At 45.7% G+C, this 251,912-nt stretch overlaps 5 protein-coding genes, 1 long non-coding RNA gene and 1 pseudogene across 73 annotated transcripts in view; 2 read left to right on the top strand and 5 right to left on the bottom strand.

Moving 5' to 3' along the window:
* Inppl1 (inositol polyphosphate phosphatase-like 1) overlaps window positions 1-4,406 on the top strand; it is a 14,926-nt gene extending 10,520 nt beyond the window's left edge. For 9 of the 20 annotated variants that reach the window (XM_087587213.1, XM_087587211.1, XM_087587220.1 and 6 more), the window contains 8 exon segments: window positions 1-53; window positions 447-534; window positions 627-782; window positions 1,029-1,107; window positions 1,183-1,323; window positions 2,390-3,056; window positions 3,306-3,439; window positions 3,549-4,406. The exon segment at window positions 1-53 is cut by the window's left edge and continues 36 nt beyond it. In XM_087587213.1, coding sequence (XP_087443339.1) covers window positions 1-53; window positions 447-534; window positions 627-782; window positions 1,029-1,107; window positions 1,183-1,323; window positions 2,390-3,056; window positions 3,306-3,439; window positions 3,549-3,639 — 1,409 coding nt within the window. In that variant the 3' untranslated portion in view covers window positions 3,640-4,406. 20 annotated transcript variants of the gene reach the window in all.
* Phox2a (paired-like homeobox 2a) lies at window positions 4,331-8,696 on the bottom strand. The gene is made up of 3 exons (NM_053869.2): window positions 8,284-8,696; window positions 6,039-6,226; window positions 4,331-5,337 (listed from the first exon to the last, which is right to left on the bottom strand). Exons 1-3 carry the CDS (start codon window positions 8,498-8,500, stop codon window positions 4,897-4,899), a joined length of 846 nt encoding a protein of 281 aa, NP_446321.2. The 5' UTR covers window positions 8,501-8,696; the 3' UTR covers window positions 4,331-4,896.
* A 9,618-nt stretch (window positions 8,697-18,314) lies between these two features.
* Window positions 18,315-25,298, bottom strand: LOC102547177 (uncharacterized). The gene is made up of 2 exons (XR_015652313.1): window positions 25,206-25,298; window positions 18,315-18,690 (listed from the first exon to the last, which is right to left on the bottom strand). It is a non-coding gene; the product is annotated as an uncharacterized LOC102547177 (long non-coding RNA).
* Window positions 25,299-35,905: 10,607 nt separating this feature from the next.
* On the bottom strand, window positions 35,906-158,490 carry Clpb (ClpB family mitochondrial disaggregase). Of its 7 annotated transcripts, XM_087587223.1 has the most exons (17): window positions 158,037-158,490; window positions 154,982-155,033; window positions 135,415-135,501; window positions 116,617-116,720; window positions 111,653-111,742; window positions 100,915-101,043; window positions 72,022-72,119; window positions 59,942-60,056; window positions 50,947-51,024; window positions 49,804-49,859; window positions 45,099-45,143; window positions 44,630-44,791; window positions 38,107-38,263; window positions 37,478-37,551; window positions 37,217-37,336; window positions 36,930-37,034; window positions 35,906-36,219 (listed from the first exon to the last, which is right to left on the bottom strand). In XM_087587223.1, the coding sequence occupies exons 1-17, from the start codon at window positions 158,437-158,439 to the stop codon at window positions 35,971-35,973; spliced, it is 2,124 nt and encodes a 707-aa protein (XP_087443349.1). In that variant the 5' UTR covers window positions 158,440-158,490; the 3' UTR covers window positions 35,906-35,970.
* A 12,426-nt stretch (window positions 158,491-170,916) lies between these two features.
* Ldha-ps3 (lactate dehydrogenase A, pseudogene 3) lies at window positions 170,917-171,956 on the bottom strand (annotated as a pseudogene).
* Window positions 171,957-202,326: 30,370 nt separating this feature from the next.
* LOC120099897 (uncharacterized) lies at window positions 202,327-250,925 on the bottom strand. 8 transcript variants are annotated; one of them, XR_015652301.1, is made up of 5 exons: window positions 241,532-241,677; window positions 240,654-240,755; window positions 233,455-233,623; window positions 203,478-203,621; window positions 202,327-202,769 (listed from the first exon to the last, which is right to left on the bottom strand). XR_015652301.1 is itself a non-coding variant. In XM_087607454.1 (4 exons), exon 4 carries the CDS (start codon window positions 207,412-207,414, stop codon window positions 207,109-207,111), a length of 306 nt encoding a protein of 101 aa, XP_087463580.1. In that variant the 5' UTR covers window positions 207,415-209,638; window positions 240,654-240,755; window positions 241,532-241,626; window positions 250,791-250,925; the 3' UTR covers window positions 205,803-207,108. The 8 variants fall into 8 exon arrangements, 3 of the variants coding, with proteins under 3 accessions (XP_087463580.1, XP_087463577.1, XP_087463584.1); XM_087607454.1 differs by lacking the exons at window positions 202,327-202,769; window positions 203,478-203,621; window positions 233,455-233,623 and adding exons at window positions 205,803-209,638; window positions 250,791-250,925 and having other exon boundaries at window positions 241,532-241,626; XM_087607451.1 differs by lacking the exons at window positions 202,327-202,769; window positions 203,478-203,621; window positions 233,455-233,623 and adding exons at window positions 205,803-209,638; window positions 212,778-212,961 and having other exon boundaries at window positions 241,532-241,681.
* Art2b (ADP-ribosyltransferase 2b) lies at window positions 214,566-238,464 on the top strand. 36 transcript variants are annotated; one of them, XM_087657107.1, is made up of 6 exons: window positions 214,566-214,767; window positions 228,499-228,577; window positions 230,360-230,606; window positions 235,024-235,094; window positions 235,574-236,267; window positions 238,052-238,464. In XM_087657107.1, exons 4-6 carry the CDS (start codon window positions 235,044-235,046, stop codon window positions 238,132-238,134), a joined length of 828 nt encoding a protein of 275 aa, XP_087513233.1. In that variant the 5' UTR covers window positions 214,566-214,767; window positions 228,499-228,577; window positions 230,360-230,606; window positions 235,024-235,043; the 3' UTR covers window positions 238,135-238,464.
* Window positions 250,926-251,912: the final 987 nt, after the last annotated feature.

Genomic DNA, 251,912 nt, shown 5'->3' with positions numbered 1-251,912 from the left:
GTGACAACATCAATTTCCTCAAGGTGCAGTGGTCCTCGCGCCAGCTGCCCACGGTGAGGCTAGAGCCTGGGCCCACACTGTAGATGAAGGCATTACAAAGAATAAGAGACAGCACACCCAGGGGCTCCTTGGGAGGACGGGAGGCTGGAGGGGATGCCTGTGTTTGCTTCTGCACACAAGGATAGAGAAAATTGTATCTTTGGGAGCTGTGGAGCCAAGTTTTAGTTTGTTTATTCATTTGTTTAATAAATGCTTTCAGAGCCTTTGGTAAATGTCTAGTATTGCCCACTGAGGGCACAGGAAATTAATCGTAGCGATGTTAAATGCTTTGAAAGGCCATGCAGAGCTGTGTTAGGGCAAGGAGTGAGTGGGGCCGGGACTGCCATGGGAAGGGCAAGATGGGACATCTAGGGAATTGTTCCTCACCGGGCCTCTCTGTTCCTCAGCTCAAGCCAATTCTGGCTGACATTGAGTACCTGCAGGATCAGCATCTCCTGCTCACAGTCAAGTCCATGGATGGCTACGAATCATATGGTGAGGGACAGGAAGTGCCCGGGGGAACGAGAAACCAGGTAGCTCCCCAGAAAGGTCTGACAGTTTGCTGGTCTGTTGCATCTACTCCTTAGGGGAGTGTGTGGTTGCACTCAAATCCATGATTGGCAGCACGGCCCAGCAGTTCCTGACCTTCTTGTCCCACCGTGGAGAGGAGACAGGCAACATTCGTGGCTCCATGAAGGTGCGGGTGCCCACAGAACGCCTGGGCACCCGTGAGCGGCTCTATGGTAGGGGTTTCATTGGGCATCGTGTGGGTGGGGTGTGTGATGTGGTGGTGTGGGGCAGGTATAGGAGGAGCAGACCCAGGGTGGCCGTGTGTTGGACTCCTGTGGTACTGGAAAGTTCTGCAACCTTGACTGAGTGGGTGTCACCTGAGGGGTAGCTAGGAAGGGACTAGGTATTCCCAGTACCCATTAAGATTGCCAGGCTTCACAACCCCAAGTCCTCTGTTTCCATTCTCTCTGTTTCCCCAGAATGGATTAGCATTGATAAGGATGACACAGGAGCCAAAAGCAAGGCTCCTTCAGTGTTGCGGGGCAGCCAGGAGCACAGGTGAGCTAGGCTTATGTTCTCACAGAAGGGGACATTTGGGAGCCCCTGATTTGCCTCACATCGTCTTTCTTGCAGATCTGGGAGCCGCAAGCCAACTTCCACAGAGGCCTCCTGTCCACTGTCCAAGTTGTTTGAAGAGCCTGAAAAGCCACCACCGACTGGCAGGCCCCCAGCCCCACCACGGGCAGTTCCTAGGGAGGAGTCCTTGAACCCCAGGTAAAAGTAGAGACCTGCTATCCCCTGGGTTTCCATTACTATGCCTCCCTGTCAGGGCCGAGTGCTCTGACTTCTGAGTCAAAGGGAACCCAATTAGTCTTTTCTCTCAACTCTGCCTTTTAAAAAAAATGGATGTGGATAGGGCTAGGGCAAGGTGCCAAGGCCTGTAAATCCCAGAGATGGGGCAGGAGGAGTAGATGCTCAGAGTCACTTAGCTACAACCAAAACAACAAACAAAAAACACAAACAAAAATGGACAGAGCTTGAGGTTATTTGAAGGTGTCCCTGGCTCACCCTGGGATTTCTCAGGGTCCCTCTTAGGAGCCTGTACCTAACAAAAGGCCCTGGCGGAAACGGATTCGTGGCCCAAAATTTGAGAGCTGCTTCTTGCTAGATTCTCCTTTTTCTTTCCAAGACAGCGTTTGTCTGTAATAGCCCCGGATGTCCTGGACCTGTGCTGTAGGCTCTTCTTTGTAGATGTCCACAATTATGCATTGTATACATAGGAATTTTCAAAAGTTCCAAGAGTGTGGGCAAGAGAGAAATTTAAAAGTTTGTTTCTTATGTTTCCCAAATGTAACGGGCCAGGAAACTTTCTCCCATAAAGCAGTGTCCTGGGCCTGAGTATCCTGACGAACACCACTTTCCCAACACTAAGACTAAGGCAAGACTCAGGCAAGAGGAATGAGAGTTTGAGGTTAGTCTGAGCTAAATGGGGAGGGCCTGTCTAACGGGAGCCTGAGTACAGCTCTGCTGAGGACTCTCCCCTGGAGGCTTTTCTCATCTCTAGTCACACTTCTCAGGCTGCTGTCACCGCTTTGCTTCACCGGTTTGAGGTCAGGTTTCCGTTATGAAATCATTAAAGAGCAGAGAATGTGTGCAAGTGGGAACAGGAGGTAGGGTTTGACCTTCAACACTTCCTCCCCTCAAGGGCTTGGAGACAGCAAAGTCATGTGCAAGTCTAGGACCAGGGCAGGACCCTTGTCTCTTCTCCCCCAGCTCCCTCCCCTGCACCCACTGCCTTTCCCTTGGATCCTTTACCTTGGTTTCCCTGCTCCCCAACCAGGTTGAAGTCAGAGGGGACACCTGAACAGGAAGGAGTAGCAGCCCCTCCACCCAAGAACAGCTTCAATAACCCTGCCTACTACGTCCTTGAAGGGGTCCCACATCAGCTGCTGCCCCTGGAGCCAACCTCATTTGCCAGGGCCCCTATCCCACCTACCACCAAGAACAAAGTGGCCATCACAGTGCCTGCTCCTCAGCTTGGGCGCCACCGGACCCCTCGTGTGGGGGAGGGAAGCTCGTCGGATGAGGACTCTGGGGGCACACTGCCTCCTCCAGACTTCCCACCTCCACCACTGCCAGACTCAGCCATCTTCCTGCCCCCTAACCTGGATCCTTTATCAATGCCAGTGGTCAGGGGCCGAAGTGTGGGTGAGGCCCGTGGCCCACCACCTCCCAAGGCCCATCCAAGACCACCACTACCGCCGGGCACCTCACCTGCCAGTACTTTTTTGGAAGAGGTTGCAAGTGCGGATGACCGGTCTTGCTCAGTACTGCAGATGGCCAAGACACTCAGTGAGGTAGATTATTCTCCTGGGCCTGGATGCTCAGCACTCCTCCCCAACCCCTTGGAATTGCAGCTTCCCCGAGGGCCCTCGGACTACGGACGACCCCTCAGCTTCCCTCCACCCCGCATCCGGGAGAGCATCCAAGAAGACTTGGCAGAGGAGGTGTGTTAGACCAGAGCTAGCTGGCTATGTGTACCTGATGTGTGTTTCTTCATTCTTCCACTCAGAACTCACTGGTGTCTACAGCCCCCTTTGCTTGTAGCGGGACAATGGGCCTTTTGGGGACACATGAGTCAGCTCCATTCCTTTCTCATTTCCCTCAGAGCATGGGTAGAATGTGGCTGTTTGCATGTGTTTTTGTGAAGAGCCATCCTTTTTAGTTTTCCCCCCTAACATGCCCTATTCCCTTAGGCTCCGTGCCCGCAGGGCGGGCGGGCCAGCGGGCTGGGAGAGGCGGGCATGGGTGCCTGGCTGCGGGCCATCGGCTTGGAGCGCTATGAGGAGGGCCTGGTGCACAATGGCTGGGACGACCTGGAGTTTCTCAGGTGGGGGCGGGGCTGGAGGTGGGGAGGGCGGGGTTTCTGGCCTCAAGGGTGGGGTTTCGGGCCCTGTAGGACCTCCTAGCCCATCTCCCAGCCTCTCTTATTCCTGCAGTGACATCACTGAGGAAGACCTCGAGGAAGCTGGGGTGCAGGATCCTGCTCACAAGCGCCTTCTTCTGGACACGCTGCAGCTCAGCAAGTGATAGCAGAGATGCCGCCGAGCTGCCAAAGCAGAGCTGGAAGGGCACATGAAACCAGGGGTGAAAGTTTTGAGGGGTGTGGCAGTGCATCTCTGTCTATTTATTGGGGACCAGAGTTCCCTACTGCCCAATTGTTTGGGGCGTTCTAGTTAGAACATCGTGCTCCCCACCTAGCTTTTAGGCCCAGGGTCAGGGGTTTAGTAGCCTGTGGTAATTGTGAAGCACGGTGGTTACTCCAGTGCAGACACCTCCCTGCCTCGGTTGTGCGTGGGGTATGGTTGGGCACATCTGGGTCCTCACTTCCACTGATGTTTCCACCTCCCTCCCTCGGGCCTGAACTCCAGGGGAAGAGTTCCTCGTAGCTCCTACTCTGGGAACGTCCGTCCGTCCGTCCGGAAATGAAGGAAGAGCCCAGGACCGGGCTGGATTTATTTAAGTTTTTCTGTGTGGGTTTTGGGAAGGGAGGGCACGTTAATTTTATTGGGGTGGGGCAGGACCTCGGCCTTAAAATGCCAGTTTGCCTAGTTCTGGCTGTTCCTCTGGTTCGAAGAAGCGCTCTTGCCCAGGGAATGCGTGGCAGCCGGCGGATGGGGGGGGGGGGGGGGGCAGCCTCGGGTTGCCCCGGCACCAGAAGACAGTGCTTTTGCAGTTTATCCCATCTTGGGCACTCAGAAAGGTTGCCGGCTTGATGTCTTCAATAAATTAAGTTTTATTTGGATTGAGCAAAATCACCTTAATAAATTACACGTTTTTCAAAGAAAAAAAATAAAGGAAAAGGAAACCACTTTGTTCCGTTCCCCGACAGCTCTTCCCCTCTAGTGTCTAATCTCTGCGACATACTGGCTAGGGAAGGGAGGTGACTCGTTAGGGTGGGATTAGCGGTGGGACTCTTCAGGTTGCTTGATTTCAAGGAGTGAGTGGCCCAGCTAGCTGAAAAGTCGTAGGAGCTCGGCTTCTTAGAGCCTCTATGACTGGGCTCTGAGTTAGGGACAGGTGCAATTTGATCCCTGCTCCTAAGGAAGCCTAGCAAGAAAGGGCTTCCGGCTGCCCTGGAGGGGGGTCCTGGTGATTAGTACTCCAGACGAGAGTGGCCCTGGCTTGTTTTACAACGAAGGGGGACCTGGTCTAGGGATCAGACACTGGGTAGTGGGGGCGACGGGGAGCTTCCAGGCAGGCTGCCGGGATAGGGAGGGATAATGTCAGGTCCAGTAGGGTGGGGGTGTCTCTCGGGGCAGGCTGGTTGCCTACAGACGCCCGCGGCTAGAAGAGGTTTGTCTTCAGGGCGGGACCGGGCTTCCGGTGAAAGGAGGACAGAACTCCAGAGAAGGGACCTGGTCCGGGTTCCGCCGGCTGCCAGGCCTTAAGCAGCTCTGCTGCGCCCGCGCCGGGCCCGCCACCCCCACCGCCCGCCACCCCTGCCCACAACGCGCCTTTGAGTGGCTGGGGCCCGGGCCCGGAGCCCAGCGCGGCGGGCAGAGGGCTGGGGCTCAGGCGCGGGCTGGCCAGGCTGGGTGCGGGCGGCGGCGGCGGCAGCGACGCGGTGCTGTCGGGCGTGGGGCTGCACGTGGACTCCTTGGAGTCGTCGTCCTCGGACGAGCAACGCGCCTCGCCCTTTTTGGCGCCCGTCGCTCCCGCCGCGCCTTTGGCGCTGGCCGCGCGCTCCTGTTTGCGGAACTTAGCCCGGCGGTTCTGGAACCAGACCTGTGGGCACAGGGACCAGTTAGCCCAGAGGACGGTCGCACGGGACACTTAAGCTCCAGGCCGTTGGGACCGGTCTCGGATTATTACTAGTCAGAGATCTACAGACTTCCACCCTCCACCTTTCCACTCGGCGCCACGTCCATTCTTCCCATCTTTTGTGACCCATCCAACAGGCCCTTGGTTTTGTCCTTAGGATCTGCTCACCCGTAGATCCCGTGGCTTCCCTGCGTTTTGGTCTCTTGAAGGGGGTCACTAATCCGTCTTATCACCCTAGCCCTATTTAGGAAGCTGGGGGCATTCCACCTGGGGCATCCTAGGACCTGGGTCGGGTGCTAGGGGGATCCTGTCAAAACGGGACAGTCGGATTTGTATACCCAGGTCTCTCTCGTCGGACCTGCAGCCGCCCCAAACTTAAACTTTCCTGACTCTGACTCAGGTGCATCCTCTGGAAGTCCTGATTGGCCTGGTCAACCTTGCTTCCTACCTTCATAACCTACCTTCATAAACCTCCGACTTACGAGGGGAAATGTAAGAACTCTGAGTCGGAGGTAAATTGAAGTTACCCTGCTCGGGTCTTCTGAGAACCCAGGTCCCAGCCCCGCTGCCTCCCCTGGCTGCTTTGCCACACCCGAACTGTCTTGGCTTGCAGGCTCCAGCACCCTCCTCTAGCAAGTGCGTGCACAGCACGTGTATCCACGCACCTGCACGCGAGCCTCAGTGAGGTCGATCTTGAGCGCCAGTTCCTCGCGAGTGTAAATGTCCGGGTAGTGGGTCTCGGCGAAGACGCGCTCCAACTCCTTGAGCTGAGCACTCGTGAACGTGGTGCGGATGCGCCGCTGCTTGCGCTTCTCATGCAGGCCGGACGGCTCCGGGAAGAACTTGTAGGGAACTGCGGGAGCGTGCGGGAGGGCAGGGGTAATGAAAGTGGTGGGCGTGAGAGCTGATCTCAGTCCTTACACCCTGTGTCCCGCCCTAGAGAAAATCGCATATAGCCCCTCCCTCCCCTCGATTTGGTCCTCAATAGCTTCCTGTCAAGTGTTCCTAAGCCTGAATCATCAAGGGGCTTAAGAGTTTCCAGAAACAAATCAGAAGCTCCAATTAAGGGTTCGTCCATATTTTCCCCACCTTCTTTGAACCCCTACCACTCCATTGGCCTCTCCAGGCTTCCTACCCTCACGGTGGTCTGAAAAGGCACCCTTCCTGGGGAACTCTAGGTCCTGTTCTCTGATCACAGGAGCAGGGTATGTCTGCCAGATCTCATCAGCATCAGTCTCCCACTAACCAGTCTCGGGCCTTGGCTCTGCCATTGCGATTCTCCAGGCAGGTCTACTTTAGACTCTGTGTACTGATGGCGTTCCCTTTCTCCTCACCCCATCTCCTCAGCCCACCTCTCTCTTTCCCAAGCTTTATTTCCTCAGTCCTGCCTCTCCACCCTGGTAGTATTCTTCTCCAGGTATTTCTGCTTCCCTTCCTCCACCTGAATTGATTCTCTCTTCAACTTTCCCTTTCTGGATCCACCGTTCTTTGTGCCCATGTAAGACCCCTCTTATTCCTTCTTACTCAAGTTTTTCTCTTTTCTTTGTCCTCTTTCTCCCACTCAGTCACCTCTGTGTCCCATCTCCCCTAAGTCCTATCCCAGCCCTTCCCTCACCATCTTCCTACACCCCATGCGGACAGCATCTCCGAATCCCTGTATCTAAGTCTGGCTTAAATCTCCATGTTTTTTCTTGGAGTCCCCCAGTCACCGTCTTTGTCCCATCTTCCCAAATTCTTCCTTGCAGCACTCCATCTTTATTTCCCTTCCAATTATTTGCTTTCAAGCTCTTTTGGTGTCCGTCTTCCGCAATTAGTGTTCCCACCGTCTGGTTCTTATCTCTGCCTTCCAACACTGTATACCCATTTCTCTCAGGGTCTCCATTTGTGCTCCCATCTCTCCATACCTTATCCCACCCACAGTCTCACAGACCCTTTTCTCAAGAGTCTATCTCCCTAATTTCCTCTTCCCATTATTGAACCGCCATCCTAGCCTGGTCCAGCACCACCAGTCTTCCCAACCCCTAAGGCCTCATCTTAATGGTTCTTATTTCCCTAAATTAAGGTATTTATCTCTCCAACAAACCCCAGTCCTCCTTTCAGGTTCCCGGGCTCCAGTGAGCTTTTGGGGGGAGGGCAAGAACTAAGAAAGGAGGAAGCCGGGTGGGGCATGCTGGGACAGTAACAGAAGGCATAGGGATGCCTTAAAGGCTAGGTGATGTTGAAGGTTTGGACCGGGACTTGCTTGGGTCAAATGAAGAGAGAGGATCTGCTCCTGGGTTTTGCAGGGCTGTAATCTGGGATGGAGGGAATGTGGAAATAAAAGTGGCCCAAATGATACAGGCTCCTTTTCTGTGGCTATGGGAACCGTTTTTGGTGGTGCAGTAAGGTTTGGGCCCAGGCAGAACAGGTCTAAGACAGGGTAAGGTGAGGCCAGAAAGATGATATTAAGGATCTAGAAAGGATCTAGGCAGCTCAGTGGCAGCAGGGATCTTTATTGAGGGTGGCATCATCCAGGACACAGGTGGTAAGAATGAGAGTTGACTGGACTGTGCCGGAAGCCCATTCCGAGGATTCTGGGGATGAGAGGTTTGGTGGCCACCTTTGTACGTGGGGAGGAGAAGGCCTAGTGAGAGGCCCAGGACTGGACCTGTTTCTTTGATACGAAAGGCGCAGGATAGGGGTTTGGCATTGAGAAAGGAACTGGAGGAACAAGAGGGTGCGGCTCATCCCTGCCAAGAAGAAAGTCCTATTACGGGGGGGGGGGGGGTGTCTCAAAGTACATTGGATGGGTCTAGTCAGATGCATGGGTAGGGGTGGCTTGTGGGTTCAGTCACAATCACTTGCAGAGTAGGAAAGGAACTTGGGGTTCCGTGGGGTTTGAAGGTAGGGTTGGGACGGGACTGCGCTCACCTGCCGAGTAGGGTGCGGGTTGGTGGTCGCGTAGGGCGCCAAGCGCACAGTTGGAGGAGCCGAGCGCGGGGCACGGTGGCCCCGCGGCGGGAAAGGCAGGCCGCAGGGGACTGTATTGGAAGCCTCCAGGCTGGCTGCAGGCGCCGAAGTCACCGTAGGCGGACGCCTCCATGGCCGCCACGCACGAATCGTACGAATTGAGGTAGGAGTAGTCCATCGGCCCGAGGGGGCGGGGGCGGGGGCCGGGCCGGGCCGGGTCTGATCCGGGTCAGGGTCCGGGTCGGGGTCCCGGGCTGGGTGGAGTTCGGGACGGAGATTCGAGCTCCAGGCGCAGAAGACCTGAGACCCACTCTGAGTGCCCGAGAGTCCGCCCGCCCCGTCGCGGCCCGCACTCTGCCCCGGTGCAACGCAAGTGCAGTACCGCCAGCCCGCGCGCCTTTTAACGCGCAGGACCCCGCGGAGGGGGCGAGGCGGGGCGAGCTCCGCGGGGCGGGGCCTGAGCGGCCCAGACCCCGCCCCTGGCCACCCCGGCCCCCAACCCCAAAGGGCCTCCCTCTTAGGGCTCCCGAGGTGCAGGCGGGGCATCTTGGGACCCCATCCCGAGAGTCCCTTATCCTGTCCCAATCCGGCCTAGACCTTCGATCCCTACACAACAGGCCCAGCAGGAGGGTCCCGACCTCGTTCTTGGGCCTCCCACCTGCGGCCCCGTGGAAGCTAGGGAGGCAGGCCCCGCGGTGCTGGTGTGAAGAAGTTAATTCAATTTTCCCAGATAACCGAATTATTCCGATCTGGCCCTTCAGCCCCGCCCCCCAGCTAGGTCCTATCCCTGCGAGGACAGCTGAGGCTGCCCTGGAGTGAGGGGGATGGAGACAAGGATGAGAAAGAGACAGGAGACTGGGACAGGGACAGGGAGGGGAAGTGGGCATGGAGAGACTAGAGAAAAGGGGACAGACTTCAAGATAGAAGTCAGGGAAGAGGGATATACAAACGAAGACAAGCGTGAAGCCCATAGAAGAGAAAGGCAGGGGTGGAGATGGAGACTAGCAGAGAGAAGAGGGCAGCAGGATGGAGAAAGAAAGGCATGAAGACAGAGGGACACGGATGAACATGGACGTGGACTGCAACCAGGACTGTGATGGAGCTGCGGAGAAGGCTGAAACAAAACAGAGACAATCATAGTGAGGCCACACACAGGATGGTCTTAGGGTAACAAGGCCAGAAACAGACCAGCGGAACAGAGGCTGATGAGTGGAGAGAAAGGACCTCCTGAGAGCTGGGATTTGTAACCAGAACGCAGAAGGCAGCCAAGACACGTTGTGGTGGAGAGGCTGTTGGGTGTGTGTGTGTAAGAGGGGGCTTGGGGCATAAGAGGAGGAGTCTGCAGGGTAGAAGTCTCGCCCTGAGAAGTCTCTTGTCTTGAGGGCCACAGGAGCCTGCACCTGCTGGGTCCAGGCCACTCCCTCCCTTCCTTGTTTCTCAGCTCTGTTGTCCTCCCCAATAGCTTGTGACCTCTGGACCCCTGTGCGTGTGTGTCCCCATCTGTGCGTGTGTCTGTGTCCGTGTCCGAGTCCGTGTCCGTGTGTGTGTGTGTGTGTGTGTGTGCATTTGTATCTGTGTTGAATGCTAAGCCTTAGGAATATGGTAAGGACCCCCTTTCTCTCCTTCAGAGTCTCTCTTCTTCCCTTTTGAGCCTCTTTCTTCTGGAAAGCCAGGTTATTGACTGTCCATGGTTCCCACCAGCTCTCCAGGCTGTGGGGTGAATGGGACACATTTAGCATCTTTACCTGGAGGAGGAGTACAAACCCCCATCTACCTCTTTAATTCTCCTGAAGAATGAATTGAGACTCTTCTCCCTAGTCCTCAGCCCCAAGTCCCCAGGTTTCTACACTAAGTCCTGCTGTTGGGATGTCTGAGACCCAAGAAGGAGCCAGAAGAGGGCCATATCCTTGTCACCAAACAAAATCCTCTGAGATTAAGAGAAACAGTCCTGGAGTTCCTCTTCCCTCATGTCTGCCAGCACAGTGGAGACCACAACCCTCAGGCCACCCTTTCCAGGCTAATCACTCTTTGCTTGACACGTGCCTCGGTTTCTGTAAGTATTCTATATCAGGAGTATTGAAGGTGTGTGTGTGTGTGTGTGTGTGTGTGTGTACGCGTTTTCAAGCCATTTGCCCTTGGTTTGTTGTGTTAAGATATGCATAAACACAAATCTTACCACCATAACTGTTTTAATTGTATGGTTCAGTGTTGCTAGTTCATTCGTCGTGTTGGACAACACAGCATTACTGTCTTATTTATTTCTGTAATTCTCCATCCTGTATAATCCAAACTCCACATATGAGGCAATAAGTCTCTAACCGTCTCCCCCACCTTCTGCCGGCCACCCTTCTGATATTTATCTGTCTGTCTGTCTATCTATGCAATTTTTTTGACACCAGGGTCAATGTATCCCAGGTGGCCCTGACCTCCCTGTGTAGCTAAGAATGACCTTGAGTGCCTGATTCTCCTGACCCTTGCTCTGTACCAGGTGCACACACCCACACTCAGTTCTATGAGAGGTTCTGGGGGGGCTAATCCAGAGTTTTATGTGTGCTAGGCTAGCACTTTGCCCCTGAGCTAAGCGCCCACTGTCTCTGTAATTTTGAATACTCTAAATATTGTATCAAATGGAACCATACGTTATTTACCTGATTGTGACTGGCTTATTTCACTGAGCATAATGTTCTCAAGGTTGCCTATGTGTGGCGTATGTCAGAATTTGTTTCCTTTAAGGCTGACTGGTATTCTTTTTTTTTTTTTTCCTGGAGCTGGGGACCGAACCCAGGGCATTGTGGTTGCTAGGCAAGCGCTCTACCACTGAGCTAAATCCCCAACCCCCTGACTGGTATTCTATTGTATGTAACGTCCTCTTTTTTCATTTATCCATTCGTGGATGCATAGATTCATGTTTTAGATGCTGTGAATGTGGACACACAGATGTGTGCTTTTATGTGTAATCGCATCTGTGCCTGGTGCGCAGGACAGAAGGAGGACAGAAGATGACATTAGATTTGCTGGAGTGGGCTGTGAACTACCATGTGGGTGCTAGGAGCAGAGCTCGGGTTCTTTGTAAGAACAACATGTTCTCTTAACCAACAAGCCTTCTCTCCAGATCACATTTTTTCCCCATTTAAATCAGAGTCTCACTGTGTTGTGCTGGCTGGCCTTGAACTCAGGCTCCCTGCCTCTGCTTCCCAAGTGCTAGGATTAGAGGCTCTGCTATCATCTATCTATCTATCTATCTATCTATCTATCTATCTATCTATCTATCTATCATCTATCTATCTATCATCTATCATCTATCTATCTATGTATCATCTATCTATCTATCTGTCATCTATCTATCATCTATCTATCTATCTATCTATCTATCTATCTATCAATCATCTATCTATCATCTATATCTATCTATCTATCTATCATCTATCTATCTATCATCTATCTATCTATCTATATCTATCTATCATCTATCTATCTATCATCTATCTATCTATCTGTCATCTATCTATTATCTATCTATCTATCTACTTAAAATATGTATTACTTTATGTGTCTGTATGTGTGTGTCTGTGTGAGTTTATGCACATTACATACATGTCTGTGTGGGAAGGTGCATATATGAGTACAGGTGTCTGTGGAGTCCAGAAGGGGGCACTGGATCCTTCTGTGATGGAGTTTCATGCTATGAACTGCCAGATTATCTGTGCTGGGAACAGGTTCTCTACAAGAGTAATCTGCACTCTTTTTTTTTTTTTCTTTTTTTCGGAGCTGGGACCGAACCCAGGGCCTTGCGCTTGCTAGGCAAGCGCTCTACCACTGAGCTAAATCCCCAACCCCAATCTGCACTCTTTAGCACCAGTACTCTCTCTTATCCCTGTTTTTGTGTCTCTCAAATGAGAATACAGACTTGCCTGAAATTCACAGCAATCCCCCTGCCTCAGCCTATGTGCTGGGATTACAGTTGTGAACCACCATGCCCAGCTGTTTTGTGGTGTATACCCAAGGTAGAATTACACTTGGCATTTTCACATGGCAATTTCACAGGGTTTTTACTTAAAATTTTTTCTTTTTTCTTTTTTTCTTTTTGGTTCTTTTCTTTTTTTTTTTGGAGCTGGGGACTGAACCCAGGGCCTTGCGCTTCCTAGGCAAGCGCTCTACCACTGAGCTAAATCCCCAACCCCAATTTTTTCTTTTTTTTTAAAATTATTTATCTTATTATGTATATGAGTACACTGTAGCTGTCTTCAGACACACCAGAAGGGGACATCAGATCCCATTACAGATGGTTGTGAGCCACCATGTGGTTGCTGGGAATTGAACTCAGGGCCTCTGGAAGAGCAGTCAGTGCTCTTTAACTGCTAAGCCATCTCTCCAGCCCTCTTTTCTTTTTTCTGAGACAAGTTTTCTCTGTGTATCCCTGGCTGTCCTAGAACTTTCCCTGCAGACCAGGCTGGCCTCGAAGACACAGACATCTGCCTGCCTCTGCTTCTGAGTGCTGGGATTAAAGGTGTTGTGTTGCTTGGCCTGGCTTTACTTAATTTTTTATAGGTTTATTTATTTATTTTTTTATGGCTATGAGTATTTTTCCTGGATGTTTGTGCAACAGGTAGATGGTTGATGCCCTTGGATACCAGAAGAGGGCATCAGATCCCCTAGAACTAGAGTTAACTACCATGTGGGAATGAGAACCAAACTGGATTCCTTGTAAGAGCGATAAGAGCTCATAACCACTGAGCCTCTCTGCGGCTCCTGCAGTGTTACCACTTTTTTTTTTTTAAGATTTATTTTTTTATTATATTATATATAAGTACACTGTAGCTGTCTTCCGACACACCAGAAGAGGGCATCAGATCTCATTACAGATGGTTGTGAGCCACCATGTGGTTGCTGGGATTTGAACTCAGGACCTCTGGAAGAGCAGTCAGTGCTCTTAACCGCTGAGCCATCTCTCCAGCCCGTGTTACCACTTTTTAAGAATTGCTGTGCCATTTACACCTGTACTGGCTGGTTTTGTGTATCAACATGACACAAGAGTTATCACAGAGAAAGGAGCCTCAGTTGAGGAAATGCCTCTATGAGACCCAGCTGTAAGTCATTTTTTCAACTACTGATCAAGAGGGAAGGGCCCCTTGTGGGTGGTACCATTCCTGGGCTGGTGGTCTTGGGTTCTATAAGAAAGCAAGCTGAGGGGCTGGGGATTTAGCTCAGTGGTAGAGCGCTTGCCTAGGAAGCGCAAGGCCCTGGGTTCGGTCCCCAGCTCCGAAAAAAAAGAACCAAAAAAAAAAAAAAAAAAAAAGAAAGCAAGCTGAACAAGCCAGGGGAAGCAAGCCAGTAAGTAACATCCCTCCACGGCCTCCACATCAGCTCCTGCTTCCTGACCTGCTTGAGTTCCAGTCCTGACTTCCTTTGGTGATGAACAGCAATGTGGAAGTGTGAGCTGAATAAACCCTTTCCTCCCCACCTGCTTCTCGGTCATGATGTCTGTGCAGGAATAGAAACCCTGACTGAGACAACATCCAAACCATCAGTTCCTGAGGGCTCCAGTTTTTCCCCATCCTCACAAACACTTGTTTTCTATATTTCTCCTTACTTTTTAGATTGTAACGATTGAGACCTGATGGTTTAACTGCTTGACAAGTTTTCCTCTGATGGGTGTTGTGCAGTCTCACTTGGACACATATTTGTATCTGAGGGGCCAAGGAGTTACAATGTGACAGAATCAGTACTCTCTTAGGTCCTTCTATGGCTTTCCATGATCAAACTCAAGTCCTCACTCTGACCCCCAGAGGTCCCCCCCCCCGGGTGCCAGTGGTTCAGCATATCCCCTTTTATCTTGCTTTTCTTTTCTTTCTTTCTTTTTTAAAGATTATATTCATGTAAGTACACTGCAGCTATCTTCAGACACACCAGAAGAGGGCATCAGATCCCATTACAGATGGTTGTGAGCCACCATGTGGTTGCTGGGATTTGAACTCAGGATCTTTCGAAGAGCAGTCAGTGCTCTTAACTGCTGAGCCATCTCTCCAGCCCCTTGCTTTTCTTCATAGCTTCATACGCACACGAACCTTTTTGTTCAGAGATGTTCTTCCTGAATGAAAAGGCTTCCTTCTTTTATGTCCTTTCTGTAGGCTGCCACCAGAACGTGTGGCTCAGATTAAAGCTGGGTCTTCCCACCTCAAACAGTTGAAGAAAAATCCCTCAAGGTGTATCCAGCTGCTTGAGTTTTGGTCAATTCCTGATGTAGTCAAGTTGACAACCAATAATTGCCATCACAAATAGTGTTTGATGTGTAAACATTAATTAAATTAGCTTCTAGCACAACATTATCAGGGTCCTGAAGAATTACCCGGTGTGACCCCTGCAGGTGAAGAGACTAAGCTTAGGGGAGAAGTCTGTGGGAGGAATTCAAAAGAAGATAATGGGACTGTGGCAGGGTGGGAGGATCCAGAGAGAACAGGATGTTGAGAGGAGCCTTGCAGAGTGCACACTGTGAACTCCACCATGTACTCTCCTCTACACTAATATATCCACTGATGCTAGCCAGCAGGAGAGTCAGGAGAAAAACTCCTGGGGAGGCCTCTACCCAGCATGGGGGGATTCCCAGGAGGTACTGTCTTGGTCACCCCATTGTTTGTTTGTTTGTTTGTTTATGCAGGGTTATTTTTGTACAGCCTTGGCTGTCCTGGAACTAGCTCTGTAGTACAGGCTGGTCTCAAACTCACAGAGATCCACTTGCTTCTGCCTCCTGAGTGCTGGGATTAAAGGCATGTGCCACCACAGCCTGGCCAGCTGCCCCATTTTCAGAGAGGAGACTGATCTTCACTCTCAATCCTCTCAGGCAAGATCTCCTGGGCTGAGTATCACCTCCACAGGGATCCTTCCTGCTACTGCAATGCATCTTCTCTATTTTGAGGCAATGATCTCAGTATCTTCAGTATCCAAGTGTAATTAGAAGCTCAGTGGAGTCAGGTATCTCTGTCTAGTCTATGCCATACCACCATGAACATGCCTGATCTCAGAGGCTAAGCATGCTCAGGCCTAGTTAGAATTTGGATGGGCAACATCCCAGTTGTGGCTTGAATGAGAATACACCCTCCCCACCCTCCCAAACAAGGTCATAGATCCAAATACTTGGTTACCAGGGAGTGTTACTATTTGAAAGGACTAGGAGGTGTGGCCTTGTTGGAGGAAGTGTGTCACTGGGGGTGGGTTTTGAGGTTTCAAACGTTCATTCCAAGCCCAGAGTCCCTCTCTTCCTGCTGCTTGAAGGACTCTCAGATACGTCTCCAGCAACGTGTCTGCTTGGGTGTCACCACCATCTTCAGCATGATAATAATGGATTAAACCTCTTAAACTGTAAGCCAGCCCCAGTTACATTGTTTCTTTTGTAAGAGTTGCTGTGGTCATGGTGTCTCTTCACAGCAATAGAACACTAAGACACCAGTCTAGACTATGACATAAGCTCTAGAGATTTTTAGAAAGGGGTTGTAGAAAAAAAAACCCACAAAGGTTTTTATTCTGTTGTGTTCCTCCTCCTCTTCCTCCTTCTGTCTCATCGTGTAGCCCTGGCTGTCCTGGAACTTGCTCTGTAGACCAGGCTAGCCTCAAACTCACAGAGATCCTCCTGTTTCTGCCTCCAAGTGCCAGGATTTAAGGTGTGAACTACCACAAAGACTTTTTTCTTTTTCTTTATTGTTGTCTGTGACCAGAAAGACACTTAAGGGCAAAAGAATTTAATTCATGAATTCAGAAATTTCAGCCCAGAGACCTTGACCGCAGTGAGTCTGGGCTCGTGTTGAGGCAGAACATCAAGGCAGTAGTGAGTGTGTAGAAGAGACAGCTGTTTACCTTATGATCTTTCTCCTTAGCGTATCCTACAGAAGTATAAGTAGATGGATAAGCTGTGGATGTGAGTCTTTTTTTTTTTTTTTTTTTTTCCGGAGCTGGGGACCGAACCCAGGGCCTTGTGGTTGCTAGGCAAGCGCTCTACCACTGAGCTAAATCCCCAACCCTGACAGCTGTTTACCTTAAGGTAGGCCATAAACAGTGAAGACAGGACTGGGGACCTGTGAAGCCTTCAAAGTCATGCCCCAGTGATCCCCTCCCTCTGACCAGACGCACCTCCTCAGGTTTCCAGGATCCGCCAGCACACCACAGATTGATGAACTTCCCTGGGCTGTAGTTTGAAGAAAGAGACCTATCTAAGGGCTTCCACAGCGGACAACTAGAAAGCAGCCATCCCAGCACAACTCTTCCTCTTGGAAATTAGGAACAGTCCCCTCTCCCCACATGGTTATCCATTATATAATTATATAATTCTGTCCTCAGAATTGGTCCAAGTGTGGGTCTTGGCAAAGGTAGATCAAGAAAGTTCTCTCTTACCATTTATTGTTATATGAATTTAAAAAATAAAATATTATTTATTTATTTTGAGATGGGTTCTCATTATATAGCTCTGGAATCCTCGGAGTTCATATATAGTTCAGCCTGACCTCAAACAAAGATCAACTGCCTCTGCCTCCTGACTACTGGGATTAAAGGTGTATGAATGACACTACGCTCAGCCACATACATTTGTGTGTATCTGTGGGTATATGTGTGTGTGTGTGTGTGTGTGTGTACATGCATGTATATATGTACACGTGTGTGGTATGTGTACATGTATATATGTGTATACTTGTGTGTATGTGTATGTACGTGTGTATGTACATGTGTGTATGTGTAGTTCAGAAGATATTCTTCTATAATTCAAGTCCTGTGGATCAAATTCAGTCATCAGGCCTGGTGGCTGCAAGCACCCTTACTCACTAAAGCAGGCTCACTGGCCCTTCCTCAGACATTTTTACTCTTCCAATTAGTTGTCTAGCCATTTATTGGCTTTTATTACCTTACACATTCTTATCTATGCTTAATCTAGTTCAAGTTGGATTTCTGTCACTTCCAAACCAACAAATTCAAATAAAGAGTTGCTGTGTCGTACAGGGAAGCAAATGGCAGAACCTGAAACATGGAACTGACTCCGTTGATGTTGTGGATGGGATGCAGTGAGGTCCCTCCATCAGAGCTAGGAAATGAGCCATCCCTGTCAGGAGACAAAGCAGCAGCTAGGACAGTACTGCAGGCTGTCATTTGGGCAACTTCAAGGATTAAAGTGGAAAATGGCAAAATATTTGAGTGCACTTTGTGGAAACCTAAGAAGAGTCCTTGAAGAGAAGGAGAAGCAAACTGGCACTGTGAGGTTGAAGGAAGCAGAAGGTTCATGTGCTGTGGTGGTCTGGATAAGATTGGGCCCCATAGGCTCATATATTTGAATGTTTAGTCACCAGGGAGTGGAACTGTTTGAAAGGATTAGAAGGATTAGGAGGTGTGGCTTGTTGGAGGAAGCATGTCACTGGGGTGGGCTTTGGGGTTTTAGATGCTCATGCCAGGTCCAGAGTCTGTTCTTCTGCCTACAGACCAGGATGGAGACCTCTCAGCTACTTCCCCAGCACCATGTCTCTCTTCATGCTGCCATGCTCCCTGCTGTGATGGTAATAGACCAACCTCTGAACTGTGAGCCAGACCCAGTTACATGCCTTTTATAAGAGTTGCCATGGCCACGATGTGTCTTCACGGCAATAGAACATTGACTACAACATGGGCTTAAGGCCATCTTGGGGTGTGTAACAAGACACAGTGGGGAGGGGAAAAAGAAGGGGGAGGGCCAGGGAAAACAACAGGACCATGTGTGGTTTTGGTAAGGAACTCTCTCCTGGGCTGAAATCTGAGGTTGCTTCAGGAGAATGATCCAGAGTCACACGAGTCACAGAGTCACATGTTTTATAGATTAGCTAGACTCAAATCCCTTGCCCCATGCTAGAGTGAAGCGTGGGTTAGGAACTGAAGACAGCCTGGCAGGTGAAATGGAGATGTCCGAGACAATCTGGAGGAATGAGGGAAGATGACCTCTCAGCACCTGAGAGCTTTGGCCCAATGGAATGGAAGAGTTGACATTTATTATTCCTCTTTTAAAAAAGAAAGACTTCTTTAATATGTGTGTGCATTTGCCTGCGTTTCTGTGCACCACGTGTATGCAGGAACCAAAAGAGGCCAGAAGAGGGCATTTGTCCCCTGGCCCAGTAGCAATAGTCAGTTGTGGGCTGCCATGCTGGTGCTGTGAACCAAACCCTGATCCTCCGCACGTGCTCTTAGCCACTGAGCCACCCTTCCAGCCCCAACAGTTACTCTTTGCTGGCATTTGAGGCCACTTCTAAGTTAGGGAACATTCTTGTCTCAGGAACCAGGAACTTGCTTTCTGGACTTGCCTCAGAAGTGGAGCTGATGGTTGATCTTGTATTAGCCATCCATGCACCGAGTAAGCTAAGGAACCTGTGGATGACAAAGTCAGAACATTGCAGGCATGATAGCACACACTTTTTCAAAGATTTATTTTATTATTTTATGTGTAAGTATGTGGACCATCTGTGTGTTTGGTACCCAAGGAGGTCAGCAGAGGGCATTGGATCCTCTGGAACTGGAGTTATGGATGGTTGTGAGTTGCCATGTGGCTTCTGGGAATTGAACCCAGGTCCTTTAACGAGTGCTCTTTAACACTTAGCCCCTCTCCAGCCTGTGACACACGCTCTTAACTCTAGCAGCAGTGGGCAGATCTCTTTGAGTTCAAGGCCAGTCAGGTCTACATAGCAAATTCAGGCCAGGCAGGGCTATATAGTGATTTCCTCGAACAAGCGGAGTGAGACCGAGTCTGTGGATGTAGGCACAGTAACTGGAGAGCGAGACTCCATGTGTCCGTTCTAGCAATAATTGCAGGCAGCAGACACTCTGTCAACTCCCTGCTCCTTGATTTTTTTAACCTTTTTTATATTTGAATTGATTCAGTAAAACTATCGTGGCTTCATCCTCCCAAGGCTCAGGGACTGTCTGGGGTGCAAAGGAAGCAGGACTGTAAGATTGGGGTGGACTAGAACAAAGCTTGTCTTCCGGCACCACAGGGCGGGGACACTCATGAACTCACAGTGGCCATGGTTGCCTGAACTAGACCTGAACAAGATCAAGCCAGTAAATGTGGTAGCATGAAATGAGATGGGATGTCTAAGTCCCCATCCCTAACTGAGGAGCACTCGATGGCTTCCGAGGGAGGGTATGGCTGCTGAGAGACCAGTCACACTCAAATGGATGACCCTACATGTGGACAGCACACCCTGGAGTCCGTGGACTATTAACTAAAAGGGAAAAAGAGGAGATAAAATGGGAGGGTGGGTCTGGAAGGAACTAAGGGCGAATATGATCAAGACACACTGCATAAAATTCCCAAAGAATTATTAAAAATATTTTATTTCAAAAAAGACTGCAGCTTGATACAGTTAGTCTGTCAAATCATTGACTCACTCCATCCAATTGGCAAACTTCATCAAACACACCAAATTCCAGCATCATAGTATCTTCCCCTCCCCTCCCTAATGCTCCGTTACCCTCCCTCTCTCCATCTCTAACCCTCCCCCCTCTCTCCCTAATCTTCCCTCCCTCTCTCCCTTCCTAACCCTCCTTCCCTCCCTAACCCTCCCTCTCTCTCCCTAACCCTCCTTCTCTCTCTCCCTAATTCTCCCTCCCTTCCTCTCTCCTTCCCTCCCTTTTCCCTCCCTCCCTCCTTCTCTCCCTCCTTCCTTCCTCCATAACCCTCCCTCCTTCTCTCCCTCCTTCCTTCCCTCCCTAACCCTTCCTCCCTTTCTATCATTCTTTCTTCTCTCTGGGCTGACATACACAGAGGTGAGCTTTAGAAATCTCCTAGGTCCTTTTCATTCCAATCAAATTGACAAGCAAGATTAACCATTACAATATCTCATTGTGATTTGCTGTTGATGACTAAGACAGGTTCTCAAGTATTCCAGGCTGGCCTTGAACTCACTGTGTAGTCAAGGACACTGCTAAAGAAATCTTTTTTTATAAGAGACTTATTTGTTTATGTATTTTATGCATATGGGTATTTGTCTGCATGTAGACACACCAGAAGAGGGCACTGGGTCTCATGAGACTACAGTTACAGACAATGATGAGTGCTGGGGATTGAACTCAGGACCCCTGGAAGAGCAGCCAGTGCTCTTAACTGCTGAGCCTTCCTCTCTCCAGTTTTCAGCTTCTGATCCATCTGCTTCCGCCTTCCGAATGCTGGACTTACAGGCATGGAACACTATGTCTGTCTTCTCGCTGTGGTTTCAAATTGCAGTTCCCTTAGGCTAAACCTTAAGCACATTTCCTGCGTTTATTGCCATTTATCTTCTTCGGATAAAGTGTATTCAGACCCTTTGTTCGTTTTAAAAGTCAGGTTGTGCTTTTATTGTTGAGTCATAATTTCTTTCAGTAAATATGCTGTTTTAGATATTTCTTTCAATGGCTGATTATCACTTTTGTTTTTGTTTTTGTTTTTGTTTTTGTTTTTGAGACAGGGTCTCACTATATAGCTCTGGCTGTCCTGGAATTCACTAGGTAGACCAGGCTGGCCTCGAACTCACAAAGATCCTTCTGCCCCTGCTATTTGAATGCTGGAATTAGAGATAGGGTATTTTTATTTACATTTCAAATGTCATTTCCTTTCCTGGTTTCCTGTCCATCAGCCCCCTAACCCCTCCCCTCCCATTCTATGAGTGTTTTCCACCCCATCCACCCCCCATTACCATTTCCCCCTAACAATCCCCTACACTGGGGGTCCAACCTTGGCAGAACCACTGGTGTCCCAACAAGGCCATCCTCTGCTATCTATGCAGCTGGGGCCATGGGTCAGTCCATGTACAGTCTTTGGGTAATGGCTTAGTCCCTGGAAGCTCTGATTGGTTGGCATTGTTGTTCATATGGGGTCTCAAACCTCTTCAAGCTCTTTCAGTTCTTTCTCTGATTCCTTCAACGGGAGTCCCGTTCTCAGTTCAGTGGTTTGCTGCTAGCATTTGCCTCTGTATTTGACATGTTCTGGCTGTGTCTCTCAGGAGAGCTATATCCGGTTCCTGTCAGCCTGCACTTCTTAGCTTCATCCATCTTATCTAATTTTGGTGGTTGTACATATATGGGCCACATGTGGGGCAGGCTCTGAATGGCTGTTCCTTCAGTCTCTGCTCTAAACTTTGCCTCCCTATTTCCTCCTATAGATATTTTTGTTCCCCTTTTAAAGAAGAAGTGAAGCATTTGCATTTTGGTCATCCTTCTTGAGTTTCATGTGTTCTGTGCATCCAGGGTAATTCGAGCATTTGGGCTAATATCCACTTATCAATGAATACATACCATGTGTGTTTTTCTGTGATTGGGTTACCTCACTCAGGATGATATTTTCCAGTTCCATCCATTTATCTATGAATTTGATGAAGACATTGTTTTTGATAGCTGAGTAATATTCCATTGTATAGATGTACCACATTTTCTGTATCCATTCCTCTGTTGAAGGGCATCTGGGTTCTTTCCAGCTTCTGGCTATTATAAATAAGGCTGCTATGAACATAGTGGAGCACATGTCTTTGTTATACAGGCTCACTTTCTTCATAAGGCTATCTTTTATTTAATATTTTGAGATATGGTCTTATGCTGCCTAGATAAGGCAGGCACTCTGCCAACTGAACTATACTCCTACTGTCTTGGAGAGAATTCTTTACAAATGAGTATGTGTATTTGTATGTGTATGTATAGATTTATGACATGTGTGTTCAGGTATTTAAAGAGTCCAGAAGAGGGCGTCAGATCCCCTGGAACTGGTGTTTACAGGTGTTTATGAGCCACCTGATGTTGCTAGGAACTGAACTGAAGAGCAGCCACCACTTTATTTATTTTTTATTTTTTAAAGATTTATTTACTTTAAATGAGTACAGTGTCGCTGTCTTCAGACACAACCAAAGAGGGCATCAGATCCCATTACAGATGGTTGTGAGCCACCATGTGGTTGCTGGGAATTGAACTCAGGACCTCTGGAAGAGCAGTCAGTGCTCTTAACCACTGAGCCATCCCTCCAGCGGGCCCCACCCCCTCATTTTTTTTCTCTTTTTTTCGGAGCTGAGGACCTAACCCAGGGCCTTGCGTTTGCTAGGCAAGCACTCTACCACTGAGCTAAATCCCCAACCCCTCTTTTAGTTTTTTTTTTAAGATTTATTTATTTTGTGTATATGAGTACATTGTCACTGTCTTCAGACACACCAGAAGAGGGCATCAGATCCCATTGCAGATGGTTGTGAGCCACGATGTGGTTGCTGGGATTTGAACTCAGGACCTCTGGAAGAGCAGCCAGTGCTCTTAACCCCTGAACCATCTCTCTAGTCCCCCCCCCCCCACTCTTAATTGGTGACTATTCTCTGTGGCCCAAATTTTTAAATTTTGATGAAGTCTGATTTCTTTCCGTAAAAAAAAAAAGTGTGTGTGTGTGTGTGTGTGTGTGTGTGTGTGTGTGTGTTTATATTTTCTTGTATCACAGGCTGTTTGCCCTCACTGTGTTGAAGAGTATCAGTTCTCAAACTGTGGGTCAAGACTTTGGGGAGTCCTTTGTGGTGGTCGAATAATCCTTTCACAGGGCTGACAAATCAGATATTCTGCATGTCAGACATTTACTAACAGCAGCAAAATTATAGTTATGAAGTAGTAACAAAATAAGTTTGTGGTTGGGATCACCACAACATAAGGGACTGTATTAAAGGGTTGCAGTGTTAGGAAGGTTGAGAACCACTGTTTAGAGGATGACCTTGAACTTCTGATCCTCTTCCCTCCACCTCAGTGCTGTGATTACAGGAAAGCACCCCTGTGCCTATTTATATCAAACCCAGGCTTTGTGCAAAATCACTCTACCAACGAGCTACACCACATATCCTTGATATCTCCTCTTCCTCCTCTCCCTCCTCCTCCTTCTTTTTTAAAGATTAATTTATTTTATGTATATGAATACACTCTAGTGTCTTCAGACACACCAGAAGGGGGCATCAGATCCCATTACAGATGGTTGTGAGCCACCATGTGGTTGCTGGGAATTGAACTCAGGACCTCTGGGAGAGCAGTCAGTGCTCTTAACCACTGAGCCATCTCTCCAGCCCCTCCATTCTCCCCCTTCCCCTCCTCTTCCTCCTCTTCCTTCTCCTCTTCCTCCTCCTTTCATTTTAGTCCAAAGCTTGAGACAATTTTATTAGCATTTAAAAGATAAACCCCAGGGTAGGCAAAGTGTAAATCTTAGCGGCTGCCTGTAGGAGGAGAATGGGGAAGAGAAGACATAAACGCTACAGCAACAGAGTCAAGCTGGCATGGAGTCAGCCACAGGTGACTAGGCAGCCTGTGGGAGGGAGGGGGACTTTAGGAAAGGAGCAAGGTGGTCCAAAGTTCCAGAAACACATGCTTAAGTTCTGGTCATGATCAGAGAGAGAAAGAGGGAGACAGAAGAGTAGGAGAAGACTCAGCAGAATTTGTGTGGCTGGTGGGAGAACCTGCCTCCATGCTTTTGATATTCATATCTAAGACATCGCTGGCCTAGTCTAAGGTCATGAAAACTACATCTTTCAACAATTATGGTTCACATACATATACATACAAACACAAACACTTGCCGTTTAGGCCGCTCTAAAATGTATTCCACTGGCCATTGGTGGTGGCACAAACCTTTAATCCTAGCACCTGGTCAGCAGAGGAGGCAGTGCTCTCTGAGTTGAAAGGCCAGGCCCCTGGCCCCTGGTTTCTATTGCTGTAAAGAGACCCCATGGCCACGCTAACTCTTACAATGGAAAACATTTAATTGCAACTGGCTTACAGCTTGAGAGGTTTAGTCCATCACAGCCATGGAGGGGAAGCTTGGCAGTGTCCAGGCACTCATGGCGATGGAGAGGTAGTTGAGAGTGCTACATCTGGATGATCAGGCAGCAGGAAGAGACTAAAACACTAGGTCTGGCTTAAGCATTTGAGACCTCAAAGCCCAGCCCCTCCATGACACACTTCCTTCTACAAGGCCACACCCCCTAAAAGTCACTCCCCATGGGGCTGTTTTTGTTCAAAGCACCACCATTACTTAAAATTATTTCCTGCATTCACCGTGTGGCAGGACAATATTTCTATCTAGGTCCAGAAGTTCCTACATCCGTTAGCTACTGCTTCTCATTCTTCCCATTTGCTGGCACCTGGCAACCACTAACCCACCCTCTGTGTCTCTTCTGGGTGTTTTATACAAATGGAATCATGGAATATGTCCTCTTCTGTGTCTGCTTTCTTTCACCCAGCAGGAGTTGTAGCATGTGTCCACTATGTGTGCATAGTGCTCATGGCACAGATATGCTACACTCTGTACTCAGTTAATAAGCTTGTGGACTGTTTCTAAGACCTGATGTTCTAAGTCACGTAGAAGTTTTCGTTTGAATGCCTGCACTCTCTTACATCTCCACCAGTAATAATTAGGATTTCAATGTCTAGATTATTTTTTTTTAGTATAGAATAGAGTTTATCAGGGCATGGGGGTTTGAAAGGGTAGAGACAGAGAAAGGCAGAGAGATAGAGAGAGAGAGGAGGAGTAGAGGCCCACCATGAGCATGTGGACGGGGATGGGCGAGATGGAGAGAGAGGATTAGGAGCAAGAGGATAGAGCCCAAGGTTTAGATTCTTTTCAATGGTTATTCTTTATGGTTTACTTTAAATATTAGAGTTTTCTTAATGAGTGTGAATAGGATTATATTCGTTACATCATTTGCATTTTGGTTTTGATTTTGCATTTGATTTACATTTCTCTCAGGCATCGTGATGTTGTAGTATATTTTTGTAGGTGGTGGTTGTCCTTGCATGTCTTTCTGTACCTTTGTGTATATAGCTTTGTATTTGAGTGTGTGTCTTAGTTACTTTTCTATTGCTGTGAAGAGATACCATGACGTAGACACTGGGGGCTTACTTACAGTTCCAGAGGGTGAATCCATGACCATCATGGTGGAACTGTGGCAGCAGGACAGTATGGCACGGGAACAGTAGCTGTGAGTTTATGTCCTGTTCTTCAGGTTGGAGGGAGAAGGAGGGAAGGAGGGGAGGAGGGAGGGAGGGAGGGAGGGAGGGAAGAAGAAGAAGAAGAAGAAGAAGAAGAAGAAGAAGAAGAAGAAGAAGAAGAAGAAGAAGAGAGAGAGAGAGAGAGAGAGAGAGAGAGAGAGAGAGAGAGCATGTTAGGAAAATGGACTGTCATGAGCTTTTGATACCTCAGCGGACACACCTTCTTTAACAAGGCTACACCTTCTAATCCTTCCCAAACAATTCCACCAACTGGGGACCAAACATCTGAGCCCATGAGAGGCAAAGACACTAGTGTGTATGTAGGTGCTTATGAAGGCCTGAAGGTGATGTCGGTTGTATTTCTTAATTGCTGCACTCTGCCTCATTTTTGAGACAGGGTTTCATACTACAACCTGTACTAGCCTGGTTGGCCAACAAGTCCTGGAAAAATACTAATATTCTTTCTTTGTTGTTGTTGGTTTTGTTTTTGTTTTTCTGAGACAGGGTTTCTCTGTGTAATCCTGGCTATTCTGAAACTCAATCTGTAGACCAGGCTGCCCTCAAACTCAGAAAAACAGAGATCTGTCTGCCTCTGCGTCCTGAACGTGGGCTAAAGGCATGTGCCAACCCCACCCAGCTACATCTTCAATCTTACACTTAGGCCTTTCATCTGTGTTGTGTTAATTTTTGTGTATGTTGTAAGAAACAGATCAAGTTTATTTCTTTGCACATGGATATCCAGTTGTTCCAATATTATTTTTATCCTTTTGAATTGTAATTCCTAAGTTTTGATTTAACATGGGACACCGTTTGTGGGCAGCAGATGCCGTAACAGTAATTATGTCTAGATATGGGTATGGCCCTTTGCTGACTAGCAGAGTGGGAAAACTAGGAAACATAGTGAAGACTGGATTTGGATATAGCGTTTATTGTTGCTATGGTTACTGTAATGGAGGAGAAGAGCCAATAGAATCGATATATAATTATAAAGGGGGCTTATTAGATTGACTTACACAATCAGAGACTGGGTAGTCCCACAACAGCCATCTGCAAGCCAGAGATCTAGGAAAACCAGTAGCTGCGTGGCTGAGGAATTTGGAAGCCTCAGAGCAAAAAGGACCAATGAAGAAGCCCAGTCAGAGGCTGGAGGCCTAGAAACACCATGTGAGCTGGAGTCTGCTGTCTGAGGACAATGGCAGGGGCAGAGAACATGCAGTCTGAAGAAGCATTGGATCTGCTCTGGCAGGCAACTGACTAATTGATTAATTGATGGTTGGTTTATTGGTGCTAGGGATTCAGGATACTGACATCTCATACACTCTAAGCCAGTGCACTAACATTAACTATGTCTCCAGCCCTTAAAATGGCCATCTTCTCTTTTTCCCTCCTTCCTTCTTTAAAAATCTTTTATTTTGAATTGCTGGATTCCTGAAGTTGGAATTATAGACAAGTGATTGTGAAATATCCAACCTGGGCGTTGGGGAACTAAACTTGGATCTCCAGACTCTTTAATTCTTTATAAATATATTATATATTGATACATTTATGTGTGTGTGCATGCAGGTATGTGTTTGTATCCCATTTGTGCCTGGTGCCCGTGAAGACCAGAAGAGGGAGTCAGATCCCCTAGAACAGGTTGACAGACAGCTGTAAGCTGCCACATAGGCGCTGGAAACTGAACCTTGGTCCTCTGGTAGAGCCGGAGGTGCTCCTAACTACTGAGCCACCTCTCCAGACTCCATATTTTTTCTTCAAACTTTTTTTTTAACATCAAGAGAAAACATTACATTTCGTCAGTTCTTTTTCTATTGGAAGTAAGAGGTTCATGTGGATTTGTCCCCTCTACCCTGTCAGTGTGGTGTAGTGCACTGACAGATTTTTCTCCTGTGAGTTACTCTTGCACTCCAGGGAGAAATCCTGCTTATGACATCATGTGATCCTTCTAATGTGCTACTGAATTTGATTTGCTAGTCTTTTGTTGAGTATTTCAGGCATCAGAGTTCATAGGAGATGTTGACCTTCCTGCCTCAGCCTCTTGGCTACTGGGATTACAGGCATGTGTTACCTTGAACTCCTGTGCACATTTGCGTGTGCGTTTGTGTGTGTGTATGTGTGTGCATGTGTGTATGAGTGTGTTGGAGGTCAAATCCAAGGCTTTATTCATGCTAGGCAGGCACTTTACTTCTGAGTTACCCTCCTACCCTGATATTTATATTTTGTTCACAGTTTTAAACTATCCATTTGGGGGGGTGGTGGTTCTATGAGAACCTTAAAGTCAGCTATTAAGATTTTTACTAACTAGGCATGGTGGTGCATGCTTAAAATCCCAAAATTAGGACTGAAGAGATGGTTCAGGGATTAAATGTTTACTGTCCTTGCAGAAGACCCAGGTTCAAGTTCCACCACCCACAAGGCAGTACACAATCTTCTGCAACCTTAATTCCAGTGGACCTGATACTTTATTCTGCTTCTGTGAGCACAAGGCTTGCATGTGGAGCACATACATACATGCAGGCAAAACACTCATACATATAATAAAAAAATTAAAAGGACCCCAGCATAGGGAAAGTTGAGCTAGAAGCAGTACTATTTCAAGTTTGAGGACACCCTGGGCTATGAAATAAGTTCACAAGGCTAATCAGGGCTACTTCTCAAAATCAAAACCAAAACCAAAAGGACTTGGACTTGGTACTATACATTTCAGAGACAGCTTCTGTTGTCTTTTTTCCTTCCTTCAAATAGGACAAAATCTCCCCCTGCTTTGCCTTTTTTTAAAAATTAAAACGGGACAATTTAATCTAATAAATGTGGGAGCTCAGAAGTCAGATTTTCTCCTCTCCAAGGTTTGCAAATTTTAACTGCTGCAGGCTACCTCCGTGACAAGAATCAGCCTGATTTTTATCTCCATCTAAAAAATATTTTTGGGTGACAGGATCTGCCCCCGAAGCCCAGGGTAGCCCAGAACTTGTTCATCCTGGAGCTGACAACAGCCCAGGGACCCACACATGCCAAGCAGTCGCACCACCAGCTGAGCTACACGCCCAGCTGTTTTCACCGCATCTTGTGCAGCTTCTTGACCTCTTGTGAAGTTTCATGACTTTATATTGAATGGGTAGCACACTAACATGGTTCAAAACGTGTCCCTCAGATGCCTAGCTGCCTCCCCCTTTTGCCGAGGTCTGTGAATGCCTGAGTAATACACCCACCTGTCCAGTGCAACTGAGAACATTTCCTGTTCTCATCACTTGTAACTGATTGTGGTGGTCAGGATGACATGTCCCCTATGTTCTAGATAATCTGAATACTTGGTGTGGCCTTGCTGGAGGAAATGCATCACTGGGGACATAGTCTGAGGTTTAAAAGCCTCTCATCATCCCAAGTTCATCCTCTGCTTCCTGCTTATGGTTGAAGATGTGACCCCTCACCTCCAGTGGGTCCCAACGCCTGCCTCCTTTCACCATTCCTGGCAGTGATGGTGATGGACTCAGGTAGTGGGTTGGCCTAATGCTACTTGTATTCTAATGCTAATACTGGATCCCAAGGCTGGCTGCCCAGAGAGAGTCCTCATATAAGACACTAAGTGATCCTGCCCCCAAGTTATTTCTGATTGGTAAATAAAGATGCCAACAGCCAATAGCTGGGAAGAAGAGACGTAGTGGGGTTTAGGTTTCATCAGCTTGGGGTTGGAGAACCACCACAAGGGGGGAGAAGAAGAGTGAGGGGGAGGAAGGAGAAGTTGCCATGGATTAGGAGTCAAGAGAACATGGCCTTGAGGGTTGGTCAATTGGAGTTAAGAGCAGCTCAGATGAAACATAGTAATAACTCGGAGTTATCAATAAGAAAGTAGATTCTCACAGTATAGAGAGCAGTGTCTGTGCAGCTGCCCTGCTTGAGGTATTTTATCTCAGCAACAAAAAAGTAACCAATACAATGTACAATAAAGAGGTTTTTTGGTATATTAAGCTTTTATTTAGTCACTCACCAAGTATCTTTAATGCTAATAAGTTCTGGGTTTTCTAAATACACAATTGTGTATCAGAACAAGATCATTTACTTTCCAAAATTTGTCCCCATTTGGTATTCTCCCCTAGCTTCAGTCTTGAGAGAGAGCATTTATAAGTTAAACACTTAGTAGTATTTTAGTGATCTATCATATACAAATATTTTTTCTTGAACTCATCAAACATGGATACATATTTTATCTTTCACTTAAAAACTTTAAGTTATTGTAAACTTAAAAGAAAAGTTGCAAAAATAATATAATCTCTGTACACTTTCCTGCAGATTTCCCAACAGTAACTGCAGCTTCTCCTCTTCAGTGTACACGGTAAACTAAGATCCCAAGTTGTCTTTATATTTTCTAAAAATGGGGGCATTCTCTTCAATAGTAATTGTAAAGGTGGATCAGCTAGTCTCCTTCCAGAGGATTAGCTAGCGTTTGCTGAGTTGATGGTATTGCTGACGCTGGTCGCAGCTATGAGATCAGTGTCTACAGTTCAACTTACTTAGTGGAACTTGTACCTATAGTCAGAGGTGACGCAGATGATTTCTTGGATCAGACTTATCAAGTCTGAGTGTAATTTATTTATTCATTCCATAGGGTCTCATGTAGATCAAGTTGACCTCACAGTCACTATTCAGGGATGGTCCTCCAGCCTCCACCTTCCAAGTGTTGGGATTACAAGAATGAGCTACTATGGACCCCACCACCACCTTTTCAAAAGACAAAGACTCATATAGTTCAGGCTGGCCTTGAACTTATAACTGAGGATGACTGAACTCTTGATCCTCCTACAGGTATCTCCAAGTGCTATTTTTATAGGAACGTATCACTAAAACAGATTTTTTTTTAGATTGTTCTAAAGCATTTAGAATTCATCCTTTAATATTGGGGGGGGCAGTGATGGCTACATGTATCTACACATATCATACAAAACACACACACACACACACACACAGGTGTATTCTAGTTTGCTCTATATCATTGTAGTTACTTTTCTGTGTTAGGATAAAACACTAAACAAAAGCAGCTTGGGTGAGTAGAGTTCATGGCTCTTTGCATACAGATGTCCACTGAGGGAAGCCATCAGGAACTGATGAAGACGTGATGAAGACATGTGATGTGTCATTCTTCGCTAATGACACGCATGTATTGGTCTGCCTTACATTGCGTAGTTGAGCTCCATTTGTTGGGACTCCATAGAGAAAAAATGCACCAAAAAACTTCTGGTGGTGTGTCAGTTTCTTGCTGCTTCCACGGAGTCTGGCTGATTGGCAGTGAAGTCAGCTGAGAAGGATGCGCATGTTGAGGCCAGACCCGTGGAGGACATGTGATGTTTGAAGGAAGCATACAAAGGACTCAACAGTGACGGAGGCTGAGCTTGGCTTGCTTACAAAGCTAAACACTTCTTAGTCTCTTGCATCTCCACAGACCTTCACTTTGCTGAGAGAAGCACAGCCAAGACCTTCTGGTGTCCCTCCTGCTGACGTGTGCTGAGGCTGAGGCCTGGCTGTCTCTGCTAGGTACTGCTACCACTGCTGATTCATGGTTGCTATCCCGACACTTCAGAACTGGACTGCTGGTGTATCTGATCTGTGAAGTGTTTGCGAGCGCATCGAGCTGCCACTGCTGACCTGTGAACTGACTGCTGATTTCCTGACAATGCAGATGAGAGCTGCTCCAAAGAACCTTTTCTAAACAGGTCCACTTCCCCCAGAATCCTTTCTTTCCACTACTTCTGCTGGGTGGTGGGCTACAAGGGAGGTGAAAGCGTTTAAAAACCATCAGTAAAAGTAGGATTTGAAAAAAAATTAAAAGTTACACTGGGCAGTTAAAAATGCCTACATTTTTGCCCACCAGCCAACCAAATGGAGGCTGTTCCTTAATTGAGACTGTTTTCCCAGGTGACGTGCCACGCTGAAACTAACTGAAATATATATATTTCAATTCTAAAGTTTAACTATGGGGGTGGGGAGACGGCTTAATTGGTAAAGGGCCTGCTACATGAGTACCTACATGAAAAGCTCAGTGTGTGCTTGCTTGTAACCCCAGCACCAGCAAGGGAGTTGCTAGCTCAGCCTCCAACCCAGTGCAATCCTGTCTCACACACTATGAGCCAACTGATGGCTTAGCAGGTAAAGGTGCCCTGGCTCCAAGACCTCCACATGCATGCATGGCACACACGCCCTCCCCATCTCCACACACAAACTACGTAAAGATGTGATAATACTAATAAAGTATGATGCACTAACAGAATACCCAAGGTGAATGGCTACCCAGAACACACCTGAGGCTGACCCCTGACCTTTGCGCACACTCTCCCCACAACATGAGCACACACATGAGTTTAGCTAAAATGCTTTTTTTCGGGGTGGTGGGGGGCAGAGGCAGGTGGACCTATGTGGATTTAAGGCCAGCCTGTTCTACACAAAAGATCCTATCTCAAAAAATAAAAATACTCAAAAAGTCCACAGCCACCAAAAACCAAACCAGTTTTTGTTATTTTTTGGGGGTGGTGGTGATGTTTAACCTCACACCAGGTTAAACAATTGCTCTGTGGTTAACTTACACCCTCTACTACAACACAATCAAACTACATCTTCAGTGTTTTCTAGAAAACCATCATTTGCCATTTTCCTATTTGTTGCTGTGAAATTCCTCTCAGAACTATCTGTAACTTCCTACTCCTTATCCTGTATTTTCATTTTTGGCCTTTTCTTGACTCCCTTTTCCCTTGGCAGCTTCAGCAAACTTTACTGCTTTAACTTAACACTTTTAGCTGATCCATAGAGAGCGGCCTGCTTCAGCCTCCACAAAGCTGGGATTCTAAGAGTGGGTCACCACTTCTAATTTTTTATTTTTTATTTTTTTTAATTAATTTTTTTTTTTTTTGGTTTTTTTCGGAGCTGGGGACCGAACCCAGGGCCTTGCGCTTCCTAGGCAAGCGCTCTACCACTGAGCTAAATCCCCAACCCCCTAATTTTTTAAAAAATCTTTTTTCTCCTAAAGCTCAGCTTTTATTGTATATTTTTTGTTCATTTCTTGAGATTTTTCTTAAGATAATCTTGAGGTTTAGGAGCATCATTAACATTTTTTATTTACTGTGTTTGTGTTTGATCTTCCTACAGCTATCTGTATATCAGGTGTACCACGAATGCAGGAGCCCAGAGGCCAGGAGGCACTGGATCCCCTGGAACTGTTGTTACAGAGGGCTGTGAGCTGCCCCGTGGGTGCTGGGAACCGGCTCTAGATCCTCTCTAAGAGCAGTCAGCACTCTACACTACCAAACCATCAATTCAGCCCCTAAGGCAGTGTTTTTCCTTCTCACTGACTAACTCTGAATCTGAAATAATCACCACATACCTTAAACTCCTCCTGCCAGAGGCCCCGATCCTGACTTACAGGGATTATAGGTTTGTGCACATCCTGCTCAGCCATTTCTCTTTTGCACCATAGCCAGGTATGACAGGGCCCTACATAGGTAGTCTGCTGTCACCTTGCTCTGCTTGTGCAGTTCTCAACCTCCTGGCTACACGTCCTAACAAGTCTAAGTATACAGAGCAAATAAACAAGTCTGTCCTGCCCTAGGGCGTCCCCGTCTAAATATTCTGGAGCATCTGTTACATGCTGGACTACGGCAGGCTCTGTGAATATTAAGCCAGACGGTAAGCATGTCCTCCTGGAGCTTGTGTTCTAGTGACAAAGACCGATACCAGAACAAGTGATGCAAGCAGGAAGGGACTCAGGCACTGGACAAGTCAAGCACAACCAATGGGGTCTGGCCTCTTAAAGGGAGTGACAACCCAAGTTCTTCAGAGCCCAAGGATCTATTCTGTCTCCCATCCTACAATCGGGAAGGTTTTTCAGTCATAAAATGGTCTAGTTTTGAGTTAGATGCCAGCTGTCCCTGGCCACAGCTGAGGATCCAATAGGAATGAGGTCTAGGGGATGGGCACTGACTGACTTAAGAGTCTCTAGCACAGTGCTTTGCAACCTTCCTAACACTGCGACCCTTTTATACAGTGCTGACCCCAACACAAAATTACTTTTTTGCTACTTCATAACAGTAATTTTGCTATTGCTGTGAATCAATGTAAATCTCTGTGCTTTCTGATGGTCCTAGATGAGCCCTGTGAAAGAGTTGTTTGACCCCTAAAGGAGTTGTTACCCATAGGCTGAGAACCACTGCTCTATGACAAACACAGGAAAAGAAAAACAAACAGGTGAGGAAGAAGCAGAAAAGGATAGTGAGGTTTTAAGAAGGCCACAACATGTACTGGAGATGACCCAGTGGTTAAGAGCACTTACTGCTCTCAGTGGACCCAGGTTCTAATCCGACACCTACATGGCGGCACAATATTGTCTGTAACTCTAGTTCTAGGGTATCCAGCGCCCTCTTCTGGCCTCCAGAGGCACTGCACACATATGGTGCACAGACATGCACTCATGCACATAATTCTTTAAAGCATCAAGAACCCACTGGTTCATATGATAAAAGAAAACAGGAATGCCGTGGAGAAATGGGAGCTGTGGTTTGGAGGCTGTGAGTGGGCCCAGAACAGTCTGTGGGGCCAGAACGTGAAGGTGCACGCAACGTCAAGGCTGAAGGAGCTCGCCTCAGTCATGTGGGGCTCACTGAGCAACACGCTTCCTACTGCACTACAACCAACAGAATAAATGAGCATACACTATTGAACAAGGGAATGAGGTAAAAGCTTTGGAACAGAATACCAATTATTAAATACAGATGAATGAGAAACAATAAAATCTTCATAAGTAACAGCAAATTCAACAGTAAAATGTCTTAGCTAAGATGGACACTAAGAAAAATTCTAAGCACGTGATATTTAAACAGCTTTAAGTATCTTCCCAGAACATTATCATTACGTTTAAACATGTATTATTACTCATGTGTATGTGTCTGTGTATGGATGGGGGCGGGTGCTCATGCCACCACAGTGTGGCCAGAGGACCATTTTTTTTTTTTTTTTTTGAGGTTGGTTCTCTCCTTCCATTTTTGTATGAGTTCAGGGAATTGAACTCATCAGATTGAGCACCAAGTGCCATAACCCGCTTGGCCATGTTAAGGGATTAGGGTCTCACTATGCAGCCCTGGTTGGCCTGCAGCTCACTGTAGACCAGGTTAGTCGTGAATTTATACAGATATACCTGCCTGACCCTTGGAGACAGTGTTTTACTATGTAGCCTAGGTTGGTCTGGAACTCAGTATGCAGCAAAAGGTAGCCTCAAACTTGTGACAGTTCTATCTCAACCTCCCAATTGTTGGGAGTCCAGGTATAAGCCAGTAGTCTGGCTTGCTTTCAGTTCCAGGGGAAAATTATATTTATTTATACACTTATTTATTTTTGTGGCACTGGGAATCAACCCAGGCCCTCATGCACGCTAGCCAAGGTCTAATACTACAGTATTAGTGTTACAGTAGAGAACCTTTTTACAGACAGCTCGAGCTTCTGGGTCATAGCTAACAGTGCCAGGCGCTGCGAAGGAGGTGGCAGGGCACTGACTTCTGTGGATATCTTGTCAAAAACACAGGCCCCCAGTCTTATCAGTGAAAGCATCAGTTAGATTGCAACTGAAGGATATTCTACAAAAGAACTGGCTTGGACTCTTCAATACGTCACGTCACAGAAGAACAAGGAGGACACACACATGGCCTTGGGCAGACAGAGGGTTCTATGCTGTGCTACATGAGAGGTTGAGTTAAAGCTCTAAGAGTTTTACTTTTTTCCCCATTATTTTCTGTAAGCCTAAACAATTTCAAAGTAAAAAGTAAAGAGAGAATACAATTATTGAAGTAGTGAGCAGCAGGTTGCCTCTGAAGGGCAAGGTGGTGTCACCCAGAGCTATGACCATCTTGTGACCACCACATTCTATGACTCATGCTACCGCCTTCATCTCTAACATCTCGACAGGCTAGCTAACACGCAGGAGGGTTCTACTCAATCCTGTAGTGGCAACTGTTGGTGGCCTCTACAGATGATGCAGAGTGACTTCCCAGGCCTTGCTGTGTCCTGCCCAGCTGGGCTAGAACACATTGTCCTGTTGTTCTCCATGGGTGTACCATGCCACTGAGTCACCTCACTGGCTCACCTGGCTGGGACAGCAGTTAAGAGACAGGGCTGAGGCAGATCCAGGTCCACCTGCATGGAGCCTGACCCCAGCCTTGCTCCCGTGTCTCTTCCCATTATCTGTATTGCCTGTCTGCTGAATGAGCCCCATCTCAGCTGCGTCTGCTCACCCGGGACCATGGCCCCACCCCAGAGGACGGCAGGAAGAGGAACCAGTCAGATCTATGGGTGCCATTAGGCTTGACTCTGACAGTTGCAGGGCATGGGAAAGAGGTCGCTGGAGATTAACTGCAGAGCCACCTGTGCTTGGGGCTCTGCCTTCCCCCATGCCCATGGGGCCATCCTGGGGGTGAGCTGCATCAGCACAAGTAGAGGTGGCACCACTGCTCTGAGTGAGCACAAGGAATAAAGTCCACACTGAAGTGCAGACCAGGCTTCCTGTTCTTTGCCTTGGAGATCATAACAGACTATGAACCTCACGACCAAGGAAGGCAGGAGAGGGTGCTAGGCATGAGGGCCAGGTGGATTGGTTGCCATGCCACAGCAAGGGGCCTTTATTAGATGTTCAGGGCACAGACAGGCAGGTGGATGCTAGATGGTGTAGCACACCTTCTCGGGGTGGAGTGGTGCCTGGATGTCCAGTTTGTGGGTCTTGCTGTCCTTATCAATGATCTCCAGTCGCAGTGTAGGCGGACGCTTTTCAGCCTGGGGCGAGGGCAGCTCAGGGCTCTTGAGGAGCTGCTTGTCTGAGTCCTCCACAGTGATACGCAGGGTGCAGCCCCCTGGTAGCAGGTCCTGCTCATAGGCTGCCGCCAGCTGGTTTACCACACGGCGCTCTACCTGCAGTGGTGGAAGATGATGTGGCCATTACTGCCTTGGCCTGCACCTGCCCGGTGGCTTGAGCCAGGAGCTGGCCCCTGTCATGTGTTTGGGCAAGTCAGAACCTTGACGCCTCAGTCCTTACTTGCAAATTGGGCTTAATGGCAACAAGCTCACAGGTTACTGCTAAAGGCTTCATAATGGTAGTTTCTGAGGCTCTCAGCCTAGGTTCTTGTAATGAGGGTTCACACATACAATCGCTTACAGATCATTTTTTAAACTTTCTTTATTCACTTTACATCCTGACCACTCTTGCCCTCCTCTCCTCCAAGTCCCTTACAGTTCCCTCCCCCATTCCCCATAGGTTTTTTTTTTTTTTTTTTTTTTTAATGTACATTGGTATTTTAACTGTATGTATCTCTGTGAGGGTGTCAGATCACCAGGAGTTACAGACAGTTGTGAGTTGCCATGTGGGTGCTGGGAATCCAACCTGGGTTCTCTGGAAGAGCAGCCAGTGTTCTTAAGCACTAAGCCATCTCTCCAAAGCCCTGTCCCCACCACTTAGATTTAATTGATCATCTTTTTTTTTTAGTTCTGAAAGGACTTCTGTTGGTATGGATTAATTCTAGCAGCTAAACTACAGGGAGACTGGCTGAGCCTGAAAGTTAGGTCTATGGGCACAGGGAGGAAGGTATACAGGTTCCATGTTTGTCTCAGGTTTCTGTGCTCACCTCATGCTTAATGGAGCGGGCACCATAGTGGACGTTGTAGCCATCAACCAACACGTCTGCCACCTCGCGGTCCCACAGTAGTGTGATGTTGTGTCTCTGCTTGGCCTGAAGTGGGTCAGAGAGAGGACTGTCTACGTGTGGCCCAGTACCTTCCAGCTCTAGGCACACTGGTCCAAGGGGGCCTTGAGAGACTGTGCCCCCTGGACCACTGTCCTTATTGTCACCTTGGGGTCATTCTTTGAGTTCCAGGTATCTTATCCCCACCCATGGGCAGTCACGTCTCTTACTCTCTTGGCCCAGAAGTTCAGTTCCTTGTTGACCAGCTGGATGAGCTCCGAGTGGCAGAAAGGGAGGAAGTAGACAATCTCATTGATCCTTCCCAGAAACTCGTCTCTCCGGAAGTGAGCCTGCAGAGCCAGGATAAGGGGGAGGTATCAGTGATGGTGGGCAGGAAAGTTTCTGGGCCAATGGTGAAGACAGGGACTTCCGTATTTCAAGTGTGGTTCCTGGTTCTCAAACCCCCACAGGAGGTCAAAAGAAAAACTCACTTTCAGGATGGGTCGGATCACATTCTCTTTGAAGTTCTTTGAGATGGTGATCTTGTCACTAATCTGGACATCCCCTGGAAAGACAGACCATACAGTACTTACCCACCACCCTCAGGGAACGCTGGGCTGTGTTGGCTCTGTGGAAGAGTCATGGGCTTCTGTAGAGTACATGCAGCCACAGTCTAAGGTCCCTGGGCTAAATTTGGATTGACCTCCTCAATAACTAGGCACTTCTGAGGCCCTTTGGCTCATAGATACTTCAAGCCACAAACTTCGGAGGGAGTTGTTTGAGAGAATATTAAGGATGAAGGCCCGAGCGCTGACTTAGCAAAGAGGCTCCGGGGCTCATCTTGAGGAGAAAGGCAGATGCAGTCTCTCTCTGCTGTCATCTCTGAGAACCTCATGTGAGGCCTTGCCCACTTCCATAATTTCTGACCTGGTATCTCCCCAGAGTCTGAAGCCCTCCTGTAAACCAGCAGACCTGGGCTTTACAGAGGGAGGGGCCCACTCTCTTGTCCTTGTTACTCTCTGGTATAATGCCTGCTTTCTGCTCTAAGGATCTCAACGACATTTCTGCCTCTAGGTATGTCAGATGACCTCCCTGAAACAGCCCAGGCCAAACATCATACCAAGGTTTTCAGCTATTCGATTTCGGCTCATCTCCAAAGCTTCCTGTCTCAGTTGCAATGCATGCTGGGCGATCTCATCACTGGCTACATTGGAAGTCATGATGAAGATGGCATCCTTGCAGTCAATGGTCTTCCCCTTGCCATCTGTCAGGCGGCCCTGGTAAGGATGAGGGAGGGAGGGAATGTTTAGGAAGTTGGTACCCCATCAGACGGCTGCTCTGCTCTCTGGCATGGGACTCACATCCTAAGAACAACAGCTTCACTGACAGACTCCTCCATGTGATGTGGACCTGCTTTTGGAACCTCAGGACACCTAGCATGCCAGGGGCTTCCAGGCCAGTCTGATTTCCCACCAACACACTTCCTTTAGAGGCCTACTCTGCGCTGGGACTCCTGGAGCCTTTTCATGATCCTGGCTCTAGAGAGTCAGTGAAACCATAAAACCATGACGATGATAAGGGAGGCCTGGGCTACTATAGGCATGCAGGGGAGGATGCCTTAGAGAGTGATTAAGAGGACCAGAAGTTGTCACTGGTGTTTATGAAACCATCTGGGCAAATGGTCAGATAGCTGTTATTCCTGTGGCCTAGGATATCTTATAAAGTCGGACAGCAGCACTCACTTCTACATCTTGTTTTTTTTTTTAAAAAGACAAGGTTTCATTATGTAGCTGGGACTATAGAGACCAGGCTGGCCACAAACTCACAAAGATCAACTTGCTTCTGCCTCTCAAGTGTTGGGATTCAAGGCTTATACCACTATGCACAGATATTTTTCTTTTCTTGATATATATATAGTATTTTTTATATATATATATAGTATTTTATATATATATATATATATATATATATATATATATATATAGTATTATAGGTGTAGGCTGTAAGCCACATGACATGGCTGCCAGGCTTGAACTGTAAGAAGCACTTTTAACCACTGAGCCATTGTCTTTCTAGCTTGCTTGTTTATCTACCCACCCACCCACCCACCCACCCACCCACCCACCTACCTACCCACCTAACTTACCTACCTACCCACCTAACTTACCTACCTACCCACCTAACTTACCTACCTACCCACCTAACTTACCTACCCACCTAACTTACCTACCTACCCACCTAACTTACCTACCTACCCACCTACCTTACCTACCTACCCACCTAACTTACCTACCTACCCACCTACCTTACCTACCTACCCACCTAACTTACCTACCTACCCACCTAACTTACCTACCTACCCACCTAACTTACCTACCTACCCACCTAACTTACCTACCTACCCACCTAACTTACCTACCCACCTAACTTACCTACCTACCCACCTAACTTACCTACCTACCCACCTACCTTACCTACCTACCCACCTAACTTACCTACCTACCCACCTACCTTACCTACCTACCCACCTAACTTACCTACCTACCCACCTAACTTACCTACCTACCCACCTAACTTACCTACCTACCCACCTATTTATTTCTGAGACAGGGTCTCATGTAGGCCAGCCTAGCTTCATACTTATTATGTAGCTCTTGAACTCTAGATCCTCCTGCCTCTGCTTCCTTAGTGCTGGGATTATAGGTGTGTGCCACTATGCCCAGCCTAGCTATCTTTGGAGACATTCTTCATCCTGGCAAAGAGGGATGGATGGCAAGGTTCCTTCTTTAAACACTTTAGGATGTTTTCTTGGAATATTGAGTGCTTTCCAGAGGTGACACTGAGGAAGCATCCTTCCTGCAGACAAAATAGGAAAAGGAATGGCAGAAACAGAAGAGTACGTATAGTGTTCTTAAAGTAAGGGAGCCAAGGGAGTCCAGCCCCAGGCATAGAGCAAGCCTCAAGGTCATGTGTGCACCAACAATGGACAGTGTGACAGTGGTGAACAGGGTCTCATTGAGAGGAACCAATGGGTTGGCAGGTGCACATGGCATGGCGCATTCTGTCACCACAGTGCTTCCTCCATCCGTCTCCAAAATGGAACCCTGGGTATAGGCCAGGCTGCTCAGTGTCTGGGGCCAGTGGCTGGCCTAGGTGTCCAGCACTCACTTGCTGACTGCTTGAATCTTTGCAACCACAGAGAACTCAAGCTCAGAGACTGGCTGCATGTTTATAGTCTCGTAGCTAGAATACAGGACAACAGAGACAACCTGATCCCAGAGCTACGCCTTGCCCTCTGCACCAGGCTAGAGAGCATCCCAAGGGTACCTCACTGTACCCGGCTTTTCTTCTAGGCCAAATTTAATTTATACTCTTTATCCTTTCCTCCTTAGACAGGAGTGATGGAGAGGGAGAGAATCCCTGCCTGGGGTTGTCTGAGGAAAGTCAGAGCTAGAAAACATGGCCCTGGGGACAGATCACTGAATCATGGTGGCTTCTACCCCAGTTTAAACCTGTCACCATGTTTATGCCAGATGATATTGGCTCAGTCAGGGTTAGTCTGTGCCTCAAAAGTCCATGTGCTGACAAGAACCCGAGGTTGAGCATTGCTACTAGGCTTCTTTTGCCTGGCTCTTGGCCTATGCGAAAGCATTAGTTCTAAGGCAGCATGGCACTCCATATTTTGGAGTTGGTCACCATGCTGTCCCTGGTTTGGGGTGGGAAAAGGGAGGAAGGCTCAGCTCTTGAGCTGTTACTCCCCCAGCTCTTTGCTTTGCTAACTGGCTCTAACACAACCAAATCAGTGGGGGGACAGCTTGAACTTGGAGTCAAGTCTGGGTGCTCCTGTGACATGACCCAAGCACGTGCATATGGCACTGTGTGTTCCACACTGGCCCCCTGAGCGAATCCCTGAGGATTGGGTTCATGCACTGCTGCCCTGGTCATAGCAATTTCAGTGGGAGACACCAAAGCTCTGTTCCTAACTGGGCCTTAGGACAGTTCAATGTGGGCTAGAGGAGCAGGTGTAGTACATACACAACTGATCCCAACAGGGACTCTCAACATCCACATCTCAGTTTTCTTGACAATTAAGATGTATCACAAAGACAGAACTGTCCTTGTTAGTTATACTGGCTGGGGTACAAATCTCAGCCTAGGCTTATGAGCTACCCATCAGCCCTGCCAGTACTTAGGGTTAGAATCCTTATGAGTTTTTGAAGGGTAGTGCCCGAGGGTCCAGGTTTTTCTTGGGACTTTACATTGGGCTATAGGCTCTTTCCTGGAGATGACCCAGTGTTCATGGTACTTTGGTGACACCTAGAGAGTTCTTGATTTTCTCCATGCAGGATTGGGAGGTCAGGCCTGGCAGGGTCCAGGGACTTCTGTCACCCCAAACTCTGGATTGCGTGCCTTTATAACTGCTGCATTTGCTACTTTCTTTCCTCAGAGGCCCTGTCCACTCAGCTCATCAGTGACACACAGGCTGTGCCCCCTTCTGCCTCAGGAATGATCACATGCGCTACACTGTAGAGCCCATTGCTATGGTAACTCCTCCTTGAACCTCTCTGGTCCATGCTGAATCTGCAGGCTAATGCATGTGGACTTTTGGCCACACTATTCCTAAATATGCCTAAACTGGAGCCTCTCTGAGTGGGTCCACAGACACTACATTCTCAGCAATGCCCAGGGTCACTTTCCTCCCCATCTGCATCTGCTGCTTGGCCTGCAGATTTCCTTGCTTCAGTCCATGGCTCAGCCACTTCATTACTCAGGCTGGACACTGCTTATGGTGGCAATACCTTTCCTCCTCAAAAACAATGTCTAGGGCTCATGAAATTTGCTTTGGACCAGCCTGCTGCAGCTACAGTTGGATTCTTCAGTTGACTCCTCATTGGATCTCCTGTTAGGCCCCTCCTTTGCACACCTGCCTTCAGGGTCTTTGTAAAGTGAAAATCTGACCTTGTTGCTTAAAGGTCTTTCAAATATTCCTTACTATAAGATAAATCTCTATTCTTTGCCTGTTTTAAATATTATTTGGGGTGTGTGTGTTGCACCAAGGATTGAACCTAGGACTGTAACATGATCTGGGCCCTCTGCCTGGCTGTCTCATTGGCCATCTCATCTGTACTGCTCTGCTCCTACTTTCTGAATGAGAGCCCTGGTAAAGGGCTGTAGACCCTGGAGCCTTGGTGTGTCAGTGTTCTTCCAGCCCTCTGCGTCTGCCTCGTAAGCACATGGTGGTGCATACCTTTAAACTTGGCACTCTGGAGACAGAAGCAGGTGGGTCTGTGATTTTGAGGCTAGCCTGGTCTACATAGAGTTCCAGTTCAGTCATGCCTGTGTTCTGAGCTTCCCACTCTGGGCCTCTTGGTGAGATTCAGGGGCTCACCACACCCACCCCTACCTACTGAGCTACCTAGGAAGCAGGTAGAATGAGAGGGATGAGAACTGCAGATTTGCACTTTGTGTGCTACCACGCACCGTTCTAAGAAACCCATATGAATCAATTCATCCCATCCTCAGAGTAACACTGAGTTAAAGGTGATTAAACTGGAGGCCATTCCAAAGCTTACAGGGGTTACACAGAAAAGCTGTCTCAAAAATCAAAACAAGCAAGCAAGCAAGCAGGTAAAATAAGAATTTGCAGTTGAGTCAGCCAAGCATTTTCCAACTTGGGGAATGGCTGGAGTGCACCAGTCCAAGAGCCCATCCTCAACAAGACCTATGCTTAAATCACACTGAGTAAACTCAGACTGCGGCTTTGGTCATGGGATCAAGAGCTTCACAAACTAGCAGACTGGGCTGTGCGCTGCAGGGAGGAATTAGCATCAGCTTCCTAAAGGTCTTCAGTGGAACTGTGTGACAGGACAGGGGATACTGGCTTTAATGTGAGGCCATTAGTGTGCTCCAGTGGATAGTGTCAGCGGCTGCCTTACTTCTCCTGGGGCTGAGGAGGTCACCATAGGAATCTGCAGAAAGGCCAGAGGCCAGACAGGCTCACCTCTCTAGACCAGCTTTCCCTTGAGTGCTTCCTTGCAGACTGGCCTCTTCTGGCTCTAGATGCCCCCAAAGCTTTGGAATGGCCTCCAGTTTAATCACCTTTAACTCAGTGTTACTCTGAGGATGGGATGAATTGATTCATATGGGTTTCTTAGAACGGTGCGTGGTAGCACACAAAGTGCAAATCTGCAGTTCTCATCCCTCTCCTTTCTACCTGCTTCCTAGGTAGCTCAGTAGGTAGGGGTGGGTGTGGTGAGCCCCTGAATCTCACCAAGAGGCCCAGAGTGGGAAGCTCAGAACACAGGCATGACTGAATGTGGGCAGCTCTGGAGGACAGGCCTTTTCTTCTGCAAGCCAGCGAGCTGGGAAGATGGCAACACACCTGGAGAAAAGGCAAAAAACCCTGGGCCTGCTAGGAAGGCTTGTAGCTAGTGGACGTTTAGATCCTGCAACTTGGTGCCTACATTTTTACTTGCTCTGGGAGAGCCTCTCCCTGTGCCTCATTTGACATGGGAAGCAAAACAAATCTTCACTTTCCCAAAAGTGGAGGAGACAAAGACAAAAGTGGGCCAAATCCTACCTGGCACATGGTGCTAGCTAGCACAGCTCTTAGAGAAGAGGTCCTCATCTCCACTCAGCCCCTGGTCCTCACATTCTGGAAGGGCAGAACAGGTAGAGGCTATTCTCTGCTTGAGGCTAAGGACCATTCAGGTTCAAGGAGACAAGGTGTAGAGGAGAGCTGGCTCTGGGACCACGTGTCTCCACACTCTAATCCTGTGTTTTACATGAAGTTCTGCAGCTGTGTGGTTACCGTTTATACCTTGGAACTTGGTCTTTTCCTTTGTAAAAAAATGAGCTGACTTCTTCTTGACTATTACAGTGACCAGCAATGATGTCTGCTCAATCTTTTATATTTTGATTTTATGGGCATTGGTATTTAGCCTGCATGTATGTCAGATCTTGGAGTTACAGACAGCTGCAAGCTGCCATGTGGGTGCTGGAATTGAACCTGGGTACTCTGGAAGAGCAGCCAGTGCCCATAACTGCTGAGCCATCTCTCCTAGCCCCTTCTGTTAAAATCTTTCCTACAGGTAGATATCAAATGGACAGAGAAAAATAACTTCTTCTTTATAGCCTGCCTTGACCAGTGGGGGGGATTGTCCAACTTGTCAAGAGATGGGCACTCTGAGCCCCGGTAATACCATTTCATCAGTAATGATGTGGCTTGCATTTAAAATGAGTTAGTGCAGGCCGGGAGAGGCTTGCAGTTGAGAGCACTGCTGCTTGTCCAGAGGACCTAGGTTTGATTCTAGCACCCACATGGTAGTTACCATCTATAACTCCAGCCCTGGGGATCTGATGGCCTCTTCTGGTCTCTTTGGGTACCACACACATGTCACACAGACACATATGCAGGCAAACACCATATAATAAAATGATATGTCCTTGTTTGTCACTGGAGACCTTTGATGTCTAGAGATGGGCTTGCTAAAATCAAAAAAGCCAATTAGGAGCAGGGGTAGAACTAAATTCTTGTATCCCTCACCCCTCACCCTGGTGCATCTCTACAAGGCAGCATGGGAGGCCACGAAGTCTAGCTGCTTCCTTTCAAGTGCCTCCCCTGTGTCCCAGCTTGCTCTTACCTCATCAAACAGCTGCAGCATGATGGTGAGCACATCTGGATGGGCCTTGTCCACCTCGTCAAAGAGAACTACTGCATTTGGGCACTGTTTCAGTTTCTTGGTCAGTTGGCCACCTTCTTCATGGCCGATGTAGCCTGGCGGAGAACCGATAAACTTGGCTACCTGGCAGAAGGCAATAACATGTTAGGAATGTCTTTCCTTTTTGTGTTTTTAGCTTACAATATGGACCAGTGTGAGAAGATGGCTGCATACAGTTAGTCTCATCAAGGATAGTCAGGAATCCTGCCATGATGGGAGAGCAGAACACATCATTGTTACCCTATTGTATGCCCCTTTCTGCCCCCAGGAAAAATCCCAGGGCTGCTGAAGAATTATTGGAAGCCAAAGGCTCAAGTGACAAGTCATACAAAACACTAAGCAGTGATGATTTCAGGCCTTCTGAAACACACTTCCCCGAGGACTGTCTCACCTCATGTCGCTCCTGGAACTCAGACATGTCGAGCCGGATGAAGCCCTGAATGAAAATAAGGTTTGTCAGTGTGAGATAGGAGGCAAGGCGAGGGCTCAGGCCAGACCCCTTGAATACTAGGATATTCAGATGTACCATATTCTTAAATTCTACATTTTCCCTAGTCTTTGCCTTCTTCTCTCACCTACTTCCCCACAGGATACTTTTATTTCCTATCTTAATAAGGTCAAATCGTACCTCTGCCCTTATAAATCAATTCAGGATGTCCCTTCCCCCAGGCAGCTTCAGGTCTCATTACCACAATACCTATAGTTTCTACCCCACCCCCATTCCCAGAGTATGTTCCATGTGTGCCCAGCACTGAAGCCAGGTGGCAGCCTGGTAGTCTGAGTGGAGCAGGCAGGCATGGCCAAGGTCAGCACCACCAGCAGAGATGGTGAGGACATGAAGGGTGGTCTCCACAGTGCTCCTCAACTTTGCAAGACTCTGGCAGGCATATGTCCCCTGGTGTGCAGGACTCTGTCCTCTTGTTCTCTCTTTATAGCTCACAGCTATTATTTTACATTTTTTTCCCGGATATTTTGCATTTTTTTAAAAAAAAGGCATCTATGATAAGCCTGTATGTTCTTTTCTGTACCACGGTCATGCAGATGATTTCCCAGAAAGCCCCTTAGGGAGAAGGCCACAGTTAGTGCCTGAGAAAGAGAAACCAGAGTGTGTTATTTAACACAGGCAGAGAGCCCTTTCCTTGTCAGGGGTACCAAAAGTGGTGAGGGCGACACAGCACCAGGAAACTCAGAAAAAGGCATCCACAGCTCAATTCTAGCCAGGCCACACTTCAGGCAGCCACTCAATGAAGGAGATTGTGTTGTCTGCCCTGTCACTGCACACAGGTACAGGCTGGAGGGATGAGCTTAGGCCAGGAGCAGGGGACTGGACCCAGTTCTTCCACTGACTGTAGCTTTAGCCCTCAAGCCAGTATCTTCCTGGCTCTTGGCTGAAGAAAGACCTAAGCCAACAGGCAGGAAAGATGTTAGAAGGGCCATTATTAAGGCTATATGGTGGGCAAGGGGTCTCTCAGTTAGTGGGAATAAGCGGCACTTCCAAGAGAGTCAGCAGCTCATTCAGATAAGTTTCTGGAAAGGAACAGGACAACTGTGGGAAATCTCAGAGTGCTGACCACAGGTAGCAAAAATCTACAAGAGTCGGGGTTGGGGATTTAGCTCAGTGGTAGAGTGCTTGCCTAGGAAGCGCAAGGCCCTGGGTTCGGTCCCCAGCTCCGGGAAAAAAAGAACAAAAAAAAAAAAAAAATCTACAAGAGTCACAGACACATGTTGACATTTCTGTGCTTACTATATGCCTAGCAATGTTCTGATGAAGCTATTAAATGGCTTAGAGTGCGTACACACCTGTGGCAAGCAGGAGATGAAGAAACAAGCCCAGACTAGATTATCTTGTTCACGGCTTTGCTGTTAAGTTTTTGGTCATGACAAGTACTGCCTTTCATTTCCCCTGTTAATAGCTGGGTTCTCAGTAGTCTTTTTTTTTTTTTTTTTTTTTTTGGTTCTTTTTTTCGGAGCTGGGGACCGAACCCAGGGCCTTGCACTTCCTAGGCAAGTGCTCTACCACTGAGCTAAATCCCCAACACCCTCAGTAGTCTTTATCTGAAAGGTTCAGCGGTTTGTGCTCAGAAGGGACTGTCACAGGACCCAGAGGGTTTAGAGTGGTGCTTTCTTTTTTTTTTTTTTTTTTGGGGTTCTTTTTTTCGGAGCTGGGGACCGAACCCAGGGCCTTGCGCTTCCTAGGTAAGCGCTCTACCACTGAGCTAAATCCCCAGCCCCAGAGTGGTGCTTTCTTATGACAAGTGACCTCACCCCAGTTTTCTAGAGTCTATTCTAGAGTCTTGCCAAGTGGCTTGGACAAGTTTTTGGGCCTCATATCCTTGGTTGGACTCTTTTTGGTTTCATGTGACTTTAATTGGTTACATACAAAGTGAGAAAACAGAAACTATGGTTACATCCAACATGTCCTGAGTGTGCATTATGGGTAATATGTAATCCTAGGAGTAATGGAGTTTACCATTTTTATCCCACAGTTTTAGTAATCCAATGGGAGAGCAGATTACAGAACCTACTACTTAGGAAATGGATGAAAACAGAATCCCGGTCAATTCCACACAGGAGGAGACTCAAATAATTGCTCTAAATCTGTCACCACAGTGCCACTTTATAAAGCTTGAAAGTCTTTTGGGCTCCAGTCCCTGGCCCTATGATGATATCATAGAACAAAAGGTTCTTTCTCAGAGATTACTAAGTCTGATGAGAGTTAGCAAGGCTGTCCAATTGGGGGAAATAGTACAGAAGCTGAGGCAAGAAAAACCAGTAAGTTCATAAATGGACTGGTAAGAAACCGTGCAGCTATCAATAACGCCTTGTGAGGCGGTAAGCATTAGTGTTTGTTCACAACCAGTGAAGCAAGGGTCAGAGAGGCAGACCAGAACCGGCCCAACTCCCAGGCCAGTGCTCAGTTCATCTCATGAGCCCCTTGGGAGGCACAGGAAGAAAACTCCCACTTGTGATGAGCCTATGTGACCCTGGACTCACACCTAACACTGTCTGTACTTTACCAACTGTCCTGGAGGTGTCAGGAACACTGCTTCTCAGCTTACAGTCCAAGGCTCCCTTGGACTTTGATGGTGTGCTTCAAACATGAGTGTTCCTGACTAGGCAACGTCCACGTAAACATGCTCTGTAATGGCTGGCACAGGGGTTGTACTGATAAGTGGTTTTACAGATCACACGGGATTCAGTATGTGCTCTTTTGGGGCCAATTATGCATCTCATCCTCCTCTGTGAGAGACACACCAACATGTTTCTATCTCACGCCTAAAGCAGCTGAGAATAATAATACTGAAAGACTGGGCTCACGATTCCTCCTAACAAATGACAGTGGGCAAGCCTCCTGCTACTCTAGGGCTTCAACTCTCCTCAACTAGAAAGCAGATGAAGTTAGTTAGCATTGTTCCTTATAGGATCAAGGAAGAGCGTACAGCAGGTGGGCACTGCTAGGGCAGGCTAAGGAGAGGTGGTGTCTTTAACAGTGTGTTGGAGCCTGAGTAAGCTAATGCTCACTACAACCTCAGGAGAGGTACTGGAGAGCTTCCCTGAGGCTAGAAAGCTGGGTTTTGTGGGGAAGGACCTACTTAGGAGAAAACAGAACTAGAACTCGAGTCAAGGGTCCACAGTTCTTGAGCTTGGTGCCCCATAGTGCATTGCCTAATAGCAGATGCAGGAAGGAGAGGGTGCTACTTGCTTTGTGGGGGAGGTGTGTACTGATCGAAGACTCCATTCCACCCTTGAGAAATCCTGTGGTGGTGGGGGTTTCTGTCCCCATTTAGATGCACCAACTAAAAGGTACCCGCATCAACAGTCTTTCTACAGCAGCGAGTCAGCAGATACTCTCCTCCCACATCCACTGTGTATAAAGACATATTAAGACAGCATGGATAAGGAGATTATAATTTGTAATTAAATATTAACCTTTCTGACAGTATTAAAATTAAACCACTTGGAATTCTTCATCCCTAATCAGGTGGTTCCTGCCCGTAACTGCATCTTTCCTAATAGTCTTGCTAGTTTATGGCCCTTTCCAGAGTGCTAATTGTTTCAATCGCTGCCAACCTGATGAATTGTCTAAAGCCGCTGTTTCGGTTGGAGCACATTAGCATGCCACACACTTCTTGCCTGCTTGCCTGCCTGTCTAGTGGGTCTGCAGTGGTCTGGTAGAGGTTGAGAATAGCTGCTGGCAGAGACAGGTAAGTTTGAGAGTTTTCTGCCAGTTGCTCCATAGAAAGGGCTCAGCAACCTGGGCTACTTCGTTTCTATGGATCAAGGATCCTCAGGCAAGTGGCAAGAACACAGGCAGGCTACAAGGGGACAGTAGTTCAGGACTCTGCTCCTGGGCTATTTAGCTGGCAGGGCTTAAGCAGCTCTTCTTTGCCTCTAGGGAAGGGAGGAGGTGGCCATGAAATCAGGCAAGCACACTGGAGTCTTAGGCAACCTCCAGGGGCAAATGAGGGGGGGTGGGGCTTAGCCTTAATGATGGTGAGGTATTTAGCTTTAACTGAGTATTTTGTAGTGTCACCAAGGACTGCTTTCTTAAAAGCATCTCTTGTTCACCCAAAGTCTTTAGAGCCAGGTGTGGATAAACGTAGCTGGGGAGACTCCAAGGCTCCGGGTTAGCAGCAGAGTGGAATCCTAGTTGAGGGCACGTGCCTGATGGAGAAGCAGCAGACACCATGCCGTTCCTACTTGTTTCTCCAGTAGTCCCTGGTTCCCTGTAGCATAGCCCTACTAGCCTGGGAAACATGGCCAGCCTGAGCTCCTGCACAGAGCCCTCAGTAAGCACTGCATTAGCTGTGAGTTCTTCCAGCAGGGACAGGCTGCTCAGCAATGTGCGGATGAACCTCACCCAGTTCTCCCAAGAGCCCTGGCTCAGGCAGGCCAAAGATGGTCCTTGCTATCTCAGAGCTGAAGAAACTGAGGCATAGAAAAGTTAATTCTTAGAGCAATCTGGCTAGATCAGAGGCCTGCTTCTGGGGCCAGGCCCAGCTTTTTGATTGGCTGCTGCTTAGATTTCAGGACAACAAGTACAAATGACAAGGTTTTCCTGGCTTATAGACTAGACCTTGGTCCCAATTCCTTACCTTTTTGGCATCTTTGTGCATATACTTGGCTGTCTGCTTGGCCAGCTCAGTTTTCCCTAGGAATAAGGGAGACGAGTGTGGGTCAGAACCAGATGACAAACTTTGGAGTCAAAGTACACTAGGGACAGCTATGGTGGTACCCATCTTTGATCCCAGCAACTGGGAGGCAGAGGCAGGAAGGTTTATATAATTCTAGGACAGCCAGGGCTATGTAAAGAGACCTTGTCTCAAAAAAAATTAAGGTACTAGGAATGCATGGACACTGATGAATACTCCTTTTATGGATAGGAAGCTGAGGCCAGAAACTCTCCCAAGGTGAAGCTGAGACAACAGAGTGCACTCCCAGTTTTCTTGTGATGGAGCCAAGGACTTCTCTCTGCAGCAGTGCTATAGGAGCGGAGGCAGGCAATAGGCCTTGTAATCCAATGCACCCTCTGAAGTGTAACACAAGCTTCATCTCTTCTAGGTGAGCCCCGACTTCTGGCCTCACACCCTGCATCCCTCTTAAACACTCATAGCCCTGGAACCTCAGGCCAAGAAAAGGCTAGACACTTTCCACTGGCTCGACAGATCTTGTGACAAAGAGGACAACCCCAAAGTGGTAGCTTGTTGGAAGGGCAATCTGGAATGATGGTAAAGCCACTATGTGGTACACAGAGCTTCATGGGCAGGCCCATGAAGGTGCTGGGAGGTAAAGAGGTAATGGCTATACCAAGAGATCCGGATCAAGACCATGGAAGAGGGTGGTAGGGGCAGAGGAAGGCAGAGGACCCCTCAGATGATACAGCCCGTCCCCCGCCCCTGCATATTAGTTCTGCTGTGCCGTGCGCACAGGAGCTTTCCTGAGCTTCCCAAAGGTAGGCTGCCCTGAGAACAACTGGTGTGCCCGGCAGTGAAGGCGGTTCGTTTGTCCCCAGAGGTGAGCCTATGGGATGCACAGGGCTAATAGGCCCCACGGTATGGTACCATGATAGGTGAAGGAATAGTAGTTCCAGCTCTTGATAACATGGGAAAAGGTTAAGAAGCCCAGGTCTTCTTTCTTGGTGACTCTGTGATCTAGGGCAGCTGTTTCTGGAGCTGTCAGGATCAGGCCAAATGCTTCTCTAGTTCTGCTTCCCCAGTGGCTGATCTGCCCATGATTACCTATTCCAGATGATCCCAAGAAGAGGAAGACTAGAGGGTGCTCCTCATCATACCAGCCATTCTCCTTCCTCCGGATCGCTACAGCCAAACACACAACATGGGATGGGGAGGGAGACAGATAAATCAATGACACAAAAGGCAGGATAATTATCACTAAGTATACAATATGTTTTACTGCTCTGCGCCCACTCAAAGTCCTCACTACCATTAGTGCTGCCTAATCTGATTAGCTGGCAAGGCCCCCAGAGACACCTAATCAGGTTAGCATGGATTTGGAAAGCTGCCCAGAGCAGATTTCGGATAAAGTTTTCCAGGATGAGCACTCAGTGTTGCCAGGGAAACCAAAAGGCGGGTGGATGGTGAATGGAGGTGAGGGGGGTGGGGGACTAGTGAAGGAGAATCTGAGAGGATCGTTCGCTCTCACTGGTCACCCCCTACTCACCTGGGAACCTGGTAAAGAATGACACTGTGATACCCAGGAAGGTACAAGACTTGGGCTCTTTCCCATTTGGGGAAACCAAGGTCTGTTCTGAAGTGTGGTTTAAGAAGTAGAACAGAGCCAAAAGCATTTACTGGAAGCCAACCAAGGACAATGTACAGCCTGAGGTCTATCTCCGATATGGCTTCTGGAGGGCTGGGGGTGAGGAGAGGGACAGACAGATCTGTACTAGGTTTCTTGAGGCTCTTTAAGAGGAAGTAAGTGGTCAAGGGCTATGCATGAAGGTGAGGAAACCCAGTCTCAGCTACAGAGTGGAATGAGGCAGAACCATAAGAAGTATCACATTTGGACACCCTGGACACTAGGTATAACTGGAAATCACCGACAATGTATTTAAGACCCACAGAAACACTGAAAGGGAAGGGTTTGTAACTCCATTATCTGAGGCAGCAAACAGGCACAGATAGAGATGTGTTAGGTCATATAGTTGGTAGATGGTATGTGAGAGTTGCTTCTTTCCCAAATGTGCCTTTAGAAAAACAAAACAAGCAAACAATCCCCCCTAAATGAACCAACCAACCAACCACCCACCCACCCTCCCCACCAGGCCCCAATACAGTTGCTTTAAGAAGCGAGTGCCAATTTGGGTGGCACTAATGGAAACACAGTGGAGAGGAGCAGGAAGAGGACAGAGCACTGTGCAGTGTCAGGGTCTGTCTGCAGATGGAACAGTGTGTCTGGTCTGGTCCCCAGAGTGTCACAGGACAATACGAAAAGGATATATGTCAGAGGACAAGGCCTGGAAACTTACTTAATGGAGGAGTCAACAGTCTTAGGGACTGCCTGCCAATCTGGAGGAGTCAAGCTCCCAAATGTTATGTAGCTGGGCTTCAAAGCAGCCACAGGACTGATGACAGATCACAGCACTGACAGAATCTGGAGAGGTGGCAGGCCCAAAGTGCTGGGGAGAAGAACTAATGTAAGGGATAGGTAAGAGCAGACTGAGTCTGGGCTGCCCCATGCCTGCCTTCTTCCTCGCCTTTTAGAAACAGATGGAAACAGTGCAAGCTCAGGAACAGACTAGGCCCCCTGTGCTGCCAGGAGTTGCTCCCTGAGAAGAGCTTGGGGAAATGGCCTGATTTCCCTCCTGGGCTGAAATCTGGCTCTTCTCTAACTAACTCACTGGGGTTCTCTGAAAGGGCTGGTTAGCAGGGATGCTTAGAGACTGCATGGGCCTGAACATAGGGATAAAGGAGGAAAGTCAAGTCTGTTTGACAACAGAAACAAGGAGTTAGGGGTAAGAGTATTTGGGCACAGGTTGAGGTAGTAAATTGGCAGAAGTTAAGCCACTTAGTAGTGGCTATGGGTAAAAAGTGTGTACGTGTACGGGCAGGGCTGACAGAGGGTCAGCTGAGAAGAGCCAAATTCTTCCAAAAGCTGGCAGAGATGAAAATCTGTTGAGGACAGAGGAAGCCTGAAGCAGGCTTAGGTTTTGTCTATCTGGGAAGGCAGAAGGACTTCACCCCAGCATCACTCAGACAGGTGGAATGGCCCCTCAGGCAGGGCATCATGTTTGTGAGGTTCTACTCTTGGCTGTTCTTTTGGGGTAGTGTCCTAGCCCATTGAGAGCTGCACATAGCTGGGCTGTGCAGCACAAAAAAACACCATGGAGAATGTGGAATTGAATTACGCCTGGGGCCATCTTTCCCCTTCCTTTCTAATAATGCACCTGGGAAAGAGCTCTTTATAATGCCAGGCAGACTCCACTGCACAGCTGTCCCTGGTCAATTCTGCCAGACCCAGGGCAGGAGTCTGGGGTGGGCCTGCTCTGGGGTCCCTGTGAAACAGGAGAAATGCCAACCATTAAACAATTATAACTCTGGATATTTCTAATAATATCTGAAGAGAAAAACGGCCAAGCAGATGGAGTCCGACAGAATGAAAAATGAAGGCAGCTAGGAGAAACTGGGGAAGGCAACCCCCAGGGTGTGTGTGGCTGGTCATGGCTGAGGACTGAGGCTGGGGAGCCTGGAGAGTCCTGTCCGTCCAGGGTAAAGGTTAGGCCAGATGGAGACTGGAGGGGCCCACACGAATGTGGCCATAAGTGCCGACGCTCTTACCCTGCGCCTCAGCAATGTGCAGCTTATTTTACTAGCACTTTATAAAGAATCTCTATCAGTGTGGTTATATGAGGCAATGGGCAGGGAACTTGATTCCTGTTTTATAGATGAGAGTATATCCGTAGACATTAGGAAACCTGCTCAGGTCCACGGGAACACAGTCGGAAGAGCAGGGCTTTAACCCCACTGTGGCTGACCCCTGCCTACACTGTCAGGAGCATAGCAAGGAAGGGCAGCTCTAGAAGCCCTAATCCTGTCTTCACTACTGCTCTTGGTGCTCCTCAGTGTCAGGGGCCTTCCACAAATGCAGCTCAGCACCTCGCCCCCACAGACCCCAGCTCTGCAGGTCCCAAGCAGGCTCTTCTGCTCCCACACGCTACTTGAGCACACATCCCACTTGTGCTGCCCTCACCAGACGCTCTCTTGGCCATGTCTGTTACTTCGAGACCACTGGAAAAAAGAGCTCTGTAGCAAGTCTTCATGATCAATTAATTCCATCATAGTGCCTCTAGCCTATCAGTTCTCTTGTTATGTATTCATTTATAGAGCAGTGTGGTGGAGTTGATGCGTTAAGAGGAGCTTGCGTGGAATCTTGTCTTCCGCCACTTCCTCACTGGCTAATAAAATATTTACTCCTTTTTAGTCATGGCAGCAATGATGGCAGTCACTGTCCGTCCGAATTTTACATTTTAAAAATTTATTTATTTACTTTTTTTTTTTCCAAGACAGGGTTTCTTGGGAAGCCCAGGCTGGTAGAACTCAGAAATTCACTTGCCTCTATCACCTGAGTGCTAGATTTAAAGGTGTGAGCCACCACTACCTGGTTCAATGTCACCTTTTCAAACATCTCCTTCAACAATGTAATAATGCCAAGTGGTATATAATGTCTCTGTTTCATATAGGAGAAAACTAGGAACCAGACATGGGGAATCAATATAAGGGGTTTCCTCTACCTGTGCCCTTTTATGGGCAAGGCCAGCAGGTTCTGGGCACTCTAATTCCTTATGGATCTCTGAGACTAGCCTCTCACTGGCTTAATGTTTGTTGACTAAATTAACTCTTGGTATGCCTGGGACTGCAAAAATGCAGGCTGATTTTTATCCCCTTTTACAGAGGACAGTGTGTCTGGAAGAGACTCAGTGCTGCAGGTCATTTCTGCCACCCTGGGGGAAAGGCTACTGTTCTCTTCTGAGCCCACTAGGGAGCCTTACGCATCCTTTCTGCAAGCAAGCTCTTGGCATGGACTTGGCATGCGCCTCTGAGGTAAGACCGAGGGCTGTAGCTGGGATGGATGTGCTAAGAGAATATGGCAGTACCTGGATACCTGAGGCACAAGGGATATAACAGGGCATTCTGGGAAGGCTCTGGTATGTGAAAAAGTAAAGAGGGAAAAGGACTGCCTACTCTCAACCCAGAGCTTTGCTTCTCCCCAACTGAAGCTCAGGGGCAGCCTGGGCTCACACTTATTGATAAGTTCCTTTATTTTTAAATTTATTTTTATTTATGTGTGTATGCCATGAATGCAGGTAGCTGGCGGACAGAAGAGGGTGTCAGACTCTTGAAGCTGGAGTTATAGGCATTGTGAGCCACCCAATGTGGGTACTGAGACCTGAACTCAGGTCCTCTGGAAGAGTAGTCAGGGCTCTTAACTGCTGAGTCATCTGTCCATCCCCCTTCTAGGTAGGTTCTAATGGTCTCATGTGAGGATTTTCAAAGTAACCTAGTAATCTGGACACACAAGTATTCAATGCTGTGGCATTCCAGGGGAACCTGCCATTTGGAGCAATGCTAAAGGTTGAGTGTCACCCTTGTGTCAACTAGCAGTATCAAAAAGGTTCTTGTAGCCAGGCTGTGGTGGCCAACACCTTTAATCCCAGCACTCTGGAGGCAGAGGCAGGTGGCTCTCTGTGAAATCGAGGCCAGCCTGGTCTACAGAGGGAGTGCTAGGACAGCCAGGGCTACACAGGGAGAGGGAGAGGGAGAGGGAGAGGGAGAGGGAGAGGGAGAGGGAGAGGGAGAGGGAGAGGGAGAGGGAGGAGAGGGAGAGGAAGAAAGGGAGAGGGAGAGGAGAAAAAAGGGCTCTGTCTTCATTTACCTCTGTACAGCTTTGTTCAACCTTTGTATAGCTGTGGCCCAACCCTAGGAAACAGTTTACACAAGGTAGGGTCCTGATCTCTGAGAGAAAACCACAGAAACACAGTAGATATCAAACCACTAATGTAATGATAGGAGTTCACATTCTTGAGAATGGCCCTGAGAACTGGAAGACATTTTGGGAAGGGCAGGCCCTACTGCAGAAGTGCAGTGGAAGCTATGAATTGTGTGAGGCAGTGCAGGGGATTCAGAGAATCTGCTGGAACCTGGGGGAATGTCTGTGAGGCCCATGTCCTTACACAAACAGTTCTGAAGCTGCCAGGTATGTGCAGGCGGACCTACTGCCCACCCAGAATATCAAAGGTGAAGGAATATGCTGCAATTAATGACCTCACTAGATTTCCCTTTCCAGTATGCTGTGAGCTACCATAGGCCACAGTACCTAAGTGAATTAATTTTATAAGCTGCTTCAATGGGGATAACACAAACATATCTGGCCTCTCACAAGGAAGCTCAAGTCCATTGCTCCTGAATTGGGTTAGGCAGTGTGTAGGGCTGGGTTGGAGCCTCGTTACAGGAAGGCCTAAAGAACTATAGGCTGATAGGGCAGCAGTGGCAGAGTCAGGTGGGAAGGCAAAGGCAGGCTGTGGTGGTTGGTGTGAGTGCAGCAAGCGGGGGAAGTGAGGGAGGTTGGCAGCCAGTGGCAGTAGGTCCTTTACACCATGTTAGGACAAGGGAATGATTTAGATTTGTGTGGTTTTTTTTTTTAAAGATTTATTTATGTGCATTGGTGTTTTGACTCTGTGTGTCAGATCCTCTCAAACTGGAGTTAGACAGTTGTGAGCTGCCAAGTGGGTGCCAGGAATTGAATTGGGGTCCTTTGGAAGAGCAGCCAGTGCTCTTAACCACTGAACCATCTTTCCAGCCCTAAATTTGTGTTTTGTAAAGATCACTCTGGCCTAGCAGGGACACTAAGGGAAGGAAAAGAGGCCAATAGTGGTCAGATCAGAGAATTAGGATGTGATGGTTGGTACTGTCAGCTTGACAGGGTCTAGACTCACCTAGGTGACAAGACTCTGGCCATGCCTGTGTGAGGGATCATCTAGACTAGGTTAACAGTAGTGGGAAGACCCACCTCATCTGTGAATGGCACCATTTCATGGGCAAGCATCTCAAACTCAATAAAAGGAGGACGTGAGCTAACACCAGCATTAACTACTCTCTGTTGCCAACTGCATGAAGGTCCTGTCACCAGGACCCTCTGCAACTACGGACTGTATTCTTCAGCTATGAGCCCAAATAAAACCTTTCTTCTTTGCCTTTGCCTCTTGTACGATATTTTATTGCAGCAATAAGGTAACTAAATAAAGTACAGGAAAAGGAAGAGAGGTCTGGTTTGAGAACCGTAGAAGAGAATGACAGAACTTGATACTTGAACTGTACCGGGTGAAAAGGAAGGATGGTGGTGCCAAGAAAAAGTGTATGTTTCTATCTAGGAGTCCAGTGATTGGAGGCCTAGTTCTGAACATGCTAACCTGACAGCCTTTCTGAGGTGAGTGGGACTTGTGCTTAGCTCCCAGCAAGTCTGATAGCTAAGACTGACATCTTCCATCACTTGACCCAGACCGGCTCAGGGTTCTGGAAGGAGAGACTCACTTTCCATACCCTTGTGATAGTAGGCTGGCCTGGTGTGTCATGTGATGACCCTAACGGACAAGAGCGGCCATGGGGTCTGGTTTGCGGGCTGGTACTTGAGCTCCTCCATTTGTAAGGCAGTAACTGTGCGCCATCCTTGCTAGAGGCCCCGCAGCTGGGGATCACACTGATAAATTCACTGTATTACTTTGCACAAATCAATATCCCAGCACTTACCAGGGGTTGATGTGACCGAAATTGGTTTCAGCCAATTCGTGAGGGTAATAAATGGCCATTTATCAAATCAATTCATTCTGTAGCACTTCTCTGGCTGCCCATCCTCATGGTACCCATGGGGTGCCAGGCTCTGTCCCCCTCTACGTAGTCCCTAGCACACATTCAACATTAGTTTAGAGAACCCACCGAAGCCTGACATAGCCTCTAGATATGCCCACCCTTCTATGCCTGCTGGGGTTCTAGGGTGCCGAGGCTCTGGGCATTGCTTGCTTACCACAAGTTCAGACCCAGAAAGTGCCTCGTGCTGTGACTAGGCCACTAGGCTGCTTATTCCTTCTTTTGCGGATCCAGAAGCTTTTGGGGCTGGTCATAGAGGAATGAACTCAGTGCAGGGCATTCTCAGTGTGATCCTAGCTGCAGGGCTCATCAGCAAGGCAGAGACACAATAAACAAAAGTAAAAAAAGGCACAGCCCTGGACAACCAGGACCCCAAAGGATCATCAGAGCCTTGGCAGGGCCAATCTATACAATGGGGCAAGGAGTGGGACTTTCTGATAGCCAGTTTACCACTGACTTAATGGGGAGTTCAGAAGACAGAAGAGGGGCTTTGAGAGACGGTAGTTCCCAGGATGCATATTCTAACAGTTCTTGGAGGCAGAGAGCAGATCACCCAGTCTGAGCCAATTGCAATGGGATGACAGTAAGACAGGCATCAGAGGCCAGCTCAGTGCTGGGGAAGAGGCAAGTTGGGACTGGAGGCCCAGTTACAGGTGAAAGAAATGGAATACAGGGCCCAACCCAAGACAACATTTTGAGGATAGGACTAGGTTGTGTGGCACAGACAGGAAAACATGGGCTTCTGAGTCATGGGGTATTGATGTTGGCACCTCGATATAGAGGCAAGGGAAGTAATATCAAAGAAGCTGGAGTGCACAGAGGAAAATGTGAAACACTATTTCTGAGAAGCTTTTTGGCTCCTGGGCTTGGGAGGCTGCTGAGGAGTGGAGGCCAGAGATTAGGAGAACGCCTATTGGAAACGGGTTTGTAAGACACTCAGTTGTTGTGAGGTTAGCTGTAGTCCAAGTCCAAGTGGATGTGAGACTCCAAGTAGAGTGTTCTGTTAGGCCTTCGGCTGTGATTCCCATCTCCTAGGTAGCAGCTGGAGACAGAACTAGAACGGAGCATCCAGGTGCAGACTGGGCCCAAGTGGTGGCTCTTCCCAGCATCTGCGTGACTCCGACTTACAGATGGGATGGCAGCTTTGGTCCCTAGGTTCCATTTGTGTGCTGAAAGTCAGGCCCCTGATGAGGGTCTCATGAGCTCTCATGCTACATGAGGATGGTAGAGAAAGATTGGGCTCACCATGTCTTGGGGTAACTGCCATTATTTTCTAGTTACTCCCTAATGTTTCCCTAGAATGCTAGAATGTGCCAAAGAGGGCAGATGTCTAGATTCCAGCCTGATGAGGTTCCTTCTTAGTACGCAGAGCCTGGTGAGTCCTGAGCAGATACTGAGGTGCGTGTAACGGGATGAGATACTTAGAGAGTAAAGGGCGGCCAGTCAGGAGGACTGGCAAAGACAATGTAAATAGAGGGTTAGACTCTAGCTGAGCAGCAGGTGGCCTGACGGGAGCCTGTTAAAAACATGAAAAATGGGGGCTGGGGATTTAGCTCAGTGGTAGAGCGCTTACCTACGAAGCGCAAGGCCCTGGGTTCGGTCCCCAGCTCCGAAAAAAAGAATCAAAAAAAAAAAAAAAACAAAAAAAAAAAAACAAACAAACAAAAAACCATGAAAAATGGGTTCTGACTCTACAGGTGTAAACTGAGGTCTAAAGCTATGACCCTTGCCCAGAAAACATCCTTGGAGAAACACATGTCCCAAGGGAGACCCCTTAGTCTGGACAGGAAACTGCTTCCCTGCCTCACCTGCCTTAACTCCCCCTGAAACAGGTCTGAGTTGTAGAACAAGGTGAGGCCCCTGCCTTCAGTGGCATATGCTATGCACATCTGTTGAAAGAGAGCTGTGCTTGGCAGGGGCTTCAGGATGGCAGTAAGCCCTATACCAGTGGGAAGACAGCGTTTCTTGGGATGTTTTCTGTAAGATCCAGTCATACAGCTACTGGCAAACCATTCTCAGTTTGGGACTGAGTCCTGGGCTAGCTGGCATAGAGAAACTGAAGTTTTGTTCTAGCTCAGCTCCCATCCCTCTCTGAGTCTCAGGTGTCCCACCTTAAACTGGGAGATGAGGCTAGGGGAACAGATGACGAATAGGGGTGTTTGATGGTGACCAGCTCACAGCACTGCTCTAAGGACTAAAAGACCTAAAACATGCAAGAGCTTAAGACTGTAGGCAGAGTACTCCTAGGTAGTACTCAGCAAACAGTAACTCTGAATATAGACTGCATATCTTTGGCTTTGGGGCAGCAAATTGTGCACCTCTCCCACCTACTGGCACTGAGGACAGGACTCACCAGCACCAACGGTAGCAATGGCACTCTCCTGGCCAATGATGTGCTCCTTCAGTCGCTGCTCCAGTGGGAAGCGGCGCCGTTCTTCTGCCTCACGCTTCCTCTGCTTCTCCATGTACTAAGGGAAAAAGAGCAAAGGTTCAGGGAGGCGGGAACCTGCAGATATTGGTGCTCCAAGGGTCCTGCTCTGCCTTATAACCACCGGAGATACTTTAGGTCACTCCAGCCTGCTGTTCAGGAGGCAGAGCCTCATCACAGACAGTTCTTGGGCAGAAACGACTTTCCTCATGGCTTGAGAGCATGAAGTGCTTACTGTACCTTTCACTAACACTACTCCTGGAAAAGTTTGCTACACTCTTTTTTTTTTTTTTTTTTTTTTAAAGTGCAGACTCCAGAGTGCTTCCTATAGGCAAGCTCTAGCTGTCTCTGGCATGGACTCTGGCCCAGCAGCAGCATGTGGTCTATGTCACTGTTTACAGACACAAGAAGGAGAGAACTGCTAGACAGGATGGTGTCGACACACAGACGGGAAGATACACAAATATGGGCTGCTTGGGTGTGGCTTTCCAGGGTATAGGAAGGAGATGGTAAGAAAGTAGAGGACTGGTGACCAGGGAGTTGGGGCTGCAGGAACTTGGTGAGGACACATTCACTGAAGCAAACCAGACAGATCCTAACTGAGAAGCAAATGCCAGGTCTTCAGGTGCCTTTTCTCCCCAGGTCACAGTACCATGGGCATCTTTCTTGGAAGAGAGCTGCCAAGGTAAGGCCCTGTCACAAAAGTTGTGTTTGCAAATTGTTCTTGTGGGTAGAGTGGAAGAAAAATACCTGCTGCTTGGGTAGTGTTTTCCTGTTATAGTAGTGACCTTGACAGAAGTTAAAAAAAATAAATAGCAAACAATCCAATTTTGGCTGTTGCTATCAGTCTGTAACTGAAAGCTCCCATCAGTCCTCGGTTTCATATGGAGCAATAATTCGGCGCTGATCCCAGTGGAGTGACGCTTGCCGGCTGGAATCCAGAGTGTCACTGTGCAACTCCCTCAGGCGCCACATACATCACCTGGCTCTGCCAACTCCAGCCATATATCTGCCTCTTCCTCCTCCCTGTCCACAGCCATTCAGCACTCAGGCCCACTGGGCTGGAAGGTGCTGATGACAAGTGTCTCCCTCTCTCTCTCTCTCTCTCTCTCTCTCTCTCTCTCTCTCTCTCTCTCTCTCACACACACACACACACACACACACACACAGTTACTCTCATACACACTCGCAGGGATGGTGCCAACTTGTTGGACAGACCCTGAAGGAAATGGATTGGCTGGGCGCATTTACACACCGCTGTGTGCCAGGCACTGTACTCAGCGCTTCGTTCAGTGTCTCAATTTTCAGAGTCACCTCCAGTCTGAAGTTGGGCTCTTCTGGCTCAGGGTAAACCAATTATATGGCAGAAGAACAAGCTTTTCTATAGACAGATATGAACTCCAATGACCTCATCCATTTAAGAGCTAGAGACTAGGGTAGTCAGAACCTCTCAGGATCTCAGTTTCCTCACCTCATCACGGAGCTGGTGCTTGCACCCACACTTTAGGATGCTTGAGGAGGAAATGAGAGAAGCATGTGGCAGAGCCTGGCATGAAGTAAATGTGGGTTGGTAGTAAGTGGTAGTCAGGTGACTCAGATGTCTTCCAAGCACCTACCCGCTGAGCACATTTTCTCTCTTCCTTTCCTTTCCTCCCACAAGTGGCAACTGAGCCTAGGGTCCTTGCTCACACTGGGCAAGCACTTTACTCTGAGCTGTATGTCAGCCCTTGGGTAAATGCTACTTCCCACCAGGTGCTGGGTCTCTGTGAGCTCAAGGCTAGCCTGGTGCTCAGAGTCCCAAGACAGTCAGGGCTACATAGAAAAACCCTGTATCAAAACAAACAAACCAACCAACAAACACAACAACTACTTCCCTTTACTCCATTTAGTATCCAATCAGCTAATCTGTTTTTTTTGGGAGGGTGGGGGGTGGAGCAGAGTAAAGTACAGGACTCCTTTTATTTAATTTGATCAGAGGCAGAGATCCATAGACTAAAAGAAGAGGTGCTCTAGCTTTAGTGCCAGAGAGATCCAGGAACCAAGTCCACTCGATGCCCACTGCCTTGGAAACACCTCTTAAGGTGCCCTCTCTTGGTACCTCAGTGTGCGGGTGCTGTCTCCACAGGCCCATTTTCTGGAGACACCCTGACTACTTGAGGCAGCCCTCTTTGGCCATCAGTTTTCCTTACATGACATGGAATTCTGTCTGCATTATTTCCATCTATGGGGGCCTCACAGCACATACCTTTCCTCTTGTGTCAGGCAAAGCCTGAGGAGATTGTATTCTGCTATTTGAACTGAGGTATGACCATCATGGTTCCCTGAGTACTCTCTAGAAAACATTTCTTCCTAGAACTCTCCTTTGGAGTCAAGATCTTATGTTGCTTTAGAAGTCCCATTAATTTCTTGGACAAAGGGCAAGAGTTCTAATTACTATGAAGCACTGGGGGAGAGTCTGAATGAACTGGGTGGATTTTGGGAGCTTCCTAGATGGTGTTGGGAAAAGGGTCCATTAGAACTAATCTCTTGCTTGTGTTGCACATCTGAGAACCTGTTTTCAACTCCCACAGCCTAGAGTTAGGGTAGAGCACAGACTCCTGAAAGTTGTTCTTTGACTTCCACACACATGTGCGTCACGAAGTACATGAATATGTATTTCTAAACATATGTATCATACACACAACTAAAAGATGTATTATACTGGATATTAAATGAGGCTATGTGTAGTGCTATCTGTTGTTTTGCCAAGGTGTAAAAGAAATCATCTTTTAGTTTGTATTGTTTTACACTACTAGGGATTGAACACTGGGTCTTGTCAATACTAGGCATGACCCTCTTTTTAAGGGCAACTGTCCTCAGCCCAGCATTGTAGAAAGTTAGTCAGTAGGAAAAAAACCAAACCAAACCAAACCAAACCAAACTGGAGAAGGAAAACACTTGCTTTGTATTTGTTCAGCCTGGGGGAGAGGAGGAGCTCAGCATGGCTGCTGCGCTTGGCTCTTGGAAGGCACGTGGGGAAAGGCTACAGAACTGAGTTCAAGGCTCTGCTTTAGTGGGGTTCCACTTATCTCGAAGACATGGCAGGTAACAGACGCAAGGGGGTGGACTGAGAGGTCCTGTGAAGGGGCTGCCAGGAGAGCAGGTGTGGGGAGTGACCATCTTAATAAAAGCCTGGAACAATTAACTTCAGATGCTCTCACCTGGAGCTGGCAGCAGCCTGCCCCCATGCTGTATCTTGGCTGGCTGATCGCAGCTCCTGGTTTCCATCAGTCTTGATTTAATATGGCACTCCTGGCTCTGAGTGCATTTACAGGAAAGGGCTGGGAGGCCTAGCTAAGCCTGCCTCACTCAGAGATGAGTGGCAGGGCTGAGTGGTGCAACAAGGGAGGGCTTTGGGTAGAAGTGTATGATAAGCATCTTGATTACTGAGCATGACTTAGGTGACAGGTTTGACAATGAAGCTGGTAAGGAGAGGGCCGCTGTGGTGGTAGGTGGCCAGAATAAGTCCCTGAGCAAAAGTGGGGTTGTGAGGTGTAGAGGAACAAGCCAAATTTGCAAACCCTCTTGGAGATGTGAGGCCATCAGAGATACTGGCTACTCTGTGCCCTTGGGTGTTCCTCATACTTCTGACTCCTAAGTCAGTCTGAACTTAACTCCTGGTCAGGACATTTGACTGCCTGAAATGTGGGGACAGGAAGAACAATGTAGGAAGAACAACACAGGGGACTAGCAGGCACAGAGACTAGGGTAGGAGAGATGACAACACAGCAATCCAGGGTATCCAACACAAAGAAACTGCCTTGTTGAGGCACCCCAGCCCCACATATACAGATGTGCAGCTTGGTCTTCATGCAGGTCCCCCAACAACTGGAACGGGGGTTTACCCCAACTCTGTTGTCTGCCTATGGAGCCTGCTCCCCTAACTGGGCTGTCTTGTCTGGCCTCAGTAGGAGAGGATGTGCCTAGTCCTGCAGTGACTTTGAGGTGCCAGAGAGGACTGGTTCCCAAGAAGGGGCTTCCCCATTCTCAGAGGTGAAGGGGAGGGGCCACATGAGGGGGAGACTGGGAGGAGATGTGGGGGTTGCGATCTGGATGTAAAGTGAATAAATAAATTAATGGAAATAAAAAAGAGCTATGGATGCCAATCAAATGGAACAGGTGAGAGGGGTAGGAAGGGACTTGAAAGCTTCTTGTACTAGCCCATAAAATACACTCTAAGTGAAGAGGGCTGGCCACAGGGCACCTTCCACAGTCCACTCTCTACCTTTCCAGTCCCCTCCCCTATTTGTGCTAGAGATTCACACACCTTTAATTCCAGCACTCAGGAGGCAGAGGCAGAGGCAGAGAGGCAGAGAGGCAGAAAGGCAGAGAGGCAGAGAGGCAGAGGCAGGCAGATCTTTGTGAATTTGAGGTTAGCCTGGTCTACACAGAGTTCTAGGACAGCCAGGGCTGTTACACAGAGAAACCCTGTCTTAAAAGACAAAGCATAACATCTCATCTCCCAATGTCATCCCAGAGGTTCCCAACTTCTTTTGCAGGCTCCAGAGCCATCCTGCCAGGGGTGATTTCAACCACTGCCAAGAGACCTGGCTTACATTTCCTTCTGTGATCTGACCTGCATGTGTCTGTAAATGGCTGGTTGGTTCAGGAGACCAGAGAGAAAGTGAGAAGGGGAAGCAGGAGCCAGGAGAGAGATGGTCTCAGACTCTGGGCATGTGATGCTGACAATCCCGTGATTCCTGATCGTCCATCCCTTGCATAAAGTAACTGCCAGGTCCTCCCACCGCCACTCTCCCTTTTGTAATCAGTATTTTTTGGGGAGAGACTTTGACATAAAGTGAAGTAAATATCCTGTCACTCTGCAAACTTTAGTCTCTAGTTTTGGCCCTCACTGGCAGGTCTTGTCTGATGTGGGGCCAGTGATTTGATCCTCATAGTTCTATGAAGTTGACCGTGTCTTAGGGAGATTAGTGAATCCAAGCCAGCTCTGCTGGTGGCAGGAGACACAGATCATTAACCCAGGAAGGCTGCCTCTAAGTCTGTTACTTTCTACCTGGTGACGAGGGAAGGCACCCATCTTCACTGAGTTTAAGGTCTAATTATGGAGATGAGATTAAAAACACAAATTTGCTCTATTTGTTTCTACTTCTGGGATACACAGTAAAATAAATACCAGAGGGTGTTCTAGCCAGAAATATCTAATGAGTTGAATCAGAAGTAAACAGTAGGACATTCTACAAAATTACCAGCCTGTATCAGCCTATATCTGTGACAATGGCAAGATCATGAAAAACAAGGGGAGGCTGGGAAACAAGTTCTTTTCAGAGGAACATGATGACTAAATCCAACATAGACCCAGACTTTCTTCCTTTGTAAAGAGAATACTGGGGAGCTGGGGAATCTGAATACCACTGGAGGGTGACTTAGTATCAGTGATTTGATATTTTGATTTTGGTGACTGCTCACAGTATATAAACATGTGGGCTGAGTATGTTGCTCAGTGATACTGCACGTGCTCAGTGCTCCTGAGGTTCTGAGTTCAATCCCTAACCACAGGGAAAAAAAAAAGCAAACTCCAAAAGTAAAAACAAAACTGGGTGGTGATGGTGCATACATTTAGTCCCAGCACTCTGGAAGCAGAGGCAGGTGGACCTCTGAATTCTGAGTTCAAGGCCAGTCTGGTCTACAAAGTAAATTCCAGGACAGATAAGGCTACACAGAGAAACCCTGCTGGAAACTCCCCCAACCCCCAAATCTTGCTTTAAAACAAATAAACAAAAGCAACAAAATCCACATACACAGGAGAGTAAAGAATCAGCATGAGTATAACCTTAAAATATTTACTTTATGTAATATATAATTACATTAATTCTGTCTGTCCATCCATTCATACACACATACAACCACTGTGTTAAAATATTAACAGTTGGGCATCTAACTGAAAAGTTGATTGAAACTTGTTACATGATTTCTGAAATTGGAACAAAATAAAGGGGAAAAGGCTAGGAATGGGCAGGCAATGAGATGATTTCTTTATCAGGAGTGTTTGTTTGTGAAAGCACACAAACTGTGTCTCTGATATGCATTCCTGTCTTATAGGAATATATTTTAGCAATACGTTCTTGAAGGGGTGGAGGAGAGAACTCATAGTCAGCACCTAGCACCTATGTGGCCCACAGTAGGCTACGGAGGCAGCAAGCAGGTAGTTGTGCTGAGATGTGCAGCAGAGAACATGGCACACTGAGCAGGCTGCTGGGAGGAAGATGTACCCGCCCTACCCTCCTGGGTGCTCCCCCCAGCACTCCTGCATAGTTACACTCAGGTCTGGTGGGAGCACCCAGGTTCTCTGCCTGGGATGTGGGCCCAGGGGAGCACCACATCTCCAGCTACCCTGCAGCAAATGAAAAAACACAGAGCCAGAGATTATGCTTGTGATGCTGCCACTGGGATATGCAAATAAAATATATAGGACGGGCCTATCTGCCTAATATTCCTGCCAATTCATTCTCTGGGTGTGATTAAAATGAGCAATAAATTCCTCGTGAGTCTCAGTGGAGTGAGGATCTGGAGAGGAGCTGCGGCTGGCATGCGCGCATCCCCCTCAGCTGAATATTCATCATGGGATAGCTCCCCATATTTTTGTTTTATCTGCCGTCATGTGCAGAGATGTATTTCTACCTCACTCTCATCCCTTAGTCAGGACATGAAGATGGTCTAGGCGTTAAGTATTAAACTCTCCATGTACTGAAATCATTCAAAGTGAGATCTAGGCTAACCCCTCTCTAAGCCTGCCTTGCTCACTCTGCCAAAAGAAGTGCAAGCTTTCCGGGGTGCCCCAGCCCTTTGCATCCCTCCTGAGGCAGGGTTGGTTTTTGTTTTTTGTTTTTGAGTTAAGAATGCCTGCCTCTCCCACAGTAGGACAGCAAGCTAGGGACAGTGGCTGGGCCTCTCCCACTTTGGATCTTCCCAGGAGGTAAAAGAAACTTAGACCTGGAGAACACTGAGACCTAGAGAACCTAAGAAGTCATTTTGAGAAAATCATTTCGTCCGATTAACGGTGACAGATCCTAAGAGTCAGTGATATATTTTAAGAGGAGGAATAAAGTAAAAAAAAAAATCAGGCTTATGGATAATTTTAAATATGTGGAAATCATTAATAGTAAGGGGAGAGGGGAGCTTTCAGAATCACCTTCTGGGCCAGGCAGGTAACACAAATGAGGTCATAATTCAGAAGGGACACGACAGCAGAGTCTATCCCTCAGTCTGGCACAATCCCATTTGGCATCTGACAATAGATGGAGAAAATTCAATGCCACAAGTCCTGTGTCACAGTTTTGGAAGTCTGGTTGGCATATAAGACATGGTTGCCAGTAGGTTTAGGCAGAAAGGGCACCTATGTAAAGAGACGTAGATAAAGTCTGGAAAGAGTTAATACACAGAAGCACATTAAGACCCTCACAGACAACCTGGTTTCTGTGTGTCATGTCTTTCTTTCTTCCCATCTGTGGGACGGGTATTAAGAGTGGCTGCACGAGTTTGTTACGGGAATACAGAAAGGGTATGTCAGGAGCACAGCAGTACCTGATCAGTACGGCTAGGAATGGCATGTGAAAAGCACTTATACGCAGGCAGCAGGTTAGGATACTTTTATGTGCAACTGGGCTGGGAGTTGACCTCTCTTCCAGGAAGCCTTTCTTGACTAGTAATACCACTGACTCATCTGCCTTCTGTCCAGCTGTCAGGCAACAAGCTCCAGGAGTGACTTACTCATCTGTTTTTGGCTATCTAGCCCACAGTCCAGCACAGAGCTGTCATTCAGAAACAGGTGAAATAATATTAAATTCTCCCCATCTTACTAAATTCCAAATCTTCCGTAACCAGACATATAATGCTGATACTCACAAATTTTCTACAATGAGCATAATTTAACTAGAGAATATAGGTCAAGGTGGAAGAGGTCTGGGTAGTGGTGGAGTGCAATGCAGGAGGAACAGAAGGAGCAGAGCAGAGCAGAGCAGAGCAGTAACACTGTGCTGGCTGGCTTTGTGTTAACTGGGCGGGTCAATGAGAGGAAGGGATCTCAATTAAGAAACTGCCTCCATAAGAGTGAGCTGTAGGCAAGCCTGAAAGGCATGTTCATAATTAATGATTGATGAGGGAGGCCCAGCTCACTGTGGGGAGTGCCATACTTGGGCTAGTGGTCCTGAGTCTTTAAGAAAGCAGGCTGACGGGGTTGGGGATTTAGCTCAGTGGTAGAGCGCTTGCCTAGGAAGCGCAAGGCCCTGGGTTCGGTCCCCAGCTCCGGGGGAAAAAAAAAAAAAAAAAAAAAAAGAAAGCAGGCTGAGTCAGTCAATAAGCATGGCTCCTGCCTCAGGGGTTCTTGTCCTGTGTAAGTTCCTCCTCTCATTGCTTTTGATGGAAGTGTGAATAGAAACCCTTTCCTTCCGGTGTTGGTTTTGGTCACCACAGTGGTTTTCATTACCGCCACAGAAACCTTCAGACACTCACAAAAGACACACCCCGAAGCCAGGGCCTCAGTGCCCTCCAAGTCTGAGTCACTGCAATTGACAGTAGAACTCTTAGGGGCAGCTCTGCTTACTGACAGCTGAAGATGGAGCTCTGCTCTAAAGCAGTGCTTTCCCCACAAAAATCTGCTGTAAAGAGCTAGATTTTGCAGTTTGGTGAAAACTAGCAGAAGAGAAAGGAGAGACAGAACAACCTACCCACAGATGATGTAGACAGCAGATCAATGAGGTGGAGATGTGGAGAGCCTTGGCCTTCAGGACGGAGGGGTCTCAACTGGCTGATGTCTGCACAGAGCTGATACTAGAGAACAGACTTCTGGCTGTGAAGCTATGGAAACTGGCGGCCTCTAAGTGGTGTTTTGCCTCCCCACAGAAGCAAGCCCTTCTGCTGTGGAAGAGCTCTGACACTGAATGTCTCACTCCTCCCATTGAGAGCACTCCTGCACTTTGGAGTGAGCAGCTTCTCCTTGCTAGCCAGATACTCCCGTTGTCTTCTGCTTTTATAAGGCAAAGCATTCTGGCCACCATACTGCTGTCCTCGACAGATGGAGTCTCAGGGCTCAACATTTGCTGACATGTGCAGCTGCCCTTGGAGCTCTAACAGGGTCTGCCTGCACAGAAGAATCCAGCCATCAGGTTGTTCACTCTGGTACTAGCTGTGGTACTAGGCTAATACTATGGCCCACCTCCCTGAGGTAACACACTTGGTTAAGTGGCCTTCAGTGGCCCTAACCACCTGTGCTGACACTAAGATGCTTGTCCATTCTGAAAGAAATCTTTGCACAACCAGTGCCTGTCCTATGTCAGGCCACATGACACACCACAGGTGTTCTGGCAAGTGCAGTACTGTCTTTCCTTCGATGAGGGGATACAGTACCAAGGCTATCTGGAACCAACAGAAATCTCATCAGAGCATGTGGGGAAGCTGACCTGAGTGGCAGTGCAGCTGCTCTAGGGCATGCAATCTGAACACATGCAATCTGGAGGGAAACAACAGCCCCTTGAATGTAGTAGCTCATTTTGGTCCAATCTGGATGGGCTATGAAAAGCTAGCTACCATTTCTTTTTTTTTTTTTTTTTTTTGGTTCTTTTTTTCGGAGCTGGGGACCGAACCCAGGGCCTTGCGCTTCCTAGGTAAGCGCTCTACCACTGAGCTAAATCCCCAGCCCCTAGCTATCATTTCTTAGCCCATCCCTTCCCTTGAGGAAACTATCCTAAGACAAGGAGTAAGTGAGGTTGACCACCAAGGGGTTCCAGCTCTCCTCGTCTTCAAGAATGGTGGGATTACTTCTTTTGCCCCTTTGATTTGATAGGCTCTTATGGTTAGTTCTGGCCCATGAGTTGTGGGAAGTAAAGGGTCTGACTTCCACGCTGAAGAGTCAGCTGTGGCGTGTTGCTATGGTTGTAGAGGTCAGAGGGCAATTTTGTGGAGCTGATTCTCTCCTTCTGCATTTTTAGAGATCCAACTCAGGCTGCCAGGCTTGTGAGGTAAGTGCTACTTGTCAGCTCTGAACTGAAACCTTAAAGACACTCCAGAGTATACTTTCCCTCTGGTAAGCAACAGCAAATGAGGCTGGGGTAGGGTAGAGGGAGAGTATGCTCTAAGGGTGGGTGGGGTCTGAGTGCCCTCGTTGAGCAGAGCCTACCTTCATCCCCCAGCAACAGTGAACATCAGCAAAAGGCAAAGCAAGCCTTTGTTGTTCAAACCACTGAAATTTTGGATGACCGCCAGCAGCACAGTTCCACTCATCCTGATGAATATGCACACGGATAGCCAGCTGAATCTTAGGGACTCTTGTTTAGTGTTTTTTCTTTTCTGGAGTGTCACTGGGGTTTTGGTGAGGAAAGCACTTGTCCCAAGGCCGTGTAGGCATTTCAGAGCTTGGCTAAGAACCCAAGCCTTTGGTATCTCAGGCTGGCAGAGTATCTGCCAGTAGGTTGGACCTGTCATACTGAATTACCTCTTTGGACAATAACTCAGTGTCAGAAAGAGCAAAGACCAGGACTCAGAAGCCCGGGATTCCAGGCCAGGCCCCGCCTTGTAGTCAAGTGCACTAGTTTCAGTTTTGATGCAAACTCAATATGGAACCTACAGCACGTCACATCATAACCCTGGCTCCAGTATCTACAGGAGTAAAACAAGCCAGCAGGTTCACACTTCAGAAATTTATATTAATGCTACAGCTGCGTCCTCTTGCAGCTGCCAAGAGGAAAGAGTGTGTGTGATGCATGGGCGACACTCAGGGCCATCTTCCCTTCAACCAGAAGAGGGCCATTTCCCTCTGACTCATTTGTTTTGCTTTCCTAAGATTTCCCATCACAGATCTGATGTCTAGGTTCCTGCCAGATCTGAGATTTGTGACTTGGTTCTTGGATTCTACCCAAATGTACCCAAATGGTAAGTTCTGTTACTGCAGAAGATAGAAGTCTTAGTCTTATTGTTTAGGCGTTCGAAAGTCTGGTTGAGGAAATAGCATTAGGATCTCTTGCTTAGGCTCTGGCACGTGTGTGGAGGGTAATGGTTAAGGAGCTATGGTGAGAAAGGATGTTGTCAGAAGCTGTTGGGCATGTGAGGCCTAAGGAACTCATGTTTTATTCAATACTTCATTTGGTTGGTACCTTCTGCTGAAAAGAAGCTAAGAGGCCATCACCTGAAAAATGAACATGACAGCCAGGTAGTGGTGGCACATATCTTTAACCCTGGCGCTTGGGAGGCAGAGGCAGGTGGATCTCTGAATTTGAGGCCAGCCTGGTCTAGAAGGTGAGTTCCAGGATAGCCAGGGCTACACACAGAAACCCTTTCAAGAAACCAGGAAAAAAAGAGTTAATTCTCAGAAGCTGCAAATGGCTTGGGCCTCCCCCTCTACATGGTAATGACCAGAAACCTTGTTCTTGGTAAGGCCAGGGCTAAGTGTGAATTTAAACAGACAATAATCAAGGGTTGGCTTGGTGATGCATGCCTGCAATCCCAGCAATTGGGATTGTCTTAAAACATTTCAGCTGATCTGCAGGCTAAAAAAAAACCCACAAAGGATCAAGAACAACATGCAGTCTGGGGTCATTTCTGCACAGAACATACTATATATCCTGTGGTTAACTGCATTTGTTTTAGTCTTGATAACTTACTCTGAGAGTGTAGCCATGGCTGTGTAGTAAGACCAGTTATCAGAAAACAAAAGATCACCTAAGAAGGTGTGGAACCTGAAGTAATTTAAAAAGTGGAAGGTCATGGGGCTGGAGAGATCACTCAACAGTTAAGAGCATTGACTGTTTTTGCAGAGGACCTGGTTTCTATTCCCAGCACCCATATAACTGCTAACAATTGTCTGAACTCTGGTTCCAGGGATCTAATGCCCTTTTGCAGTCTCTTTGGGGCACTGCATGCACATAGTACATAGCACAGACACAGGCAAAACACCCATAGAGAAGGATAGGAGGTTAAATGATGCATGGAGTCGCCATAGCCTCCTCTCTATTCACCTTGGTTTCAGAAGTTTTCAGAAGCTTCATAACCTCCCCTTCCCGGGCATAATCCAGGGGTGTGTGTCCCATCTCATTCCTCTGAAGGGGGTTGGCTCCTGGCAGAAAAAGAAGGATAAATGGTCAGAGGCTATATGAATGATTAGAGAGTCCCCAGTATTTACGTACAGGTGACTTGAGCACCTCAATTTCAGTATGAATCTCCATGGAAATTTATGAGATTGCAGAAGGAATGCAGGAAAAACATATCAAGTTACTCTGGAAGGAGAGAGGTCAGGATAGTAGGGCCTTCTTCTACAACTATTACTACAACAACACCCACACACACCTGCACCCACACCCACAGAGCTAAACATGCTAACAGGATCCGACAACTAAATAAATTCATATACCCAACACAATGCCAACACGAATTCATACATAAATATTTACATACATTCACTAAAATGTTCACATTTTCCAATGTAACTGCACACAAAGGAACCCTGATTCACAGTCATATAGAAGGTTCCTTCTAATACAGAACAGCCTGAGTAGGAACTTCAAGGTCTTATCCTGGTTCTTTCCTATCTTTTATTTTTCTCTTTTGAGACAGAATCTCCTTATGCAGCCCTGGCACTTGTTATATAGAGTAAGCCTGCCTCAAACTCAAAGCAAGCCTTCTCTCTCAACCTCCTTAATGAGTGAGTGAGTGCGTGCGCACATGTGTGTGTGCGTTATAGGTGTGACGCATCACACCCAGCTCTTCTCTCTTTCCTGCCAGCCTGAGTCAGCCAAGTGCTCTGGGAGTTGTGGGCATCTCAAGACCTTGGCTCTGGCCTGCTTGGGTTTCTAAATGCTGGCACAGATCAGCCAGTGTATGGCGTGTATTTGGCAAGGCTTGGAATGACAAGGAAAGACTCTTCTCACTCCCTGTACTGCCAGACTCTCCTTCCTACTGTCCATCTCTGGGCAATTCTCTTCCCAACCCTTACTGTAACAAATGCCAGCTATCTTGTGAACCCTGAGCAATGGAGCCTGAGGACAGCGCTGGCCTTGCCTCACAGGCACACCTTCCAATGTTAACTGCAGCTGTGGTACTCCATTTCCTGTACATTTCCTTTTTTACTAGAGAAATGTACTTAAGTTAAGGGGAGTTATACTAATCACGGCCAAAGGAGCATAATGGAGACCCACTCAGCGTGGGTACCGACCACTGTGGACAGGAACAAAAGCAGTTTTTCCAAACCAGCCTCTGGGAACATTTATCTCCCCCCTCAAGTTCTGCTTCTTTAGATTCCATAATTTAGCAATAACTGTAAACATTTAATAAGTGCTTGCATGTTTAGGGGAAGGAGGTGGGGCATAGGAAACTTTTAAATAAGAAAAAACTAAGTCAGGTATGGTAGCATATACCCTAATGCTGCCAGCACTTGGGTGGCTGACACAGAAGATCCAGGGCAGCCAAGGCTACATATTGAGATATTGTCTCAACAAAATAAACGACAATTACAACAACAACTTCTCCCCCCCAAGATTATATATGATCTTTGTTTTTTATTAGGAAAAATATTAATATATATTTTATTAATATAGAATTCATATCCCATAAACCAGTGCTGGGAGTGGGGCCTCACACACTTTAGGCAAGTGCTCTACTACTGAACCACATTCCCAGAACTAGAACCCTGGTGCCTGGTGCATGAAGAGGCTAGGAGAGGGTGTCACTGCAGTTGTGATGAGTCACAACATGGATGCTAGGAATCAGACCCAGGTACTCTGGAAGAGCAGCCAGTGTTCTTAACTGGTGAGCCATCTCCCAGCCCTAAATCCACTCTTTTACAGCATACCATTTGGTGTTTAATCTCAGGTTGTATAAATATTACTAATATCTAATTTACTCCCTTCCCACGAAGAAACCCCATACCAACTATCAACTCCCGCCAAAACAAAACAAAAAGCCTAACCAACCACCCGCCTCCCTCCAACGCTTGACTTTCTCTCTTTGTGGGTATTTCATATAACTGGAATCGTGTGATGTGTGACCACTGTGTGTGGCTTCTTTCATGGCACAATATTTCCAAGGTTCCTTCATGTGGTAGCATGACTGGATAATATTCTGTTCTGTGATGATACCATCCTTTCTTATCTATTTCATAAACAGCACATACATGTCTCTGTTGTATTTGTGTTTGCCTTTTGTTTTCCTGAGATACTGTCTTGCTACATAGCTCAGACTGATTTTGAACTCGAGATCTTCCTCATATAGTTCTCCGGGTGCTTAATGGGTATGGGCTATTAAGTAGCCACACCCACCGCTCTCTCTGAAGTGGTCTTGGATGCCTAGGCTCAACTATTCCTGCTTCAGACTACTGGGACTAGCTGTGTACCCCACCATGACCAACTCTGGTCTGCATGCTTCATGTCTTTTTAGTAGATGCCCTGGAGTGACGGTAACAAGAGTCTACAGATCACTATATTTGTTCTTGGCATTTTTTTTTCTTTTTTCTTTTTTTTTCAGAGCTGGGGACTGAACCCAGGGCCTTGTGCTTGCTGGGCAAGCGCTCTACCACTGAGCTAAATCCCCAACCCCCCTTGGCATGTTTTTGTTTTTTCATCTAACATTTCAACCGTGGGGAATCAAAATCTCCAACATACAGACATGGAAACTGGACTCAAGTGCAATCATTAGCAGCGGGCCTATTGTTTTGAGCCAGAAGTCGACCCTGGTCTGGGTTTTACTAATTTCAATTCTCCACACCCTCAATGATGCACCACTGCTGAAATCCCACCAAATGAGGGGAGTGTCTCAGCAAGGTGCAAGGAGGGATCTTCCTACCTCAGCATTGGTGTCTACTGACCACCAACCAGTAAGGTAGCCCTCTCCTGCACAGCCCAATGGAATGAGTGTGTGAGTGCTTACCATCATTACTGTTTCTAGTCTTTTAAGAACTTAAGATGCTCAAATAGAGCCTCATTCTTTCTTTTAGATCAGTTGACACTCACTGGACACTGCAGCAGCAGCAGCACTAAGTGCAGAATGGGGACTGTCAAGGCCAATGGGCAGTTTCTTCCTTATATACAACCCCCCCCCCAATATTTACTTTAATTGTGTGTGTGTGTGTGTGTGTGTGCGTGCGTGTGCGCGCTCGCGCATGTGCCTGAGCAGGGAGGGACAGAGGGAGGCAGCTGCCTAGAGGTGAGAGGCAGAGGAGCTGGTCTTGAGTGGTTGTGAGCTGCCTGGCACGTCTGTTCTCTCTAGCCCCCTCTCCAATGCTCATCTTGTTTTTGGCTTTAGAGACAGCTAACCTTAAACTCATTACATAGCCCACCCCACCCTTGAACTTGATTGAGTCCTGTTATTCTGAGTGCTGGAAATCTGTTTTGTTGTTGTTTTAATACCTCCTTACTGTTCTGTGGTAACTGGGAACTTGGCCATTGATTCCTTTGAGTTTTTTAAGACCTCTTCTCAAATTCTCACCTCAGTCCTGTGACCAGTCTTTGCAGACATTTTTTCCTGTTTTTTAGAAGCAGGTCTTTTTTGAGTTTGGGTCTAGTATAAATTCAGTTCTCCAAGAGCTATGGGGGCATGACAGCACAGGCAGAGGCTGACTCCTGTGCTGAAGGATGGGCAGATAGACAAGAACCACAGAGCTCAAGAAGGACCAGAGCGTGTGGGGTTTATTTTCTTGGCATGGCCCTGCTTTCTGGGTGCTGGGTACTGAATGGGATTGGCAAGGTCTGGGGAGCCAGTGCCAGACAGCATTCCTCTCTTCCCTATAGCACAACTTTGGCAGGAGCTTCAAGGGAGTGATGGAGAAGCCTCTCCTTTCTCAATGCCAGGAGGGGAGTATGTGCTCTGTGCAATGGGGATTAGGAGATCTCCAGGAAGAAGAACTAGAGAAAGGTGAAGAGGAATGGGTATAGGGGGTGGGAGGTGAGAAAAAGGCAGTGAAAGAAAGAAGAGAGGGTGAGATTAGCTGCTCCAAACAAGTGCTGTCAGTGATCTATATTTGCTTACAGAATGAAAAATGTGTGCCATAAACATTGGCCACTGAGTAATTTCTAGCAGGAGTCATGTCACTTCTCATAAAGCATGGGGTAGGGACAGGTAGGACATCTCTGCACCTGGGTCAGCCAGCACAGGGACTCCCTTTACAGTGCTGGGCCTTGGCTCCAGTCCAGAAGACTCTTGGGTCAGGCTACTTACCGGGAGAAACCAGTCAGGTTCTCCAAGGTTCTCGAGCCCCAGGGCAGCACATGTGCCCCCACTTTAGGAAGGCTTAGGCCGGGGCACCTGGATAATGTCCATCCAATATTACTCCCCCAGCCTCATACCCTCCCTCTGACTTGACTAATTGCTCTAATAATTGATAGAACCTGACTTCTACCACTGATCGATTTCACCTTCACGACCAACGGCCACAAACCATTACACTCCAATAAATAACCATGCTGGGCCTCACCCGGCTGCCCTCTCCGGGAGCATCAGGATGGCCCGTGCCCTGGCCTGACCTCCCCTTGCCTCCCACCCAGGGCCCCTCCAGGCCAAGCAGCTGGTCTAGAGGGTCAGGCCTCTGGGAGCAAGTGAGAGGGCTGGGAGGAGGTGGGAGCGCTAATCGCAAGCCATCCGTCACCTCCCACTGGCTGTCTGGGGCTGGGGCAAACACCTGGAGCACCCTAGGCAGTGTGGTGCAGGACCCCTCCTTTCTCTCCTGCTCCAGATTAGTTGTCCCAGCTTATAATATTTGATAAATAGCAGCCCAGCTTCCTGGCAGCGCGGCTGTGCCTGCCCGCTACAGCTGTGGAAGGTCACTCATTGGGGAAATATGTTTCTGTCAGTGGTATTGAAAAAAGTTTAGTGGAGTGACAGGCCTCAATTTTTCAAATTTTATTAACTCCATCCTCTTAACCATTTGTCTTGAATTCCTTCAGATTCTGGGGGATCTGTCAATAGGGATCGGGCCCAGAAAGTAGGGTAGGGGCGGTTGGTTGTGCATGGTGCTGGTTGCTGGCTGACATCTCTTTACCCAGGTAAAGATGGTGAGAGAGGCCTGGCTCACTGGTGCCTAGGGAGCAGCTCTTCTCTGCTCTAGCATCTGCCTTTGATTTGACATAATCACACACACTCCGAACGGGAAAGACCCTCATATGAGCTCTTCTAATTCCCAAGTATTTCCTTCAACTGCATCTGGAATAGAGCATCCCCTGGCTCCACTGACTCCATTTTTTAAGACTGAATCTGTCTTCTCCAGAAAGGCTTCCCGACAGCCCTCCCACAGGCTGTTTTAGGATGGGGTAGTACTCAGCAAAAGGTGGGTACCATCATCTATGCGCCCATAGCCTTCTGCCTGTCTTCCTGCAAGGATTCCTTCCATTAAAGGCTGTCACTATTTCCCACTTTGCTATACACCAGCAGAGGGCCCAGTACCGACACTTATTTGCCAGGAAAAACCGTCTATTCAGGAGCTTTATCTTGAGATTGACTGAACACAGCTATTTGGTTTGTTGGAAGAGCCTTTCTGAGGGCAAGTGTGTGATCTACCCCTTGTTCCTGTGAGCAAGAGCCCTTAGACTCTTGACTGGTCTGGACGCATCTTCATAGATGTTACTGTCCTGTGGGTGGGAAGAGAAGCACTTCCCACGAGAGCTGGAGCAGCTGGGTGAGGAGTACCTCCTGCTGGTGGCTGCCACTTCTGCCGGTAGCTGCCACTTCTGCCGGTGGCTGCTGTGCTTACTACTTTACTGCCTACCTCTCTGGACTTTATGAGGACTGAGTAAGACAGAAAGTTGAATATGGTTGAACAAAAGATGACTGTGATCTCTATAAAGACTTTCTCATCTACTCGTCCTTTTCACATTTACCTCTGCTCCCCACTCCCTTTGTCCTGACTTTTAAAATGTCTTTTACTATCTCCAGTGAGCAGTGTATTAGAGATGTCCTTCATGACTAGAGGTGCCTATGTAGACTATAATTTCTGGTAGTGAACTCCCTATCAAGGAAGCTTTCAGAAAGATGCCACTCTCTGATATGGAATCTGCATAGTTCCTTCAGTCCAGAGCCTTACTCTTTGTCTTCCTGATTACCTACATTCTTCTAGGCCAGTCAGTGGCCAGGAATCTCCACTCTGGGTTCTTGTTCTCCTCAATCCCTTTTCTGGTTGTGGCCTGCTACATATCAGTTGTCACCGCCAGTCTATTTATCTCCTGAGGCCAGACAGAGGCAGGAGTCTGAGACTTGAGAGTGACAAAGGAGAAAAAGTAAGGGGGACACTCCTGAGGCCTTAGCTGGAGTGTCCTTTATTCACCACATGATGACCACTGCAACACACACACAGTGCAAACTCTTACAGGCATGTGTGTATCTATATCTATATCTATATATCCCTTAGCCAAGAGTAGTTATAACACATGTGTTCCATGTTGCATTTTCTACTGGCTACACCCATGGGTTTAATCTTTAGCAATTCAGTGAAGAAAGCAGGAGAGTATTGTTTTCCCACTTTACAGACAGTCTTGGTCGGCTGGAAGAGTAAGAACAGGGGCTAACATTTGCTGGGTACACAGTCTCATATTGTGCCTGAATAATTCATGACCCGAAGAGAAAACAGGCTCAGAGTTGAAATAATTTGCCTGTGGTCATATAGCAGGCAAACAGGGAAGCTAAGATTTAAAACAGGGATTCAAATCTCTTTCATAAATGTTTGAAATTTTTAAAAGAAACTAGCTCTGCTCCTCTATCCCACCTCAAAGTGTCACCAAAGAAAGGTCTGATGACTTAGACAGAAGAACATCTTTTTTCCCTTCCCTTCCAATGTGCTTAGATGCTTCAGGCCCCAGGAAGACAGCTGAGTTTCTCAATGTGAGTTGGGGACAGACATTTCTGTAGAAAGGGTACCTAGCAAGTCCTTTCTACCCATTCAGGGTTCCTTTCTGGGCTAGGGAAATGGTGAGCTACAGTAATTCAACTTCCTGGACATCACCCAGAAACCTCTCCTTAATGCCCCCTACCATGGCCAGCCAGAGTGGCTCCACTGTCTTCTGGAGTTTTGGGGGACAGAAAGCTACGTTCCTCATGGCCTCACCCAGAAACTCCATTAGTCCCAGTTAACAAACAGGCCAAAGACTGGCACACAGTGGAAGCAGCAGGGGAGACAGACTAGAGAGAAACCGATAATGTTGGACAGAGGGAGGAGGAGACGGACTGGCCCCTTTCCCTTATGCAGGAGGAGAAGAAGAGAAACCACAGCCCCAGCTGAAAGGAGCAGAAGACAAACTTAGTCCTTGGGCTTAGCAGGTAAAGGAACCTGCCACCAAGCCAGGTTACTAGTATTTGAGCCCAGGAACTCATATGATGAAGGAGAGAACCAATTCCCATAAGTTGTCCTCTGTCCTCCACAAGTATGCTGTGGCATGTGCATACATGCACACTGCAAATAAATAAATGTAGTAAAATAAGTAGTCTTTGAGTCCTTTCCTTTTTTGAGTGATAAAAGCCATCATCGATCATAAACTTTCCACAGGCTGCCACATTACCAGAAGCAAACATATCAGTAGAGGGCTTTGTGAACCTCTAGAAAGAGGTGGTGACAGCTGGGCATCTGATGGGTCCCATCTGTATCAGGATTACCTGTGAGCTCAGTCAGGTAGTTAGGGCAAAGCGTGACTTCATCATTTGATGGGATGTCTCTGGAAAAGCTTGTGGTCACAATGGAGTGTGGGCTGGATGCCAGTAACATATGGAATGTCAGTCAGTGACTAATAGGCACCCAGACCCCCAGGGGAAGGTGGGGGTGGGATAAAAGACAGACCAGAAAAGTCTCCAGTGACAGTAAGCAGGTTTAGTCGTGTTCAGCATGTTTATTTCTGATATGGACATCATGGGGCTGGGCCACTCACTAAATCTGCAGATGTAATTAGGGTGGGAAGGGTACCAAATATGCCGACAGAAGACTGACACTAAAGAGGTAAAGTATAGACAAGGAGTCATGGATTTTGGAAGAGAGACAAAGTCGAAAGACTGTTCTGGGAAACACAACTGGTGTGGAGAAGGGTTTAGAAGTCATGGGAGGGGGTTGGGGATTTAGCTCAGTGGTAGAGCGCTTGCCCAGCAAGCGCAAGGCCCTGGGTTCGGTCCCCAGCTCGGGGGGGGGAGGGAGGGAGGAGAAGTCATGGGAGAAAAATGGCTCAAGGAATTGGTTGGTGGTTTGATCTTGAGGAAAAAAAAAGTTCTGAGACCATGCCTGCTACAGTGCAGAAACGGGAGGTTAATAATAAGACCCTTGATGCCTTCCATGGTTGACCTGCTAAGCATCAGAAAGTAAGAAGAAAGAATATGGCCTACCAAATTCCACAGCACTGGAAGTGCTCATGCACTGAATTAACAGTTACTTGTGTAAGTGGACGCTGATATGTCACAGTTTACTATTTGGTTTAGATTTTTATTTTATGTAAATGGGTATTTTGTTTGCATGTATGTCTCTGCACCACATGTTTTTCTGGTGCCTATGAAGGCCAGAAGAGGCTGTCAGATCCCTTGGAAATGGAGTTAAGTTACAGATGGCTGTGAGCCGCCATGTGGGTGCTGCATGAGCAGCAAGTGATCTTAACTCCTGATCCACATCTCCAGCCAGGCCCTATTTTTCAATATTAACTAAGACTAATAATTCACTTATTCTCTCTACGGCACTTTCTGAGAGGCCCTTTTTATGTCTGCCACAGTGCTAGGCAGGTATGAAGGATACAAAAGTGAGTAAGATGATGTCTTTGCTCCTAGGGAGCTCCTGATCCTGAAGGTGGAGAGTGGGCACATCTATCTCCAACAGTAGCCTGTGCCTTGACTGCAGGACTCAGGAAGTCTAACTTCAGTTTAGAGTTCTGGTGGAGACGCACACACACCCGGCTGCCAAATTCCCCAAGTAGCTTAATCAGGACCAAATCACTCACTGAAGCTAACCACACTGTCTGTGGGAATAGGAGCAAACAGCGAGACCGGATTTGTGAATTTTGTACTTGATGTTTTACTCTTAGAGCTTGAGTTGTGGTCTTTGGCTGGGACTTGTTTATGTACCTGCAGCTTGTCTTACAAGTTGCCGTAGTGTCGGGGTGAAGTGATTTAGCCAGCAGGGCTCCCCACCTCTCCATTTCTTACCCACCCTATGGGGACTGCTTCAGCACAGACATAAACATGCTCCTGCCGTTACCTTATTGCACTCGTCACATGGGGAGGCTAGAAGGCTTGATTCAGGGATATGATTGGATTTTAAATCCCAGTCTCACAGGATTTTAATTACTGGTCTGGGGCAGCAGGGATAGGCGCAGGCTGCCTTTGGATGGAGGAGGTCGATACACCAGTCCACAACATATTGAGCCACAATGCCTGCAGACTCTATTGCTCTATTTAATCATCTTTTGCAAAATTTACAGTGGAACAGGAGGGATCAATACAGAATTTATCACATTCTCTTGTAAATATGAGCCAGGAAAGAGTTCCAGGCAGTTTGTTACTGAGTGGGAGGGAACATGTCTGTGTACAGCTGTGCATTAGGAGATGAGACAAAATCCATACCTCTTGGCATAAGCTACAGACACTCGGCCAAGTTCAATGGGACGAACACTGATCCATTCAACCAATCCATCAGCCAACCAACATTCTGGTACCCACTTTACCCTGTAGAAACTCTGGGGCTGTTGACTGTGGAATTTGGCTCATGAGAACTTAATCAAAATATACTGCAAGGATCCTGCACTTATGAGGGTGACCCTTGTGCAAGCCCCTAAGCTCTGGTTCCCTTCTTCACACATGGGCCTGCAGATGATAAGTCTCATCCTTTCAGAGTTAGTAGGTATTAGAAGAGGGAAAGCCTTGGCATGTGCTCAGATTTCAATGACTGGCAGTACTGTTACGTTCCTTCTAATCACTATTACTGAGACGTCCTTCTTCCACCATGTGCCGCCTGTGACTATGTGTGGATTCGTGGGTGAGTAGGAGCTAGCTACCTTACTTTCACAGCAAAGAGAGGGGGACAGGGTGGTCTTCCTTCACTAGTAATCTGGCCAGGGCTATGGGAGGCAGCAGAATCTGAGGAGCAAAGAGAAGGGGTGTAAGGAGGAGGTGTATAGGAATTTGATTTTCAAAGCTTTAATTGTAATCTTTAAAACCAGTTTTTGTTTATTTTTGAGACAGGATTTCTCTGGGTAGTCCTGGCTGTCCTTGAATTTACTCTGAAGACCAGATTCAAGGTCTGGTGTCACATAACATCGAGGCCTCAAACTCAGAGATCTTCCTGCCTCTGCTTCTGCCTCTGCCTCCAGAGTGCTAGGACTGAAATATATGCCGCCATCGTGCCACTAAAAGCTAGTTTTTGTACATTTTAAGCTTGTAGAGGTTAAGAAGTGAGTTTCTTCATGTAAACACACCAGGGAAATCCTGAGAGACAACATAAGGAGCTGCCTTTTGAAGGATAAGCAGATCTGGATAGCAGGAGAACTAGGGAAAAGTGAACGAGGTGGCATGGAGAAGAAAGACTGCTAGGACACAAGTGCTTGTGAAGGCCCTGCAGATGGCTCCTGGTTCCCAGGCAGTCTCCTAGGGCCCAACAGGTACTGGCTCCAGTCTCAAAGCAAACCACCACCCCTGTATCTTCTCTTAAGAGACAGGGAGGCAGAAGACTCATGGTGAACTGCAAAGTACAAGAAGGCCGGGTGAGGCATTTGAGTTGCCCTGAAGGTTTTAGAGCATGGCAGCAAACAGCTTTGTAGGGCACTGACTAGGTTGAAAGAGATCCTAGAAGGGAGGCCAACAATATGGCTGCTTTATATAGTGCTCTTGTTATAAAGTCTAAACTAGGGTAAGGGGGTGATGGTGGCGAGATGGCCTTGAAAGGAAATCCTCAGACAGACAGGGTTTGTCAAACACTGAAGCAGAAGGCATTAGATGTACTTATAGTGCCTTCCTGTTGAAGCTGGTAGATGGTGACAATGCCATTCAAGCATGGGGTGTGAAGAACAATAGGAGGAAGGCAGGTTTGGACACACCACATAGGAGTTGTTTACAGAGCTACTGGCAACATGAGAATGCCTGGTTCGTTCTGAGTGATATACACAGGCCAGTGTGGTCAGTAAAGGAGGTGCGTAACCACAGAAATGAGCACCCAAACACTTGGCACATATGGAGCCAGGTTGCCTCGGACTCCAGCTCACTGAACGCTGTGAGGCTCTGCATAGACAGATCACACTTTGTCTGGCATGTAATGGCACCAGGGGTCAGAAGCCCAGCTCACTCTTTTATTTTGGGCAAGTTTTCTGAAGTTGTGGGTTTCAGATTAGTCCTATTCCTCCTTCTTCCCATAATTCAGGTTACTCCCCTAAGGTGTCAGTATGTTCTGCATACAGCAGAGCTCAGAGCAGACTACAAGAGCCTTGAATCTCCTCCCCTCCTGCCCTCTCTTGCTCAGGACAGCTGAGACTGAGGAAGCCAAGCTCAGGTCTAGGCTAAATTCAGCAGCAGTAATTATACTGCTGACGTCTGGGGCAGAGCCACAGGCTGCAGGAGGCAGCAGCTTTTGCTCATGAACTAAAACCACAGCATCTTCAAACATGCTAATCACATGTCGGCTTCCATCTAACAACATTGGAGGGGGCTGAGGAAAGGGCACACAATGCTCACACATCTGGCTAACTCAGTTAGAAGGCCAATCAATCTTGATGGGCTGTCTATAAAACAGTACTCCACCCCAAAGGGCAGAGTGACCAGATGTTTACGCGTCTGTTGACCAATCCTGGTTGAATGTCCATAGCAGCAAAGAGGAGTTATCAAGACAAGGCTTCCATTCATAAGTCTGTCCCCGAAGTTCACTCTAGACTTCTGCTTGTATTAGCAGTTAGGGCAATGGCTGAAGCTGATTGTGGGGCTCACAGCCGTTATCTTAGCACTGTGAGACTGAGGCAGGACTGAACCCACCTGTGTTTGACAACAATACATTGTCTCAAACAAACAAACAAACACCCCCCCCCCAAAAAAAACCTCAAGAACAAAAAAACAAAAGCCAAAACCAAAACCAAAAAGCAGTGAGTGAGTTTCTAGATTAAGGCACATCCACAGATTTCTATTCTGCACTTTAGAAAGACAGGAGCCCTTATTCATAGTTGACTTTGCAAACAACTGCAGGAACATCTGCATGATTTTCCTAACTACTCACCAGTATAAAGAGTCACAAATGTGTCTAATACAGTATCAAATGTTCTAAGCCTCCCATCAAGACTGAAGGAATTACTCATCATCCTCATAAAGCTGCTGCACTTTCCCAACACAGAGGTTGCTGCCAACAACTCTTCAGTTTGTGCTCCTTCCTTTACCTCCAGCAGTTGTCAGCTGACTATTTTACAAATAAATACAGGAGCACAGAGGGAGAGGAGGAGACAGGGCAGACACCAGCAAGACCACTGTGAAGGAGCTCCTTGCCTGGGCTAGATTATTTTTCTCAAAAGTGCTTTTCTCTCATGAGTTCTGAGGACTTTACCAAGTCCTGGGGGGCATCTCCAGGACGAGACAGAGACCTAGGATAAGGGAAGCACCAAGGATCTATGGGGGTGACCTTAGCTATGATTCACTGCATTGTAGATATGGAACCTGAAGAGGCCACCTCCAGTAGCCAGGCAGGGATCCCAGTGGAGCAGTAGAGACATCAACCCACCCACAAAATTTTCAACTCAAAATTTATCCTGTCTACAAGAAATGCAGGTATGGGGGATAGAGCAGAGTTGAGGGAGTTGGCCAACCAATAACCAGCCCAACTTGAGACCCATCCCAAGGGCAAGCACCAATCCCTACACTATTAATGATACCCTGCTGTGATTGCTATGCTATGTTATGCTATGCTATGTCAACTAGTCTGGGCCCTTGGGACTCTCAGAGACTGACCCACCAACCAAAGAGCAAACATGGGCTGGACCTAGGCCTTCCTGCTCATATATAGTAGATGTGCAGCTTGGTATTCATGTGGGTCCTGAACAAGTGGATCAGGGGCTGTCCCTAAAGCTATTTAAAGATGTACGTGGGATATGTTCTCCTAGCTCAGCTGCCTTGTCTGGTCTCAGTGGGAGAGGAAGCGCCTAGCCTCCCACAGACTTGAAGTGCCAGGGTTGGGGGTGGGGGAATACTTAGAGGGGTCCCCGCCACAGCTCAGAGGATTAGATGGAGGAGGATAGAAGGGGAGGGAGGATGGAGAAGGATTGTGAGAGTGGGTTAACTGGGAAGGGGGCAGCAAGTAGGATGCAAAGTGAACAAGTTAAAAATTAATTAATTAAAAAATCTAAAAGACAGTAGGGTATTTTGGTGTCTATCTATGATCCCAGCACTCAGAAGGCTGAGGCAGGTGAATTACTGAGTTTGAAGCTAATCTGAGCTACACATCGAGTACCAGGCCAACTGGTACAGCATGGCAAGAAATGGCCAAGCTATGAACAGATAATTCCCAAAAGAAGATCAAAATCATTCTTAAATATATGAAATGATGTTCAAATCCATTTGTCTTTTAAAAAGAAGATTTATTTATTATGTATAGAGTTTTGCCTACTTGCGGAAGAGGGCATCGGATCTCATTACAGATGGTTGTGAGCCACCATCTGGGTGCTGGGAATTGAACTCAGGACCTTTGGGAGAGCAGCCAGTGCTCTTAACCGCTGAGTCATCTCTCCAGCCCCCTCAAATCCATTTGTAAAATAAGAGAACCAAACTAAAACTCTAAGTAACATAGATACTATTTCCCTTCTGTGACTGACAAAATTCCCAGAGTTTTCCAGGGGCTAGAAGCACACTCTCATCTAGGATAATGGGGGTGTGAGGCAGCATAAGTTCTTTGGAGGAAAAATATCCAGTACATAACCAAAGGACCCATGTATCTGTCCTCCTCCACAGGCCTGCTATTTACAGGACATTACAACAGAAACCAAGGCCGTAATAACAAAATGTAAACAGGTCGTATACAGTTACATTGTTTATGATTACAAAATATTCAAAAACTTTCATGTTTATGTGTAGGCCAGGAATAGAATACTGTGCAGCTATAAAAAGAGGGAAGGTAAATCTATATGAAATGTTTCCTGGGATCATACAGTATCAGTTCTTACATAGGAAGTGAGGCAAAATAAGAAAACATGAGCTGGGGAAAGGGCATTATTGGTGAGGCAGCTGCCTTGCAAGCATGGGAACCTGAGTTTGATCCCTGGGACCCTTGTGAAAATGCCCAGTGTGGGAGCATGTGCTGGTGGTCTTAGTGATGGGGTGCAGGTTGGGATAGAGGAGGCTTGTTGATCAGTCAGTCTAGCCTAATTGCTGGGCTTCAGGTCATTGAGAAATCCTCTTTCAAGGGAGGTGGATGGCTTTTGATGAACGAACACCCAAAGTGATCCTCCGATTCCATGTGTAAGAATACAGGAAAAACCCCACATATGCACCTGCACACACACCACATATGCACATGTGAGTACACACATACACAAACCAACCAACCAGACAGACAACCCCCCCCACCCCCTCTATTTCCTAAGTACTGGAATCACAACTTTTACTATCATGCCTGGGTTGCTGTGGTGCTGAGGATTGAATCCAAGATCTTATGAATGCTGGGTGAGCACTCTATCAATTAAACTACGTCCCCAGCCTCCCTTTCACAGTTTTGAATTTTAGATGCAAGCTAATGCTCTACATATTTAAATTGCAAACTTGTGCCAATAGGTTAGGTAGGGAGGAAAAACCCTACAATGGAAACCAAACTGAACTGTCAACCTACTGCATTTCAAGTGAGTAACAAATACGCCAAAGGGGAGAACATGAACTTACACGGTTTATGAGCTCAGTACATGCAAAGACAACATGTGTGGATCACACATCTCTGAAGGAGTCAACTGAAACACGACTCACTGATGTTCTTAGGATTTCCATACTATGCATGTGTACAAGCAAACACTCAATTCTGGTAGACATGTATGCTCTTAAGCTAAGGTGTAGCTAACTGGGCCGAGGAGATGCTGTCTGTAAAAAATTGCCCAGGTAAGCAAGAGGACTTCAGTTTAGATTCCCAGACCCCATGTAAAAGTGGAGCACAGGGGCACATTTGGAACCCCAGTGCTGGGGGACAGAGATGAGGAGATTCCTTTAGCTTGGTGGCCTGTCAGTCTAGGCAATCAGTGAGTTCCCAGTTCAACAAGAGGTCCTGTTTCAAAGCAGTCAGGTAGCCAATGATTGTGGAGAACAAACACTGATGTCTACCTCTGGCCTAAACACACACACACACACACACACACACACACACACACACACACACACACACACACACACACAAACAGAGAGAGAGAGAAAGAGAGAGAGAGACAGAGAGACAGACAGACACACACACACAGACACAACACCCTTCTCAACACCCCAACAGAAACATGAAAATGTTGGCTGACAACAGAAAGTACAGAAAGTGTATCCAGCCCTTCTTCCTCCTTGCTGCCTGTAAGGTAGCTGCCATTTCCTCTGTGGAGTCATGGCTATCCTCTAACCTCTGGTACAGAACAAGATCATTAAAAAAAAAACCAAAAAACAAAAAACAAAACCCAAAAAACAAACAAACAAAAACCCCAAAACAAACAAACAACAAATTAAAAAAACAGAAACAGAAAAACAAAAACCCAACCCACAAAACTTTATGTGGCACTAGCTTGGATGTGTCACTGGGGATGTACTCTGAGTTTCAGCGAGCCCAAGCTGTTCCCAGTGAGGCGACTGTCTTGTGCTTACAGATGGAGATGTGAGCTCTCAGCCACTGCTCCGGAGCACCACACCTGCATTTCTGCTCCCATGCTCCCTACCATGGTGGCCATGGATTCTAACCTGCAACCACGAGCTCCAAATCCAACATCTTGTCTTATAAATGCCCTGGTCACACACAGTCCTTGACTGCAGCACTGGACAGGTAACTAAGGCACTGGCCGTGATGTCAGAGCTGACTGGGCTGCTGCAGAGCAGCAGATCCTCCTGGCCCATCCCCTGCTTCTTCCTAGAACTGCACTGCCCTAGGAGAAAGAGCAGTGCAGCTGGCCATTAATGCCACTGACCCCAACACCAGGCTGCGCCACAGTGAAAGGGAGAGACGGGGCAGGCATGTTTTATTCTTTTTAGTAAAACCACAAAAACTGCAAAAGGAAAAGGAGTACTAAATTTCAGTCTCCAAGACAAGTGTTCACTAGAAAGTCCTAGCACTTCAAGAATGCCAAGGCAGAAACGAGGTGGGCACAAGATAAGTCTCAACTATTCCAGAAATGAGAAAATGCTAGGAGAATAAAAGGAAACATGGTGGGGCTTCTAATGCCAGCACTCAGGGGGCACAAGCAGGTGGATCTCTGAGTTGAAGGGCAGCCTGGTCTACAGATGGAGTTCCAGAATAACCAGGGCTACATAGAGAAACCCTGTCATGAAAAACGAAACCAAGGGGCTGGAGAGATGGCTCAGAGGTTAAGAGCACTGACTGCTCTTCCAAAGGTTCTGAGTTCAATTCCCAACAATCACATGGTGGCTCACAACCATCTGTAATGGGATCTGATGCCCTATTCTGGTGTGTGTCTGAAGTTAGCTACACTGTACTCATAACATAAAAAGAGTAAGTAATAAAAAACCAAAAACTCCCAAACCCCCCAAAACTTCCTCTGAACTCCGCCCCTTGGGGGAGGTTAAAAAAGTAAGCAAGAAAGAGATATAAGAACCAAAGACAATTGTAGCACTAATATAATTGAGGATGGAAATGAATTGCAAGCCAACAGTATGCATCATAGATAGATATATGCATGCTACAGAACACCACATGCCAACTGGTCACGGTGGGATAAGTGTTAGGGCTAGAAAACCTGGAAAACATTCACCTTTGCAAATGTTTCATTAAGACTGGTTTTGGCAAGGGGGCATCGGATTCAAGGAGAAAGTCTGATAAACCAGGTGTTTACTTGGGATCGTCTCCGATGATTACTTGGAAGGAGGTTTAAAAAAAAAAATCAGAGAACGGACAAAAATTGTGGTTAAAGTTGGGGTGGGAGTAAGACTTTTTTACTGAAAACTTTTTAAGTTATGCTATGTGTCAATATTAACTGTTCAAAAAACAAGAATACAAAGGCATGCATCAAATATTTCTGAGTGTGTTCTAGGCAGAGCATGCCCACAAAGATGTTCACAAATCTCGGGAGCCTGTGAGTATGTCCTGGAGACAACGACACACAATCAAGGCTACTTATCAGCGGACTCTGAGATTCCTCGGGTTATTCAGGTTGGCCCAACATAACCACAGGGTCTTTATAAAGGGAGAAGGAAGGGAGAAGAACATCAGGAAATGAAACAGGAAAGAGACTTGACTGCTCACTGCTTGCTGTGAAGATGGGTGCTGCTGCAAGGCATGGAATGAAGACCTCTAGAAACTGGACAAGGTGAAAGAAGAGATGCTTTACCGTCGTCTCCAAAGTGAAACATTCTCTGAAAACACCATGGTTTTACCCTAGTGAGACACATTTCGGACTTGTCCCCTAAGCTGCATGGTGACACATTCTTGTGGGGTCTGTCTCACTGTACTAACTGCTAACAGAAGCCATAAGGAGGATCATAAGAAAAGTCATGGGGTCTACCTCTGAGGAGGACCAGAAGTGTGGGCAGGGACCTCTCTTTGCCATGTATCCCCCATTGATACCCTCCTCTCCTAAAGCACTGCATGAAACTTTATATTGTATCTTTTAAAAATAATTATTTACACATACACACACACATACGCGAATACATGCACACATACATGCAGCCCCTCCCCCAATAACTTAAAAGTTATTCTGACTACAAAATTATCCTGTTTGTTTCATCCCAAAGGCCTTCCTAACTCGTCTCCTTAACAGTCCCGTGGGTGGTCGTTCCTATATCTCTGCATAGCACGCAGGTTCAGGGATCAATTTGTTTCCACCTCACAGAGTAGCTTTGTTCTTTCCCTTCGCCTGCTGGAATTCTGTGGGGCCTGGGCCTGCAGTTCCACCTAATCCTCATCGCCTGCTATAAGGCTAGTGTGGGTCTTCTACCTGTGACCAATTACCAGGAAGGAAGACAAGAGAGGAGCCTACACCTCATCTTTTATTCTCTATATTGCCTGTGCCCACTGAGAAATTTAGTTGACAAACCCTTATTGTCATATGCTAAGAGCAGTGTGAGATGCCCAGTACCTTACTCTGCCTTCTGAGAATGTGTTTCAGTGGGAATATTGAGTTCTGAATAAGGGCAGTAAGAAAATTAGACAGGATGTTTTAGAAGCACACAGAGAAGCCTAGAGAGGAGATGGTAGTGATCAGTTGCAGAAGAAGTTAGTAGTTGCTAAATACATCTGAAAATTTAGATTTGCTCTTGAGTAAATCACAAGGCAACTGTTCATTCAATGTCACAAAACATCATAATGGAAGGTTTGGGTATCACAGGCTAACTTATTATAGGATGGGTAAACTGACAGGGAAGGACTCAGGTCAGATAGGGTCAGTGTCAGAATGATGCAAGTGTCAGACCCCAATGCCCAGTCAGCACTTCCTACCACTCAGGAATCCATTAGTTCAAATGGGGGGGGGGTGTCTCTGAAGGGTTTCTTAACAGCAAGCTCTCTTCTGTTATAATAAAAAGAATTTATTTCAACATGCAATCCAAAAAGGAGTGTATGGTTCAAACCCACAGAGAGAACATCCTTGTTGAGTCCTTCCCAAGACAGCTAGGCTTCTCTTTAGAGAGAAGGGCACAGGAAGGCTAGAATCAAACTCCTTTCGTGGGGAAGGACTATTGGTTCTGGCTCATCTCCAGTCTGACCTTTTGCTGTATTATACTGTAGGCCCTGACCTTCAGTTTGATACCCTCCCTTCCTAAAGCAGAGTCCCTTTCCGGTCTAAGATACGTGTCTGGTGGAGGGGTCTGAATAAGTTGGCAAAGGACAGCTGGCCTTGGAGTTGAGCCCTATCCAGGTACAGTGCAGGTGGAATACAGAATGACCTGCCTAGCCAATGCTGACCTCTCCTTCACCCAAGGGAGCCTGGGTTTCCAGGCTGCTACTGTTGGCGGTGATGAGCTCATGCCGGATGCCAGCCAGGCTCATCTGAGGACTGCTTGGAGCCCATTAAAGTCTTGATGAAATGCATGTGCCTGGATGGCAGGTGTTCTGGAGAGCATAGTGACCGTCTCTGGTCTCTCTTCAGCCACTCACAGATTACACAGGCATAGGGGTACAGAAGTACCTCATCCTGGGGATGAGCAAGGGAAGCGTCATTCTGAGCTGGTTGAGTGCTGAGCATAGATCTCCGCATCATGGCGGGCCTATATCACACCTGATCCAAGGTATGGATTGTAATGACAATACCACATAACTGGTTCTCAACCCATGGGTCTCAACCCCCCTGAGAATCCCATACCAGATATCCTGCAATCAGGTATTTACATTATGATTCATAACAGCAGCAAAATTAAACTTAGAAAGTAGCAACAAAATAATTTTATGGTGTATGTGTGGGGTCACCACAGTATGAGGAATTGTATTAAAGGGTTGCAAGCATTAGGAAGGTTGAGAACATTCCTACTTCCCAGCATCTCTGGATCCAAGGTACCTATGGGAGATGGGTGGCCATCTCCCTCCACAGGCTGTTTTAAGCTACATGATGGGTTAGTATCTACATTTTAGATGCTGGCAAAAATGGATTTGCTCAGAAGACTTCCTCAGCTCCCCTGGACTAGATTAGGTTTCCATTAGCCTCTCATAGTACCTTCTTCTCTTCTGTAATTGTACTTACATTATTAGCCAATAACTTAGTAATTATTTGTCTGATGTTTCTACTCTGAGATACTTGAAGCTTTGCAAGGGATGGGGTATGCAATAAATATTTGTTAAGATAATAAGACGAGGGGCTAGAGAGATGGCTCACTGGCTGCTCTTCCAGGACCTGGGTTCTGTTCCCAGCACCCTATGACAGCTCTCAACCATCTGTAACTTCAGTTCCAGAGGATCTGATAATCTCATACCAATGTACATAAAATTAAATATTAAAAAAGATAATAAGACTAAATGAATCAAAATATCATTAAGAATTAAGAGAATGTTTACAGGTAAATTTTTACTACCATTCTTTAAAAAATAACTATTTATATGTATGTGTCACACATATACAGTGACTGCAGAGGTCAGAAGAGGATGCTGGGTACCCTGGCGCTAGAGTCATAGGTAGTTGTAGGCAGCCCAGACTGGGTGTGGAAGAGCTCAGCTCTCCAAGAGCAGCAGGTGCTCATAGGCCATCTCTCCAGGCTCTCAACAGCACTCTTTCCCTGATGGCCCATCTCATCTGATTCCAGTTCTCTTGGCTTTCTGACTTGCATCCAAGCAACCAGCCACCCATTCAAGGTAGTATTTTTCAGTCTGAAATGGCATAGAATATTCTTTTCTTTTTCAACAGCTTTACTCAAATATAATTTATATGCCATGAAGTTTACCATTTCATGTATACAATCTCATGCTCTTTAGCATACAGATAGTACTGTACAGCCATCATCACAATCTACTTCAGAACATTTCCACGCAAACCTTGTGCCCGTTGGCAATCTCCTCTCAGTACTTCCCTTAGATATCTGCTTGCATTAAGCAAAAAAGAAACTTTCTTGTCATCGACGTGGTCTCTTCATTGTTAGAGGAAGAAGTGATGCCAGAGAGGCGCTGTGATTACAAAGAGGAAAGCGGCAGGGCGGGGCAGGGCACAGTTCCCGATGCCTGCAGCCTCTGGCCACCCAGCCATGCATTACGACTGTATGTGTCCTCAACTGTATACTGAGGGCAGATGCTGTCTTATCTTCTGTTCATCTGTCGTCTCTGTCTGCCCAAAGGACCAGTACAGCAGTGATGCGTACTGTGGAGCTTGTGAACCAGTGCCAGTTAGTGAGTCTCACTATCTGTCCTCTATGAGACATTTTCGTAGTGACTTGCAGGTCATTTTATGTTTATGGAAACTAGTACAAATTTGGGCATGTAAATGGCATTTCCTTTGAAAATATCTCCTTTTCTAGTATTTCATTCTGACTGCACTTAAGAAAGAATTATTATTTCTCAGGCAAATTTTGGCTAAAATCTAGTATAGAAGATATTGGTCTGTGGTAAATTGACGACTCAAACAGATAGTGAGAGATGCACTGCCTTACTGCAAGAGCCTCCTCCTCCTCCTTCCTGCTTCCCGAGTCTCTCACACAGCTCCTTTTCCTGGGTTTACATCAGTGGGGTCCCTGGGGCTTTTCAGCTGTACTACCTTCCACCGACAATGTGCAGCCTTAGCCAACCCCAAGAGACTGACCACCTCCAATCTTCCTGTTGCAACCTAGCCATGCTGACAGGCCGTGAGGCTCCCATGTCGGTCAGTACTTTATGAGTCACCTTCCACATCCTCACTATGGACTGTCCTTCTAGGAGCAGTAACACAGTGGTACTGGAACAACATGTACTAGGGTGGCTTGGGATGGTCCCTGAGAAGGGACATTTAAGTTAACACCTAAATGATGGGGTGGCCATCTTTGGAGAGAGGGGCAGAGTTGCCGTTTTTTTCTGAGAGACAACCAGGGCCAGTGTTTGTGAAGAGGGCGAAAAGGGGGAGCTGCTCTGCAGGGGTGTGATGCTGCAGAAGTCTAGGTGATAAGGCTCTGATAAGAAGTCTGGCCTGTGCTGTTGCTTCAATACTGAGGTGAAAGGCTTTAAGTAGGAAACTTTTTTGTTTGTTTGTTTGTTTTTGTTATTTGAGACATGGTTTCTCTGTGTAATACCCCTGGCTGTCCCAGAATTTGCTCTGTAATCAGGTTGGCCTCAAACTCAAATCCTCCTGCCTGTCTCCTGAGTGCGCCACTGCCACCACCGTCAGCTGGGACATTCCCTTTGACTGTTATTGGTGAAAGGCTTGAGAAGACCAGGCGTGAGTGAGAGAGCATTCTTCTGAGGGCAGTCCAGAAGAGGTATGTCCATGAAGTAAAAGAGAATAATTGAAGGATGATTTAGGTTTTAGGATCTGACAATTGGGGAGACGCTGGTGCCACTGAGGGTAACAGTTGAGGTTCGGCAAACAAGGGAAGCTGAGGAAGCAGAGTGAGGGGTGTGATCCTTTCCTTGGGATCTTAGTCATTAAGACCATGCAGGAAATGGGGTGAGCTACTATGGGGCTGTTGGTTGCTGTTGTTTCTGAATGCATGAGGTGAAGGTACATTTTCAAACTTATAAGAATGAGCATCTATGGCAGGAGAAAGTAATGCAGGAGAGAAAAGCTGCAGTGGGGGAGGGGAAGCAGAGTCCTTGAGAAAGTGGGAGGAAAGAGGAACCAGAGCCCCTATGGCTGGTCTAAGGAACAGCTTTCATTGTTGGAGACAGGAAGGGGTCATTCTGGGAAGAGCACAGTGAGGGCAGACAGGTAGAGAGACACAGCAGCAATGAGGAAGTTACCTTCCAACTACAGAGCATCTTCTTGGTGAAATGTGAGAACAGCTTGGGAGTAGGCAAAGGAAGGGCTTAGAGATCTGAGGGGTGGAAAAAGTCTGAGAAGCTGTCTTGGTCTAGAATAAGAAAATGATCTTATTCATGAAGTTCAGTGCCTGTGGCTTGGCACCATGGTGTGAGATTTATGGTCATGCACATGGAGCGAGGTCAGGTACCATACACGGGACTCACAGAGAAAAATGCAGAAGTGCAGGAGAACGCAGTTCAGTCCAGTTCAAGGTAAGGACCCTGCACAACTACACAGTAGAACACCATGGAAGTCCTGTGTCCTCTTCCAGTCACTCCTAGTGTCCTAGAGCTTAGCCACTACTCTGACTTCTTATGCCACTGACTAGTTTTGCCTCTCTGAACTCTAAGCAGTGGCACACTGCTAAGGCATATGACTCAAGCATGTTGACAGAGCATAAGTTCATTCACTCCCACTGTTAAAAAAATCCCACAATTTATTCACTTATTGCAGAAGCAGATCAACATTTTATCAGTGTAAATATCTCCTGCACCAAGTTTTCCTTACCTTATCATTAGAGACTCAAAAAAGTTCTGTTTTGTGACAGGTTCTCTTTTGGTTCTCTTCCCCCCCCCCCCGGAGCTGGGGACCGAACCCAGGGTCTTGCGCTTCCTAGGCAAGCGCTCTACTACTGAGCTAAATCCCCAACCCCTTGTGACAGGTTCTCATCTCAGACTGGCTTTGAACTCATGCTGGCCTCAAACTTAGTATTTTATTGCCTCGGGCTGTGATTACTGGTGTGTCTCACTAGACTTTTATTCTTTTTTTTGAGGCAGGGTCTCATATAGCTCAGGCTAGCCTCAAACTCTGGATCCTCCTGCCTCTGCCTCCTAAATGCTGGGATGACAGGTGTTTTACAACATGTAGCTTAAGATATTTTCTGTGATCCCAATATCACATCAGAGTTATTATTAAATGTCTCAGTTTCTTGTAAAATATGAGTCCCTGGGCCTAGGCTGGCGGCTGTGACAGGAGAGGTGCTCAGCAGTGTGATGGCTAATCTTCACTGTCTCCTTGATTAGGCTAAAAAGCCCCAGAAAAGGGCTAAAGCATCCAGAGATGTGCTACTGACTGTAAGTTTCCAAAGAGGATTTAGCTAAGTAGGGGAGTGGGCAGGGATGGATGGACAGATGGACAACACAACACCCATTCTGAATGTGGGTAATACCATCATATATGCTGGGGACCTGGAAGGAATAAAAGAGGGTGGGGGAGAGAATGCCAGCTCTCTCGTCTCCTGTCTCCTCTCCTTCCTCATGTTGCTCTCTACACCTTCCCCACCATAATGATCTAACACCTCTGAAACTGTGAGCAAAACGACTCCCCTCTCTCTATTTATACTGGGTACTGTCACAGCAATAAAAAGTTTGACTACTACAGCAAATGTCTGATAAATGACAGAAGGGACTTGCTCAGAGGCTATACAGGACACCAGGGCTGGATGAGGTTCTTGACTTCACTTCAGTAGCTGCTCTATTTTGTAAGAATGAGAAAGGGTTTGTACAAAGGAGAATTTGTGGCCAGAGCCAGAACTCCTGGTCCTTCTTTGTGCTGCTGGGTGTGAAGTTTCATCAGAGAGCAGACAGCCCCAGGCAAAGAAAGCTGACGGCACAACATCTGCCAGTATAGACAGATGGACAGACAGTGAAGTGGAACAAGAAACGGAACACTAAGTTTTGGTCCTAATGATGGGCAATAACAGGCTGCTGCAGGGAGGATGGTAGCACTGGGCAGGCTCTTTGCCTCAGGCGGACAGCAGGAATTCAGGAGCTCAATGGATGTTAACTCAGGTTAACACTGATAATCAGCCAGACACTCAGAGAAGGGGTCAAAGAGGAACCTTGAAAGTAGGAAGGAAAGGCTGAGGAGGGGGATTGGATTTCAAAAGGGCCAAGTGTTACTGAGGTAAGGAGCACCGGTGATGAAACAGGAAGCAGCAGCGGGAAGGAGAGATACAGAAGTGCTCAGGTGGGAGGCAGCAGGATGCTCAGAGTGGGCAGGTCAGGAAGATCCGTTAATACTTACAAACACGCACTCAGCAGGGTGCCATCGTGAAGCTAAGGAGGGGGATGAAAGGAGGGGTGTGCCATCCACCTTAGTGGATGTGATGTCACACTCGGGCCAGGAAAGATGCACAGCAGGAAGGTGGCCCAGGAACTGGGGGTTGGCTGGTAGAAGGAGGCCTGCCAGCCTGAGAAGGCCTCAGTGGGGCACAAATGGCAGAAAGAATTGCAGGAACAGAGGGGCAGCACTGGAAACACTGGGTGGGTGCTAGAGGCTGGCAGGAAGCGAGTGTCAGGCTGATAAAAAAATGATTTTATCACCTCTCCCTAGAGTGGCATTTACCTTGTACTATTTTAGATGCCTCAGAGAAAAGTGAGTTCCTTATATACAATGGATGCCTTGGGGCTTTAGAGTTTATTTCTCCGAAGGAACTGAGTCAAAAACCCCACTATGATTAGAGGCATGTTTTAGGCAGACAGAGATGTTCATGGGAGCACATTCCTGAGAGGAGACAGAGTTAGTGCAGCTTAACAGCCCTGGGTTACTCTCATAAGGCAGCTGCAGCCACCCCGCCCTCACCCCTGCCCTGTTCTTTCTAGTCACTGTGTCCACCTGTCCTCCGTGTTTTCATGTACTTGCAAAGTCAAGTATGAAAGTAGAGGCTTCCTGCTCTAAGCCAACAGCAGAGGCGGCAGCGGCAGCAGCAGCGGCGGCGGCAGCAAGGATGAGCATACATGGTCAGTATACTGCCTATACTACAGGACTGACACCAGTTAATTCAAACTTCTACAAGAGAATGAAAGTCTTCCTATTAGTTTTCCTGGAAAAGGGGGATTATCCATTCACCCAGCAGTCTTTCTGTAATTTATTCCACCTCCTTGCCCACCAGTGACAAGAGAGCACTTCCTCCTTCATGTCCAGAGAGCCCCTTCTTCATCCTCCTGTGGGAACGCCCGCCCCATTGCCATGGCCTGTTTGCATATCTGTCAGCATAATAGTCTCAGGGTCAGAGACAGTGTGCCTGGTCCTTAAGATGTCTTGAGGCTTATGATCTCAGAGATATGAAATAGTTTAACATAAGGATATAAGAGAGACATGTTTTAAAGTCTGTCTCCAAAGCTTGTACCTTTTCAGTTATGGTCAGTGGTATGCTCTGGGCCAACAATGTACACATTTATAGGAGGAAGAACCCGAATGGGGGACAAGCAGGAAACACTTCCCATGGGAGGGAGGTCTCTGAGTGTATGTGGGTGACAAGTAAGCAAATTATACCAACCCTCTAGGCAGCATGGGGATGTTGAAGGCAGAGACAGAGTTTAAGAGAAATGGAGTTAAAGCTGCCAGCATTAGAGTGTGATTTCTGTATGTAAGTCATAATGATAACTGCTAATGAGGAAAGCATGTTTGTCCTTCAGTTTGAATCTGAGACCGCACCTAGGCACATAAATCATTTACATATATACATGTGGTGAAAGGAGAAGTGAGACTGAGGGTGTGACTCAACTAGAGGACAGCAGGAGAGGGAAGGTGGGGCACTGGGGACTATGATCAAAGCACAGAAAACTACAATTAAATGCAATTAACACGCCCCAATAAAGAAAAACAGAAAAGGAACTACTTGTCACAGAGCATTTAATATGTGTCTGCCAGGCAGTTTTACATCTATTATTAATCTCCACTTACTCCTGTGAAGGAATCATGTGACAAATAAACAATGAAGACAGAGTTAGGATCATCTGTCCAAGGCAACCTGGTTAGCTAATGGGAGACTGGGATTCCAACCCTGGTTAGCTGATTCTGAAGCCTGGCCTGCACTCTTTTCTATTACTCCATGCTGCCTCCTAAAGGCTGAAGGGTGTCCACATCTTCAGCTTGATGCTATTGCCTGAGCCTCTTTACGACTCAAATAGAGATCATCAAGGCTGTTCCCTCTATCCCTCACCATAAACCCAGGAATCTAAACCTCTGTGGACTTTGTGAGCAGACAGTTTTTGTGCCTAGGCCTGCCTTGGGTGTTGCTACGGCAAAGCTGGTGGCCAGAACACTCTGATAAAGCTGATGGGCAAAAAGACAGACCCTTTGGAAAAGGTCAGCAGAGGTCAAAGACTTTGGAAATGTTACTGACAACAGCCCCTAGGACAAGAGAGCGGGATCCTGCCTCTCGGTTGGCTGGTCACATACACTAGTAGACTAAGGGAGGTCAAGAAGGGGAGAGGGGTCAGAAGTTGGCAGGCCTGCAGGCCCTGAGTGACAGCAACTTGTTCAGGTCTAGAAGGGAGAAATAAGTGGGCTGATGGTTTTGGCCCTCGAGGCTGGGAAACTAGGGTAGTGGTATAAATGGATGACTATTAAAAAGGCAGGTGGGAGAAACGCAAAGGTGGGGGCTTAGGGCATCCGTTCCAGTCACCGGACAGGAAAGCAAGTCCCTGGAACAGCTCAAAGGGCTAACCTTGGCCTGGGGGCCTGGGGGTGGAGGGAATCTCATAAAAGACCCTCACTTCTTCATTTTAAAGGTGTTCGATCTGGAAGAGGAGTGTGGAGGGCTTCTTGTAGAGTGAACTCTGGTAGCTAGGGGAAGAAGGGATATGAGCCAGGAGAAAGTGACTAGGCATACTGATTTTAAGGCACGGCAGAGAGAAACCCCACATACACGCTCTGATGCTCCAAATGTCTTGCCAGAGAGCTTTCCAAAGGTCGGAGTTGGAAGCAGTCTGCTTGGGGGTGGTGCTGAAGTCTCTGCTTCTGGGGGCACTGAGTCCTTGTTCTAAAAGTTCCAGTCACCCCAGGTGTAGTCGCCTCGCCACAGGGCACTTGAGAGCACAGACAAGGTCCAGTTAGAAACCAGTATGCCTATGGCTGACAGGAGGTAACAAGACTGGGTTCCTGGAAGTGTCCCCAGCCCAAGGACATCACATATGCTGGAAAGTAACTGGGATGGCTGGCCTGGAAGGCAAAGGCTGCAGGACAGAACAAATTTCACAGGCTGATGTTGGGAAAGTCAGCTGGTAGAAGTTACACACTGATCACAGCTTCTTAAAAAGGCGTTCCCATCGGTCATTGTGAAGCAAAGTGGGACACCCAAGCAAAGACTGGGACGCCTCAGTTTTTGACAGAACCCAAGGGAATGGCCACCAATCTTGGAGAGATAAGACAATCATTTGGGTGATGCAGAGGGCCTGAAAAGAACCATCTAGTCCTTTCAGACCCCATGGAGAATGAGCCGTACCCAGAGGAACCTAGGCTCCAGCCCCAAGAATGGGTCCCCAGCCTTGTAGAAGCAGTGGCCAATGAATAAAGAGATGGTCTTCCACTATCATCTCAGGGTCTGGGTCTCCCACATGCTGGCTTTTAGAAGTTGATAGGGATAAGGAGAACTAAGAAGGAAAAGGCTGCCTGAAGGTGTCTGGCAGTGAACTGAGCGCCAGACTTAGATAGGACCAGTCTGTAATGACGCTGACACTCCTGAAGGGAGGACATTCATCAGTCAGCAAGGGTTTATAGAATATTTACTATGTGCCAAGAACCATGCGGGTATGGGGGATACGAAGTTCGTCAGTGTGGTTTGCAGTCTCAGAGGCCGGTCAGATGAGAAGCCTCCTACTTTGTTACTGTTGATTTTGGTTTCTTTTGTTTTGTTGGAGACAGGGTCTGAGTTATAAAGCTCAGGTTGGCCTGGAATTCACTCTGAAGTTCAGGCTGTCCTCAAACTTAACTTCCTCATGTCCCAGCCACCTGAGTACAAGTACAGATGTGAGTGAACAGGACACCATGGCTCAGAATAGTGGCGAGGCGTAAATGACATTGCAGCAGGGCCGAGACCCAGGAGAACAAATCTGTAGCAGGGGTCAGCAGGCTTGACAGGACTTCCCTTGCTCCCCCGATCCTATTCTGGAGGTCACAGGAGGAAAAGAACACTCTTGGGAAGGGCCACCAATCAAGAAAACTCACACTGGGGCTGAAGAAATGGCTAAGCAATTTAGGGAACTTCCTGTTCCTCCAGAGGACTCAAGTTCAGTTCCTGACAACTGTGATGCTTCTATAACTAGAGCTCTAGAAAGACTCGATGCCTCTCACCTCCAAGGACACCTGCACTCACTCAGCTGGACATATCTACTTCACCGAATAATTTTTAAAAATGTTGAAAACAAACCTTCACAGTTTACTGCAGAGTAAATTTACACCCCCCCCCCCCCCACCGGGTCAAGAACATACACCAACCACCAGAGGACAAATCACACATTGACACATTGGGAAACAGATCACTCTTTTAGCTCAAGGAAAGTAATGGTGCTACAAGTGTGGCTGGAGCACTCTCCTGCCAGTCTCCCCCTCTCCCCCCACAGTTCTCACCTCCACCCAGTAGTTCCTTGACGATGCTGTAGTCGTCGGCCAGGACAGCATAGTGCAGGGCTGTGCAGCCTTTGAAACTTGCACGGTGGTTTAGTCGGTTGTTGAAGTCATCCTCTCGAGTGACTAGGACTGAGGAACAAAAAAACCCAACCCTCCATTAGTAACACATCAGTCTGTGCATGCTCAGGGTTCCCCCTCTACTTCCCTTACCCACCTCCTTTTAGTGTGTGTGTGTGTGTGTGTGTGTGTGTGTATTGACAGGGCCTCACTATGAAGATCAGGCTGGCTCAGAACTAGCAGAGATAAGCCTGACTCTACCTCTCAGTGCTGGGATTAAAGTGTGTTCCACCACATTTAGTTCTTTTTGCTCCAACCCCCCCCCCCCCCCCACTTTCCTCTGAGACAGAGTCTCACCATGTAGGCCAGACTAGCCTTGAACTCACAGATCCAACCACTCTGTCTCTAACCTAGTATTGGCATTAAAGGCCATTGCCACTGTGCCACTGTACTGGTCTTCTTTGATCTTTTAGGACAAAAGACCAGCTATGGCTGGACTTTAACTGGCAGTAATCCTCCTGCCTCTACCTCCCATGTGCAGGGATTCCAGGTGTGAGCCACTATGTCCAGTCTCACTTACTTTCTTTTGATTTTTTTAAAATGTTTTTGAGATCAGGTTTTTTTTCTATATACTTCAGGCTGGTTAAACTTACAGTAGCCTGTTTGCTTCAACTGCCTGGCTCTTCACCATTTTAATTTATGTATGTAATTCTAAACATTAAGTAGCACCTACACCATGTGTCTGGCCATCTAGGCTGGGCAAGAGGAGGTAAAACAGTGTGGTTTGCTTCATGAGCACTGGCCAACATGTAGGAGCCATTCTGGGGACTTGAACTGAATCGGTGTGGTGTCTGACCTAATCTGACAAAAGAGCAGATAATGCGCAGATGTTCAGTGTGTGCAGATAAAGTCTGTGTTGGGGTGTGTTAGGATGACACAGAGCCGGGGGCAGGTGAGCTGAGCTCAAAAGGAAAAGGTTCACAGAACACTGGGTAACTCAAAGAATGAGGAGTCTAGTGAGGAGGTGGAGGTGGGAAGTAGACTAGAGCAGTGGGGTTGGGGCCAGAGGCTTATCTGTGCAAAAGCCACATACCTCTGCTGTTGACAATTTGGCATGTGACTTAAGGCTTAAGATCTGATTTATAAAACTACAGAAGAGTACGAAGAAGAAAAAGGAGCCAATGAATACCTCAGCAACCTAAGAACACATTTAACATTTCAGTCTAGCTCTTCAGAGATTGCATTGGGCCTGTGTGTGCATTCCCTACAAAGTTGGAATTTATTGTATCTGTAATTTGCTTTTTGGTGGCCCCGAGGATTGTACCTGTTGTTGAACACATCTTTGTGCATGAGAGACAGAATTCTACCACTGAGCTCCCTCCCAGTTCCTGCAATCTGAATTTTGTTCCCCCCCAAGACATGGTTTTTTTGTGTAGCTCTGGCTGTCCTGGAACTTGCCTTGCCCACCTCTCTCCCTGAGTGCTGGACTAACAGCGTGCACCACCACTGCCCAGTGTCATTAATTTTTTTCACTCTTAAAAACATTTTCAGAAGGTAAGGATAGACAAACCCTGTAAATCCTCAGGCTTGCTTCAGTCCTCCTACTCATGTTCCTCTCTTTCCTCTCTTCTAGTTCATTATAAAACAAGCAAACAAGCAGGCAGAAAACAAACCTGAGGTTGTTAGCACTGTTCAAACCTTCTAGGTTGGTGGACAGATGCACATCTGCTTACCAGACAGGTCCTGGATTATGCTGTTGCCAGACACTTTTAGACTGGCTAATAAACTAGAAGGTTCTACACCTCTGAGGCATGCCCTGAGAGGAAAGGCCCCACAGAGTAAACAGATCCTAGTCTGCTTTTGTGATGAGGTTTCAATTTTTTCTAATGTTCACTCTTGAACTCAATTTGTTGGGGGCAGAATCTAGGACCTAAGTCCTACCTCCCTATGTCTTGTCTCTCCTGTCCTGGTACTAACCCTGTAAAGGGAAGCTCTTTCAGCCTCTTGAGGTACAAAAGAATGTGGGCAAAGCAAGGTGTGACCTTGCCTAGACAGAAGCATAAGGCAGGTAATTCCTAAGTGTTTTCTGAGTGTCTTCCTGAGTGTTTTCTGAATGAGCTGATAGCATTCCCTCTCCTATAGACACTATATAAATAAAGTTCTAAAAGCCAGAAGGCTGTTCAGTAGTCATAATCCAGTCCTACTTTTTAAGAAGAGAATAATATGAAAGCTCAGCTCACTTGGCTAGTTAAGTGGTTGTGTAAGAAGCGTGGGAGGCTGAGGTGGAAGGACTGCTAGAGCCTAGTCAGACTCACCTCAGCACCAGGGTGAATTCTTGCTCTTTGTGCCAATAAAAGAACAAAGCACAGAGAAAGCAGAGTGGGGATGTTGTGGTGCCAGCCCTAGCTTTTTGTATTCTCTTCTTTTCTTTCTCAGACAATGCTGTAGGACATTCAGTGGAACCTAGCTATACCATATGACAGCCTGAGGTCACAGCCAGCATCCTAACAAGCTTGCCTGCGTGGAAGCATTTCAAACCTCTGGCCAAAATGAAGATGGCAGAGCTCAGAGCTGGAGACCAGACCACAATGCTTGCCCTTGAGTGTAATGTGACCTCCTCTTGGGTATCCAGAACAGTAAGAAAATTTCTGAGTAGCAAAAATTAGATGGACCTCTAGGCACATCTGAGGGGGCAGTATTTAGAATAGCCTAGCCTCTGGGCACACCAAGCTAATTATGTATATTAGCCTGGGCACATTTGAGGGGTACCGGGATTAGCCTGGCCTCTGGGCACATATGAGGGGGCTTATCTAGACTAGCATAGCCTATGGGTGCATGTGATGGTATCTGTATTTTCCCTTTACAAGCCCTTTAAGAACTCAGTGACCAACCTTTAGTCACAGTCATGATAGTCACTCACTTGGTTATACCCCACACTGGGAACTGTATCTTTAGTCCACTGCAAATTAGGAGAAGGAAATAAGGCTGGGAAAGACAATTCAGAGTCAAGCAGATTGATCACAATCAAACGCTAGCCAGGCAGGGAGGGAAAGGAACAGGACAATGAAAAGCTGAAAAGGATTCTAAGCACAGCACCTCAAAAGGCCCTAAGGGCATCTCTGAACTGCCACACAGGACATTAACTGCTGGATGTAATGATAAACTGGAAGAAAAGTGATAGTTGGCTCAAGAAAGCAAGAAGGGTGTAATCCATTTTACAGAGGAAGACTATCATTCATTCAACAAACAAGTGTAATGAGCACCAGCCCACATGGTAGATGTAATAATGAATGAATAGGGCCATTTCCAACTTTAAGAATTAACTGTCTGATCCAAGAATCAAACCAATACTGTGTTTTCACAAGTGTGCTGGCAAGGCTACGCATACAAGGTGCTTACCACAAAAAGCAAGTGATTTCAAGGAACACAGAGGGGGCTATGTGAGGAAAATGTCAGCTCATACCATAGTGAGGACCAGTACCATAGCCCAGTGACAAGCACTGTTCATGAAGCATCCTGCTCACTGAGGTCTCACCTCTTTTTCTGAAAATACAGTTGTACCAGCCAGAATGCCGCCCTCATCCTTTACTGGTCACTTGGCTGGCTAGTTCTTTTTTGGCCTTGAACAAAGAGTCACTTTGTCCAGTGATCCTTCCTGCACCTGAGGTAGGTATTTGCTCCAGAGGGCTCCTCTAGCATCTCCTCCCTCTCAAAGACATTCCACCGCAGTCATGTGCGCCTGTGCCTGGGCTTTCCTACCAGGCAGAGTCACTGTTTTCTTCATAGGTAGCGAGTGAGTCCAGAGCTCAGCACAGCCCGGTCCCAAGCTGACAAATTAGCAAGTAGACATAAACTGAGTGCCTCTTTTATGAATAGCAAGAATCTAAAATACTAAAAAAATTAAAACTTTTTTTCCCCAAAATCTTTTCCAATGCCGACACCTTTCTGATTTTGGTTGGGACTGGTGACAGGAGCAGAGGCAGGAGGATTACAAGTATGAAGCTATCCTGAGTTATACAGAAGACTTTGTCTCAAAAAAAAGTTCCTGATTTTGGGGCATTTAGAGTTCATATTTTTGGATTAAAGATGCTCAACCAATAACACCTATATACAAACATTCCAAATTCCACACAAACTCCTAAATCTGAGATCCTTTTGGTGTCAAGCATTCTGGATAGGTATGTTCAACATCTCACCCAGATAAAGTCCAGATATTGGTTTGTGGAAACCAATAATAACATCTACAAACAAATATTTAGTGAAGGCAGCAGAGAGTGGCTAGCAATTGAGCAAGCTCTGGAGCCAGACCACTTATGTTTGAACCCTAAATTTACCACTAAGGTTCACACCATCTGCTTGACCTCTCTGTGCCGACGAATGTGTAATGGAAAGAACAGGAACATCTTGGTGAGCGGGTTTGGTAACACATCTTATACGCACCTTGTCTTGGTGTCAGCCATTATCTTTTTTACCTAGTCTCTCACAAAGGCCCTGCCTCACAAAGGCACAGGCAGGTATGAGGTAACAACCACCTGTTCCATGTACACGGAACCAGCAGGGTCTGGTTAGAGCCCCGCAATGATGGTGCTCTCCAGAGTCCATAAGGACTTTCATTTCAGAACTTCTCTGGGGGCTATAAGTTTAAGTTCCCATTTCATAGGGGACTCTGTTCAGAAGGGTGACATTTGGTGTCTATTCCATGCTTGGCGTGAAGCTTTCTCTACAGTGCCCACTGTTAGCAACCTGTGGTCACCACAGGTTCATATTTGAAAGCGAGGTCCCAAGCATCTAACAAGCTAGCCTGGGTGGAAGCACTTCACACCTTTAGTCAAAACGAAGACGGAAGAACAACTTTGGGAAGGATTAGGAGGTGAGGCCTTTTTGGAGAAGATGTGACACTGAGTACGGGCTTTGAGGTTTTAAAAGCCCATACCTGGCTCAATCTCTTTATCTCTACCTCCAACTTAGGGTAAAATGTGAGCTCTCAGCTACTTCTCCAGTGCCAAGCCTGCCTGTCTGCTCTCATCATGCTTCTTGCCATGGGCTTAACCCCTGGAACTGTAACCAAGTTCCAATGGAAAAAAATGTTTTTGCCTTTGTTATGGTGTTTCTTCATAATAGCAGAGGAGTAACTAAGTCACAGCCTCACTGCTAAGTGCTAAAAAGATCCGCTCCTGAGACCCATACTCTTCTCAAGCCATAAAAGATGGACGGAGGTGGAACGGGGGAGAAGAAAAGGGACTACATGGCCCCAGTCCTCTGCCCAGGAGTAAGTAAGTTCATCAAGGGAGATGTCCAAGCCTGTCTCACTAGCGGGCCACCAAAGTGGTCTTCTGAGGCAGGCTGGCCTTTATCCAGTGAACTATCTCCTTCTCAACAAACGTATCTTCCCACTTGTGCACAGGAGTGGCAGGCTTTTCTTCCAGAGAAGCTTTTCCTGTCTCTGCAGAAGGAAGTCCCATACCCGTCTGCCTACAGTGGGAGTGACAGCCACTACTCTGCTCACTTCGGCCCCACCTCACCTGTGAAAGTTAGTACATTTATGCCTAAGTGGTCCACAGTCAGGCCAGGGCCACAGCAGCAGAATCTCCATGGCCTTCATGAAGCTCTGACCACGTACTTGCCCCACACAAACAAACAGCCCTGCTTCCCATGTTGAGAAATATTTGAGGTGAAGATGTCACAAAGTCTGCCTGCCACCTTAGCTCTGTCACGTACTAATTTCTATGTAAAATGGGTATGATGGTTATTAATATGAGGAATGCAGAACAGTTAATGTTATGGTACTGAAGTACCAATACTTACAATTAATTTTAAGCATAAAATCTTACTATAATACAAAATAATTAAATATGGCAGAGATTGAGGGTGTCACTATGCACCCCAAGTAGTACATAGCACTCAGGAGAAGAGGCAGGTCTATATATGAGTTCAAGGCCAGCCAGGCCTACAACATGAGACCCTAGCTCCAATAAATAAATAAATCATCTAAAAAGTAACACGAATACTTACAGCAATGAATTCATAAAGGCCAAAGGTAGAAACGGCACAGCATCCATAAACTGATGGATAAGCATGTTACAACAGAGCACTGTTCAGCCACAAAGAGGAATGAAGTAATGACATTTGCCACTATGAGCATGAAACACAATGCTAAGTAAAAGTTGGTCACAGATGAGCATGTAGCATCAGGTTTAGTGGCACATGCCAATAATCTCAGCACTTTGAAGAAACAAGAGTCTTGGGAAGGCCAAGGCCAGTCTGAGTTCCTACCTCAAAAGCAAAGCAAAATGTCCCTAAGAAGAAGTGCATATTATCTGACATTATCTGAGTTCTTCTGATGTTATCCTGCTTGGTTGGAACCATCCCTAACACTAATACTGGCAGAAGAACACTAAAAATGGCAGAAGCTCATTTCATATTCAGCGGAGGGTAAGTACTACGGTAAGAAAAATAATGGTTTGTATTTACTGAATTTTCTCCCCAAGACAGACTTTCTCCATGTAGCCCTGGCTGTTCTCCAACTAACAGACACCAACCTGCCTCTGCTTCCCAGAGTGCTGGGATTAAAGGTGTATGCCACCATACCCAGCATACTGACCTCTTACTGGTGTAGGATCAGGCCAGGCACTTGATCAACTATCTTCCTCACAAGAGTATACTAGGCTGCCATTTAATAGGTGAAGAAACAGAGTCTCAGCTCAGGTAGATGGTTTAAAGTGGAGCCATCAGTCAATGGCTGTCTGTTCAGCTCAGACACTTGCCTCCTTTTCTGTGTGATTATGACTTCCTTTTGGTCTCTTATTTACTTACAGTGAACTCAAGCAACCTGAGGTCATGATCTCCCTTCCTCTATGTATTCTAGTCATGTCTAGCTCACACTACATTAGTTGACATTTTCTCCTGCATGAACTTAGACTGTTTTATGCATACATTCTTGAATGTGGCAAGTGCTCAATAAATATTTCTTTAGTGAAATTTTAAGTCTGTCTTCCCAAGAAGAAACTAGGTTCTTGAAGTATGGATATTGTTATCAGTTTTATCCTTTGCAGAATGTATGAGCCATGGCTGAGGCTGGCTTCAGGTCCAACCTTCACTTAAAAATGGTGTCACAGGTACCATGCTCTCAGTTAATGGACTCTAAACTTTCTCCTTAACAACAGGGCCCTTCTTGCCCCCACTCCCACCCCAAGTATAACAAAAAGGCTGGCACATACAGGCTCAGCAAAGGTGTGACAGATGAAGAGTGGGCCAACAATCTTCTGATGGGCTGGCTGGCAAGGAACTTGAAGGTTGCTTGTTGATTCTGGGTGGCGTCCTCTTGGGCCCAGGGTTCCCTTAGTAGAGAACCAGGTGAGGCACTTCAGACCCAAGTCACACCCTCCCATTATCAAATGCAAAAAGGGGGCAAACTCCTAAGAGTCTATTACGGTCTGTATCAAACCTAAGCATTGCTTCAGTTTCTTTTATTTCGTGCCTTTCCTGATTCTTACAGTAATATGGTGCTCAGTGGTCTCTGGACCCCTTTGCTTTGCTCTATGATTACCTACTGCTCACCCTCTCCCATCATAACCAAAGTGTACCCCTGCAGCTCCAGCGTTCCTCAGGGACAAGCCGGCAGAAGAGCAAGAAGCCTACTTCTCAGTAGCTACACAACCTGGCTGGTCCAATTCGGTCCCTCAGTGATCCCTGTCTCTGCACCTGCTTGCCTCTCTTCTGCCTTTTCTTCAAGATGTTAAAAACTCGCAATAAAAAACAAATACAAAACGCTGTAATTAATAGCCAATTCTAAGCCAACCAAGTATCTCTACTAATAAACCTCAACACTTGCAAAAAGAACAATAAATTCTGCCCCTCTCTGGTTCTGAGGTGGTCTCTTTTATATACTCTGTGTTGTGTGTATGCATGTGGGTAAGCGTGTCTACATATATATTTATTTTCCTTTATTTCCCATCCAGGGAGGGGCAGAATAATGAACTGCGTGCGTCAGGGAAGATGAATCTGGGATACTAGGGAGCAGTGCAGTAAAAAGATTAAAGTGTTATTATTGTTGGTTTTTTTCCCCCATGGTCCATTGTGACAGCTCGACCGTCATCTGTAAAAAATGTCTCAGCGAGAGATAATCATCGGAAACTCAATAAAGCGTCAGGGGGAGCCTCAGCCCCCATCAATCACTGGGTGCCTGGAAAATTTCAACCCTCTGTCTCCCTTCCTGCTATCCATATAAATGTCTCTAATATATTTTGTGTTGTGTGTGGGACCCAACCCTGATTTGGAACTTTTGATGAAAAAATATTTATACACAAAATATGTAAATCAGTTAAAAATCACAAGACTAGCTCTTTGCCACCCCATCATACTTTTCTCTTATTTTTATAAATGTATCAAATTTATTCTTTTTAATAAAACATGCCAACTACTCTCTATCTTTCGCTTTTGCCTAAGAGAGAAAGATATATATTATATGTATGTAGGTTTGGAGGGCTAAAAGTATGGACACAATTAACCTAACTAACACATGTCATCTTGAAGTTGGCCAAAATGCCAGAGTGACAGCCCTCTGTCCACCCTGCTGACTTTATGGCAGTATTGAGAAATGGCTTACAGAACTACTGGCTCTGGAGGGGCAATGAAACTCTTGAGTGGACCTGGACAAGGATGAAGAAGAGTCAGGGCATTAATAAAACAATGTGCCTAGGAGCTTTTAGCCTGCTGATTTCCCAAGCCTCTGGAGAAGCCTGAGGTCTTGGCACACTCAGTGAGAGGCACATGCAGCCTGGAATGGTCTCTGAGCTCTATACAAGGCAAGGAAACAGTTTTGTTGGCACTGGACATCACTAAAAAGATGATATCCTCTCTCTGTGTCTCTCCCTCTGTGTGTCTCTCTCTGTGTCTGTGTGTCTATGTCTGTCTGTCTGTCTGTCTGTCTGTCTGTCTGTCTCTCTCTCTCTCTCTCTGTGTGTGTGTGTGTCCGTGTGTCCTAGAGCTAGAGTTATAAGATCCAACTGATATGAGTGCTGGGAACCAAATTCTAATTCTCTGAAGGAGCAGTAAATGCTCTTTCACCTCCATAGACATCAGTGTTATTTGCCTTGGTTTCCTTGAGTAAGCACATAACGTTGAACACCAGATCAATAAATGTTACTTGCTGCTGCCTTAGCTGTCCACATGGTGTGGCCTCATTAGAGAAGTACTCTCCTCTTCTCTACCCATGAAGTAGTCAGTTCCTGTAGCATCCTCTCTTTGAGGAGTTCGGCGTTGTCTGTTTTGATAATGGAGTCCTGGTGTCTTGATCTACCCCAGTCTGCTAATGCTGTGTTGCTATGGCTCACTGCTCACTGCTCACTGAAAGATGTGCTGCATGGACAGTATACCCTAGGATGTTTATTCACCAGCCTGAAACAAGACTTCTTCTTCTTCTGAATATTTATTTATTTATGAGTACACTGTAGCTGTCTTCAGGCATACCAGAAGAGAGCATCAGATCCCATTACAGATGGTTTTGAGGCACCATATGGTTGCTGGGAACTGAACTCAGGACCAGTCAGTGCTCTTAACTGCTAAGCCATCTCTCCATCCCTGAAACAGGACTTCTACATTTCCCACCTCTGAGCATTTTGGACATGGCATATCCCTGTTGCACTCACACCTATCTGTCCTCTGGAAGCTACCTCAAACCTTCCTAGACAGTGAGAATCAAAACTAATTTTTTTCCTTGACTACTTCAGCTCAGTGTTCTTTGACTGAACTCTGCTGTGATTCGTACTTGTGAGTGGATCCTTCTCTAATGGTCTTGGCTGCACCTTTACTATTACTAGCTGTTGCCATTCTTAGCACATTATGCTTGCATGCTATCTTGCATTTTCTCAATTGCTTTCAGGAGTATGTCAACTGACCCCCTCCCCTGGGGGTTGGGAGCAAAGGGGGCTCATAATATAGCCCAGGCTAGCCTTAAGCTTTCAATCTTCCTGCCTTAGCCTCCTGAGGGCTGGGATTATAGGTGTGCAACACTATACCAGAGATCAAGTGATTCTTATAACAAATCTGTGGTATGAGAAATAAGTCTCTATAGATGAGAAAACCAGCACAGAAACAGAATGAATTGCCAAGGTCACATCATTAAGTAGTGGACAACCCACTTCTTAGATTCAAATTAATATTTGGCTCTCTGAGGATACTCAAAGACCCTGCAGCTTCCTATGGACATAATGAGACTACTGATCATGATGAGGCACAAAGAGGTTTTCATTAGTGGAATTCCTCTTACATTCCAAGCAGAGGGAGGGATAAATATATTACTTCTAGCTCTCTTAATCACTTTTATTTTATAAATTAGGAGAGAGCATTCTGAGAAGTCTAGGGAACTGCTCCAGGTGTAAAACCTACTGAATAGTCAACAAACCCACCAGGGCTGGTGGAAGAGGGCTAGCACGTATGCAGGGTTAGGTCTTGGGGGTGGGGGTGGGGTAAGACCCAAACTCTCTCCTGGGAGCCTCTGTATTCCTATTAGTCTGCATTCTCTGGGGTCATGTGTTCTCTCTTGTGCCAGGGAAGGCTTGGGCACGTGGTGCTTAACAGACACTGAGTGATTAGCTTATTTGGAATATACACTGGTGAGACTGCATCTGGCATGGCCTAGGGGTGGGAAGAACTATGATAGTATAGAGAGCAGTTCCATTACCGCCAACCGGGACTCCTAGCCATCTCCTGAACTCCAGGGCACTTGTCCACTGGTTTGTGATTCGCCAGCTTGCACAGTCTTGTCTCCCATCTGAAGGCAAGAGATGGGGGAGTCAGCTGGAGCAGGCCAGGACCTGATGCCCCTGTGGAAAGGGGTGCATGGGTAGGAGGGCTTGGCTCTGGCAAGTCCAGTCTGACAAACCTTTACCCCAGAAGAGCCCTATGCCAACCCAGTTCTTCAGGACTCATCTTTATTCAGCTGCCACTTGAAGCTGAGAAGAGAACCTGATTTACAGCCTGTTCTGGCCATGTTTCTACCGTGTTTTATTGTTTTAATTGTACATATGAGAGGCACTCGGAGTGCTCGCTTGCATTTCTGACAGCACCAGACACGATGTTTATAATCGTTACTTATAAGCAGCCTGCGGCATCCACAGCTGGGCGACTTGTTTACTGTTACCACTAATTTAATGCCTCCTCCACCTGAGGATCGGAGCCCAACACCCACCGCCCAGCCACAAGTGGAAATCTCCTGGAATGAACTGATGGGCTGAGGCTATGAAGGGAATGTGGTCAAGACAGGGAAATAGCTGCAGAGATGGCTATATTCCCACCTGCCATATCTGTCCCATCAGTGTCCCCTCCTTTGAATATATTTGCTTCCCCCTTCCTCTTACCCCTGAAGCCCAGCTCAGATCTCTCTTCCTTTGAGCTTATTACTTGTTCTATGTGGAGATGAGCATTCAAAACCATAGAAATCATACAATTACAGAGGCCTTTGGCCTATATAATCCAGTGACCCCTGGCAAGAATCTTCCTCAAGAAAGCCTTGTGGGCAGACATTGAGCCTGTTAGTGCTCCCTGATATATTACTCACTACCTTCTAATCAGATGTCCTGACTTATACTGAGCCCAAACTTATCTATCCAGAGAAACTTCATGAAATGCCACTGAGTTTTAGATCCATATGTTTATTGGTATTTAGTCTAACAGTCCTATAACATGGGTATTGTTATCCCTGTATTACAGAGAGTCTGGAAGTCAGAACTTTATGTCACTTGCCAGTCAGTGACGGGACTTAGAGGAACCATGGTTTCCTGGCAGTTATCTCCTGAGTTTTTTTCCAAGGCACCATTATGACTCTGAAGACACCACTCTGAGAGCTGCAGAGAATGGCAACAACAGTTAAACCAAGGATATTTCCACACCAAGTATTCCTGGATCAGCTGCACAGCAAGCCAATCCTCACCCACAAACATCAACCTTGACAACGGGGCACACGTTTGCAATGTACCTGCCTAAGCAGACTTCCTCGAGGAGCCATGCTGGCATAAAAGGCAGAGAGAGAAAGGCTTTTCTAGGCATGACTGACCAATGACAGAGCCTCAGCAAGAAGAACAATGACCATTCTTCTCTCTTCAGGCTGGGTATGTTCTGGGCAAGCAGCATAGACACAAAGTGTCTCCTATCCTTTAGATTTACAGTTTGGAGGGTTCTCAGACAATGTAGCAATCTCCAACTCACCCTTAAGACCCAAATCAAAGTCACTCATCCAACGACAAGTCCAAGACACAGCCTGCTCTTAGTAAAAGATCATCAGTACTTGTCTGTGCTGCTTACATTCTTCATACAGCCAACTACTCTACCACCTGGTACTGAGATTCCTTGTTAAGATCCATTTCTTACTTGGCTATGAGAAATGCTGAGGGGCCAGACCACGTGTGATTCATTTAGATATTCCCAGCATCTGGTCGAGTGCCCAAGATGTGGTAAAAGCAAGCTGAATTATAAATAAATGGAATTAATAAGCAACTGGAACTGTAGAGAACTTTGCAATTCACACATCACATTATTTTAGGTCTTGATCAACACAGCAATGCTGACAGGCAGACACTACTGGGGTTAGGGAAATCTGGGCAAGGTCACAAGTTAGAATCTACCACCTTTCCTTAGCATCAAGGCTAAGCTGAGACCCACAGAAATAACAAATATAAAATGTAGTACTGACTCTGTGCTCTGATAGCAAAGGACTGCACAGCTGCCTTGAGCCTGTGGCTTTTCTGTGGTACTGAGATTGACTGTTCTAAGTTCTTCCTCACATATCTTCCAGACACAAACCATGAAAGCATGTGTGCGCACACAGACAAACACAGACACATGCGCACACAGGCACATGCGCTAATTCAGTCAAAAGAAAACTAAACCTCAGGGATCTTACACTTCAATCTATATCACCAATGCGGGGTGACCCAAAGCTGGGCACAGTGCCCCGCTTACAGCAGGCAGGCAATGAATACTAATAAAAGGAAGACAAGACAAAGTGTCTTTAAATGGAAAAGGTTAATAAAATGCTAAGGATACCGGGGGTATCCAACGTTTTGATACTGGAACCTGACGATTTGGTCTAAAATATGTTGTATGGTCCTCATAGTTAACCTGGAAGCTAGAGAAGAGCCCCAAGATGACATATATGAACTGTCATCACCCTAGTCCCAGTCAGAAATCAGAGAATAAAGTACACAAACAGAAATACCTTGGAAAATAAACTACAGTAGACAAAGATGTTCAATGAAGGCTCTTATAAGATGTTCTGGGGCTCTTATAAGCTATCAAAAGAGTTTATTAATGACTCCTGAAAAAAATTCTAGATTATACATCAAGAGCAAGAGTTCTGGAGATGGAATTCAGGGCTTCATGCTTACTAGCACATGCCCTACCTCTGAGCAGTATCCCCAGCCTTAGAACAAGGGTTTTCAAAAAAGGTTCTTAAGCATTCTGATGGTTATTGGGTGCCTATAGGTTCCCTGACAACAAGGTATTAATGTACAGGAGTAGGCAAGAGTCATTAGGACAAGGAAGGAAAATAAATGCCGGACACATTTTTTTGTTTTAATAACAAATGATGAAAAATTTTTCTCAATTTTGTGGACAAAATATTTAAATGGAAGATGGAAAAGAAGGAACTTATTGATAATAGTTGTGATGTTGAAAATACATCAAAACTGCCTTGCCACAAGCTGGAGGGCTCTGAATCAACGGCCTTATGATCACCTGGCCTTAAAAGTGCGCTGTGATACAAAGTACGTCTGCCTATAAAACAGTGCTAGTGCACAGGAATGTGGTCAGTATAGTTCTGCATAACTACTCAGTCTACAGAAAGCCTACTATTAATTGCAGGCCATACGGAGTGAGAATCTTTCTTTCATGGCAGGTTTTCCTAGTATTTTTATTGTTTGTCTACCTACCTGTCTACCTGCAATGAAGGTTGGTCAGCATGGCATTGAAAAGAACTCAGAGAGACTGGCCAAATTAATAAATGAATAAAGTCTTCATATGCACTATCTATGGTCCTTCAGTATTGAAGAGTCAAGTGGAGTAGTCACACCTAAGACCAAATGGCCCCTAAAGTTGAAATTGCACACAATTTGGCTATTCCTAGGAAAAAAATATTGACCACTATTGTGTTGGCTTAGAATGAGCTTGAGCATCAACCTACAGAGCACTGGAGCATAGGGCACCTGGCTGCCAGCAAGCTGGACTGGACTCAGGGAAATCTGCTAAAATTCTGAGAACAGAAGAGAGGCATTCAAAGAATCCCTACTCCCCCTTGGCCCCACCATCTAAGTTTCTTTGCTTTCTGGTGAGAACACCAAGCAGCAGACAGACCCGGGCAGAAGGCTGTTCTTGAGAGACAGGAGGACAGCCTTCAGCAGAGTTCATTCTAGGCAGCAAACATAGGGCAGGTTTGGTGCTCCTAAACTTCACTTCTGTTTGAAGCATAAAGTAACACTCTTCCATCTCAAGGGAATTCACAGAGATGTAAGTCATGGCTTATACATGGGACTGTCAGCTGGGAAGGAGAGAAGACATATTGGCAAGCAAACAACCATAGAAGAGGCCAAGATTTAGGGAGCATTCAGAAGAGCAGCGGAGGGCAGGGTAATGTCACACTTGATGTGGGCATAGTGCCCTGGTGCTCTTGGACACTCCCCTCATGCCACTGATCTGAGGAACTTTTTCCCTGGGCCACCAGAGCCTCTTCAGTCTCTCTTCACTAATTCAGAGGGCTGAGCAAAGTGAGTGAGTTTCTTGTCTGCTTCATCTCCTCTGGGATACAAGTACTAACTTTTAAGGCAGTCAACTGGGCTACTGTTCTGCTATTACTAGTACCAACTCTAAAGCAGCCAAGCTGTCATGTCACCAAATATCAGAGGAACAGAATCTGCCTGGATGATAGTGGACAATGGGCAGGAGGCAAGCACAGTCTGCAGAGACAAAAGCCCAGGTATAAAATACACGTCTGCAGCCAGGGTAACCTGTGCTCTTCTCGGTTTTTTTTTTGAAGAACTACTCACCAGAGACAACACTGACTGACTTGACCAGGAGCTCTCCAACAGACAGGTGCCACAACACCTCTTCTCAGTCTTGGCAACCACCACATGACAACCCACGAGGTATTAGAAACAAGTCCATTTTTATAGTTCAGAACATCAAGACACAAAGAAGGTCTTGTTCCTCACTCTAGGTCACAGCACAGCAAAGAGTCAGTCCCAGAGATAAGACCACACACTGAAAAGCAATATTCATAGTTGTACTTATATAACTCTACGGCTAAGGGAATCATAACATTATGTTCTAGTATTGGGACAGGTACGTTTTCAGGAAGTGAAAGGAGCAAGTCCACATTCCACACAGAATCCTCAACCATTTCATTGAAATCTGTTTGACTGCGTGCTCCTCAGAGGTTCCCCAGTCTCAGGAGACACCAGGTGAAGTACACTTCACCTCACTTAAACCATGAGCGTGGGCTTTGATCTCTTTCCCCAAACACTCGAAGTGAAGAGACCTGTGAAAAGCATGTATTCTAAATCCTTCGGGAGACCTATGAGTGCCTGCTGACATTGAGCAATGCTTAAGGAAACCACAGGTGGAGACGCCCAGAGCAGTGGGGTAGCCCAACCTTACCTTCCAAAGAATGGACTCCCTGTTCATTGGCAGTCTTGTAGACACTGCTGAAGTCGTCCCCAAGGTTTGGGTCAGCTCCAGCAGCAAGGAGAACCTGTACCACACTGGAAGCAATTAGAAAAGTAGATCATAAGGTCTGGTTTTCACAGCTATAAGACAGACAATTCATCCAACAACTCCTTATCAAATGCCCACTACACTCTAGTCTGGTCTATGGGCTCATGTGGTATGAAATGCACAGACTGCTAAGAGGGAAGCAAAGAAAAAGAATACGAGTAGACATGAAGCTGAGACTGGGGCTGTGGGTGAGAACAGGGGTGATAGGAACAAGGGAGGGGTGAAGGCTTAGAGGGTCAACATGTTATGTATTTATATAAAATTGTCTAAGAACAAATTAAATCACTAGAAACACAGCTAGGAATTAAGCTCCTAAAGGAGGTGAAAGCATTGCAGTAAAGCGTAGGGTGGAGGAGCGTAGGGTGGAGGAGCGTAGGGTGGAGGAGCGTAGGGTGGAGGAGCGTAGGGTGGAGGAGCGTAGGGTGGAGGAGCGTAGGGTGGAGGAGCGTAGGGTGGAGGAGCGTAGGGTGGAGGAGCGTAGGGTGGAGGAGCGTAGGGTGGAGGAGCGTAGGGTGGAGGAGCGTAGGGTGGAGAAGTACACAGAAGGGAACAGGAGGAGCTAGAGTGAGACACAAGCAGAACACAACAGGAGTCCAAAGACATAAGCACTTTATCTGAGGTGTGAATGAGAGGAAAAACAGTAGGATAGAAGGAAAAGCAACCTGATCACATATGCTTTCTTCTACACACCCACACATGTATGAATTCTGACATAAAATACTAAAAACAGAAGTATCACCTTAGATCCACCTCCTTAATCCAAATTCTAAGAGTAACCATTATACAAAGTTTGGCATATTTTGTTCCAAATGTTTGCAGTTAAGGGGATCATTCCAGAAGCTTTGTAAGAATGGACAGGAATGGGGTTGGGGATTTAGCTCAGTGGTAGAGCGCTTGCCTAGCAAGCGCAAGGCCCTGGGTTCGGTCCCCAGCTCTGGGAAAAAAAAAAAAAAAGAAAGAAAGAAAAGGAAAACAGAATGTCTAATATTTTGATGACAATCAGACAAACTACTAGGAGATAAAGCTATATAGACAAAGCCTGACGAGTTCTTTCTTTCCCCAACTGAGACAAGGACTTGCTATATATACAGCCTTGGCTATTCTTAAATTTGTGACAATTCTCCTGCTTCAGCTTCCCAAGTTCTTGTTTTACAAGTCTATGGCACCAAACAGGGTTAGGATAAGCATCTCAAAGGACTTTGCTGAGTATTATTAAGCTGCTGTTTTGTCCTAATGACAGTTGTCTTAGTCAGGGTTTCTATTCCTGCACAGACATCATGACCGAGAAGCAGGTGGGGAGGAAAGGGTTTACTCAGCTCACACTTCCACATTGCTGTTCATCACCAAAGGAAGTCAGGACTGGAACTCAAGCAGGTCAGGAAGCAGGAGCTGATGTGGAGGCCGTGGAGAGATGTTACTTACTGGCTTTCTTCCCCTGGCTTGCTCAGCTTGCCTTCTTATAGAACCCAGGACTACCAGCCCAGGAATGGCACCACCCACAAGGGGCTGGGCCCTCCCCTCTTGATCACAATTGAGAAAATGCCTTACAGCTGGATCTCCTGGAGGTATTTCCTCAAGGAAGGCTCCTTTCTCTGTGAAAACTCCAGCTTGTGTCAAGTTGACACAAAACCAGCCAGTTCAGATTCATAACATCTCATCAAATAAACGTCCACATTTAATCACAGCACTTGGAGGATCCAGAGTACATGGTCATCCTCAGCTCTATAATGAATTCAAGGCTAGCCTGGGATACAAAATCAATGATGTAGGAGAAATGGCTCATGCCAGTAAACTCAATAGTGAGAAAGCTGAGAAAGGAGGACTGCAAGAAATTTTAGGCCAGCCTATAAGTGTGAGACACTACTAAAAAAAAAAAGTAATCTTTTATTTTTGAGCCAGGGTCTCTTGACCTGCTGTATAGCCAAGACTGGTGTAGAGCTACTGAGACTGCCTCTGCTTTCTGAGTACTGAGATTACAAGTATGCCAGCCCTAGCTGGGTGAACTCCCTCATAGGATGTTAACTAATAGTTGTAGAAGGTTCCAAAATTAGAAATTTACTATTTAAAAATTTAAATTCCTTTATTTATTTGTGTCCGCATGTGCAGCTGTGATTGTGCCACAGCATGCACATGGAGGTCAGAAAACAACTTTCAGGAGTCAGTTCTCTACCATAAGGGACTCAAGGATGGAAAAGTCATTGGGTCTAGTGGCAAGAGCCTTTACCTGATAAGCTTTCTTGCTAGCCCCAGGGGGAAAAAGGCATTCTATAATCTTAGGTCATCTTTGGAAACAATGGGGCTGTGTTAAATTCAGTCCTTAGGACAGTCCTGATGATTAACAAACGCAGCACCACTATGTACCTGACCCTGTGTCTGGGCTTTGTGAAGCCCAGAGAAGTATGAGCTAAACACTTAACCTGAGTAGATAGTGTGGCACTTTCTACCATGCACTGAGACTTGGAGTTCAAAGGCAGTAGTTCTGTCATTTGCCAATGGTATTTTTGGATAAGACACTTGACCTAGAGCCCCCTTTTCCTTAACAGAGTAACAAAAGATAGCAATGCTTCCCAGCATACTATGAGTGAAGTAAACTCCACCTTGTCTGCAGATGTACGGACAGACATGAGCCTACTTGCTTGGCTGACACAATCAGAACAATAACTTGAATCTGGGCCCGAACTGACCATTCCCAGCATGAATGCCGGTACAGCCCTACACAAAGTAGGCAGCCCGTCTATAGTCTGCACAAGCTGACATGTTTTCAAGTCCAAATGAGAAGGGTCTGTCAATCTAAATTCAAAGGGACATAATTTGGTTAATCCTCAGCTGCTGTGTCCAATCACTATTCAATCACACCCCTCTTGTGGCAGGCTGTCCCTCTAGGCAGCTAGCGTCCCTAACTGTGCTACCTGGGCCTCTTTAGGTTCATGAGTATTGATTCCATCTGTCCAATTTGCAGGCTACAGGACGTGTCCAGGCAACCGTGTATGCTGCCCTTGGCCCTGGAGGGCAGACGGGTCTGGCAGGATGGGGAGAGGACAGTGGCTAGGAACGGCCCTTGGGCTGCTAACCCAATCAAAGAAATGGGCAATTCACTTCAAAAACTTGGAGACTAAAGAGGATAAGCAATCCAAGATAGTGATTCATCTGCAACCTTGAGAAAATTCCCTTCATTCCTGATAAAACTCAAAAGGCAGCAGCCCCACTAAGGGAAGACAGGCCTAAAGAATCGAGGGTGCTCGGTGCCAACCATGGCTCCCAACATCTTGCCAGAAGGCAACAAAGTTTTCTCTCCAGCAATGGTCACTACAAAGCACCCCAGCAAAGAGCTTCAGATCTTTGGTCAGTGCCTTCTTGTAGAAGGCAGCCCAGCCTGTGTTAGAAAACCATTCGCTTTAGTTTGGATGACTAAAGCTCCTCACTGCACTGTGGGCTACAGAACACAGACAGGCTAGGGGTGAGCTAGGCTAGAGAAAGCAACCATGAGGCTGCTGAGGACAAGTTTAGCTGTAAGCCAGGTACAAGGATTGCCAAGGAGTTTACATTGGTGAAGGGATGCTGGGAATGAAGTGATTTCTGCTTCTTTTCTGCTGTAGGGGAAAGAGATTCCCTGGTCCAAGGCACGAGTGGGAGGAGAGGTGAGCACAGGGAGTGGTGGGTCAGTGAGTATGAACAGTAAGGAGAAAGGCTGACAGCACGGTGGCAGGTAAGGGCCCATCAAAGGTTAACTGGGACTGCTTCTCTGTTCTGGTGCTGGCTGCTGGCTGCCAAGCTGCAGGAGCACTAAGGCGCCACTGCCTTAAAAGTGAGTAGCTACTACCAAACAGGATGGCCCAATACCAGATCTTAATCACTTGATAAAGAGGCAGAGGACACCACTCAACTCATTAGGGTTTTCTTCTAACCTTCAGTCTCTGTTCAAAAGAACTATATTTATTGGCCTTGGAACATCAGCAATTCTCCCACGTAGCTCAGGATCTGGCCCCTGGTGGTCTACAGAAAGATCTGCCTATCTCGAAGCTAGAGATCATCTCCAGATACCCTACTTCACTTACCAATGAGAAGAAGCAGAGATGAGGTGTGCTATACTCTTATTTCCTCATACTTATTTTCAGCCATCAGTCTGTGACAAATACCTGGCTTCAATTTAGATTTGAACAGACATGAATGGGGAAGAAACAAAACAAAACAAAACCAAACAGGGCGAGGATCTGGTCACCTTCCAGCAGAGGACACCAAGAGAACAGATTAGCTAGCATATAAGAGTTCTTAAGTTCGGGAGCTGCAGAGATGGTTCAGCGGTTAAGAGCACTGACTGCTCTTCCAGAGGTCCTGAGTTAATTCTCAGCAACCATATAGTTGCTCACAACCATCTGTAATGGGATCGAATGTCCTCTTCTGGTGTGTCTAAAGACAGTTACAGTGTACTCAGATATAAAATAACTAAATCTTAAAAAATAAAAAGTTCTCAAGTTCATCTGTTATTAGAGCAATGCAAACTAAAATACTTCTTCAAACACAACATATTGACAAAAGTTAGAAAGCTTACAATATGACAAGTGCCAGTGAGTACATGGGAATCTGGGATCCTTCATGAACTGTCAAGAGTATGGAGTGGTGCACTCATGCTGTTCTGGAAGCTCCTCTTATAACACTTCATCGAATTAAAGTGCCTCATCCTGTGACCCAGTACCCTTGTTCCTGAGTATGTATTTTCCACAGAAAATCTTATAGGTTGGTTCAGAAAGGGCAATACACGAGACTTCATCACAACATTCTGCAGTAGTGGGGGTTGCCTGGAAGCAAGTGTTTATCACTGGAGGATGGAGCGGAGTGTAGGAGTCATATGCTAGGACATGATGCAGTCAGCTAATGTACGCACAGCAACATGGATATGTGACCTTTAAAGTGGGAGATGAGTACCCACAGAAGTTTATTTTATATTACATAATTTATACATTGAGCTTGGCTATTTGTTGAAAAGTTTATTCCTTTTAGGAAGTCTCTTCAACTATAGAATTCCTAACTCCAAACTGATCTTGCCGACTGAAGAAAACCTGCATCTTCAGTACCAGACCCTCCCTGGCTGCACTGAGAATATGCAGGGAAGAGTGGTCCCCAACTAGCAGTTCCTGGGATTCAGGAATTCCCTTTGGAGCCACAGCTAATTAATTTGTTGACGGAGCAGTAATTAGATTAGAAGTGGGAGTGCCTGTGGGAAGTTGGCTCCCTCTGACCTCAACGAGCTGTTGCTTTCAGGCCCCAGTGAGGGAGAGCACTTTCACTGACCAGTGTTAAAGCTGCAGTGGCGTGTGGTCCTTGCACTGTTTAGGGGAGAGAAGGGAAGACTGGTGTGAGCTGGGGTCAGTGCTGGACCAGATGTGTGCAAGATGGCTGGAGTTGATGAACTAAAAACGGCAGCGATCCCAGATCCAGGTGATCCCTAAACAATGTTAGGCTTTACAAGACACTCCATGTCCTTCTCCTCCCCCACATCCCACAACTAAAGCATATACAGGGCCACTGTAATAAGGTCAAAGGCAGGAGAGGGCAAAGAGTGACCTATTTTTAATCCCGTTCACACCTCGATGAGGAAGTCAGGAAGTCAGTTTAGGAGCTTGGCTGGAAAGTCTACTGACTGCTCATGAGGCTGGGCAGCCTGGCCATAGGCACTGCTGTGTGTTAACTCTAGAGGCTCTGCAGCATTGCGTATGAACTGGGGAGGTGAAGGTCTGGGAAAGAGAATGATCTTTTTAAACTGGCGTCTTTACAAACAAATTAAAAGGTAGTAGGTACCCATGAAAAATGTGTTCTATTCTCTCACAGAGCAATATTAAGTTTCTGCACAGTTACTACACAACCAGTAACCATCCAGTAAGCTCCAGGGTACATCTCACAGAATCACTATTGTAGATTTTTGTGCAACTTGCAAAGGACAGTATATTTTATAGAAGAGTAAATGGAGGCACAGCAAGAACCAAAAGTATACAGTAAATAAGTCAAGATTTGTAAATACAGGTCAGACTGGGTCTAAACCCAGCGTGCATTCCGGAAGCCTCAATGGTTCTCATCTACCTCAGGCATACGTTTGTACTATCTCTGTAACAGGCTGGTCTTGAACTCAGAGGTTTACCTGCCTCTAACTCTCAAGTGCTGGAATTAAAGGTATGTGCCACCTCCATCTGGCCTAGTTGCTCTGTACTATCCCTGGCCGCTGATCCCTACTAGGTAACTGAGGACACGGTTATCTCCAGCTGGCAGTTAAAGCAGAGCAGGACACAATGGCTAGCTGAAACAAGAGAGAATGTGCCAAGATGGATAAGGGTCAAAGTTAATGATGATCCAAGACGGGTGACACATTTAGGTGTTCAAGGAAAGCATGGCATAGAAAGGTGAAAGTTGAGGAATCAAGGTCACCCACCACAGCCTTTCTAGGACAATCCTTGACTAGTTCTAAAGAAGACTCCATGACCTCCAGGCTGTGGCTCATAATAATATGGTCACCAAACCTTATTGTCAGAGCTTCTTAGTATAGTATGAGCCTAAATTAGACTCTCTGGGCAAATGACCCATCCGAATATAACAGGGCACTTGAGACAGGTTTTAGTGAGCACTTAACCTGGATTTCATAGGGTTTGGCTTTAACTACTGACTATACATTCACCCCTGTTATTTTTTTCTTTATTTTTAAGGATTCATTTTACTTATATGTATGTGTGTTAGAGAGTTCACATTGGGGTACAGTGTTTGGGAGTTGTTTGTTACCAGTGCTGAAGCTGAGCTCAGGCCCTCCGCAGGGCTGCAGGCAGTATTAACTACCGAGTTGTTTCTCAGGTTCTCCTATTAATTTCTGTTTTCTTTTGTTTTTTTCTGAGACAGGATTTCTCTGCATAAAAGCTCTACCCTGGAACTCAATTTGTAAACCAGGCTGGCTGTAAACTCACAAAGAGCCACTTGCTTCTGTTTCCCAAGTGTTCGGATTAAAAGGCGTGCACCACCATGCCCAGCTAATTTTTTTAAATTAACAATAATTCTTAGGGGGCTGGAAGGATGACGCAGTGGTTAAAAAAGAGTACTGGCTCCTCTTCCAGGTCCTGGGTTCAGTTCCCAGCACCCATATGGTGGCTCACCACTACCCGTGTAATAGTGACTTTTCTACTGCTAAGACACCAGGACTAAGGCAAGTTATCAAACGAAGTGTCTAATTGGGCTTATGCTTTCAGAGGGCTAGAATTCATCAGGGTGGAGTGAAAAGAAAGCATGGCAGCAGCAGCAGCAGGAACAGCCTTCCAGCCGAGAGCTCACAAGCAGGAGACAGAAAGGCACACTGGGAACAGCTTGAGTCTTTTACAACCTCAAGGCCCACCCCCAGTGACACATCTCCTCTTCTTCCCAAATAGTGCCACCAACAGTGAACCAACTACTCAAATAGACAAACTTATGGGAGCCATTCTCATACAAATGATCACAGCCTATAACTCAGCTTCCAGGGATCTGACACCCTCTTGTCTTTGTGGGTACCAGGTATACATGTAGACAAAATACTACATATATAAATACATAAAAATAAAGCTTTTAAAGCCCAGCAGGAGTGGCACGTGCCTTTAATTCCAGCACTTGGAAGACAGAGGCAGGCAGATCTCTGTGAGTTTGAGGCCAACTTGGTCTACAGAGCAAATTCCAGGACAGCGGCCTTGTCTCAAAAAAAAAAAAATCTTAAAAATAAATAAGACTTCTTGGGTTAAGAAGATGGCTCAGTCAGTCAGAAAAGTGCCTGCTGTGCAAGTGTAAGACTTAAGTTCACCCCTGAGCACTCATACAGAAAAGTCCAGTGTGGCCTCAGTGCTTGTGATCCTGGAGCCAGGGTAGACTCCTAGTGCTCACTGGCCAGTCAGTTTAGCCAAATGGTGACCTCCGGGTTCAGTGAGAAACCATCTCAAAAAATAATGTTTATAGTCACAGAGGAAGAAACACAATGTTGTTCTCTAGTTTTCACTTACACACACACACACACACACACACACACACACACACACATACACACAAACATAAATTCTTTTTGCAGTCCTGGGGACTGAATCCAAGACTATATATGACATATAAGCACTATAACCCTGAGCTATACCTCTGGCCCCATTAATTTTTACCAGCACTGATTTAACCATTACTATAACTCAGTGAGATAATGTTCTTTCACATAACCTATCAGTATGCCTTTGCGCATCATTTAATCTGCCAATTTGGTTGGCCTCAATGAAATCAAGTGATATAGCTACTGAACAGAACACAGTCATGACTCATCACTTGACAGTGACTCTGTAGCTTTACATCTATATACAATTAACCAGGTTATTTCACCATTTATTAGTGTAAATATATTGTTTTCTACATCATCTTTTATTCATGTAGACGTCACAAGAGATAACTAAACACTGAAATGCTAAAACCTGAGACACGACAGCCTTTTCTAACTCCAACTCCTGTCCACCTCCAACCCCCGAGCCTTGGAGTCCTAGTCAGATAAGCCCCTATGGCACAGATGCACTGGAAGATGTCTCTTAGAGAGGCATGGGTCTGGACCACATCACAGTACTGAAAATGACCAGCCTTTCCTCCACAGCTGAACCAGATGGCACTAGACACCTCCCTGCTCCAACTGACACTCTCCAGAAGAACACACTGAACACACAACCCATGATAGGACACAGAATTGAAGGAGGAGGGGGAGGGCCGATGCTGTCACGTTAGGCAAATGAGCTGGCACAGCTTTCCATCGAGCAGTGTCTTGGGTTGCCTGAGGTCGAGGCATGCATCTGCCAAACTAGAAACGGGAGCATGCTGCAATTGGAATATCATTACTACAAAACAGGATTATCATGAACAACGATTCCAAATGGGATTAGAAATGATTCTTTGTTACTCAGAGGTAATCGGCAACAGCAGCAGCAGTGGAGAAACATCAAGCCCTGAACACTTTTCTGCAGGCATCATACTGGCATTCCAGGCACTTGGCCAGCACCCTTACCCACCCTCCTTGCTGGGAAATACTGGGCACTATCCTGCATTGGGCAGAGGGCCACCTGGGACAAAAGCCAGCTACATATCAAGGAATCCTACTCAAGGGTCCCCTGGTATAGGCTCAGTTTAGAGGGAAAGGGGTGGAAAGAGAACCTCAGAGCCCTACTGATTCAGCCACCTAAGAGTATCTGAGACAGGTACCAATGCCACTACATCTAAGGCAGGCTTACCTGGGGCCCTCTGGGGAAGTTGGTTAACAATCAAGGCAGCTTAACCTCACCACTGCTTACTACATGGCAGGCACTGTTCTAAACTCTTTATACATTTAACCTCTCAGCTTTATTATCCTATTTTACAGCTGGGGAAACAATCAAGTAAAAGTCAAATAACTTGCCAAGCATCTAATGAGTAAGAGAGAGAATTTGAATTTGAACACAGGTATCTGACTCTAGAGCCCACAACTGTTCACATACTAGTTAAAGATGTCCAACCTTCTGATGTTGATATGATGTTGCCATTTTCTAATGGCTTGGATCTGCATTTGTAGATATCCTGATATGAAGGCTAGACAGGCAGTCACAGCCAGAGAGAAAGGTGCTTAATGCTTATAACTAAGGCATGTGTGCTGGACAGTTTTATGTCAACGTCACACAGTTTCTAGTCTACTTGACTAAAGTCATTTGAGAGAAGTGAACCTCAATTGAGAAAATGCCTCCCTGAGACCCAGCTATAGGGCATTTTAATTAATGATTGACGGGGAGGGCCCAGCCCATTTATAGATGCTACCACTTACTGAGCTAGTCACAGAGGAAGCAAGCCAGTAAGCAGTAAGCACCTCTTCATGTCCTACGAATCAGCTCCTGATTCCACGTTCCTGCTCTGTGTGAGTTCCTATCCTCACTTCCTTCAGTGATGAACTAGATGTACAAGTATAAGCCAAATAAATCCTTTCCTCCCTAAGTTGCTGTACTCATGTTTCATTTCAGCAATAGAAACTATAAGAGAGTCTTCCCTTAGCATTCTCTGTCGTAGATCCTGCCAGTTCCTCCTTCTAGCCTGTTCTACCTCTGATCCAGGCAACAGCGAAAGCTGCTGCCAGAAGTCCAGCAAGGGCAGCATTGGCTTCCTAGTACCAAGACCACCTGTGGAGCCTCTTAGTGCACAAGGGAGAGGCTTACAGAACCTCTTCTGTAGGACAGCAACCTGGCTGGTACTGCTGGTTTCTTACAGACAGGACTTAATGGTCTCCTTCCCTGGGTGAGGTGGAGGGAAAATAAGCAAATGCTAAAAATAAGTGACTGTTCTGAAAGAGAATTAAATGGTCATCAGCCAAGGATGGCAGCATCTGAAAATTAACAAAGCCCAGGTACCACATCCAGGAAGGCCTTGGCAAATGCGTGTTATCCCCTCATTAGCTCAGTTCCTCAGGGACGCCAGCCAAGCAGGGCAGGCAGTGCCGGGAACCAGTCCTTCCTTCCGATGCTGATGAAGTGCACTTGGGGGTGGGGGTAGGCAAAGGCAAGAGGAGGAGGGAAGTTCTCATGGGGAATTTCAAACAGTTCTGCTGGTGTCCTCTCTCTGCCTATGATTCTCACCTTCTCTGAAGCAGAAGCTTATAGGGCAGGCCCAAGAAGACTCAGTCTGAATGTTTATACTACTAGTCTCTTTCAGGATCCTAGAAATAACCTTACTATTTAGGACCAGCAAGCCTAGGGGTAAGGAGCCCGACAATGGTGCGGCTCAACTTTCCCTCCACTGGAATGAAGAGTCACATGCCTTGTGAGCTTAGAGCAAACCCAATGTGTGCTGTGCCACATGAGGTGACTGTCATGGTTCATCAGGAGCAATACTTCATGAATCACCGATCTCCATTTGCTACGAACAAAAATAGTACTCTATTGCCAGTCATCACCAACAGAAAGAATTAAAAACACTCCAACCTTATATGAGTAAGAACTCTGACACCACAAACATGAATTCTAAGTACATCACAGGTCACAGTTAATGAGTGTTAGAGAGAGGTGACAGCTTTTTATCTATCTATCTATCTATCTATCTATCTATCTATCTATCTATCTATCTATCGAACTTGTTTGTTCTTTTTCTGAGAAGGGCTGGAGCTTCCTATGTGAGCTCGCCTCTGCCTGAGTACTAGGATCACAGGTGAGCCCAGGCTATTTATATTGATTTTTTTTTTTTTTAAAGACAGGTTTCACACTATGTCAGGCTGGCCTGAAACTCATTATATAGGCCAGACTGGATTCCAGCTTGTGGGAATCCTCCTGTCTCAGTTTTTCAAATGCTGGAATTGCAGAAGTGAACCACCACATCCAACTTTGGAACGACAGTTTTTAACATTGCTTTTCTAAGTCAAGTTTCCTAAAGGGTCATTTATCCTTTGATGTATCATTTATTCTTACATGCATCCTTTTAAAAACTATAACTTTTTTGAGTCAGGGTCTTAATGGAGACATAACCAAATTGGTCTTGACCTCACTTTGTGGCCGAGGACAACTTTTCAAAATGTATGATTTAATGCAATTTGATAACTGCACAGATAAGCACCACAATCATTGAGACACAGAATATTTCCACCATCCTAAAAGGTCCTATGCCCCTTTGTACTCCCAAACCCAACAACTCATCTAATTATTGTCCCTAGAACACTACCTTTTCCAGAACATGACATAAGTGGAGTTTTACAATAGGTGCTTTTGGTGTGGCCTTCCTTTAGAATAAGGCTCTTGAAGACACCCTTTCTGCTGCATATACAGCAGCTCCTGTTCCCTCCTGTGTGTGCAGGTGGAGATACTTGTGGCTGTGCATGCAGAGGGGAGAGGAGGACTTGGGTGTCAGCTATCATCCTCTGTCACACTCTGCTTTATTCACTTGAGAGAGGTCTCTTCTAGTACCTGAAGGTGGCATTTCAGTTAGGTTGGCTGGCTAGCAAGCTCTAGAACTCCGTCTGTCTCCAACCTTCAATATTGAGTAATATGGATACTCATACCCAGCTTTTTTTAAAAATGTGGGTACTTGGGATTGGAACTCAGGTCCTCATGCTTGCACAAGCAAGCACTTTTACTGACAGAACCATTTCCCTAGTCCTCTTGTTCCCATAAAAAAAGGGGAGGGGTTCGATTTATTGCTAGAGGTATGGTGACACAAACCTTTAAAGGAAGCAAAGAAAACATCTCCGTGAGCTTGAAAAATGGATGGGACTATACGGTAAGATCCTATCTCAAAAAGCAGAATTATTCTGAATTATGCTACGGGGGAGGGGTAGGTGCAGATGCCTGTGGAGTCCAGAAGAGTGTGTCCAATTACCTGGAGCTGGTGTTACAGGTGTTTGTGAGCTGCCTGATATTGGTGCTGGGAACTAAATAAACTCAGGTCCTCCATAAAAGCAGTATGTGGTCTTAAATAATCTCTCCAGCTTCCCTTGCTTTTGACCCCTAAACTATGGATTGATTGTATGGATATATGACAATCTGTCCATTTGCTACTTAATGGACAAGAGTGCCTTCCAGGTTTTAGTTGTTCTACAAATAAAGCAGCTACAGGTATTTACAACTGAAGTCATATACTCTAAGACAAACACCTTCTTTCTCTAGGGGTTGGTATTTCTGGGCTACATGGCCAACGTCTGCTTTCCTTTTGAGAGAAACCGCCCACATGCTTTTGTATGCAGCTGCATCATTATACAGCCCTACAACAATGCATGGCAATTCTTTTTGCAACTTTGCCAGGACTTAGTACATACCATCATAATTTTAATTTCCATTTCCCAATGACTAAGGTCATGTCTTTCATGTGCACATTTTCTACCTATCCCTTACTTAAGTGAAACATCTCAAGTCTTTTGCCCACTTTAAACAGAGATTAAGTTGCTTGTCTTTTAATTGATTTATAAAAGTTCTTTATATATTCTAATACTAATCCCTTATTAGACATGTTTTCACAACTTGTTTTTGGAGGAATTAAAAAATTAAAATGATTTAAATTATGCCTTTTCTCCCCATACCACTTCTCTCTGCACATATACTCTGATGAAGGGAATAAAAAGACTTAAACTTTCAATTTGCAAGTACCCTTGGCCTACTGGACCTTAAGAACAATCTGTACTTGGTGTCTGCTATTTTTATTTCCACTGTATGCTCCCAACTACCCTGGGACTTTAAGGAAAGCTACATCTGGAGAAACGACTGTTGTGAAAACAGCTTTTGACATACACACATCCCACACACCCGCCCACCCCGTATTTCCAAAGCCCTGTTCTGGTTCGCCAGGCTTCTGGAATGGTCAACAGTCGTCACACTCCACCGGTGGCCATTGTCCACTGGGAAAGGTAGGAGGCTCCCAATCCATCCTTCAGTGAAAGAGCAAATAGTGGAGCCTGTGGCTTCTTGGACATCAAAGTTGCACAAACAAGGCCTGGCAGACCCTGCCTCTCCGCCTCCATATCCTGCAACTGCCATCTGAAGGAGTTTCTCCAAGCAGGTCACGACTTGCAGCTTGTCATCCCACACATCAAAGTCTCCACCACACACGAACTGGGTGCATGGGTTCGAATCAAGTCGCTCGACAGCGGATACTCAGACATTGTGTCTAGCTTTAATCCTGTGTTTTCCCAAGTAATTAAGCCTTCTTGCTTATGAACTTGTGACTAAGTAAAGCATCACTGAGAGGTTGTAACATCAAAGTGCTGTCCACCGTCTGTCCGTGTTTGGTAAAATTGGATTTCTTTTCCTTCTCAAAGAAAGACTAATTGAATTTCACTGAAAGCTCCATATATTTGGACTAGCTGGGGAAGGCTATTCGAAGCCGAAGTGATCATCCCAGGACTGTGTGGCTTAGCCTTTGGTTTGGTTGGGCCAGAGTACAACACAGAATGGGGCACCCAGACTCAGGCTAAACAACTGCCTTGTGGCAGGAGGCTCATCAAGGGCTCAGAAACCAGTTACTCCTACTGTTAAAATTCTATCCAAGTTGCTACTAGGGCTGAGCAAAGAATGGTCCTGGTAGAGTGTTAGTAAGTCTTTAACTATTGAGGACAATGGCCATTATATACTCAGTATCAGCAGTCAAACTGTGTGTGTGTGTGTGTGTGTGTGTGTGTGTGTGTGTGTGTGAGATTGTGTATGTGTGTGATTGTGTGTGTGTGTGTGTGACACATATTATATTCATGGGCACATATGTGTGGAAGCTAGAGGATATTGGATGTTTTCTTCAATGCTCTCTACCTTATTTTTTGAAACAGGATCACTCATTGGACCCACTGAGCTTGGTAGGGCAGGCCAGCCAAGGCCCTGGGACTTGCCCACTTTTGCCTTACCAGGGCTAGGATTAAATGCAGGTGCGTACACTGTCCTACCCAGCTTTTTATGTGGGTCTTCTTATATAGCAGACTTTACAGGCCAAACCATTTTCCCACTCCCTCAAGTAATGTATTTTCAGGACAAAGTTTATGATTGCTACCTCTCTGAATCTTCATGTGGCCCAGCACATCGGCATCTGACACAGCATGGTTAAATTTTGCTAGACATATGAAATAATATAAAAGGAACTTCAGAACAAAGTTTCTCTTTCCAGAAAAACAAAACTCCAAATTATTAATTGGCTTTATTAGTTATCTAATTTACAATCAGTACATCATACTCCCTCTAACAAAATTAGAACTCACTTAAGTGTGACTCAAGGTTTAATCTCAAAATAGAAGAAATTCAGGAGACTGCTACATTATCAATATTTTACACAAACAACCTACTTTTGGAAAAGAAAAACACTGGTTCAATATCCATATACAACTATCTTTTCTTTTGAAAATATTGCTTTGATCTCGATCCAGTTTTAAGTAGAGCGTGTGTGTGTGTATGTATGTATGTGTATATATATATATATATATATATACACATACATAGTTGATATGAATATATATGCATTTAATTTAAAGTCACTTCAAACCCTTTTTATAAATAAAGGAGTAAATCTTAAATTAAGCTTCTGTGCACACTTATAAAATTTACAGTGATAACACTGCATTTCCTATTCAAAAACTAAATAAAACAAATACATTTGGAAATCTCAACTGGTGAGAAGTTAAGCTCCTTAAAGATCTGAGGCGATTATGTTCTAGATCCCTATGGACTTAACACGTTAAGCTGATGCCTGAGGGTAAACTGTGTTACTGGTCCACAGGCTGCAAACATCTAAAGGACGCAGAAGCCCTCTGCTGTCAGCCTTGAATGAAGGGGCAGGGCCTCTCTACTTTCCATTCATATTTTCCTTCCAAAGAAATCTATATGGCCAGAGATCCATCTATCATTGATCCTATTTCAAGTACCTAACAGAAAGTAGGGACCCCAAACTTTTGTTATTATTAATAAATAAACCCAACCAGACAAGTGTCCCATTTGGATAATGGAAGGAAGAGGAGGACATAGAATGGATGCTTAAAAACCCAGTGTGTGGCCAGCTGGCTCAAGGGGTAAAGTACTTGCTGGGAAAACATGAGGCCTAAGTGTGAACCTCAGCACCCATGTAAAAGCTGGGTAGGGCACTGGTTCTCTAACTCCAGTGCTGGAGGTAAACAGAGCCAGGTGGATCTGGGGCTCTGTTAGCTAGTCAATCGAAACAGCAAGTTCAGTGAGGGACTGCACCTCAAAAAATACAATAAAGAGTGATGTAGAAAGCTGCCCAACATTGACTTCTAGTCTCCATAAGTACACAAATCAGTGAGCATACCTACATACATGTGACTATTAACCTTGTATATAACCTTCTAATATACAACATTTAAAAATCAAAATGCTGGTAATTAGGCTGGGCATAGTGGCACACACTTAAATCCCAGCACTCAGGAGGCTAAGGCAGAAGGATCAGGAATTCAGAGTTAGCCTGAGCTACATGAGACCATATCTCAACCCATACTTCCAAAGAAGAGGGGCTGGGGATTTAGCTCAGTGGTAGAGCGCTTACCTAGGAAGCGCAAGGCCCTGGGTTCGGTCCCCAGCTCCGAAAAAAAAAAAAAAAAAAAAAAAAAAGAACCAAAGAAGAACTAGGTTCAATTTCCAGCATCAGTTAAAAAACAAAACAACAGAAAGGGAGAATTTAGGGTTATGCCCAATGTGTAACAAATATAGTATTTGTGTGAAAAAAATCTTTAAAAAGATAAAACATACAATAAAACAAAACCAACTAGTAATAGTCTTAGGAACCAAGGAAGCCAACACTCTCACAGGCATCACTGATTTGCTAAGACCCCTGGGTAAGGACAGAGCAACCAGTTACAGCAACACAGCACTGAACTCAGACAGCATTGACCCCAAAAGCACATCTTCAAGCTATCTGGTCACTAATTGAGTGTTACTAAGAAGAGTGCTGTTTCCTACCCAGTCTCAACTTTGCAAATACCACACACAGAAGAAACACACCATTTGCTTCTTCACCACTGGCTCTTGCCCACAGGTGGAAAAACGTGCAAGTTGGGGAAGCCGGTGGGGAGGTGGGTAGAGAGTCATCGGTGGGAACAATGCATATGTGTGCTGTGTACACAGAGGTCTGTCTTGGTCACTGAAGAGAAACCTCTCCCCTTTATAACCTGTAGCAGACAATTCTTACTCGACTCATAGGAAGCAGTGAGACTCATTCTGCTTCCAGACCTTTCACTCCTCTGCCTCACACCCTGCACCAGATCACTGACTGACACTATTCTCATTCTCTCTTTCCTTTCCTGTCCACCCCCTCTTTTTGAGTTTCTTGGAGACACCTTTTATTCCCTTTACTTGTTTACTTGTACTTCTTTCCCACATTAAATCATGAGCTGCCCAAGGTTTGATTTTTTCAAAGACTAGCATAAGGCCCAAGAATACATATTTACTGAATGTCTGGGAAAACAATTTCTCATGGAGAGAAACAGGTACTCATGGAGTCCTGAAATTCAATGAAGGGTCAGAATCACAACTGCATTCTCTCCAAAGCAAACTATACATAGTTTCTTCTTTTATCTTTTGTTTTATAATGCTGCAGATTGAATACAGGGCCTCAAGCAGCCAGCATGTATCTACTACCTTTAAAAGATAAAGGCTTGGAGCTGAAGATGGCAAACAAGGAAATAGCGATTGGGACCAAGTTCATGATAAAAGCAAAGAGAGACCTATCTCAAGGAGAGCTACATGTTCAGGTGATCTGAAGCAGATTGCCACCTTAAAATCCCAGTTTGATGGCTCTCCTCCACATTTTAGATTCTTCCAAAGTGGCCAGCACTAGCAGATAAGAGCTTTAAAGACCTGCTTGAGGGGAGAATTAAAACTGGTTCCTCCAACTATCAATTTGAGTAGTTGCTACTAAAGGGTCTAATATTCTTCTGAAAGCATCCCTTTAAAAGCTGGCATGTCTTACTGGTAAAGTGCTTGCCTTGCATGCCTGAAGCCCTAGGTTCAATTCCCAATACTGCATGAAAAATTCTAAAAAAATTTTTTTTGTTGCTGTACAATTTCTATCATATAATTACAACTAGAGTGACTATATACTTTGCTCCATCAGACTTATAGAGACCCTGGGGCAGAGATCAGAACAGCCTGGTCTGGAGCACTAGGAGGGAGTACTGACATATAGAACAGAATGCACACCACGCATGCTCGGTTAGCCTGCCTACCTGACTTAGGTAAATAACTTTTTTCTCTCTATGCTTCAGTTTTCTTAACTGCAGAACGAGAGTAACAACAGATTTTGTGGAGTGGCTCTGAAAATTACAAGTAGTTACCTATGCTACGTCTGGTGTGTGTTGTGTGTGCCTGTGCATGCATGTGCTCATCCCTGGGGAAGGAGCAGCACTAGAGGCAAATGTTAGGTCCACTGACTTATTTATTTATTAAAGTTTTGAGACAGGGTCTCATTATATAGACCTGGTTGGCCTAGAACTAGCTATGTAGACTAAGCTAACTATAAAGTCAAGAGATCTAACAGCCTCTGCCTCCTGACTGCTGGGGTTAAAGACCCGTGCCACCATGCCCAGTCTATTCACCTTAGTTTTTTACACATGGCCTTCATGGAACCTAGAACTCACTGACCGATCGGCTGGCAAAGAGTCCCTGGGATTCTTGTCTCTGTTCCCACAATCCTCTCCGTGCTGGGGTTACAGATGTACTTGGCTTGTACATGGTTCTAGGGATCCAAACTCAATGCACTTTAGTGACTGAGTTATTTCTCCAGTCCCTACTTTTGATCTTTACACAATAGCTACAACCTTGAATGAAAGAAATAGTAGGTGGGAAAACATCACAGCTACCAACAGGCAGGAGGGTGAAGTCTCGAGATCCTTCAAATAAAAAGCTACTAGAGGGGGCAGTAACTCAAGGCTTCTCAAGATGATAAAAAAACTCACACATACACATGTAACCATTTACAATCTATTGGTTACTATGATAACACCAATGAGTCTTTTTTTTTTTTTTTTGGTTCTTTTTTTTCGGAGCTGGGGATAGAACCCAGGGCCTTGCACTTCCTAGGCAAGCGCTCTACCACTGAGCTAAATCCCCAACCCCACCAATGACTGACTCTCTTAAGGTCGACTGTGCTGCTGGGATCTGAAACCACATGTGGTTCTCAACATCCACTATGCAAGCCCAGCACCTTGGACAGCTCTGAATAGAAGGAGATTCTTACCTCTCATTGTGGCTGATGGCTGCCACCATCAATGCTGTCCAGCCAAGTTTGTGCCTTGCGTTGACATCTGCACCTTCTGATAACAGCCTGACAAGAGAAAGAAGATATTTTCAGTGTATGGCTAACAATGGACAGTACATTGTAGAATGCACTAGAAAAAATATAGGGCATATAGTAAGTGCAAGGCTGAGCTGCACAACATAGTGATACCTCAACGGATACACACAACTATGGAGGCTGGATGAGTCTGGAAACAGACCTTTGTGCACTAACAACCCTCAATCGCAGCCTCTGATCGTCACCTGATCCTTCTCCTTATGCCCTTCTCCTTCCCAGATTGTCCCTCTTCCCTATTGTCATCCTCCCAAGCCATCTGAAAAGGACTTTGCCTTAATATCTTAATAGTGATGCTATGACATTCCTACTTCCCTGGTCCAAGAATCACTCAGTTTCTTTGCAGCCTAAAGTTCTGCCCTCAGGCCATGTGATACATAAACCTGGTGCCTATACCTTCTCCTTTAAAAGACCTGACAGGCCTAGTCTTGTCTAGATAGTTCCTTGTTCACAAAAGGAACCTTGCTCAGCTCTATTTTATCATTGCTATTTGGAAAATACAAATCTTTCAACCCAAAAAAAGTAGGAAGGAGTTTTAGAAATGCTAAGTTAGGTTACCACTAGAGCCCATGCAGAACTATTGGGACCTACGTGGTAGATGCTTAGTACATAGGAGCTCAGTGACTGTAAAGCAAACCAACAGACCCAAGGTAGCACATCACTGTAAATCTGAATCCTGGGTCCTGGTCCATAGAACACAAGGCAGACAAAGACATGTTGAACAAAGTTGTGTCTTACTTAGCACCTCGTAGAGCATGGACTACTCTCTTGGAACTTCAAGTTCCTGAGTTTATTTGCTCTTCATAAGCTTAAGAAGCAGATAGTAATCCCTTTTGTGGATGAGGAAACAGGTTTTAACAAGGGAAAATGACTTGTGAAGGGGTCACAGCGGGTTGATAAGGATTCTACAGATGGACTCTCCTCATCTCATCTTATCAGCCTACCTCCAGACAGCACCTCTCTTCATATAACACAAAAGGAAGAGGCAAACTGATTTTGCCAGCCAATGGCATAATTTTGTACTAGATTTTATATGTGGGCAAGAAGAAATGATTTCCTGGGACCTATGAAACCATTTCCTTGGGGACGGGACTTGTGTGGGTCACAGGGCATACATGTATGTGGTGTGAAAAACAGGGTCAGTATCCTCAGGATCATCTTTTTCTGTTGGCCTTTATACCAGCAGGACAGGCACTTGTGCATGCCTCCTCTTGGAATACTTGGCAATACAAGACTTTTCATTTTGTTTTTAAATAAAGTTTTTATGTTGCCTATATCAGCTTTGAAATTACTAAGCAGCCCTAGCTGGCCTTGACTCATGAACCTCCTGTATTAGCCCCTGGATGTTGGGATTACAGATCTAAGGAATACAAAGGATATATTGCTGTTTTTAACTTGTGATAATAAACAATTTTGGGGGTTGGGGATTTAGCTCAGTGGTAGAGCGCTTGCCTAGGAAGCGCAAGGCCCTGGGTTCGGTCCCCAGCTCTGAAAAAAAGAACCAAAAAAAATAAATAAATAAACGATTTTGAACTACTTACATATACAGGGTTATCTTTTCTGCAAAGTTTTTCTTTTTGGTTAGTTTTAAGAAAAAAAACCTCTTGGCAAAGGGTGCGTGGGGGCGGAGGGTGGGGGGAAGATCCTTTTGACTTGCTGTCAATGCTTACATTGCTAAAACAATGTAAGTATAAGATTCAAACTTTAAGGACAAAGGCTAAGACTCAAACTTTAAGGACAAAGGCTGCCTTAGGGAAACAGGTGGCTGGGACTTTAACACACTGTCCAAAGAATTTAGGATAATACCCTGTTCCAGGAAATGAGCTAACCATCCTTAGCAGTCCCCCATCCGCATGAGCTAACCACGAAAAGGGAAGGGCTCTAAGCAATCCCCCATCCACGCACCAAAGATATCTCACCATTGATGAATGTAAGGGTCAATGTGCATCATCAAGGACCAACTCATGCTGTTCCACTAGTGTATAAAAGGTGTGTGCTTTTGTTACTGGGGGTCGCCTGTCCCGACTACAGGGCCACCCCAGTGCACTGGATTATTAAACCTCTTGCTTATTGCATCAATCTCCGTCTCTGTGTCTCTGTGAGTGGGACCTCCCAGATGTAGGGTTTGGGGGGCCTATTCCTACATAAGGCCAGTTCAGTATTGTAGTACATACCTTTCATTGGGAGGCTGAGGCACTAGAATTGCTGCAAGTTCAAGGCCAGCCTGAAATATACAATGAAACCTTATCTCAAGCAATAACGACAGAAATTAGAAGCCGAGTGTCTAGTGTAGCAAAAGCTCTGCACTTCCTACCCTAACATCCTAAGCAGTCACAGCCCCTCAGTGAACTTCAGTGAGGTCAGTGAAGACTGCACTCTCACTTACACACACACACACACACACACACACACACACACACACACACACACACCCCAGGGAGGGGTTCTGAAACCTGGGGTCAGCCACAGGAGAAGGAGAACCATGATGTTCTTCAGGGAGACCAGCTCTCAAGCCCAGCTCCTGACTGAGCATCATTCTTCGAAGCCTCTTGGGGCCAAGGTGTAATGGAAGAGAGCAGGGATCCAGGCTCTGTGGTTACTTGCTGTGAAGGAGAGGATGCTAACCCCTCCCATGCAAGGTGGTTGTCAGGGCTGAGAGACATACCATACGTGTGGGGCTCTCTGTAAAGAGTGATGTCTGGTAAACTGAGGAAGAACCAGAGCTAACCTCACCAGCACCACAATTTATCCACTTGTGCTGAGTCAGAGATGGGGAGGGCACTGTGTTTCCTCTGCTTTCCCTCAGTGCAGAGCATCCCCCAAAGTTAGGACTTCACAAACCAGATCTCCTTATTTTTGTTGCTTTTTGTCAAGTGAATGCCCAGCAGGCACTCATTTCAAAGTCCTGAGCCAGCTGGGTGTGGGGTGAGGCGGTAACTACCTGCTGAGAGTGGTTGAAAGGGCCTCTGGGGCCAGAGAAAGCCACCCTTGCTCCCCCTGGTGATTTTCACCAATGGACAAAATGCGGCAAGTGAATTAATCTCTTTTAAAAAGAGCAATGCTTGTGACAGAGCACGGTGTCTCAGAAAAGGTTAGGATTCCATCATCCCTGAGATGATGAGTAGAATGCTTAATGCAGGCTGCCAGTCAGGGCAGAGCAGCTTGTGTTGCGCTGGGGAGAGGGGGTGGGCACAGCAGGCTTTCCTGGGCTCAGACTTGTGGCCAGCTCTCTCTAATAAACTAACTCTCCCGCTTGGCAGGGCACTGGTGGGTGATACTAACTGGGGATGGCTCAGGGTAGCAGACAGGAGAACATAGCTGACAACTAGAGTTGAATCCCAGCTCTTGCACAACTCCCAGGGTATACAAGGCAGAAAAGATCTCAGTTCAAACACATCTGCTGCCAGCCACTTACTGAGGAATGGCCCATGGATAAATGTATGACTTAGCTTTTCTCCATTTCCTCCCACAACAGCTCCTGCTCTCTGTTTTTGTTAGTAAAGGAACAGGACCTGGGTATGGTGGTGCATGCCAGCATTCAGAAGGCTGGGGCGGGAGGATCACCGTGAATCCAGGTCAACCAGAGCTTATGTGACAGTAGTACCTAGTCTTCCAGAACCCGCCCCTCCCCCAGCCTTACTACACATCTGCATATCACACATAGGGTGTCAAGAGATAAGTCAAATAGATCAAAATGGCTTAGGCCTGTGGTCTATAGTAAGGCACTGTGAAGATAGTGTGCTTGCTTGTACCGTTAGCATCACTGGTCATTTTACACCAGTGATGGGAGGACAGGGCACGGGGAATGGCTCAGAGGGTAAGGGTCCCTTGCCACCACACCTGATGTCCTGAGTAAATCAGGATGGCATAAAAAAATAGCAATTACCCAATGTATCTGTGGATAGAAAATAAATTGCCCCTGGGCAGTGGTGGCTCATGCCTTTAATCCCAGCACTTGAGAGGCAGCAGCTGGTGGATCTCTGAGTTCAAGGTTAGCCTGGTCTCAGAGCCAGTTCTAGGACAATTAGGTCTACACAGAGAAACCCTGTCTCAAAAAGCAATCAAATAAACAAACAAAAAGAAAATAAACTACCTAAAACCCCCAGGCGAGGGAGGATAGTACAAGCAGAGCCTAAGAGCAAAGAAGGGAAAAAAATCTTCCCTAGTAACCAGGAATGTGAGAGGGCAGCAGGCTAAAGAAAGGCCAAGAGGAGATCTCTCTCTTCTGGTAGGAGCCAGAGGGCAGCAGGCCTGCTTCACTCTGCTCTGAGCACTTCCTGCAACTGCAAGTTCTACTGTTGTTTTCACAACAGTGATCACAACATTGCTCATTTTTGCTTAACCATTTTCAAGTTTCATCCTTTAAGGTTTCCCTAAAATGGTCAGTTTGCTTCCCAGTCCCCTGTACTAATCTGTATTAAAACAGTCAACATTTGGCTGGTTTGTCTAACTTCTTCAGTCACTAGTAACCTCCAGAAATGACCTGTTTTCATCTGCCCCACCTCCCACCCAATTCCTGCCCTGGCAGTTGGCACATGGGAGTTCTCAGGTTGAATCTCTATAGCACCTGCGTGCCACCAATACTTCTCTGCCTTGTGGTGGAAAAACTGCAGCAAAAGTCTTGTTTCAAAGTACTTAGGCTCCTGTGTCTAAATATGTTTGAGGCACTCAGACTCAGGAGTGGGCACATGGTCTGGAGGACTGATGGTCATGGGTTCTAACCATAGCTGTTAGGTACCTGATGTATTGCTCAGGATAAATCTACCTCTGTGGGCCCTTATTATTTTTCTGCAGTCCCTATTACTTCTAAAATGTTATCATTTTAAATATGTGTAGCATCTGGAGCTGGAAGGATGGCTCAGCTGTTAAGAGCATGAGTTATCCTTGCAAAGGACCTGAGTTTAGTTCCCAGAACCTATGTAGTGACTCCCAACCACCTGTTAACTCCAGTTCTAGTAGATTCAATATCTTCTTCTGACCTCCAGAATAAACACACACACACACACACACACACACACACACACACACGAGAGAGAGGGGGGGTGGGGAGCGCACATATACACACACAGGCAAAACAATCACATAATAAAGATAAATAAACCTAAATTATAAAAAAATATACATATAGCACCAAAATGAAAACTGAGAAATAGATTCCTAGTGGACCTGACACAGTAAGACATCCAAAAGGACAGTTTCTTAAGCTTGGTTGCTTGCAAAAAGGAAGAAATCCTAGGCGGGCAGATGCACATTTAAGTCTTTCAGACTAACTAGCTCTTCTCAGGGAAAGAAAGAAGATACCACTTCACTTTTCTCCCTGTTTCTTTATGACCAATCAATACAAAGCGGCCAGTGAACTTCAATCATGCATTGTTCCAACTGATTTCCGGATCCTTTGCAAGAACTGGCCCTCAGCTGCAACCAGGGAGGGGCTGAAGAGTGGGAGCCCTGTCCCACCTGCATCAGAGGCTGGAAGCACTGAGCCATGAAGACCCAATCATGATCACTATCTGGGCAACAGGACCCTGGTCGGAGCCGCCCAGAAGGCCCTGTTTACAGTAATAACAGCACCAGGCCCTCTGTCTGAGCCGAGACAAGGCGCCTAGGGCTAGAATCCCCAGGCAGCCTCCATCTGTGCCTTATCTCCCAGCTAGCCAGAGACAGGGGGGTAGGGGGAGGACAGCAAAGGCTATTTGTTCTTGGACCCCAGTCTGTGCCTACAGATTTCAAGGTAAGGGCCTATATTATTCCTGACTGTACAGGCACAGGGCCCCTTTGGCTTCTTTTGCACTGCCTATTTAAATTGAGCACCAGCCTCTTAGGCTCAGCTCAGGCCCTCTCCTCAAGGAAGCCCTCCAGGTGCCTTTGTTTTCACTCTTACACCGGGTAGCCTCGGGAAAGCAAGCGAACAATGAGAGTACAGAGACTGGCATTTGTATAGCACCTACAACCCAGCTGAGTGAATCGAACACTTCATCCCCCAGCCTCTCTTACTACATACAGTGAGTCTCAGTGTTTGGAACATAAAGACTGCCCTAAAGAATCAACAGTCCAATCTTTAAACACACAGATGAGCAGCTTCACCAAGCCTCTCTGGGAAAGAACTGAACCAGACAGGAGCCTGTCTCTGCCTCTGCCCAGCTGTGTGCCCACAGACAGGTCCAACTAACCTCTCAGAACCTCTTTCACCTCACCTCATCGGCCTGCCAGAACCTCCTAACAAGAGTGGCCATATGTCACAGGAGTGTGAATGAATGTACAGGGTGTTTTGCAATGGTAGCTGCTACTTCACTATCTGTTCAAATGTTCAAAGGCAAATGGTGAAGGACTTGATCTGCAACCTTAATGACACTTGCTGGTCTAACTAAAGCCCAATGCTGGGTGGCCAGTCTTTGTCCCATTCTTTACAGACATCTGTTATGTATCAATGTGCAGACTGCTATTTTTAAATTGTTAAACTTAGAAACCAGCTACAAAAATAGCACCACAAAACCCTTCACAGGTCCTTGACATGTACTACTTTAAACTTTGATTTATTTGGTTCCTAATTCTAATACATTTTACTTGCCCATGTGAGAATTAATTTTAGACATTATGTCTCTTATCTCCAGATACTTTGAAATGTATTTCCTAGTACAAGGGCAGACTTCTACAGAACCACCAGCAATAATGGCCAAAGCCTCAACGTGGCAAAGATTCAACAAGTGCAGATCATAAACAGAAAAGAATTCAAAAACTTAAAAACCCCTGCATCTATATGTTCAAACATAAACAGATATTTTTGTTGTCATTATTTCTAAAAAATAAAACAGTATGCCAAGCCAGAGATGATTTAACTATACAAGAATATATATGTAGGCTTTATGGAAATACTATGACATAATATATAAAAGGCTTGAGCATTTGCAGATGGGGGACCCATGGAGGATCCTGGGACCTCTGACACCCACAGGATGAACATTTTATCCCATATTCTGCCTATGTTCAAATGTCTCCAGTTATCCTAACAGTTTTCACAGCATTCTAGTACTGTGATCAAGATGGAAGACAGAATCAATGTAAAGATCAAACACTGTGTATCTCACTTCACCTAGAATAGTTCAACCTTTCTGCGACCTTCATGTTATTGGCATGTTTTGCACTGTAAGGCCAGCTTCTGTGTCTCCCTTTCAGCTTTGAGGTACCACTTCCTCCACTCATCACTGTGTAAGCACTTCCGAGGACTAATGATTAATGAGTGGGTGTAGACTTCCACATACTTGGCAAACAGCTAAAATACAAAAAGAACCCTGGAGACCAGTGCCATGTGAGCGGTGGTCAGGGCAACAAGGCAACAGGAATGACTTTATGAATGCAGAGTTTTTCTATTAGAAGGGATAGCTACATAGGCAGAAGCATGGATTCCTCTAATAATCTCCTAGGATTCCCTAAAGCACACATCTCTGCATCCCCAGGGAGCTGTGCCTGGCTGAGACTAGATGAGACATGAACACAGAACAAGTAAAGGCGAGGAGCGACCCAGGACACTGTCATGTGGGACACCTAGGCCCAGGGCTACAGCCTGTCAGCAGCTGCCTTCATGACTGCTTGGTCCAGGCAACTGAAGTGTGGGAAAGGGATATGGGCGCCACCTACTGGCCCCAAAGCAGGACTCTGGGCTGCAGCAGAGGGCAGGTGGGTGCTTGCCAGGAAGCCTGTCACAATTAGCAATAGTGGATCCAACTCCTCAAACTCACTGACAATCATACAACTACAGTCAACCACATGTAGGTCCACATGAGATTTTCAGTGAGGAATAGACTGGGTAAAGCTAACCAGAATACCTGCCCCCACCCACGGGTGACAAAATACAAAATAGTTCTCAAGAGGCATCCATCCTCTGTACTGGGGACTGAGGGATGAAATGGGCCAGTCACAGACCTTGTCCACACAGAGAGTGCTCAGTTTGAGTTTGGAGAGGCATAATGGAACAGGTTCCTCCACCACTAATAATGCATTATCATGGGTCCTCTCAGATGTCTGTACAGGAAAGCAATAGTAAAATGTTGGCTCTTCATATCTGGCAAACTCTTGAATGAAGATTTGGAGATTGAACTCTCTCTACCACTGAGCCATAGCATTACCATGGCTTACCTTCTTCTTTCTTTTCTTTCTAAGTGTGTGTTTGTCTGAGTTTATGAGCATACAGGATGTACAGCTGCCTGCTGTGGGTGCTGGGAGCTAGACTCTGGTCCTTTACAAAGTAGTAGCACTCAACTGTTAGCCACCTCCCAACATCCTCCCCATTATTTTTGTTTAATTTTATGTATTTATGTATTTATTCATTTATTTTTTGAGACAGGGTTTCTCTGTGTAGCCTTGGCTGTCCTGAAATTTGTTCTCCAGACCAGGGTGAACTCAGAGATCTGCCTGCCTGTGCCTCTGCCTTCTGAAATGCTGGAAATAAAGGTGTATGCCAAGGACCACCCAACCCTCCCAAGGCTTTTTAACTTTCAAAAAGTTGCCCAAGCTGCCTATGAACTCACTCTGTAGTTCAGGCAGGCCTTCAACTTGTGATCCTCCTGCCTCAGTGTCCTGGTAGCTAGGATTAAAGTCCTAAATAATGGACTCAAATGTGGAGTTCAATGTCTCATCTCTCAGTGGCTGACAGCAGTGCTTAAACACTTGGCATTTATGATCTTATCTGATCCTAAGAATTAGACAAGAAAGCCCATCTCACACAGTGACTTCAGATTCCATGGCAGTAGGTGGCTGCCTAGAATTGTAGCCCTACTCACTCTATGCTTCCCACAGCACACAACCTGTGCTCTCTGTACTCAGCACTGGACAGCACACCCCAGCTCTCTGACAGGACTATAGCTGACAGAAAATCATAAAGGAAGAGCCTCCAGGGGGCAGGTGATCTACACGTTTGTTCCATCAGAGGCTTCTCCCCTAGAAAATGAAGGAGAGGGAGAGGGAGAGGGAGAGGGAGAGGAGGAAGGGGAGGGGGGAGGGGGACTCTTCTAGTCTCAGCATTTGAACACCTTATCTTCACAGCAATCTCCCCACAACCACCAACTTCACACACCTATAAGCAGTGTCTTCAGTGGCTGAGCCTTTGCTCCAAACCAAGCTAAGCAAGCAGATGCAATCAAATGTTTACAAAGTGAAGCAGTCCTGATTCTCAGCTTGATTGAAGCTTAACAGACTGGAGGAATCCAATGAGACAGAGGCAAGAAAGCTAATGTAGGCTCTGGCCATATTAACAGAAGCACACGTCTCTTTCAAGGGTGTGACCGCCTTGCCCCCACAACAGTAATGCCACACTGGAATTCAGAGAGAACAACGAAAGTTCACAGCCTTTTCACCATAAAATGGCCAGGATATGGCAACTTGAAACTATAACTTAAGGAGCTAGACTTGGGTAGAGGGACGTGGACTCCTAATATTTATCTCCTAGTAGCACTATCTCATCATTTAAAAGATCTGAACACAGAAAACACAGAAAGGGAGCCCAGTGAATAGTCCTAGAGGACAGAATTGGGACCACACTGAAGGACTGGCAGGCAGTGGCAACCCACTGTGCCAAGTGTTATGGGAACTCCACCCATGTCATCATGGAAATAGTTACCTTGGGAAAGATTATCCAAAGAATGAAGAGATTAATGCAGTAGAAAAAAAATTTAAAGGGCAAGTTGGCCTTGTTCATAATGTAACTGTTGATCATTTTCACACTGTGAAGACATGTCTGTCAACTGACGGATGGATTAATCAAAATGTGTTTCACTGTACATGGAATGTTATTTGGCTTTTAAAAGGCATGAAGTAATGACAATGTGCTACAACACATGTGAATCTTGGGAAGTTAAAGCTGAAGAAGCCAGATACAAAATTTAGATTGTGAGATCTCATTCACATAAAGTGTTGAGGATGAGCAAATCCACATACAGGAAACAGACTAGCGGTTGCCAGAGGCTTGGGGTGGAAGGATGGAAATGACTCCTAATGAGATGGGGTTGGCGGTGGGATAGGGTCGTGAAACGTTCTAGAGTTAGACAGTAATTGCACTATCTTATAAATATATTAACAGTCACGGAGTTTTTTGTTTTTTTTTTTTACGTTAAAAGGGTGAATTTTCTGACAGTTATATTTTAAAAGGAGAGGGAGAAAGTCTAGGTGTCCAAGTCAATGCTTGTTTAATCAAAATCTACCTCTGCTTCAGGAGCAGAGAGCACCTGAGACTTTGGGGTAGAGTAAAACTGCTAAGCCAAGGATTGTGACTGAGCACTCACCAGCCTTAGCCTTAGCCTCAGCGGAGATCATGCCCTGCCTGTTGTATTCCAAGTCCCGAGTCCATGGGAATTCCAGGGCCTTCCAATTGTACTTTAAGACTGCCCCTGCTCACTGTCCATCTCTGAAGGCTGGTCAAACACACAGCCTTCTCAGGAAGCCAGGGTGCTAACCCCAAACAAAAGGCCATTGAGATGGAAGTTTCAGCCCAGCCTCAGAGGGGATTCTTATGCAGGCTGGCAGGGTCTCTCATCCACATGAATGGAGACTCCTGGAGATCAAGGTAGCTGGCCCAGCTGCTGCCCAGGGCTGGGCTCTCCTACTGGGGAGTCTTTGGAGAATAAACAGTACTTTAATCAACTAATCAATCAACAGGCTAGACTCTATCTCTGCTTCTTTGGAGTGCTTGGACAGCCACTTGTGACTACCTAAGGTGGAGGCAGGAGAAGCAGGTACTATCTGGCATACTCAGTCAGCTGAAGAGAAACAAAACAACTGGAGAAAAAAGGAGGTGAGTTACTCAGCCTTTAAGATCCAATATCACTTGGTAAGAAAGAGATGAGCACTCAGTATGAGCTGCTGGGGAAAAAAGTACAGACTATGGATGGATGTGGGCCTCTGTGTAAGCACAGTATACACTGGCTGTGAGGCCACCAGAAGGAACCAAGTCTAAGTACTGAGTTTTCTTATCTGGAAATGTCTATTTTGTAACAATGGTGAGATACACACAGTATTTACTGTCTGCCGGCCCCAGCATCACAGGCAGTGAACAACAGCTGCTGTTACCAGCCAGGGCCAGCTTTCTGGAGGAAGAACTGAGGTGAGCAATGAGGCAGGGCAGGTTGGAGACAGGTAAAACTATAGAGAGTGCTGCAAAGCCTTGGGGCCGTTTATTCTTAGGAACCTATGGATTCCCAGCAAACCTGGCAGAAATGGTTGTCCCTTTGGCCAGCTTCCTAAGAGGAAATGGAAACCCAGGCCAGCCTCTCTCTGGCTTCCATGCTCATTGATAGATAAGGAGGAGGGTTACTTTCTAAGTGGGCAGCTTTGAGAGATTTACTTAAGCAGCCTGAACTTCTGTGTCATTATTTGTGAAGTGGGCTGTTGTTATTGGAAAGATTGTGACATCTTAATGTCACACAGCTGGCTAGTAATTATGACAAAAGCATACCCTCCGCCTTCTAATTCTGGAACGCTTACATTCTTTCTGAAACATTATGTTGCCTTTCAAAGTCCTAGCATTCAGGCCACCTATGAAGGTGACATTAAAAAACCTGGACTCCCTAGGAAGTACAAACGACCAAATTACAGAAAGTGATGCTGTTGTAGGCTCTGACCTCTGCTGGTCTGAGATAGAGATCACGTTTCAATCCACTGCAAGCCACAAAGACATTTACATATTTACTGATTAAGAGAGCTGGATGTTTTGGTTGCTCTGGTGCCATCATTAATATCTTCCCATCCAGCCAAAACGATACGATGATCAATAAACAGCCAGTCTCTCTGAGGCCCAGAGACAGCCAAATGTGTTTACCAGGCAGGTCTTCTGTTAATTAGATAAAATCCCCAGATCAATTCGTACAACATTCACCTATGCTGTAGCTAAACACATTTGGGACACCTTGATCCCGGCACACAGACAGCAAGTGCCTCAAGCTGGGGCACCAGGGGACAAGAGCCAAACCAAACCATCAGTGCAAAGTTAGAATAAATGCATTTACCTCTTAACAAAGCCCAACCTGTTTTTCTTTCCTGAACTGTACATTTTTTTCCCCAAAGTCACCTAATAGACCAGTTTAATCCTTTATTTCCTAAAACCATCAAATCAGAAACCAAAACAGTATGTCAAAAGAATTTCCAGGTAACTGATAAATCTAGCATGTTTATTGATTAACTAGAGACAAGGTCTCATTGTATATACAGCTTTGGCTGGCCTGGAGTACTATATAAATCAGGCTGGCCTTGAACTCAGATCTGCCTGCCTCTTCTCCCAAGTGTAGGGAGTTACAGGCATGTGTACATCTGGCTAAATCCAGCAAGCATGTCTAAAACAGACCTCCTGGGTGGGAAAGATGAATTGAGATCCATTTGCTGCTCTTGAGTTCAGTTCCCAGAACCAACATTAGGTGGTTCACAATTGTCTGTACTCCAGCTCCAGGGATCCCACACTCTGCCTTCCACCATGCATACATACACTTATCCATAATTAAAATTCATAAAAATAAACCTTTAAGTGCATGCCTTTAATCCCGGCACTTTGGGAGGCAGAGGCAGGTGCATCTCTGTGAGTTGGAGGTCAGCCTGGTCTATATAGTGAGTTTCAGGGCAGCCAGAGCTACATAGTAAGACTGCATCTCAACAAAAAACAAAACAGACTTCAATCTTTTTTTTCTGGCTCAAATCCTCCAAACCCTCATTCAGTGCATGGCAACAGCATCTGTACAGAGCTTCAGCCACAAAACAGAAATTCACTAACATTTCATTTCTGAAAGAAACACATGCAGCCCTATTCATTCACTCAGCATTTATCTGTTGAATATTTACTATGTATTGGACTCCAAATCAGGCATGAGCACTAGTCCAGCTAACTGCCCTCATCTATGCTATTAACATGTTAACCCCACCCCATCTATTTGGACTCTTCCAGTTGCTTTTCTTTTCTTTTCTTTTCTTTTCTTTTCGGAAGCAGGAATTGTACCCAGCTTTACCAAAACTAGACAAGTGTTCTACCAATAACTGTACACAAGTTATAGCTATGTTCCAGCTGTCTTCCTATCCTAGTAGAGCAGCTGACTGACATGTTTTCCACTAAGCAGCTAATCTTTTTTAAAACAATGATCTCTAAATCTGTTAACATTTTTGCCTTTTATACACACACTGCTTTAAACAGTGTGGATGGTCCTTCCTTACAGCTACCCAGCACTGTTTCATAGCACCCATCCTTGCTCTCCAGAGGCGGCTTCTTTCTCCCTCCCAATACAGGGCATACGACGATAGCAAAGGTTGGCCTCAAAGTCATCAACCCTCCCACCTTTAGAGTTCTGGGATTACAACTGGATAACAGCCACATCCAGCTCCACATCTTCTCCATCAAAGGACAGAGTCATGACTGCTCAGATTCCCTGTGCCAAGCAAAGAACCCAGCAAATGGCAAGTACTCAGTAAATGTTTGTCAAATGGACACATGATCTGTGCAAAGAAAGGGCACCCAGCTATTAGAGGTTCAACACTTTTGTCACCAGGCTCTCTTCATCTGAGCCTGTTTGGACTGAGGAAGGACCAGTTGGGTAGAGGCTAACAGTGAAGGGAAAAGAGCGGAGAGGAGGTTGTCTATCGCCAGCATGATCTGAAGGAAATGTGATCTACAATGGAGGGCCAGAGGTCTCTGTCCTGAGTCCCCGGTCTGACAGGCCCTACATGACTTTGCCTGGGCCCAGAATTATGTGCTGCAGTCTGTCTAGTACCTCTTGGTCTTGGATGAGTGCTCAGGGCAGAGAAGCTGGGCTGGGCTGGGCTGAGAAGGGGAGTCACCTGCTCTCATGGCTGACAAACTTGATTGCGAGCTGGTGAGCTTGCAAAGTTTAAGCACTTCAAGGCAAAAGAAGGAAATGGCTGCTGCACAGGGAAGGAAAAGGAGGAAGAACCCAGCCTTTTTGTGCAGCAGTGGGACACTGGAACCAGCTCGAGACTGCCTGCTTCTGTTGTATTCAAGTCGCATGTATTTGGGGACAGTGAGAGAGGGACTGTAGACCCTGCCTGCCCTTGTCTTTGGGGAGGCATACAATCCAATGACTCAAACTTCTTTTGTTGTTTCGGTGTTCTGTGTGTTTATTTTTGTTTTGTATGAAGATAGTTTTGCTGACCTCTAACTCATTGAGTAGCATAGGCTGGCCTTGAAGTGGAGACCTTTCTGTTTCATCCTGAGTGCTAGGATTACAGGTTTAAGCTAGTATGACCAAGCCAAACTCTTTAATAGAAAGAATACTGTGGAATCAGTGAACTGGCTCAGCAGGTAAAAGTGCCTACCACCAAGTTTAAGGTCCTGAGTTCAACCCCCAGGACCCACAAGGTGAAGGAAAAAACTAATTTCCATTGGTTATCCTTTAACCTCCGTATGCTACAGCACCAGTACACCCAAACACAAGGACACAAAATTAATAAAATGTAAAAATAATGTGTGGCAAATGGTAGATCTTGGCTTATCTTTTTAGTCAAACAGCCACCCCACATACAATTAGCCAGATCCTCATAAAGCAATAAACAGTCCCCATCACTAGGACCACAGTCCAGGGCTGCTGACACTCAGTCTGTGAGCATAGAGCTGTGTCTGACTGCGTTGACACAGAAGGGGTCACTAGTTTTCACCTGAGCTACTGACTGCATTATTGACATTTAACCCTATTTCTCCAAACTGACCTCTAATTTCTCTTTCAGAAAAGGCTCACACTCCCACACCACAGGAAAGGATACAGTAGGAAGGGAGGAGAGACATGGCAGCTAGGTTCAACAAAAGGCTCCTAGGAGACAGCATTTCCACTTGAGCCTCAAAGCCTGGCCCAAGGGAAGCAGTGGTCAGTGAATGGGCAGTGAGTGCAGTAGGGGTGCAGCAGAGGCTCTGCAACCTGTCTCAGGGAGTACAGATTCTGGGGTGAGCTCCTCTTCTTAAGCAGAAGAGCCCCAAACATCAGTCCGTCCCCACCCTGAGTCTCCGGGGATTCTGGACCAAAGCTAAGAGAGGGCAAGGCCCAAGAATGACAGAGCCCCAAGATGGCAAGAGTGTAGTAACACAGTCACCAGTATTTGTTGCTTTATGCAGTAACCATGCCAATCACACACGTGGCAAAACAACTGTAACTGAGGGGAAACCTGAGACTAGAATTCTGTCTTGCTACAGGCAGGCAGGGCGGCTGGACAGAAGTAAAGGCTAGCACACACAGGATCACGTACAGAACAGTGTGGCATCAGCGGAGTCAAGGGTATATACAGAAAAACAGAACAAAACTCAAGACCACTTCCTTCTAGGAGGATGTAGGCTCTTCACTCCTGCTCCAGGCTAGCTTGTCAGCAGGAGACCTGCAACTGGGGGATTACATGTCTGTTTCCTTGAGGCCTGAGACCGTCATCTCTCTTCATGCCTTCAACCATCTGCAGTGCCCAGATGAGGCCATTTCTTTATTTTGCTGTTTTTTTCCCTTGTTGCTGTTTAATTTTTTAGACAAGGTTTCACAAGGTGTAGTTTTGGCAAGCCTGGAACTTTCTCTGAACATGTGGCTATCCTGGAAAGAGATCTGCCTAACTCTGCTGGGAGTACCACTCTTAACCACTTGTTCCTTCCTAAGAGCTGCTTTCAGTGAGGAGGGAAGGGCATTCTGACCAATGAAGACCTTCCTCCGTCTGGTCTTCCTGAGAGAGCCTCTCAAAAAGACTACCTTCAGCTTTTCCCCATTTATTCCAGCCTCTATCACTGAAACAGCCTTACCTGGCTCAGTCCCCTGCTCAAAAGCCTCCTAAACCCTATCTACTACTCACAGAAGAGCACCCAAAATGCAGGGTAGGCCAGGTGTATTCCCACATCTCAAGTCACCTTCACTTTTTCCTCATATCCTGCATAAGTCCTGGGCCTGGACTGCATTACCTGCCTCCTGCCTTGCCCAGCTTTTCCCACCAGCTCTATGGAATGGCATGAAAGGGGGCTGAGAAGAGTCAGTGTCTCACTCAACTGCTTCCTTACAGGGTGTGGTGGTTTGAATAGGAGTGGCCCCATAGACTCATGTGTTTGAGTGCCTGACCCATAGAAGTGGGACTCCTAGGAGGTGTGACCTTGGGGGAGGAAATGTGTCACTCTGGGGGTGGGCTCTGAAGTCTCAGAAGCTCAAGTTGTTCTCTGCCTGCTGCCTGAGGATCAAGCTATAGAACTCTTACCTCCTTCTCCAGCACAATGTCTTTTGCCATGACTATAAGGGATTAAACCTCTGAACTGTAAGTCATCCCTAATTAAATGTTTTCCTTCATAAGAGTTGCCATGTCTCTTCAGGGCAGTAGAACCCTAAGACAAAGGGTAAGAAAGATGCTAACAGAAGGGGATAAGGAGGGACAGAAAGGCGGGCTAAAGACTAGGGGCACACTTGAAAAGTTACCCATGGTGTGAGATAGTCCTAACAATTCTGAGTCACACAGTGGGAATCCAATCACTTTCTGTACCCCACTGGCTGGTATTTAGTTGCCATTACAAAAATAAGTATTTAGGGACTGGAGAGATGACTTAATAGTTAAGGGCACTGGCTGTTCCAAAGGACCCAAGTTTAATTCCTAGCACCCACATGGCAGCTCATAACTATCTGCAACCCTAGTTGTAGGGAGGTCTGGCATCCTCACATAGATATGCATTCGAGCAAAAAACCAATGCACATAAAAAATAATAAATCTTTTTTAAAAATATGTGTTTATGGCTAAAGAGATGACTCAGGAGTTAAAAGCATGTACTGTTTTTCAGGTCCTTCATATCTACCTGTAACTCCAGCACCAGAAAATCTGACACCCTCTTCTGGCTTCTGTGGGCACCTGCATGTATAGGAGTATACCCTTCTGCCCCTTGACATACTTTTTAAAAACCTTAAAACAAAACAAACAAACAAACAAAAAACAGGTGGTGGTGGAAAAACTCCTTTAATCCCAGCACTTGGAAGGCAGAGGCCAGGTGGATCTCTGAGTGTGAGGCCAGTCTAGTGTACAGAGTGAGTTCCAGGACAGCCAGAGCTATACAGAGAAAGCCTGCTTTGAAAAACAAACAAAAAACCAAATATTTATGTATGTATTTAACAGGGTGTGTATGTATATAATCCCAGTATTGCAGAAGCAGAGGCAGAGGAAGGAAGGAAAGAATTGAGTGAGTATATTTGCCAGGTATGTTAGCACCTGCCTATAATCACAGCACTTGGGAGGCCAAGGCAGGAAAATCGTGAGTTTTTAGACCTATATCTGGACCTAATAGCAAGAACTACCTCGAGAACAAAAACCACCCCCCTGCCCCCCAACAAAGCAATAAAGCTGCCCAAATATCAAGACTCAACTGGCAGGGAGCCTTTCCAGCATGCACAAACTCCTAGGGTCGATCCTCAGCGCCCCATAAAATCAATCATGGACACCTGCAGTCACGTCACTCAGAAGGTAGAGACAGAAGGATCAGAGTTAAAGGTCATCCTTGGCTATGTAATGCATCTGCAGCCAACCTGGATTACATGAAACCTGGCCTCAAAAAACAAAAGCTAAAAAACTGTACAAATTTCAGCACTAAAGTCATCACCCTTTGGAGGGGACTTGAGGAAATAAGCTTCAGCTCGGCAGACTGCTGCCTACTTTGGCTTGTGGTGGTGGTGGTGGTGGGGAGCTGGGGTATGTGGGGGAGCAGCAAGAAGATGCACACTGGCAGCCTTTGGCAGTTACCAACAGGTGATTCCAGGGTCAGCAGAGCCAGTTTCTACTCCGCCCTTCCCTATAATGAAGCTCTGGAAAGCAAGGCGCGTGTCTGGGGCAGGAAGATGCTGCATGCAGCTGCCGTTATGAATGGCTCTTATAACAACAAGATGACATCTGCGCTTGGTTTTTAAGATGCATCATCACATGTTTATTAAACCGTTGCTCCATCATATTTATTTGGCTACAAAACAACTCCCAGCCCATACTTCCAAAAGTGGTTTATTAAAAACTAAGCCTTGAACATTAATACTCAAAAGCACCCCTGAGAATCAATAGTAATGCTGCAGATAAAATGAAGGAGAATCAAGGCAGTAAGTCTTGGTGGAGCCACGGCTGCCGTTCTACACTCTCCCATGCTCAAGCATCTGGAGTGGGAAAGGGCACCCCAGGTCCATGGTAATGACCCCAAACACTAACTTCCTATCTAAAATGTGAACACAATACCAGACACAGTTGTCCACACCTGTAATCCCAGCACTCAGGAGGCTGAGGCAAGAGGATTAAGAGTTCAAAGCTAACCTGGGTTACATAACAAAATCTATTATCAAACAAAAACAAACAAACCAGTTGGATGGAGAGGTGCTCCGAGGGTAAGAGTACTAGCTGCTCTTACAAGGACCTTGGCTTGATCTCCAGCACCCACATGTCTCCTCACAGTCTGTAACTCCAGATCCAATGGCCTTTTCTTACCTCTAAGAGCACTGCAGGCACATGATGCACAAAAAAATACACACGGGCTGAGTGCCAGACACATAAAATGAAATAAAACTGGCTGGTCATGATGGCGCATGCCTTTAATCCCAGTACTCCGAGGCAAGAGAATCTCTGTAAGTGCAAGACCAGCCACAGTCAGTTCCAAGACAGCCAAGAGTACATAGAAACTCTGTCTCAACCTGTCTATCTGTCTGTCTGTCTAAAAAAACCTAAAAAACAAACCTAAAAACCTAAAAAAACCTAAAAAACAAACAACAAAACAAAACCAAGGATGAGAGCAACTGCCAAGTGCAATGTACAAGGCCTGTTCAGATCCAATATGGCAAACACAAAGACAAAAAATAAGCAAGGTAAGAGGGAGGGTCCCATGGCCACTTGGATAGATCTGAGGGGCAGAAAGGCCCAGGTGAGGCCCAAGAGGAAGGAATACTGCTTCTGAACAACAGCCCTAACTGATACTCTGGCCAGGTCCCAGCCTCAGCACCCATCTTAGATGCACTCTGCCCCATCCATAGTCCAAGCCCAATGCTTCCCTACTCAAGTGGAGTCAGCCTCTGCAGACATAGGCTTCACGCCACTCAGAAGCCTGAGAGCACAAGGTGAGCCACTGAGCTGATGACAGGCTGCCTCCACCCTGCACACAGGCCTTCTTAGCCACATGGGATGTTCTGGTACAAAGAGCATTTAGGAGCATCCTAAAGATGCCCATCTACACCAGGTCCAGGCAGCAAACATTAATAATGGTCACTTCCACAGAGGAACAAGAACAAACTGGAAGACCCACAGACTCCAAGTCACTGCAACTCAACACCCTGAGGTGTTTGGGAACCTGCCTCCAAACCTAAAATGCAAAAAGGCTGACCTAGACCAGGGGAGCCTGTGTCTGTGGCTACAGGAAACTTTCAGGAAACAAGTGCAGGGCAGGGAAAGATTTCCTCTGGGGCAGGATGGCCAGACTGCTCAGTCCTTCTGTATAGGCCCAGACACTTACCTTCTGACTTCCTGCACATTATTGGCTCGGGCAGCTTCCATCAAAGCTGCATCTGAAAAGAGAGGGGTACTGGTCAGACTCCAGCCCAGGACCTACCCCTCAAAGCCAAGAAGAGGCCTAGGAAATCAGCTGAAGTTCCTCCAGAGAGCAGAAGGCTGACAGGAGAAGGCTAACCAAATCCCCTCCCCAGCTGCAATCCACCCAAGCCCTGCTCTGGGAATGCAGGTAGATGTCATGCCCCGACTCTTCCCAAGCAGTAAGGCTTGGGTATGTGGGTCTCCCTAAGAATGGAAGAACCTCAATCAGATGCCATGGACACTTGGGATCCAAGCCACTCTATTACTCAGTGTGGCCGCTGCAGCCCTTCCTTCTTAACCAACTTCCTTGATATTTGGCAGACAGTAATCCTTGCCAACCTCACAGGATGCTGAGGAGATAAAATACCAGCTGAAAAGTCTCCAAAATCCTTACTGCAAGCACAGTGACGGGAGACCCAAATTGTTTCACTGGATCCCTGAGGACTCAGGCCTAGCTGAAGCCTGGACTGGTTGTTGGCACCACCCTGTGGTCACTTGGAAAAACAAGTTAACAGCAGATCCCAACTGGTGCTCTGTGCCCAGCCTGATACTGAGCTGTACCCACTAGGCTGACTTCTACTCAGCCTGCATCCAGTAGCCATGAGACCCCTAGGTAAACACGAGAGGTGTCACTAGCATCAGTGGCAAGCTGAGCCCCGATCTGGTCCTGGCACGAAGACTTACTTGCCTTGCGACCTGGCCAACTCATCTAAGCTCCTGAGCCTCGGCTTATGTGAAAACGGCTAAGACGCCAGGCCTCATCACGTGCCTAAGTCGGGTTTGCTCAGGCTGCAGTGCCTCCACTCGCCAACTAGCCTCTGACTAGGAGCCGTCTGTCCTACTTAGCTTATGGTACTTGTTTTGGTTTTTCTGAGATAAGATCTCATTTTGTATCCTTGGCTATCCTAGAACTCAAGGGATTCCCCTGCCTCAGCCTCCAGGGATTAAAGATCACACCCAGCTCTTATGAATTGTTCTCCTTCATGTATTTAATTGGGCCCAGATAGTCTCCAGCTGAAAAAGGAGAATCATTCCTTATAGATACCTCTCTTGACTCTCTTTACTCGTCTTCTTTCTCTGAAGGCACAGAGGAGGGAGAAATGAGCTGAGATTTAACTGAGGCATTCTGGGCTCACAAACTTTCCATGGTTTTCCATTACCATGGTTTCCCCCTGGTTCCTGAAAAGACCCATTTCTCAGAACATTGCACTGAAGGACTCTGCTCAAAACTTGTTTAGAACCAGCCATAGTTTTCAGTCATCCCCTCTTCTGTTAAGTAGACATCGCTGAAATTTACATGTCGTAAAGTCCAGTCTAGGGCTCCCAGTAACCTCTCAGGCCAGACTTCACACATTCATCTGTTGTTCCTCCAAACACACTGTCTGCTAGAGAGTCTGTTCTCATGACCCTTCCATGGGTCTTCACTGCCTACAAAATTCCAAAGGCTCCTGCCTGACACGCAGGGCCCATTTCATCTTCTCTCACCTTATTCCAAAGCCCTGTCTTCACCCTCACTGGCCAAACTGTTAGCTCCTGCACATCAGACTAGCTGAATTCTGGGTATGAAATCCACCCGAGGCACATCTGTAAATATCTCCCTTCTGAGATCCACACACTGGTGGACAGACTCTTGGTATTAGGGAACTACTAATAAAAGTAATGGATGCCCTGCCCTCGTGGGTTACACAAGGCCCCGCCCCCTTGTTTCCTAAGCTATGCTTCAGAAATTAAGCTCAAGCTCCCCATCTTGAGAGGACTTCCAGTCCTCCAGGAAGGTTGTCCCTGCCTCCACTAGCTCTCTGATCCTCTGTAATACTCACTAGTCCCGCACGACCAGCTGCCTGCACCTCCCCTTAACAGGCTAGCTTTTAAGTTGGAACTTTCTGAACACCTAGCTCCAAGCTAAACACACATAGTGCTGCCTTCACATACACACAAGTAGAAATCATACAATTCATGCAGCCTTAAGCTACAAAGGTCCTACTTCAATGCCCTCATTAATAGAAAGAAAACAGAGGGTAGCAAAGAAGAGTAAGAGCCCAGATTCACAAGGACAGTACAAAACAAGTTCCTTGGGGTCCTTGTTCCTCATCCAAAAGCCCTTTCTTTCCAACTGGCCACATCTTATTAAACTAACAAGTCAAAGTCAAGGCGGTCTCCAATCTTGTTCAACAATCCCAGAGTCTGGGGTGCATGGAACGCACCAGCACTGATAACTGAGAACTTGAGCTACCCCTCCAGCTCCCACTCAGCTGTAACAGATGAGGTAAGATGCCAAGCTGAGTTAACTACCTCCTCCTTCTACACCCCCAACACCCCCCCCCGTGTCCCCCCCACACACACACACTATAAGTCTACAGAGAGCCACTTTCAGCCAACTTCCTGTCCCCTAAGGCTTCACCCACCACACTATCCAGCTCACCTTAACCCTAACTCTAAGCATAGCAAATCTCTATCTAAGCAACTGAACAGACTCTGAACTCCAGAAAAGGAAGACTGAGAACTTGCCTTCAAAAGACAGTGGGGAAACTAAGACTAGAGAGAAGCATGGGGGTCAAGCTAGCATCAGAACCAAGTGTCCTCCTTCCTTGGACCTATGTATGCAGGAAAACATGTAGAGGCTGTCCCTAAAGCTGTTGGGACTTCCTGGAGACCTCTTGAAAGACTAATGGACTAAATATAATACTGGTACATAAAAGGACCAGGCTGCAATTAGTCAGTCCAATGTTCCCAATTATACAGGTATACAAACCGATCCCAAAGAGGGTGCTAGACCTATAATGGGAAATTATGTAACTTCAAGCACTGAGATTTCCAGGGCAACATGCTGCTCCTGGCAGCAGACGGTAACTGGGTTTCTCCAAGGTTAAGGTTATACGGGTCTAAATTTATAAATACCTTCAACATTCCAAAAGGGTCATGACCTACCCACACACCCACACACCTCTCCCTTGAACCCAGTATGGCCCCATAATCACCCTTGTTAGATGGATTCTTGTTGTAGCACTGAACCACCAGCGCCATGGCCAAGGCCCACATGCCCAATCCCGCCTTGTTGGGGACCCCATTCCAGCTGTCTTGTCCTGGGAGTGTTTCTTCCGGGCTAGGACCGCGTCCAGACGAGGCGGCAGTCAGGTATGGGATCTCGGTGCGTTCTCCACGGCGCCCCCCGGTGGCTGCCCCCCGTCCGGGGAACAAGACAGAAGATGCTCCAGGGCGCACCCAGGCGGCAGTTCTCAGCCGCTGCGGCTCCCCGCGGTCTCCGGTGATTACGCTACGGTTGTAAGCACCTCCCCGGCTTTGAAGAGATGGAGATTTGATTAACCCTAGGAAGAGCCGAGGCGCTGGCGCGGTTCTCCTCAACACCGCGGACAACATCATGACACCTGCTTCTAAAACCTGCTGGTGCCGGCCCCCGTGCTAGCCACGATCAACATGGCTGCCGCGGCGCGTTCGAAGACGCCGCTTACGGGGTGGGACTGCGCACTACCTCACGGGAGTGGTAGTCCACGGCCCCAGATCTTTCTCTAGCTGGACAATGAACAAACTACATTTCCCTGAGGGCTGTGGGATGACATCACAATGACCGCTGACAGCGGAGTTGGAAGAATGTTGGGAAATGCAGTTCTGGCAGAGGGGCGTGGCAAAAAGGAAAACTCTAGCGGGGAGTGGCAATAAAGATTCAAGATTCCAGAGCCCAGAGTTTGTATTAAAACAGAACTTTAATCCCTGCCTTTGGAAGGTGGGAACCTGAGAGAACAGGAATTCAAGGTCTAGGTCAAAATCACTTTCTTGGTCTAGGTCAGCCCCAGCTGTATAAAATATCAAATATCAAAATAGCGAAAACCAAAATACAGGAATCCTAGAACAATTTCCCTAGTGTTTAAGTAAAATTGTATTTTCGATGAAGACCTGTTAAGTAACTTGTACCCCTCCCTACTTTTATTTAGAGTTGCTTTTCAAAAAGATGCCTAGGGCTGGGGATGGTGGTGATCACCCTTAATCCCAGCATGCCAGGCAGAGGCAAGCATATCTCTGTGAATTTGGTAAAGTCTGGTTTACATAGTTTCAAGACAGCCAGGGCTGTGAGCCAGAGAGACCCTGTCTCAAAAGACTTTAAGACTATGCATGTGTATACATATAAATACATGTATGTAATGTATATGTATGTGTATATGTATATATGTATGTATATATATATATTTTTTTTTTGGTTCTTTTTTTTTTTTTCGGAGCTGGGGACTGAACCCAGGGTCTTGCGCTTTCTAGGCAAGCACTCTACCACTGAGCTAAATCCCCAACCTCCCTTTAGAATATTCTTAACCCCACACCTCTGCCATTGCTAATGGTTTCTGGGTCTCTCCTGACTCTTCCCATTTATGCTTTCATTTTTCATATGGACTTAGAGTAAATGTACCTGTGTCGTGGAGGAGGGGAGAGCCCTCAGCTCTGGAGATTTCACTGCCTTTCACTGTTGTCTGACTCCTGTCCCTAAGAAACATTGACTTCTCCAACTTAGTTTTATGTTCTGTTCTCTGACAAATGAATTCTTATGGTGTTTTCTTGGTTCCCTGCCTCGGGCTCACCAGAGCTGTGATCTGCAGCGGAGACAGCTTGTTTCTTTCTTTCTGGTTAGTGTGTGTGTAGCCACCCTGGTGGGCCTGCCACCAGATCTTACGTGGAATGTGTGGTCACCTAGTTCCATTCCTGTGTTTTGAATGCCAAACTGTGGCGACTGTAGTACTTGGCTCTTTCTGTTGGTCCGTACAGGTGAGGGGGATCCTCCTTCTATGTGTGGGGATTGTGGTGGGATTTTGAAGTGTGCCCATGTGAATTGTGGTGGGATTTTGAAGTGTGCCCATGTGGAGCCTGGGGTTCAGGGAGCAGTTACACTTTTCCTACTGAATGAATCTGCAGAGGTTTCTTGTTATTTACTGGATTTGTCTAAGTCATGGATACCAATCTTTTCACTTAGGGTTCCGAATGCTCGAGCCTGAACAACAGCAGTCACTCTCCTACGGTCTCTGTGTGCTCAGGAAGAGAAGAGCCATCATCTCTGTCCTCAGAGCTGTAATTGCTGTGGGGCTCCAGGACTATTGCAGGTGACCCTGCACCCATGCCTGGCCTCCTAAATCTGCCATTGGCTGGTTGGAGGACTCAGCACCTCCTGACAACAGGGGCTTGGCTTAGTAGCAGCTGCCCTACCCTTCAGTGCATCACCTGCACCTCTGAGGCTCTGTCACGTGAAGAGTGAATACACTTAACTATTCTCGACTCATATAAGTCCTTAATTTTTTTTTAAAAACAAACTTCATAATTCAAAAGTTATGCACAATAAAAGAAGCCTATTTTAGGTGTACCATTTCAGGAGCCCATTCAGGTGTGGTTATGTTTAGACAAGCCAACGTCATTTGATGACACCCAGTAAGTATTTGCATGACCCTGGAAGAAATCTATCCCCCTTCCCAAGTGTTCTCCTACATGCCAGCTAACCAGGACTTCTGATGCTCTAGGTGAGCCCAGCCTGCTCAGAGAGCTGAATCTTAGAAGAGGCATACACTGTGCATTCATCAGCCTGGATTCTGTCACCTGATAGAGCAGGGTTCCCAGGTCCAGCAGATGTCACAGGTGGCAGGAACCTGCTCCTTTTTCTGCCAAGTGGCAGTTGTCCCTTGAGTCCTGCTTTGTCTTATGTGAACTCTTTAGAACAGGACTTGGTTTGGAACAATAACTTCATTCTCCTGGAAAAGGTATATGAGAAAAAAAACCCTGAAGAAGCATGTTGAGTTTCTTTTTAACATTTGAAGAAGCCATTGGTGCTGGGTATGGTGGTCCACACCTTTAATCTCAGCACTCAGGAGGTGGTAGCAGCAGATTTTTGTGAGTTCAAAGTCAGCCTGTCTCAATGAAGAAGAAGAAGAGGAGGAGGAGGAGGAGAAGGAGGAGAAGGAGGAAGAGGAGAAGGAAGAGGAAGAAGAAGAAAAGGAAGAGGAGGAGGAGGAAGAGGAAGAGGAGGAAGAAAAGCCATTGTCATTGTTGCCACTGCTGCCAGCATTGGATGTATGATGTCTCTGTATGATAAATGGACTGAGAAAGAAATTAGGGAAATGACATCCTTCACAATAGTCACAAATTGTATAAAATATCTTGGTGTAACTCTAAGCAAGTGAAAGATCTGTATGTTGAGAACTTCAAGTCCCTGAAGAAAGAAATTGAAGAAGACGTCAGAAGATGCTCATGGATCAGTAGGATTGGCCATCCTACCAAAAGCAATCAACAGATTTATTGCAATCCTCAACTAAATTCCAACACAGTTCTACACAGACATGGAAAAAGCAATTCTCAGCTGCTTATAGAAAAACAACAACAACAACAACAACAACACCCAGGACAGCGAAAATAATTCTCAAAAATAAAAGAACTGGGAGAATCACCATCCCTGACCTCAAGCTGTACTACACAGCAATGGCGAGAAAAGTTTTTTTGTTTTGTTTTGTTTCCTCTCAAAGGTGGCTAATCTGCCAAGGGCCAAAATTACAAGAAGTCCACCTCCTACCTTGTAAAAATTCCCTATCTATTAAAGCCTTTACAGTTGCAAAGGCCACTTAAATGACTAGGAGGCAGCAACCCTTCCCCATTTCTTTCATTTTCTGTGATGATTATAAATTAGCCAAGCAGGACATTGTAAGATCCGACAATATTCTTTAAACATTTTTATATTATTATTATTATTATTATTATTATTATTATTATTATTATTATTATTCATGTGTTTATGTGTCTATGTATGTGGGTGGAGGTGTCCAAAAAACCCAGAGGAGCTGGCTCTCAGAAACTGAAGTTATGAGCCACCTGATATGGGTACTGGAAATCAAAACGTGGTCCTCTGTTAGGAGTATATCCTCTTAACCACTGAGATATTTTTCTGGCCTCAAGTATACTCTTTTCCAACATAGACATGCAGGCAAAATACTTAAGCTTAAGAAAAAAAGAGGAAGAAGAGGAGCAGGAGGAGGAGGAGGAAGAAGAGGAAGAGGAGGAGAAGGAGATGAAGAAGAAGAAGGAGGAGAAGGAGAAGGAGAACAACAACAACAACAAGAGGAGGAGGAGAAGAAAGAAGAGGAAGAGGAGGAGGAGGAGGAGGAAGAGGAGGAGGAGGAGGAGGAGGAGGAGGAGGAGGAGGAGGAGGAGGAGGAGGAGGAGGAGGAGGTGCATTTGACACTAGCTTCTCTGTGGCAGGCTTTCTAATCACAACCAATTGCAGGTGGTAGTGCTGGGGAGCTTGGGTTTCAGCTTTTTCCTTCCACTGATGGCCTATGAGTAGAAGAACACTGGCTGTCTTTTTGCTGTCTTGGTTATGCTATGGCCTCTGGTGCATCTTTATTGTACAGTGTAGCTATCTCAAGCAAGAAGTTGCATGGATATTCCTGTTGTCTGAATGTCTCCTCCCCTCTTTAGACCTGTCTAAAGAGTGTTCTACTTGGCTCTGAGCTCATGCTACCTGTCCATAGCACAACATTCTGATATTGATGATGTAGAGCAAAGAGGATTAAAGGGGTTTGGAAAGTGTGCCTTGCCCATGGTCCCAGAGAGGATGCCCATTTGCCTGGAGTTTGGAGCCTGCAAAAGGGATCATTTTAGGAACTAGGTGGTACTTAAGCAGCAGCTCCAACCTGAGAAAACTAAAGGAGAGCCAAGGCCTCTGACCCCTCAGATGGCAGGTCAGACTGTAGAAGGGGTTTGCACAGACCTAATGTCCCCAGCACTGATGGATCTATCTTGAGACCATTCCCCGTAACTTGCTATGATTTGGCTGGATGGATCTGGTTTGATTGAATTTAATTTGACTGGATCTTGTTTAAGCTGGTTGGATCTGGTATTGGTATATTTTAGTTAGATCTTGTTTAATTGGTTTTGGGGGAAAGGAGAGAGAGAGATTTCAGATCTGGTGAAATCAGGTCTGATCACATACACACTATAATTTTTTAATGGAATAAAGAGGAAAAGTACTTTGTTTTTTGGGGGGAGGTTTAGTTTATTGGTGTGTGTGTGTGTGTGAGTGTGTTGGTGTGTGTGTGTTGGTGTGTGTGTGTATGTGTATGTTGTTGTGTGTGTTGGTGTGTGTGTGTTGGTGTGTGTGTTGGTGTGTGTTGGTGTGTGTGTATGTGTGTGTTGTGTGCGTGTGTTGGTGTGTGTGTGTTGGTGTGTATGTGTGTGTGTATGTGTGTGTGTGCGGTGTGTGTGTGTTTGTATGTGTGTGTGTTGGTGTGTGTGTATGTGTGTGTGTTGTGTGCGTGTGTTGATGTGTGTGTTGGTGTGTACGTGTGTTGGTGTGTGTGTGTATGTGCGGTGTGTGTGTGTGCGTTGGTGTATATGTGTGTGTGTGTGTGTGTGTGTGTGTGTGCGCGCGCGCGCACGCGCGCGCACAAGCTCCTCTACCTGCTTGTTTTGTTTTGTTTTTTTCTTTTTTTCAGAACTGGGGACTGAACCCAGGGCCTTGCGCTTGCTAGGCAAGTGCTCTACCACTGAGCTAAATCCCCAACCCCAATTTTTTGTTTGTTTTGTTTTGTTTTTTTTCTTTCTCCTCTACCTGCTGAGCCACCTGGCAGGCCTCAACTTTTACACTTTAAATGGGAAACTTATTTTACTTCAAAAGACTTTGAAATTTATTTTTTATTACATGTGCCTATGTGGGTATATGAAGTGAGGTCCAGAGGCTGAACTCAGGTATCAGATCCTCTGGAGATCAGCTGCTGTGAGTCACCACGTACTGGGTATAGAACCTGGGTCCTCTGCAAAAGCAGTAAGTACTTTTAACCACTAAGCCACTGACCCATCTCTCTAGGTCTTGAATGTGAAATTTACTGTATGAAATGAATATATTTCAATGACACTGTTTAAAAAAACCATAAAAATATGGCATAGTTCACTTTTCATAGTGGGAAATATATATGATAGGTATTGTAGTGTTGTGGGGTATCCATCAGAGAAGACTGCTCAGACATGCCTCTAAACCAATAGACAGTCTTTATTAGCCAGTGGGCAACTACACTGGTGTTCAGGATCCCAGTATAGCACTCAGCCTTTCTCAGGGTGAGCGTTTAAGCACAAAAACCATATCCTGGGTTGACATACTTCGGTTAACAAGAACAGTTAGCCAGAAGCAGAACTGCAGAAGCCACAAAGCAAGGTTAGTAATTTAGAGACTTTTCCTGGTCTGTGGGCTTTGATGGACTAGGTCCTTGTTTTCATTCCGGCAAGTGGTGCAGTCTACAGGCTGAGCTTCATTGGAATCCCGTGTGCTAGGTCTCAGGACTCCTAAGGTCTGGAGGCTTGTTACAGTAGTTGCATGACCTGTGTGTTAAAATACTTTGTATGTATAAAATAACTGTGTAGCAAGCTTGGGAAGAAAAGGACACTCACTGATGAGAGTGCAAAAGGAAGAAGCTCAGTAGTAGGCTGAGTCACCACAGCAAAACATTGGAATTTAAATTATAGTTGCACTAGTGCATCCATAAAATAGAGAATTAAAAAATGTTTCTTTTCTTTGTTTCTTTGTTTCATTGTTTGTTTGTTTGTTTCTTTCTTTCTTTTGCCTAGACAGGGTCTCACTATGTAACCCTGGCTGTCCTAGAACTCATTATGTAGATCAGGGTGGCCTCCAACTCCCAGAGATCCCCTGCCTCTGCCTCCCAGCCCTAGGACTAGAGTCACTATGCCTAGCTTTTCCCCCAAATATTTCTAATAATAAAATATTTAAAATAGCCTGCTGTCTGTCTGATATTTGTTCACAGGGAAATTGGTTTAAATACATTAAGGTTCAATAGAATGGACAGACAATGGGGGCTTAATTTTTTTTAATAGCATTTCTGTGTAGCCCAGACTGACCTTGCACTTTCTACACAGTTGAGGATGACCTTGAACTTCTGATGTTCCTGCCTCTACCTCCCAAATGTTAGGATTACACTATGGTAGATCAAAATAGTTGTCCTTGTAATGGGCACAGTGCAGCTGGGACATTAGGGTGACAAGCAGAGAAAAAGGAGAGTTTACTTGTTCCAGTGAACTTGAAGCATTTACTGTGAGTGTGTGTGTGTGTGTGTGTGTGTGTGTGTGTGTGTGTGTGTGTGTGTGTGTGTGTGAATTATACAGGCTCTCTAACCAAATGAAGGGAAATGCTTTCAGTATCATCAGTCTCATCCAAACTGGCAATCAGTATTTTCTTTGTGTGGAAACACTGACATCTTGTGGACTTCTATGTTAATACAGTTGAATGCCTCTAAAATCAGAATTTTTGTCCACTTCACTCTGTTCCATGCCTCTCAATAAATTTGTGCTAGGTATCCATCTTGGACTTTTGCCTATATTTAAAACTTACAAAGTATTTGCAGGGTATGGTGGCACACATTTCTTTAATCCCAGCACTCTGGAGGCAGAGGCAGGATGATGACTGTGAGTTTGAGGCCAGGCTGGTCCTCAGAGTGAATACCAGGCCAGCAGGACTATACAGAGAAAACTTGTCTCCAAACAAACAAGTGAAATGTACAAAGTTTTGATAATATTTATCCTCATTACGGAGCCCCGGAGAGCATGTAAAATCTGAAGTTATGTCATGAACAAGACATGAAGTGGTTTGCCTTGCAGCGCTGCAGTCAACAGGCAACATTGACACAGTGTCGAGTCACCATGGAGACAGCACAGACTTCTCTGGGAGACCACGGAGGCTGAGTGTCAGGGATGGCCTCTGGGAAGAGAGCACCCACTACCAGCTGTGTTCCTCTAAAGAACCTCCAGTGCTCCTTGAACTCTAAATGTGAAGTAGAGAGGCCAAAGGGTAAGGAAAGAAGCTCAACTCAGCAGGTCTGGCAGGCTATGGGCTCTCTAAGCAAGTTTCCTGGTAATGGACTTTAGGCATTGAAGCCAAGGCCAAATTTGAACTCAGTGCTTCCTCTTATGCTGACCTCTGCTCTCTGGCCTGTGCCTGTTGCACAACACAGCAGACACAAGCAGGAAGATTCAGCAAGTCAAAGCACTTGCCTATTCAATCTGGGAAGCCTTGGTAGAAGGAAAGAACTGATTCTTAACAGTTGACCTCTGACTTCCACTTGTGTGTGTTGTGACATGAAATCTGTCTCTGTATTTTCTCCCCCCCCCTCTGTTGTACACATCTACTACTACTACTACTACTACTACTACTACTACTACTACTACTACTACTTCTACTACTACTACTACTACTACTACTACTACTACTACTACTACTACTACTAAATACTTTTAAAAAAGAAACAAGGGGGAGAGAGAATTTGTTTCTTCTGATGGTTTTAGAGGATCCAGTCCTTGGCCACTTGGACTACATACTTGGGCAGTAACATGACAGTAGCAGGAGTATTTGTCCAAGGAAAGCTGTTTGTCTAGGACAGACAAAAAGTAGAGAAAGGGGACTAGAGGAACAGATCAGGGCACGCCTCTAATCACCTACCTCTTCTAACTAGAGCTCTGCCTCTTAGCTCCTACCAACTCCCAGGAACGCCATCATATTTACGACTCCATCAAGGGGCTAATCCCTTCTTAAGGTCAGAATCTCCACAATCGAATGGATCTTGAAAATACCATTACCAACGACATCCCCTGATGATTTACTAATCAAGTCACTTAGTTCAATCTTGTTGGCAAATATCACAGACTTCAGCCTCTGGGCAGGGAAGAGGGAAGAAACAAGACTGGGCAAGGGAAGACAATGAATGGTGAAGCAGACCTGGTCAAGCCTTGGCCTGCCCAGAGCTGTAAGAGTGGTCTAGGTCAGACTGAGATGATGTAGTCTTTGGATGCCTTTCCTGCTTGGGTACCCACTGAAAAAGCAGGCATTTATTTTGTCCCTGGACAACACTTTCGGACTGTGGACAGCAAGTCCTTGATCAGGAGGACCCAAACAGTGTATCATGATGACTACCAAAACCCTGCACACTGGTCCTTTGCTGACCCATTGTCTAGGGCACTCTGTGCTGGCAACTGTTGGTTGCTGGGAGATTGGAGCAGACACAGGGTCAGTGAAGCAGACGGAGACCTTGCTTTCCAGATTAGTGTAGAGGGGCCGCCATGATTAGAGAGTAGGGTGTTGAGTTCAGAGGACAGTGAGAGGTCCTAGGCAGGATCACTGCTCTAGTGTGGGTGGCCTTTGATAGGGGCTTCATTGTCGTTGACCTTTTAAAAAGGAATGATTCACGTTCTGTCTCTCAATTCTTGCTTCCTCACCCCTCACTCCGTATCTTTTCCATCCTACTGAAATGTCTCCTTGTGTAAATGTCTCCTGTCACGCTCCCCCCACAGTGACACTCTGGGTACAACTTGATCTGTAAATGCCTCTTGCCTGCTAGATTTTGTTATTTCCTTGAGTCAATGTGCTGGGATTATTATAATTTTTTAAAAATATTAGACCTGAAGAGCCTATTGCGAGGTATCTACTAGATAAGACCACTTGGACAATAAAAAGTCTATTACCCAGGACTACACGGGGTTTTCGGGACTAGAGTTCAGTGTCAACCCTTTCTCAGGGTGAACTTTTAAGCACAAAAGTCACACCCAGGGCTGACATACCTCAGTTAGCAAGAACAGTTAGCTGGAAGTCAAAAAGCAAGGTTAGTACCTCCGGGGGCTTTCCCAGAACTGTGGACTTTGATGGATTATTAGTCTTTGTTCTCGTTTTTTTTTTTTTTTTGGGGGGGGGTGCAGATGTTACTATCTATGTGCTGGGTTCCAAGGTGTGAATGGTGTTCCCACCATGGTGTCAGTTGTGGGGGCCTCTTACAAGCCCACGAATAGAAGAAGGTAAACACAGGGGACTTTAAATCGGGGAAGGGAGCTAGCCATATAAAAGGGCTCTTTAAGCTCTGCAGAACAAGCAGTAATTTATAAATGACTAGTTTCTTTGACACGGGGACTCGCCTTGGCTGGCCTGGTACCCACTCTGTAGTTTAGAGATGCTGCAGCTTTTCGGGGAAGGGGGTACTTAGGAGGAAACAATTTTGTATGACTGCGTCAGTTTTTTTTTTTTCTTAAGGATTTGTTTGTTTTCATCTCACGAGGATGTGTGTTTTGCCTGCACATACGACTTCGCGTCTGTAAGTGCAGTACTTGTGGCGACCAGAAGAGGGCACTGGATCCCTTGGAACGAATTACAAAGGTTGCGAGCCACCAAATGAATGTTGGGAATCTAAGTGGGTCCTGTGGAGGAGCAACAGGTACTCTTAACTATTGAGGCATCCCCTATTCCCAGAGCACTAGGGCTTTTGTGGTGTTGTTGTTGTTGTTGTTGTTGTTGTTGTTGTTGTTGTTGTTGTTGTTTGCTTGCTTGCTTGCTTGGTTGATTTTGTTGTTGTTTTGCTTTGTTTTGAGATAGTGTCTTTCTGTGTAACTCCAGTTGTCCTCCAACTCACAGAAATCCATCTGCCTCAGCCTCCCGAGTGCTGAGTCCCAGTGCACTAGTTCTTGCCAACCCAAACTGGTCAACCGCTACATTAATGCTTCACTTACGGAGACCTAAAAGAAGTAGGAGCTGAACTGTCATTTTTATTGTTATTATTTTCTTTACTGTTGGACATTGACCCAGGGGCTTACACACACAGCAAGTGCTCTACCACAGAGCTATATCTCCAACCTTCTGTCTCTATTCACAGAGGGAAAATAGCTTAAAATAAGAATGTATGCCCAGTCTCTAGCAGCTATGAATGAGTCAGCCAGTTGTACAGAAATCCAGAAAGATTAGAAAATTGGAGACAGAGTGGCCTAGGGAAGAGTAATGTGCTAGCTCTGTAGAAGAGGGTCTTAGGGACTTGTGTTGCTAATCACACTGGCTGCTGTAGTGTTATTAGCAACTGTAGTCATCATCGCGCTAGTGAAGATGTTCATCAACCAGATGTTCAGAGCAACTCCTCTAAGAAAACATCTACAGCAGCCATGATTTTTCGCAATAGCCCAGGAACAGATTAGCTACTGTGGTGGGGACGGAAGCTGTGCAGAAACCTAGTGTTGTAGGGGTTGGACCATGCGGGGGACCAATCGGCTGAGGGCAGAGCCTGGAGCAGGATGTATGCAAGAGCAGCGAGAGAAGATTCAGACTCGGAACACCATTCAGTATCGTTTCATGAGAGACGGGACAGAGAGGAAGCACAGCTCTATATGGGTTGGCCGCCTCTGACAACCTGTGTCCTCACAGGCTTTATTTATGCATAAATTCATTTCCTCAGAACCTTTATTCATTGATTACACAGCTTTTCGAAATACATTTACTTCTAAAGTCTTCCTTGATTACATAAGAAGATTAAGAGGAACAGAGCAAGTAAACAGCGTTTTTTTGTTTGTTTGTTTGTTTGTTTTCTTTTTTTCGGAACTGGGGACCGAACCCAGGGCCCTGTGCTTGCTAGGCAAGCGCTTTACCACTGAGCTAAATCCCCAACCCCTTGTTTTTTGTTTTTAAGATTTATTTACTTATCTTTTTTCTTCTTTTTTTTTCTTCTTTTTCTCTTTTTTCTTTTTTTTCGGAGCTGGGAACCGAACCCAGGGCCTTGTGCTTGCTAGGCAAGCACTCTACCACTGAGCTAAATCCCCAAACCCTTATTTACTTATCTTATGTATTTAAGTACACTGTCACTGTCTTCAGACACACCAGAAGAGGGCATCAATCCCATTACAGATGGCTGTGAGCTACCACGTGGTTGCTGGGAATTGAACTCAGGACCTCTGGAAAAACAGTCAGTGCTCTTAACCACTGAGCCATCTCTCCAGCCCACAAACAGCAATTTTATGAGAACTAAAAGTTAACATTATAAGAAGAATCAATTTTCTTTCAACCGAGTATCTTCTTCCTTGAGATTGGTGTGGGAAAGCCTTGTGTTTGCAGAGATGCTGGACAGGGTGACTCTATTCGAATTTGATTCTTTTTATTCCCAACTACCTGTTATATCAAACTTGGTTTCCTACAAAAGTCCAGTGTCTCTGACCCCTGTTTAATTCTGTCTTTCTTCCTCTATATTTCTTTTATATTTGGCGTAAGACCACCATCCGTTATCTTTGATTCTTAAGATACCGTGCAGCCCTTGCCTAAGCATAGGCAGTCTGTTCTTTGTTTTTCTATAATATTGGAAAAGTTCTGGTCTGATAAAGGAGGCAGGCAGTTCACTGAGCCAAATGTTTTTCTCTGTGTCTCTGTCACGAACTCTTGTTTCAATATGATTCCTATCTTCATTACAACTCTGTAAAGAATAGAAGGACACTGGGACTTCTAAAACTGCTTCCTTTTGCCTTGAGGAAGGTACCCACACATGTCATTAACTGTATGATCACAATCTCTTCCTCGTCATGCTAGTTCCTTATTTCTGAAATGGAACATAGAAAACTAATGGTTTTTTTTCACTGTTCAAGGTTTATTTGGTGTTTTCCTTGGTAAAACACTAGAGTGGTTGGTTCCATCATCCATATGCAGATCTTCACATACTATTGCAATGTACACTACAGACACAGAGAACACAGAAAATATCCTGTAGAACATCTATGCACAAGTTGTGCATAATGGACTTACGCACTGGAGCCAGGTTATGACTGACTGGGAACTCATGACCTAGGCAATGTTTGGTGAGGGTGCACAGCACAGCAGTGCAGCAGGCTCCCAGGGTAATCAAAACCTGCACACAGCTGGCAGTGTGTCTTGGAGACAGTGGGACTGTCCCACTAACCAGGTTACCACTACACAAGTACCAATGAGAGGCAGGGTAGAGCTGTGGGAACTGAGATTATTTTTCCCCCAGACCACCTCAACACAACTGTACTAACCACAGCTCAAATGAGAAGTGTGTGGTCTCCATAGAAACCCTGCTGCAGCCTGGACAGTGAAGTGCTAGGACACTGGGAAGACTTTAGAGCTGCAGCTCCTTCTGGATTCCCCAGATGGTATCTGCACTCTTCTTCAGGCGGGTCTCCTGCTCAGGAGTCAGTGTCACCTTCACAACATCCGAGTTTTGTTTCACAACATTTTGTTTCAGGATACACGAGACACTGAGGAAGACGGCATCATTGATTGCATAGAGACCCTTAATCATGGTGGAAATAGGATGCACCCGCCTAAGGTTCTTCATTATGCTCTCGGCCAAGTCTGCCACCGAGAGGTCAATGGCCCAGGATGTGCAACCTTTCAGTTTGATCACCTCATATGCACTGTCAACCACCTGCCTGTGAACATCCTTCCACTGCTCCGTATCTGCATCCGTGCCCAGCTCTGGGTTCAGAGATTTCAGGGAGACGCTGCCAATGTTCACACCACTCCACACAGGCACACTGGAGTCGCCATGCTCTCCCAGGACCCACCCGTGACAGTTCAGCACTCGAACCCCCAGCCTTTCTCAGGTAACCGAACCGAGCTGAGTCCAGACCGCAACCACTTCCAATAACTCTGCTTTGGGGAAAGCCGTTGATTTGCCAAACCATGTAGGTTAAGATTCCCACTGGATTTGAGACAATGAGCAGCTTGAAGTGTGAACTCTACTTCACAATGTTCAGAACTATGAACCTGAAGATGTTCACGTTTCGCTGGACCAAATCGAGTCGGCTCTCTCCCTCTTGCTGACCAGCCCCCGCCGTGATAATGACCAGCGTGGAGTTTGCAGTCACTCTATAGTCTTTGCTGGAGACTATTTTTGGTGTTTCAAGGAAAAGGCTGCCATGCTGGAGAGCCATCATCTCTCCCTTTAGATTGTCTTCCATGACATCAGCAAGGGCAAGCTCATCGGCCAAGTCCTTCATTAAGATACGGATGGCACAGCCATGCCAACCGCACCAACCCCAACAACTGTAATCTTGTTCTGGGGGACCTGTTCTTCCTTAAGAAGATACTTGAGGGTTGCCATCTTGGACTTTGAATCTTTTGAAACTGCTTAGTGCACAATGGGGGCAACAGGTGAGCAGCAGCAGCAGCAGCAGCAGCAGCAACCTGTCCTGGGCTCGGCTCCAGCGGCTCCAGCACTGAAAACTAATGATTTAATTACAGTTTGTCAACTCCTAGAATTTCCCTAAGTTTTTCTTCTTTAATAATTTTTCTCAAAACCCCTGCCTCACACTTACTAATCGCACTCATCACTGGTTTAAATGTTTATTTAAGTAATAAGTTCTGAAGAAAGACTCAATTTTCTGCATAACTCCGCCCCCCCCCCCCCCCGAACTTTCATTAATTCCATTCTTCTTTGCACAGCGTTTTGCTATCCTGGCTCTAGCTTTCAGAGAGAGGCCTTGAACAGTGAAGAAATAAATACAAGGAAAAACTGTGTAGCAAATTTCCACCAAGGGCAGTGGAGGGTCAGCTCAGGTGGTCCAAGTACTGGAACTTTGCCAAACATCACCTTCAGGACACTTGGCACCACCAGGACCCAACAGATGTGGAACTGCTGTTGCCAAATGCTTGCTATGTCAACAGAAGTGATTAATGCCGAGCCCCGGGTGTGGTGTCATTCCTTTGGGGCTGACCATGTCTAGTGGAGTGATGGCTAAGCCTAGTTGTCAGCTTGACCACATACGGAATCAACTAAAACCAAGCAGCTGAGCAGGTACACGAGGAGTTTTATTGATTGAATTATATTCCAGAACTCACTCTGTAGTGGAGGCTGGTCTCAAACTCACAGAGATCCTCCTTCCTCTGCCTCCCAAATCCTCCCAAATGCTAGGATCAAAAGTGTACATTGTTACTGCCCAGCTATAAACACACACACACACACACACACACACACACACACACACACACACACACACACATTTGATCAGCTCTGATCCTTTAGAGAACCCTAACACAGGCAGCAAGGTTATTGGAGGAAAGGAAGTGAGCCCCACTACTGACATTATCACCTGCTCTAAAATGGTTGCTGCTCCTAACCTGAGCCTTCCCCACACTGTTGCCCATTAGTGCAGCTTGGACTTCAGGTGTCTGATCAACTGACATGGCATCCCAAATCATGTTGCCTTTGGCCAAAAATTTGTCTTATGGCAAAGGAAGTGCATGACAATGACCATAAGGTCCAGTGTCCTATCGTGTTTTACGTATCTGAAAGGGAGCGGCAGGCAGGACTGCTGGTGAAATGGCTCAGCTAAGCTGTCAAGTTGAGGGCAGTGTTCTGTGGGTAAGATATTGCCCTCCAAGATGAATTGTATTCATTATCTTCTAGTCAGCATATACAGTTGGAACAAGATGACCCCAGTTGGCTGGGGGCGTAGCTCAGTGAACGGGCATTTACTGAGCACAGGAAGCTCTGTGTGATCTGCAACACTGCAGAAAGGAAGGAGGGGGAGGAGGGTAGGGAAGTTGGCTCCTCTCATCATCACTTTCAATAACCAACCCTAAATATTTATTCCTTCCCACCATGTGTTCCCTGGGGGTGGAGAACTTTCCGTTGGAGGCACCATAAAGCCACTAGTCACTCTAAATCTATAGCACAGATCTGGGCCTTGTGCCTGTGATCTCGCAGGCTTTGAAAGCTATACTGATGCAGGCTATTTACTCTGATAATCTTAATGGGCAGCAGCAGCCGCAGATACCGAGGAGAATGTTTGCAACGCAGAATTCAGTGGCGTGCCTTGGCTTAGAGATAATTGAAGGACTAATGGTAGCAACCAGTTTACAAGGTCAAGGAGACAAAGAGTTTCATACTTGAGAAGTGAAGCCTGGTGGCACCCTACCAGGCTGAGAACTAAATGGGATGATATGCTAGAATGGGTAGTGAGAATTTTGGTCTCTTTAAAAACACAGATATGTTATGGGAATATGTTTTAATATTATATTTAATATGTTTTGCTTTGATTCCAGGTGTGGGATAATGGAGCTGCTTCAGATTGTCCACAGCAGCTGACTGTGATTTGTCTCCTGCTCTGGCAGGGGTGTGATTTTGCCAGCTGAAGATAGTTTACACTTGGAATTGTGGGGACCCTTGAGAGGATATATAAATGCTATAGCCCCAGTAGAAATGTCTGATTGGCCAACTGATTGCTGCATTGCAGTCTGTCAAGTGGCCGTGCACAAAGAGACAAGAAGAATGAATTGGATATCCTGACACAAAGATTGGATTTGCCCCAAGGGACTCAACACCCCTAAATCAGCAGGAAGTAGTCTAACGATGTGATATCAATGCCCCCTTTCCCCTCTAGCCTTCTTTCTCTCCTACCCAGGGTTGGAAGGGTAGAGAAGGGTAGTAGAAAAAAACCCAATAAAGTAGACAAAAGTCCATTTACAAGAATGAGATTCAGGGGAGGACACAGTAGAGGAGAAAGAGAGTAATATCAGTTACTACTTGGGTTACAGCCAGGAAGTTTACTATTCGCTTTTGTTTTGTTTTGTGTATGAGGGTTTTTGTCTGGCTGTATGTCTATGTAACACATGTGTATCTTGTGTCCAAGGATCTCTTGGAACTGGAGTTATGGATGGATCCTGGGACTCAAACACAGATCCTCCAGAAGAGCAGTTAGCACTCTTAACCTCTGAGTCATTTCTCCATCCCTACAGCTTGCCTTTACAATCTCTGTGTATTAACGCTCTTATGGAGGTTGTAGATGGCAACTGTCTTTAACAAGCTTGGATATGAGATAAAAAGAGGAGCCTGGCCTAGCATGAGAGTACTGCCTTTTATCCCAGTGCTTGGGAGGCAGGGTTAGGTGTATCTCAGGGCTACCCTGGTCTACATAGTGAGTTCTAGGCGGGCCAGTGCTACATAGTGAAACGTGTGTGTGTGTGTGTGTGTGTGTGTGTGTGTGTGTGTGTGTGTGTGTAATAGGGTACCTACATGGTGGAAAGATTGACTGATTATGCCAGAGGAGTCTGAGGTGCTCTGTATCATATTTGTTTAACTTTTCTTGAGTTTTGGCCATTACTGTAGTAGTTAATTTTTGTTTGGTTGGTTTGGTTTTTCAAGACAGGGTTTCTTTGTGTAGCCTTAGCTATTCTAGAACTATATTAGTAGACATGGTTGGTCTTGAACTCACAAACATCTGCCTGCCTCTGCCTCCCAAGTGCTGGGATTAAAGGCGTGTGCCACCACACTCAGCTCAGTTGATAATGTTTTATTATTGTGACTTCAACTCATATAGACAGCATCACACGGCAGGCACCATCATAAAGGTTTCATGTTTTTATATTTAAACTTTATCAGAGTCATAGGGCTAGAGGGGTGGTTCAATGGTTAAGAGCACTTGCTGCTCTTGTAGAGAACCCAGTTTTAATTCCCAGCACCTATGTTGAAACCAACTATAGCTTCAGTTCCAGAGGATTCAACACCCTCTTGTGGCCTCCCCTGGCACCAGCATAGACATGGTGCAAACACATACAGTCAAGCCCCACTGTAGATTCCTAAGGTGTGCTTGTGATTCTTGAGTGGGCAGGTAGCCTCCTTCCCACCCCTACACTTTCTCTCTGTGTTGCACCACACGTCTCATATCAGACAGCAAGGTACATTGTGCAACTTAGACATGCTACATAGACTTTTCTTGCTGTGGGCTTCATTCAAAACTTCAAGCCTTTTGCTTGCAAGCCAATTGGTTGATGCAGTATACTCAATTGCGTGTGTGTGTGTGTGTGTGTGTGTGTGTGTGTGTGTGTGTGTGTTTCCTCCAAGATCCTAACAGGTCTACCAAGCTGTGGGCTTCTTTTCTCACAGCGGACAATGCACAGCAGAGCAATTTGCCTTTCCTTTTCAAAGCTGAATCTCAACATGTCCCAGGCCGTGGACTCCTTCAGCTGTTGAAGGGAACTTACATGTCAAATGTTTGAGTAGCATGAGTTTATCTTTCATCTCCCAGAGGGCATGTGTTCTACCAAAGTACCCAGAATACCCGATACTTCGTGCTCATCAGATCCAATGAGTATAATGACATCAATAAAATGAGCCAGCCTTGTATTCTGTAGGTTATCAAGACAATTGAGGCTCCTTCTTAGCTATGTGATGCTGGAAATTGAAGGTTGATGTAGCCCTGAGGTAAATTAGTGAAGGAATACAGCTGTCATGCCACATGAAAGCAGTTTGCTTTTAGGTTGAAAAGGAGACATTTTCCAGATGCCAGGGGCTGTATTGATTAGCTCCAATAAAGACACCATACCAAGGTTGCAGCTATAATTGGATTCCCTTCCCAATTATGTTGATAGTGATCTGTTGTCGTTCTTCAGGATTCATCAAGATTTTTCATCTGCCAAATGGACAAATTAAATAAGAACATGGCAAGATAATTACCAGGCATCTTTCAGACTCTGGCAATGGCACCAATCTTTGCAGTTACTTCTGTGGTACATTACTTTTGTGGCATAGAGTGAGATGGTTTTGTCTCCCCAAATACCTATGACAAATGGATCCCGGCAACTCCAAGTTCATAGAAATACTGCTCTTGACCATCATGTTCCTCAATGACCCCCTTGTAAAATTTATGTTTCCAGTAACTTCGTTCTATCTGATAAGTTCCTGTGTGTGTGTGTGTGTGTGTGTGTGTGTGTGTGTGTGTGTGTGTGTGTTGAACTGGGAGCTGCGGTCATGGTTTGAACTACTCTGAACTCCATTTGGCAGTGGATCATGATAATGAAAGACATTTCTGTGCTGGAAGGGGTAGCTGACACTCATTCTTATGAGTGACAAACGGTTGTCCCTTCATGATGCAGAAAGAGTGCTTCTGAGATGCAGGGGATTCTGGGAAAGAAGCCTTGGCATTGAGAATCGAGAACTGCAGTGATTGTGGTCCGACAAGACATCTAAAAGTCTGGATTGTGTTACCAGACCAGTAACACAGGTCAGCCAATGGTCACCAAGCCTAGGACAGTAGGTAGATGAGGATGTGGCAGACACCAGCTGTGGCCCTGGCTATCAGTGACTGACAAAAGTAGCTCAGGTGACAGTGCTCCCCCAGAACGGCATGAAACCTGGCATCATGGTGCATGGCTATAGTCTCAGTACCTGGAGGTAAAGGCAGGAGGATGAGAAGTTCAAGATCATCCTCAGCTACAGAGTGAGGTAAAGGTTAGCCTGTGCTACATGAAACCCTGTCTCAAAAACAAATAAACAACACCCCCCCAAAAAAAAACCCAAAACCTGTCAGTCATTATCAGCTCTAATAAGATAGTAATTTGATGTCTTAGTTCTCCTTTTTAAGTTACAGAGTGCAACTGGGCATGCACTTGGAGAATTAGAATAAAAAATATTTATTTTATTATGTATACAGTTTTCTGCCTGCGTGCATGCCTGTACACCAGAAGATAGCACCAGATCTCATTATAGATGGCTATGAGCTACCATGTGGTTGCTGGAAAATTGAACTCAGGACCTTTGGAAGAACAGCCAGTGCTTTTAACCTCCAAGGTATCTTTCTAACCACTGGAGGATTGAGTTTAAACTTCCCTTCTTAGAGGAAAAAAATGAAAGCACCATTTTTTCTTAAGATCCAATATGAATGGGTTAGAGTAGACCCTTAAACAAGGTCCCGGTGTGCCCAGCAGGGTGCCCAGCCTGACTCGTTTTTTCTGCTTCTCCAGGACTGGGCCCCTTATATATAGATAGATTGGTTTCCAGAATGGCTCATTTCTTTCTGTTCTTTGGTCTTAGGCGGCCCTCAGGATGCCCAGCTTATCCAAAACAGAGTCTGTCACAGCCGCTGAGTCTGGAACTCTAACTGCTCCAGCACCAGGGCTAAGCTGACCAGATCCATGAAGTTCTGGCTTCCCCAGGGGCTCTCCAGAGTGGTCAAACTGTGAACCCTGTGAGATCAATTTTGAGCAGTGGGAGGAAATATGAGAAGACAGAGACAGAGGATAGATGGCCTTCTGCTTCCCCGTCAGACTGCGTTCATACTGCTCAGTGGTTCCATCTAGACTCTGAAGGGTTCCAGTGAGCAACCCAGCTGGATGTCCTAAAGATGCTAATCCAAAGCACTGTCTCGGCTTTCTTGCCTGACTGTCCCTCTCTCTCTTGCTTTTGTCCACAGAGCATCAGCAAATTTGCTTTCCTCGAGCTTCCTGTTCTAGGGAACTTGTTACAAAAGAGGTGGGGACAGAGAATGAGATTCTCGTAACTGACCAAGCATGGGAGCAGCTTGGGTAGAATGGATGACCTGTTCAGTGGAGAGGAGAATCTCTGTGCAGGTCTCTGTTCTTGTAGACGACATAGATTCAATTCTCAGTACCAACATGGCAGCTTAAAACTGTTTATGACTTCAGTTTCAGGAGATCTGATGATCCTGTCTTCTTGGGCACGGGGTATGAGGCACACAGATGTACATTCTGGCAAAACACCCATCCTCATAAAGATTAAAAAAAGGTTTAAAACTTGTGTTTGTGTGTGGGTGGCGGGGGGCAGGGAGAAAGAGAGAGAGAGACAGAGAGATAGAGAGACAGAGACAGAGAGAGAGAGAGTGTTTAGATACCTGAGCAGGCTAAAGAGTGTGTCAGATCCCCTAGAACTGTAGTTAAGGGCAGCTGTGAACTGCCAGACACGGACGTTGGAACTAATTTTGAGTCATTGGCAACCGTGGCAGGTGCCGTTAACCAATGAGCCCCATGTCTACTTATTTTTAAGACATCATTGAACTTAGATAAACTTTCATGTCCTTTTATTTTTTCACTCCCTCACCTATTTTTACATAATTCTTACTCTTTATCTTCTTATAAAGAGTCTATTTTTACTTTCTGACGTCTCCCTCATAACTATTGTTCTCTCTGATGTCGGCCTCTTTCACCTTAACTGACAGCGCGCCTGGGTGAGCTCTCCCAGCCTGACATAGCTGATGCATAGGATTCCGTGATCCACTCTTAGCCGGGTGGGAGGAATTGATGAACTGTACACAGAAACACGAATTTACTAATTTGTGCATTTACTTTTTAATTTTACATCCGAGTGTTTTGCCTGCATGCATGTTTGTGTACCACATGTGTGCCTGATGTCTGGGGAGACCAGAACAAGGCATCAGATCTCCTGGAACTGGGATTCAGTTCGGAGCTACTTTGCAGTTGCTGGGGACTGAATCCAGTTCCTCTGCAAGAGCAGCAGATGTTTTTAACCATGGAGCCTTCTTTGCAGGCCTCTAGTTTTTGTTTTTTGTTTTTATTTTTATTCTGTTACTTAAGCTTAGCTCCCTCCATCACTCTTACGAAGCTTGCTTTCCTACTCAGTTTGACCCCCATCTAATATATCATCCCTTTTTATTTACATGTTCTTGTCTGATGCAATCCCATCTGCAAACTACCCTAGTTTTCTACAAATCCCCAGCCACCTACACCTACTTTTATAAACATTTTCGTTGTTCATTTATTCAGCCCTTTGAGACGTGGTTTCACTGTGGATCCCAGATAGCCTTGGCTTTGAAGTTGTCACTATGTTGCTCAGATTGGCCTCTAATTTGGAGCAATCCTCCTGGCTTCCTCCTGTAGTTTCTGGTTTTACAGGTCTGAACCATTATGCTCAGCTCTGATACATATGTGTCAAAGACAAGGCATCACCATGCAGCCCAGGCTGGCTTCAAGTTCAAAATCTTCCTGATTCAGCCTCTTGGGTACTGAGATTATAGCTTCTATGCTCAGCTCCAAGCCACATACTTAAATCATAGTTTTATTCTCCGATTTACTGATCTCTGTTTTATGTTTTCTTTCTTTTCCTATACGTGTGGTATATGTGCATAAGCACATGGCTGTTGTATGTCCATGTGGAGATGGAGATCCAAGAGGAAGATGTCTGGTCTAATTCTCTATTACTCTCGGACTTACCTCCTTGAAATATGATCTCTTTCCTCTTCTCTTTTCTAACCTCTCCTCCTCCCTCTCCTCCCCTCTTTCTTCCCCTCTTCCTCCTTTCTCTCCCAACCCTCTCTCTTTTTGAGATAGGATTTCACTATATAGTCCTGGCTAACCTGGGACTAGCTATATAGACAAGGATGACCTCAAATTCTCAGAGATCCTGAAGAGATCTCTGCCTTCCTGAAGCTCCCTGCTTTTGTAAAACTCAGGTTGGCTGGTGAGCAACTGAGATTCACCTATCCCTCCCCTAAAATGTTTGGTTTACAGGAGCACACAGTCTTGCCTGACTTTTCTTTTCTTTAACTTTTTTTCTGGGTAATTTTTGTTTGTTTGTTTTTTAAGACAGGGTTTCTCTGTGTAACCCTGACTGTTCTGGACCTCATTCTGTAGACCAGGCTGGCCTTGAACTCAGAGATCTGCCTCGAGAGTGCTGGGATTAAAGGCAGGCACTACCACTGCCCGGAGTAAAATGACTTTTCATCCTTTCTACATGCTCAACCAAAAAAATGCTTGTTGTGTAGGTTCTGGTCTCTGTACTACAGATGAGGAAAACATCTCCAAGATGGAGAGAAAAGTGCTCCAAGGAGAGGATGAAACCAGCCTCACTTTAGAAATGCAAACCTCAAGTGTGGGAGGCTACCAATGGGGATTCATGAAATATTTTGAGGAAATGGATATTTGCATAAAGAGTGCCAGTTCCCTTTTGCCTTTGTCTGGTGACATAGCCTAGGCTGGCCTTAAAGTTCCAGCAGTCCTCTGGTCTCAGCCTCCCAAGTGAGATCAGGGGTGTGAACCATCATACCCAGCTAAGAGGGCTATCTGGAGGCCCAGCACCTGTCACATCGTGGGTGCTTCTGTGGACGCTCTCAGGCTCAGTGAGTGTCTGACTAGAACTGTTTAATACCTCAGGGTTCCCTCTTGGAATGAGAACAGAGGCAGAGACTAGAACAGTGTTCATCATTTGAGGGGCATGAAGTGCTGTGGGGAAAAAATCTAAGCATTAGACGAGCTGGAAAATGGTGTTGTTTAGGGCTTGGAAAAGGTAAAATAATCACAGTAGTTCACCTCCATTTTGGGTCTCCTCGGTGCTGACTCTGGTTCTGAACTCATTGAAAAGGTCACTGTACAGGGTGTTCTTAGAACATTATTTTTAACAGTGGAAAGCCAGAACCAGTGTGAATGCCTAATGCTAGAAAAACAGCTAGTTGAGGGAATAATAACGTGGTCTTTTTAAAAATAGACTTGATTTGCTGAAACAGTTTTAGATTTGCAGAAATGGGGAAGAGTACAGAGAGTTCTCGTGTGCTCTGGACCTAGTCTCCTCTATTATCAACCTCTTACCTTGGTGTGATGTTCGTGGCAATTGGTGGACAATATTGACACCTTATTATTAAAGTCTGTCCTTTATTCAAATTTCCTTATTTTCACCTAACATCCTGTGTTCTTTGGGATCCTGCCCAGGACGCCACATTATATTTAATTGCTACCCTCCTTAGGTTGCTTTTGACTGTGACGATAGACATATGATAGTGTTAAACAATGAAAATCTTCTAATAACATGTAAGTATTTGGGGATAAGCATGTAATAAATACAAATAAATGCAAATATTATGTTGTGTTAATACGAATATGATTGGATTGACTTTATTAACATAAAAATGGACTTCTGTATAGCATTTTCTTCCTTTTTCTCTTTTGGTTTACAAGACAGGGTTTCTCTGTGTAGCACTGGCTGTCCTAGAACTGCTCTGTAGACCAGGCTGGCCTTGAACCTAGAGATCTGCCTACCTCTGCCTTCCCTGTGCTGGGATTCAAGGCATGCACCACTACTGCTGGGTTTGTATCTAGTTTTTGTTTTGTTTTGTTTTTCACATTGTACATAATTACTAATCACTCCTATGCCACCGCCATCTCCTGCCTCTCTTATTCCCACCCTCGATGATTTCTGTCCTTCTATGTTCTTAACACACACACACACACACACACACACACACACATACATATGTATGTATACATTGTACATAGGGAAAAGCATGAGTTATTTTGTATGTCTTCTATTACCCTCTTTTGTTCCCTTTACCCATCCCGTTATACTTCTTACTTCCTCTCACAGCTCCACATGTATGTTCATATCATGTATGTGCTCAAATCTAAGATTCCACATATGGGAGAAAACATTTGTCATTCTGAATCTGTCTTATTTTGCTTAGCATGAAAAGATATGATTGCATTCTCTGAAACTGAATAAAATTCTATTGTACATATACACCATATTTAAGCAAATTGTTTTATTACATTATGTGTGTGAGTATGTGTCTTGAATGCACATGAGTATGTAGATGTGTGTCCCTGTGCACATATATGTAGATACCAGAGCAATACACCAGGTGTCCTCCATTGTTTTCTGCCTTCTGCTTTGAGACAGTGTCCTGTAGTGAACCATAAGCTCATTGTTTGGGCTGGGCGGTTTTGCCAGTGATCTCTCAGGTTCCACTGCCTCTGCCCTGGAGAGTATGTGGGGTTCCAGATACTCTCCGGCATGTTCTAATTTTCTTTTCCTTTTCTTATTTCTTTTTTTCTTCCTTCCCTTCCTCCTTCCTTTTTTTCTTTCTTTTGAGATAGAGTTTCTCCGTGTTGCCTTAGATGTCCCGAAACTCACTCTGAAGACCAGGCTGGCCCCAAGTCATTGAGGTCCACAAGCTCCTGCCTCCCAAGTGCTGGGACTAATGGCATGCTCTACTACCACTCGGCCTTTTTAATTTTTATTTTTTTCCTTAACATGTGCTGTGAGGATTCAAACTTAGGTCTGCAGGCTTGCAGAGTATCTCCTGAGCTGTCTCCTGACCCCCACCTGTTTTATTTACCCATCTGTTGATGTTCTAGGAATAGAACATCTAGTTCTATACCTTGGCTGTCATGACTTATTCACACAGCTTCTATTCTTTTCTATGTGATACAAAGTCTCAATCTGTAGTCCAGCTGCCGTGGGTCTCATGGTCCTCGTGCCACAGCTGCCTCAGAGCTGTGGTTATAAAGTAAACAATTCTGCCCACTTTGCTATTCTCCATCACAGTCTAATGTTCATTCAAGTACAAATGTCAGTCCTTTCCCTTTCACTATCATATCCTTATATTGTTTTTGACTCTTGGATAAGCAGCACCTCTAGGGTGGAACCCACTGCAGACCTTAGAAACCTGTGGAATGCAAACACGCACACACACACACACACACACACACACACACACACACACACGCACACACACACACACACACACACATGCACACATACACACGTGCGCATGCGCGAGCGAATGCACATGGACACACACACTAGTTTGAGCACGTGTGTGTGTTCCTATATATACATATGCATGTATATAAGAGTTTGGTTTCTGAGTAGAATGACATTTCTTCTGCTCTCTTCTCATCTCCTTCAGAGCTGGACATAACTATGTATCTGGTGCTGAAGCTTCGGCAGGGAAGCTTCTTCTCCACTCTGAGTCTTGAGATTGTTAGTGAAAGGTAGAAGTTTTAAGGTTGTCCCCTAGACAAAAGTTCAGAGCAGAAGAAAGAAACTGGTCGGGCCCTGGAACTACGATTACACCAGCCGGTTTGACAACTTTCTCCCAGGAACTAGCTGACCATAAAGTTAGATTAAAATCTTAAAAAACAATCTTGAGAAACAGGAAGCTTCTCCTTGTGATTTTTCACTGGTATTCTCGACATTTTCCAATGACGCCCTCCCTACCCCCTTGGGTTGTGGTTTCTTCCTTTAAATTCCCCTTCTCTTAGTTACTGGTGGTCGAACTCCTCTGCCCCTTCGTGGGATACGAGTCTCGACCCCAGTGCACTGGTTCCTATCAATAAACCTTGTGTAAATTACAGCAAGGACGGTCTTATGTGAGTTCTTGGGGGATCTCGTTATCCCGAGACTTGAGTGAGGGTCTCCCGGCTTCGGGGGTCTTTCATTAGCATACTGGAAATTCTTTGGTGTAGCTGGGAAAAAAAACACTGTTTATTTTGTGATTCTTTGTTTCTCCATTTGTGTTCTTTTTTTCTCTTTAAGCAGGAAGCTTACCCCTCTTCCCAGCAATAAAATCCCCTTCATTGCTGTGTAGAGCCAGACCGTGAACATAGACAAGGGCAAGCGAATTTTAGGTCTCCTGTGCCTGGGTTAGATATAGGACTTGCTGGGATGCTCTGTTATTTAGAAGAGGGGAAATGGTGGACAGAGAATGGAGCTGGCTTTCTGGAATCCAAAGGATTTTGAAGCCACTTGGATCGAATCGAAGCCCTTGGTGGCAGAGAGTGGCCAGATGTTCACTGTCTCTGTTGCTGTGAGTAGACCCAATGACCAAGGCAACTCTTATAAAGGAAAACATGGGGCTGGCTTACAGTTTCAGAAATTAGTTTTATTGTCATGGTGGGAAATGTGGCAGTCAGGCAAACATGGTGCTGGAGAAGGAACCGAGATCTACATTTTGATCTGCAGGCAGCAGAAGGTAGCTGTGTGCCACACCTGGCCTCACTTGGACATATGAGATGTCAAAATCCACCCTCAGTGACTCACTTTCCCCAAGGCCACATCTACTCCATCCAGGCCACAGCTCCTACCAGTGCTACTCCCTATGAAAAAGCATTCAAACACATGAGTCTATGGGGGCCATTCTATTTAAACCGCCACGTTCACCAAGCTTCTTTCTTCTACTTCCTGGCACATTCTGGGGCTCCTTCCCTATTCTTCCAGGTCCTTCCAGAACTGTGTGGCCATGGGATTGGGTTCTGGCCAGCAGAGTTTGAGAAGTAATGTTTGGCACCTCAAGGTGTTTCGTGTAAAGGAAATTGGCAAAACAGAAACAGTCACCCAGCCTGTTCTCTACTGCCCAGGGGACACACCTGTTCTCTCTCCTCTCTCCTCGTGTACAATTCCAGGGGTCCCCACGGCCACAAACCACCTATTACCTCATACTTGCTTTGGAGTGACAATCCAGTTAACTGTGTCCTCTGCAGCCAGCTCCAAGTTCAAGGTTCCTAGCTACAACCTGCACCCAGAGTTCACAGTATTTCTCGTGACGTGACCACTGATAGGCTATCCAGCAGCTGCAAAACAAGGTGTTTCCCCCTGACTCTCTCTCACTGTGCTTCTTTTCCACTATTGGACACCCTCTCTGGGCGATAGAAATTCAAGGAGTTTGGCAAAGCAAGATAATCTTAAGGGCAAGAGACAATAGTCTTGGTCTCTTTGGGTTGTGGTCTCTGCAACATTGATGGGAGGGATTCGTGGGACAGTGGCATTGGCCATGCAGGCAGAGAGATAAAAGCTGCCCTCAGATTGCACTACTGTGTTGGGCTCAGTGAGACGCTTTTATAGTTTTCTAGTAAATTGCTATCCCTTTCTACTCTCCCCTAAAATCTTTGGTTTTTTTGTTTGTTTGCTCTTAGACCTTGAATCTCTTATGTAGTAGAGAATGACCTTCAACTCTTGATCCTTTCTTCCTTTATTGGAAAGTGGGGGAAGGGTATCACTGTAGCATAGGCTGGCTGTGGGACTCATGGCACCTTCCTACCTCAGTCTGACTGCCAGGAATAATAGGTGTATGTTACCACTCCTTGGTTATCTTTATTTAAGCTGACCACCAAGTGCCGGGTGTAATCCCAGCACTTGGGAGGCTGAGGCAGGGGAATTGTCATGAATTCAAAGCCAGTCTATGTTAAGCAGTGAGTTCCAGGACAGGAGGGGTTACAGAGTGAGATCCTGCCTCAAATGAAATAAAAGGACTTCTAAACAAAACAGCAACCAACAAACATGAGTTTTACAGAGATTTACCTAAGGATGATGTCTTTGATTGATAGACATTGCATTAGGATAAGAGATTCCCCTCTAGAAAGAAAATCTAACCTCTCCACTATGGAAATTAACCCAAAAGCTCAGAATACTCACGATACAACTCACAAACCATATGAAGGAAGGAAAGAAGGAAGATCGGGGTTGGGGATTTAGCTCAGTGGTAGAGCGCTTGCCTAGCAAGCGCAAGGCCCTGGGTTCGGTCCCCAGCTCCGAAAAAAAAAAAAAAAAAAAAAAAAGGAGAAGGAAGATCAAAGTGTGGATGCTTCAATCCTACTTAGAAGGGGGAACAAAATAATCACAGGAGGTAAAGTGGGGAAGGAACCTGGAAGGGGAAAAGGAGGGGAAGGGGCAAAAAGGGGGGAAGGATCAGGTATTGAGAGGGACAGGAGAGAAGTCCAGAGGGTCAGGAAATTGAATAGAAACATGTTGCAGTAGGGGATGAGGAACTGGGGGTAGCCACTAGAAAGTCCCAGGACCCAACAGGAATGACATTAGCCAAAACACCCAACAAAGGGGAGAGAGAACCTGTAGAGACCACCTCCAGTAGATAGGTACAGCCCCCAGTTGAGGGGTGGGGCCACCCACATATCTCAAAATCTTTAACCCAGAATTGTTCCTGTCTAAAGGAAATGCAGGGACAAAGAGTGGAGCAGAGACTGAAGGAAAGGCCATCCAGAAACCACCCCACCTAGGAATCCATCCCATCTGCAGACTCCAAACCCAGACACTATTGCTGATGTCAGCGCTTGCTGACGGGAGCCTGGTGTAGCTGTCCCAAGAGGCTTTGCCAGCACCTGACCAACACAGATGTAGATATTCACAGCCAACCATCGGACTGAGCCCAGGGACCCCAGTGGAAGAGATGAGGAAGGACTGAGGGAGCTGACTAGGATTGCAACCCCATAGGAAAAACAATATCAACTAACTGGACCCCCCAGAACTCCCAGGGACTAAACCACCAACTAAGGAGTACACATGGAGGGATCCATGGTTCCAGCTACATGTGTAGCAGAGGATGGCCTTATCTGACATCAATAGGAGGGGAGGCCCTTGGTCCTGTGGAGGCTTGGTACCCCAGTATAGGGGGGTGCTAGAGTGGTGAGGTGGGAGTGAGTAGGTGGGAGCACCCTCATAGCGGCAAAGTGGAGGGGAGATGGGATGGGAGTGTTGTAAAGGAGAAACTGGGAAGGGGAATATCATTTGAAATGTAAACAAATAAAATGATTAATAATAATAATAATAATAATAATAATAATAATATAAAACCTCTCGCCTCTATGTGTTCTTAACATCTTTATCACTGTTTCAAAGGGCCATGCTTGTGGAATATTAGTTTGGTGGCAGATGTGGAATATATTGGTGGTGTGAGTGCAGTAATGAGAAGAGAATCCTTTTCCTGGCTTGTGGTGAAGAGAAGGCAGAGGGAGGCACTCTGGGAGATGTGCAGTACAAGCTGATGGATTTTTGAAGCTCAGTAGGTGTGAGACACAAGGGAATGGCCAAATCGATGAGCACTGACTCCATCTGCAACACTATCATGCGCCCATCTATATGGCTGGGATTGAGAGAAGGATCATTTCTGTCCTTTTAGCTGGCAAAAATTAGAAATCTAATTAATGCTAAGTGTTGGCAGGAAGGCAGTGATGTAGGGATACTCACACACTGCCAGTGGCAGAGCAGACTGGTATAGCATTCCTACCAGCCACCTGGCAGGCCTCATTAAACGGAGAGCTCATGTATTCTGCCACCTAATTATTCTCTTCCTGGGTGCACATCCAAGGGAAATTCACACATGTCCAAATGGGAGATGTATGAGGGTACACATTGCAAGTTTTTATTTGTATAAGAAGTGAGTTGCGGGCAATCTACTTACCTGTCACCGGGAGACTAAGTAGGCAAAATATGAGGGGTGGGGCATTCTACATCAGTTAGGAGCAGCAAATGGGGTACATATTCAGCACTGTGGCAAGGTCTTAGAAATATTGTAGGTGAACAAAAGGACTAGCGATGTAGCTCACTGATAGAGTGCTTGCCTAGCATGCATGATGCATTAAGTTCAATTCCCAATGTGGCAAAAATCAGGGGCAGTGACATATCCCTGTAGTAACAATCGTTTGGAAGAAGTTCAAAGTCACCTTCACTGACGTGAGTTCAAGGCCGGGAATACATAACCTGGGATCCTGGCTCCAAAACAACAGAAAGGAAACATTTAATTATGGCACAGGTCATCTTATAAATAAATAAAAATTTCATAATTAAGACAAGTACTTATGTACACATGTACTTCTAGCAGTCATGAGGTGGGAGCAGGTGGATCTTCAGGAGTTTGGGGTCAGCCTAGGCTGTATCTGGCCTCTATGAGGTCCTATCTTAAAAAGAAACAAACCAGCATACAATGAAAAGGATGAACACCCAATATATTAGACAGGGCACACATAGCTGGGAATGAGGGTTGGCAATAAAGTGAGTAAACAAGTTAAACTGTATCCTCTTCTGTAAGTGAGAAATTAGGGGAAGGAGGAGGAAGGGTTAATATCTAGGGAAAGAGTAGCAATTGAATGAGAATGCTCCCCTTCCCCCCATTAAGCTCGTGTATTGGAAAACTTGGTCTCCAGTTGGAGGAACTATTTCAGAAGGATTATGAGGTGTGGCCTTGCTGGAAGACTATCACCAGGGGTGGGCTTTGAACCTTTGAAAGACTCAAGCCACTCCCGGTGTGTGTCTATGAATCCTGCTTAAGATTATGTGAGCTTTCAGCTGGTCCTGCTGCCATGCCCTTGCTCCACCACCATGGAATCTGACCCACCAAAACTGTAAGCTCGATCAAATTCTTTCCTTTATAAGCTGCCGTGGTCATACTGTTTTATCACAGCTGTAGGACAGTAACTAAGACAGTTGACAAGTGAGAATATTCCATCTTTTTGTCAACCTTCTCATGAACCACTCATTTTTTTCTTACTCAGATTTTTATGAGAAATAAAAACAATGCAGTCAGGTCATTAAAAAAGATTACCCATCACTCACGGAACAAGGTCATGGTGTTCTATTTCTCATGTCCATTTAAGCTTTACCCCTGGCTTGTTAGTTTGGTAATGATCAGGTTTCCTAAGTTTCACAGCACTCAGAAACTTCAGGATAAGGCCAATTGAGACGACTCAGTGGGGAAAGGTGCTTGCTGAACAAGCCTGGTGACCTGAGTTCAATCCCCAGAGCCCACATAAAGGTTGAAAGAGAGAACCATTATCTCCACAAAGTTGTTCAACTCCATATGCATTTTGTGGCCCTGTTCTCTGTTTATTCCATGCTGGGACTAGAACCTAAGTCTGTTCATGCTCGGCAAACACTCTACTAACTGATGATAAGCTGCACCCCCTGCCCTGATTTTACTTTATTTTAGAGGCAGATTCTTGCTATGTAGCCTTGGCTAGTCTGGAACTTGTTATGTAGACTGAACTAACCTTGAACCTGCAACCATCCTCCTGCCTCTCCTTCGAAAGTGTTAAGATTACATACAAGTATGCATTACCATGTCCAGCTAATTTTTTAATTAAAAAATTTTTTTAACATAATTTATTTGGTGTGCATGTGCATGCACACACAAGGGTGTTCATTTGTGCACATGTGTGTAGGTCAGAGGACAATCTTCAGGAGCTGGATTCTCCTTCTGTCGTGTGGTCTTGAGGATTTAACTCAGCTTATCAGGTTCAGACAGTCTCCTCTATCCACTAAGCTATTCCACTAATCCTGTTTTCTAAGTTTTGACACAGCACCTAGCTATGAAATCCTTATTAGCCTGAATCTCACTACGTAGACCAGGTTGGCTTCAAACTTGTGCCTCTCCTCCTACCCCTGCCTCTTAAATGCTGGCTTCACAGGTGCGTAGCGCCACGCCCATTCTATTCATTATTATTTTGGTTTCTTTGAGATAGGCTGTCATACAGACCAGCCTGTCCTTGACCTTTCTGTGTAGCAATGACCTTGAAAACTCATCCTCCTGTCTTCACTTTCTAAGTGCTGAGAGAATAGGCAAGTGCCACTACTCCAGTCCCAGTTTCAATCAACTTTTCTATCACCATAAATGTAATTTTAAATGTTTTTTCCTTGTTAAGTTATTATTTTATGTCTATGGGTGTTTTGCCTGCATGACGTCTGTGCACCATGTGCATGCAGTGTCGGTAGAGTCCAGAAGAGGGCGATAGATCTCATAGGACTGGGGTTATAGGGAACTGTGAGCCACCATAGGGTGCTGAATTGAACCCAGGTCTTCCAGGAGAACAGCTGAGCCATGTCTCCAGCCCCTAAATTTAAATGTTTAAAGAAAAGAAGCAACCCACTGAATTTTCCCATGGCACGTTGTCCATAAACTTGATGATGGCACCCAGAGTCCACATTCAGTGTGTTCATTATCATCAAGTTGGGAAGCACGGCAGCATCCAGGCAGGCATGGTGCTGGAGAAGGAGCTGAGAGTTCTACATCTTGATCCGAAGGCAGCAGGACACTGTGTGCCACACTGGGCGTAGCTTGAGTATATATAATCTTAGAGCCTGCCCCATAGTGACCCACTTCCTCCAACAAGGCCACACCTCCTAACGGTGCTACTCCCTATGGGCCAAGCATTCACACACAGGAGTCTATGGGGCCAGACCTAATCAAACCACCACAATGGGTTGACATGCCAAGTTTGGCCAGGGCTCTTGTTCTATTGTCTTGGCAATTTGGAGGAGAGGATTTACTGGGGAAAAGTACCATGGGGACTTTGGAAACATGGGGAATACTTCGCTTTCCATTTTCTGTCTTCTTGCTTTTTTCCACCAGTTGGTTCTGGAACACCTGATTTCTCCTCCTGAGCCACAGAACTGGCTGACACACTGAGGAGCTGCTGTCCAGGCTACACTCTCAATGTCGGTCGGAATCAGACTCTGCGGCCAGGCTCTGTCAGGCGTGAGTCCTGGATGGCTCTCGAGGAGCGGATGACCTGAGGGTGTAGAATCCCATGGTTTCTCTCCTGCCTACAGAAGGGTGGCTGAGGGAGTCTATCCATGCCAAGGCCCATGCCTGCTTCACTCCCCTACCTGTGCCCACCGGCAGGAGTTGCTTCAGCAAGGACTCTGTTTTTATTTTGTTTCGTGTTCTGAGACCTCATTTATCTCAGGCTGGCCTCAAGTTTTCAAGGCTAGCCTTGAACTTCTGATCCTTCCATAGCTGCCTCCCAAATGCTAGGATCATCAGCCCCATTTTCTAACAAAGATGTGGTCTCCTTCACAGTCTGCGGTCCCTGAGGGCCGTGTTTTTTCAGAGGAGAGCACTTTTCTTTAAATTGCCTCTCCTGTTCACTCCTGGCACATACATTTAGCAGCTATACACATCGTGCGTGGGTGAGGGCTACCCAGGGATGTTTGCTTGAAAGAAAAGGATTCGATACAACAATGAAGGACAAGAAGATAATTTACTGGAGAGAACTGGAGAAGGGGAGACTTATTGGCTGGGACCAGATGTGAAAAATATTCTCAGTGCTCTGCCTACACCCCTTCTAATCTACCATCTCTGGGTTGGTCACATCACTCTTCTAGGGGCTGTTTCAGAACATGAACTCTGAACTTTGCGTGGAGGTGCTGAGGAAATGACACGCCTCCGAGTTGGCCTCAGCCAATGACGATGCGAGTGGGTGGGAAATACTCAGCGCTTTGCTGGCCAGACTCTGCGCCTTGCACCACCCCTTGAATTCTTGCTGCCTTCTGGTGCCGTTCCTTGAGCACACCCTTATGGACCCTTCTCTCCTCCAGGTGGCCCTGTAGCTCCCAGATAAATTTTCTGTGATCCAGGTATGAGGTTTCAGGTTTGTAATCCCAGCGCACAGAAGCAGAGACGGGAGGATGGTAACTCCAAGGGCAGCCTGGGCTACATAGTGAGTCTGAGGTTAGTTTAGACAGTAGAGCGAGACCCTTTCTCAAAAATGAAACCGACTGCCTGCACTTGAACCTCTACAAATTGCCAGAGCTGGGATTGAGGGCAAAATGAATATATGGATGAGAGCAATTTCTGGAAGGGCTTAAAATTCAGCTTGAGAGGTTAGACTTGATTTAGGAGACAATTTACATGCTGGGTGAAATGTGACTGATACATTTTTTTAAAGAACATATTATTTTCACATTCGAGTTATTAATTCCTAGGTTTCTATAAACCTTGCATTATCCATGGAGTTCTGGCTAATAAAATCTTGCCTGAAGATAAAGACGGCAGCTTCCTTATCTCTCAGTTGCTAAAGAAGAAGAAAAAAGGAAAAGAAATTCTAGGGAGAGCAGCGTTATTAAGGTGTACGACAGACAGAGCTCTGAAGGCAGTCCTACGGTGAAGAAGATGAAGGGGAAACAGTCTGGAGATTGTAGCTGGCATGGAAGATTTTTATGTGTAGTCATTCTGATCAATATTTTATCTCCTTTTAAAAAAATGTGGCTTTTTGATTATCTGAAAGTCTCCTCGGAAAATATCAGGTCTTCAAAAATTTAACATTGTTTCCTCTGGTAAGACATTTTGAATCTCAAAGCGTTGTGTAATAATTGGTTGTCAGGGGAACTGTTCGACTCTGCCCCGAGTCTGCAGCTCCACAACACATATTATAAATAACCAAAGTTCTTTTGTTCTGCAGAAGGCCCTGAACGCACCACAGGTGGTTTGTCTCATTTAGTCCCAAGTCAGGAACTGTGGCAAGACACACACACACACACACACACACACACACACACACACACACACACACACACCCTCCAAGACGAGACGTCTCAGAGCTTCAGATTTGAAATGTGGCAAATGTGTCGTGTTCCCTTCTCTCTACAGGTGTAAGAACGCAGAACAGCTCTTCGGGGAGGTCGTTTCTCTGTTCTGCATGTTCCGAAGCTTACAATCATCCTTAATATGTAGTTCCCACTAGCCAGTCACAGAGAACGATACATTTAGAAACCCCAACAGTCAGACATGGCACATACCCATAATTCCACCATTTGGTAGCCTGAGGCAGAAGGACTACGTGTTCAAGGCCAACCTAGGCTACTTATGGAGACTGTCTGAGGAAGAAAAAGGAGAAAATACCAGTTGGTGCAGGTTGGTCAGCTCATACTGGGACTTCTGCCAGAGGCATCCAGATCTTCCCTGATCAGTTTTGCCCTGTAGACAGGCTCCCTGAGAAGACAGATTATTACCAGAAGTCTGTGTAGTACGTGACTTTGTCAGGGTTACTATGGCTGTGGTGAAACACGACCAGAGCAACTTGTGGAGGAAAATTATTTCAGTGTACACTTCCACATCACAGTTCATTATCAAAGAAGGAGGACAGGAACTAAAACAGCAGGAGCCTGGAGGCAGGAGTTGATGCAGAGCACAGAGAGAGGCGCTCACTGGCTTTCTTCCCATGGCTTGCTCAGCCTACTCTCTTATGGAGCCTAGGACCACCACCCCAGGGACGGGACCACCCAAAATGGGCTGGGTCCCCGCATGTCAACACTAAGAAAATGCCCTATAGCTGGATCTTATGGAGACGCTTTCCCAATTGAAGTGCCCTCCTTTCAGATGACTCTAGCTTGTGTCAAGTTGATATAAAGCTAGCCAGGACATTGCACGTGAATTCAAAGCCAAGGGGATTTGATGATGTGAATGGTGGATGGACTTAAGCCTCATGAATGTGGTTCTCGCCCTTCTTAACACTGCCACCCTTTAGTACAGTTCCTCATCCGGTGGTGACCCCCAACCATAAAATTATTTTCATTGCTATTTCATATCTGTAATTGTGCTACTATTATGAATCATAATGTAAATATCTGTATTTTCTGATGGTCTTAGGTAACCCCTGTGAAAGGGTCATTTGATTCCCCAAAGGGGTCTGGACCTACATGTCGAGAACCGCTGCTCATGAAGATGAAATTCCCAACCTATGCACTCCTGGGACCAGACAGCTGATGCATTTCTTGTCGTCTCTCCGGTGGTTGATAACTGGACCCTGGCGGTGCAAAGCAGTGCGGTTCTTTGTGCATAACCAACTGCCCTCTCTGATGGGTGTTCTTTAAATACTTTCATACATTCGTCCAATCCTCTTCCTTTAAATGCTAGCTAAAAAATAGTAACAAAGCCACAGGTTTTTTTTTTCTAGAGGGGAGTCATAGTTTTTATCTGACTCACAATGAATTTGTTACCTAAACAAGCCGAGGAGCCATTGATGTAAATAAAGCCATGTTCCTGTTTCTGTGAATGGCTTTTCTATGTTCTTGCTGTGTTTCAGGATATGCTGTTCCAAAGCATTGATTCCTCTGAGGCCCTGCTTCCCTTATCCACCGGTTAGGAGAACAGAGATTTCCTCAGTGTAACCATGAAAGGTTTGAGAGCAAGAGGAGCTGTTGTTTTTAAAACAAAATCCAAATCATTTTGTTTACCAAGTGAAGACTCAGGAGTCAGACGCTGTGGTGAAAGCCGCTAGCTCAGAGAGGCAGAGAAAGCACCCAGCTGACCTTCCTACTCCACTGGTCCCAGAAGGAACAAACTCGCCTTTTCTACGATGTCTTTCTCTCTCTTTTTAAAAAAGGTTTATTTATTTATTATACATAAGTACACTGTAGCTGTCTTCAGACATACCAGAAGAAGGCATCGGATCTCATTACAGATGGTTGTGAGCCACCATGTGGTTGCTGGAATTTGAACTCAGGACCTCTGGAAAAGCAGTCGTAACCACTGAGCCATCTCTCCAGCCCTTCCACGATGTCTTAAACACCCTTTAACTCTAAGCCCCTCCTTTCTCTTGCCTGGGTTTTCTTATGTTTAATCTCTGCCAACTGGCTGCTTGCTCTGCCTCTTGACCGAAGGTTGACTTTATTCAATCTTGTTTACAATAAACAGAAAGCTCTTGGATTAAACTTGCGTGCTAGGGCTAAGCCACACCACTACTAGAGACAGGGTTTTCCAGTATACAGCCTGGGGGTTCACAGTGTGATCAGTTATCCTGCAACAAGGAGCGACCAGCATACGCCTAGAGGCATAAGGACTTACAGGCACACGGAAAGCTTTACATTGCAGGGTTGGGGTGCTGTGATGGTAAAAGTGCTTCCTGCATAAATCTGGAGACCCAAGTTTGATTCCCAGCCCCATGTAAAGGCAGAAGGGGAGAACTGACTTTAGAAAGTTGGCCTCCGGCTTAATAATACGAATGTTGAATCGGTTATTTTTAAAGTAATGAACATTTCTTCCTTTTAGTTATTAGCCCGTGAGCTGATGCACTAATCGAGACAAGCTGACAAGCATTCGTGAGACGCATCAGACCGTAGAGGAGAACTTCTGAACTGGATTGGCTTAAAGCGATTGACAGACATATATTTATGAATATCAGCGCTGTGTGTATTTACCATGAGTGCCTTTGGCAGCTAACTTCTCAAGCCTTCTGAGGGAGCCAGGGGTGGCCTACAAGCAATTAGAATGACAAATCATCTCGGTTCTAACATCAGGAGACAGGAAGCAGAATGGACCTAAAGCTGCAGTCTCTTCCGCTGCCCCTACTTAGCACCCAGGGAAGACTCTTCATTTACCACAGCATTAAGCTAGCACAAGGCAGAGAAGCCCTGGGAAGCCATGCCAAAGATAGCAGCAGGGGATTCATTCAGAACAGAGCTTCCTGGAAGAAACAGGATTCTGGATGGGCAGAGGCCAGGTGGTGGCTCATAAGAATCAAGGTAGGCAAATTAATGTATTTCAGCGACAGAACCTATTAGAGTGTTTGGCTTCTAAAGCTTTGAAGTAGAGGCTAATTGATTATGGGTCCCTTAGGCAGGAGCAGATGGGCAAGCTACAAAGATGGCTTTATCTATATGACAACGTTCAGCACCGCAGGAATTCACTGCTTTATACCCAGTTACCAAAGGAGGTTCCCAGGCAACAGATTCCTGATGGAAGGCAGGCTGCAACCATTTAAAGAAGGATCTGGCATGTGTAAGTATATCCCTTAAAGGGCCTTCAGTACCTTGCTCAAGCGGCTGTATGTCTGGAGGGAAAACAGCCCTACTTTGGGGGAACTATCAGACAATGGTTCTCATTTACCAGTGGCACATAGGACCCATTGGTCAGAATGTGGGTTTTGTGGAAGTCATGTGACACATGGAGTTTAACCCTCTCTCTGTCTGCACAGTAGACTCAATGGATCCAGTTATTTTCTTATGTCCCACATGTACAAAAGTAGACACACTTACTAATGGTCTGAGTTTCCTTATCCGCTACGCAATTCATTGCTTACTGCTCTGTCTTTGACTCACCACTATGGGATTTACAGCTCATGACAGAAATGATTAGAAGAAGAGATATGAAGATGGGCCTACTAGAACAGGCTTAGTATATAAAGGCAATCATGTCTCACCAGAATGCTCAACGGGTCATCCATGGCAAATGAACTCATATGTCAGATGGACAGGATGATTTGGTTTGTACATAGCATTAGCTGGCTTCTTTTTCCAGCCATGCCAGTGGTCGCTCTTTGGAAGAGATACACATGAACACTGTGCTCAAGGTAAACATGTACAGCCCTTCAGCAAAGTTACTGTTACCACCAGCTCTGGTGAGTGCCCAGTTGCCACAGCAAAAGCTGGCCCTGCTGCCCCCCAGTCCGGCACCATTCTGTAGTGGGACTAGCCAAAGGAGTCTGGTGGGAAATCGGAATGCTTCCTTCACTGGAAACAGAAATTGCACGTGTGGGAATAGATGTATTTCCAGACTTTTCTTTTCTGCACCTGATACTTCTGTCGGAATCATTGCTCAGCGATTCACAAAGATCGTCTTTACCATAACACGTAACTCATGACCAACAAGCTCATCTGACAGCAAACGGAGCTTTAGGCTACAAAATTCACTGGTCCCAGGACATTAGTTATTATGCAGATACCACTGGTCTGGAAGTGCTGTGGAATGGTGTATTGAAGGCACACATGTGTGTATACCTTTCCCACACTTACACATAATTAAAAAAGAAATCTTCGAGGGCCAGGCATGGTGGCACACAACTTTAATCCCAGCACCGCGAGGCAGATCTCTGCAAGTTCCAGGCCAGCCTTGTCTACATAGAAAGCTCCAGGCCAGCCAAGGCCACATAGTGAGATCCTGTCTTAACAAAACCATTATAATAAAAAAAAAACCTTTTAAAAGGAACTTCATTAAAAGCATAGACAACATGACAACTCATAATGATATCATTAACTATAGAGGACATTGATTTGGTTACAACTGGGAAGCTAACAGTACACATGTAAAGTTTCCCACCTTCATTTTTCTGAGGGTCTTACATCTAAAGAGAAGCCCTGGGGGGGGGGGTTCTGTTGACGATGGTGGATCTCAAATAAGACAATTTTTTTTGAAATGATAAATAAAAGCCACAGCACTTGTTTCTTTCCATGTCAGTCACTGGACAGTCACTGTGCACATCTCATACGTGAGCTCTGTGACAAGAAAATGTGGCACTTCAGGCTGAAGAAGAGAGCAGCCCATGCCGAGGCCTCTGCGCAGCCTGCAGCACACACTGGACGGAGAGATGAGTTTGCTTATTCACAGGTGACCAGCCAGGCAGACCGAGGCATGGCTGACGATGTCTCAATCATCCATCAATTCATGGGCTGTACTGAAAAAAATGGAAAAATGTACCCCAGCTGTAAAAATAAAAGGCAATAGGAAGCAGATGAAAAAAAAATTTAAACTGAACTTGAAAGCTCCGAGGGAAAAAAAAGAAACAAATAAACCCCAGCAGAATAAGCGATGCCGTCATTTCAGCTTGGATCAGCTCTTGGCTGCACGTGCTGAGTGCAGTGAGACAGAATTAGCAGAGCTTCGAGAGAATTCCATCAAATCACCCCACTCTTGCTTCAGTGCCTCCCATTATTACTTGACAGGAGCTTTTCAGTTTCACCCTCCAGGAAAGCGAGGCACCGTTTATCGAGGCTCTCGCACCAAGTTTCATTACATCGAGAGTGGAAATGGGCATCCCGCGTGATTTACCGCGCATCCACTTTTCAGCAAATAGTGACTTAGCCACCATTATTGGGTGGCCAGGCTCTGGCTTTGCCATTGGTTCTCTGAGGGGGTTCTACTGAAGAGTGCTGTTTTGTTCCACAGGAACTTGAGGTGCTGATTCCAGACCATGAGGCATTTTGGAATGTCAGCTTAAAGGCAAACAAACCAACAGCCAGGCAAAGGCAAATACAATATTAACTTTGAAAAAGCGAAGCAGACAAACAGATGAAAAACTGACCGTAATTTCTACTGCATTTCCGGACTTTTCCTGAGCCTGGATCTGTCTGTGCTGGAGATGGGGCTGGAGGAGACAACATGGAGTAGAAGAGGGGCTTCCTATCAGAAGCCTGCAGGGCAGAGAACTGAGCTAGCAGCGGGTTGCTGGAGAGTAGTAGGTTTCTAAAAGGCGATGCTGCTGTAAGGGAATGGAGCAACTCAGATTGAGAGCTCATTTCGAGAGATGACAGGCCAAGCTGCACATGGTGGTGCATACCTATAAATCCCAACACTGAAGAGGAGGCAAGAAGAGCATCCGGAGTTCAAGGTTATCCTTGAGTATATATCATGTTTAAGGCTAGACTGGGCTGTACAAGATTCTTTCAGAACAAAACAAGACACAGGCCATTTCTAGTCCAGTAGAGCTCTAGCTAGATTCCCACTGTGCAGAAAGGACAGAAAGGTCTGCTGGATACCATCGAAATGAGCCACCAAAACTGAGTCCAGGGCCATTTCAAAGGGCCACAGGAATCAGGAGATCTAGTTCTAGGTGGAAGAGTGTGGCTGCTAGATATTTCTGGGCAAGTATCTAGGCATCTGAACTGAGCAGGAGGCCAGAGTGATGGGCAGATATGTCTGAGTATCGAGCACTGTTTTAGTCAGGGTTTCTATTCCTGCACAAACATCATAACCAAGAAGCAAGTTGGGAGGGGTTGGGGATTTAGCTCAGTGGTAGAGCGCTTGCCTAGCAAGCGCAAGGCTCTGGGTTCGGTCCTCAACTCCGGAGGGGGAAAAAAAAGACAGGTAAATAAAAGTAGCAAGTTGGGGAGAAAAGGGTTTACTCAGCTCACACTTCCAGGTTGCTGTTCATCACCAAAGGAAGTCAAGCCTGGAACTTAAGCAGGTCAGGAAGCAGGAGCTGTTGCAGAGGCCATGGAGAGATGTTTCTTACTGGCTTGCTTCCTTCCCCTGACTTGCTCAGCTTGCTCTCTTATAGAACCCAAGATTACCAGCCCAGGGACAGCACCATCCACAACGGGCGGGGTCCTCCCTCTTTGATCACTAGTTGAGAAAATACCTTCTAGCTGGGTCTCATGGAGGCATTTCCTCAATGGAGGTTCCTTTCTTTGTGATAACTCTAGCTTGTGTCAAGTTGACACACAAAACCAGCCAGTACAAGCACTTCTTTGAGATGCTGTGGGATAAAGCAAGTGCAAGCTGGACAGACTGAAGTGTGTGGTCAAAAACACAGGGTGGGGGTGGGAGTGGGGAAATGTCTCAGGGGTTAAAAGCACTTGCCATGCATGCCCAGTGATCTGACTCCGGATTCATTAAACTCATTTAAAAACCAGACTCAGCTGTGCAGGTGTCTGCAAACCCAGCATGCTCATGGGCAATGGGAGGTAGGAACAGGAGACTCTCTGGACACTTAAAGACCAGATAGTCTGGCTTATGCAGGGGCAGGGAGACCCTGTCTCAAACAAGGTGGAAAGGTAAGGACCGACCCCTGAAGACACCTGGGTTAGCGTCATGGTCTTTTCCTGAAAATGCTCTGGAAAATAACAGCACTGTAGACCAGGAAACAAAAATTCAAAAGATGATTCCAGAGAGAGCTTTAAGCTTTTCCAAGGAACTTTTGCAAGCTTTGAAAATTCCCGTCACGCCTTAGAGGAAACGGCAAGATCGGGTAAACAGGCAAGAAGAGGAAAGATGCCTCTCATCCCAGCCTGAAGATCAAATGATTCCCACCAGATACAAAAAAGCAGCAAGGTCTCACCAGGCAGCGGAACATCCATTAACATATGAATAGAGCTCAAAGTAATATCCGTCAGCAAAAGTTTATTGATTTCCCGAGCTAGAGGCTTGAGGAGGAGAAGCTCAGAAAGCACGCTCCCATCCCCAGCCAGAGAGGCTCCAGGTCTAGACAGGGAGGGCATCTTTCACCTCACACAGGGCTGCCCCAGGGTATCAAGGTTGCACAGAGGCTAGGGCTGGGGGCTGAACACAAACAGCAGAGGGGACAGGTACCCACCCCTCTGGCTGGACAGCTGAAGCCTTACAGCCCCAAGGATTTCCAGGACTCACTGGTAGGTAGAGGAGAGTCTAGCCAGGTGTCCACAGGATGGGGACGGGGTACCCCCTGCCTGCTTTATTGATTATAGTGGGGCTGGAAACGTCTGAGAGGTCCGTATTCTGAACCTTTTATTCTCGTCCCACACTGAACATGCTGCATAGACAGTTCTCCCACCTTGCCTCCTGGTCCGCCGCACGGACCCTCTCCTGAATAATCCTTGTCTATTTTCTTCAATGCAGGACAAATATAAAAGAAAAGAGAGACTTTGCTTCTTCCTAAATTTGTCACACAAATATCAGAGAGGATGAGAAGTAGAATTTCTTTTTGGCTCATGGTGTCGTGTTTTGTTTTTCTTGCATAGAGGGCTGTAGCTCTCCTAGTTTATATATATATATATATATATATATTTAAAAGTGATTTTTTTTTGAGGACTAGAGAGATGGCTCAGTCGTTAAGAGCACTGACTGCTCTTCCAGAGGTCCTGAGTTCACAACCATCTGTAATGGGATCCAATGTCCTCTTCTGGTGTGTCTGAAGACAGCTACAGTGTAGTCATATAAATAAATGAAAATAAATCTTTAAGAAAGTGATCTTTTGAGATTTATTTATGTGTGCAAGTGTGTGTGTGTGTGTGTGTGTGTGTGTGTGTGTGTGTGTGTGTGTACCATATACCTGCCTGGTGAGGGGTCAGAGGAAGGCATGAGATTCCTAGAACTGCAGTTACAGGTGGTTGTGAGCCACCATGTTGGTCATATCTCCAACCCCACAGAGATTTACTTTTGCTGGTGAACCTAAGATCTTGGACTTGAGGCTGGAGAGATGGCTCAGCAGTTAAGAGCAGAGGACCTAGATTTGGTTCCCAGCACTCACATGGTAGCCCATAACCACGTGTAACCACATGGTCCCCATGGAACCACCGTTCCAGGGAATCCAACACTTTTTCTGACCTGGGTAGGAACTGCACACACATGGTACACATGCATACACATAGGCAAACACTCCAACACATATCATAAGAGTAAGTAATCTTGAAAACAAGAAGATCTCAGACATAACTGCTAAGCAACCACCATGCCACTACCGCTACTCCCCGGTCCCAGGCTTTCCTAATTGAACCATGTGAGGTCATGGTTAATTTGGGGACTTTCTGATTAACACGTGTTCTGTGCATACCTTCAGTGTGCCTCATGACGTTGTACACTTTCAGTGGTAACGTTGAAGACATGCGTTGTAGCCCATAAATTTAAGTGAGAGAATCGGTCTACAAGATGCCCCTCTCATGTGTTTGGAGGGTTCTGTAGGCTATGCCAATTCCTAGCTAGCATATTTCTCCCACTTACATGGATGGGCTCCCACTGACAGCACTTCCATGGCTTTTTGTGATGCTCAGAATGCCCTAGAGCAGAGTGCCTTGACCCCGGTGAGGTGTGGACTAGATAATCTTTCATGAGGCCTGTCTTGTGGGCTTTACAGTACTTGGTGGCATGCTTGGTCTGCAGACTATAGACACCATGCACCATGCTCCCTCAAGTTATGACAGCCAAATATGTCTCTAGATATTGCTATACATCCTCTTATGAGCAAAACCATCCCTGATTGGAGACCATTGTCTTTGGCAAACCCATACACCTTTCTCACTGGGATATGTAATTGATCACTGAGTTTTGTTGAGTCCACCTCCCAGAATTAACTGTTAATTTCATTTCCTCTCTGATTCCAATGTCTCTGGTCTCCTAAGGAAATGTACAGGTAAGAGCATTCATAAATGAATGTAGCAGGGAAGTTTTACCAGAAGCTGAAGTGCAGTGGCAGATGTCAGCCACTGGGTGGCGTCTGTACATCACCAGCTCTGCAGAACAAGCCCGGATCACTCCAGAAGCAGACAGATAAAACTGACCAGACAGAAAAGATAAGATTGGGCCTCGCCTAATTACAGAGTACTGTGACCTATTTACAGAAAACTGTGTGGCAGGCACTGAAGAAGGTGTTTCACCTATAATAATAAGCAGATAGCCTTTACTGAATATTTGCTCTATCAGCCAGACCCTAATTTCTACGTAATGTGTAGTCATCACCTTGAATTCTAATAATAATCCTAAAATGTATATTATGTTATAGACAAATGAACAGCACCTAAGAAGTGCAGCAGAATTAAGAAACTTGAGGGCTGGAATGTAGCTCAGTGGTAAAATACTTGCCTACCATGCATAAGGCCCTGGATTCAATAACCCAGTATTACAACAAACAAACAAATAATAAATAAATCAATAAATATTAAAAATTACCTAATTATTGAAAAAATACTCAAGAAGGTCATATCACTGTTGAATATCTAATGTATGCCAGACAGCCTTGTAGATGCGAGGTATTATGTTTAACCCAAAACTAAAGAAAAGATCTCAGAATATAACATTATAGTCCAAGCTTACAGAGCTGGCCAAGTTCATGTATAAACTCGAGGGATATGTATCAGATTCTAGCATCTTCTTCTGTCTCATACTGGAACACATCCTGTCTTCTGATGTGTCTCCCTGACAGTCTGCTCTGACGGCATCCTTGCATGCACCAGCTGTGTGGCAGAAATCACTCTGGGCATCTGAAGGTGAACAGACAGACAAGACCTTGTTTGCATGGAGCCCACAGTAAGGGACACGGAAGGGAACAGCTGATGAACAACCCATTCCAGAAGTCTTGATGGATCTGTGCTGAGTGCTGCAGGGTGAGAGGAAGTGGGGAGTGAGTCTGAGAGGCTGGAAGGCTGGGAGGAAGAGAAGAGGAAGTAAGTTCACACAAGAAACAATCACAGAGACAACCAATAGGGTTCAAGCATGTTTTTGTTTGTTTGTTTTTTAATTACCAGCATGAACTCTGAACTGGATTGCCTGGATTTGATCTCTATAGGTACTGTATATTACTGTGCCCTTGGGCAAGTTTACCATCTGTAAACTAGAAGCAAAATTACTCCACCCTTTAAGGCTACTGTGAGGATTAAATGAGTTAACCAATCTACACACTCAGAGCCGCTGTTCGCGGTGCTGTCTACGCAGAGCCTGATGATTCCGCTGCATACCTTTATATTTGACTTCCTCCACTCTACAAGCAAACTTTTCTCCACATCACCAAAACCTTCTTTGTTAAACACAGACCGTGTGAGCATTTATGCCCGCTAATACATGGAGGGGGAGATAAATACCTCCCCAGAGGCCTTGTGGTCACCCCAGAGAGAGAAGGTGGGTGGACCTTATCAGTGTCTCCTCTATAGAGATTTTTATTGCTGTTTTGGGAACACCACCGCCACCACCAAAGAACAAAGAGACCTAAAAATAGGATAAAGAGCCCAGCAACAGATCCACACGTTATTTATGAGTGGGATTTATGACAGAGTACACTCCACTCTGTCAGGGCTATTTAAAAAATCAGGTCGATGAGATAACTGTGTTGGAAAAGGAACCCTGACCCCACTTACACAGTCGTCGAAAGTTAATTCGGAGAGGGCCACCGTCTTCAGTGTGGAGCTGAAATGAGGTAGCTGAGCTTCTTGGAGAACATGGATGGAACAGATTTACTAAGAAGAACGTGGCAAGCTGAGCTTCTTGAACGTTAAGAACCTCTGTACATCAAAAGACACCATTAACAGAGCAAAAGAGAGGCCACAGACGGGGGCGTATATATTTGTAGAGTATGTGCTGGCAGTGTCATCTCAGAAAGGTACATCAGCATTAATATACATATAGCATGCTAGTAGCTCACATAGATTAAGCTTTCTATCGCTGTAACAAATACCCAAGGTAGGTAACTTATAAAGCAAAAAGGGTTTGGCTGTATATATGGGTTGGAGTAAAGTATTCTCTCTCTCTCTCTCTCTCTCTCTCTCTCTCTCTCTCTCTCTCTCTCTCTCCCTCCTCTCTCGGTTTATTGGAGTTCAAAGTTTCAGAGATTTCAGGCTGTGGCTGATTGGTTGACTAGTGGCTTTGGGCTGATGACACCATGGTAGGAGCCTGTGGCAAAAACAAAACTGCTCACCTCATGCCCAGAAAACTAAAAAGAAAGAGAAGGGCCCAGGTTCCATTATTCCCTTGAAGGGTATAAATCCTCCCTCCCATAAGCTCCACTTCTTAGAGGTCTACTGCCTCCCATGGTGCTGCCTAGAGACCAGGCCTCTGGGGCGTACTTATGACGCAGGACTGTCAATCATCAGTGAGGAATAATGAATATATACATGTATATATATATTTATATATATCCAGAAGAATCTTAAAAGACTTAGTGCAAAGTGAAACTTGCTGTATTTTAGCCAAGCATCCAAGAAAAAAGAATCTGTGACTTCATCACCCATATGCCGGCAAACGCTGAGTGGGATTGCAGATCCCACCCTCGTCTGCAGCGAGGCACTGAACTCCCTGCTGTGGGAACATCGGGGAAAGCTGAGTAGGGAGCTGGGACTCTCATCCCTGCTGAGCCTTAATAAGATCCCCAGTACTGCAGAGACCGTGCAGGGAGCCTGGCCTTTCAGTTCCCACAAGGCAGTCCCAGGGAGCCCTCCTCCTCTTGTACAGATGGAACCTGGTGGTTGGGGGCTGGTGGAGAACTTGTCCCACCCACACTTGGCAATAATGAAGTGGAGCGTGTAGCCCCTTATGCTGCTAGAACAGGTTTAAGTAAGACCCAGAGTCTCAGCACACAAACGCCCAAGATTTAGCCTGCTTTTCCTATCATGCCGCGCTTGCCTGTTCAGGTTTTTATTCACCAATACCCCCTGGTCTGGGGGCCACAAACACCAGAATTTATGTCCCAGCCATGGAGGCTGTAACACTTCCAGGGCAAAGGCACTCTGGTTCCCCGCGCACCTCTCTGTTTCGGCATGCAGATGCCTGTTTCCTGCTGCATCTTCCATTACAGGCAAGCCTGTGAAAGAGACTTCCTTTTTCTATGGTCTGCCATGAGCATTGAGGATCCTGGAACCTTGACTAGGGGTGGCGAAGGAATAGAGAAAGGACAGACACACATGTAGGAAAGCTGGGGTCCAGTGCGGGTCTGGGCAGCGATGAGTCTGCACCTACCACATCCAGCAACCTGGAACCCCAACCTGGAACCTCAGTGTGGATTCTTATGCACAGCACAGAGGGCAGGACTAGCCAGTCCAGGTAGGAGGTCTTCATAGATGAGCAATCTCAGACTATAGACATACTGGAAGAGGAAGCCACGGGTGCCAGTTTTTGTACACACTGGTCAATCCACTCTGAAACCCCCAAGGAGGGGTCTGACATCCTTCTTTAGCCTGGCCATTAAGGGGAAATGGTCTTACCCTGCCCACATCAGAACTACACTCACTCAGGGCCTCCTCTGTCTCTCAATACAGGGGTCTTCCTATGTAGCCCAGGCCGGCTTCAAAGTTGGGATCCTTCTGCCTCGGCATCCTGAGTGAAAGATAGCCCAGTGTGCATAATAGCTGCCTCTTCTTCCGAGAGTATTCTTCTCAGCAGAGCACAGCCCTGCCCTTACAGCCTCATCTAACCTCTCTAACACTCCAATTTCAAATGACCTCACATTGGGCAGTTGGGAGTTAACAGATGGACTTAAGGGGAGTCAAGCATTTGGTCTGCAGGATCAACCGAGAACCAGGGAAACCCCAAACTGAACTTCAAAAGGACAGCCTCTACAGGGGCTGGGGAGATAGCTTAGTGGGTAGTGTTTGCCACCCACTGAGCTCAGAATCTGAGTTCAGACTTCTAAGCACACATGCTTGAGTCCTTGTCCAGTGAGTTCAGTAACCCAGAACTGAGATGTGGAGTCAGTGAAAGAAAGGACTCTGACCACTTGTCATTCGAGCAAGCGGACCGGAGTAGCTCAAGCCATCTTTATTACACAGAATTTCAGAGCATTCAGTTTCAGATTTCCCTTAATCATTATCCAAGAATCTCAACCAGTACTTATGAAAGTTCATTTTAAGTCCCCCTTACTTCCTTGTCATCAGTGATTCCCCTTTCCCATGTCTATGCAGTAAAATATTACAATCCAAATGACTATGTCATAGCTAAGCACACCTGAATATTGCCAGCCAAAATGATTTAAGTTGTATTACAGGCCAAGTGATTGTATCTAGCCAGCCACAACTAGTTTGTGCACAGGCCAGCAGCAGACATACAGTTTCAAAGTAAAAGACAATTAGAACCCAAACAAACTTTTAACAGGAATATAACCAACTTACGTTTCTTTTAAGAGCACAGCAAATTTTACACACACTCATATACATATAACGCGGACACACAGATAGTCTCTCTCTCACACACACATACAGACCCACTCACACACACACTAATTTATAGATGCCACCAGCAAAATTATATCAATTCTATAATTATCTGGCAAAGAATAGAGAAGAATGAAATTATGTCATTTGTAGGAAAATGGATAGACAATAAATAAGGGAAAATACAAATATGTTTGTTTTGTTTTGTGTTTTGAAACAAAATTTTTCTTTGTAGCCCAGGCTATCTTTGAGCTCACTATGTAGCCGTTCTGACTTTGAACCCTCCCTGATACTCTTTCCTCGGCTTCTTAAAGAGCTGGGATTGTAGGGGAGCTACTATGATTAGATCTGTCTTCTCTGGAGTTTTCTAAATTACATCTGATAGTTACAGAAAAGCTTGCACTACTGTCTGACTTGATCCTAAATGCATAATGTGGGGCTCCCTGCTGTTGGAATTCAGACCCAGGGCAGGAGGCTGAGGTGCCCATTTAACCTAACAAAGCTGACTTAGCCTCCAGATTCTCCCAGCATCCCTTGCTCTCTGTGCTGAACTTTCTAGCCCAGAGTCCAGACTTTCTCTCACCTAGAGGATCTCCACTATATAATCCAGGCATTTTTATGCCCCCCTCTCCGCTCCCTCACCCTCACTTTTCTGTCTTCCTGTCTGCATGGTGACTTCATTGATCCCTCTCCTGTGAGGTCCATGAACCTGCCTGAGAGCTGCCCCCAATAATCCTTCCTTTATACTTTAATTCGGCTTGAACTGGCTCATTTCTTCAGTGGAGAATATCTGTCACCTGCAAGGAAACCAGTTCAGCATGACTTAGTTGGGCAAGCAAACCCTGGTTCAAACTCCTTCCTCTTTCTTCTTCTTCTTCTTCTTCTTCTTCTTCTTCTTCTTCTTCTTCTTCTTCTTCTTCTTCTTCTTCTTCTTCTTCTTCTTCTTCTTCTTCTTCTCCTCCTCCTCCTCCTCCTCCTCCTCCTCCTCCTCCTCCTCCTCCTCCTCCTCCTCCTCCTCCTCCTCCTCCTCCTTCTTCTTTGTTTGTGTAGTTTTATCTGTCCTGGAACTCACTCTGTAGACCAGGCTGGCCTCAGACTCACAGAGATCATCTGCCTCTGCCTTCTGAGTGCTGGGATTAAGGGTGTGTGCCATCACTGCCCCAGCTGGTTCAAACTTCTGGAGTCTGACATATTCCTGGTGACAATTATCCCAATCCCATGTGCACAATAAAGCTTAAAGTGTGACTACATCTACAAAGCACATGAGATTTGTACCATAAAAATGGTTCTATATCTTAAAGGCCTAGGATCTGGAATGGTCTCTGATCAAGATAGCACAGCGGTCAGCAGGCTGTACAGCACTTGTGACATTTCCCCTAAGGACGGGTTCTACTGCTTGAGAAACAAAGCTAAAGATAAAGGTCTAAGGAGGGAGAGACTGCGATTCTGGAGGATTTGGGTGAGGACTGGCCCTACAGATAGCCAAGGTCACCAGGTAATTAACAACATCCACTCCCAGCCTTCTGGGCAGAACACAGGTATTCACTTCCTCCACTGAGGAGGCAAGCCTGTGTGGTTAGCACTCCTGGTTTCTCCAGGACTTGGCTGTGAGCACTTGTGCCTTCTATACACAGAAAGGAGATATTTGAAATAAATGTGTGTGTGGGGTTAAATAGATTTAAGGGAAGTAAGATTATTTCAATGTGATAAAATGATGACACCAATATGTGGATTTAAATTTTTTCCAACCCCACTTTTTTTTTTTTTTTTTTTTTTGAGCTGAGGACCGAACCCAGGGCTTTGTGCTTCCTAGGCAAGCGTTCTACCACTGAGCTAAATCCCCAACCCCAAACCCCACTTTTAATAATGGTTCTTAAGTGCATTGACCTCCCTTCTAGCCCACCACCCACCAGAGGTAGTGGAAAAGAAAGGTTATTAGGACACAGGGGAAGTGGACCTGTTTAGAAATTGTTCTAAATCCAATTTGCATTGTCAGGAAATCAGCAGTTCAGTTCACAGGCCAGCAGTGGCAGCTCGATCCACTCTCAAACACTTCATGAAGATGCCAGCATCCAGTTCAGTAGCATTGGGATAGCACGCACGAACAGCCAGCCCTCGGCAGAGTCGGCACGCAGCAGCGGAAGTAACCAGGACAGCAGAGATGTCCGGAGTTCTCTGCCTGGCCTTTCTCAGTGAAGCTAAGTTCACTTGGAAGGTGAAGAGGCGAGACCAACGAATCATTGCAAGCACCATCACTGTCCATTGAGTTCTATTTATATGCCCTCAAACACCACATGTTGTCCTATGGGTCCTGCCTCACCACAGAGTCTGTACCAGCTGACATCCTTCTGCCAATCAACCTCAGACGTGGCGAAAAGCTGCCAGCACACCACCAGAAGTTGTTTTTGGTGCATTTCTCTCTAAGGAGTCCTGACAAATGGAGCTTAGCAATGCAACAGAAGGCAAACCAATGCGTGTGTATCGTTAGGGAAGAATCCTTCATCACGAGTCCGTTCACATGCTTGCTTTAGCAAAGCATCCTTTCACCTCTGTCCACCTCAGTGAAACATCTTCTCACCTGTGTCTGCTTCAGAAGAACAATCCTTTACATGTCTGCCCCAGCGAAATACCATTAGACACAACTGACTTTCCAAAAAACTATGCTTCCACTTCATACTCCCCTTTCTATTTAAGAATTTTCCTCTTCTCTAACATTAGCAATCTATACACAGTAGAAATAATTATAAGAACCATCACATTTTAAACAAATGGCTATGCATGATGTAGTCAAACAATAGTCTAACAACCTTAAATTTCTATCCATGTACAATAATTGAACAAAAGAACCCCTTAAATTTCTACCACTATGCGATAATTAAACAAAATCTTAAATTTCTACCAATATACAATAATTAAAGAAAAAACCTTAAAAATCTGTTAATATATAATAATTACACAAACCCTTAATTTCTATCAATGTATGATAATTAAAAAAAAACAACCTTAAATTTCTATCAACATACAATAATTAAGCAAAGCCACCTACCACCCTAAATGTTAACAACTATAATACATCAAGCAAACAAAACCATCCTCCCCAACTTAAGGGATTGGAACAATGGTTTTCTTTCTTTTTTTTTAAGATTTATTTATTTAATTTATGTATACAAGTACACTGTAGCTGTCTTCAGACACACCAGATCCCATTATAGATGGTTGTGAACCACCATGTGGTTGAACTGAATTGAACTCAGGACTTCTGGAAGAGCAGTCGGTGGAAGAGCAGTCGGTGCTCTTAACCGCTGAGCCATCTCTCCAGCCCAACAATGGTCCTCTTAATGTATATTCCCTTCCTGATGAATTGGGGTGAAGAATTCCTGTTTGGACCCCAAGGAAAAAATTGGTTAGTCTAATAAAAGCTAGCTGTAGCATTTACTACCCCATCCCTGTGTTTATCCAGTCTCTGTTTTGCCTGTCCAGTCTATGTGTTATCCAGTCTCTGTTGGATTGATCATTAGAGCTAGGCCTTTTGAAGCTGATTTGCATGCATATTTTGGAGAATTCAGTAACCAAGACAGTCTGTGAATCATCTGGGCTGTTTGTTTGGTTAAAAAAAAATCCCTGTCTCAGGTGAAAAGAGCTTTTCCCGGTCGGATCTAATTGTTCTGTTTCAGGAAAACACTCCTTCACATGTCTGCTCCAGGAAAATACCACCCAAAGATACCATAAGTTTCCACTTCACCAGTAGACTACAATGTTATGTGTAGACATATAGAGTCACACAAATTCTTGGCCTGGCCTTGATCTTGGGACTTGCCTGCTTTTTATAAACAACTGAATTCCTATCTATCTATCTATCTATCTATCTATCTATCTATCTATCTATCATCTGCCTCTCTCTTTTATCTATCTACCAGCTCTAACCCCAACATTTTACTGGTTCTCTTTCTCTGGAAACTCCAACAGCTATACCACTTGTGGACATATACCCAAAAGATGCCCCACCATCTGGAAACAACCCAGATGTCCCACAATGGAAGAATGGATACAGAAAATGTGGTTTATTTACATAATGGAATACTACTCAGCTATTAAGAATGAGGACATCCTGAGTTTTGCAGGCAAATGGATGGAACTAGAAAATATCATCCTGAGTGAGGTAACTCAAACACAAAAGGACATGCATGGTATGTACTCACTAATAAGTGGATATTAGCCAAAAAAAAAAAAAAAGTACAGAATATCCAAGATACAGTCCACAGAACTCAAGAAGGTTAACAAGCTGAAGGGCCCAAGTGAGGATCCTTCAATCCCACTTGGCAGGGAGAAGGAAGCAATCATGGTGTGTGGGGGAGCTGGGTGGGAGAGAGGACAGGGAGGGGAAAAGGGGAATATGACTAGGTATGGGGGAGGGGTTGCAGGAACAGGAGTGAAGCCCTGAGGGCCAGCAGAAAGAATGGAAACAGGCAAACTGGGAAGGTAGGAAGTTGGGGGGGGGGTGTCTTTAGAATGTACCAGAGACCTGGCAGGTGAGAGACACTTAGGACTCAAAGGGAGGGACCTTAGATGAAATTCTCTACAATGGGGAGAGGGAATTTGTAGGGTCCATCTCCAGTAGAAAGACAGAGCATCAAGTGGAGGGATGGGGTTGTCATCCCACAGTCAAAAACTCTGACCCAGAATTGTCCCTGTCTGAAAGAACTGCAGGGACAAAAATGGAGAAGAGACTGAGGGAAAGGTCTGTGACTGGTCCAACATGGGATCCATCTCAAGGGGAAGCTCCAAGCCCTGACACTATTACTGATGCTGTGGTATGCTTACAAACAGGAGCATAGCATGGCTGCCCTCTGAGAGACCCAACAAGCAACTGACTGAGTCATATGCAGATACTTACACCTAACCAACAGGATTGAGGATTCCTGTGGTTAAATTAGGGAAAGGCTGGAAGAAGCTGAGGAGGAGGGCGACCCCATAGCAAGACCAGCAGTCTCAACTAACCTGGACCCCTGAGATCTCTTAGACACTGAACCACCAATAAGGCAGCTGATATGAGGCCCCTGACACATGTACAGCAGAGGACTGCCTGGTCTGGGTTCAGTCAGAGAAGACACGCTTAACCCTGGAGAGACTTGAGGCCCCAGGGAGTGGGAGGCTTGTGGGGAGGGACGTTGGGGGATGGGGGATCTGCTTAGAGACATGGGGAGGAGTGGGATATGGAACTGAAGGAGGGCAGACCAGAAAAAAAAAACCAAAAACTAAAAATGAAAGAAAAAAATTTAAAAAATATTTCTTCATGTCTTGTTTAGTTACTACTTCTTTTTCTTCTCCTTGAGATAGGGTTTCATTCTGAAGCTCAGGCTTTCTTAGAACTAACAGGACTCTTCCTGCCTCAGCCTTCTAAGTGTTAAGATTACACTCAGGAGTCACCAAGTCTGTTTTAAACAGAGACACCTTTAAAAGGGGGAAATTATAGGTAATCACACTCATTAATATGAATTCCAAAAATATCTTTAAAGTGTTAATTCAATGGTGTAAAGCCAGACATAAGGGCAGATGCCTGTAATACCAACACTTGAGAAAGGCAGGGGGATTAGGAGCTGGCTAGACAATGAGTTCAAGGCCAGGGCTACATGAGGTAGTATATGCTATCATACATCTAAAACCTGTGTGTGGCTTATCTGTTAAATGTATGTTCTGCTGTCATAAAGGACCCAGTGCCCATTTCAGGAGGCTCATGATAATCTATAATTCCAGCTCCAGGGTATCTGATGTCCTCTTCTAGCCTTGGAAGGTCCTGCAATATCAATCCCTGCAATACAACACACATAATCTTTAAAATTTGCAAAAATGCAAACTTCTTCCTAAATTGGGGTGGGGGGACCTCAGAAGCATTCCTCTGAGGTCCAGGAAGGTACATGGGAAAGCACGTGCCCATTGCTTCTAGTTAACATATGAAGACTCCAGCTAGAGTATCGGGACAAAGAAAAAAGGATATTAGGGTCAAAATATTGATAAAGAAGACACGAAAATTCCATTTCTGAGAATAACATGTGTAAGCAAGTGGTGCTGCTAAGTCACTATAAATATTACAGTGTTTATAGATATCATATTATCAAAGACAGCTGTCTTTTCTCAGCAGCAGCAGCAGCTGGAAAACACAACAAGAGTAAAGAAATAGTACAGGCTTGTCTGAGAACTTCAAGTCCTCGGGACTGGATAAATCTGTAAGAAAGTCTTCAAGACTTCCAGTTCAGAAATTATCAAGAGGGCAGTTCTCCCAAAACGAATCTTAAAACATAGTGTTAGTCAAAATAATATCTCAATAGAGTTAGAACAGACCTTGTAAGATGCCCTTACAATAGATATGGAGGTAGAGAGCCAGACATGGTGTGCATGCCTGTAACCTCAGCATCTAAGTCTAGCCTGGGCTACATAGAGTTCCAGGAGGGCTTAGGTTACAGAGGGAGACTGAAAACAAATAAACGAGCACCAGCAAAATGGAGGGCTAAGGCTCACCGGGGTAGTTCAACGGCTGGACTAAAGGGAAGCAGAACCCGAGAAAGACTGAAAGAGGAGAGACCCACGGCTTCACAAAGAGTTCATCTTCAAGTTCTGTAAGGAACTTCTCCAGTCAGCAGACTTCTGGGATACAAACCAGGACATTCATTTCCCTTTATACTGTGGGAATACTAATTTCTATCTGAAGAGTGAAGTTGGAGAAGGAAAAGAACAGGTCAGAAAGGTTACTCTTCACCCAGAATTCAGCGCGTGCAAACCTCTGGTGAACTAGACTTGTGGCTTCCGCCTGTGGTTTGGGGGTCAGGTGTAGGACAGAGTTAAAGACAATATTTTCAATATTTGCAAAAGAATGAACTCAGGACATCATAAAAAAGAAAAACAAATTTCACTCAGAAGTCCGAGCACAGACAAATCAGTATTTCTTTTTTTAATCCCCCACTTTCTTAGTGTCACTTCCTCTGTATAATAAACACCCGTTTTTGGATTTGTTTGTTTTTGCATAGTTGTCATTGCATTTACTCATTTGGTGTTGGGAATTTAACTGAGGGCTTCACATATGCTAGGCAAGTGTTCTACCACTAAACTACAGTACGAGCGTACGGTCCGAGCCTTATTCTTCATTTTCAAGATTTCTTTTCTTTTGCCAGGTGTAGTGGCACACGCAGAAGTAAGAGAATCTCCATGAGCTTGAGGATCTCACTGAGCCTGATCGACACAGAGTTCCAGTACCCACCCCCATGACAAAAAATTTAAAAAGATTTACTTATTTTGTATATATGAGTGTTTTGCTCATACGTTGTGCACTGTGTGCATGAAATACCCACAGAGGCCAGAAGAGGGCGTCAGATCCACCAGAACTGGAGTTACAGATGGTTTTGAGTAGGAATCTGAACTTGGGTCTTCTGCAAGGGCAGCCAGCGCTCTTAGCTATGGAGCCATCCCTCTAACCCCACAGTCATCATTTAATGACTATGTAATCTGGTTTTAAGCATTCATGATGCTTTGGATTTTTTTTACTTTATGTTTTGTTTTGTTTTTCAAGATAGGGTTTCTCTGTGTGGCCCTGGTTGTCCTGTTGTCCTGGAACTCATTCTGTAGACCCGGCTTGCCTTGACCTCACATAGATCCACATGCTGCTGCCTCCTGACTGCTAGGTTTAAAGGTATGGACCACTGCTACACAGCAAATTTTGTCATTATTATAAAAATTGTCATATGAACATTTTGGGCAGTCGGAGAGTCAGACTCAGAGATTCAGAGTCAGAGAGACAAAGTTGAATGCAAGGTTTCTAGTAAGTACCTTTTCTGTCTTCTGAATCCTTGTCAAGGGCTCCTATTTCTCAAGCTCTCTAGACACTCTTTCCCTGCTGCTTGCTTAATGTTATCTGTGTCAGTGCAATTCCAGTTTCTTCAATGAACCCTCTCCACTCAGTGGAGTTATTTAAGCAGCTATTGGCTAATAGTCTTTGATAGAACCAACATTAATACCATCATCAATGTGATGGGGAAAATATTACAAAGCATTTTCTTAATTAATGATTATTGTGGGAGGCCCCAGCCCACTGTGGGTGGTGCCATCTCTGGACTGGGAGTTTTGGATTCTATAAGGAAGTAGACTGAGTAAGCCATGAGGAGTAAGCCAGTATGCAGCACCCCTCCATGGTCTCTGCATCAGCTCCTGTCTCCAGATTCCTGACCTGTTCCTAACCTGACTTCCTTTGATGATAAACTGCAATATGGAAATAAACCCTTTCCTCTCCGACTTGCTTTTTGGTCATGGTGTTTCACTGCATCAACAGAAGCCTTAACGAAGACATCAATGTAGAATGATAACAGGATGCTGTATAAGAACGGGGGGAGGTTCTCCCATTGTAGGGGTTTGAGGTTTATGAGGTGTTTGTGTCTGTGCCTTTCCACCTGTCTATGAAACCAGAACTGCCTTAAAGAAAATCAAGAGCTTGACATGTTGATGGTGGTGTATAGAAAAGGTAAGATTAGAAGCCTTGAGGGTGTCTTAGATTAAAAATATTTGTCAAAGGCTAGGACTGTAGCTCAGTGGTAGAATGTATGCCTAGTATGAATGAGACATTAGATTCAATCTTCTGTGTAGCGCTAAATAATTTGCCAAACTTTTAATGACATAAGAGAACATAAGGTAGATCTGGGTGAATAGAACATAGAACAAGGACAAGGAATAGCACACACGCACAGGCACACATACACACACACACACAAGCACAGGCACACATGCACAGGCACATACACACACAGGCACACACACACACACATGCACACACACCACACTGGAGGGGAAGAAAACTAAGAACAAGATAGGGAAGAAAAATATTAGAAATAAAGCATTGACCCTAGAAGGACTTCTTCCAATAAAATAACTTCCTTACAGAGAAAAACAAACGAAACAACAACAACAACAAGAAACAAAACAAAAAACCCACAGCATGATGGTGCATGCTTTTAATTCCAGCACTTGGGAGACAGACTCAGGATTTCTAAGAGTTTAAGGTCACAGAGAGTTCTAGGCCAGCCAGAGTTATGTAAGTGAGACCCTGACAGGGGTGGGAGAGAGAGAAAGCGGGGGTTGGGAGGAGGAAATAGAGGGAAATATAGCAGAAGGTTCTGGGTTTGATTCTTAGACACATACACCACACACACACACACACACACACACACACACACACACACACACACACACACACACGGCGGGGAGAGAGGACAAAAACCAAAAACAAGATATTACCAAATAACAAAGACAATTTTCCTTGATGTTAAAAATTCAGTCATAGGTTAAAAGGATCTATCAATTTCTCAGAACAAATAATTTAAAGGCTCATTCACCTCAATATATATCACTGTAAAAGTTCAGAAATCTAAAGAATATTCTGGAAACTTCCAGAGGGTAATAGAGAAGGGGAAACCAAAATCTGTAAAGAATATAAACCCGACTGGATTCTAATATAGACTTTTTATAAACAGTGCTTAAAATGAAAGGAAAGCTCAATACTCTGCACAATTTTCCTAAGGGGAAATTACTTTTAACCCACAATCTTATACCCAACTAAACACTGTTGCATGAGATAGAATAGAAACATTTTCAGATGTAGAAATACAATATTTTCAAACTTCCTCTGTTTGGAAAGTACTTGAGATTATCCTTAAATAAAATAAATCAATTGGTTAGTTAAGTTCCTTGAAAGTAGAGTTCAAAGTAAATATTTATATTCAAATAATTTATTTGTGGGTTTAATTCCAGAAAGCAAGGCTCATGGTAGAGAAAATACAAGGAATGAGGCAGGATTAGTGATGTCTCATTGAACTGGCCACTGTGGGTGATTAGTGGGCTACTATTTAATGAAAGAATAATAACCATCCAGTGCAAAAAGGGGAAAGTCTGCCTATCTATCTATCTATCTATCTATCTATCTATCTATCATCTGTCTATCTACTATCTATCTATCTATCATCTATCTATCTACTATCTATCTATCTATCTATCATCTGTCTATCTACTATCTATCTATCTATCATCTATCTATCTACTATCTATCTATCTATCTATCTATCTATCTATCTATCCATCCATCCATCCATCCATCCATCCATCCATCTATCTATCTATCTATCTATCTATCTATCTATCTATCTATCTATCTATCTGCTTTTTGAGACAGGATTTCTTTGTGTAGCCCTGGCTGTCCTGGAACTTATTTTATAGACCAGGCTGGCCTCAGACTCAGAGATTCACCTGTCTCACCTTCAAGCGCCGAGGTTAAAGGCATGTGCCACAATGCCGGGCTTGGGAAAGCATTTATTACCAAGTGCTCTCTTCCATCATTCAGAGTTGCTCAGTGAGCACAGTGATTTTCCAGCACTTTTGTGTGGCACGTTTATGAGTGTGGGATCTACACATGCTGTGCTAAGAAGGCACCCTACTAACTGAGCTGTAGCCTTAGGAGTTTTTTTTTTCCCCTCTAAATCCAAGCCTCCTATGCAGCTCTTGCTGGAGGGAAGGCGCTTCAGCTCCTCCGACACCTCTGTTAAGTCAAATCCATCACAGGATCTTCCCAGCCATCATCTCTGAAGTGCTGGGGACTCGGGGACAAAGCCGCAACTCATACTGTGCAGCTGGACCCAGGGCCATAATTGATATTTATTGTTCCCATTTAATACCCAGTGATAGTGTTCTAACACAATCTATGCCTTTCAGAAATGCTAAAGAGAGGACAAAGTATGTTTACATGGTCTGTCGTAATAAGCTACACATCTGCTGTTTCTAGGACCATTCTCTTTGCCCTAGGCTTGAGTTACCACCCGGTGGTATTTTCTTGCTCAAATACAGCCTCTTGTACTTGACTGCCTTGGTGTGATTGTTACATGTATCCTGCTTTTCCCTAAGTTCAGTTTCATATTGGTGAGTGGCTTTGCAACTGCTTTTTATTCACTGAAGAAGGAAAAATATTTCTGTCTCCTAATAATTAATTACCTGGGTGATTACTTTTACTGATACTCTTTGTTTATTAAAATAGACTTTGGGGGTTAGAATGCTTGTCATTTCAAGTTTGGGGCCATCAAGTGACACATACTGAGTTCTAGTCCAGAGTGCGCTATAGAGTGAAACCTTGTAACCAAACCAAACCAAACCAAACCAAACCAAACCAAACCAAACAAAACATGAGAACAAACAGCAATAATAACAAAAAGAGCAACTACTAAAAATAACACCCCCACCCCCACCCCAGGCTTGTTGGTGAGCACCTGTAATCCCAGCACTTGGGTGATGAGGCGAGAGATCAGGAGTTTAAGGTCATCCTCAGCTATATGATATGAGCTAGGTCATCTGGGCTATGTTGAGACCTGTTTCCAAACAACAAACTAACCAATCAACCAACACTTATTCCTGAAATTCCACCCTGGACCCTCTTTAGCTTCCTGGTCCTAGTGATCTCTGGCTAATGGATGTAGAGGAGACACACTGCACATATAGAGGGGCAGGCAGAGGCTAGAAATGGAACCTGAGCCTGTGCCTCCCTTAGAGTTAGGTATAGCTATATGACCAAGTTTCAGGCCTCACCCCTCAGAGACTGGTTGTTTGTTCTTTCTTCTTGGTTTTCTATGTTATGTCATGCCTCTTGGAACATAGATGGCCCCTATGACCTGGAATACACCCTGCCATAGAACGAGGAGTCATGATGAGTAAAGAAACCCAGGTCCTTAGGATCTTGTCTGCCTTAGTCCCCAGGGGCCAAACCAATGACCTAGGTCAGTCATACTCGATAACTAACCTTCTGTAGCCAATCACACTGCAAAGCATAATGTTACATGTATACACAGCCCTTTGAACATTGTGACTCTATGGTAAAATGTTTTCTTCCTGCTTTGTGACACCTGCTGCACATTTTGATGATATCTAGTACCCTTTCATATTTAATTTAATTCATTCTCTGTCTCTGTCTCTCTGTGTCTGTGTCTGTGTCTGTGTCTGTCTCTGCCTCTCTCTCTCTCTCTCTCTCCCTCCCTCTCTCTCTCTCTCTCTCTGTGTATTCCATGTGTGTATGGAGACAGTGGTATCCACAGAGGCCAGAAAAGTACATCGATTTCTAGGAGATGGAGTGTTAAAGGTGGTTATGAGCTGTCCAACATGGGTGTTGGGAATCAAAGTTATGTTTTCTGATAAGTCATTTCTCTAGCCCCTCCTTTCATATGTGTTAGACTTTCTATTTTACCCCTGTTAAAATAAACAAAGTTTACTATTTATGTTGAGAGAGTTTGATCCCTACAGGGCCTCAATGGAGTTTCTCCAGCTGATTTCTGGTGGATATTTTGAACATCCATTTTGATATTTTTCAATCTATCTTTATCTATCTATCTATCCTATCTCTCTATCTTTCTATCTATCCACCCATCTATCTACCCGACTGCTACCTGACATGTACTCTTTTACTTTGGCTTTCTTTATATTTCATTAATTAATTCAAAACCTCACATATGGCTATCATAGATCGTTCTCAAGGCTATACAGATGAGCAATAATGTGCTATTTTTCTTTGGTTCAAAGAGGCAGAAAGCCATCCCTTCCTCAACATTTACCCAGGCTCTCCCAAGGAGCTCAGGGACCCAAGAGCAGCACCTGTGACCGAGGAGGGGACAGAAGAAAGTTTGGGGCTTCATCTGCTCAGGTGACAGTAGAAATTCCAGGACAGCTAGTTGGTCTCTCCTGAACCCCTCCCTGGAAACTTACACATAGCCTCCATAGATCAAATAGCAAGCAAAGGCCTTCTCAAAGACTTAGTGACAGACTGTCTCAGGTAAATATAATGTGAAGGACAATAGACCTGACATTAGCTTCTGGCTTCCATATGCTCATGTGTTTGTGAGCATACTGTGCAAACAGAGAGACAGGACACACAGACACACAGACACAGAGACACAGACACATATACACAGAGACACAAACACACACACACACACACAGACACATACACAGACACATACACACAGATACACACAGACACATACACACAGATACACACAGACACATACACACAGACACAGACACACACACACAGACACAGACACACAGACACAGACACACACACAGACACACACACACAGAGACAGACACACACACACAGACACATACACATAGACACAGACACAGACACACAGACACAGACACAGACACACACACACAGACACAGACACATACACACAGACACAGACACAGACACAGACACATACACACATATACAGAGACACAGACACAGACACACACACAGTCACAGACACAGACACACACACACACACAGTCACAGACACAGACACACACAGACACACAGACACACAGAGACACACTCAAATTGACTCTGTAGATAAAGTGTCCAGGAAGGACTTCCGTGAAGGAAATGATAAAGGTAAAATGACAAGCTGTTTCAGCCATCATTAATGGTCATTCCATTATTTCTTCCTTTATCAGTTGTGGATCATTAATATACATACACACTCATTCTGTGCAGAGAGCCAGGACACACACACACACACACACACACACACACACACACACACACACACACTCAAATTGACTCTGTAGATAAGGTGTCCAGGAAGTGCTTCTGTGAAGGAAATGATAAGGTAAAATGACAAGCTGTTTCAGAAGGTTGATTGTTTTAAGATGGGGTCTGTGTAACCCTGACTGGCCTTGATGTTACAATGTAGTGGAGTCGGGAGCAGTAACTAAGTTCCTGGTCTCTTTGCCTTCACCTCTTAGGTGCTGGCATGGTGGGTGGGTGTCTCAGCTGAAGCTCCCTTCTCACCAACTCTATCAATAAGCCCACCCAACTTAGTTCACTGCACTCATGACATAAATTCTTCCTTTGAGTTCTTTTGTTTTGCTTTCTTCAAATGTCTCTGTTATCCGGTTGCATCTTATATCTAAGACACTGACTGCATCTGAGGGCCTCCTATAGCCCAGGATGGCCTCAGCACATAAATAGATGCGCCAAGTGGTCCTCCAAGAACACCACTACCAAGAGAGGCTCTTCCTTTAGATTCCTCTTTACCCCAACTTATAAAAGGTTGCCCCTCTGAGTAAGACCAGAGCAAGAGGGCTCACAAGGCTGATCAAAAGTTCTGATGTCAGACAGACGAGGTTTGAGCCAAATTTGATGTGAACTTCTTACAATCTAGTTGCCTGCAACCTTGAAGCACCCAAACTCCACTCTCCTGCGCCTGACCACCAACCATGTGGTTGACGTGTGCGTGATACAGCATAGTGAATTTTAAATACCTTCACCACATTTTTGTCCCCTCCTTTTTATAGCCACCTTCCTCTTTCTCATACCCTGGCATATGAAGGCTTTGTTTGCTCTGTCCCTCAGAGGTTTCTGATTTAGGCTTTGAGCACCTTTTTGCTACAGTAGCCTTCCTTCTCATCCTTCCTACTTTTCTTTTCTCTACTTCTGAGATAGAGTCTTATGTAGTCCAGGCTGGTCTCAAACATGTTATGTAGTCAGGGCTGTCCCTGAACTCCTGATCTACCTACCTTCACCTCAAGAGTGGTGGGTTTATAGGCACATAGGTCACCGCACTTGAGAATACTGGCAGAGTTTTCAGGTTGGTGTTTCTCTGCCAGGAGGACTGTGTCTTTCATTCACTATCGAACATCAGGACCATACAGTGATATGTTCTGTCCAGCATGTCATGGTGTTATAGAATAGTGTTAGAACAAGCCAAGACACAGACGTCTGCTGAATTAAGATTGTTAGATAGGACTAGAGCAAAGGGAGACTTAGAGCCAGGAGCAATGATATCTATAGTCTCAGCCACTGAGGAGGCCTGAGAACAAGACTTTCCAGCCAATCCGGGGAACATAGAAAGACCCTGTCTCCAAAAAAGGACAAGGAAGAGGAGGAGGACATGGTGGAGGGGGGGAGGGGAGAAGAATAGGGGAAAGGAAATAAGAGGAGGAAGTTAGATTTTTCACTTGTAGGATCTGAGAAACTGAGTTTCCTCCAAATATCCATCAGCACGAGCACACACTCTTCCAAGTTCTATTTATGTGAAAGTTCACTGACGAAAGCTGGATGCACAAAAGGTCCCAGGGTATTGCCAGAGTAGAACTTCTCTCTCTCTCTTTTAAATATATCTTTCCTACACATGGTAGAACAGGAGGCTATAGGCTTTTGGCCACCTGGTCTGTTACTGTGTTTGTTTGTTTGTTTGTTTGTTTGTTTGCTTTTTCCATAAAGTTTTACCAATTTACATTTCCAATCATAGTGTACAATGATTCTTTTCTCTACATTCTTTCCAATATCTGATGTTTGATTTGTGTGTGTGTGTGTGTGTGTGTGTGTGTGTGCAAATGTGCATGTGTATACATGTGTATGTATTTGTTATGTAGTAGGTGGGTGGTAACATGCTTTCAATCAACTCTGGCCAAATCACAATTCTTTTATCTTTTCATTTTCTTTGTAAAACTTATTTGTTTTTATGTGTATGGTTGTTTTAACTGCCTGTATGTGAGTGAACCATATGTATACACTGTGTCCATGGAGACCAAAAGATGGAGGTAGATCTTCTCAGACTGGATATTCTGACAATTTGTGAGACAGTATGTGGTATTGGGTATTGTATCTGGGCCCCCTGGAAGAACAGTTTATGATCCTAACTGATGAACTATGGTCTCTACTCTCCTGATATGTAATTTCTTGATGAGTACTGTGTTTTTTTATCTACAATGTCACCTATTCTCTGGGTCTAAAGGCCGAGGGAGATAATGGGTTCACTGTAAGGATCTAGGATTGAAAGAAGCAGGTAGTTCCCAGAGGAAACTCTAAGGTAACACTTAGTTCATGTGCTCTAGTCATATGGGAAAATTGTATCCAGGACCAATTAAGGGTCCAAAACTGAACTTTACGATTGCTCACTTCTCTTCACCTTTCCCTAGGTCCCCCAAAGCCTCAGTAATATGGGGGTAGTTTTGTTTTGCTGCCAGAGTTTCACTGTGTATATCCTGGCTTGCCTCAAATTCATAGATATTCTTCTGCCTCAGCCTCCCAAGTGGTAGGATTAAGGTATGAACTACCACAATAGGGTTCCACATAATTTGTGGAACTAGTGCATACAGCAAAAGTCAACCAACTTCTGCTTCTCCAGTATCGACATAACATATATATATAAACACACACACACACAGACACACACAGACACAGACACACACAGACACACACACACAGACACATATACACAGAGACACACACACAGACACACACACAGACACAGACACAGACACAGACACAGACACACAGAGGCACACACACATACACACACACACACACACACACACACTCAAATTGACTCTGTAGATAAGGTGTCCAGGAAGTGCTTCTGTGAAGGAAATGATAAGGTAAAATGACAAGCTGTTTCAGAAGGTTGATTGTTTTAAGATGGGGTCTGTGTAACCCTGACTGGCCTTGATGTTACAATGTAGTGGAGTGGGGAGCAGTAACTAAGTTCTGGGTCTCTTTGCCTTCACCTCTTAGGTGCTGGCATGGTGGGTGGGTGTCTCAGCTGAAGCTCCCTTCTCACCAACTCTATCAATAAGCCCACCCAACTTAGTTCACTGCACTCATGACATAAATTCTTCCTTTGAGTTCTTTTGTTTTGCTTTCTTCAAATGTCTCTGTTCATTCGGTTGCATCTTATATCTAAGACACTGACTGCATCTGAGGGCCTCCTATAGCCCAGGATGGCCTCAGCACATAAATAGATGCGCCAAGTGGTCCTCCAAGAACACCACTACCAAGAGAGGCTCCTCCTTTAGATTCCTCTTTACCCCAACTTATAAAAGGTTGCCCCTCTAAGTAAGACCAGAGCAAGAGGGCTCACAAGGCTGATCAAAAGTTCTGATGTCAGACAGACGAGGTTTGAGCCAAATTTGATGTGAACTTCTTACAATCTAGTTGCCTGCAACCTTGAAGCACCCAAACTCCACTCTCCTGCGCCTGACCACCAACCATGTGGTTGACGTGTGCGTGATACAGCATAGTGAATTTTAAATACCTTCACCACATTTTTGTCCCCTCCTTTTTATAGCCACCTTCCTCTTTCTCATACCCTGGCATATGAAGGCTTTGTTTGCTCTGTCCCTCAGAGGTTTCTGATTTAGGCTTTGAGCACCTTTTTGCTACAGTAGCCTTCCTTCTCATCCTTCCTACTTTTCTTTTCTCTACTTCTGAGATAGAGTCTTATGTAGTCCAGGCTGGTCTCAAACATGTTATGTAGTCAGGGCTGTCCCTGAACTCCTGATCTACCTACCTTCACCTCAAGAGTGGTGGGTTTATAGGCACATAGGTTACCACACTTGAGAATACTGGCAGAGTTTTCAGGTTGGTGTTTCTCTGCCAGGAGGACTGTGTCTTTCATTCACTATCGAACATCAGGACCATACAGTGATATGTTCTGTCCAGCATGTCATGGTGTTATAGAATAGTGTTAGAACAAGCCAAGACACAGACGTCTGCTGAATTAAGATTGTTAGATAGGACTAGAGCAAAGGGAGACTTAGAGCCAGGAGCAATGATATCTATAGTCTCAGCCACTGAGGAGGCCTGAGAACAAGACTTTCCAGCCAATCCGGGGAACATAGAAAGACCCTGTCTCCAAAAAAGGACAAGGAAGAGGAGGAGGACATGGTGGAGGGGGGAGGGGAGAAGAATAGGGGAAAGGAAATAAGAGGAGGAAGTTAGATTTTTCACTTGTAGGATCTGAGAAACTGAGTTTCCTCCAAATATCCATCAGCACGAGCACACACTCTTCCAAGTTCTATTTATGTGAAAGTTCACTGACGAAAGCTGGATGCACAAAAGGTCCCAGGGTATTGCCAGAGTAGAACTTCTCTCTCTCTCTTTTAAATATATCTTTCCTACACATGGTAGAACAGGAGGCTATAGGCTTTTGGCCACCTGGTCTGTTACTGTGTTTGTTTGTTTGTTTGTTTGTTTGTTTGTTTGCTTTTTCCATAAAGTTTTACCAATTTACATTTCCAATCATAGTGTACAATGATTCTTTTCTCTACATTCTTTCCAATATCTGATGTTTGATTTGTGTGTGTGTGTGTGTGTGTGTGTGTGTGTGTGTGTGCAAATGTGCATGTGTATACATGTGTATGTATTTGTTATGTAGTAGGTGGGTGGTAACATGCTTTCAATCAACTCTGGCCAAATCACAATTCTTTTATCTTTTCATTTTCTTTGTAAAACTTATTTGTTTTTATGTGTATGGTTGTTTTAACTGCCTGTATGTGAGTGAACCATATGTATACACTGTGTCCATGGAGACCAAAAGATGGAGGTAGATCTTCTCAGACTGGATATTCTGACAATTTGTGAGACAGTATGTGGTATTGGGTATTGTATCTGGGCCCCCTGGAAGAACAGTTTATGATCCTAACTGATGAACTATGGTCTCTACTCTCCTGATATGTAATTTCTTGATGAGTACTGTGTTTTTTTATCTACAATGTCACCTATTCTCTGGGTCTAAAGGCCGAGGGAGATAATGGGTTCACTGTAAGGATCTAGGATTGAAAGAAGCAGGTAGTTCCCAGAGGAAACTCTAAGGTAACACTTAGTTCATGTGCTCTAGTCATATGGGAAAATTGTATCCAGGACCAATTAAGGGTCCAAAACTGAACTTTACGATTGCTCACTTCTCTTCACCTTTCCCTAGGTCCCCCAAAGCCTCAGTAATATGGGGGTAGTTTTGTTTTGCTGCCAGAGTTTCACTGTGTATATCCTGGCTGGTCTCAAATTCATAGATATTCTTCTGCCTCAGCCTCCCAAGTGGTAGGATTAAGGTATGAACTACCACAATAGGGTTCCACATAATTTGTGGAACTAGTGCATACAGCAAAAGTCAACCAACTTCTGCTTCTCCAGTATCGACATAACATATATATAAACACACACACACACAGACACACACAGACACAGACACACACAGACACACACACACAGACACATATACACAGAGACACACACACAGACACACACACAGACACAGACACAGACACAGACACACAGAGGCACACACACATACACACACACACACACACACACACACACACACACACACACACTCAAATTGACTCTGTAGATAAGGTGTCCAGGAAGTGCTTCTGTGAAGGAAATGATAAGGTAAAATGACAAGCTGTTTCAGAAGGTTGATTGTTTTAAGATGGGGTCTGTGTAACCCTGACTGGCCTTGATGTTACAATGTAGTGGAGTCGGGAGCAGTAACTAATTCCTGGTCTCTTTGCCTTCACCTCTTAGGTGCTGGCATGGTGGGTGGGTGTCTCAGCTGAAGCTCCCTTCTCACCAACTCTATCAATAAGCCCACCCAACTTAGTTCACTGCACTCATGACATAAATTCTTCCTTTGAGTTCTTTTGTTTTGCTTTCTTCAAATGTCTCTGTTATCCGGTTGCATCTTATATCTAAGACACTGACTGCATCTGAGGGCCTCCTATAGCCCAGGATGGCCTCAGCACATAAATAGATGCGCCAAGTGGTCCTCCAAGAACACCACTACCAAGAGAGGCTCTTCCTTTAGATTCCTCTTTACCCCAACTTATAAAAGGTTGCCCCTCTGAGTAAGACCAGAGCAAGAGGGCTCACAAGGCTGATCAAAAGTTCTGATGTCAGACAGACGAGGTTTGAGCCAAATTTGATGTGAACTTCTTACAATCTAGTTGCCTGCAACCTTGAAGCACCCAAACTCCACTCTCCTGCGCCTGACCACCAACCATGTGGTTGACGTGTGCGTGATACAGCATAGTGAATTTTAAATACCTTCACCACATTTTTGTCCCCTCCTTTTTATAGCCACCTTCCTCTTTCTCATACCCTGGCATATGAAGGCTTTGTTTGCTCTGTCCCTCAGAGGTTTCTGATTTAGGCTTTGAGCACCTTTTTGCTACAGTAGCCTTCCTTCTCATCCTTCCTACTTTTCTTTTCTCTACTTCTGAGATAGAGTCTTATGTAGTCCAGGCTGGTCTCAAACATGTTATGTAGTCAGGGCTGTCCCTGAACTCCTGATCTACCTACCTTCACCTCAAGAGTGGTGGGTTTATAGGCACATAGGTCACCGCACTTGAGAATACTGGCAGAGTTTTCAGGTTGGTGTTTCTCTGCCAGGAGGACTGTGTCTTTCATTCACTATCGAACATCAGGACCATACAGTGATATGTTCTGTCCAGCATGTCATGGTGTTATAGAATAGTGTTAGAACAAGCCAAGACACAGACGTCTGCTGAATTAAGATTGTTAGATAGGACTAGAGCAAAGGGAGACTTAGAGCCAGGAGCAATGATATCTATAGTCTCAGCCACTGAGGAGGCCTGAGAACAAGACTTTCCAGCCAATCCGGGGAACATAGAAAGACCCTGTCTCCAAAAAAGGACAAGGAAGAGGAGGAGGACATGGTGGAGGGGGGAGGGGAGAAGAATAGGGGAAAGGAAATAAGAGGAGGAAGTTAGATTTTTCACTTGTAGGATCTGAGAAACTGAGTTTCCTCCAAATATCCATCAGCACGAGCACACACTCTTCCAAGTTCTATTTATGTGAAAGTTCACTGACGAAAGCTGGATGCACAAAAGGTCCCAGGGTATTGCCAGAGTAGAACTTCTCTCTCTCTCTTTTAAATATATCTTTCCTACACATGGTAGAACAGGAGGCTATAGGCTTTTGGCCACCTGGTCTGTTACTGTGTTTTTGTTTGTTTGTTTGTTTGTTTGTTTGTTTGCTTTTTCCATAAAGTTTTACCAATTTACATTTCCAATCATAGTGTACAATGATTCTTTTCTCTACATTCTTTCCAATATCTGATGTTTGATTTGTGTGTGTGTGTGTGTGTGTGTGTGTGTGTGTGCAAATGTGCATGTGTATACATGTGTATGTATTTGTTATGTAGTAGGTGGGTGGTAACATGCTTTCAATCAACTCTGGCCAAATCACAATTCATTTATCTTTTCATTTTCTTTGTAAAACTTATTTGTTTTTATGTGTATGGTTGTTTTAACTGCCTGTATGTGAGTGAACCATATGTATACACTGTGTCCATGGAGACCAAAAGATGGAGGTAGATCTTCTCAGACTGGATATTCTGACAATTTGTGAGACAGTATGTGGTATTGGGTATTGTATCTGGGCCCCCTGGAAGAACAGTTTATGATCCTAACTGATGAACTATGGTCTCTACTCTCCTGATATGTAATTTCTTGATGAGTACTGTGTTTTTTTATCTACAATGTCACCTATTCTCTGGGTCTAAAGGCCGAGGGAGATAATGGGTTCACTGTAAGGATCTAGGATTGAAAGAAGCAGGTAGTTCCCAGAGGAAACTCTAAGGTAACACTTAGTTCATGTGCTCTAGTCATATGGGAAAATTGTATCCAGGACCAATTAAGGGTCCAAAACTGAACTTTACGATTGCTCACTTCTCTTCACCTTTCCCTAGGTCCCCCAAAGCCTCAGTAATATGGGGGTAGTTTTGTTTTGCTGCCAGAGTTTCACTGTGTATATCCTGGCTGGTCTCAAATTCATAGATATTCTTCTGCCTCAGCCTCCCAAGTGGTAGGATTAAGGTATGAACTACCACAATAGGGTTCCACATAATTTGTGGAACTAGTGCATACAGCAAAAGTCAACCAACTTCTGCTTCTCCAGTATCGACATAACATATATATATAAACACACACACACACAGACACACACACACACAGACACACACAGACACACACACACACAGACACAGACACACAGACACACACACACAGACACACACACAGACACACACACACAGACTCACACACACAGACACACACAGAGACACACACACAAAGACACACAGACACACACAGACACACAGACACACAGACACACACACACACACACACACACACACACACACACACACACACACACACACACAGAATCAGGAGTTCTGGTTATCATCAGCTACATAGCGAGTTAGAAGCCAGTCTGGGCTAATAGATCCTTGTCTTACACAGAGGCAAAACTAAATATCTTAGAACAAAAAAGTGATGGAAAATGGAAAGGATACAGTAAGAAATGCAACCTACCTAATTTAAGTTGGTCAGAAACTATTGGATGTCTAACCTGAAAGTGAAAGCTCGTTGTCCACAGTATAAAGGGCCTAGCACTGACTTCTGCAACACCTGCTTTTAGAAGAGGACAGAGACCCAGCTGCCAAACATCTTCTCAGGTATCTAACAACTCTGAACTCTGATCTGTGAAGGGGAAGGTCTCTAAAGTAGAGGGGACTTGAGAAAAATCTGAGGGCTAGTGTGGGCATAGCAGCGGGATCCATGCTTTAAGGGTTAAGGTCAGAAGGTCAGCTCTGGGTAAGAAATTGCCCAGGTAGGAGATGGGGTCAGATCCAGAGAAAGGCAGGACAGGCATGAGGCTGTAACTGTTTCTAGAAACTTAAAAATATAATGAAGGACCATAGAGTTTACCTCCCAGTTCCTGCAGGATGCAATGCCGTGTACACAGTCAGTCTCTTGTTTATTTAGACCTTTCCCTTCCTGTTCTTGCTGGGTTTTCAAGCTAGAACATGGATATCCTTAATCAATGTCATTCCCCCCTAGGTCCATGCAAACGTTGCCTTCTATCCTCTTGCATGCTTTAGTTATCTCTTTTTATGGGGAGGGGCAGGTTTCCAGACAGGGTTTGCTTATGTAGCCTGGGCTGTCCTAGAGCAACCTCTGTAGATCAGGCTGGACTTAAACTCCAAGAGATCAACCTGCCACTGCCTCCTGAATGCTAGGGATTAACGGGGTGCATCACCATTGCCTGGCTATATATTCGATTTTAATTTAAGTGTTTTCAAGGAAGCTCTTGCCCTGTAGCCCAGTCTGACACAGAACACAAGGTCCTCCTGAACCAGGTCTCCTCCATGCTGACAACATTGGCTTATTTTTGTTTCAGTGTAGGATCTTGGAGATTGAGGGCAGATATAGAGCAGGAGGGATGGAGAGTGGGGAGGAGGGAGGGAAGTGGGATGGGGTGAAAGAAAACACAACAATGTGGATGTTTCTATTGAGGTCCAAGGTGTTAGCTACCCAGATTTCTAGGGGAATTTTAATTAGCAGACACAAATTCAAGTTCATACTGGGGCAGAAGTGACTCATGCTGCACATCTGCAGTCTATGGGCTGTGAGGGCATCGGTGCCAGGGACTGAGGCTGTACCTAGCTGTCCCATGGGGAAGTGGACAGCAGTCTTGTGAGAGACAGACATTTGGATCAACCACTCTGAGGAACTAGAGAGGGGAGAAGTGAATTGAAAAGCCACCCCAGGCTGGCTGAGCCATGTGTCCTGAGTGAGAAAGTCCCTGTGCTGACAGATTCCTTCTGCTGGCTCTGGCATCTGGGATTTCTCAGACTTGCTGCCTTCAAAATAGAGTGCTGAAGCCTACGTTTTAAGACAAGAAAGGAGACTGGAGGGAAAGCTCAGCTGTTAACTGCACCGACTGCTCTTCCAGAGGTCCTGAGTTCAATTCCCACCAACCATATGATGACTCACAACTATCTGTAGTGGGATCTGATGCCCTCTACTGGTGTGTCTGAAGACAGCTACAGTGTACTTATATAAATAAAATAAGTACGTCTTTAAAAATTTTGTAGAAGACAAGAAAGGGGTAGTTCTAGCTGAGGGTGAAGAAAGAACTCGAAAGTGGAGATGTGCCCTGTGCAAAGGGGCTTCACTTTCCACTCCTCAGCTGATCTCTGCTGCATATTTTGAACATGCATTTTAATGATGTGTTTCTACCTATCTTTATTTCTCTATCATATATTTCTATCTAGTTATTTAATTATCACCTATCCAGCCAGTCATCTATCTATCCGACTGTTACCTGACATGTACTCTTTTACCTTGGCTTGCTGTATATTTGAATTAATTCAAAACTTCGCGTATGGCTATCATAAATCGTTCTCAAGACTATACAGATGAGCAATAATGTGCTATTTTTCTTTGGTTCAAAGAGGCAGAAGGCCATCCCTTCCCCAACATTTACCCAGGCTCTCCCAAGGAACTCAGTGGCCCAAGAGCAGCATCTGTGGCTGAGGAGGGGACAGAAGAAAGTTTGGGGCTTCATCTGCTCCGGTGACAGAGATTCCGGGACAACTGGTTGGTCTCTCCTGCACCCCTCCCTGGAAACCTACACGTAGCCTCCATAGATCAAATAGCAAGCAAAGGCCTTCTCAAAGGCTTAGTGACAGACTGTCTCAGGTAAATATAATATGGGGGACAATAGACCTGAATTAGCCTCTGGCTTCCATATGCTCATGTGTCTGTGAGCATACTGTGCACACGTTTTAAGACAAACATACATTTTAAGACAAGAAAGGGGTGGTTGTAGTTGAGGCTAGAGAAAGAGCTGGAATGAGGTGATGTGCCCTGTGTAAAGAGGCTTCATTCTCCATCGGGGTGTGGCTCATTGGGAGGGTGCTTGCCTGGATTGCATAACGTTCTGCGTTTGATCCTCAGCACCAGTCAGTTGGAACCTTACGCTGTGCAGCACTTACTGAAAGCAACCTGTGGTTTGTGGAGAGGGCTCAGTGGTTAAGAGCGTGTACGTGCTCTTGTAGGGGGATCAGAGTTCAGTTCCATCACCCATGCTAGGCGTTTCACAAGGGCCTGTATCTCCAACTACAGAGGATCTGACACGTCTCTCCTCAGAGGGCAACTGCATTCAGGTACACATACCACCACCACCATCCCTCCAGATATACATGCATATTCCTTACTAAAAATTAGGAAAAAGAATTCTTTATTTAAAAAAAAAGCAAACTGAAAAATTAGCAAGAAGCCCACTAGAAACACCAAACGCATGACCTTCAGACCGAGGACTACAAATTCCTCTTGATGACGGGTTTCCAGAGAACTTCTTATACAACCAAACTTTAGGAACCACAATAAGGGAATGGCGGTCTCCTAAGTGGCTCCCGTCTGTACATGAGGCCGGAGGAACTCGCCTGTGTGTCTATTGCTGTCCAGAGCTTAAGTGTACCATTGTTATTGTTTTAGAGTCTCATTACACCCCAAAGGGGCCGGGCACTTGGGATGCTTCCAAAGGCTGAGATCCCAGATGTGTGGCCATATCTGGTTTATCCAAGAGAACAGAATTTGGGAAGGAAGGCTGGAGTCTTGGGACTCCTTAAAGAAGGGCATGTGAAGCTTCACAGTTTTGCTTGAAGCTAAAAGAAATTGATAGAACATTGCAATTGATGAAAAATGATTTAGTTGTTTCTCTATAGAGAGAATACAAATATCCAGTATCTCAGTGGCATAATTTTAAAATTCCAACAGTCAATTGAGGATTTTGGGAGTGATGTAATCAAGGTATAGGCTGATAAAAATATTAAATTAATAGTTTTTGTAATTACGTGTCAGATACATTATTTGTTATATTAATTTTTTTATTTGGTTTTAAGACAGGGTCTCTCTTGCAGCGTCTGTCTGTCTGTCCCGGAGCTTTGTATGTACATCAGGGCAGCCTGGTGCTCACTGAGATCCATCTATGTCTGCCTTCTAAATGCTGGGATTAAAAGTATGTCCCATGGGGTTGGGGATTTAGTTCAGTGGTAGAGTGCTTGCCTAGGAAGAGCAAGGCCCTGGGTTCAGTCCCCAGCTCCAAAAAAAAAAAAGTATGCCCCATCCAACCTGGCACAATTGTCTTGTTTGAGACCAGGGTCACATACAGCCTATGGTGTTCTGAAACTTATTACATGGTCAAGGGTGAGCTGAACTTCTGATGCTCCCATTTCTACATCTGAGAGATGGGGATTATAGGCTGTGCCACCACAGCCAGTATTAGACTGTGCTGAGATTCAGTTCAGGAACTCCTGGGTGTCAGGTTGTCACTTTACCAACCGAGCTACGTGCCCTGCCTATAATTCAAATATTTTAAATGAAAACTTTTACATTTGTGATTTTTCAGACATGAAAGTTGTTTTAAATTTTATTTTGTAATTTTTATTTATTTTTACCTGTATGGGCGTTTTGTCAGAGTGTATCTCTGTGTATCAAATGGTCACAGAGCCCTCAGAGGCCATAAGAGGGCATCTGATACACCTGGGACTGGAATTTCAGACAGCGGTGAACCACTATGTAGGTCCTGAGACTTGAACCCTGGGGTTTTAGAAGAGCAAGCAGTGTTCTTTACCACCAAACGGTCTCTCCATCTCCTATTTCTATTTTTTTAAATTAATATATTCTTCTGTCATGCAATATATCAGGATTTCAGCCTCCTGTCCCATCAGTTGTCCCATTCTCTCTCTCTCTCTCTCTCTCTCTCTCTCTCTCTCTCTCTCTCTCTCACACACACACACACACACACACACACACACACACACACACACAAACGCAACTCTTCTACCCCAGATCCACTGCCCCTTCATTTCCATTCAGAAAAGAACAGGCCTCCCAGTTATACCAACAAAACATTGCTATTTCTATTCTTAATTAAACATGTGTGTGTCTCTGTGTACGTGAGTGAGAGGCCAGAGACATAATATCCTAGATCTAGATTTACAGACTGTTGTTAGCTGTTTGAGGTGGTGGTGGAAATTGACCCCAATTCCTCTGGAAGTATAGGGCTTGATCTTAACTGATGAACCACGCCCCCCAGAGCCCTGGTTTATTTTGGGTGATAGTGATGTGTTTTTGTTTTGGCTTTATTGAATTTCTACTACATTTTTTTATTTGTTTTATAGCCTGGTCCAACATAATTTTTTTAGCAAAGAATTTATTATAGATAGCTGTCCATTCTAAATTTTATTTAAGGAAGGATGTGACACTGGATTCCTGGCTGGCCAGGAACTCAAGGTATAGACCAGGCTGGCCTGCAACTGGCAGAGATGTCTCTGCCTCCCATGTACTGGGTATCACCCTGGGATGTCCAATCTATCGTGACAGGAAGCTGAGGTGAACTGTTTGGTGTCCTTGAGAATCGTGACTGTGTGTGAACAGAGGTGACCCTGAGCTAGCTCTCATGCAGCTGAGCACAGCCTCTCACAGTATCTTATAATGGTTTAAAGCTCAGGGTGTAGAGAAGGTACAGTGCAGAGCGCCTCACCCTGTTGGTTCTGCAGTGTCCCCCAAGGACTCAGGCGGGAGAAGCCAAGCTGAGGAGGAGCCAGGAGTGCAGCCTCCCCAAGGACAGCGAGTTAGCCACATGGTGCAGCTCATCTCTGCCACCCTCGGGATGTGGGGAGAGTGTTGTCTTATCAGATTACGTAGAAATTCTGTGGAAAGTAACACAGTAGGCTTACATGATTACAAAGTAGAGTCTTCATGGATCCCCAAAAGACAGAAGGTAGGAAGGAAGGAAGGGATGGGTACCAGGGCAAAGATGAGTGATTATTCCTTCTCATTCCTTTACCTGCAACCCAGGGGACACTTTAAATCTCTACCCTCAAGAAGCAGTGAAAACAATAAACATTCATAAGATACAACTCTAATTAAGGCAGGCCGTGTTGGTCTCTTACCCTTCCTTTTCTCTATGTGTGTTGGGGTACATGACACCTATGTGTTTGCATGTGTGTGGGTACATGCATGTGGGAACCAGAGGACGGCCCTGCTCTCTTCCCTCAGGAACTGCCCACTATCTCTGTGAAGATAGGGTCTCTCCCAGGCCTGAGACACAGCAAGCGGGCTATTCTGACTTTCTAGTGAAGCTCAGGGATCTCACAAATCCATCTCTCTCCAACTCCAAGTTCCAGAATTCCAAGTGCATTCACCACACCGTTTTCTCCCCAGGGCTCTGGGAATCGAACTCAGGTCTGTGTTTGCAAGCCGAGAACTCTACCCACTGAGCTATCTCCTCCGTTCGTGTCTTCTATTACTTTCACAAATGCTTGAGGCTGCAAAGTTTATAAAGTGAATGTGTCTGATGGCTGGAAAGTGAAAATATCATGGCGATGCTGTCTGGTTAGCGCTCTCCTGGAAGAGTCACAATATGGCAGAGAAGCCACTGCCATGTGCAGAAGGGAGGACATGGCAAGAGAGGAGCCCAGAGAGGTTGAGGCCGGCCTTGCTCCTACAAGAACTGAGTAGGATCCCACAACACTTAATTGATCTCTACTGAGTGTGATGCCCTCCAGAACTTGGTCACTTCCCAGTAGACTTCACCACTTAAAGGTTTTACTTCCTCCATGTGGGCACACTGGGGACATTGGAGGACAGCCATACCCAATCATAGAACATAGTGAATACTACACGATTAAGAGACTTCATTCAGAGGTAGCGAGCCAACTGTGAGCCACAAGGTAATCAAACATGGACAGCAGTTTACATATCTGTGCAAAGTAAACTGCACGGCTATCAGAGATCTGCTACAATACGTCCTGGCAACCTACATGCTGCACAGCTCTGTGTGCTGCTGCACAGCTCTGTGTGTTGCTGCACAGCTCTGTGTGTTGCTGCACAGCTCTGTGTGTTACCAGGATTGGTTGTAGCCCCTCACTGGTAGGGAACCCAAGCCCATTGATTCACAGAGTCCTGATATGCCATTCTGGGAGCAGTGGGTGCAGGAGCCCAGACTTGACATAGAGATTAAGTCACTAACCCAGCTCCTCCATGAACAGACTGTTAAATGATTGTGTGTACTGTGCATGTCTCTTTCATTGTCTTATTTTGCTTGCAGCCATTTTTTTTAACTTGACGATGCCATCAAATATTTGCAAGTTCTTCCTAACTTGGTGGTTAATTCAGCAGGTAATTTTCTCAACCCACATCCTGTTGACCTCACTTTAGTTCCCATGGTTGAGTCTGTGGAAGCAGATGTTAGAGAGCATGAACTTTGAGGAGGTAATGTAAAGATAATATCACATTGGTCTCTGTGTGTGTGTGTGTGTGTGTGTGTGTGTGTGTGTGTGTGTGTGTGTGGTGACTATGAACAATCTACAATGATATATGACTATGAAAAGGTCATGATGAGGCTTCTTGCTTTGTGTGCTCACTAAAGAATTAATTGAATAAAGAAAGAAATATAGTATCTCTAGATACGAAAGGATCAGAGATCTCTGCCTTGCCTTTCTGTCCTTCTTATGATGTAGTGAGATTGTGTCCATGTGCGAGCCATGTGTGAGGTTGGAGTGTGTGATATCCGATGCTGCAGGCTCCACAGCGCTCAGCACAGGCTGGTAACTCAGCAAGCTTAGCTAGTAACAGAGGACCCTGCTTCTTTCTTTCAGGTGACTGGGCTGACAGGGCCTTTGATGCTAGACACGGCTCCCAATGCATTTGATGACCAGTATGAGGGCTGTGTCAACAAAATGGAGGAAAAGGCACCCCTGCTTTTAAAGGAAGACTTTAATAAGAGTGAGAAATTAAAAGTTGCGTGGGAAGAGGCAAAGAAACGATGGAACAACATAAAACCTAGTATGAGTTATCCCAAAGGTTTCAATGATTTCCATGGAACGGCTTTAGTTGCCTACACTGGGAGTATCGGTGTAGATTTTAACAGAGCTGTTAGGGAATTCAAGGAAAATCCTGGTCAATTCCACTACAAGGCTTTCCATTACTACTTAACAAGAGCTCTTCAGCTTTTGAGTAACGGGGATTGTCATTCAGTCTACCGAGGCACTAAGACCAGGTTTCACTATACTGGAGCTGGCTCCGTGCGATTCGGGCAGTTCACGTCTTCATCATTGTCTAAGACAGTAGCTCAATCTCCAGAGTTTTTCAGTGATGATGGGACGCTATTCATCATCAAAACCTGCTTGGGGGTTTATATCAAAGAATTCTCTTTCTATCCTGACCAAGAGGAGGTGTTAATTCCAGGCTATGAGGTATATCAGAAAGTCAGGACACAAGGCTACAACGAAATTTTCCTGGACTCCCCGAAGAGGAAGAAGAGCAACTACAATTGCTTATACAGCAGCGCAGGTGAGACTTTGCTCGTGTTTGAGGTGGAGCTGTCAGGGGACCTCATGAAATGGGAGAGAGGGTGCTCCCTACCAGAAGCCACATGGTAGACCTTGCATATGATGAAGGTGCCTGGCACAGTGAATGGTAGCACTGGTAAGCCAAGGGCATGTCGCACAGTGACAGTGCGTCAGAAATGGTTGAAACAGTGAGTAGCTTCAGGAAAATCTCTTACCAGGGGCTCCTCATGATGAGTGACAAACACCATCTGCAGCTGCTTCTCCATCCTTTGAAATTAAAGATGCCTGTGTTTGGGGGTCTCCATGCATGTATACCCATCATGCATTGTGGCCTGAGTTCTCTTCATCCCTTGACTAGATATCTCATTTGGTGCAAGCAAAGATTCCATCAATTTTATCATGGTAGTGACCTCTCAGAGCACTGTTTAGGTATCACTTATTATGGTAATCCTTCCTTAGTACTTCCAGAGAAAATTACCATACATGTTCTCTGTCGTAGCTTTGGAGTCAGACTCAGTGGTACCCTGATTCAAATGTCACTAGTTCTGTGTGACTCTTGGCAAGTTACCAGATTATCTGTGCCTCTGTTTTTCCAATTCAGTATTAAAGACCCAAATAACAAATATTCTCATAGTATTGTCACAAGAATGAAAAGAAATGCATTCAAGATATATTGCTTGACATGTAGATATCGTTCAACAAATGCTGTTTGATTTTTTTTTTCTTTTTTCTGTTTTTCGGAGCTGGGGACCGAACCCAGGGCCTTGCGCTCGCTAGGCAAGCGTTCTACCGCTGAGCTAAATCCCCAACCCTTGATTTTAAATGTGAAGAATGCTGCTCACATCTCAGCCATTTGATCCAAACTCATAGTCTTGAGGGACTCCATACTTACAGAAAAAGCTCTTGCTTCCAGTCTAGAGACCTTGGCTCCTATTGCCCACCACTCAGGATCTGGAAAGTGTCTGACTCCCCTAAATGTTACCTAGGGTGGTACATTTGACTGAAAGCCCCAGGAGCCAACCTGAAATAACTTACAGTTAGAATCCTAAGCACAGAGCAGTCTTATGTCTAAGTAGCCCTGACACCCTGAAAGGTTCCTGGAAACATGAGAAGTCCTTGGAGGCCGAAGTGGAACTATGGGAAGTGACCACAGGGATTTTATGCATTTGCATAGAGAAATTTTGAATTTGGATCAATCCCAGAGAAAGCATGAGAACTACCCAGGCACAGTGTCCACCAAGAAGGATGCTTCCCATCTGGGCCAAATGATTCATGTACAGGCAGGCTGAGAGCCTCAGGTAAGCTCTAGATCACACCAGCTAGCATAGAATATATGTCTCTTCAACAGCAGACCCTCAGAAGTTTCACACCCTGAATCCTCTTCCTGGGTGAAGAAGGCAAAGCCTGTAGTACTCTCTAGAAGGCCAGGGAAGACTCTGCCCAGGGAAGGCTTTCTACTGTTGTTGTTGTTGTTGTTGTTGTTGTTATTATTATTATTATTATTATTATTATTATTAGCAGTAGTAGTAGTAGTAGTAGTATTCTAGGTAGTATCTTAGAGCACAGAACCTGGGCAGGGGCAGGAATCCATCCATTTGCTCACTCTCCTGGTGTTTGAGTACTTTATGAGTCCTGAGGGTGCTAGAAGAGTCTAGCCAGGCACCCTAGTCCTCTAGAGCCTACTCTCGGGTTCTGAGCTATATTTAAAATTCTGGATGTTTAGGGGAAATATCCACATCCTGACAGATCCCATTCTGAAACCTCTCTTTCTCTTTCCTTCTTCAGGAACCAGAGAGAGCTGTGTATCCCTGTTCCTTGTGGTTCTCACCAGTCTTCTGGTCCAGCTGCTTTGTCTTGCTGAGCCGTAGCCCTCTCCTGTCTGCAGTTTGTGGGTCTGAGTGTTAAAGGGAGGCCAAGGAGCAAGCACTCGATTGGTTGTCTAAGATCTGTGGTGGAGGGGAGGGTGGGATCCTGTCAGGGAAAGTCTGCTCTAGCATGCACGACTTCTGTAAGCATCCAAGGATCTGACTGGGTCAGCCATTAAAATTTACACCTAAACTTCAACTATACTACCTTTTTACAGTTTGCTACGATCAAAAGAAGCAGTGTTTGTCTACTCCGTCAGCAATAAGAGATTTACATACAGTATGCATTTTGTGATAAATTTTGCAATCTCAGGAAATAAAAACTTATAATCGCAGCTTGTTTTTCTCTAACTCGATATTTCTGTGGATTGCATTATCTGTCTGTGAAACTCTTTTAAAGCGTGAGATCTGATGCCCACACTTCTGCAGCTGAGAAAGTTCACAGAGCACATTTCTTACAGATGCTCTTGTAGTACAAATTCCATGACCCAGGTAAAGCCTATTCCTTACTCTACCCCATTAGAAACACAACAGCTACTGAGCCCTGTCAGTTCAACAACCTTGATTTTCCCTAAAGACATAATTAAGAAAATTAATTTTTTGAGTCAGGGTTTCTCTGAGTATCAGTCCTTTCTGTACAAGAAATTGCTTCATAGAACAGGCTAGACTCAAATTCACAGAGATAAGCCTGCCTCTGCCTCCTGAATGCTGGGATTAAAGGCATGCACTAGCACTGCCTGACTAAGGACATTAATTTATAAAATTTTATTATTACTGTATGTGCATGATGTGGATGCACTCATGTCTCAGAATATGTGTAGGGGTTGTTGGGAACAAACAAAAGAGACTTGTTCTAAGTACTGCCATTTTGTTTTCTGACTTCATTTAATCACAGGGATAAACTAAGTTCAAGGTCCCAGCCCTAAGGGAGCTGGGGACTTCCCAATAGCTGAACATCATGTGTTGTGAGGTGACAGTTGTCCGAGCTCAGCTTTCTCAGAGCCAACTTCTCTGTCTTGCTGGCAGGGTCAAACTAAGTTCATGTTCCCAGGGCCAGAAACCAACTCCTATCCTGATTGGTGGAAACTCCCTTGCTCAATCCCTTATGTCAAAATATGATTCTGTTCTGGGGCCCTGATCTATCGATAGCAGCTTGATTACAATGACTTCTTGTCATCTGCATTGGCCTGGTGTTTGAGTTATGTTGGATCTAAGCAGACCCCATTAACAGGGTCAAAGGACAACTCATGGCATCAGCTCTCTTCTTCTACCCTTATGAACGTTCCAGGAATCAAACTCAGGTTGTCAGTTTACACACCAAGCATTTTAACTGCTGAACCAGCACAGCTCACCTCCCAGACAGGCACAGTTTGAGGCATATATGGGTCAGGAGGACTGTGCCCTGTATTTACCTAGGGGTGGGTTCAGCCCAAGTGAACACCTAGCCCATTCTCCATGCACGAACACAACCCTGTCTTGTTTGTCAGTAAGCAACAGCCAATGTTTTCATTGAGCAAAACGAAACAAAGCGATGTGGTTGTGGTGGTGCAAGCCTTTAGTCCGAGCACTCAGGAGACGGAGGCACAAGAGTCTTGAGACTTTGAGGCCAGCCTGGTCTATGTAGCAGGTTCCTGAGCAGCCAGAGATACATAATGAGACCTGCCTCAAAACAACATAAAAGCTCTCTCTCACACAACAACAACAACCATTGGAGATATAGCTAAAAATCTGAACAGTGCAGGCACAGACAGGAAGTGTATGGCAGGGGTGGCCCTTGAAACTCAGTGTAGAAAGGCAGATTCAATGGAATGAAGGCAGCTAGCTCTCATATCCCTACATGGACCTGTTAAGTAACAGTCATGGTAAACCAATGTTTGGAACCAGGCTCCTGTGTGAGGCCCCCGCTGACTCTGAAACCAGCTCCCGCTGCTTGACAGGTTAGCATACTCATTCTGGTTTTGTGGGACAAGATGTTGCCTGGCTCTGGAGTAGATACTAAAATGCCAACTTGATCTCTAAACTAAACTTACTTATTCTCTGTTTTTCAAGACATCATACACAAGAGTTCTCCTAAAGAGGGGCTGGAGATTTTGCTTAGAGGTTAAGACCACTGTCTGCACTTCCAGAGGTTCTGAGTTCAATTCCCAGCAACCATACAGTGTGGTTCTCAAACATCTGTAATGGGATCTGATGCCTTCTTCTGGTGTGTCTGAAGACAACGTGCTCACATTCATAAAGTAAATAAGCCTTTTAAAATGAAGTTATCCTGAAAAAATTAAAGGTTTAAATGTAAAAATTCCTCTGAAATTATTACTGAAATGTAGGGAAATATTTAGTATCAGAGCGAAGGGGGTCAGGAGAGGTTTATTTCTTCTCCATGCCCAATTCAGGCCACCCAGGGCTCTGCTCACAATCATTCCTGGATGCAGGATGCTTGGGGAGCCAACATGACTATTCTCCCACAGTTTCTGAGGCAAGATAAGGGGACAATGCAAACGTGTGACTGGATCCCCGGGTCTTACTTGTCAGTTCATAATAATGTTATCTCCTTTGTGCACAGTTCAGTGACCAAAGCAAGTCGCCCAGCTATCTCATCAAACTTCAAAAAAATGCCTCCAAGTTGGCTGCAAGGACAAGAAAGGGAGGGCATTTGTAGCAAACCTGATTAATTGAGAAATATTTCTTAAGACCACACAAAGCACAGTCAGCGAGAAACAAAACCATCATAATTATAGCAATGTTGTGTTAATTACTTTTTTTACTGCTGTGATCAAATAGCCAACAGGAGCAACTTAAGGGAGAAAGGATTTATTTTAGCTCAAGGTTCAGGGCATGAAGAGTTCAGCAGTTGTCAGGTGTAGGTGGCACAGGACTTTGATCCCAGCTCTCTGGAGGTAGAGGCAGGCAAATCTCTAAGTTTGAGACCAGACTCATCTACACAGAGAGATCCGGGACAGCCAGGGCTATAGAAGGATCCTGTTTTAAAAACAAAACAAAGATTCCACTAAGAGGGCTCAGTCTGCAGATACAGAGACCCCACAACTAAATATTAGACAGGGCTTGGGGAGTCCTGAGGAGGAATGGGAGGAAGGATTGTAGGAGTCAGAGGGGTCAGGGTCACCACAAGAATCAACTGACTGGGACACAAGTGGGCTCACAGAGATCAAGGAGCCTCTAAGGGTCTGGCCCAGGTCCCCTGAGGCATATATATTATGTTGTGTAGCTTATTTTCAGTTTTTTTGGTTTTTCAAGACAGAATTTCTCTGTGTATCTTTGGCTAAACTTATAGGGATCTGCCTACCTCTGTCTCCCAAGTGCTGGGATTAAAGGTGTGCACCACTACCACCCACCTAACCATAGCAACACTTACAAAGAAAACATTTCATTGGAGCTGGCTTACAGTTTCAGAGGCTTAGTCCATCATCATGGTGGGAAGCATGGCGGCGTGCAGGCAGACTGGTGCTGGAGAAGGAGCTGGGAGTTCTACATCTTGATCTGCAGGCAGTAGAAGGAGACTGTGAGTCACATTGGGCATAGCTAGAGCATATGTAAAGCCTGCCCCTACAGTGACGCACTTCCTCCAACAAGGCCACACCTCCTAATAGTGCCACTCCCTATGGACCAAGCATTCATACACATGAGTCTACGGGGGCCGTACCTACTCAAACCACCACAAGCTCATAAGGCAAGTTCTACTGAAGTAGGCTAAAAGGACAGTGGAACTGAAGGAAAACAGCCCACCACTCTTATATCCAAGTCTCATGTTGGCTGAAAGTCAAGAAGGTCAACACAACTGACTACAATGCTTACAGAGGACCAGACTCCTTTCCCTAAGAAAATCCCCAATTCAAATTTATGAACCATGTTTATAATCAACATGTGTCTCGGCCTCCTTGTAACCTACATCTAGTAAACATTCCCTTGAGCTTAGTGGACAAATACTTACATCTTACTCCTTCCTTATTAGAAACTTGTACAGTGCACCTCATAAACCTGCTTATACTCTCATTTAGGCACGAAAACTTCTTTAGACAAAAACATCGTAGGCCCTGGGGGTGGCTCAGTTGGTGAAGCACTTGCCGCCCAAGCATGAGGACCTGAGCTTGGGTTCCTAGCATCTGTGGAAAAAGCCAGGTATGGCAGCCTGGGCCTATAATTCCAGAACTGAGTCGGGAGAAAAATAAAAGGAGCTTGCCAGGTGGCCAAGTAGGCAAACTATAGGCTCACCAAGAGACTCTGTCTCCAAAACTAACGTGGCAAGTGATCAATGCTATCACAAGCTCCAGCGATAGATGAGTCAATGGAACGGATCAATGACGACCTTGTAGAATGTATAGGTGGCATCCTCAACCCAGTGAGAAGTCCAGACTCTCAAAGGCTCCTAGTGAGGCTAGCCCTCTCCTCAGTAGAGGACTGAGGATCTTATAGGAGCTAGCTGTTTAATAGCGTATTGTCAGGCTTCATCACAGCAATCACCACGTTTTTCTATACTTGTCTATTTTTCTCAGGGCCAACCACCTGATAAGCAAGTTAAGAGAAGAAGGGTTTATTTTGGCTGACAGTACAACGCATCAAGGCGACAGAGGCACAGAGGGAGTGGTTGAGTTCATGGCAGGGGACACAGGCTGCTTGCTGTTTTCTGGGCAGATCCAGAAGTAGAGAGTAAGCAGGAATAAGAGTCGGACTCTGTACCGGAAGCCCTACCACCCCAGCAAGCAACTTCCTCCAACTAGGCCCCAGTCCTCAAGATCCCACACCCCGAAAGAGCACCACCAGGTAGGGTTCAAACACATGAACGTATGGCTAACTTATATACCCAAACCATGATACCATTGCTCTGAGACTGGCCATGTGGGAAGAGTCCTGGTCTTTGGTTTTCAGTGTAGGCCAGGAGCTATGGATGGGCAGCTGGCCACCCTAGTCTGGGTTCCCAAAGGGGTTCATCATTTTTTAAAATTCCATTGTAAAGTTTCACTCTCTTTTCTGATTCTATATGATGAGAGGCCTACAGGAAACCAATAATAGATTAGAGTGATCTAAGCTTAAAAATAAACCTTCAGGAAACTTTTAGAACGCTGCCAACAGACAGTGTGTCAACACTTGCACTGTATAAGATTCAAAGGTGCATCTGCTTATTAAAATGTGTTTGGGCAGTCAACACTTCCCTTGTACAAAAGCAAATTTTCCTTCTTGGCTGGGGTGGGGGAGGCTTGGTTTCTCTTCTTATCTTGTTGGTTTTCCCCACACTGTAGCCTTGAAAATGTATTTCTTTACAGTATTATGTTCTGATAACTCTAGCAGACTTCACATGTGCTAAACTTACCTGGAAGTCTATTTCTTTGCCCACGGGAGCAGCATAGAGGTTTATATATACAGTGTGGATTAGTCACTTTTCTGTTGCAGTAATAAAATACCATAAAATTCCAGAAGCAAGCTAATGGAGGAAGTGTATTTTTGGCTTATAGTTCAAGAGGGTAGAGCTCATAGTGGTGGGGAAGACATGGCCAGGGGTGGCTGGAGCAGAAAGCTGGGACGGTACAGCTAAACTACAATTAAGAAGCCAAGAGAGAGTGTCCCTTATGCATCCCCCTCCCCTGAGAGGGGTCTGGGGAGCAACATTTGGAATGTAAATAAATAAGATGATTAAAAAAATAAAAATATCAAAAATTAAAATTCAATTTAAATGTCAAAAGAAGAAGGAGAAGGGGGATGAGAAAGGAGGAGGAGAAAGAGAGGAAGAGGAGGAAGAGGAGGAGGAGGAAGAGGAGGAAGAGGAGGAAGAGGAGGAGGAGGAAGAGGAGGAAGAGGAGGGAGGAGAAGAAGAGGAGGAGGAGGAGGAGGAGGAGGAGGAGGAGGAGGAGGAGGAGGAGGAGGAGGAGGAGGCCAAGAGAGACACTAAAAGTGGGGCCAGGCTGTAAACTCCAGAAGCCCATCCCCAGCAAGCTTCCCAGTCCTAAAAGTTCTGTAACTTCTCCAAACAACACCACAACTGGAGACTAAGGGTTCAAATACCTCCTATGGGAGGCATTTCTCATTCAAATCACCAGACAGGTAAGAGAGAAAATCCTTGGTATCAAGCAATTCTTTTGGAAGAACTAAACGATAGCTTGGGAGAAAAGTCGAGCCTGCTCCTGAAGGGTCTAGATACAGGCCCTACTATTGACTAGGAAAACATATGAATGGGGTACAAAGGTTGTCAGTTGATTATCTGAGGCCAGTAAACGCTGCAGCTTACTTGGTAATGAATCAGGCTAACTGGATTTTCAGGTAGCTATGGGACAAGGTAGCACGAGTGTAATGAGAGATCAGAAGCCCTCATGGATGTCTTGGTTCATTTAGAATGCTCTAAGAAGGCATCATGATTTGCAGGGATTATAAACAAGCACTGGGCACATGGCTCCATCAGATACTTACCATGAGTTTGGATACTAAAAAGCCAGGGATGGGCTGGAGCAATGGCTCAGCACTTAAGAGCACTTGTTCTTGTAGAGAGCACCCGCACGGTGGCTTGTAAATCCATAACTCCAGTTCCAGGGGGTCATGCCCTCTTCTGATCTCTACAGACACCCGGCACACAGGCACATACTTGGTGCACATACACATGTGCAGGCAAAGACTACACACAAAAAAGACAAATCTTAAAGAAAAACAGGCCCGGGGGTGTGGGCATGCACCTAACCCTGTGCTGAGGTACAGAGCGGGTGATCTCTGGGGTTTGTTGGCCAACCAGCCCAGCCTAGACAGAGAGCCGAGCCCATGGAGAATCCTACAGAGCAACACTCAAAGTTGCCCTGTGGCATACATATCCACACCACCAGTACTTCCAGAGAGAGAGAGAGAGAGAGAGAGAGAGAGAGAGAGAGAGAGAGAGAGAGAGAGAATTTTTTAAAAAAATAAAACAAGATAACACACCTATTTTTCTGTTCTGAGTGTTGCGAAGTCCAACATCAAAGTGCCACTGGGTCTCTTTGCTGGCCCAGTGTTACCCATCATTCTACTGTGTCCTCTTACAGCAGAGGACACAAGTTAGTTCTCCATGGCCCCTCTGCACATAGCCCATCTGTGGGAGCTCCATCTTCATGACCTAATCAGTGCCTTCTGCCCTCAGGCCCTCTCACACAGAGGCCCAGGACACCTGAGAAAAGCCACTTTGTATTCATATCTGAGAGACCCACAAGTGTTCAAGTTCCCCAGGACAGCCCTTAACCAAAGGAGGACAGAAGTCAAAGATTAAAGCACGTCACCTCTGCTCCCGAGGAAGCCAGGTCTGGTACTCATCTGAGAAGTACACAGCTCTGGCCCCGGGGAAGTGTGTGCACTAGGGTGCACTCTCAGACTAGCTCTCTCCTCGCTCGGTTCCCCTCCTGATCCCACACTGCTCTTAGAGTCATTTTTCTCATTAATTGCCTAAACACGAGTTTCAGGCTATGCACACACTCCCATGGGATAACACCAATACAATCAGGTGACAGCAGCTGGTCTTAAAGTTTTAATGGATATAATCAAGCATGTTACAAAGAAGAGTTTAGCACACATGGACTAGTTTTATGTTCTTAATTTGAAAGGGTCAGAGACCCAAAGTGTTTACATATAGGAAATTAAATACATGGGTCAGAAACATGTCTGGGCTTATGTAGGGTTTTGTTTGTTTTTAGCTCCCCGACACCCCCCCAGAGTAGCCCTGACTGGCCTGGAACTCACAATGTAGCTCTGACAAAGGTGGACCTGCTTCTGCTCCTCCGGGGCAAGGGTTAAAGGCATGCTCCACCATACCTGAGGATTATGTAGTTTTTGTATAGTTACTCTTCTTTTGATTTTAACTTCTTTAAAAGTCTTCAGGGAAGGATAGTGGTGGCCACTCAGGAGGCAAAGGCAGGTGAATCTCTGAGTTCAAGGCCAACCTGGTTTACAGAGCAAGTTCCAGGACCACTAGGGATACACATAGACATCCTGTCTCGAAAAACAAACAACGAAAAGGTCTCCAGGTAATTAGGAGTAACTTTTTGTCTCATTATTTCTGCCGGGACAGTGTTGGCACATGCCTTTAATCCCAGATCTCTGTGAGTTCAAGGCCAGCCTGGTATACAGAATGAGTTCCAGGACAGCCAGAGCTCCACAGTGAAATCCTATCTCAAAAATCCAAAAATTCGTGGTTGAGAAACATTTATAAATTTTAGAGAAATACTGTTAAACCAATCATTTTGATTATGACAGTTTAGGGCATCATGAATGCAGGCATGATAATAAGAGAGCCTAAGAGAAATATAGTGACAAAAGTATTTCCTTTAAGTGGAATACTTTGGAAATGTGTTATATGTACATAAAAGAACCAGTTTATAAAATATTGATTTTTCAGAATAATTCAGCTAGCTGAATACTCATGTTTGCATTCACCGTCTCTTGAATGTCAGTAAAAGAAACGAAAAATAACCATGGAATTTGTATATTCCACTTCATTTGGCTCTTACAAACATTAGAATTTGAAACCCAAGGTCCTTCAGGAACTAAAATATCACATTTACATTTTTGCTTCTACTGTGTGGGAGGAAGACCCACGGCCATCTTTTAGCTAAAATTCATGGTGCATTCCCATCAAAGCCTTTGCTTTAATGAAGACTACTTAATGCGCATGCACTGCCATTTAATTTCTATGTTGTTTTTAATTTTTCCTCCACTTCATGTCTGTTGCTTTGAGAGCTCTACCGGCTAAATCCCAACTGATGAAAGTGCATTGTCGGGAGATACCTAGGGGACCTGGAGACAATTAAGCAGAACTCCATCTGATAAAGGGCACGCTCGGGCAAGATTTGATGGCTTTTATTCTTTTTCTTTTCTTCCTTGGTCTTCAAAACACAGCAAATCTAAACCAGCAGCTGAGTTCGAATGAATCTGCTCCGTGCAGCCCACTCTTACTGTGAGGGCTTCTGTTACACGCGTTTAAAATATCCCTCGACTAAGACGGGTTGCAGGAGATGCATATTCATACTTGAAACAGGTTCTTCCCCCACAATATGAGCATTTCGGGGTACCCACGAAGTTAGGATTCTGCTAAGGTTCTTGGTCAAACAAAACCAGTATCTGATGGACGGTATCTAAGGATGAGTAAGAGTTGAGGAGTTCACGGTAATAACAGCCTCAGTAAACCCATACCACAGAAAGGCTAAAAGTCTCTGCCCTGTGATGCGGGGGGAGGGGCTGGGATAATTAAAATTCCAGATGCCCACTCAACAGAAGCTGACACTTCTGTTAGAATTAAAATCTAAACTGAATTGATCCCTGTTTTACTTTAGAAAAAGCTGAAGAGAAAGCTATTGACTAGCTGAAGTAGGTGTGTTTTGGAGAACATGGCACAGCTTCCACTGCTTTTACGTGTGGGTTAGAGTCGTTTTACATTTGGGTTACAAACTGTTCTTTTGAATCCGGAAGAGTCAGGCGTCAGGAGCTGCCGAGGAGCTTAGAGACCTACTTGCTGCTCTGGGATGTAGGGCAGAGGAGCCAGTGTTTAGCATTCCCAGTCTTCAGTGAGCGCTTGTAGCCACGAGGGGGCGCGGTGCATTTTTAGCGAAGGCTTTCTGAGCACTGTCGTCTTTGAAGCCAGGTCTAAAACTTCATGCAGACTAGAATCTCGCTTCCCAGAGCTTGCTTCCCAGAGAGGTGGGTTATTAAGTCGAAAAGGAGAGGAAAGTATGCTTGAGGGCAGGGAACCACTAAGTTGAAGGACGATGTCAGTGCTCTCTGTAAATCACAGTCTGTCATTTACCTAGAGATTCTCCAGGTAGTTACACAGGGTCCCAATGATTTAAAACAGGAACACGTGAGGAAATTAGACAACTTGGGGGTCCCCAACAGAATCGGATTGAAGACTGTAGAATCTCTGCGCATTCAGTAATTTATAAACTGGGTCAAAGGTCATGTGCCGGGGCAGCAAAAGGAATTCCTATCATCCTCAGACTTGGAGGAAACACCTGGCTGAGGCTGCACTGAGGCCATTTGACATCAGGGCTCCAGAGTTCCTTATATTTACTTTAGATAAGGGTTGTCCCTCTGCAACTGTGGCTTCTAGACTTGTGGATCCAACTATAACAGCAAGTTGAAAATATTGGGGGAGTGCGTGCGCGCGCGCGCGCGCGCGCGCGCGCACGCACACACACACACACACACACACACACTCCAGGGGGGAAATTGGTGCATGTCTTTAGTCATAGCACTTGGGGTGGGGTTGTTGCAGATGCAGGTGTATCTCTGAGTTCAAGGCTAAGGCTAGGCTACACTGAGAAACCCTGTCTCAGAAAAAAAAGTCTCAGGCATGTGCAGATTTTGTTGTTGTTGTTGTTCTGGGTGTTATTATTGCCTAACCAATACAGGCGAATGATGGTTTTCATAGCATGTGCAGTGTATGAGTCATTATAAGTAATCTAGAGATGATTAAAGCACACATTATACGAAAATACTATTCAATTTTATAGAAGGGACATAAGCATCTTTGAATTCTGATGTCCAAGGTGAATTATAGAACGACTGTAATAGAATTTTCTCTCTCTCTCTCTTTCTCTCTCTCTCTGTGTGTGTGTGTGTGTGAGTGTGTGTGAGTGTGTGTGTGAGCGTGTGTGTGTGTGTGCATGTGCGCACGCGGTGGTGGTGGTGGTGGTGGTGGTAGTATATGTACCATAGCACTCATGTGGAGGTCAAAGGACACTTTCAGATAAGTAAATTTCAGTCCTCGCCTCTGCCTTATTTGAGACAGGCTCTGACTGGTGCCTGCCGCATGTGTCAGCCTAGTTGGCCTTTGCACTTGTAGAGACTCTTGTGCCTATCTCCCATCTCTGTGTGGGAGTGGGACTAGACTCTTGCTCTTGTCTCTTGCTTCGAATGAGCTTGGGTCCCCTGACTCACGTCAAGTCAGTCTATCCAAAGCAAGCACATTACCTGCTTTATATCTGAGACGGGGAGCCATTATGCAGCCCGAGCTGGCCTGGCCTAGAACTATACAGAGATCAGACTGGCACTTACAGAGATTTGCCTACCTCTGACGTTTGAACGCTGGGATCAAAGGCGTGCGCCACCGCCCCTGACTGTACCAGAATCCTTTAAACCTTGATTAGAAGTCTTAGTACTGAAAGGTTTCCTGAAATTTCTACACTACCAATTTTTGACCTGACTAAATTTACATATTGTTGGGGCTGATCTGCATATTTATTTTATAACCAGGCAGGGACCTTGAAGCCTTTCAACCAAAGATATTCTTTTCTTTTTCTATCCAACAACATTAACAAAGAGCTTATATTTGAAAGCAAGAACAGTCCTTAAATTAGCATTAACAAGTTTGTTTTCCAGGATTATTTATACACACAATATTTTGTTTTGTTCTTATAAAAATGTGAAATTTACCTTTTACCCAAAGACTTTAACTCAATAGTGCAAACTGGTTTTTCATTTGCAAGCTGGGCTTTTTTTTTTTTTTTCTGAAGAGAAAACTGTTAAAAAAATTCATCCTTTTGAAGACTAATTTCTTTAATCTTTTAAAATGTATTAACATAAATTACAGAGTACAATTTGCACCTCACGTCTCTTTGTAAACGTGCCATTTTGCTATTTGATTTCCTTTTATTGTTTCCTCAGCCTGGAGGGCTTTTCACTCTTTAAGTATCAGAGGTTCAGCTCTATTTCTGAATCCTCCCCCACTCCCTACCACTTCCACTCCTACCCCCACCTCCACCCCACGGACACATCAAGTCCCTTTATTCTCCCTTGACGGGAGCTCTTACTGGTCTCTTGAAACTACTCTAAGTGGGAAATCCACAGAGGCCAGAAGTCATAGCAGCCTACAAGCCTAGAGAGGATGTGTATTAATTACAAGCCATCTTGAATATCAAATATATCTCTTCCCCACCTATGGCATATCCAGGCCAGTCTTACAAAAAACAAACAAGATCAATGCCAATTGGCTTTCTAGAATCACCTTGGATTCCATACATCAAGCCCTTCAGTTCAGGTCCATTCAAACTCATTGCTCTATCACATAGGGTGAAAACTCCGTTAAGCAAAAGCAATTATTACAATATCTGTCTATATAAAATTTAAACAGTAGCATTAATTCCTAGAAAAGGAAAAGAAAAAAAATCTTGCATATATTTGAGACAGAGCGTGTGTGTGTGTGTGTGTGTGTGTGTGTGTGTGTGTGTGTGTGTGTGTGAAGGGGTGGGGGTGGGGCGAGTCACTGGCTTCCCGGAACTGTCATACACCAATTTATCCTCTAGGGGGCGTAAGTTCTCTGTTTCTGGTGAAAACAAAATAGTTTTGCTTCCTTGGAGCCTCTGGGGGAAATTGATTTAGCTGGGTCTTAATTGGAATAGAAAAAAAAAAAAACCCACTCCAACTTCTAATCAGATAACATTATAACCCAGAAATTAGATGCAGTCATTCCAGGAGACAGATACACAGAATTCATTCAATCTGCTGACAACTTGTGGCCTCACAGGTAAAACTCCACCTCTCATTTCTGTGGAGAGAGAGAGAGAGAGAGAGAGAGAGAGAGAGAGAGAGAGAGAGAGAGAGAGAGAGAGAGAGAGAGAGAGAGAGAGAGAGAGAGAGAGAGAGAGAGAGAGAGAAGCTGGCCAAGCCTCCAACATCGTTGCAGAAAACAACACTGAGCTTTTCACCTCTCATGCTGTGTAGATCATCTTCAACGGCTGCTCTTGGAAGCTCCTGTACTGGGTTATACAGAATATGTTAGAAATATTTCAGAAAGAGGCGGGCACTCTGTGGTGACTCAGATGAACTGCCTGTTATAGTCTGGGCTCCCTTAAAAACACAGCCTGAGTCAAGAAGTCGCCTCCGTGAAGATTTACTTAGTCGACGATGTCAGGGTGCAGGAATGAGGAATTGTCACGCTGACCAGCTGTCCCTGTTTGTAGGACACTGAGTGGTTTTCTAAGAGGTGAAACCCAAGAAGTAGGTATGACAGGAGCAGTCAACTGGACCTAGAAGAGGGAAAGCCAGAACAATGCTAGGTTTCTGACTTGTTTTAATCCCGTAGAACAGAGCTAGAATTGTTCACCTGTAGAGGGGAGAATGGCCTATTGGCTCCCATGCGTCTGTAACGTTTCTGTTTGGAACGTTAACTCCTACAGCATCTAGGGCTTGTGCTCCTCCTGGGGGCCTGTGACCCTCCACAGGCACTCCCCACGGAGGCATCAGAGAAACTGGGTGGAAAGAGGGCAACAGCTCAGCAGGAGGAGGAGCCACGCTGTGGGCTCCACCCACTCTGCTGCCGCAACTGTTGGAAAACCAAACTCAAAGATGTGGGAAGGGGGCCAAGACGTGACCCACGCATGAAGATTGATTCTACCGGCCTTTGCTTGGCTTGTCTGTGGACTCAGCAGGTCATAAACTCTGCTTTAGCTTCCAATTAGTTTATTAACGAGGCTAAAATGATCTTTGGATTAAATAAGAAATCCAACAACAAAATTGTTTTCCTTCACTTCGTGCATGTAGTGTGCTGGGTCTATAGAAGCTGAGTGGATAAGCTCACCTGGCTAGGAAGAGAAAAGTCTCACGCCATTGTACCTTTTCCCCAAACTGAGGTGTGGATTTAGATGCCAGCACCAGTGGAAAACACTGAAGGGAAGGAATAATCCAAATTGCTATCTTTTTAGTGATTAGCAATGTCTGGGGCCAGGTGTGGTGGCACATTCGTTTCGCCCCAGTTCTAGGGAGGCAGAGGCAGGCACATCTCTTTGGGTTAAAGGTCAGTCTTGTTTACAAAGCAAGTCCAGGGCCAG

Source organism: Rattus norvegicus, chromosome 1 (assembly GCF_021556685.1).
Source record: "Rattus norvegicus strain SHRSP/BbbUtx chromosome 1, alternate assembly SHRSP_T2T, whole genome shotgun sequence".
Classification (NCBI taxonomy): Eukaryota; Metazoa; Chordata; class Mammalia; order Rodentia; family Muridae; genus Rattus; species Rattus norvegicus.
This window is presented reverse-complemented; position numbering and strand designations above follow the sequence as displayed.

Coding starts and splice junctions, on each gene's coding strand:
- Phox2a (NM_053869.2), bottom strand. CDS start 8,500: ATGGACTACTCCTACCTCAATTCGTACGATTCGTGCGTGGCGGCCATG. Junction 6,227..8,283: donor ACCCGCACCCTACTCGGCAG/GTGAGCGCAGTC, acceptor ACGCTCCCGCAG/TTCCCTACAAGTTCTTCCCG. Junction 5,338..6,038: donor TCACTGAGGCTCGCGTGCAG/GTGCGTGGATAC, acceptor CTGTGCCCACAG/GTCTGGTTCCAGAACCGCCG.
- Art2b (XM_087657086.1), top strand. CDS start 233,897: ATGACACCTATGTGTTTGCATGTGTGTGGGTACATGCATGTGGGAACC. Junction 234,159..235,023: donor GCTCTGGGAATCGAACTCAG/GTCTGTGTTTGC, acceptor TTTTGCTTGCAG/CCATTTTTTTTAACTTGACG. Junction 235,095..235,573: donor CTTGGTGGTTAATTCAGCAG/GTAATTTTCTCA, acceptor TCTTTCTTTCAG/GTGACTGGGCTGACAGGGCC.
- LOC120099897 (XM_087607454.1), bottom strand. CDS start 207,414: ATGGCACACACCCTTAATCCCAGCACTCAGAAGGCAGAGGCAGATGAT.
- Clpb (XM_087587223.1), bottom strand. CDS start 158,439: ATGATGTTGTCCGCGGTGTTGAGGAGAACCGCGCCAGCGCCTCGGCTC. Junction 45,144..49,803: donor TGCACAAAGATGCCAAAAAG/GTAAGGAATTGG, acceptor ATTTTCATTCAG/GGCTTCATCCGGCTCGACAT. Junction 36,220..36,929: donor CCCGCTCCATTAAGCATGAG/GTGAGCACAGAA, acceptor CCACCACTGCAG/GTAGAGCGCCGTGTGGTAAA.